Source organism: Dunckerocampus dactyliophorus, chromosome 14, assembly GCF_027744805.1.
Source record: "Dunckerocampus dactyliophorus isolate RoL2022-P2 chromosome 14, RoL_Ddac_1.1, whole genome shotgun sequence".
NCBI classification, from domain to species: Eukaryota; Metazoa; Chordata; class Actinopteri; order Syngnathiformes; family Syngnathidae; genus Dunckerocampus; species Dunckerocampus dactyliophorus.
The window spans coordinates 18,134,803-18,378,595 of record NC_072832.1 but is presented as its reverse complement, the minus strand read 5'-3'; the positions used below and the strand labels follow the sequence as shown (position 1 = coordinate 18,378,595).

The following is a 243,793-nucleotide window of genomic DNA, read 5'->3' as shown; positions in this document are numbered from 1 at the left end:
TGGATAAAAGGCACTTCATTATGTCTCCCAAGCGTAAGGCAGGTCATCGCCATGGAGTTGAAAACGAACATCATTACGGAGAAACACCCACCAATATTGGCCGCACTAACCTTTCGCCTGTCGTGAGATCGTATTCTTGAGCATGTTAAAGCATCTTCTCGTATGAAAGCGACAGTAATAACTAAGCAGCGCTGTGGTCTTGTTATTGGCTCAAAGGCCAGACTTAGTATCCCATTGAGCCTTACTCTCTGTTATCTATCCAGCTTACCCAATGTTTGTTTTGGTGGACTTTTTGGTGATCATTGATCATCATGATTAGATTTTGCTCTCAAAAGAGGATTAAATCTGATAAAACTGCATTTATTTGGGTTAATTTCCATTGCCATCCTCCTACCTTGCGTATAATACCAGTAACAAGCAACAGCCCCATTCGCGTTCGAAAGGAAACAGCTGTGATTATGGTGCGCTGGCCCTTTAAGAGAGCCCCGAGTTTCTCATTGGCACAGTGACGTCAGAGCAGTGCGGGACTCCAGCCTATCGCTTCTGAACACTGAAGGCAATGGTCGTGGTTAGAGTCCTGCTTCACGAGGGACACTTTTACACTGTTCGAAGCAAGGAAAAGGCTCGTGGCTGAAATGAACCAGACCCCACAGGCTCTCGCCGTGGATTAAATCGGAAACTTTTATGATGGAGGCGGGAAAGTAGCGCAAGAGCCAGCACGCAAACCACCGTCGCCAACGGACCTTGTACTGCAAAGCAACTCCTCGTAGATGCACGGCTACTGCTGAAAAATATGCTCCAGCCGAGCCGCCTCAGCCCCGGCTTCAGTCGCAAATTCCCCGTCTTTTAAGCAGTTTTCTGAGACATTCGCCTGCATTCGCTGGTTTAGCCCCCCCGTGCTTCTTACCTGTGAAGTTCGCCGTCCAAGTCTTCGCCTCACCTGCAAGAGAGAATGGCTGGGAAGCTGACAGCAGCGCAAGGCACAGGAATACTGCTGGTGACAGCCAACGTTGGATCCCTCTTCGAGGATGTGAGTTCTTCTGTTTGTACAATGTCTCCGCCAGCCCGGCGCGGTGATCGTGATTGTGTATTTGACGTTTGGAAACGTTTTTTTTTAACGCGCTATACCTACAACGTTTCATCTTGTCACGACTCGCGCGTTTCAAGTCGCGCGCGGTAGCCTAAACAGCAACAGTCTCGCGCATAAACACGCGAGGCTGTCAGAATGAGCAGAAACATACGGACAGTTTCCTGTTGTGTAGTCTATGACCCACTTTATCCCATGCATTGCGGCTGCTCGATATTAATTATGAAGTGTCATCTGTATGTTCCACTATGATCAACACAAGCCCACGTTGTCTGGTAACAAGCCCAAACTCCACCTTATCATAGCACATTTAAACCTATACAGGCATGAAGTGTTCTCTGCTGATATTGTGGTCACTTCCAAGCAGCATTACACAATATGACTTTTGTGCAACTCAAAGTGAAACGACTTCATTTGTCATGTGGAGTGTACTGCAGAGTGTTGGTGTGTCCAGAGATTAAGAATAACCGAACATCCAAAGTAGAATGCCTCCGAGATGCTACAATTAGGTATTCAACCAACATGTTCAGCATATCTCAAGACTTCCACATATATAGGTATAGGCACTCGCCACTAATGAATGATATTGCTAGATGATCCAGTCACAGCACACAACTATGGTGTGTCCAAGGACTACTGAACAAAGTGCGAAATGTCATGCTTGATGAAAGAAACATTATTAGTAAAGCATAACGATATAAACATGTAATTTTTTTTTTGAATCATCCCTCGCCATTTCACGGTTCAAAATTTGTGGTTTGACTCTATCATGTTTTTTCAAAACTATATCAATTAATAAATCATGCTGTTTTGTGGTTGATTACGGCCTATTATTAGTTAAAAAAATCCAGATTTAAGCAAATGTTACATATCAGGCTAAATTAAGCATAAAATGACTAAATGAATGACAATACAAATATAAGGGGTTCAGAAGATGCATTCAAAAACATATCTAGTATTCTACACTAGGTGTCAGTAATGTTACATTGATGAGACAATAACCACCACAGCAAGTATGCTGTCCAGAAAAAAAACCAACAAGGAATTCTCCCAATGCTAACGTGTCAGTCTTTGTTGTCTTATTCATGTCTAATATGTCATATTATGTCTACTATATTGGGTAATACGAGTGTAAAGGTGACTATAGGGGTTTATTTCATGTCTAGAGGGCTCTAATTATGATAAAAACCCATATTTAGAAGGTCAAACAGGTTTTCTATGCTCTATGTAAATATTCCATTTATAAATAAAGAATCTTACTTGGCAGAAATTCACGTATCACGGTCGGGTCTGGAACCAATTAACCGCGATAAACGAGGGATTACTGTATATGTATTAGGGATGCGCAGATCGATCAGCCACCGATCAGTGTTAGCTGATTTCCATGGAAAAATCACAGGATCGACATATGCTGATAAATGCCTTTCAACGCCGATCACAAACGCCAGTCACCTGTGGCTAGCACTATTGCAGTCTGCAGCAATCCTTTCGTGCAATGTGGTGTCTTGCCCTAACTAACGTATTGGGCAGCGTTGTCCTCCCACTTTCCTTCAAAACAAAAGCAATCATGTCTGCCATGTGGAACTTAACTACGGCTGTCTTGCCGGGATAGCACGTTACAACGCTTTAATACGCCATTTGAAGAACAAACACGTGATGGGAGTATGGTGAGTTTTCGAGGCTCACGGTGTGATCATCAGTCAAATGGCAGCTAACACAGCCATGTGGCCAACACTTGCCTTATGTGTGTAACAGTCAGAAGGCTAAGCTAATAACTCGAAAAATAATTGAATACATTGGCGAGATGACCAGCCTTTCCCTGCGATTGACTGACCCTGCCTCTCGACCAAAGTCAGCTGGGATAGGCTCCAGCATACCTCCGCAACATGAGTGAGGATAAGCGGCATAGAAAATGGACGGATGAGATGACCAGCCTTCCTCAGCGGTGCAAGACACCGGGTTCGCCGAGTGCTCTCTCACTTACCTGGAAGTCCTGCTAGTGCTCCACCAATGTACTCTCACATCCAAAGTGTCCCTAAAGAAGGCGTCTCATCCTCTGTAAGTTACTGGATGATGGGTATCTGAATCGGCGGCATAAAACCCTGATCAGAGTATCCCTAATATGTATGCTCTACCTTTTTTTTGTATAATCACATAATTATAAGTTATTACTGACTTAAGGTGAATGACTGAATTTTAGGGGACAAAAAAAAGAGAAAAATACGCGACTCTGCGGGGCCATGAATAGTGAATTGCAAAAGTTATTTCTACAATGTGCCTTAGGCCCAAAAACCCTTCAAATGGCCGCTGTGCCACACTTTGCCTGCCCACCGCCCCGCACTGGGACAATCGTACAGTGCGTGGGCCCACTTTACACCTGAAGTACAGCAGGCTAGTGTGAGCACCCTGATCTGTGCTCAAGTTCAGCACACATACCCTCCTTTAGCACGATTGGACCACGTGCACGTGCACGCATGAAACATAGCCGAGTCTTAGAGTGACTGTAATGCTCCTTGAAAGTTTCTAATGATAACCGACAAAATATAAATACAATAGAAATGCAGACTGACATTTCATTAATACAGAAGTGTAGAACTGAGCCAAGCTGATCGGTCAAAGCATGAATGTGCAGGCCAGGAGGAGCTCGGAGGGGGAGTGGGAATTGCTCCCAAGTCCAGCACGGTAGCCTAGTGTGAGTATGCGCTTTATCTAAGTGAGTATCTGAAGGATTGCCTCTGGAAGTTTTTCTTTTTTTTGCCAGTGATGTCTAGGAAGAAAGGTGTAATGATAACAGTAGAACCAAAAATGGAACTAACTTCAATGTAGGAAAGCAGTTGAGCTCATCCCGCCGTCATGCATGCCATTATGCAACATAATAGTATCAGCATATCACAGCATACCCCAGTAGACCGCACTTCGAAGCATTAAATGATTTGCTCTGTGATTGTTTTGCTTTTTCTTTGGCTTTCTGTCTTGTTGTGGCACTCGTTCAGCTGTGAGAGCCTGGCATTATGCAAGCAGATAACTCAACATTATTGATCACAACCTTATAAGACTAGGAGCGTAATGCTCTTAAGGCGCTTTGGTCGGCGCTCCTTGAATGCACCACGGTCATGTGCTATGAGACGCAAAAGTGACACAGAAGCATAACTTTTGCCGACGCTGCCACAGTTGAATAAATCCACCAAATAGACGACAAACTGCTGTGTTCTTGAATTTAATCACACACATCTACATATACCTTTGCCAGCCGAAATCAGTTAAATCGCAGGAGACATCACACCCTTTTTAGAGCCTCCTCGTTTCAATCTCCAAAAGTCTCTTCACTAGATTTGTCGCTCATCGCTTTTTTGAAAAAGAGTAGCTAGAGGGGTCTGATTACTCACTAAATATAGCGACAGTGTCGCTAAGTTGGCAACACCAATCCCTTCTGCTACATCTTCTTATTCTCTGGCAGACCATGTGCGTATGAGGTGTGTTAACCAATGGAGTTATGTAGTCAGTCCCATTATAATGTGTTTATGACCAAGGGCGAAGAAGTAGCACCCAATCTGTTTGTGGAGGTCCAAATTTATATGGCAAACACTGTATAGTCTGAAAGAACATTTATTCTTTACTTGAGTAGTCCACACAGTAATGGTGTTAAATCGTCACTATTTTATTTACCGGTCAGCAGCTGCCAAATTTTGCTGGAACACTGGTCTTCAACATAAAAGGTATAGTGCAGGGGTATGCAAACTTTTTCCACATGGGGGCAGAATACAGAACAAGTCAGCAATTCAGGGACTTTGATATCTGTCACCTTTTGTTTATTAAACACAAAACTAATCCAGTGTAGTTCAAAATATGGTAAACAGTTAAAATATGTTCATCTCAGCATTGTGTGATTGGTAACAAAGCAAATAGTTTACTTATATTAGTGCGATATCTTGGAACGTTTAACATTTAAACCGTGGTGTCCAAAGTGCGTCCCAGGGGCCATTTACAGCCAAAGGCTGTTTTTTTATTCGCCCTTGTCACATTCTAAAAATTTGATTAAACAAGAAAATTTAAAAAACAGCAAAAATGAAAAAAATAGAGCAGTAGTTTTACAATCATAAGGACAAAATATTAAGACAGTAAAGTCATAATATTAGGAGAAAAAAATTGCACAAAGTTGGAATATTAAATACCTATGTATTATTTACATAAAAAAAAATTAAAAACATTTATTTAAAAAGTCTTAATACTATGAGAGACAAACAAAGATTAAAATTGCAATTAAATTAGGTTGGGTAAAGTTATAGTATTACGGTAATAACGTCAAAATATCCTGACAATAAAGACAAATAAGAAAAAAAAATCTACGAGAAGACAGCAGAAATAGTAGTAAAAAAAAAACAAGCCAAAAATTGTAACGTAAGAAGAAAAAGTGAATTCATACGAATAATATGCCAATAACACAAAGCTGAGATGCAGGCTATTTTTTCTTTAAATAAAAAACCCTCTCAGCATATCTACATGGGCTGATTTTTAGGGCTTAACTAATGATTATTTTAATAACTGATTAATCGGTCGATTATTTTTTTGATTAATCGATGAATCTGATAAAAACACACACATTTAACATATTAATTTCTGCCTCTTTATTCAGAAATAGAAGATTTGAAATGACAGAGCAAATAAGTGCACAAACAGCAAGTTGCCACTTGAACCATCTGTTAAATCTCTGGTGGGAATCTCTGGCCACCTCACGATTCGATTCGAATACGATTCACACATCAGCTTTGACTTTGAAAAACGGTGTTTGTGTCTCTTTAGTGATATGTTGCGTCTCAAACCACTAACTATTTGATTTCGTCCGTCTAGGGCCTAACCGATTAATCAAAACAACAAGCTTCAGATTAATCGACAAAGAAAATAATTGTCATTTGCAGCCCTAATTCAGTGACATCCTGAATTTGGACTCCGGCCTGAATTCTTTCTTTCTTCCGCATCTTGATAACCTAATTGCACTAAATGTTAGTAGTAAGTAGTAGTTTCTCAAATGCTTCAAACTCTTAGTGTCACTTTCACTGTTGTGTTAGCAGAGTGTTCCCTTTTGCCACACAAGGGAAGAGCTCTCCTTCTCTGGCCTATAAATATCCTGCCTCTCAACTCAGCGTTGGATGTCTCATGGATTTTTCTCCCCCAGACTTTGAACAGGCTCGGCCAAATTGTCCATGAGAATGTTTGTTTGCGTTCCTTCTTCTTACTGGCGCTCGAGAGTGGAGTTCTGTTTGTAGCTTCCTGTGTTGGTACCCCTTAAGTTGCAGTTGAATGAAGTCTTTGTGACTAGGATTCTAAATTTAGGTCTGCCGTTGAGAAGTGTCATGTGAGACCCTGATCTCTAAGATGCAATATGAAAGCTCAGTGGCCGCTGAATTTGGTTATTCCTTCATATGGTTTAGTGTGGAAGTGGGAAATTATTCTTGTCCTTGTCTGGAGGCCTTTGTGTTTACCATCATAAAAATGTAAACATCCACCTTTAACATGCAGCCCTGCTGTGTTTGATTGTTCAAGGAGTGCCATTCTGACCGTATGAATTTGTCGCAGGAAATAACTTTGAAGTCCTGGAGCAATGTTAAATGTAGACTGATCAATAAGTTTAGAATCAGGTTTAGTCTAAGCGCTCTGAAACTGTCTCCGGCGTGAGTCCCCAAATGGTCAGCGTTTAGAAATACACGTAGAAGGAAGGAGTGAGAAACTGTTACTGGGACTTTCATGCCTAAACATCTGCATTGAACTCTTTGCTCCAGAAGTTCCTTCCATGATTTCATAGTTATTTTTAGCAGTTTTCTTAAACTGCATTAGAAAAGGTTTAAGGATTGAAAGCGCCTGACGGCCTCTGAAGCCTCAAGATTGTGTTTTCTGAAATTAACTTGACTTGTTTTGTTGTCGTAAAGTTGCAGCATTTCTCTTCACGCAGTTGTTTTAGGGATTTTGTGTGTTGTTTCCATTTACAGCATTTTCTTTTGCAGTTTTTTAAATTCTACAGTGCGTATGTGATTGCAGCATATTTAATTTGCAGTGTTTTCTTGCTGCATGTGTTTTAGAGCAGTGATCCTCAACCCCCGGGCCGTGGGCCGTGGGTCATTTGGTACCGGGCCGCACAGAAAGAAAAAATAATTTCCATGCTGTTTTGTTTTGAAAAGTGGCCGGATTCTCTCTGTTACATCCGTCTCACTTGACGCATGTCCATTGTGCGTGTGCTAACTTTCTCTTGCCGCACAGATAGACTACTACTGTATTTTTACCATTTTTCTTTCACCTCATATTTGGTCTCAAATGCTGATACTATGTGGGAATGCATAAAGGTAAGTTTTGATGACTTATTGAGTGCTAATGTGCACATTTGTCTCAAGTGAATTCATGCTAGCACACTGCCTTTTCCCACACGTCAAACAGGGATGTAATCATCTTTCTGGAAAAACTCCAGAGAAAAGATAAATTTGATCGCTATAATGTACGAACCCCAACCCACATGTTCAATTAAGCTTTTAAACCTGACTCTACTCACCACCGACAGATGCTGGCTCTTTTTTGTTCCAGCTAATGACGTCTTGCCATTCTGTGGTAGTGGCTCATGTAGCGCTGCTTCAAATGCATGATGAGTTTCGTTGTGTTAAACTTCCCCGGGCGTGTGCCCCCGCGGGAAATTTGTGCATGACAAATGTTCAGACTTCAACGAAAAATACACACGGCCGACATCACTCCTACTCGTTACAACACTGTTGTAACTGTTGTTACATCGTGTGGGCTCTATCCGGCTGGTGTTGGATAGACGTTATGGGGGCGGAGTCTATTATGGACTGCTTGTATGGACTGCAGAGTGCCAATATTAGAGATTTTACATGTAGGCTGATATAATACGATACTCGATTTTGCTGATACTGGCCTAATACCCGATATCAATATCGGTTGGAGACACCCCTGTGTAATTTAATGTAAAAATTGCTTAAACATGCATATTTTTTTTACTAATGATAGGCCTCATTTAACCACAAAACAGCATAATTTATTAATATGTTAAAAAAAACATGATAGAGTGAAGTCGCAAAGTGCAAAGCGGCGAGGGAGGACTGTATACCTTTTTATTTACAAAAAAAATTCTGCTTCCGGATGACATTTTTTTTAACAATGTCCAGCTGGAAAGTCCTTTCTGCTTTTGAATGATGTTTGAATGACTTTTGTAATGATGTAACTGTTGCACAGTGTTGGAATTGGAAGTTACAGTCAACAGAACAGTGAAGAAAGAAAACGTGAGCATAAAGTCAGGTTGAATCGACAAATGTAAAAAAAGTCCATTATATCAGCAAATTATCTGAGGACAATATTTTGATATGTTATTATTCCTTTTTACACATGCACGTTTTATCCAGTTAATTTGAGTAATTGATCCCCTATCATGTTCACATGCAATTTCACGATGAGATGGTGATGAGAGTTATGGAAGTCAACATGTCACGTTCTGTTAGTTATGTTCTGGTTTTGCTCCTATGTGCTTGTTTGTGCCGTGATTGGCTCCCGTGTCTTGCCCTGACTCTTGTCTAGCGCAGGTGTGTCTTGTTGTGTAAGTAGTCTGTGTATTTAGTTCCCAGTTTTCTATCTGGTCTTCGTCTGGTCGTCATGTCATTTGTGTTGCCAAGTACTTTTCATGAAACCCTTTTTGAGCAGCATTCCACTGTTGCCCTCATTACTTCCCTACACTATGGGTCCACTTGCCCCCACGCCGCGACAGATCATCAGATTGAATGGCATTTGTTGGTGGCCTATGCGTAGTAACACGCTATGTGTGCAAAAAGTGAGCGATGATGCTGTGTGATTGAGAAGTGTGAAAATTAAACGACATGATTTACATAGTCATAGTTTGTGTGCAACATTCTTAGTACCCGTTTATAAAACGCTCAACTGTAAAGACTGAAACTGTGACTGTATGCGTCATATGACAGCTTAAATTATGTTTTTTTTTCTTTGCCAAATACTTTTTCAGTATTTTCCTGCAGGAATGGAAAAGCTTATGAAACTAAGAAAGTGATGAGGCCATTTTGGTGTTCTCCCTGGTTTACTGTCTTCCAACCAAGCATAATAACATGTCACTGTTCGTCAGACACCTAAAAAAAAAATTAGTTTCCAGTTACGTTGCACTAAAACTGTGTCCCTGGTTTTGCACTATTGCTGTTTGTACTTGGTGTAGATTATGCTGCAAAACATATCCATCCATGTTCAGTGGATGACTTTGGGTACACCCTGGACTGGTCGCCAGCCAATCGCAGGGCACACAAAAACAAACAACCATTCACACCCACATTCATACCTATGGACAATTTTGAGTCTCCAATTAACCTAACATGCATATTTTTTTTAATGTGTAAGGTAACCGGAGTACCGAGATGCCCAACAGAGAGTCGAACCCAGATCTTTTGACTGTGTGGCAAACATGCTAACCACGAGGCTACCGTGCGGCCGGTGTAAAACATAAACTATGAAATTCATTTTTTTGTTTGTACTGAGATATTATCACAACTGTGGGCCAGAGAGTGGCTTCATACAGGGCTTTTGCGTTCGAACGTGCTGCCGGCTCTCTTCCTGCTTTGAGTATGTAAAATACACATGCACACGTGCTTGTTATGTTTTTTGTTCGCTAATCATAGCAGTTTTGGCTAAGTTTACCTACTAAAGTTAGCGATCATTGAATGTTCAATTGAATATCATTATTGATCACCTCTCTGAGGCTGTTTTGTGTGTGTGCGTGTGTGTGTGTGTGTTTGTGTATGCACTATGGACATGTACATGAATACCAGACAGCTGTAAGTGACCAGTCATCTTATTCAGTCCCAATGTCAATGTACGCAGATTTTTATGCAGTTTAACTTGTAATTGTGCACAAATGTAGACATTTTTTTGTTCAGTTTGTTCTTTTAAACCACTATTGGTATGCTAGCTTCTTATCTACAGTGTTTTGTTATTTTGGTACAAAAACTGTAATCTTGAGCCGGTGACTTACAACAACTTAAAGCATTGGCAACGTTTTAAAAGTACCGATTTGACACCGTTATGCGTAATATGTCAACGACACTAAACCCTGCCTATTGTTGGAAAAAAGGTTGTCATCAATCAGTCAAAACATGAACAGCCATTTGGTTTGAGAAGGAGAGGGAGAAAGGTGAGCCAAAAGTGCCATCAAGTAGCCAATTGACACATTATGGCTTTGAAAGGCTAACACAGGCCTGATTATACCCTCTGGATGATCAAGGATGTACAGCATATTCAGCTTTCTTGAGGTAGGACACATTATTTCTTGTGTACATAGTTAGTAAATAGTAACTGCCTGGGGCCTCGTCTTGCTTTGAAGGTAAATATTTATATAATAACAATTTGACTGCATTTATCTTTGTGGTTTGTACATGAGTTGTTGAATTTATATGTGCATTCTAAGTCATAAGAAGTGGGCATTTTCCCCACTTGGATTTTAGGTTTTTGGGTGATGTTAGGCCCAATGAATTAATACGCTATGTCAAAATGAAAAGAAATAACTGTTAAAATAACTATTCAAATAAAATGTAAATGCATTTGCCATTAATTGTTGTTTTCTTGGTTGTTTATATCCATTATTTAATTGATATCTGATTCCCTTACAACAAACAAGAGGAATCTAGGAAACTTCACCTGCACGGTCCAGTATCCAGGCATATATTTCACAGACTGGTTGAATTTTTTACTAAAAAGTTACTTAACTGTTTCGGATCGTATTGTTCTAAATGAACCAATATCACCCTTGAATCGTATCGGTAACCACAAATCGTGATACAAATCGAATCGTTATTAAAACAAGTCGTTACACCATTAGTTGGAATATAATTTTATACGACAGTGGAACTCGTTTAAGTTGATCTTGCTTATGTCGCCAACCCGTCTGTGTCGAACCTCATCGAGTCCCAGTCCACCGTGTTCTTATTACTAAAACTGCCTGCTGAAGTCGACATCGACATACATGGCTAACCACATTTCTCAACATAAAATTTGGGACCCAAAAGGGTCATTATTCTGAAAAATTGTTCTGTATATGTCGACATGTATTACTATAGTGGGGCCTCGATTTTCGTCATTAATCTGTTCCAAAAGGTCTGATGAAAACCGAAACACATGAAAACTGAATACATTTTTTCCATTAAAGTATTAATACAAAACACATTTTATAGATACAACCCTATGACTTCCGATTCACATTTTGCAGACTTGAATATTGGCCGAAACCGGTATCGAGCCAATATCAGCACAAATCATACATACTTTTATTTCTTTTTTAGTAAGGTGCACCGTTAGAAAAGGCTTGATCAAGTGATGTTACTCAAACAGAGAATAATAGTCAGCAACAATAGGAATGAGGAAAAACTGACCCATTGGTTTTCCGATATCAGTATTGTCTCAAGTCACCCCTAATAATGATAGTTTTACATGCATTTATATCAATGATGGATTCATTGGATAAATTAACCATTAACATAACCTTTTTTTAACACAAGCAAATATCAGATAAGTGGAGGGAGGAGGGGAGGATGGACGGAAGATCCACGGAAGATCCACGTGGATGCTGTTTCATTCTAGTTCGTTACAAACTAAAATGTGAGTGGACAGTAAGAGGCGTATACTTGCTCACTTCAACTTTATTGTAAACTTCAGCAACAGGTAAGTCATTATTGCACTCACGGGCCTTGCTGATTTACTGTAATGTGTCTCCCTTACACTATTCCTCCTGCAACCTATGTTAACTATGGAATCCTTACATTACAATCATATTGTAACAGACGCTACTTAAGTTCTTCCTTAAATTTAATAGTGTTTCTCACCTTCTCTATCAAAGTTCTGGCACTTGCAACTTTTTTGGCTTTAATAAAAAAAAAAGTTTCCTCTAACACTCAGGAATACTAGGGGTGTAACGGTACACTAAAATGTAATTTCGGTTTGGCTTGGTTTTTTGAAGTGCTCGGTTCGATTAATTTTCGGTACAAAAAAGGAAGAAAAAATGTCTTCAAATGCTTTTATTTAATTAAATGCAAACAGAACTTTTTTTAAAAATACATAAAAGCGACCAATTTCGGTGATATTTCAAATAAATTAGACTCTGAGTTTTTTTTAAAACAGAAAAATAATAATAAAATAAACAGTTGTATTTAAACATCGCAAAATGTAATGGACAGTGACAGATAAATAGCTCTCTGTTGCACGTGAAGTCCAACCATCTGTCGTAAGTGAAATAGCAGACAGGTGTGATAGCTCGTTGAAGGCATCACTTTTAGGTTTTTCATAAGTTGCTGGTATAGCTTTCTGTGTAAAGTGAGGGCGTGATGGTATTTCGTAGGTTCAAGAACTTTAATCATGTACAGTCATGGAAAAAACGATTAGACCACCCTTGTTTCTTCAGTTTCTTGCTCTGTTGTAATGCCTGGTACAACTAAAGGTACATTTGATTGGACAAATATAATGATTCCAAATAAGCTCATAAGAGCTTACTTTAAGAGCTGATATCTAGCAACTTCCATGGTTTTCTTGACAATACCCAAAATTGCTTAAGTTCTTACATGAATAGCTAAAGCATTGTACTGCCAAAAAATATAACTCTTATGAGCTATTTTTATTGTCATTGTTATATTTTTCCAAACAAAGGTACCTTTAGTTGTATCAGGCATTAAAATGAACAAGAAACTGAACAAACAAGAGTGCTCTAATGATTTTTTCCGTGACAGTACTTAAAGCCAGCGCTCTCAACAACTGAATATGGACGTAATCTCGTGGCTATAAAAACTCCAATACAATGTGTTACTGCTTTGGCCCAGTCAGAGTTGCTTGCTAGAGGTTGTTTATATGCTGGAGTTATCGGTGTTTGCACTAAGATGGTTTTCTTTCTTGTAGATGTAACATTCACTGCCGGATGATGCCCTTTTAAGTGCGCTAACATGTTTCCTGCAGCATACAATTTTGGATTTATCCAATTGCCTATGTCCATGGGTAATTTTAACAGGGAAGCCAAAGTGTTCCCAAACAGGAGACCGTAGTGAGATTGGAGGATCTTCCAGCTCAGGCTTCTCGCTTGCATTTGTCATGATGCCATTTGTCACGCCTGCGAGCTCCTAGCGTTTCTCCCCCTCAGTCAGTAGTGTCCGACACTCAGAGGCATCCGTGCGGAAACTCGTCCAGGACTTCAGTTAATAACCGAAACAGTATGCAAGTGGACCGAACCGAACATGCAGAGACGAAACTGTTCAATACATCCATGTGAACCGTTACACCACTACGGAATACGCAGTGTGCTTGAATGCCACATCAACATGCTTGAAAGGAAGAAGGAATGAGACGGATACAGAGTTGTTTATCGTTCTGTGTGAGTCCAACGATCAGAGAAACCACCCACACACACATAATAAAGATGAATGACAGGATTCTTTGGAATAATGCTTTGTAGTCATTGTAATCAAGACAACTTATCAATCACAGCCCAGAATCATACACACCACAGCCATCACAACAATATCTATGGAAATGGCAGAAACAAAAATAAAAATAGTTTTACTGGAGGATTATCAAATAAATGTGTAAGCAATGGTTAGCTTTGGTTTTGACACCCACTTTTGTCATCATGGCATCAGTGGCATCAAGATAAGCCATTTCCACAGTATATGACGTATATTTGTAGTGTATTTATTATTGAACTAGGCTGTTTATGTTCATGGTTGGTCAGTTTTTACCACAACCTACTGTAAATTAATGTAAAATAGTATTAACTTTTCAATTACAGTAAATAAGATTCACCATCCCGGATCTTTACAGAAGTGCAAAGACAAAGACGAGCTGGAGCTTATAACGGTGGAGTCCATGTATTACTGTAGTGTCCCGACAGAGACGCAGAGATGCTGCGCCGTTCTAGAAGGTCCTTTAACTGTTGGCTGCAATCAGCACCTAAAACGACACGTAAGTCCGATAGCATAACCAACAATCAATGACCTCTACATGTGCAGCAAATACAGTGCATATTTTGTTTTCCACCAATCACACATCAGTGTCACACCTTGTCGTGCCTAAGGTGCCTTCGCTGACCTTATACTGACAAATATAGAAACACCAACATGAATAACGTGGCTGACCCATAACTGTCACTGCTAATCCAAGCCAGTCCATTACACACAATATAGCACCTTTTTTTCCAGTGACTTTAATTTGTTGGCATTGAACTTAGGTGCTCATGGCTTCAAATCTCGGCTCTTCGTGTTTGCATGGGTTTTCTCTCTTCTCTGGTTTCCCACTGTCTAAAATCATGCATGTTATGTTATTTGGGGACTATATATAGGTCATAGGTGTGAATATAAGTGTGAATGTTTTTTTTCTTGACTGTATGTGTTGCGTTGTGTGACATGGGACCCGTCCAAACTGTACCCCGCCTCTGAATAATTGAATAAAGATATTAACGCTTTATTTTCATAATTTGTCGCATGTACTTTACATTGTCACGCCATGTTGTTGAGTTAAAAGCACTAAAGCATTAAAAGCCGTGCTGATTGGATGCTTTTGTCTCTGTGTGTTATACCCCAGCCCTACTGCCTTTTAGGGGGCATAATTCTATATATTAGCTATTTCTATTTCTGTTTTGCTGCTATTGCTGAATGGTTGGGCATTGTGTAGCCCAAATGCTCATTATGCTGTTGTCCGTCAGTGGTGCTCCTCAACCGGCTTCTGTTGGCACTGACATGCAGTGGTTAGCTTGCTGAGTGTAATAATTATCACATCATTAATCCTCCCACCCTCTTCACCTAAAGGTCCCCATATTTTGTGGGGGTTTCATTCCAGGGCCACCAGCAAAAAAACCCCCACAATCGATATAAAAAATGTAAATTTTTGACACACTGCTCGCTAGTGTGTGCTGGAGTCTTGAGCATCGATGGGAAGCGGGACTAACATTCCGATTCTACCAGGATCGTTCAAATGACTTTATTTCCCATTCCTAGATTCTATTCCCACTTTGCCAACCAAATGGCAGTGAACACCATCAAAGAAGAAGGCGGTGAGCACCAGCGAAGAAGAATCGGCTAAAAAGTTTGGCTTAACGTCATAAAAAAGAGTGGTTCATCATTCATGGTGTAGAAATAACACAGTAACTCGTCTTCGATGCACTACGTCGGACTTCCTCTAAGCAATCAGTATCTGGGAAGTCAAACAATAAATCACATCTGTCTCATGCCAATGTAAGCCAGATCAGGAGTTTCAGGATGCAAGTTTATTAGAAATTCATAGTAAAGTTGATTAAAAAAAGTTCATATCATCAAACGATTAACTGAGAAGTTCAGACATTCCACACAAAAAGAACTCTGGTTAGCGCCCTCATTTAAACCATGCAAACTTTTATGACCCTGCCTCTAAAAAGCATTGGACTTGAGAATCGTTAGGAACCGGAATTGAAACAAGGAATCTGAATCTGAACTGAAATTGTTCAAATTCAAACAATGCCCAACACTAGTTTAAGATGATCCATGAACAGATAGAATAGCGTCACAGTGTTTCACCTTTGTCTCACAGCAACTATAGTGCATTGAAGGACCACCGAACAAAGTGCGAAATCTCAATGCTTGATGAAAAGACGGTATCAGTAGGGATACAAATAAGGATTATTTTTGTATTTGGTTAATCTAAAGCTTGTTGTTTTGATTATTGAGTAATCTATTAGGCCGTAGACAGACCGAACACATCAGAAAAGAGGCAAAAATGGCCATCATTGCTTTACAAATTCAAACCTGATGTGTGTGAATATTTAGTTTTGCCTAAAACACAAAGATAATAGGTCTGCTTTCATGGATGACTAAGGAAATAAAGAAAATAAAAATAACATTTGAAAAGCTGAAATCAGTGGATATTTATATTTTTTAAATCAAACAGTGCTGATATTTATATTTTTTTAAATCAAATAAACAGTGGTCTATTAATTGTTGCAGCTCTAATTGACTGTTTTCCAAAGTCAAAGATGATTTTTGTGAATTTCTTGTTTTGCCTAAAATACAAAATAATAGCTCTGCTTTCATGGATGACTAAGGAAATTACAAAATATTCACATTTGAGAGGCTGAAATGAGAGGATATTTTCATTTTAAATAAAAAAAAAAAAACGATTAATCAAATACCAAAATAGTTAATGGTTAATCATCGTTTTTTAACAGTGGTACATTTACCTATATTAACACACATTTTAAAATTATTATCGACTTGGGGTGAATGAGATGCATTTTCTGCTGGGAAAAAAAAAACAGCCTTTTTTTTTTTAAACCGAAACTCTGCACATTTGCTGAGCCGTGCATGCTGAATCGTGAGTATACAGGGATCCGCTGTACGTGTTTTTGTACAACTGATAATGAGATTGTGACATTTGAAATAATTTTTTGCATTCTTATGTTTTCCAGCATTCATTTCCAGCTAAATAATATGAAGTACGTCACTAAAATATTCATTGATTCACATGAATAATAGTGTGTGAGTATGTGCATTCATGTGTGTGGGGTTCCTCTCACTGTCTTAGCACCACTGCCCTTTGCTGAGGGTTATCACTGGGGCTTCAACCACCAACAATAAAGTTTCCCCTGCGGACAGCTCAAACAATACAAACCCTCCCTCGTCTGTTTGACACTCCATCTCCTCAAACGGCTATTTATAGATTTCTGCTAGGACCATACAGTATCTTTGTCTTAGACATCCTACCTACTTATTCACAGTCCTGTCCGGAAAACGATTCAATTGTCTGTAGCCTGAAAAACTTTAACAGTAGGGGTGTAAGCCTCACCCGAGTTTCCATTCCCACCAACACTGTCAATGCTCAGGTCATCTCTTACTTTTAGATTTACCTTCTTCAGTATTTCAGTATTTATGATAAAGCAGCAGTGTAAGTGTTCAAGTGCAATTGAGAGGCCTTTGATAAAAAATACTTCACACTTGGCCTCTGAGCACGCACACACACACATGCACACACACACACACACACACACACACACACACACACACACACACACACACACACAAACTCACACACACACGTACAGACTGACCATTTGCCAGTTCTGCCAGTTGTCTGTCAGGGCTATCTGACACAAGTCCACAAACAAGCCCACACATCAACAGAGCAGATTGCTTTACTGCAACGTTTCAAACATTTTTAATCAGCCAATTTGGCCAGCAGTAGGCTTGTTAGAAACGGAAAAAAGGAATATAATATTACAGTGGATCCTTGCATATTCACCATTCAGCATTCATGTCCTCGCACATTTGCACATTTTTTGGTGAATTGTTTTTGTGTTAATTAGTTAATTAGTTTTAATTAGTTTAATTAGTTGCGAGTACCTATTATAGGGCTGCAAGTAATGATTATTTTCGTAGTGGTTTCATCTGAAGCTTGTTGTTTCAAATAATTGAGTAATCATTTGGCTCTAGATCAGGGGTGTCAAATTCAATTGCACCTGGGGGCCAGAACTCAAAGCCAACTTTAGGATGCAGGCTGAACTGGGACCCCTGTTTACGTGAAAGTTTCCTGGCATACTTTGTTGTAGTTAAAATTTGTTTTTTTGTGATCAATTTTTTCATGCATCATTTTTTTCTATATATAATTTATTTTTACCCACTGTGTACTACTAAAACAAGGTATATTTGTAATGATCCACAATTAAAATAAGCATGAAACAGATGAATTTACTTCCATTACCTTTAAAAATTAGAAGATTAGAGCTACCAACATACTGTATTTCCCATTGCAAGGAACTAGCAGGAAAATTAGCGTACACCAGAAGCAGCATGTATACAATGGACGAACTTCAGCATATTCTGCGTAACCAACATTAAAAAATTGTCATTCACAAATAAATCATAAACTTACACTTAGGTGCAAAACCATAAATTGTCCCAGCGGCACTTGTTCCGTTTGTTTGTTTTGTCAGCGTCGATTATTGACATTTATGAATCCATTAATAATCGTCAATGTCTGCATCGCGATGCATCTGAGAATCATTTATTTCCACCACCCCTAATAGACAGGTTGTAATAGTTAAAATGGTGCCGTTTTTAGTCGTCTACAGTGAAATTATTGTTACTTTTGGTCTGAATCTGGTACTCTTACCAAGAATGGTTGTGCAGTTCGTGCTAGAGCATAATATTGTGGACATTTGTGACCGATAGAGGAGTAGTTGATACTTCAGTTCAGTCTTTCAGTTCTGCGTGCCAGATGAAATTGCCTGATCCTGAGTTTGACACATATGCTGTAGATGGACCAAATCAATATGAACCAAACAAACAGTTAGTGTTCTGGTCCACAACATGTCAGAAAAGAGGCAAAAATGGCCATCGCTGCTTTACAAATTTCAAACCTGATGTGTTGTGTTTGTTTTGCATAAAAGACAAAGATAATAGGTCTGTTTTCATATATTCACATTTGAAAGGCTGAAATCAGAGGATATTTATATATTTTAAATCAAATACCAAAACAGTGGTCTATTAATTGGATTGTTGGATAAATAAATTGTTGCAGCTCTAATTACAACAGTTACTTTTATTGTAAGTATTGGTCCAGGAGAGAGCCATATGTCCAAAAATAGACATTTTTATGGGCGTATCAATTACTATTACGTTTCATTTGCTGGTGGTCCCGGAAAGCCTCATTTTTACTGTACTTGCCGTTGCCAACCGTCCTTCATCCTGCATTACCAATGGAAACCTTGTTAAAGAGCTTGTGTAAAAGTCTTTGTATGCTCCTTCCCAAGTCCTTTTTTTAATATGTTGGCATTGTAGAAACACCCATTGTTACTTTACCATGGAAGCACTGTGGCGGCACAGAAGATGTAATGTACTGGGACCATTTTAAGTGGTCCAATTCACATAAAACTGACAGATGCAAAACAGGAGAGTTTTTACAAGGTCTGCCATTTGCTTTAGTGCTTCTGGCCTTTAAATAGGAAAACTATTAGTTTGTTTTATATTCGTGTGGCACATCCTCATTGCAAGTCATGGGCAAGTGACCATATGATGTGTTAGCAAGCTACATACGTACCTCATCCTTTTGTCAGATGAATAAGAACAATGTAAGTTCCCAATTTGTTTGTCAAGTCTCATGCATTTATTCATTTTATCTTTTTTTTTTTTTTTCAATTATCCTGGTTAGGGTCACTTGTCAGCGTAATATTTTTTCTGTACATTCCTGGGATTTACGGAGTTGTAACGACACGCTATTCAGACAGATCATTATAATGTGTTTGTGTGTGGAAAAAGTAGCACCAAATTTATCTGTGGTGGTCCAAATCTATCCATGCCGGGCCGCCAAACTGTCATTTTACCCAAATCCAAAGTGAGTCCATTTGTAGATGAGTTCTAGACCTTGTTCAGCTTGGGTTTTTGTAATGTAATTTTGTTTAATTGGGATGCAAACCTTAATTCCATATGATCCATATGACCATCTGTTGGAGCACTGGACTGGTGCATAAACATGGAGCAGCATGAAAGCTGAACTACAAACCCTTTCCATCATCGCCACATGTTGGACTTTCGGCCTCTTGAGATGGGAAACACTCTTCAAAGCTTGACGATGTAGAGCAGGCTTTTTATGTTGAATATATGACAACCTAGTTCTATCCCACTTTCCTTCACTGCTAAATAATGCACAAGTTCCCAAGTATGTGTGTTTTATAGATATGATTTTTACAGTGTGAGCCAAGCTTATTTTCTCTTGGCAGATTTAATATTGGGAAGCTGCATTATAATTTCATTATAATACCAATGGTAGACTTGATTTGGTGGTTGTGTCATTGTTGTCTGAAAGTATTACAATTTGCCCTCTGTGAATACCCTCAGGGAACATTTGCAGTGCACAATGGAAGTAGCGTAAGAGCAACAGGTGTCGAATGGCACATTTTTATGTGGATTTTTGACTTGATATTTCTTTGCCATATATTATCCGATGACTCCAACTTTGAATTACGGTAGTCGTACATGATATTTGTTGTCTCACTGCTAACTTCAATGCAACCATCCGTCCATTTTCAATACTACTTGTCCTCATTTGGGAGTGTATTGGCAAGGAGTGAGCAAGGATCTAGTTATTTTAAAAAATCCCCACAAAGCTGTTAGAGTGGTGCTTATATTTATACTTTTAAAACTATTATTTTTACGGAGCATTTGGCTAATGAAAGGCAAGTTAAAAATGGGGATTTCTGAGCTAATTGATTGTTCAATTATGTCTCAATGCTTCCCGGTTGGTTCAGTTTAAAATCCTTCGTAGAGTACACTACACAGGACATAGAATGTTTAGAATGGTTTAACTGACTCTAACATCGGTGCGCACTGCTCAGACCATAGAGTAGATGACTACTTACACTCCATGTGGACCTGTGCTCCCATTAATAATTTATGGCATGGAGTGTGTGAGGACCTATCTTTGGCACTTGGGATCTTCATTCCTACTTCCCCTTTATTATGCGTGTTGGCCGATGTCTCTACAATCAATGTAGAAACAAACCAAACACAAGATCTCAACATGCGTTAAGCATCGCCAAGAAAACCATTCTCATCAATTGGAAATCAAAAAAGAAATTGAACACAACCCTTTACAAAAATCTCCTATTAGATCATATAGCTATGGAGAGAATGTCTGCTGAATCTAAAGAACAAATGTCAGAATTTCAGTCGATGTGGGCACCAATAATTAATTCCCTGACCTGACTCTCGAGGGGCTGAGGGTGTCTGGCTGTGCCCCTGGGGGGCTCGCTCGTCGGGCGTGGTCCTGGTCGCTGGGTGGCCCTGGCAATGCCCTCAGGGGCAGACCTGCTGTATAGGAAAGGCCTCCTGAAATGACTTTTATGATCTGGTTATATGTAGAAAATACAATAGAATTAAATTAAGGTAACTTAATGTTGACCTGGTAGCGTAAACACTGCAGGCACCGCAGCCAGAATGCAGGGTGATTCAAAAAGAATACGTCACAATAATTACGCATTTATTAAGTTTAAAAGCATTGTAATGGACTGAATCAGTGGTCATTTGATTGGGGAGTTATTCAAGTTTGATTGGGTGTGAACGTCACAGCTGGGGTCATGTACTCGCATGCCGTTGAATTGTCAAAAAATTCAGTTTTTTTCCCCACTCAAAATGGCGACTCCTCAGCAGAAAGCGTTTTGTGTGCTTGAGTTTGCGCAAACAAATGCTATTGTCATGGTGCAGCATGCTTTGAGACCAGAATTCGGCATTGATCCGCCCTATCGTGAGAGCATTCGACGGTGGGTTAGACGGTTTAAAGAGAGAGTCCACGTAAGTCGTCAGCTTGCAAACCCTCAAACCACTGTCTGGCGTGTATTAAAAAGACAATTGCATATGAAACCATACAAACTAAGTCTCGTCCAAGCACTTGCTAATGACGACAAGGAGAAGCGAAGGACGTTCTGTGAGTCAGTGCTAGAGATGGTCGAAAATGATGAAATCCTCTTTTCTCGTCGCGTTTTTAGTGATGAAGCGACTTTCCATTTGTGTGGCATAGTCAGTCGTCACAATGTGCGCATTTGGGGAACAGACTACCCACATGAAACAGTTGAGCATCAAAGAGATTCCCCTAGAGTGAACGTCTTCTGTGCTGTGTCTCACGACAAGGTCTATGGTCCCTTTTTTCTTTGAAGGAAACACAGGTTTCAGGACAAATTTATCTCAAAATGCTCCAAAACTGGCTATTCACTTTACTGCAAGCAGATTTGAATGACTTCATTTTTCAACAAGATGGAGCACCGCCCCACTGGCATCTTGGGGTTCGAGCTATCCAAACTAAACGTGCCTCAGCGGTGGATTAGTAGGAGAGGTGCTGACGACCTCACTCTCCGTGCTTGGCCTGCCAGATACCTGGACCTCACTGTGGTTTTATGTTAAAGACATAGTTTGTGTTCCACCACTTCCAGCAAATATCGGTGGCATGAAAGATCGAATAACAGCTGCAGTCAACACGGCGGAGCGTGACATTCTCAGGCGCGTTTGGGAAGAATCCTCATGTCGCCTTGATGTTGTCCGTGCTGCCGGTGGTGGCCACGTTGAACACAACACGTGTCCATGCTGGAGTTTTCTATTGTTTTTTGTTTTTGAAATATTGCTTGCTGATATGGCGCATTGCTTTTGAATCACACTGTGTTGTTATGCTTTTTAAAAAATTTACATAAATCTGCAGATCCTTTTTTTCATTCTTAAAAAATAACCATTTTTGTTCGCACTCATTTCTAGCATTAAAAAACAAAAATTGGTGAAAAGTGCATAAAAAGTGATGTCCTTGAATTGTCAGACAGTTGGACTTTACAGTATATACATGACTTATATAGTATTTTTTTACCTTCTAGGTACTTTTTCTAGCACTTTGACACTGTCTCTTCATTCCGCTATTGGCATATTGATGCACCAGGAACACCTCAAGGTTCAGTAGTGACATGATCAGGGTAGGTTGAGGTTCAAAATCACAACTTTCAGACTGGGAGATGGCTATTTTGTGTTTTATTTCAGCCATTGCCACGATATTCAATAGATGAGTGGACTTCAAGGGGAGCCGGTTCTCGCCAGGCTGTGCTCGAGTTCTGTGTCGGCAGCAACTCTGACATGAGGCATTTTGGCACATAGTGTAATAAAAAAAGGGCCCACTAATTGTAGCTGTTTCTGGTTCACATTAATTTAGAGAATGATTAATGCAGATTAATGCAAGAACTAATGTGGTGCTGTAACATGTGACTAGGGATTAAGCCTGCAAATGAGATCTGCTCTCTAAAAAGAACTGATCTGATTGCTATTGCTTGACATTTTTGCCTCTTTTGAGTTCCAGGCATATTCCCAGAAATCCTTGGCAAAGAAATACCTCACTCAAGGACATACACAATATTAAGAATGTGTTTTGTCCATTCATGCAAAAATACCCAGTCATACCAATTTCATTTTTGGCACTTAAAAAAAAATGGAATCAAACCTCAGGGTATTATCTGGTTTAGTGTGCGGGCCACGAAAAAACAAGGACATCCTTCAACCTTCCAGGCAATGTGTGTGTGTGTGTGTGTGTGTGTGTGTGTGTGTGTGTGTGTGTGGCCAAATTCATTATTTTGGTATCTGATTTTTAGGGATACAGTGAATATAGATAAATAAACGAAATATCTCCCCCAAAAATTAAACTACAATTTACCAATGGTTTTGTGGGGCAAAGTTCATCAAGGGTGGGGCGCAGCTACTGTCATATAAGTCTGCATATAAGTGGAAGTAACACTTAAGTAAGTTTTACAAGGGTCAGAACTGTTTTAAAAAGCATTTCTGTGACTTATCATCGAACTGCTGAATGTTTCTCGTATGCAGCTCACCTGTATTTTAATCATGAATTACATGTGCGCTTTTTAAAAAAGCAGTTGCTCATTCACGTGTGCCTCATGGGTCCATCTTTGCAGCTGTTACTGCTACATTTTTATGCTAACGTATGACGATGTGACGTTTTTACAACTTTCATAATGAATTGTTGTTGGAATAAACTTTCGAGATGCAGGGAGCTCACTTCAGCAGTGTTCTTCAGTCAACAAAGACACATCTTGATCGAAGGAACACGTTTCACAATGAGTCAATGGCATGAAAATGTGTCTTTCTTTGGAAAAAACAAATACATTGGGACCCTAAACATTGGAATGGTAGCGTATGTCATGACTTTTCTTATTTAAACTGATATCGTGATTACATACTGTAGATCCTCAATCACCCTGTTTGGAATTTTGCTTTGAAAGGGATTCTGTTCATTACTGATTACTCAATGAACTGATTATTTATCTATTATTCAATTAATTGACAACTATTTTGGTGTTGCATTAATAATTTTTTTTATTTAAAAATGTGAATATCCTCAGATTTTTGCCTCTCAAATGTGAATATTTTTTAAAATTTCCATAGTTGTCCATGAAAGAAATGTGTTTTAGGCAAAACAAGATATTCACACACATCAGCCCTGACTTTGGAAAACCGTGATTGACATTTTTGTCTGTTTTCTGATATGTTGCAGACCAAACCACTAATGCTTTGTGTTTGATTCATATTGACTTGCATGTACATATATATGTATATGTATATACAGTATGTGTATGGGTATGTATACATTTCATCTTTCTTCATAAATGTTATTTTCTTTATTTTTTTTCAGAACTGTTCTTTACTTTATTCCCATAATATTAAACCATTTTCTCATTATTATTATTTTATTTTATTATTTTTTCTAATATTATTACAAGTTTATTCATGTAAAATTGCTACTTTTTTGTTAATATTTTATTATATTATATATTTTTTTCTGAATACTTTAACTTCTTCTAAAATTTCAGCTGTTTTTCCCCATTTCTTCTACTGTTTTTCTTATTTTCCACTTAATTTCAACTTTAATTCCTAATTATTTGGACTTTATAGTTGTAACATTGTAACTTTTTTCAAAAATTACAACTTCTTTTTGTTTCTCATGACATCACAACTTCAAAATGATTTTTTCTTTAATATTTAAACTTCACACTACTGAAATGCAATTTTCCCTCATAATATTACGATGTTATTCTTGGAAAATTACCGCTCTGTCTCCTTTAGAATTTTTTTCTGTTAATATTTTGACTTTATTCTTTCAAAATTACTGCTTATTTTTGCATGAAAAAAATTTTTTTTTTTAGTTTTATTGTTTAATTATATTTTCAGAATGTGCCGCGGGCACATGAAAAAACTACTGCGATCCACAAATGGCCCTCGGGCTGCATTTTGGACAGCAATGGCCAACGTAACTGATTACTTGATTAATCGAAACAACAAGCTTCATATTAATTAAGAAGATAATGGTTAGTTGCATCCCCACGGATTACTGCATTGAAGTATTGCTAGAGAGTGCAGTGGACTCGCTCTGTGCATCTGAAAGGAGTTTGATGTCTGTGTTGAGTAACACATGGCAGAGGTGTGAGTGGGAGAGCTCAAACTATTCAGATACTATTGCACTGACACTTGCTAAGCTCCTTGGAATCCTACTGTGTGTTGCACAACATAAACACCTTTTTATTTAGTTTTACAGTGAGATCATTTTATCTAATCTCGAAAACTGCCTAATCCTTAGGTATTGAAGCCATGAAATAGCATAAGTTTGTATGAGGGACACACATACAATCTACAGTGTTTCCCTCAACATGTACAGTATTGGCCCATTTGTAAGGTGTCTCATATTTTAAATACTAGTGTGCACTGCCATCTTGCACCCCAGAGAACAAGGCTTTCAACCCACGCAGCTTTGTTGTGGCTGCTGTATTTGTTATTGTATTCTAAAGACGTTAAATCTGCACAAATCCCAACTGATTGCTGTGTTGATTCACACTAAAAGCCGCAAAACTGTTTGTGTGAAGTACTTTACTGCCACGTTGACTCACTGATGCCTTTTCTTCCCTACACACATAGTGAGTGAAGCATCGTGCGTTGCCATTTTTCACTGCGTTCAAACTCATTGAAAGAACAATGTGTCTAAAAACAGGGGACTTGCTTTGTGTTTGAACTACGCTGGTCGAAAGTTGCTCGTTCTGCCAAAGTTTGCACTGCTTTTTAATTCAGTAGCCTGCTGTTTAAGTATTGCAAAAAAATTGTTATTCTTATGGATTATTTAATCCAGGAGTGTCCTATATTTTCCCACAGAGGGCTTCGTACAGAAAAAGGAGGCTGCGGAGTGGCCACATCGATATATATTGTGCTTTTAAGTCTAACACACTATGCAAACATCGCAAAATGGTGCGCGTTCACAGTGTCGCTCGCTAGAAAATCTTAGAAAGCCCATGCGGTCAGCATACATTACCAGTACATCCTTAATTTAAAGCATCAGTAGGTCTTTCACAACTGCGATAGAAGGTGACATTGAATCTTTCATCAGCGTGAGACATTTCTTGACCATGTCTACAAAGGCGTTCATGTTTTTGGATATGTCTCAGGAGTCCTCTTAGCTCAGCTTTGTTCATATCTCAGTGGTGAATTGTTCTAATTTAGTTCTTAATAAACCTCTTTGATGTTGTGTTGCATAAAACCCTGAAGGACTTGCCGTTTTCATCCAGCCACGACAGAGAAACTGTTGAGATTTTAGGACTGATTTACTACATGGATATATAAGATATCTGCCAAGGCATCTACAGCGTTAATGGACAGATTTAAAACACAGCGATTTCTTAGTTTTTCCATGTATGTATGTGTTGTCAAAAGGTCTTAAGAGTACTTAAATATGTACTTGAAAATTGTCCAGATACCCTGATCAATTGCTGTGCCTGAAATTCCCACCTTGTCATGCAGCCTGCTGATCAGGATACGGTGAGCAACGACAGGAAATGCTCCTGCAGTTTCCTGAAGTCTGACTGGTATTTGTCAGACATTTTAAGGTGGAGGTTACTTATTGTAGGTGAATCAGTTAATTAGAACAAACATGATGCTGTAGTTCGTATTTCTATACAGTTTCTAAGGCTTTTTAGGATAAATTGAGAAATCATGCGCATTCCAAATACTGACCTGTCAAAGACAGCCGACCAACCAATCATCATATTCCTCTGCTGATCCATTAGCTGGCCTCATTTCTTAATTCCCTCCATCAGTCAGTGTCTTCCAATCTAGGCAGGGTATTTTTAGGTCGCTACCTACTCTTCTGAAAGCAATGACCTTGTTTCAGAAAGTCTGTCAGCATTCACAACATGCCGTCCCGAGTTGTTTATCACATTCCTATTGGTGCTGCTGTAAAGGAGAAACATCAATTTTATTGTTTCATCCTTGGTTTGCTTTAGATATAACGTGTCAATGGATAAATTAAATCGCACTTGACGATATGATTGACGGCTGTTGTTTAATATTGTTGTTGATTTTCAAGAAGGTGGGGCCAGATTTAGTGAACAATATAAGTAAATTACATTAGCAGTGTTAACGTGAATTGTAACCATTGTGCCTCAGAAGTGAAGATAATAGGGAATTAGTCCACCCTTTGCAGTTATAATCGCTACTGCTGTAACTAATGATTTTTTTCGTAGTTGATTAATCTGAAGCATGTTGTTTCGATTAATCAAATAATCTGTTTGGCCAAATCAATATGAACCAATCCCAAGCAGTTTGTGGTTTAGTCCGCATCATCACTGTTTGCCAAAGTCAAAGCTGATTTGTGTGAATATCTTTTTTGCCTAAAACAAATATAATAGGTCTACGTTCATGGATGACAAAGGAAATGACAAAATATACACATTTGAGAGGCTATTTTTACATTTTTAAATCTAAAAATGATTACTTGAATACCAAAATAGTTGTCCATTAATTAGATAATCGATCAATCATTGAGTCAGCGATTAATTGTAATAACCGCTCTTCTGGTAAGAATTCCTATAACATTTTGGAGTGTGTTCGACTGCAGAATAGTTCCCCTAATTGTTCCCACACAGTTGAGAAGCACAGACATACCTGTACCAACATGGAAAAAACTCTCTGTATTACTCAAACTAGTCGTCTGCCATTGCTGATAAAAGCATTTATCTCAAGATCATTGAAAGAGACGTGGAAGAGAATATGAATATGCAGAAGAGTTTTGTTGTCAGAATGTTGAGTCATTTGGCTGTTTTCCAATGTAGTTCATGCAAGTATTCTATTAAGAATGACACAGATCCATACTCACCCTTTTCCATAAATGATACTTAAAGGGTACTTACCACTTACTTACATAAAACAAGCATAAACACAAAATGCGTGATCTCTTAGTCTGAAAGACTGTTTGGGGACCATTGGGGACCTGAACAGTCCTTTGACTTGATTTCATACCAAACCAAATTGAGCTGGCCTGCTTTAATACACAACTGGGTCAGGCGATGCTTCCTACCAATCAAGTATAAATGCAGGTCTTTGATATTCAAGGGAACAAGCCTCGAGGGTTATTGTCACCACAAAAGTAACACGCTCTTATCTAGTTTATATACTTGATGTGAAGTTCTTTTAAATGCATCGCTATTACCGAGGGCAATTTAATATGAATTTCAATACAGTGCCAACAATACAATTCATTTAAGCTGTGTCAAAAGGAAGTGTTCATCAGGGCTCTACAAAACAATTGGAAAACGTATGCAGTCTCACAATTTTTAAATATCTACATCACAAACAAACGTTGGACTCTCTTTAGCATGACAGCCGACACGTCCTCCTCACTTTCCCTTTGTCTGTCAGCCAGGGTTAATTTCTGCGAGTTTTTCATTCATCACGATTGCATGAATTAATTGACTTTTCTATTGACTTGTCTTTATTACATGCCTATTCATCTGCCTGTAAAACTATAATTGTAAAACTATTAAAAAAAAAAAGTGTTTTGTGGTAACATTTTTGGCTTTGTAGGTCAAGAAACACTAAGCTATAATGACATTTAAAAAAATATATTTCTTTAGGGTTAAACAGAACCAAAAAAAGTCTGCATGTTATTATGCGTGAGTTAACTCTGAAAATTGTGCATCTTAATCGTGATTAGAAAATCTTAGAAAGCCCATGTGGTCAGCATACATTACCAGTACAACCAGAATTTAAAGGGATAGTTGCTATTTTTTGACATGAAGTTGTATGACATCAGTATTGTATTCCATTAACAGCGACTTACTTACTCTCAAATGTGAATACTTTTTAAATTTCCGTAATCATCCATGAAAGCAGACCTATTATCTTTGTGTTGTAGGTAAAACAAGAAATTGACACACATCAGCTTTGACTTTGGAAAACAGTGATGGACATTTTTGCTTCTTCTGATATGTTGTGGACCAAACCACTAACTGTTTGTGTTTGGTTGGTGTTGATTTGGTCTGTCTAGGGCTGAACCAACCATCCATCCAACCAACCAACCAACCAACCAACCAACCAACCATACATACATACATACATACATACATACATACATACATACATACATACATACATACATACATACATACATATATACATACATACATCTTCTCCTTAGGGCTGAACCAATTACTCGATTAATCAAACAACAAGCTGCAGATTAATCTACGAAGAAAATAATCGTTAGTTACTGCCATACAATTATGACAGTACATTGATGCTTTTCTTCCTCACATACAATAATAGCTGCAGTACTTGGTACTTTTGTGTTGCATCGGCTACCCTTTAGAGCAGTGTTTCATTCATTACGGTCCTTTTTTATTGGGTCACCAATCGTCCGAATAAAAAGTTAAATTGATATTCATTTGACAGTTTCTTGGCAGTACACTTTTATTGTGAAAGGGAAATTGAAGGGAGTTAGTTTAAGGACTGTAATACCTTGTAAATGTATTTTGTATGTGGTCCCAGACGAGGTAGTATTTTATTTATGGTTTGCCGCATTGTTCTGTGTTTTCCAGAAGTGATCAGTACCTTGACAAGGATATTTTGACATAGTCATGGGAGGACGTAGGTTTGATCCAGAAACCCTCAGGTTGGGAAACATCCACTCTATCACCCGAGGCACCTGTGCCATGCTGCCCGAGCCTGCTTGTTTGCTTAAACCTGAGAGTTGCTGGTTTGATCTTCCATCCTTGTGACTATGTCGATGTATCCTTGGGCAAGATCTGAACCCCCAGTTGCTCCTGATTTTGCGTCATTAGTAAGTAAATGTGGTAACGGTGTTAAAGCGCTACGAGTACCTTGAAAGTAAAAAAAAAAAACACTTTATAAGTGAATGTGATTTTCGGCCTTTTGCATATTATTGTAGTGTATAGACACTGTCAGAATGACAATGAGTTGGTCGTTCAACAATCACTCTAACATGTTACTGTCGACAGCAATTTTAGCGAGAAGAATATCAGCGAGCGTAGCTTTCTCCACAAATGCAACGCTGCACACACAGCTTGATGTGTTCACGGCTTCACAGATAATCAAAAATGCAGAACTCCTTAACATCGCACACAACATCCGGGTCGCTACATTATCATCATTGTTGATTTTCTATTTTTCTATGAGGCTCTAATGAACTCCTGTCAAAATAAAGTAGTTTGCGATGTCCGACTGTTTTGTGTGGCTGTGAATGTCTCTGTCTGTGTCTGTGTGTGTGTGTGTGTGTGTGTGTGTGTGTCACCCCGCGTGTGACGCAAGTGAGGACAGCTGCAGTGAATGGGTGGAGACAGCTACTTTTGCTGATGCTCTTTTGGCTACGCTTGCTGACAACAGCAAGCTGACCACATTCAAGCACAGACATGGCTCATGGATGGGAAATCTCTGCAAGTAATATCAGAAGTTTCAGATACGTGAATTTCGCTGGTATGGGAACCGGATACCGATACTAGATCGTATCGGCCTCATCCCTCATTGAGATGGATATTTGATGAGGACTGAGAAGGGGGTCAGAGCAGCACTTGTAATATGTAACTTAATGCCATAAATTTAGACCTGCAACAATTAATCAATGATTAATTGATAATCCAATTAATCGACAAACATTTTGGTATTTGATTAATCATTTTTTATTTAAAAATGCACATATCCTCTGATTTCAGCCTTTCAAATAATTTTTTTTATTAAAATGTTCTTCATCATACATGAATGCAGACTTGTTATCTTTGTGTTTTAGGCAAAACAAGATACTCACTCACATCAGTTTTGACTTTGGAAAACAGTGATGGACATTTTTACCTTTTTTGATAAGTTGCAGACCAAACCACTAACTATGTGTGGTTCATATTGATTTGGTCCTTCTAGGGCCGAACCAATTACTCGATCAATCAAAACAAGAAGCTTCAGACTTAATTGAATAAGAAAATAATTGTTAGTTGCAGTCCTACATAAATTACAATGGAAAAGGTGTAGATTTCCCTTTGTGTTGGCCATAAAGAATGACAATACTGTGTGACAATATGTACCAAAGAATATATACTGTATCAGATCAAGACATTATTTCGTCATGGTCATGATGAAAGAAATGAAAGAAGAAAAAGAAAAGGAAAGAGGAAATAGAAAATGTATTTTTTTCTACTTCCTCTGCAACTCACGGCACCTCAAACGTGAGTTCCACAATTTTGTATTATTTATTTAATCGTCTTTGTCACAAACTTTTTCACGTCACAAAACGACGATGTGCAAAGGGGCAGAAATTGACATCAAATAGTGTTTTATACACAGCAGTAACAAAGAAAGTGTTCAACACCGTTTCCTTCATTTATTCAATGTGTTTGCAGTGTATTTTCACATGGCTATGGCTTCTAATCACTGTAGACTGTGCGTCATGACCCTTGAAGTAACCGCACTGTCACTGGTACGCCTGTGAATACTCTCATTCGCTGGTACCCCTTTCAGGAGAATCACCCTTTTGCATTTGTTTGCTTGTTACTCCTCAAAACACTAACTTGTAGCATTCTGTGTGTACACTTGCGAGCACCAACAAACACGCCTGCACATGCCAATTTATTAATTATTATTTATGAATTACCGTAATTGATTTATTGATTATCGTGACGGGCCTAGTGCTTTGTATTATGTTGTTTTTGTTGAATGTTCACGACGGTGGAAATGTAGAACTATCCTTACTAGGGATGTCGCAAGATCTCATTTCACAGGATCTCGCGAGATTAAAACATGACATGATGTGACAGGAAAAAAACCTAACATAATAAATGAATAAATTAATTAACCATATATTAATCACAAGTTAATAAATGAAAACGAACTTGCCCACTTCAAACATATACACCCAACCCAGTTTTCCCATCTGGGGGAAAACAACTACGCATTAAGACTCACTGGGACGTTTGCTTGACCATGTAAACCACACAAAAGTGTGTGCGTTCACAGAAAATCATCACAAAAGAAATGCTGCTGTTTAACACAGTTGAAAAAACAGCATTTCAAGAAATGCTGCAAATGTTATGGTACAAATTGAGTGTGAGGAAATACATAGAGTATCACAAATGACAAGTCCACAACTTTACAACAGTGAAAGATAACATATTAAAATAACTATTGCATTATTATGATATACTATGATTATTTATTATCATACCAATTGTGGCTTATTTGGTCTCCAAAAATGTAATACCGTTACCATCAATTTGTGGCACAATAAACATTTCAGAATGCACCTGCATTGTTTTGTCACGCAGTTAAACAAAAGTTTATCCAGTCATATATTTGTTATTGTATTTTTCTTAATGTCAATGTTAGTCTCGCGTCGTCTCATGGACACAATCTTGCGATTCGTCTCGTCTCGTGAGTTGGGTGTCTCGTGACACCCATATTCCTTACTACTTTCCATGTGTTTCCGATTGTCTCAAAATTGTTTATAGTGAGCAAGGTCGCCATTCAGCACCTGAGCGCTTGACCGCTGTGCCCCCACTGTTGCCCCCCACTGGTAGAAATGTGTAACTGTTGTAACAGGTGGTCCTGTTTCCTCCAAATTTTTATAGGTTTGGGCACCATTCTCTATATCAGGGGTCACCAATGTGGTGCCTGCTGGCACCAGGTAGCCCCCCCACGACCACATGAGGCGCCCGCAAGCCTGCTTTCCATTCAGGTTTTCAGTTCATAATGTGAGAACACTGGGAACAAATGCATTTTGAAACACAAAATGTCAGTTGTGGATACCAGCATTTTGTTAATGTTCTGGTGCATTCGCTTTGTTTGGGTTTAAAATAAGCTATGAAAATAAATGTTACAAAAATGAGTAGCTCTTGGCAATTTTAATTAAGTAAAAGTTGCTCTCACAAGAAAAAAACCTTGTAGACCACTGCTCTACCTGATCCAATTCAAACATTGACTACAGTGGCAAAAAAGTATGAATGTTCAAATTATTTTCGAGATGCTCCAATCTCCTTCAAACTGAAGATACTTGTGTGATATAAGACACAATTCGCATCGATTTTCACAACAATTCATGCCGCATTGCTTATTTCCTGATGCTGTCTTTTAAGTAGGCCATCAAGTTAGGAACGGAGGTGGAGAGAACTAGGTGACTGAGAGCACCAGAGGAGGAAGTTGAGGTATATATGGTGGAGAGGCTGGGGACGGTATAGGTTTATTTTTATGTCTGTGCCTGCATAGCCCCACTCTCTAATTAACTGCAAATTAAATTCTGATAAGCTGTGGCTGGTTCACAGTGCCATGGCTACAGGTAAATCTTTCCAAGGACAAGCGGCAGTCTGTGCCTACTGGTCTTCTTCTGAGCCTCCCTGGCAAGGTCAACATCTATTCCCCGGAATGAGAGCCTACCAAAGCTGGGTCAGACTTCATTCGAGCACTTTGGAAGTGCTGGAAAATTTTCTGCCATGCTGCAGTAGCTTTTTTTTCTTTCCACTCTTCGGTCCATGCTGACTTGATCTAGGACACATACTGCCCAGATGGTCCAAGACCTGTTTATAAGACTGTCACCAGTGGGGTTTTATGGTCTCATTATTATAGTCACCCGTCTGAGTTGCTTTCTTGATCCACATGCATCATACGGTGACTAAGCACTGACTTGCATCCTTGAGTTTGATATCAGACAGCCTCTTTATACTGAGATAAATAGTCAGGTGGTTATTCTCTTATTCTATCTTTTCCATTACTCTGCATGTGTGTCTCAGTTTCTTCCCTCATCTTCTCTTCCTCTGTTCATGTGACTAATGACAAGGTCCAGTGCTCATGTCCTTATATAGACCGATGTGCTGTCGGATCTGGCTGAAGCTGGGCTGATGGTGCATGCACACACAAACAGACCTCCTAAGTCTTGAGACATTTTGTTAACGTGCCCCCTGAAAATGTCCACATATTAGGCATAAAATGCAGGACAGGTTTTTATTAATGTTGGTGTAGCCGTATTAGAACTGGAAAGTGGCGATGTGCTAATTTTAGCTGAACAAGGATCCAGATTTTTTTCTTTTTTTTTTTTTTTTTACTAGGAACACAGTAGCTCTAAACTTAAAATTTTAGGAGCACAAGCAGAAAATTTAGGGGTGCACGCCAAAATCGACTTGCAAAGTAAATATTCACATTTCTTTTCATGTTCACTGTATTACTACTAAACACTTGAACAATAAATGGCAACTGTCTTCTCTAACCACCCTGGTTCTCTCCCTAACTTCTGGAAGGCCTCTTTGGTGGCATCATATACACCTTAAAGTCTGTTGACTGTTGCGCACAATAATTTATTCCTCCTTCAATATTTACTTTAGACTAGAAAATACCAGCCTGTCATTACACCTAACAACTTAATCTGTTTAGTTATACACTAGACGCCCCTACAACGTAAGTAATCCGTTCCAAGAACCTTTATGTTATAGGAATTTTATGTTATACGAAGCGTAAAATACATGTAAATAGCCTAATCCGTTCCAAGATCTTCCCAAACTCACACCTTTGGGCCTTCAAAATATTCAAAGTCCACCAAATATGGTGGGAAAATATAACAAAACGGCATAAACATAGTAGACTAACATTCCAATATAAAATAAGGTAAATAAGGTATAATGGTCGATGGGGAACAGCCGTGTAGTCTAGCAACATCACTGAATTTCATACCACCGTCATGCTTCTGGATCATTTCCTGCTTTGTTTCGATCGACAACTTTTCCCTTTTTTTCTTCTCACTTACACTTGGTTTAGGGCCCATGACTCTGGTAATTTTAACACAAAGAAAAGTAAACAAATTAAGAGGAGATTTCAATGCGTGCAAACTAGTTTAAGGGCGACTACGATGAGGAACAGAGCAGCATGTCTCTCATAAACACACCGACGTGCTGGATTAGTCAGCCAATGAGATGAGCGCGTAGGCGGTGCTCCGATAATCAGCCAATGAGAGCATGAAGCGTCAGTATTTCTGCATAACTTCCTGTTTCGTTTCGATCGACAACTTTTCCCTTTTTTCTTACCACTTACACTTGGTTTAGGGCCCATGACTCCGGTAATTTTAACACAACGAAAAGTCATGAAATTAAGAAGAGATTTCAATGCGTGCAAACTAGTTTAAGGGCGACTACGATGACGAAGGGAGCTCACACACAAACTTGGATGTGCTGGATAAGTCAGCCAATAAGATAAGAGCGTAGGCGGTGCCCAGATCATCAGCCAATGAGATGAGAGTGTAGGCGGTGCCCCGATAATCAGCCAATGAGAGCGTGAAGCCAGAAGGCGTCACCAAGTGTACTCTGTTAGTCTCTCTGTCGCTTGCACTGACTTGACGCTTTACGTTATATGGGATTCCTTACGTAATACGATGCGAAAAATGTACATTAATTCTTTACGTTCAGTGGAATTTACGTAAAAGGAGGTTTACGTTATGCGAGGTACTACTGTATGTTGAGTTCAAACATAGTTTCATTTAAAACATAGTTCCCCAACTACCGGGCCATGGCCCGGTACCGGTTTGTGGGCCGTGGAGAACTTTCAGAAGCAAAGACAATAAATAACTACATCAAACAATATGTACATGCATATCAATTTGAAAATAAGGACTTATTTTATTGGGAAATAATATACTGTTAAAAGCACATTGTTTTTGCATGTTTTGAATGTTTCCCAGCAGTCCTTCAACGCACCATTGTTGTGTGCTCTGAGACAGTGATAGTGATAGTGATAGTTACGCATAACTTTGTCTTCTTCTGCCACAAATAGACTTATTTTTGTCCTATTCATCGTTGTTTCAAATGCTGATGTGTGTGAATGCATAATGGTGAGCTTCGACGTTATGTCTGTGTTCAGTGGTAGCGTTCATATTTTGTTCGGTGTCAAGTTAATTCATGCTAGCACACCGCCTGTCACCCACGTCAAAAAACGATGTGATAATCTTCTCTCTGGAAAACAAACTCCAGGCTCGTACCAATGGTGCTTTTAATTTGATGCTGTTGGAAGCTTTTTTTCAGTGCGGTCAGACAGAATGTAACGTGCAGAGCTTTTATTGTGAAGGCCAGAAGTGTGTTGCTGGTAGTCACCTTCACGATAAGCTTTCACAACTTCAGTGGTCATCTTCAGAAGACTCTAGGTTACATTGTGCTTGTGTTTGGTGTATACACCATACATAATGAATAAGTAGCCCTAAGATTGGCTGGCGACCAGTCCAGAGCGTACCCTGCCTCTTGGCCAAATGTCAGCTGGATAATAAATACGTAGCATTACTTTACATACAGTCTTCATGTTCTTTGGTGTCAGTGTCCTCTCTTCTTCTTTTGGAATTAATGTCGGTTGTCAAACTAGCTCATTTGCACATTACTGTCAACTGCTGGAGTTCAGTAGTGTACTGGAGTATGGAGAAGACGTTTGTCAGCGACAAAAAATGTTAAATACTAAAATAAAATCGGCAAATTAACTGATAGCTCAGGTTGGCCATCATTTGGATTACAGCGGTTCCGATTCCTAGTTTCGATTCCGGTTCCTAATGATTCTCGATTCCGGTTCTTTTCAGCGGTAGCGTCATAAAGGTTTGCATGGTTTAAATGAGGGTGCTAACCAAAGTTCTTGGATGAAATGTCTGATTGTATCCTTGTTAGTTTTTTGTTTTTTTTAATTATATGAACTTTTTATGAATTACTTGAATTATTTTTGTTGTTATTATGAGTCTATTATGAATTTCTCACAGGGCTATTTTCAACCACTATATAAATATCAAACCACTGAAGTTGAACATAAATGTTTTGAAGTCTCTTTACATAAGAGTACACGTTCACAAATGATCTTTATTTTTGAAAACCTCATGAAAAACCATTTCTAATATCCTGTTGGAGAGTGTCTTATGATGCAGAATAGACAAAGTGTAACTTAACCACCTAACTGAGTTCCTACCAACCTGTATGCAGAATGTCAAATAAGTACACTTAAAGCGGGGTCTGGCCAACTTCCTGGCTAAAGCTAGCGTTAACTTGTCTTTGAAAAAGTTCACAGCCTTACGTTAGCTGGATATTTGAGTTGGCCATCGTATTCGCAGTATAAAGAATAATTTGTTTGCTGCTTCAATTTTGGCATACAGTCGACATAATTTATTGTTTTACTTACCTGACTAGTTGGAAGAAGTCCGGCAAAGAGCATCAAAAACAGGGCACTCTGTACACCGTGAATCCTGAGGTGTTTCATCCTGTTAGTGGCGCACCCTCCTTTGCATGATATGATGGTGTGCAAATGTTGGACTGTGCCGACCGTTCATTTTTTTTTTTTTGGCAAAATTTCAGCAAAACGTTTCTAGCACCACCACACACTGTCCATCTATCCATCCATTTTCTATGCAGCTGGTCCTCACTTAGGGTCCCGGGGGTATGCTGGAGCCTATCCGTCACACACTGTCCATGGTTGAAATGGATGAACACAAACACTTCCTGTCGCTTCTTCTTCATTGGTGTTTCCTGGCTTCTTCTTTGTTGGTGTTAAGCAGCCATTTTTTCACCGAAAGTAGGAACCAAAATATAGAAAAATTAACGATTGCGGGAGAATCGGAATGTTTGTCCCGGTTCCCATCGAGGCTCGATGCATGATGTCCAACCCTACTGGTAGCACATGCGCGAACAGATGAAAAATGTACCCGCAATGTCGCAAAATGTGACCATTTAGCCGCGGCCTGGAGCCCTATTTAGCCCTCCTACATTTTGATTATCTCAAATACTAGCCAGTGTGCTTTTGGAATTACCTCCTTAACTTGAAACTAATTCTCATTCTGAAATATATTTGGATTTAGAACATATACTGTACTTTATAGATTTTATTTTCTTGAGTATTTTCAATGTAGTGTAGCCTAGCAATGTGTAGAATAGAAGTGCTTTGAACAGAAATGTTGAGTCAACAAATGTATGGTTGGGTGGCAGTAGTTTGCCGTCTTTGTGTAAATGCAATTACAGTAGATGGCTGCTTTTTGCAGGGGGTTACATCCCAGACCACCGGGGAATGACAAGAAATTGCGAGTAAACTTCAATTTTCTTTGCTTCACGAAGACACGCAGCTCTATCGCTCAAGCAAACCCAGTTCTATCCACCCACCTTCCTCCCTCCCCCCACCTGCTTAACTGAAATTAAATCCTGGCTCACCTCAGATTTTCTCAAACTCAACCGTGAAAAAACAAACTTCTTGTTGGTTCAAAATCGACACTAAAGTCGAGTTTCTTCCTGAGCATCGACAACTCCACAGTGTCCCCCTCTTGCTAGCTTGCTATCATTCCATTCCCACATCAATGACATTACCTGGCCGGCTTATTTCCATCTATGCAACATCAAGCGCCTACGCCCCTCCCTCAGCCCCCACACTACTACTATTCTTGTTCACAGCCTGGTCACCTCCTGTATTGATTATTGCAACTTTCTCCTCGTCTGTCTCCCTCACAAACCACTTCATAAGCTTCAAATGGTTCACACTTCAGGCGCCCTCATTATCACCAGAACCCCTTCATTTCATTACATCGCCCCCTGCAGCAGCTCCACTGGTTACTTGTTAAGTCCAGAATTGAATTAAAAATCCTGTTGTATACAATCAGGGCCATCCACAAGCTGTCCTTTTTTAAAATTTTGATTTAACTGTAGTTTGTGCACACCTGGAGGTAAGGACTCGAACAAATTTGGATTTGACCAACTGTACCTGTTGATTTGTCCTAATCAAATATTATAACATACACATAATATAACATATATTACATATATAACATATATATAGCATATCACTACTATCAGGATATCCAGAGTATGGAGCAAAGGGAGTCACCTGCTGTGGCCCAGCAAATTCCACTGTACATGCACTGGACATGCGCCGAGCAGCCGGTGTGACAAAGAGAGATCTCTACCTTTTTACACTTTTAAGACGCCGTGACACAACACGCCCCAGGCGTCGTAGCGATGCTGGTGTTTCAGGTTTTTTGTGTGCTTTTTTTGGGGGGGGGGGACAACTAGCACGAGAAATGTCTTTCTCTGAAAGTGAATGTTTGTTTACAAGTGAGCTCAGGGAAGTTCAGACAGGCCAGAAAAAAGAAACGCTTGATTTGTTCACCCGTACAGTACGGTTAGCCTCATTGGAGCATTTTTTTTAAAATTGTCAATTATTGGACCTATTTTTAATTGAATCGGCTTTATCGGTATGATGTCATAATTCCCTCATATCGACCCGATAATGATCAGACCAATAATTATCATGCACAACTTACTATGCCGCTTATCCTCACTAGGGTCACGGGTATGCTGGAGCCTATCCCAGCTGACTTTGGGTGAGAGGCGGGGTACACCCTGGACTGGTCGCCAGACAATGGCAGGGCACATATAGACAAACAACCATCCACACTCACATTCATACCTATGGACAATTTAGAGTCGCCAATTAACCTAACATGCATGTTTTTGGAATGTGGGAGGAAACTGGAGTACCCGGAGAAAACCCACACACGCACGGGGAGAACATGCAAACTCCACACAGAGATGCCCAAGCAGAGATTCAAACCCAGGTCTTCCCGATCTCCTGACTGTGTGGCCAACATGCTAACCACTTGCCCACCGTGCGGGCCCCCCTTATTATTATTTTTATTGAGATTAATATTATTATTAATAGTAATAATAATATGAGATACGGCCATAAAAATGTCTATTTGTGACACACAGCTCACTCCCTCTACCCCCAAACACTCCTGCTAGCTTGATGTTGAAGTTGCCTTTTGATTTTGGATTAAAATGTACAATAAAATTAACTGTTGTTAATTATTGGATGAGATTTAGCTCCAGAACCCTCCCCTTCTCTCTTCAATTGCCATTGTTCACTCATGACATAATCCAGGTCTAAGCCCTAAATATGCCTCACACACTTATTAAACACATTTAAAGTATGAAATGTAGGGGTTCATAACATCGGGCCAATGTGAGGAATTATGAGTTACTGAGGAATTAATTAGGAGGCAAAATTACCCGTATTGTGCTGTGGGTGTGTTAGTGTGAGCAAATCAAGTGCTTCTTTTCTTTTCAAACAGCCTTTCCTCATCGTGTGGGACTTCTTACTGTTTCAGAGGAAGACATTTTGCCAAATGCTCCAAATCCTCTGCAAACATTCCGCGATGAGGGGGAAAAAAACATCAAGCTTCAACACATCAAACCTTACCAGCCACCTGAAATGCCATCATCGCTACGATGCTGGGCTTCTTCCTATTGCCGCAGTGTATGAAAAGTGCAAAAAAGTTTGCCAGAGACGACCCGAGGACTAAAGCCATCTGTGATTTCATCATGGATATGATGGTGCTGGATGACCAACCCCTTTACCATTGTTGAAGATACCGGCTTTTGTCGGCTAGTATTCCCCTTGGAGCCACAATTTGTGCTTCTGAGCCGCTGCTATTTTTTAAAAATGTTTTGTTAATAGTAATAGTAATGATGTCATGATATTTGGTAAGGACGAATCTACGGGTACAGTTTGCCAAATTCAACATCATAATCATAATAATAATAATAGATACGAATAACTTATCAGTATCTGTCTTGAGAAGCAGGAAGTTACCGGTATTGGCTTGAAAAAGAATATTGTTCACCCCCCTGCAATATTTTCTTACGGCGACGCAGTGACTCTGTAGCATAATGAAACCTTAACACAGCATACATAAGGCAGCCATCATGTTAAAGCGTACTCTTACTTCAAAGCAAGTGTATCGCCACCCTTAAACGTCCATTTACCTTCTCGTCAACCTTTGTGAGCCATCTGTTTAGACGTTTGTACATTAGCTTTATTTAATCTTTACTGAGGACCTGATTCAGATTATTCAAAAAGTTCTAACATGTCTTTACGACTTGAGCGGTATGTTGATGCGAGCAAATGATCACACTATTTATTTCACAGTAAAGATAATCGGATATCTTGGGTGGGCTTTTTGCTGGGATGACGTCCAAATCCATGGCTGCTACTTTGTTAGATGTTACAGTTACCAACAGAGCATTGTATGATGTTAATGGGTGTGTCATTTTAGGAGAGATGGCCCTACACGCATACACATGCGCGCTCGTCAGACCTAGTTATCGACATAAGGAGATCTCTCCTTAAATGGTAGACTGCCCAGGGCCCTGTCTTTTTTCCCGCGGAAATGAAGTCCAGGTCTCAGAATAGCCTTTTAAAAAGTGGAGGGGGGAAGATGGGAGGGAATGATGACACAGGCACAGCAAAATAAGGTAAAAGAGATGACAGGAGGAGGTTTGATGATGTCCGAACTTGAGTAGTGACCTTGAAAGATGCTAAACTATAACTATAACAGAACAATATATTCTAACTTCACACCACTCCAATAGACTCCAATACATCTTGATTGCAGGGAAGAAACACTTTGGGCCAGTCTAATTAATTGTAGACAAAACCTGCAGTCCATACATCTTGATTTTATCCACCACTAACAAATTGTCTTTTCTCATTGCAGCCGGAAAACCTACAGAAAACATGGCTGAGGGAGTTATACCAGGTACGTATGTCTGGCCTTGATCGTGTTAGCTTTAGGAAAATCCATAAAATCCTGTTTGGGAATGAGGAGGAATGGTTAGCTTCATGTTAGTACTAGGTCTGTGCAAGTAATCTGATAACTCTAGCAATATCATTCCATAGCATCTCTTTTAGTAGTCAGACCAATATGCCCCCTACATGGCTCAAGACTGCATTTTTCTCAACCAGATAATTTAAGAACACAACCACCGGCTAGCAAAGGTTACCAGTGGTGGTTTACCAGATCAGACTGGGCAAAAAAAATTGCCTATTTTTTCACAATTCCGAATTAAACTGCATAAGATTTGGCGAAAATTGTTGTTAGGACCGAATAAGATGAGCGGTCACTCATGCCACAAATAAATGAATGCATGGGATACAGTCTTTTTTCCAGTGTGCTTGCAAGTTTTGATTGTGGATCTTTAATTATTGGGGGCTAAAAGAGATGATAAAAGCACTCTTTTCACTACCCGTTCTTCAAAAAACAGGTAGCATTAAATAAGATCTACTTCTGCTTACTCCGTTTCAGATATGCTAAATTGTGGAAGTATACACATGCACCGATCACAAGCATGCATCGATCAATCGGTCTCCTTATCGATCATCGCTAATTTTCTTTATTTTTGGGGCTGGGAGATCGGCCAATCTTATCCTCTGTTATAAGCAAAGCGAAAAGAGCAAAGCTACTATGAGGAAAATGGACTTTATGGCATTGAACGGCCGGCCATTTTCAGTCACTCTGCTCTTTGTTTTTGTTAAGAGGCTCATATCAGGTCTGCAGTGTCACCTGTTTGGTTTAAAAAAAAGACTGATATTATTTAGGAGATTGGACAGCAGTTTTCTAAACTTTTCATTTATATTTGAAAAAACTACATCATGCAGTTAAAACAACAACTTTGTATTGTTTCACCGGTACTGTTCAATGTTTTTCAACAAAATAAAATTGGAAGTTTGTAGATTTATGCTGTCAGTAATTAAAAACAAACCCAAACAAAATCGGTATCAGGCAAAATCGTAAGGCCAGGCTTTTTAAAGATTGGTCATCAGCCAGAAAATTGTAATCGGTGCACCCATAATAAACATGTGATGTTCCTCATGTAACTTGTTAAGCATGTTGAAAACAAATGAAAACAAATGGAAGCATTCCCATTGCCATTCATACAAGGTGTCTGTTAATATACGTAACTGACGAAGAACAGTCACATTACAGTCATTCAGTGGCCCGGCCGTGCTGCATGCACGCACGTGTTTGTGCTTCTGTTTGTCAAAGAAGCCCAACCCTAAGATGTTTTCCCACTTTGTCTTCAGTTTCTCTGGTTCGAATTAGTCGTGGACCGGTCTGAGATTCTGACAGTATGATAACTGTGGGGAAAAAATGTCACAGCTTCACTGTATTATAATTACAGCTCTGAAATGTGTTATTTTGAAAGATTGGAAAAGAGCAAAAAAAAAAATCAAGTCAAAACAGTCATTTTTAAACCATAAAATAGAACATGATGAAAGTGGAACATATGTTTTTAAAATAAATAACAAAAATAACTGAGGTCACAACATATATTTTAAGAAGTCACCAGCGTTATTATTTCATAGCGGTCAATGTACAGGTCACAATTTTCCACAAACTTCTGTTTCTGGATCATGTGATTGTTGTTAGCAACTCAAACGTTGTTAAGTGGTTTTTGCCTGTTGTTCAGTGGAGAGTAAACAGTTTATACCACTTTCCTCGACTCCTGTCTCGTTCTGAATCACATCTCCACATTTTTCCACAAGGGTGGAATTCCCAATTCGCTTGGAATTGTACGAAGACCTCTTCTAGGTGGTCTCAAACCGGTGGATTTGATGTGCACCCATGTTCAGTTACTATGTTCACACCGTCGCAAACAAACTGCACTAAGGGGAAAAAGGAACTACAATTCGTAAATAAATATGTAGTTTGTGATATTGTATCAACAAGCATGCTCTGTGTTTCTACAGCTTCAGGTGCTGTCATGGGACTATTACCACAAACTAAAGGCCTCAGTCCAAGTGACTTTAGATTGGAAGTTTGTTCTGAGTAAAGTGAAGGCATCTGCTCCCCTTTTGTACCAAGATCTTGTACTAACTCTTCTTTTCAATGATAACCTGAGAAGAAGACTATTATTCATGACTTACGTGTGTGTGTGTGTGTGTGTGTGTGTGTGTGTGTGTGTGTGTGTGTTTCAATATAGTCACAGTCAAACTGGCATGGAACAATACTTGGGCAATTCACAGAGCCAATTCCCTTATTCAGAGTTCACTTCTACATGAATGCAAGGAAAAGTCATGCTCGGTCATGTTCATATCTCACCTCTGCATACAAGCTGGTGACTAACCACAACTCTTTCCACTGGAGTTGGGGAAGCGATACAAATCATAGTCATGTTGGATGGCTGATGGGGATATGTTTTTAATCTTACTGCCACTATGTTTAAATATTTATGCTGATTCGATTGTTCTCAAAATTGTCAGCATTTTAAACAATTTTGTTTAGATAAGAGTAGAGCTGCAACAATTAATCTATGAATCGATGATTAATCGATTATCCAATGAATTGACAACTATTGTGGTATTAATTTTTTTTTATTAAAAATGCAAATACCCTCTGATTTCAGCCTCTCAAATGAGAATATTTGAATTTCCCGAGTCATCCAGGAAAGCATTTCTCCATGTTCCTCCCACATTCCAAAAACACGCATGTTAGGTTAATTGGCGACTCTAAATTGTCCATAGGTATGAATGTGATTGTGAATGATTGTTTGTCTATATGTGCCCTTCCATTGGCTGGCGACCAGTCCAGGGTGTACCCTGCCTCTCACCGCCGCGACCCTCGTGAGGACAAGCGGCATAGAAAATGGATGGATAGATGGATCCATGAAAGCAGACATATTATCTTTATGTTTTGGGCAAAATAAGATATTCACAAGCATCAGCTTTGACTTTGCAAAAACAGTGATGGACATCTTTGCCTCTTTTTGGATATGTTGCAGACCAAACCACTAACTGTGTTTAGTTCATATTGATTTGGTCTGTACAGTCCTTAACCGATTACTCGATTAATCAAAACAACAAGTTCAGATTAATCAACTCAGAAAGTAATCGTTAGTTGCAGCCCTGTAAATCGGCAAGATCACAAAGATTTGTTCCATAAAAATGATTGGGCTTGATGCTAATTGCAGACGATTCTCATCTGATAGCGATTTAAAATGGTCATGGGAACTGGCTCTTGTTGTGCAATTTGGTAACGGGATAGATGCCTGATATGACATTGTGCCCAATGCTATCCATGCACATGGAGGACATGACGGTCTGCCCACTCCCATGCCAGTAAGGGTCCTGCTGTATGTTTTTAAAATGTCTTTTTCAAAACCGGATGTGCTGTTTTTGACGTGGCGGCGTCTATGTAAACAGCACTGTGGCCAGAGCAGGGTTGCTATGTAGGATTATTTGTCTGTGCCCAATAAAACCAAGCCACACTGATTTGCGTTTCCATTAGCCGTTTAAACATTTAAGTTGTGCACCCGAACTTTTGGGTTGCTTTTTTTTTTGGTTGGTTTGACTGAGACCAAATCATAAGTAAGCCCGAAGCTTCCCAGAGACTACCACAACTTTACATTTGGATTATTCTGAGATGAATTCAATGTAAGAGGAATATTTCATTATGTTTGTTTAGAAATGTTTTCACACTTGACACCGACGGCCACCTACTGAAAAATGAAAGGATGCAAGGGTCACTGATATTTAGTTAAACAACACATGTAGAAGTTATATACATTTGAAGAAACCCCATCTTTGCCTTGTGATATACTGAAGGTGAAAAAGCATATTATTAGTATGAACTTCGGTTTTTGCTCTTTTTCCAATTTCCGCTGTTTTATTTTTAATTTTCCAAATATTTCTTCTTAAATAATTTCCATAAATTTTTTTTGTCATAATACTATGACTTTGTTCCTATAATATTTGTATTGATTTTGACTGATTTTCCCAAAAAATTGCAATTTGTTTTGTTAGTTTTTTATAATATTACCATGTACGTAAAAAAGAAAATGTCTCTTTTAATATTTCAACTTTGTGTTGCTAAAATGGCATTTTTCCTCCAAATATTACGGCTTTATTCTCATAAAATTGCAACTTTTTTCTTGTTAGAAAACAACTTTTTTCTTAATATTTTTTATTTTATTCTAGTAATATTATAGCTGTTTTTTTTTTTCATTTTTGCGTTTTTATTTCAACTTTGTACATTTTTTTCTTGTAATTATGACTTAATTGCCATGATATTTTGACTTTATTTCCATAACATAACCTTTTCCACAACCTTATTTTGCAAAAGTTACATTTCTTTTTTGCCTTGTTAGTTTTTCATAGCATTGCGACTAAAAAGAAAGCATCTCTCTTTAATATTTCAACTTTATGCTACTAAAATGATGTTATTACAACTACAACATTATTCTCGTTGTTACACATTACTATTGTGAACACGGATGGGCATGGCAATCAATTGTCATTGTTTACAAAGAAACTGAGACCCTTTCAGAAGCTTCCTCTCGGTTTTCAAATGTTTGAGTTTTGAGCCTCCAAATCTGTAGTTGTGGTATAAACAGTCAAAGTAATAATACTTATATATGTAATATTTTTTTACTTGTTTTTGGTTAAATATGACATTGCTGAACCAGATCCTCGATTGCTGTCTTTGGAGCCCATTTTGCAATTTTTAAAAGAGAGTTTGCACCTCAAACAATATATCCTCACTGTCACCCTACGTAATTATATGACTTTCTTTTTTTCCACCTCCCTGCTCTCCCTGATTGGGACAGGCGGTATTCCAGACTCGCCCTGAACGCACACAGTGCTTGACTGTCATCAGTCTGTTTTGCCTTAAGTGTATACAAGAATACCGTCTCTCGCATATCCAAATATTGCCAGAGGGAACTAAATAATAAATATACATGTGACCTAAAACATATTGACACGATCAGGTGACTTCTTTGACTTTATTTTTTACGAGTACTACATACTGCATTACATATCAGATTACTCATGTAATGTCTGTCGCATGACAGAAATGTAACTCCAGTCGGGATTTTGTTTTGACATGCAGATTTTTTTTCCATAAATGTCTAGATTATTATATTGCCATAACATTAGCTGCATGTCAAGCAACCATTATGTAGTTCTGCAGTGAAGCACTCCTGCGCCCAGAGCAAATTTATACTTTGAGTCCTGTCAGAGCCTAACTACTTAAGTTATAGTTTATATTTTTAAAAGGGAATACTTTAAGTCAAATATTGTTTAATCATGACCAGAAAGTGGAAAATAAATACAAAGGAAATAAGACATGTGACTTCATCATCTAAGAATGATTCATATGTTCAGTTGGACACATTTCAATTAAAAATCAATAAATATAAATTAATCCATTGATAATACTATATATCATTTATGTGTGTACATATTGCACGTTTTTTAAAATTTTTTTATTGCCAAGGCTTTTAACACCAGTAATGTGTGATGTGGTTCATGGCTGGTGAGGCACAATCTTTGCATGTTTTCTTTTACGTTAATGCAGTTACAAGAGAATAATTGACTTTTGTTAAAAAAACAGTTTCAAATACTTCTTAGACCCATTTATTTTTATTAACTAAAAAACATTTGTGGTCTTAGCTTTGTGTATATGAAGTACATGCACCCCATCCTTCTCCAGGGACAGCTCTGATACTTTGTTGTAATCACCTTCTTCTCAGCTGGGATGTATGATTCTCCACCTTGGTAGTCAAATTCATTCATTCATTCATCAGAGCATAAAAATATCTTTAATGCATTTGACTTACTGCTCTCTAGCTGTCCAAAAAAGTCTGTCTTTTCCTCTCTATGGAAGGACGGCAGTGACAAGCACCTTCCAGCTTACACACGCCGCCACCCCTTCAGGATGAGGAGAGTACTGCAAGTGCCTCCCGTGTATGACATTTCTGTATATTTTATTAAAGACGTTACACAGGCTGTAGAATGTCATGGTGTATCATAAATGTTTCTGCAACATTATATTATTGGCCACATGTTGACAAACACAAACTGGCAGGCGGCATGATCAAACTCAGTGCACTCAGACGGTAAGCACTGAGCCAAGAAGAGTCCTCTGGAGATGTTAGGTTTCTGCCCTCTATTTGAGCAGGAAATTTGCAAATTCAGAAAATGCATTTGTAATACACTTCAATTGACAGATATTAATATCTTATTTTATGTTGTCATATCCACGCCACTTTTTAACACTTTTTATTTACAGTGGCACTTTGCTGTGTTACTTGTCACTGGTGCTATAAACTCAATAGTCATGCTAAGTCTCATGAGAGTGTAACTTGATTTATTGGCAAAGTCTGCTGAGAACACAAAGTTGCCGACTAACAGGAGCTTACGCTTAACTTTTTAGCATTTTTTTTTGTTGATAGTTGTAATGATTCTTTGCGTGAGGATGCACAGCAGCTCCTTTACTTGGAACAGAACCAGAAAAGCAAAGCATTCTCTTCAACTCAACTTTAGTCCCTACCTTGTAATTACGTCTCACATGAGCGTGCCAAAACATGTTCCCCAGTTGATTCCTTCCTGCTTATAAAGTCAGTGTGTTGAAGCATGCACTGGTTACAGCTGTTGCATTGTGGAGCTGGCTTACACATCTTACCGTACAACTTGTGTTTGCATAGCAGGAGAGAGAGATGCATGCGGGGAGAGTGTGAGGTGCGGCCTGTGTGAACCAGGCTGCCCTGTATGCCAGCTCTGTGCTGCTGCCAGCTGACGTCATGGAAAAAAGTGTCAGACTCTGAACTTGTGTGTTGCGTCCAGCAACAAGCATCGGTGAGAACTGGAGTTAAATAAATCAGTCACGCCTTACTAAATCATGTGTGCATAATAAGCTCATTGTGCTACATCTCCTAGTGAAGCAAAACTGCATAATGATAGCTGAGTGCAGCTGACAGTGGCTGACCTAGAGACCTTTAAGGACAGGCAAACTCATTTAGTATGTGCCCTCTGATGTTCCTGTGCAACATCCTAGAGAATAAATAAGGCAAGCTGTTAAAGTCAGTTTTATCAGCTTGTAACAAAGGTCACTGTGCCACCTTGTTCAAGCCTCTGCTCCTCCCTCCCCACCTTTATATACTTTGAGTCTGGCTATATGCCAACATGTATAAACTGTAAGGGAATTCCTCTGAGAAATGGAATCATTATTTCAGGACCCACCTTGGTCGCTGATCAATGGCATTTGTGCACCAGCTACCGCGTTTCTTCCAGCCATACACTTCTCACCGCCATTCTTTTAGAGCTGTGATGCAAAAGTGAGATTGTTTAGATTTCTTATTTTGTATGATTTATACTTTTAAGGGTGTAGTGGAATATACCAAACATTTGCTGCCTGGTGGAACTCAATTTTATCATCTACAGTCTGACCCGTTTAAGTGGATGCACCGAAGATTATTTTTCGAGTTGATTAATCTGAAGCATGCTTCGATTAATCGAGTAAATGGTTAGGCCCTAGACGGACCAAATCAATATGAAGCAAACACAAATATTTTAGTGGATTGGTCTGCAACATATCATAAAAGAGGGGAAAATGTTGATCACCGATTTCCAAAGTCCAAGCTAATGTGTGTGAATATCTTGTTTTGCCTGAAACACAACGATAATAGGTCTGCTTTCATGGATCACTAAGGGAATTTAAAAAATATTCACATTCGAGAGGCTGAAATCGGACAATATTTACATTTTTTAATCAATAAACGATTAATCGAATATGAAAATAGTTGTCGATGAATTGAATCGGTGATTCATTGATTAATCACAGCTGCTCTAATGTTGACAACCTGTCTTAAGTCGACCAAGTCATGGTCCACGTCGACATACGTGGTCAGTCGCTTTTGTCAACATAACATTTGAGAGCCAAAAGGGTTATTTCTATGAAAAATCAGTCAGTCGGTGTATTGTTAACTTTATCGCTCGTGTGTTTTTGCAAAAGCAGATTTGTGGTTATGTCAAGATGTCTGCCACTGCCGCTTACAGAGCTGCCTCATGTACAGTGAAACCTTGGATATCATCATTCATTTAACTGAAACCAAACCATCCATCCATCCATCCATTTTCTACGCCGCTTGTCCTCACTACGGTCACGGGGGCATGCTAGAGCCTCACCCAGATGACTTCGGGTGACAGACAAACCAAATACTGTAGATTTTTCCATCAAGAAATAATCTAAATCCAAATAATCTGTTCCAGAAAACAGTACAATTATAGTTTTACATGCAGAAAACAATTAAAAATGCCTATACATATACTAGATGATGAATGAAAGGGATAAATGAATATTTAGGGTTATTTTAACGTCATTAAAGATGTGATTGTTGACAAAGACGCAATGAGGCAGCGAGATGCACGTAGAACTGTAATTATAAAACTATAAAAATGTGTATTGTGTTAACATTTTTGATCTACAGAGACAACCGCTGACGACATCATATACAGGCAACGGAGCTGACTTCCGGTTCGTGTTTCTATGTATGTGCAAGCTGCTAACAAGGACACTTTGTGATACATATACATTAAGAACACAGTAGGACTCACGCAGTGTACTGTATTATTAACACAAGAAGCACACCATATTGTAAACTATACCGGAAAATATATGCAAACTGAGGCAACATTTTTGCGTAATTTGTCTGTGTTAATTGGAAAAACATGCTGACCGAGTTTCTACTGTACGCATTTGTCAAACACTGCATGCATTTTGACCTTTGAATATGACTGTATGCTTTACTGGTCTCTTTGTATGCATTTCGTTGCATTTTGCTGGTGTCAGATTCAAGTTCTGTCTCTGCACGTGACGTGCACCAGTAAAAATCCTGGAGTTACTGCGACTACTGTAGGACTCGTTCAGAGAGCGTACAGCCCACCTCCGCGAACGCGTTCTCCTCCCATTTCAGATCAACAGTCACAATAAAAATGACTGCTATAACGCATCGATTAGTTCCTGCTGTGATAACAATTATTTCTTTTAATTATGATGGCTTGCTCGCTATGAACAAAGCAAGAGATGTGGTTGCTCACAGAGTGGACGTCACGTCAGGCGCTCAGCCTTGGAGGAGCAATAAAAGCAGGGGTGTCAAGCGTGCAGCACAGGGGCCATTTGAGGCACGGCGCTTGTTTATTTTTACACTGTAGGAATAGAATTGAACCCGCCAAAAAAATCCAGCAAAAAGCATTCCTTCAAGGCTGGCAAGTCTGCAGTTACCTCCAAAGATTCAGCATTGGAACAAAGATCTTTTCCTCTTTAGTGGTGGACCTCTCAGCCATTCCTTCATCCCCTTTTTAGTAACTACAAACACAAAACACCAAACGCACCCACTTTTTTTTAGATTGTTAGCCACCGAAAAAATGATCCCCTATTTATTATCGCCCACTCTCCTTGTGTCTCTGCTGAAAGTCACAAGTGAATATTCAAGCAATGACTATTTTTGGTTATGTCAACAACCGCATACGTCAGCCAATCCAAATCCAGGCATTGACTTCAAGTGTAATATAGCATCGTTTGAACTTGTAACTATGCTTTGAACACAAGTTAAGGTAAAATGATAAATCAATTAATGACCAAAATATGTAATTTAATCGACTCATAACGAATATAATATACAGACTGAACATTTCTATCATAAATGTTTTTGTTTTTTTTTTAATTCCAAAAATGCCCTTCTCTCGATTGGCAGCCTTTCTCATGGTGTCCCAGTGATGTATATTTGAAAGCAAAGCAGAGGTTTTACACTGGCTTTGGGTAAATGGGGATCGGGCACTGGTGTGGTAGTGTAAATATCGATTTGCATTGCACCACACTCTTGAATAGTCACACAGCTACATTTGCATTGGAAAATTGTCTGCACCATCATAGTCCAGTGATTCTGTCCAGCCCCCACATCCAGCCTTGTGACTTGTAAATTGAGGAGAGATGTTTTGAAGGTCATTATATAGTTCTCTGAAGCGGTGTTTTGTAAATATGCACGGCCCTTCAAAATTGTCCGCATTTACACCTCAGCTTTATTATTTAGTAGAAATACAAAGGAACATCAGGAGATGTGCATCTTACGCCAGACTGGATCCTTGAGGAGGAGAGTTTACCAGACTGTCATCATTGCGCAGCGCTCCAAAGACCTGAGTGTTAATTTCCAACCTCCGTTTAGGGACCGTGAAACATGATTCAGGCTTCTGATTAGTTTTCACTCAAGCGTTACTCTATGTGGATAAAAATGTCTAACCACAGAAAGATGACATCATACACTCGTCATCGTCCAATTAGCATAATTAGCAAAACGTGCTTTCATGTCAGTGGCCAATAAGACCAGAAAAAAATTTGGAGATTTGTTGTGATTTGCCTTTTTGAAAAAGAGTATCTGGAGGGGTCTGATTACTCGCAAAAAACATGGGTTAGCCAGGATCCCTAGAATTTTGCACATTTTTTGGTGCCTAGGGGGTTCATTTTGATGTCCGTGTGGTGCTGTAGATAGATTTCTATTTTTGATCACACCATGAATTAGTTGAGTGCAGGGTTTCTCCTAAGATTTTTTGAAGTTGTGGTGGTGGGCTGCATGGGAGGGGCGGACTTTCGCCGCTGTGTCGTGCTCTGCTGCATCAGCAAACAAAAAAAAAAAAGACAAATAGCAATATTTAAATACAGGTGTCATGTTTGAATAGAACACTTATACAAATACTAAAAGGTGAAGCAAATATTCTTTGGTGAACTACTCAACATCAGGTGGTGAGCTACTACCTGTGTACGAGCTACCTGTTGGAGATCCCTGTGATAGCGTCACTGTCTAAAGCTGTACACACTACGTGGTTCAGGTGCACAACTGTGACACACAACTAGTGTTTTGAAGACAAGCCACAAGTATTATAATGATGAAAAGAAAGCGAGATTGTTAAGTGACACTTTAAAAAAGTAAATTGTAATGATAACCGATGATTGATGTACCTCGTGAACATAATAGCCACTTTTAGCTCTGAGCTAGCTGGATGACGCCAGCCAGGCATGTAAACAAAAATGCCAGAAAGTGGAATGAGATTGAAACGTGAGCGATCAGACACGCTGGCATAGATAGGCTTAGCATGTGACAAGCTGTCAATTGACTACACATTTTTCAGGCTATTGTTCATAACAAAGTGAAAGTCGACACAAGACTTGTCGCGTATCTGGTCACTGGTCAAGTGCCAGCAAGGCAGTCAAGCAATTCTGGTGCATGCTAATCAAAATAAAGCGCAGTGAAGCATTTTTGATATTTTAAATTGTTTTCAAACTAATTGTGTCCAATATGTGCGTACATAATAATCTATATATGTATCTATATAGCATATATGTATATATATATACATTCATACAATATATTATTAAAATTGTTTTCAAGTTTTAAAAAAAATCATTTTTAAGGTGTGGCGGCTTTTATTTTTTAGTGGCACACCGCCACGATCAAATACATGTATCGGAAACCCTGGAGTGTGTAGGTTAGTTACCTCCTGTACATTTGCGTGGTATACATGCATATTTTATAAAGCTGATGGCTGCAAATGAAGAGTACTTCTTACTTAAGCAAGTCAAAGTTTGTACAGAGTTGTAACAATGCTACATTCACAAACAGTTCCATTAGAATTTGTTTATGAACGAGGGCCCACTGGTACGATAATCCCTCATTTATGGCTGTTGAGCAGTTCCAGACCCGACTGTGATAGGTGAATTTCCGCCAAGAGTGGTAATGGTAATGGTTTAATTGTATTTTGAACATGCATACAAGTTACATTGGAATACATCACATAGTACAATTCGCAGTTCCACGTGTCCAAAAAGGAGTAGGAACAAGCAAAGCTTATTTAATCCTACCCCATCAGTTGCAAAATACATTTGTTTGTGCACTTCTACTGTATTCAACATGTACCATTTACCAATTTTGAAATCGAAACCAAATTGAAATACCATAAGAAAATGATAAGGCAGTGTCCCAGTCTGTTCACGACAGGAGTTAACGGTAGTGATGCAGTGATAACTTATGTAACATTGATAATAGATAATAATAAATATAAAATAATTAGTGATGAAAAGTTAACATTGACACAAACATAGTTCGTTGTTGAGCGTGTACAGACAATGTAATAGTTGAAGTGGTTATAAGAAATGAGAAATAAGTAGTAAGTGCAAGAGTGATTATGGTTTTGTACGTACAGTGGTGTGACAAAGTGTTTGCCCCCTTTCTGATTTCTTATTTTTTTTTTGCATGTTTGTCACACTTAAATGTTTCAGATCATCAAACAAATTTAAATATTCGTCAATGACAACACAACTGAACACTTTGTGTGATGTAAAAGTAACGCTGCATTTCAGAAAAAGAACGTCATACCAACAGTAAAATATGGTGGTGGTAGTGTGATGGTCTTGGGCTGTTTTACTGCTTCAGGACCTGGAAGACTTGCTGTAATAAATGGAACTATGACTTCTGCTGTCTACCAACTCCTGAAGGATAATGTCAGGTCATCTGTTGGTGACCTCAAGCTGAAACCAACAATGATCCAACACACACCAGCAAGTCCACCTCTGAATGGCTGAAGAAAACCAAAATGAAGACTTTGGAGTGGCCTAGTCAAAGTCCTGACCTGAATCCTATTGAGATGCTGTGGTATGACCTAAAAAGGCGCTTTATGCTGGAAAACCTTCCAATGTGGCTGAATTACAACAATTCTGCAAAGATGAGTGGGCCAAAATTCCTCCACAGCGCTGTAAGAGACTCATTTGAAGTTATCGCAAATGCTTTATTGCAGTTGTTGCTGCTCAGGGTGGCCCAACCAGTTATTTGGTTTAGGTAGCAATCACTTTTTCACACAGGGCCATGTAGGTTTGGATTTTTTTTTCTCCCGTAATAATAAAAAGTTGAATTTAAAAACTGTGTTTTGTGTTCAGTTGTGTTGTCATTGACTAATATTTAAATTAGTTTGATGTGAAACATGTCCGTGTGACAAACGTGCAAAAAGAGAAGAAATCAGGAAGCGGTCAAACACTTTATCACGCCGCTGTATACAGTGGTTCAGGACTCGTCTTCCTTGTGCTTTGTAAACATCAACAGCTTGTACTGTTTTTTGAAATGCCTAATTTTAGAGCATTGTTTGACTCCTTTGCTCAATCCGTTCCATCATTTCATTCCACATACTGATGTGCTGAAGTTTTTAGTGTCGTTCACACGTATAAATGTTTTAAGTTGAGTTTTTCCCTTAGGTCGTATTTCTCCAATCTTGTTGACAAGAATTGTGTAACATTTTGGGGTAGAATGTTATTGTTTGCTTTATGCATAATTTTAGCTGGTTGAAGGTTTACCATCAACAAAATTTCATGATTGTGATTTTAAGAATAAAGGGTTGATATGTTTTCTGTAAGCGGCATTATGGATTATCCTAACTGATCATTTTCATAGTAGTTAGTGAGTGAAGTGTACTTTTATAGTTATTTCCCCATATGTCCACACAATTAGTTAGATATGGTAAAACCAGAGAACGATAGAAAGTATGGAGTGATATTTGTTCCAGAACAAACTTTGCTTTATTCAGTATTTAAGTAGCTTGTATTTAATCATTTTTATTATTAGGATTCCTTATTTATAAATGGAATATGTTCGTAGCTACAGCATGTAAAACATGTTTACGACCTTCTAAATACATTTTTAAACATGATTAGAGCCCTCTAAATATGAAATAACACCCCTATAGTCAACTTTACACTCGTATTACCCAATATAGGCATAATAAGAGCAAATAAGACATTTAAGACATCAATAAGACTTGTGCTTGTGTGTGTTGCTGTCAATGTGTTCCGGTGCTAGGGTGGCTGAGTGAGCGGTGGGCAGGAAGTGACGTCGGGGGTTCAGAGTTCAGTTTTGGTTACGGCCGCAACAGTAGCCCGTGTTTTTATTAGGGATTATTGTACCTGCAATAAAAGCCTGTTGCGGCGATCGAGTCTGGTGCTTGTGTGTCTCACCATTCACCATTGATCATCACTGTAGAATACTACATATCATCACGCCCTTGAATGCATCTTTTGAATGTCTTGTATCTTAGTTCATTTAGTCAAAAATATGCACAATTTGCTTACATGCGCATACGTTTTGACTAATAATAGGCCGTATTCCACCACGAAACAGCATGATATACACAAAAACAGCCATACTTGAAAGAAGCCCAAATTATATTATAATTAGAAATTTCCTTATTTCAAGCAAATAATTCTGCCAGTGGGGTAAGCAAAAGTTGCTTGGCTGGAATTCTTATAACTAGAATATTTTTTTGTGACTTTAATGAGTCCTAAAATAAGCAAGTTGTCCTTAATGACATAACTAGATTTAAGTAAAATGTTCTTATCACAAGGTAAGAACTAAGCCAGATACTCTTATAAGGTTCCTAAATTGAGACAAAATGTGCTTTTATGAGGCTAGATTTAGGCAAAAATATTTGTATATATTCTAGATGTAGGAGTATTATTCTTTTAAGAGAGATTTTCCGAAAGACCAACAACCATTCATACTTAAGGGTAATTTTTAGAGTCTCCAATGACCCTATCATGCATATTGTCGGAATGTGGAAGGAAGCCAGAGTGCACAGAGAATACCCACGGGGGGAGTGTGCGGGTTCCGCATAGAGTTGTTCCGAGAGGGATTTGAATCCGGTTTGCTCGACTGTGGGACCAACATGCCAACCAGTCCGCCATCGTGGAGCTCACATTGCTTCTTGTCGGCATGCTAGTTATGTTGGTTACTTCTTCAGCTGAGCTTTTCAACAAGCATGAAGCCAATTATATATATCTATATTATTACATATATATTTTGATTTAAAAATAAAAAAAAGTGTGATTGTATCTAAAATTCACTTAATTTAGGAAAACCTATTGTCATAAACACTATCAGATTTTTTTGGGTATGATTTGCATGTAAATTCACTAGTTTTCACATTTATAAACTAGATAAAACGAGAGCCGTATTTTCTTGAATGAAGTTGAATCATTTTACACAGATTTTCCGACTTGATTTAAATAATAAATCTCTACGAAATTTGCTGTGCAGCCTTCACATTGGTCAGAAGTCAGCCAATCTTTAAGAAATGTTTACTTTAAATGGGCCGTTTTTACTGTCTTGTTTTTGCAGTGTAGATATGTTTTCTGTGTGTGAGTCCATTCTTAAATTTAGAAAGTTTAGAAACCAGTTTTATTCTTAATTTAAGACAAATATATATTCATCTCTTGTTGAAGAATCATCCAAATAAGGTTTTTTAGCTTGTTATTAGAAAAAAAAAAGTCATTTCTGGCTAAAAAATATCTTCATAAGAATTGGCTAGCTATACTTTCTTAATATGAGATTATTTTTCTCAAGTGAAAATTGCCTGACAATATACGTATTTTTTCTTTTTAGGAAAAAAAGAAGAAATGGTTGCTTAAAATGGGACTTTTTTGAAATTGAGTTTTTGCAGTGTATTCATTCATATATTTTTGAAAAAGCATGATAGAATGAAGCTGTGAAATTCAACGAGTGAAGTGTCGAGGCTCGGGCTGGGCAATATAGACCAAAACTCATATCCCGATATATTTACACTTTATATTTATAGTTACACTCCTGTTCAAATATATAAATGAAAAAAGAATCTGAATTTGGGGACAACAACTAGAACCGTTGTATAAAATAATGCATTTTGAAAAAGATGATGCAACAGTTTGTTATGACGAAGGTCACTACCGTATTTGATGATGTACTGTAGGCTTTGGAAGTGGTTATTTTGACATAGAAATGGCTGCTTGTACAGTTCATGTTTGCCAAAGCTATGCTAAATGTACATCTTGGAAAGACAAACAAATGCAGCCGAATGACACAAGTATGTACACGCAAATCGACTCACACAAGACACATTCTATCCTGCTAATAGTTGCAATCTTCTTGAGAATGTGCCCTTTCCCACTCCGAGCTGATAGGTCCACCAATCTTTCCAAGTTTGAGCCGCTTTAGGCCCCACTCGTTCTTAGGTCATTTGAGATAAGTGACAAGCCATAGGTTGATGGAAAATCCATACCGTTATTGCCATACATTACTTTTATTTGATTGGGCCTGTAGTGAGCATAATGCATTGCTGGGGTGGGCTTCTAGTCAAGTAACAGGGCTGGGTTAGAGGCCCGATGACCATTGGTAGCTTTTCCAGCTCCCCCTCCCACAACACTCAGTGACAATGATGTATAGCCTCTGCCTGCCACCCATCGGCTGACCTTGTGAGTGCCCGAGTGCTGTAAATCACCCTTCTGTATTGATTTTCCATTAGAGGTCAGCCTGTCTGAACACCTCTGACAGGGTTATCACAAACACCTTGAAACATAAGGCCATCCGACTCAAGTGTATTCCAGGGAGCAGATCTTACCACACAATGTGGACTAATGGAGTAAATCGCCTGCGTGTTTATGTGAAATGTTTTGTCACACAGGTTGCACAACCTGATTTGACCACATTCTGTTTAACATTGCTGCCATCTTCTTGTGGTTGGTGGTGTTGGTATAGAGAGTGATTTGTCAGAACAAATATTGACGTGAGTGTCCGTCACACCCTAATGTACATGAATTTAGCACTAGAGGCACATCCCTAAGTGACACATAAGTGAAGGACCTACGTTATGCTTGTGGAGCAAGCTTACTAAGTACTTTTTGCTGGCATTATCAAGGGACTGTGTAGTCTTGTACATACTGAGCTGTTTTGTCCGTATAAACTTCAGCACCTATAACAAGACTTGCAAAGGAGGGTATGTTTTGATTGCCAGGTGTTTTTAGATACTTTATCAGTAATACTTGCGTTAATATCGATTTGATTAGACTGCATTTAATTTGCATTACTCGCCTTGACGCAAAGCTCCGGTCAGAGTGGAGATTTTCCAAAACTCCGACTCAGTGTTTGTTTGTGGACGGGTAAAACAGAGCCTTTTGATTTGTGTCATAAAAGATGTCAAACATTTCAGGTCTTAAACTTTAATTTCGTATTCATTTTTTGATTTAAAAAAATGTAAATATCCTCCGATTTCAGCCTCTCAAATGTGATTTAAAAAAAAAAAAGTCCTTTGTCATCCATGAAAGCAGGTCTATTATCTTACAAGATAAGCACACATAAGCTTTGACTTTGGAAAAAACTGACATTTTTGCCCCGTTTCCAAAACACAAACTGTTGGTGTGTTTGGTTCATATTCATTTGGTCCCTTGAGCACAGGGGTGCCCAAACTTTTTTCCACCGCTGAGATGTTTTTTTTTTATATTGAAAGAGAAAACAGCCTGCACCTCAGCTTAATGTTATCGGTGACAAAGCGTATCATTAGTAAGAACTTTTTCTTTCTGCATTTCACATTTTTGCTTGTTTTTTTTTCTTTTTTTCCCCACAAATATTTCAACTTTCTTCTCGTAGCTTTTATCTTGTAATAGTATGTTTTTATTCTCATAGTAATTTTTAGCGTAGAATTATAACTTTCACCTAATCTAATTTTCTAAAATTGTAAAATCGTCCTTGTTTTGTTTGTTTGTCATAACATTACCACTTTAAAAAAAATTAATATTTTAGTCGGTAATATTTTTACTTAATGCTATTTTTCTCTTAATGTTATGACTTTAGGGGCAGTATGGTGGTCTAGTGGTTAGCATGTTGGCCACACAGTCAGGAGATTGGGAAGATCTGGGTTTGAATCTCCGTTGGGCATCTCGGTGTGGAGTTTGCATGTTCTCCGGGTACTCCGGTTTCCTCCCACATTCCAAAAACATGCATGTTAGGTTACTTGGTGACTCTAAATTGTCCATAGAATGAATGTGAGTGTGAATGGTTGTTTGTCTATATGTGCCCTGCCATTGGCTGGCGACCAGTCCAGGGTGTACCTTGACTCTCTCCCGAAGTCAGCTGGGATACCCGCGGCATAGAAGAAGGATGGATGTATGGTTATGACTTTATTCTCCAATTTTTATTCTCGTAAAAATTACGACCTTTTTACATTTTGGCTGTTGTTGCATTTTAGAATGTGATGAAGGCCAATAAATAAATAACTGTGGGCCCTAAATGTCCCCCAGGCCGCACTTTGAAACCCTCTCTCGGGCCTAACCAATTACTCGATTAATCAAAATAACAAGCTTCAGATTAATCGACTAAGAAAATAATTGTTAGTTGCAGCCCTACTTATTTAACAACACAACATGAAGGTATCATTTTGTTAAAGAGAATGTAGACGTCATTGTATCTCACTATATTGATGAACAGAGTTACAAAGCAAGACTAAGTCAGCTGTGGCAGTATGTGTACATGAGGTGTGTTGGGAAGCAGAGTTACGATGCCATCTATTGTACGCCAAGCTACACCATTATACAGAACGTGTTAATGAGCGCCAAATCTATTTGTGACACGGGTATGATCCAAATCAGGATTGTTGCGCCTTGTCGGAGGTCTGTATGTGACTGAGTGGCATTCTACTTCTGCAGTCAGTGCAATGCTTGTCATGTTTTGACTTGAATCGTTTTCTCTTCTCCCTTACAGACAGTTCAGTCGCATAAGCCTCATTTCTTAGCTGTGCACTGTCAAGAAGTGGGTGGGAAGAACTACGAGGCATCCATGTCACACGTGGATAGTTTTGTCAGGTAAGTAGAAGCGTGCAGCACGGAACTTGTTGCTCTAATGGCTGATTTTACATCAATGCACGCTTGCAGTATGAAACGGTGTTTGTGTGTTTTCACCAGAGAGCTATTGTCCAGTGATGCTATGAAGGAGTACAGCAGAGCTCGCGTCTACCTCGATGAGAACTACAAGTCCCAGGAGCACTTCACTGTAAGTCCCTTTCATGCATGGAAGCCATATCACTGTAGATCTCACTGGTTTTCTTTATGCTGCTTTGTGATATACCCCAATTTCTTTTTATGGGCATACATGTGGTCTAGTAGTAGTTTCTGGTGTTTTTGTCGAAATCATCACCGTTGCAAACTTGCTTAGTTTAATGGGGTTCCACTGTCACAAATACAATACATGCATACTACACGATGCTTAGTACCGTTTTGCAGCAGCTTTAAACTCCAACTAACTAACGGTGGTAAGTCATTTGTGGTTGAAGTTAATTTAAAACAAATTCATTTAGCATACATATTACACTTTGCATTTTTTTCGAATCTGTATCACCTCATAAAACTAATGAGCTGCAACGTTGTCATCCAGTGTGTACTAATATTGTATAACCACAAGGTGGCAGTAGAGGTTTGGCAATATATTTGCCAAGCCTGCCTTTACCTTCTACTGTACATAGTTGCTTTTTCTTCTGGCTGCAGGAATACTTTGTTTTCTTGTCATAACCATTCCACTTTACACAAGCCACACTGCAATAATAGCAAAAACAAAAAAAGACATACTTTCTGTGTCTACTGCTTAGGCATGCAATAAAAACAAGATCCTCACATTCGAAAGTTATTGTAACGTCAGCTGTGTGTTTGTGAAGATACTATTATTACTCTTTCATTGGGTTTGTGCCAGAATACACTTCAGTTCATTCATTAGATGAAAGATATCAATTTGAACAACAACTCCCCGTCTACTTGTCCAAATTGTATCGTAGACATGTCATCAAACATTACCGTCTAGATCAGCTTGGGATGAATTATTCATTTCAGTTACATACTAAAGTGTGTGTCGTTTGCGTTTTGTCAACTTATTTAATTACCGGGACAATTTCCAGAATTAGCTGGAATGTATGTTTGTAGATTTATGTATTTAGTAGAGACGCGGACAGTGCATATTATTTAGCATGTTCATGTAAATATCTTAGATTACTGCCAGAGGCTACTTTCCATCTTTAGTCCCTGAGAGCAGGTTGGTGTCCAGTACAGTAAAAGTAACATTTGATGTGAAATTATTTCCCAAAAAGTAAAAAAAATAAGCTTAAACCGATGTACACTTGACAGAACCGTGACTTTGGGCAGACATAAAGTGCTTGAGTGCGAAAGTGCCGATGTCTTAAAGTGCTAGGTGGCATAATAGCCAAACCCGCTTTTGTTATTACATGTTTTGATGTATTTCTTACACACAAAATGTGTGCAGATGTTGTTGCACTTGTTGAACGCATACGGATATATCTGCAGTGTTCACAGTATACACCTACATGCTGATATGTGTACAGTATATACACACACCTGATCATAATGCGTCAGGATAAGCGGCATAGAAGATGGATGGATGCATTATCATTATTGTTATTATTACTTGTATAATAAATATGTTTTTTATTTTACTATAATCACTCAGGCGCATGAGTGTTTTTGTTTTTTGCTCAGTGATCCCACATCATATGAGCAGCTTGTCCTCTTGGTGGCGCCAAAACTCAAACCTCGTATGACCGACGCTTTTTAAACCACCTTGCATCCACCGTACTTCAGATATCACGGCTTCAAGTATGGTTTTATAGTCTGTTACTTTTGAAGGCACAGACGGGAGATGTGTTGCGCTATCGTCGCTACAGTCCCGCCAGATTATGTGCAAAAAATAAGTAAAAATAGCCACACGCAGCACCTCAGTGCGATCTGAAATCGGTGTGAGGTCAGTCTGTGTGTGTGTGTGTGTGTGTTTGGTGAGTTGTCTGTCGTTGTTCCCCAACACGTTTTCAGCTTTTCCACCACGCTCCACTGCATCTCCACAAATGCTCATAAATCACAGCACCCACTGAGTCACATATGCTCTTTAAAAGAATATTACAAACGCTGGCCTTTTGGAAATGTAATTATCTGCCGTTTCATATCCTGGCATTACGAGCTGTTTATTTAATAGTGTTTGTGTATAGATTAACCTTTTTGTTGTATTTCTATTCTCATCAAATAGAGATCACAGTTTGCGCTTGTCTTTGTGAATCCGTCTGTGGAAAGAGAAACATCTGCCGTCCTTTCTGTGACGTTCATATTGAAATCTTGGCAACAGTAAATATGAAGAGACTCCTTCAGTCCGCCACACGCAGGGCTTGCCATTTAGCTTTGATGACATCCCTCATATTTGTTTTCCCAATCTTCGATTTCTTTTCCCCGTGCTGCAGGGATAATTGTTTGTTGTTCACACCACCTGTCAATTCTCAGATAATGTAAGTGGGAAGACTTTTAAGGGCTCTAAGGCTTGTGTGTGTGTGTGTGTGTGTGTGTGTGTGTGTGTGTGTTGTTGTGTTCTGTATGTCGTTGCTTAGTGTTTTAGGAAGTGCCAGTGAATTGTCTCATTGAGTGGGAATATGGTAATGTAGGGGAGTGTATGTTAAAGTAAAGGTCAGCTTGTTTATTTGCACTGTGTGTGTTTGCATGCAAGCAAGCAAGCAAGCGAGTAAAAGTACTTTTGACTTCCCTATCATAGAAATACACATTTATTTTTGAGGTTATGGACCCAAAACAAATGATATGCTTTACATGCATTGCCTTGTTTCCTTTATTAAATAAAATAAGCATAGGCTTATTACTACAATTATTGTTTTAACCTCAATCAGTTCTGTGACGAACAAATACACAGAATATTCAATAATGAACATAGTCTTCGCACACTTGACTGCGTCTCATTTCTGTGGAAACAATAGAAGATGTTTCAATTGACCTAATAAAATTAAATGCATTTTAGTGAAATTCAATATCTTCTCTATGTACAGTACAGTAATCCCTCTTTTATGGTGGTTAAGTGGTTGCAGACCGTGATAGGTGAATATCCGCGAAGTAGGAGTTTGTATTTATAAATTGAATATTTTGATAGTTAAAACCTGTACACAACCTTCTGAATATGATTTTTAACATTATAAGAGCCCTCTAGACATGAACTAACACCCCTATCGTCGTCACCGTTACACCCTTACTACTCAACATCAATCAATCAATCAATCAATCAAAGTTTATTTATATAGCGCTTTACAATAGCCCACGGGCTCCCAAAGTGCTTTACAATAAGACGATACATAAGAACACAGCATAAAAACAGAACATGAACACGAAGTAAACACAGAATAAAAACTCTATAAGAAAATGCTTCAGTGCTGCAGAGTGCTAAAAGCCTTTAAAAGTACATAAAATGGGAGTCAACTAAATATTAAATATGCATAAAATGAACATAAATACAAGACCGCCCTAGTCGGTGTTGAACGCCTGTCTAAATAAATGAGTTTTCAATTTCGATTTAAAAAGGCCGACTTCAGTAGTGGTGCGAATATCAGTGGGCAGTTTGTTCCACAGTCTGTTCACAGTCCAACATAGTAAACATAATAACAGAAAACAAGACATAAAGACTTGTGCTTGTTGTGTGTTTCTAAAAATGTTTCAGTGACGTTTTCGGTGACATCAGGGGTTCAGAGTTGAGTTTGGGTACGACTGCAACAGTAGCCCGTGTTAGGGATTATTGTGCCTGTTGTGAGATCATTCAAACCTGCAATATAAGCCTGTTGTTCCGCTGGTCAAGTCTGGTGCTTGTGTGTCTTACCAAACATTACAGTAACATTACTCATTAGTGACCAGTGTAGAATTCTGAATGCTTATATTTGAATTTTAGTTAATTTAGCTATTTTTATGCTTGAAAATGCATCATTTAGACAAAAAATATGTATCCTTAAATATGCATATTTTTTTAACAAATTATTGGCCACCTTCGACCGTGAAACGGCATGATTTATTAATTAAGATATTCTTGAAAAATGAAGCATGAAGCCGCAAAATTTGAAGCGCAAAGCATCAAGGAATTACTGTAGATGCCCACTTTTCGCAGGAGCTACATTCCAGGGCCAGCAGCGAATGGCGAAAAGCCGCGAGTAATTGATACTCCCATAAAAATGTCTATTTTTAACACAGTACGCCAAACCCTTCTGCTAGCTTGACGTTGACTTTCTGCTTCGATTTTGGATCAACATTTGCACTTAAACTCATAATGTCGTCAATATGCCTCACACATTTATAAAATGCAAATATAAAATGCCTAAGTACTCGCCACTAATGAGTCACGGTGTAGAAGTTCTAAAGTTTCACTTTTGTGTCTCACAGCAGCTATGACGCTTTCAAGGACTGCTGAACAAAGTGTGAAATCTCAACGTTTGACGAAAAAAACAAAAGCATAAGCATAAAGACATAACCATGTAAAAATTGTGGACTTTTTTTTTCCTAACAGTGGTACATGTATGCTGTACATTTGACCTGTATTATCACGTATTTTAAAAATGTTCACAAAAAAATCTGCAAATTTGCCAGGCTGTGAATGCTGAATCACGTGTGTGTGTGTGTGTGTGTGTGTGTGTGTGTGTGTGTGTGTGTGTGTGTGTGTGTGTGTATATATATATATATATATATATACGTGTGTATGTATATATGTATATATACGTGTGTATGTATATATGTATATATACGTGTGTATGTATATATGTATATATACGTGTGTATGTATATATGTATATATACGTGTGCATTTATATATGTATATGTATATGTATATATGTATATATATGTATGTATATATGTGTGTATATATATATGTGTGTGTGTACTGTATATGTTTGTATGTACTGTATATTATGTACTGCGTACATAATAAAACAGATTTTTATTCAGTTCGACTATATAATGTTTTAATGCAACATATAGCTACTTCTTATAGACGCAAAGAAAAATATCTTCTCTAGTGCTTGAGTGACATGTCACCCCTGTGGGTGTGTGCAGGTATTTTACGGCCCTGTTAAGGTATACAGCAGGTAAAATGTCAATTAGGAAGGCCCGCCCTGATAACTCAACTCCCAATCCACTTGTTCTTGGCCATTAATATTTATCGTGGGCCTGGCCCTGGAACTGCAGCTCATGTCATCTGGAATGATGTGCCTCTAATGTCTGCTCCCGTTCCCTCTTTCTGACACACACGTATACTGCCATGTCTGAAGGGCTGCAGAGACACGCCAACAAACTTGGACGTGCATAAACAACACACTGATGCTGTCTAATCAAGCCAGTCCACAAACATGGACATGGTGAAACACAGCAGTACTCAACCCTTAGTTGTTCCAAAGGATTTTAATGGGAAATTAAAGGCATCCCTCGTCCGTGGTCCACAGGACAGGAATGAGAGCAGCGACCAACGATAAATCAGCCTCTGTGGCTTGACAGGACACAGCCGATATATCCTTCCATGCTGTGAGTTTGTGTGTAAGTGTGTGTGTGTGTGTGTGTGTGTGTACCATTATCCAAGTAATAAGGACATAGACTATATTGACTGCAATATTGAGACACTTGATTATTGAAGATGACGACTGTGCCAGACTCAACGTTGTGGGAACAGTCTGGGGAAGGCCCATTTTGGTTCCAGCAAGACTTGTGCCCGACTGCACAGAGCAAAGCCCGTAAATTCATGGTTTGATGAGTTTGGCGTGGAAGATGGATATGGCCCCACACAGAGCCATGACCTCAAACCTATCAAACACCTTTTGGGTGAACGAGAACGGTGGTTCAAGTCGCGTGGGAGCCCTTATAAGCACTGACTGGGCTCCCATGAAGTCAGTAAGATCAGGAAACTCACCCATCTTTGGGGTTCTCAAATATGCTATAAAGCAGGGGTCCCCAACTACCGGGCCGGGGCCCAGTACCGGTCCGTGGGCGGGGCCAAACTGGGCCGAGGAAACCTTTCAGGCGCATTGATAAAAAAAAAATACACACGCAAAACAATACTTTTGTAAATAACAAAATACAATTTTAAGTCAATGCATATCAATTTAGAAATATGGGCCATTATTTTATTCAAAAAATAATATAGTTTGAAGTTTTTGCATGTTTATGTTGTTTGTTGCGAGTGTTCACTTTGTTTGACAGTCCTTGAACGCACCATTGTACGTGCGCTAGCCTTCTCCCACTCTGCACAGAACTATACTTTTTTTATTGGGGTTTTTTCACTTCATATTTGCTCCAAAATGCTGATACTCTGTGGGAATGCATAAAGGTAAAGTTTGATGACGTTATTGAGTGCTAATGTGTATATTTGTTGTGTGCACAGCTTCAAGTTAATGAATGCTAGCACACTGCCTGTTACCACACACATCAAGCAGCGGCACTATAATATTCTCTCTGAAAAACAAACTCCGAGCTTATAGTGGTGGATGGTGGGTCTGTATTCACTTTGTGCTTTTAATTTGATGTAGTTCCTGTCTTAGTTTTACACAATACATACTAAATGAGAAAAATTACATCGCTATACGACCCCCACCACCACCCCGGTCCGCGGAGATTTGTGGGAACACGAGCCAGGCCGTGGGTCCAAAAAGGTTGAGGACCACTGCTGTAAAGCATTCATTATTTGTGGATATTTGTTTTATTTTTCATATAAAAAGTACATTTTTACTTTTTATATCCATTGACAATGAATGACAATTTTGGGTGCACTTTCATTGTGCCAATGTGCAATAATCCCTTTATCGCGGTTAATTGGTTTTAGACTGAGCCCTGATCAGTGAATTTCCACTAAGTAGGATTCCTTATTTATAAATCCAATATTTTTGTCGTTAGAAAACCTCTTTACGACCTTCTAAATATTGTTTTTAGCATCATTATAGCTATGAATAGTATATAATCTAGACTCACATTTTAGCATTGGGTGAGTTACTGTTACTTCCAGCGGTGGCTATTGTCTCATCAGTGTAACATTACGGACACCGAGTGACCAGTTTAAAATGCTGCATGTCAACGACATGTATTTGAATGGCTTATATTTGGGTTTTAGTTCATTTAGCCATTTTTATGCTTAAAAATGCTTAATTGAGGCAAGAAACATGTAACATTTGCTTAAATGTGCATATTTTATGACTACTAAATTAGGGGGGTTATAAGATGTCATGTCACGAGATCTCGCAAGATTAAAACGTGACAATATTTCTCGTTTAGATAACAGCTGTCTGGCAGAAACAGGTCAGCCAGAAGTGTGCCAGACTGTGAGCTTGGGCATCGCTACTGTCAATGATAATACACGTAATGTGAAAGTGGCAGTGCGCCAGGCTAGATTGCAACAGCACATTAAATGTTTTACGCACACTATAATCCTTGCAATCCTACCTGCACTCTGTGTTCCCAGTTTTTTTGTCGGCTTTCAACAGCTGCTGCTGTGTTAAATGTCCAAGCATAAGCTTGAGTACTTATACATTTGATCAAAGTTACTTAAGATTTGTCAGGTGAGGACACAACTACTGCATATCAAAACGACTTCTATCAAAATGTGATAGTAGAGTCTAATTCGGTCAAACTTCCTGCTTCTGTACTCTAAGCATCATGGGAACTGTATGTCATTTTATCTTAAACACAGCTATCTGCGTTCTGTTTTACATGTGTCTTTACATGACTTCACATCAGCATAAATGATTACTAGTAGCAGCTACAACTGCCGTCATTATTTTAACTCAAAATGTTTTTTGTTTGTTTCAATTTGTGGAAAGAAATTTAACAGTTCAAAGCATCACACTTAGGTCATGCATGCAGAGTTACGAAACATTTGTACCCGTATCATGACAGCCCTAATATATACATAATTGTTGTTATTATTTATTACCATAACATTAGCGGTTAATTTGGTCTCAAATCATGTTGACAGTAATATGGTTTACATAGTACTTCGGGGGGGGCAATAAACAAAATGCACTTGCATTGTTTTGTGACTCGTAGGCCTGTCACGATAAAAAATTTAGCTGGACAACAATTGTCCTACAAATTATTGTTGATGATTGATATTGACAAAATTTTTTGAGACCATTTTTTCATTAGTTATATGGCACAATATTGCAAGTACATCATATCAAAAGCAAGAAACTTTAATTTATCAAGAGTGTTTAACATTGTAATTGGAATGTCAAGAAACAAAATTTCAGATGCAGTTGTTACAGCTTTATTAATGTAAGCTATTTTTAGGACACCCTTATTTTATTACCACTATTACGCAGGATGTGCGTCACTCTTATTTTGAAGGCCGGAAGTGTGATGAAAATGTGTTTTGACTATGGCTAAGTGAGATAGTCAGCGGCCAACCTAAACCTTTGGGGAAATATTTCGACACACTGTTCCCGTGCGAGCTCACAATGAGAGAGCAGCCCGGGCCCAGTGAAGGGGAACTACCGCTGTTGCTACGGATCCGAATATCCAACGTCCAACATGAAACTAACTTCACCAATGTGCAGAGTGAACCGTAAAGAGAGCGTAAAGAGAGGAGAGAGAGAGAGAGAAGAAAACAAACACGCATGCACGTGTCAATTTATCGAGGCCGACAAAATGACCAACTTCATTTTTTAAAACTGTGACAGGGCTAGTCACTCATTTAAGTTAAAAATTGTACTTTTCGTAAAACTAATGTTACATGAACTGAGTGTCTCATGACACCCCTACTAATAATAGGCCGTAGTCAATCACAAAACCGCGCTGACTGAATATCTGAAACCCTGAGAGACTGAAGCCAAACTTGTTCAGCTTCCCTCAGCTTTTGAGGAGCACAAAGTACAGTGGCTTTTTGGGGCCTTAAAGCCATTTTCATGAATCCTTTTCTGCCTCCAATGACCTGGTGGCTTAGTGTTTATAGAAATTGGATGGATGGCTTTAAAGTAAATAAAGTTGTATATATATTTAATGAATACCAACTGGGTGTCCTAAAATTAGATTTGCAGTTCAAAAGTCACTCGCTTCCGTCCATATTTATTTATTTATTTCTCGCTCCCGAAATCATTACAGATCCCCCATATAGATCAGATTATAAGAATGAGTGGTTATCTATCCATTTTCCTCCCATGTGGCATCCGGGCAGGGCTGTGTTTCTCCCAGTTATGTCATATGCTGATTCTTTTACTATTGCTGGAGGTTTTGATGTAAATGTGCCATTCAGGGATTAGCGACGCTTGTGATGTTTCTGTTTGTCAATTGTAAGAATTTGTAATTCGTCAAACATGTGGAAATTTACCAGTCTAACATTCATAGATTATGGCTACTTGAGTGCAAGAATTTCTGGCCAAGACACTGAATCTCAAAAATGGCTACAAAAGAAAACCAAAACAGTAATCCCTCGTTTAATCATGGTTAATTGGTTCCACACCCAACCATGACAAGTGAATTTCATGAAGTAGATGAATGAAGTAGGAGTTCTTATTTATAAATGGAATATTTTTGTACTTAGAGCATCGAAAACCTTCTAAATAGTCTTTTAATATTATTAGAGCCCTGTAGGTATGAAATATAGGAATATAGCAATTGTTATTAGGATTATGTTACAGAAATCCCTCGCCACGTCATTTTGTTTTTAAACTTTATTCAACCAGGTTAAAACTCATTGAGATTAAAATTAAAAATCTCTTTTACAAGAGCGACCTGGGCCGAGTGGCAGCAGCACAATATAAAACATTTAACATATTAAAAACATATTATAGACATAAGCAGTTTACACACTTATTAAAACAGTATATTGTACAATTAAATAAAATATTTACAGCCAAACCTCTGTACAATCCTTCTAACCAAGATTTAAAAGTGTTTCGAGAGACCAGCTCTCTCACAGACAGCTGTGGCGACTCTAAATTGTCCATAGGTATGAATGTGAGTGTGAATGGTTGTTTGTCTATATGTGCCCTGCGATTGGCTGGCGACCAGTCCAGGGTGTACCCCGTGCAGTTTCCAATGGGTTGACAAGCTTGTCAGTTTTTTCATAGCTCATGATTGGCTCCTGTCAAATAAAGAGCTACCTGGCCCTCACGGGCTCGTGCCCACCACAAAATGCCATTTTATGACGTGGCAATGTGCGGCATATGTATGTCCAAATCGTTTTTTTTCTCTAAATGTAGTGGCCACGCCTAATACACCGGGATTTACCGTAGTCCAAAAAATTATTTTTATTTAAATACATTTTTACTTTTTTTTTTTGCTTAAATTAAGCATTGTCAGGCATAACAATGGCTAAATTAACTAAAATACACATATAAGGTTTTCAGAAGACGCATTCAAAGACATTGTGATGATATGTAACGGTATTCTACACCAGTCACCAGGTGTCAGTAGTGTTACTGTAATATTGGGTGAGACACACAAGCAAGCACCAGACCGGCTCGGCGGAACAACATTTTTAAAGGTTTGAATTATCTCACAACAGGCACAGTAATCCGACGTCACTTCCTGTCCGTGCCACTGGAACACATTTACAGCGACACACAGCACAAATCTTATTTATGTCGTAACGACTAATTTACTGTTATTATTTGTACTATATTGGGTAATGTGAGTGTAAATGTGACTATAGGGGTGTTATTTCATGTCTAGAGGGCTCTAATAATGTTAAAGAACATATTTAGAAGGTCAGGTTTTCTATGCGCTACGAAAATTTTCCATTGATAAATAAGGAATCTTACATTGTGGAAATACTCAGTGATGGTGTGAATGGTTGTTGATTCTAAATGAGTTGTACGCCTTTTGTCCGAAGTCAGCTGGGATAGGCTCCAGCTCGTTGCGACCCTGAACAGGATAAGCAGTAGAAAACGGATGGATGGATGGTGTTTGCTCCTCGCTGGCAGTAAAATGGCAAATAAGTAGATATAATGCACACTAGTCTTTTCATGCATTGGATTTTAACAAATAATTTAAAGGATTAGTTGATTTTTTTTTTTTTTTTTTAATGGCTTGCTCCGTCGTCCTCAGTAGGATGATCTCTGCTTCAATAAGCAGCCCTGTCAGCAGAAGCCCGCAGCGCAGCCTCACTTTACTCTCGAGGTGAGTCCTTAATTCTTCTCCAGGCAGCATGCTGTAATGCAATCATCAGTACCGCTTTGCTCAGCTAGGAATTTATGAACACTTAGTGTCCCTCGGTGCTGACAGGGCCTCGCCGTGTGTTTACAGTATGGCTCAGAAATGCGTGTCACTTGCATTTATCACCTTTTTAAACATCTTATATCACCCCCCTGTTGGGCTTTTATGGGGAAACAAAACTGGGTTGCATATAGAGATTATATACAGCAGGAGGAAGCGCAGCGCGAGAGAAAGTGGGGTCAAAGAGGAAGGGTCCCCGTGTACAGTCTGTTGGTTTTACACACAGAGGTTAACTAGCGGGAGCGTCTCTACCCCCACCCTTATAAGTAGGTTAAAATATTGCAAACTAAATCTCAGTCAGCTCTTATTTCAATATGGTGAGAAGTACGGCACCAGCTGAGGCCACTTGAATGGAGTAGGTGTCAGCGCTGTAATATCGCGAGGCAATAATTCTCTATGACCATCACTCATACTCTTAGGCGGGACATAAGTGCATATATATACACACACACACACACACACGCACAGTGTCAAAGTTGAATAAACGCAAATGCAAGCAGGCACACAACCTCACATCCACTCATGACACGTTTTGAGCGACAATCAATGAATCTGCCATCAGTTGTGATTTATGATCTAAAGAGAGAGGGCTCTAGGAATTTTCTGTTTTATATATATATATATATATATATATATATATATATATATATATATATATATATATATATATATATATATATATATATATATATATATATATATAATAGATTGGGTATAGAAGTGGAGAAATGGATTCATTTATTACAAGAAGTTGAATATGGGAAATGAAGCCTTTGGCCTTGGTGGATCATCATTGCAGTGACGTGAGCTAGTCCCTTATACACTTTAGCAAGGAGACGGCTGCAAAGGCGCATACCAAACTCCCCAGATAATGATGTTATTTGAGCATGAGGCGGGCCAGGTTGTTCCTCGCCACCGTCCATTATGATGTGTGGCCCCCAGCCACAGAGGGTGCAGAGTGAAGGTGAGCCTGTCATATCGATCTTTTTAGTGCTAAAATATGAGCCACTTTATGCTGCACCCGGACGCAGTGATGTGAAAAATAATAACTCCAACCCAAATTAAAAATATTGATTGGTGTGGAGCTGTTGAGAGCAAATAAACAGCATGTGAAGGCTTTTTATTCCTCCCTCCTTTTGCACCCCATCCCTCCATTTTCCCCACCAGCCGAGTGAAATGGCCAGGTCAGGGGTGGCAGGCAGCTGAGATTTAAAAACATCCAACCATCCTATTGTTGATGTGGCTTATACAGTGGATCCCCGCACAGTCGCCATTCAGCATTCACGGGCCACACAGATTTTTTGTCATTCTCCAAAAATAGGTAATTTGTGCGTGCGTGCGTGGGTTTTCTCCGGGTACTCCGGTTTCCTCCCACATCCCAAAAAAACATGCATGTTAGGTTAATTGGCAACTCTAAATTGTCCATAGGTATGAATGTGAGTGTGAATGGTTGTTTGTCTATATGTGCCCTGCCATTGGCTGGCGACCAGTCCAGGGTGTACCCCGCCTCTCGCCCGAAGCCAGCTGGGATAGGCTCCAGCATACCCCCGCGACCCTAATGAGGAGAAGCCGCATAGAAAATGGATGGATGGAGTAATCGGTTAGGCTCCAATTGGTGTCCAAAGTGCAGCTCAGGGGCCATTTACGGCTCATGGCTGACTTTATTGGCCCTCGACACATTCTAAAAATATAATTTAACACGAAAACTAAAAACAACAACAACAACAACAAAAGCAACAGCAAAAAGGAAAAATCAGCAGTCATTTTACAAGAATAAAGTCACAATATAAAGTTGTAATCTAACAAGAAAAAGTCTTAATTTTACAAGAATAGTGTTGTAACATTTTGAGGAAAAATAATGTCATTTTAGTACCATAAAGTTGAAATATTAAATAAGAATAAAGTCGTCATTTAAAAAAAAATTACGTTACGGAAAAAATTACAGTGTTACAAGACTAAAGTCAAAATACAGCAATAAAGTAATAATTACGAGAAGAAAAGTTACAGGAAGAAAGCGCAAATAGTTGGAAAATAGAATAAATAAAAAAAAAAACAGCGGAAATGGAAAAAAAAGCCAGCTGTAGCAATAACGTCAAAATAGTGTGATTAAACAAAGTCGTATGCTGACAAGCATAAACTCCTAGTATGAGGAAAAATAATATCATTTCAGACACATAGAACTAAAACACAGGGTTCCTAGGCAAGTATGGAAAAGTATGGAATATGATTTTCTAAATTTCCAGGTCTTGAAAAGTATGTAAAATGGAAACTCAAGTATGGAAAAATATTCATATTTCCAAGACTGTTAGCACTGTTTTGTTTTCCTAAAATTAAAATTAAAATTATGATCAATAAAAAAACCCAAATCAATCAATCTGTTTTTATAAGGCTCTTGCTAGGGCAGCTAAAATGTTTGTGTGAGAGCACACAGTAGGTGACGCATCCCTGAAAACATTTTGGGGAGGCTGACAAATTGAATGGCCAATCCTCTGCTCTTATCCTCCTCCAACTCTTTGTATGAACTACCTTACCCAGCCATATTCTCCTGGAAATTATATGGTGACATAATGGTATACATATTCAGAATTCATTCCAGAATTTATTTACATGTTACTAGTCTGCAACTAACAATTATTTTCTTAGATTTGTCCATTAATCTGAAGCTTCTTATTTTGATTAATCGAGTAATCGGCTAGGCCTTAGATGAACCAAATCGATATGAACCAAGCAATATGTTGTGGTTTGGTCCACAACATATCAGAAAAGAGGCAAAAATGTCCATCGGTGTTTTCCAAAGTCAAAGCTGATGCGTGTGAATCTCTTGTTTTGCCTAAAACACAAAGATAATAGGTCTGCTTTCATGGGTGACTAAGGAAATGTGACAAAATATTTGAGAGGCTGAAATCAGGGGATATTTAAATTTCTAAATAAAAAAAAAACAATTAAATGAATGTCACAGTAGTTGTCCATAATTGATTAATCATCGAATAATTGATTAATTGTTGCAGCTCAACTTTACTGATAATGTTTTTTCATCGAGATTTTTCACTTTGTTCGGCAGTCCTTGAACGCACCGTAGTCGCTGTGTGACTCAAAAGTGAAACATATCTAACAATCCGACCTCAAAACCTGCAGTGAAGTGAAGACAAGTTAATATATGACGGTAAGTCATTACTGGAATGACAACAGGCAAGCAGTAGACGCGGCTTGGACAAACGCATTCTCCAACAGCTAACCAGGACAACTCCAGCAGTCGCTTTTATTGCAAAATGGGTTTGGAAGGGTTGGAGCGAGCCGTGTGTCAAAATGTCAAAAATAGACATTTTTTGTGGGCGTATCAAGTATTTGCCAATTTTTCCCCTATCCCTGGCAGGCTTCAAACATTACCCCTGCGAAAAGCTACCGTTTATGTGATTCCCTATATGGTTCCCAGACTTAAATCAACAAGCAGCTATCTTCTCTACTCTCTTCTGTACACCTCATTGATTGGACCCAATAATCTGCCATTAGTTCCGTTTTATTCAAGTACGGCTCTTTTGCTTCAAGTCATAATTTTTTGTAGCTTCTCTCTGCTTTAATTAATGATCTGACATGGAGGCATCAAACGGGTGGCAAAACAATTGCCACAAGGTTAATTTTATTGCTTGCTCCATGCATTTGTGAGCAGGCGGGAGGTGTCCTCTGCCCGGGTCCTGATGAATGGCGGTGCAGAGCGGGCAGGAATGAAAATGAGAGGGGAAAGAGGCCAAGCCCGGCATGCTGGTCCCGCCACCCCGCACCTGGAATTGAAATTTTTCCGACATGCACAAAATTGGTATTTTGACATATAAGGGAAGTGATGTTCCAATTATTTTGATGATAAAAGCTTTCATGTGTCCCAGACAGTTGCATTTGATATTGCTTTACCTCATACACCCCAAGAAGGTTAATACCTGCATACCCTAAATGGAGGATGTCATATTGTCCACAGGCCATAGGAAAATCAACTATTTAGTGTGTCTAAATCCTGTCGTAGTACTTGGCAAGCAGGTCTGCACTACTATTGATTGCTCACAAGGACGTTTGTTGTGTTTCGAGGCCAAGTCAGGATGAATAGATATTTGATGGAGCGTGGAGAATAGGGCTGGACCAGTATCTGCCTCTCAGTGCTGTGTCAGTACCGATGAAGGCCAGGCAAGCACACGCTGCCTGTTGACATCGGCAAGACAAAGCTGGCGAGATCTCCTGTTTCCCGAATGAGCTCCTTCTGAAAGCTCACTCCTGTCTTTTGGCATCAGGCCCTTACAGTATGTGTGTGGCCGTGTGTGTGTGTGTGCCCATGTATGTCTGTCTCGCACATCTGATATAGGGCTATCATTAGCCACCACTTTACCCATACATATCGATCCTCCCTTCGCCAGCGGCTATCGCCGCTTCATTTGCATGGCCCAACTGACCCAGGCAGTTGCTGGCCATTATATTCCCATTAGCTAATCTCTTTGATTTCCATAATCCTCCTTCTATTGAGAGCCCTCACAGCTTTCACAGTCATCTCTCCAAGGAGAAAAAAAGACCCTCCCCCAGCACCCCCACCCAAGTTACTTCACTTTAACATAATCAGTATGCATCATATCTCCAAGCAAGCATGCTTGCATAGATATGTACCTTCCAAGAGCACCGATGTTCTATTAGCATTTATTATTGACATTTATTGGTAGAAATAGAGGGATATATAGGCAACGGCTTTCACAAATCTGTATTGCTGAGTATGGCATGGTATGGTTTGTTTGTTTTCAGACACTTAATAGTTTACATTAAGGAACATCACGTGGTTTCATTTGTGCAGTTCAACATGTCCGCAAAGGAGTAGGAAGGAGCAGATCTTATTTTCATCTAGCCCTTTTCCTTATCTATTACTGATCATTCATTCACACCATCTCCTTTGACACTTCCAAAATTCTGTTTGCTTAAATTTTGCCATTTAAAGTTAGTTGTGTAAAGAAAAGTAAGAAAGGTGTTGACAAAATTGCATTTCACCAAGCAAATACTGTATGAGTTAATAAAGGACAGTATGTAGCTTGTGTGGTTGTTAAGGAAAAGGAAGAAATGTAAGTGTTAACATCGGTATCATTTTTGTAAGCCCTGTGTCATCGACAGTTGCTCTCTGCAAAAGTTTTAATAAAAGTTTCATATGCTTCATCAACATAATTTTCACAGTACATGTGATCCCAGTTTTGTTGTTTCAGGTCATTTTTAAGAGCATTGATACTTTCCTGTGTCCTTAGTTGTTTACCGTAATCCCTCTAATGCTTCTAATTTTGCGGCTTCACTCTATCACGGTTTTTCAAAAATATATTAATAAATCATGCTGTTTCATGGTTGAATATAACCTATTATTAGTTAAAAAAAAACATATTCAAGCAAATTTTACATATTGCCTAAATTAAGCATTTTCAAGCATAAAAATTGCTCTCTCTTGCTGTCAGTCGATTTGATTAAGTCTGTCCTATCTATTTGATGCCAGTTCCTCACAAGCTCTGTTCCCAACTGTTGACTGCCAGTTATTCCAGTGAATGTCATTCCATTCCATTTCATGTTTTTTTTTTTGTTTTTTTTTGCCACATCTTTGAATCATAAAAACGGTCTTCCTTTGTTTCTAATTCCTTCACTGAGCTGAAAGTAGAGCAGTTGCCTCGGAAGCCAGTCTTTCCCCATTCTGTGTACGTGACCGAACCGTCTTAAGTTTTTCTGTTTTAGAATGTCAGCCATGTCTGGCGGGTTTGCACGGCACAGATTTCCTCATCTGTAAATCAGCAGCGTCACTTCCTGTCTGCTCCCCTACTCAGCTCCCCTAACACTGGAACACATTTACAACAACACACACAAGCACAAGTTTATGTCTTACATTATTTATTTTCTGTTATTATGTCTACTTATTGGGTAATACGAGTGTAAAGGTGACTATATGGGTTTTCTCTCATGTCTAGAGGACTCTAATAATGTTAAAACAACGTTTACCGTTTGTAAACAGGTTTTCTCTGCTCTATTAAAATATTCAATTAATAAAGGACTCCTACTTCACGGAAATTCAGTTATCACGGTATGGTCTGGAACAAATTAACCACGATAAACAAAGTATTATTGCATATGTCTTTTTGTCAGCCAGTCTCCTAGTAAGTGTTATACATTGTGAAGACGGGTAGATGATTGTAGATGACAGACTGCTCGCTGTGATGTTAGTGAAATCATGAGTGAATGTTGTCAATTAGCGTGGCAGAAGTGGTATGTTTTCCTGCTTGGTCTGCATGATGATTTTTGGTTATAGACTTGTGCATCCCTGAAGTCATAGGACGTCTTATGTTTGATAGGGTTCAGGATTTCAATGCTGAGGTCCTCACATATGAAAATAAACTTGGTTCATTCCCATGAAGGCAGTTGACTGTGCTGTACAGTCGGCCCTCGCTCCATCGCGGTTTGAACATCTCATTCAACACCTCATTCGATCAAATTTCAAAAATTAATTAATTCATTAACGATTGTTGTTTTGTGGTTGACTAGGGCCTATTATTAATCCAAAAAATGCATATTTAAGCAAATGTTATGTATTCTTGGCCTAAAATAATCATTTTCAAGCATAAAAATGTTCTAAATGGACTAAAATACAAGGCAATACAAGACGTTGAGGAACTGTACTACACTGGCCACTAGGTGTCACTAGTAACACATCAGACTATCACCAACAACAGACTTATTATTTTATTACTGTGTACTGTATTGCACAGCAGGCACAATAATAACACAATAATAGTAATAATAGTCATCATCATCATCATAATAACAACACGGGCTACTTTTTGAGGCCATACTCCAACGCTCAACCCTGCATACCAGACGTCACTTCCTGTGCACACGTCTGGAAGAAATTTAATGAAACACAAACAAATGGCGTATTTTGTCTGATTGTTTCTAATATATATGGTAATAGAAGCGTAAAGGTGACTATAGGGGTGTTATTTCATGTCTAGAGGACTCTAATAATGGTAAAAATTGCATTTAGAAGGTCAAAAGGTTTTCTATGCTCTAACTACATAAAGATTCGATTTATAAATAAGGGGTCTTACTTTGCGTAAATTCACATATCACGGTCGGGTCTGGAAGCTGTTAACCGTGATAAGTAAACTTATCACAGTTACAAACTTTCAAAGTAGAAACTAGACACCAAGCAGATCCACAGAGTCGGTATGATAGCGTGTCATTTAATGAAGGCAATAGCTTGGTAGAGAGAGCAAATGCTTGTTGACTAAAAGGACAGAGTATACACCTCTTCTATATTGTTGATCCGACAGACAAAAACTAAACTATTTCTTCTGTAAGTAGCTTAAAGTAATGTAAAAGTATGAAACAGGTTTGCCCAGATATCATTGCTAGCCATCGTAAGTATGCTCACCCACACCTCTTAAGCAACTTTGTCCTCTCCTGGAACAAACAACCAATCTGACTGTAATCACCCTCAGCAGTGTTGCTTGGAGCAATTGCTTCAATTGATCAATTGCTCCACTCTCCCATTTCTAACACTTCTTGTCACCCCCTCCTCCAAATGAGCTGATAATTAATAAGGGTTGGCTCCTCAAACTCCAGTCAGCAGACAGCTTGATGGATCGGACATCTTGGATGCAAACCAATACAACGGCAGGTTTCTTCGGCCCTCTGGAAAGCCCCTGGGTGTCTTTTGCCCTGCTTGATCAGGCATGCGCAAGAACACCCACCCCGCTAATTAAATACACACAGGTTGCCCTTGTTTTTTCAGCAGGGATGCTTTCTATCTGTTGTGTATTGGCACGCATTTAATTATTCATGGCGCTGCATCACTTCGGCTAGTGCTTGGGATTTAGGCAGTATTGTTGCAGCCCAGGGTCACACATAGTTTAGTGGCTGACTCAGTGTGTCTTCAGTTCCCACTCAGTGGTAGTGTGAATAAAAGTGTGAATTGTTCTCGCTCTATACGTATGAAGCGATTGACTGTAGAACACAGGGTGAAGTCGGAATTTCGCTTGAAGGAAAACTGCAGTTACAATGTGTGCTCCACATGTTACTTGTTATTTTTGGTTGCATCTTCTTTTTGGTTCCTCCTGTTGGTTTGTGTTGTGTGAGTAAGGGTACAAATGTGAAGCTCACGCAAATTGTTATGTTATGTTATGTACAGCAATGACTAGACATGACACCATAGCCCAGCCTAGATCACAGTGTAAAAAATAGACATCTTTATGGTCTCAATTACTACATTTTTTCACCATTTGCAAAAGCGGAGCTCTAATATATTCCAATTCTTATAACGGTAATTTGAACATGGTGACGCATTCCAAATGAAGTTGACAAATAACTGCTATTTAAAATGAAATTCATTTGAGCTGACCTTATCCAACACCGACAACAGCTTTATCTGTTTTGTGGTGTGTGTATTTTGCTTAAGGAGCTGAGCATCGACAGACTGTACACATTCATGATTGATCTTTTCATCTGTGTTATTGGTTTTTCTTCACTCCCTGCATGACCTCCTCAACATGAGAGCTGCCCGCTATTAATTGGGAGCTATGGATGTTTTTTTTAAAATCTCGAAATACAATCATTCCTTGTTTATCGGCGTTAATGGGTTCGAAACTACCGTGATAAGTGAATTTCGTGATAACCGTGATAAGTGAAGTAGGATTCCTTATTTATAAATGAAATATTAGAGCATAGAAACCCGTTAACAACTTTCTGAATACGTTTTTTTAATATTAGACATGAAATAAGACCCCTACAGACGCCTTTACACTCATATTATATAGTAGACACAATAAGAGAAAATAAAACATTTAAGACATAAATAAGACCGATGCTTGTGTGCGTTGCTGTAATTGTGTTCCAGTGCTCGGGGAGCTGAGTGGGGGGTGGACAGGAAGTAACGTCAGAGGTTCAGGGTTGAGTTTTAGCTTGGCGTGGGTTATGTCCGCAGCTTGTATTTTTTAGGTATTATTATTATTAGATTGTATTATTAGGAATTATTGTGCCTGTTGTGACACCTAACATTACTGACACCTAGTGAACAGGGTAGACTATTACATATCTTCTTTATATCTTCATAACGTCTTTGTATGTGTTTTGAATGCCTTATATTTGTATTTTAGTTCATTTAGCCATTTTTATGCTTGAAAATGCTAAATTTAGGTAATAAATTTGCTTATATAGCATATATTTAGGCCGTATTCAACCACTATACAGCGATGACGTATTCTTTAATGTAGTTTTAAAAAACTGATAAGAGTGAAGCCGCAAAATTCGAAGCATGAAGTGGCAGGGGATTATGTATCTGTAAGCATGTGTGCATGTTTCTTAAAAAAAAGGGGTGGGGGGGCTTTTGGTAATCTTTTTGATAATTATATATTTCAGCAGGGACAATCCTGGCAGTGGCAATTGTTATCAGGCCCAACGTTGTGGCCCCCCAAATAGTGTGACTGGATGTAATTGGTGGATGTGGTCTATGAGGAGTAGCGGGTCGCTGGCTATGGGCTGTGAGCCTGTCATAATAACAAACAACAATGTGATCATTTAATTTCCTTTACACTTACACATCACCTCAGCTCACATGAGGGAGGACACACACAGACACACACAGGGACAAGGTTAACGTTGGGCCCCATTTATTTCACTCCAACCATCACAATGACTCCAAATAGCCTTTCAAAAGCATAGTGAGGGGGGAGACACAAATAATCTAATCATGCAATTACTGCTGGGCTTCATTCTATACTTAAGTGCATTTTTATTGTGTAACATTTCTTTTTTCCCTCCTCAGTCACCCCCCCCTATTATTTTCCCTGATTCCCTCTGCAAGCATTCTCTCCCTGCCACTTCTCATCTAATATGGCCATAATTGGGTTTGCTTGTACAAATCAGATTTCAGCAATTGGGTTACCCTCCTCTGAAATTGGAGAGGTCTCAGGGCCGGCATGGGTGGAGAGTTAATCTGCTTTTGTTAAACCCTCCTTTTTGTGACTACAGCGGCACAAATGTGCTGTTCTAGTTAAAGCATTTTACCTGTCACTGTGGACACGGCCCACCCCCCACCGCACACAGACACCAAGCAGAGTTCTCCTCTGCTTCTCCTTGTGCAAATAATGACATTTGAATCGAGCATTAACAGGCTTAATTACTTTAAAATTGTCATTTTAATTTACACTGATATAGTATTGATCACACAAGCAGAGATTAAGGCCCTCAGTGGAGCGGTTGATGTGGAATTAAACAGAGCTAGGTCCTCCTGGGGCCAGCCTGGCCTGTCCTGCAGCAGCCAGAAGAGGAATGACATCCTCCCCCTAATGAACTGGCAGCATGCGCAGACATGAATTTCAGGCCCTGTTGGAGAAGGAGGGAAATAATGGGGTTTGGGGAGCTATGGCGGGTTATTCATTCACTGCCATGCACCAATTCTCCTGTGATTCAACCCAGGACCACCAGACCCCCCACCGCCTGTTTGCCAGCCACATTCAGCCCATCTGACCTTTTTCCTGCCTTAACGGTATATATCGTTGGCTAGATGGATGTATGGATGGTCATTCGGTAGGTCCAAGGGGAGCACCTCAACCAGTTGCAGGTATCATGTTCAGAACAAGGAGGTTAGACGCAGGTGCAGGGTGGTGGTGAAGGCGCTGGTCCGTGATTCTTCCTCTCATCCTGGCTCATCGGCCTGTCTGAAAAAGACAACACTTTCCTAGGGAATTGATCTCCTCACTCGAGCTCAGTGTCACGCACAACCTGTTATAATCAGTCGAGGGGGGCGGGAAAATCGTTACATTAAATCCAAGCAATTTCTTCTTCGTTTGGAGAAGGGCTGTGGCTTGTCTGTTGGTAAGCGTCTGTGTTGTGGAGTAATTATTGCAGTTGAAACAACCTCTTGACACCTGTCTCAGATGAACACACATTTCAAACACTCAAACCATCACACATCAAACAAGTGCTTTTTTTTTTTTGACTACCTCCACCCAAGTAAACGGCATCCGAATAAAGCAAAGGCTTTGCACACAAATGGGATAAATGTCTGTCTGTCTGTCCTAAAGATGTGCCTGATATGACTTTATGGTACTACTACATATACGCTACAATACATTCAACCAAAGGTTACTTTTACAGTTGCCAATTCAATTCTTATTGAATCCCGATCAAGTACTGCTCTGTCAAAGGTCACTGTCTTCATAGCCACATGGCAAAATGCAGTTTACAAAAAGATCTATTATGTGGCAGTGATATTACACTGGGGAGTAACCATTTGTGGATATACTGTATTCATTTATCAGCAAAGCTTAATGGAAAAAAAAAAGAAGAAATGAATACCTGTGTTGGAAGAAATAACTAACGTGAATCCAATTAATCTGTTCCAGACGCCCAAAAATATGAACAAAAAACACATTTTCTAGAGAGTAATTATAGTTTTACATGCAGACAACAATGCAAAATACTTATAAATGATGAATTAAAATGACAAATGAATATTTACCATCGCTTTTCCCTTTGGTCAAGACAGCGAGGAGCGGAGAGGGCTCAATTACCATCTCAATTACCAATGAAAACATATTTTATTTCGGGATTTGAAAGACTGGCTTCTCTGCTTGGGTGCTCAGAGATCCATCCATTTGTTTTGACTAACAGTGAGCAATTAAAATGCAGTCAAGGCAGTCAATGGTGGTATTATGACAGAAAAGTGCATTTTGTATGTAGGAAGTTCATTGGTATTTGCATGCCTAATATGCAATTACTTTCTCCATTTACTATAAGATATTATGATGGCAGATGTATGTTAAATTAAAATATCACGATAGCACACCAACTCCCATCGTGAAACCGCTGTGTTGATACATAACTGAAGCCTACGCATGTCCTTCAGCCAGTTGCCTAAAAGGGTTTTCTACCAATACAAAGTTCCCAGTTCAGATTGAAAAGTGGGCTGGATCCTTCACAAGGTCTTCATTTGATTGCATTATCTATACCTTGATGTTGCAAGGTGGAAGCTATCTTGACAACGAAGGCTAAACAAGACAGCCGCCTCTCTTCTCTTCAGGCTGGCAGCTCACCATGACGGATGTCAAGTTGTCTCCAATACACATAATGGACTTGGCAAGGTCCAGGCAGGCCCGGCATAGGCCGTCTACTCCACTCCGTCATCCAATCACCTTATTCTAATGCTATTGCATTGTTTAGTCAACCAGCCTTCCATTTACATCAACCCAAAACCACACTGCTATACCACAGAAGCACTTAATAGAATTAGTAGGTATTGTGCAGCACATTTTAAACACATAGACCATTTTAAACACTCACACGTAGTCACTCCACCTTGTCTCAGCAGATGATACCTCGCTTGTTGTCATAATGGTACTGAATCTCGCAGCCTCTTTCTGTCATATTCAATTAACTGTTATAACTGCCCAGCACCGCACTTTGTTCATATCTTTTAATACCGTATGTTTCCAAAAGGGCTGAACGAATAATTTTGGGTGAACGGGATTACTGCGTAGGTGGAATTTTGTTTAAAAATATACATACCTGTATATTCTGTGCAGTAACGGGTGTTGTGCTGAGCATGTCATGCTACAGTTGTGGTAGTACCACAAAGCATTTTTGCGCTAGACCACCATTGCCACCATGAGGAAATCGGTGGGGCAGTAATAAACCAGTGAAGAGTACTGTACAAAGAGAATAAGAGAACTAGTTACATGCGCACAGTGGAATAATACTATTCGTAGGCTGGAGACCAGACAAAGTGCGGCTCAAAGGCACTAATGAAGAGACAAAACACTGGATCTAGTTTTCCTTTGCCTGGACATGGGTCACCTGGGCCTCCCTCTGGAGCCAGGTCCGGCGCTGGGGCGATGACAAGCGCCTGGTGACCGGGCCTGCGCTCATGGGGACCGGCCAGGCACATTCCGAAGAGGTAACATGGGTCCCACTTCCAATGGACTCACCGCTCATGGGAGGGGCCAAAAGGGTTGGGGGTAGTGTGGGATGGCTGGCCGCCAAAAGCGGGGACCTTGGCTTTCCGATCCTCGATTGTTTCTGTAATGCGCAGTAAAGAAAAATTAAAAAAAATATATATTCCTAGTCAACTTTCAGCCAGTTGTAGGCTTAGCCTATTGGGAAAGACATGTTAAACAAAATATACTTTGTCTAATATTGTATTGGTCATATTCATATCTGTCATGTTGGGAGAAAAACAGGATAAAAATTACATTTTTAATAATATTAAATTGCAAATGCATTTCTTATTTTTTTTTTTTAAATCATTCATGCCTAGCTTACAAGTAGAAATGCACAATATCTTTTTTTTTCAAACCAATACTGAGAACTTTCTGCTTCGCAAGACCCATATGATACCGATAAGCGGTAACTTTTTTATATCTACTTTTTAAATTGAATTTAACTGTGGTTTGTGCACACCTGGAGGTAAGGACTTGAACAAATTTGGATTTGACCCACTGTACCTGTAGATTTGTCGTAATCAAATATCATGACATTACTACTACCACATCACTACGATCGGGAAACCACAGCATAGAGCGAAGGGATTCATCTGCTGTGGCCCAGCAAAGTGCACTATATTCACTATATACACATGCTCCGGGCAGGTGGTGTGCCGCTACGGAGATCAGGAGAACCGAGTATAAAGTGGGAGGAGCCACCTGGCCTTCCCTCAGTAAGGTGCACTGTATTCTGCCACCAGCTCCGAGCAGCTGCCACGGAGGTCTCTGGCAAACCTTTTGCACTTTTCAAATGCCGCAGCGCTGGCATTTCAGGTGGCTGATAAGTTTTTTTTTTGTGTGCTCTATGGGTGTTTTTCCCCTCATCACGGAGCATTTGGTACAACGTCCTTCCTCTTGAAGGGAGTGTTTGTTTGTTTACAAGTGAGCTCAGGGGATGTTACGACGGAGCGTTTGAATTGGTCACGCGCACAGTACGGGTAGTCTCGCCTCATTGGAGCTTTTTTTTTTTTTTTAGTAATAGTTATGGGAGCTGTTTTTAATGTTGTATGTATGTATGTACTTTATTTATCCCACAGCGGGGAAATTAACTTGCTACAGCAGCAACCAAGCAAGATACGCAAGTAAAGAGTACAGTGTAAAGAATGCATAGTGACTACAACATGGTTCAGGTGGTGCAGGTGTTGTAGAGCCTGACAGCGGTCGGTATGAAGGACCTGCGGAACCTCTCCTCCTTACACCGTGGGTGTAACAGTCTGCTGCTGAAGGAGCTGCCCAGGTTATCGGATTCATCAGTATGATGTCATAATTCCCTGATATTTATTGATAATTAACGTGCACCCCTACTTCCAACATTGTCGGCATGTTATGTGGATGTGAATGGCTTCTGAAGCATGTTTGTGGCTCTATTCTGTCCTGTCTTACTTTGTCCTCATTGCCAAATTGGAAACCCTAGCTCTGAAACAGCCAGTCGGTCATCAAGATCATATTTGCCTAATCTAATTTTCAATAATGTTTGCGCACCAGCACAACTCTGGGACATGGCCTGAAATTGACAGTATTATACTCCCAACTTTGACATTATTTTCCTCCATCATCATATTACAAACAAATTTGTCTCATATGCTTCCCCTTGTGATTATGAAATAACACATAAAATAGCTTCAAAATGATCTTATGGCCTAGTTACTAACCATATTAAATGTGCCAAGTATGGGTTTATTTGGAGTGACTCATCTCAGGGGTCAGAGGAAATGAGCAATCTCTTTGTCCCCTGGCTGCCACCCGCTGTTAAACTATTACCGATAAAAACAGCCATAAACTCCCAGCTTGAGGGTGTGTCCTGCCTTGTGTATTAATAAGAGGCTTCTTCTTTGTCCTATTCCTTTGCCAATTGATTTTTGTTTGGGAAATTAATGTAGTCGCTGTAAGGTTGTGGAGGTCAGAGTTAGACGGGTTTGAGAAGATGAGGGGCGGTGCTGGGCAAACAAGCAAGTATGGGACCTCTGGAGCCTGCTTGATGAAACTTACTGTGGGCATGTTTTAGGGCGGAGAATGCAATAGCTCATGATGAATTGTCACAGTGTTGTTTCATACCCAAAATACATCTTCTATGATTGACCAAGACAGTGCGCTGGCCTATTTATTGAATGTACTCAATCACCACGACGCTGGTTGGGATTGTTGCCCTTGCTTTATCTTCTATATTTATCTAGTTTTGCTGACACCCACTTGAAGCACAGAGGCCCTTACCCTTAAAGCAACAGTAAGGGATATTTTCTTCATTTGCTCCTGGCCTCACCCTACAATTATGAGCTACTTTTTATTCCGCTGTAGTAAATGCAAATACATTGTGCCAAATTTGCATTTGGTGTCAAGATGACAAAGTGGAAGTGAGTTACGACAAAGCTAAAGGTAGAAGAGCTGACAAAAACAGACCCCGACCATGAAAAGTGAATTTACGCAAAGCAGGATGCCTTGTTTAAAAATGTCACGATCCACATTTTTTGGCTTCCAATCTGACCCGATTTTTTTTTTTTTTTTTTCATAGTCTTGCCGGTCCGATCCAATCCCGTACAGATCGGGGTTCAAACTTCTCAGCTTCACTCGCTTGGTTTTTCAAAAATGTAATGATTAACAAATCAATAATAAATATTCACATTTGAGAGGCTGAAATCAGAGGATATTTACATTTTTAAATAAAAAAAAAATTAATTGATAACAAAATAGTTGTCAATTAATTAGATAATTGATTAATCATCGATTAATTGTTGCAGCTCTAATGCCACCTATCTATTTACTGAGTCTGGAAAAAGTATGGGATTTCGAAAATCAAAGGGGTTAATAGAAGAATATGTTAATAGAATGGGGTTAATAGAATGCAATCATATTATTGCAGTTGGAGTCAGTGTCATAAAAGGAACAACATGAATGTGCTTTGGATGGTCCATCAGTCAAGCTGACTATCAAAGTAGCAATGATAATGACAGATGTTATTTTTCTTTCAATTGCAAGCCATCGTGCCAATAAATGTATTTTTAAGGCATAATTTAAAATTCTACGCATTGCAACGGATGCATTTAAAAGTGTTGGACTAACTTAATATAAAATCACTTCTGTCACAAACCCTGTCCTGTTCTGAAAGCATCTTCAAGGGGTGTCTTTTCATGGTGTAAACCCAAACTATATTTGAGATAGTAGATGGTAATATTTCCCAAGCAGCAACCAATCTAACACAAAGGACGCCTCAGTCAACAAGAAAGTTCATGCCACAGTGGCACCCTGAATGCACCTTCTGTAGCTAACATCCAATTCATTAAAATACCTCTAATTAGATTGGATGTTGTGCTCTTTCAAATAAATGAAAACTCTTAGTTTTAACTTCCTAATTACATTTGTGTGCTTTGCAACAAAAATCAAACTGTTTTTTGGTCAATTTAGAATTAACTACTGGAATGCTGAGACATGAATCAGTTCTCTGTTGTACTTTTTCTTTTATTTGACTAAGGATTTTAATAGTTCATTCTGATCGTCAGACTTTTTTTTTTTTTTTTTAGAGCACAGCTAATGACAGCAAGAACAGATCTCATTTGCAACTCACCTCAAAGAAAAAAGGCTAAAACACAAATAAACATGGTAGGTGTGCAACAACAGTACCTTTTATTTATTTAATGACGCAGAAAACAAGTTGAACAAAAGCGAAACACTTTCTACAAGTAGGCATAATCACACGTTAGCAAAGTGCACATAAAACAGGAACAACACGGCTTGAAAAGCAACTTGACAAAACTCGGAGTTAGCAGGCGTGTCACGAGACACTTAGGTCACAAGACGAGACTTGTGTCTATGAGAACGAGACGAGGCGTGATTTTAACATTGCTTTAAAGAAAAGTACAATGAAATGAATGAAAATACAAAAAATATGTGACAATATATTACAATCTACTGTATGTACTTTATTTATCCCACAGCGGGGAAATTTACTTGTTACAGCAGCAAGACAAGTAAAGAGAACAGTGTAAAGAAAGCATAGTGTCTACAACATGGTTCAGGTGGTGCAGGTGTTGTAGAGCCTGACAGCGGTCGGTATGAAGGTACTAATTTACTTTCTACTATTTGACACTCTTCTATGTGTGTGGTAGCGGCCGCACCTCCACCCAACAAGACAAAGAGACTGTATGACTAACAAAAGGGCTCACTTTGTTCATTTGTTCATGCCGTTGTTCTATGGAAAAAAATGTGTTAATGTCAGAAACCCCTACACAAAGTAGGAAAACAGACATGCATGCACATGGCTTATATATATTCAATATATTCATTATTGTGTGCTTGTGTGTGTGTGCTTGTGTGTGTGTGTGTGTGTGTATATATACAGTATACATATATAGTGATTAATTAATTTTATTATAGTCCTAGTGCAAGACATTTTTTTTCTGAACGAGAAATCTTGTGACATTGTTATATCGCGAGATCATGTGATACCCGTAGTTAGCAGCCTATTTTCTTGGATTAAAATCCACAGTCAGGAAGTTGTTTTAAATGAAAACAACCCGTGGTTGTTGTCGCGTGATATCTGATTTGTGAGATGCTGCTGACACAAGTTGGACTTTACTTTCTTAGGCTCATCTTTAACCTTTTCAAAACACTTCCACACTTGATTTTTTTTTTTTTTTTTGTAGCCATTATGAGCCAAAGGGTTTGTGTTGATCTTGGTCTAGGCATAGGTCTTCTGTTTAAAGTTAAACAAACACTTCATTTTCAATTCTTTAACGCAAATTAGGCTGATTTTGTATCAAAATAGGCTATGTATAACCAAAACCAAGACATTGTATGTAAAAATGTATGCTCAGCAGCAGCCGTGGGCACCTCTGTGTAGTCGGAATGGTACAATCTTGATCATTTTCATATGATTCGACTGCGAGATTGAGTCGACTCAGACTCCTCGGAATCGAATAGTCGAATATTCTAAGTCACCCCTAGTAGAACTACAAATGAACTCTCTTCTTACGGACCGTTTTGTCATTTTTCATTTTAAGAGGCAGGGTTTCCGCGGCCTGGCACTACAAAATCAAAGCCGCCACACCTTAAAAATTTGGTTTTCTTCTAAACTTGAAAACAATTTCAAGTAATACATTGTAAGAATGAATATATATGCTATATAGATACATATATAGCTTATTATTTACGCACATACTGACTACAATTCGTGTGAAAACAATTGTCATTAAAAAAAAATGCCATAAAAATGTTTCACTCTGCTTTATTTTGGTAAGCATGCACCGAAATTGCCTGCCTGTCTTGCTGCCACTTGCGTATGTCTGACCAGATACGCTACACGTTTCTTATTATCGCGAATGAACAATAGCCTGTAAAATGTGTAGTCAATTGACGACAGCTTCTCACATGCTAGGCCTATGTATGCCAGCGTGTCTGATCGCTCACGTTTCAATCTCATTCCACTTTCTGGCATTTTTGTTTACATGCCTGGCTGGCGGCCTCTAGCTAGCTCATTTTTGAGCTACAAGTGGCTATCACGTTCATGGGATACATCAATCATCGATTATCATCACAGCTTACTTTTTAAAGTGTCACTTAACAATCCTTCTCTTTTGTCATCATTATAATACTTATGGCTTGTCTTCAAAACACTAGTTTTGTGTCGCAGTTGTGCACCTGAAACACGTAGTGTGTACAGCTTTAGACAGTGACGCTATCACAGGTAGCACGTACACAGGTAGTAGCTCACCAGCTGATGTTGAGTAGTTCACCAAAGAATATTTGCTTCACCTCTTAGTATTTGTATAAGTGTTCTATTCAAACATGACGCCTGTATTTAATGACAAAAGAGCACACTGTATGGAGATGTGCTTTGTCAATAAAGTGCAATTTAAGTGTTGGTAGTCACATAAAAAAAAGTAGATCACTCTCAATGACACATATAGACAAACAACCATTCACACTCACATTCATACCTACGGACAATTTAGAGTTGCCAAATAACCTAACATGCATGTTTTCGGAATGTGGGAGGAAACCGGAGTACCCGGAGAAAACCCACGCACGCACGGGGAGAACATGCAGACTCCACACAGAAAATGTCATTTTGCATGTATTTGTTTTACTATAAAACAGGCATCAAATTAAATTTAGGTTTGTATCAAACAGTACATAATGTACTGGTCACATAGTACTATTTGTCAGATAAGAAAAGGAGGCTCGACATTTTAGGCTTTCATTTTACGTGCTCTTAGCAACTTTGCCATTAAATTAATTTTGCAATGTTCTCGGTTCATGTCCTGGTTGTTGAAAAACGTTAAATAAATAAGTTAATAAATAGATAAATAAGTCATAAAAAATTATATTTGCCCTAAAAGAAAAAAATGCAGACCCACGGCACGGTCGGCCCTCCCATGCAGCCCACCACCACAGCTTCAAAACATCCCAGGGGAAACCCTGAGAGCGATGAGAACATGCTTTCATGTCAGAGTGGCCAAAGCCTCATCACTAGATTTGTTGCCAGTCATTGTTTTGAAAAAGAGTATCTAGCGTAGAGCTGCAAAAATTAATCAACACTTTTTAAAAAATTTAAAATCAAAGTCAATAATCTCTGATTTCAGCTTCTTCTCAAATGTGGATTTTTAATTTCCTTAGTCATCTAAGGAAGCAGATTTATTATCTTTGTGTTTTAGGCAAAACAAGATATTCAACAAGAACAAACAACAACAAAAAAAGAAAACAAGAATTTAATTGCAGAGTATAACTACCTGTTTTATTGTGCATATGACAATAAAACTCTTGAATATTCACACGCATCAGCTTTTTGCTTTGGAAATCAGTGAGCGACATTTGTGCCTCTTTTCCGTTATGTTGCGGATCAAGCCACGGACTGTTTGCATTTGGTTCGTGTTGATTTGGTCCATCTATGGCCTAACCGGTTACTCAATTAATCGGAACGTCAATCTTCAGATTAATTTCCTTTCTCAATTAATCTGAAGCTTGACGTTCCGATTAATTGAGAAAGGAAATAATCATTAGTTGCAGTCCTAATCTAGAGGGCTCTGATTACTCGCTAAGTATAGCAACGGTCGCAAAGTTGGCAACACTGATCCCTCCTATCCTGTCTTATTGTTCTCTGGCAGTTCAGGTGCGTCATAATGTGTTTCTGAGCGAGGGTGAACAGGTAGCGGGAAATCTATTTGTGGCAGTACAAATGTATTTATGGGAAACATTGATATCGCGTGTTCTCTGCAGCCACTGTGCATACTAATGATATACAGTAAAAGACAGTACCACCTGCTCAGCTGAGACTTTCATGGCGCCCCTTCAAATCCTCTTTTGTTCCCACATATATTTGCGCGTATATGCACGATAGATATGGCTTTGCTGCCACTCTTGCCCCTGGCACAGGTCTGAGGCTCACTCACGTCCCAAAGCTCTTAAGTCTTAAGAGGGATCACGCAAAAGGCCGGATGCTGCGAGTGTACGGATGAAAAGAAACATCTGCGTAAGAAAAGTCGTCTGTTGTTCGCTTTTTAAAATTTATTATCATAATGATACAATAAGAGAAAATAGACCTATGACATAATTTCTTGATATGTAAGAAGCCGAGACTGCATTTACATTTGCTTTTTATGCAGCGTCCATGCGCTTTTAGTGGCAATGCAGTGGAGTATAACTAAGCTAGCATGAAGGATATCCGAGCATTTAGATCAAGCCTCTGGGAATTTTACATAACACATCATTGGCCAACATTGCTTTTTACATAAAGACAAAGCGGGCCACAAAGAACCACTGGACGGGCGTCTTAGCCTCAGACGAGCTGCTGCCTATGTTTTGCAGAGTCCTCTAAAGCTTCACGCTCCTGTGGTCACTGTTGTGCACGGAGAACGCCTCTGCTCATACCCAGACAGAAAGCTGCTTATTTTTTTGATACATAGTGGAATCAAATACCTTGGGTTATTTATTTTTTTTATCTTAAACGTTCCGTACAGTCCAAACGTGTGGGACAGCGGAGATAAAGTACCATTGATTGTGCCTGTGCTGATGGAGCTGTCATATTTTATAGATGTTTCATGCTCATGACCGTGATGTTCCATTCATTTAGAGCAGGGGTGTCCCGACGTTTTCTCACTGAGGGCCACATAGTAAAAAAAACAAAGGATGCAAGGGCTGCTTTGATATTTAGTAAGAAGTGATATATATGTTTTAAGAAACAACTGCATCTCAGCTTTGTGATATACTTGTAGGTCAAAAGGCATATTATTCGTTCTTTGCTCCTTTTTGTCCATTTTTGCTGTTGTTTTTTTCACCCAAATGTTTCAACTTTCTATTTATTATTTTATTGTCATAATTTTTTTTCTCGTAATATTATGACATCATTCTCATCATTTTTTTCCAACCTAAATTTCCAAAAATTACAACTTTATTTTGTTTAGTTTATTTGTCGTTATCTTACGACTTTTAAAAAAATAGCAAAAAAAAATATTTTTGAAATATTTCAACTAAAATAAAATGTTTCCTCTTGTAACATTGTGACTTTTTTCGTGTTTGAATAAGACTTTTTTTTTTCTTTTTCTCTGGCTGTTTAAACTTTATTCTCATACAATTACAGCATTTTTTTTCAATTTCTCTTGACGCTTTTTTATTTTTCTTTTCTATTTCAACTTTCTTCTTGTAAATTTTCTTCTGGCAATTATGACTTTATTCCCGTCATATTTTGACTTAACTTCCATGACATTAGAATGTTTTGTACAATGTCATTTCCCAAGATTGACAACTTTTTCCCCCCATAATACAGTATTACAACTTTAAAATAACACATTTTTTCTTTATTTCTATTTTCTATTTCTATTTCTATTTCTATTTTAACTCTATGCTACTAAAACACAATTTTTCCTTATAATATTACAGCATTGTTATTGTAAAATGATGACTTTTCCTCATTAGATTCAAACGTTTGTTTTTAATATTTTTACTTTATTGTAAAATATACTGCTTATTTTTTTTTCCAGTTTTGCTGTTTGTTTTTTGTTGCCCTTTTTTTTCTAGTTTTCTTGTTAAATTATATGTTTAGAATGTGTTGTAAAATGATCCGCAGGCGGCACTTTGGACACCCCTGATTTAGCGAAGGAAGGGCTCCTAATACTGAGAAATGAGGACCTCGTCTATAGATTGATCTCGTAAGCGAGAACGTAATGCTACTAAGATGCAGTAAACTAATATAGTTCTTTCTTTATATTTCAATGTAGGCGTGTGTAGTACAGCTGTATGTCATTGGTGTGCCAAGGATGACACTTTGTCATTCCAAGGCCTTGCGACGCAGCCAGAGTGGACAGGTGAAGAATCAGAGCCATCTCGAGACTGAGGCTGACTGATTACTTTTTCCAGCTGACACCACATGACATTCGCCCCAGTTGAGTTTGCTCAATACAAATTATTTGACATTTAATGTCCTGTTGTCACCTTTACTCCAGGTGTTGATGTGTGCCTGTGTGCGCACACCGCACACACACACACACACACACACACACACACACACACACGAGGCGAGCAGACAAGGTGTGCGTGCAGTAACACTAAACACTTCCCTGCTAACTTTTCACAGCAACCTCTTAAAATGAGTTTGCTGCTATTTCCCCCCAGTCTGTATGGCTCTAATCCAATCAATGCTGTCACATATGAGGCCACATGAATAGGCGCAATATCAAATGGGTTAAGAATATAGATTGATGAACAGCCCATGACAGCATTAGCAGCCTCTCCAGATGGAAAAAAAGAAATCAATGAATTTGAAGAGCTGTCATTTGCACAGGCCTCTTCCCTTAATGGCTGTGCCTTTCAGATGGGAATCACAAGTTGAAATATTCTTTTTGATTATTGGACATCCATAGCCAAATATGATTTACATTAATGAGGATAAGTGTATTAAAGGCATTTTTATCTCCCAGCAAAAGAAACAATTGAATAATGGCTATGGCAACCAAGCGTTGGCCTGAGATTATAGATAGGATGTAATGTCATTTTAATTAGCTGAATTGTTCTGACTTTTCAGTTGAATCTAATAAGGCAAATATCCATCATCTTCATGTCCGCTTTTAATATGATGATATTTTTCAGGCCAGGCAGCATACTTATTATTACCTCTGCCAAATCGACGAGAATATGTCACTCATATCACTTGTTTAACGTTACAGTAATCCCTCGCCACTCGCAGCTTCACACTATCACATTTTTTCAAAAATATATAAATTAATAAATCATGCTTTTCGTGGTTGCATGCAGCCTTTCACAGACAGTACACATCTTTGCCTAAATTAAGCGTTTCCAATCACAAAAATGGCTAAATGAAATAAAATCCAACTAAGGCAGCTATTATTATAAAACAATAATATAAAGATATAAATAAAAAAGCAGCGGCATGGGAACTCGTTGGCTCCAGAGCAAACATAATGGGTAAGTTTACATTCATTTAAACGGACATTTATGTAAGTTTATCTTCAATACCGGCAAGATCCGGTACTAGCAAGAGTACTCGATCAACACCGGCCGCTTTTCCTCCTCTGAACTACTTTGACACCCACAAATTCCCCCCACATCTGACAGCCAATCAAAACCGCGGGAGACTCGTACAATTCGCTGGATGTGAACGCGTCACTCACCAGTGTAGCTGGTCACAGCCGCTCGTTGCCACCAGAGTATAGAGCGGAGGGAGCCACCTGGCGTGACCCAGCAATGTGCACTGCTTTCAGGCACATGCTCCGAGCAACCGGTGTGATGCCACGGAGGTCTCAAACTTTTTGCACTTTTTAAACGCCGTTGCACAACAAGCCCCAGGCGTCGTAGTGATGCTGGTGTTTCAGGTGGCTGATGAGTTTTATTTGTGTGCTTGATGGGAAGTTACAACAGGCAGGAGAAAAAAGGAGTGTCTGATTTGCTCACACACACACCACGGGTAATCTCGCCTCATTGGAGCGTTTTTTAAATTTATTTATTATCGAGCTATTTATTGAAGTTATCAGATTTATCAGTATGAAGTCATATTTACCTCCTATCGGCGAGAAAATTATCGGCCCGATAATTATCGTGCACCCTTAGTATGTATGTAAAGTACTGTAAAGAGATTTTTTTTGTGTGTGTACATTCCGTTAATTCCGTATTGTTGCTGGTTTTGCTGTGATAATTCTGTCCATTTGTTTAAAATTGTATTTCCTATGTGCGTGAATTTATTACTAATCACATTATTTATATTAGAGATGTTAGATCTTATCGACCCACCGATATTGGCATAAAAATGTAATATCAGTCAATATCCGTATCGGTTTTTCCCTATAATGAAAACCGATAACCGCCACAAGCAACATTGCTGTCGTCTTAACAGTCAACACCCAGCATCTACTTGAGCCGATGTTTTGCTTAACCGTGTTCGGGGTGGCAGGAAGTGGTGGGTGGTCAAAGCACTGCTAATGGTGAGCGGGGTAGCTCATAGACATAGACCTGATCAAAATCTTAAGATTAGTTGAAAAATTGCTAGAATTTTCATTTTGCAGATTTGGATCTTAATGAGGTTTTAAGTAGAGCTACAATATGCAAAAGCAAGAAGGGGGAGTGAGACAAAAAATCATTTGGAACTTGTAATTTAAACAAAAAAAAAAAAAACATTAATAGGTGGTTATCACCTGATCAAAAGTTTAAGACCACAGGCTATAACAGTTTTCATTGTCTGTCAGGCATTCACTCTGTCATGCCCTCCTGATGGCTAAAGCTAAGAAGCTTTCTCTTTTTGAACGTGGTCGGATTGTCGAGCTGCATAAGCAAGGCCTCTCGCAGCGTGCCATTGCTGCTGAGGTTGGGCGCAGTAAGACAGTCATTCTACATTTTTTGAAAGATCCTGAGCATTATGGAGCAAAAAAGTCAAGTGGTAGACTTGACAAAAAATCACACTTGCGCTTAGCCGGAGGAGCCGATTGGCTGTCCATCAAGACACAAGGCGGTCTTCCACCTAAATTAAGGCCCTTACTGGTGCCGACTGCAGCACAATAACCATCAGATGGCATCTGCGGGAAAAAGGGTTTAAAAACAAATTCAAAGACCTCGTCTCCTTCAACGCCACAAAACTGCCCGTTTAGACTTTGCCAGGGAGCATCAAACATGGGACATTGAAAGGTGGAAAAAAAGTTTTATTCTCTGATGAAAAATAATGTAACCTTGACGGTCCACCCATATGTGAGTAATGGTCTCGCCTTGGCCACCCCAATGAAAAATTTCTGGCGCCGGCACTGGAGATATGTGATATTACACATATCAATATTGGTTGATATCCGAATCGGAACTTGAGAGTTGGAAACTACTACTTTTATTCAACTTACATGGCACGACATTTTCTAAAAACAAAAAGGAATTGTTTTTGGACTAAATTTTCAATTTTTTAAAGTACCGGTTCAGGCACCATTTAAGCACCAGCACCATTTCAAAACTACCGATTTGTCACTGATATCAGGTAATATGTAAATGATACCCAACCCTGCAGTATTTATGTACTAGGTGGACCTGCATACACAATGTCACCATAGCTCCATTTAATGTATTGAAAACGTGAGTTTACCCATCCTGCTCATTCATGCAAAGGTCCATTTTTCCCCACCTCCACTAAGCGGCCAACTGTGGCTTAACCCCGAGAGGTATAATCCCATTTACTGTGATCTTCTGTTTTTATGTCCTCGTTAAAAGATGCTGAAGTAGCAACTTGATTTAAGCAAACATGCAGTTGGAATATTCCGTTTCTGAGCATAAATTCATGTGAAAATAATGCTGCTTCTGAATTCACAGCTTCAATTAAATTGTGTGCTTTAAGTAGAGCTGGAGTAGTGCATGTTGGAGAACCCAATAATAAACAAAGAAAAAGCCCAAGTCATATGAATAGATGTATTCTTATGCATGCTATAGGTGAATGTCAATGCTGTGACGGTTTTATTGCTTAAGACCTCTGTGTCGGGCAGGTTAGAGGAGGGGAGTGCACGACTGATGAGCATGGCAGGAAATTGGCAGATGGAAGCATCCATTTCACCGCTAATTAGGGTGTCCAAAAGCCAGCCGACTGACAGGGTTCAACTGGGCAATGTAGTGCCTGCCAGCTCCCATCCCATGCGCTTTATAAAATGCTCTTTAATTCCCCGGCACAATATCATTAACTTTGTAAGTGGATGAACACAATGGACAAGCAATTTAATTAACTTCTACCATTGAATGTTGGAGGAGAGACTAAATGAAATTAATGCACAATATTTCCCAGCGAGGCAGCCAACCTTGGGAGTGGGTCTGGATTGTTGGCAGGTCAGGCGCTGCCATGGCTTTGGCCTATTATGCCTTGTTTAGCCCCATCCATAATATTTCCCTCAAACGTAAATAAAATCAGTGGTTTCGAGATCAATCATGGCCGTGTGTCCCTCTGCATTCTGGGAGATTTTAGAATAATGAAGTGAAAGCCTGGAAACACTCAAAAGCCAAAAGCTTTCACAGTGTACAAAGATAATATACAGATATTGTAGCAGACCTTTACAGCAAAGGGAGGTTGCCTGAAAGAGACAATCAATAAGTGGGTAGATTTAGTTGGGTAAATGTAGTGTTTTTTTATACAGAAGAATCTGCATTAAAGTGAGCGAGTGTTTAGACGGTCAGTTGCTAGAAATCAACCTAAAGCATTGCAATACTGTCAAACCCTGTTAATTGGTTCCACACTCGACCGTGATAAGTGAATTTCCACATAAACAGGATTATTTATTCATAAATAGCATAGTTTTGTAGTTGCAGCATAGAAAACCTGTTTACAATATTCTAAATACATTTTTATCATTATTAGAGCCCTCGAGGCATGAAATAACACCCTTATAGTCAACTTTACACTTATATTGCCCGATATGGTAGACATAATAAGAGAAAATAATATAGACTCACACATGTTAACATTGGGAGAGTTTCTTGTTGTTTCTCTTTTACTTCTGGCGGTTGCTAATATTATTGACACCGAGTGACCAGTGTAGAATACGACATATCATTCAGAGCGTCTTTGAATGCATCTTCTGAATGCCTTATATTTCTATTTTGGTTCATTAAGTCATGTTTATACTTGAAAATGTCTTAATGTATGTGAAAAAATATGTCAAATTTGCTTAAACATGCATATTTTGGACTAATGATAAGCTATAGTAAACCATGAAAAAGTGATGATGGATTAATGAATATATTTTGAAAAAGATGTGATGGAATGAAGCTGCCAAATTTGAAATGTGGTGTGGGATGACTGTACAGTATATAAAAAGGGTAGGTTATCGTTTTGCATTGCAGTGTTTCAAAAATCAAGGTTCACATGCATTTCGTTTAACTTGAATGATTGCCTAACTTGTTTGGCAGTACTATCAAGTTAGATTAGTTGGTTAACATTCATATTATAGTAATATTTTAATTTCACGTGCTGTGGTGTACAAGTGGACCTCTTTTTCCCAACCAGTTTGTGACATAGGTTTGCAACTAACGATTATTTTCTTAGTCGATTAATCTGAATCTTGTTGTTTTGATTAATCGAGTAATCGGTTAGGGCCTAAATAGACCAAATCAATAGAAACCAAACACAAACAGTTAGTGGTTTGGTCCGCAATGTATCAGGAAAAAGGCACAAATGTCCATCACTTTTTTTTTCCAAAGTCAAAGCTGTTGTGTGTGAGTATCTTATTTTGCCTAAAACACAAAGAGAATAGGTCTGCTTTTATGGATGACGAAGGAAATGTAAAACTATTCACATTTGAGAGGCTCAAATCAGAGGATATTTACAGTTTTAAATAAAAAACAATTAGTCGGATTCCAAAATCGTTGTCCATCAATTACATAATCGATTAATTAATTCATTAATTGTTGCAGCTATAATGTCATTTAGCCTTTCAGCGTCCATTTTTAAAAATGATTGCGTGAACGAAAGCAGAAAGCATATGCCGAGTCGCGTGTTAAAAGAATATTTTTGAATAAATCTGGGATGATGACAGTGAACGCTTAGAGGTATCCAATGGATTTCCGTACATCAGATGCAGAATTTCGTAGTTTTGCCTTTTTTTTCATTACCTTTTCACTTAGAAATGAACAACTTAATTTGTTCAAATGTTTTTGATCAATTTCGTCTTTTCAACAGTGTACTCCCCATATGGGTACCCCATAACAAGCACCCACGGTAGAGAAAGGGGTTTATTCAGAACAAGACAGATGGTCCCAATACTTGGGCATCCTTCAAATCACAGGAAGTGATGGAGGAAGTTTTAATGAGAGTTTTTTCTGTGTATCCAGTCAGGCTTTCTAGCCAGCCGATGAATAATAGACATTGCGGCTCAATACTGTGAATACTCAATCAATGGCTCAGGAAGAGGGCCTTAGCAAACACATATGGCAGACGGGGAGGTGGGCAGCATATTTTGCAGCGGTAGAAAAATACTGAGACCTCTCCATCTTTATCTGTGGGCTGAAAAAGCACACCATCTCTATTGATGAGGCTCACTTTTGTGCAGCGGGAGACAAACAAGCTATTTGTGCAGTATTGGACGTTTGTTCAGAGGTGCTCCTGTGAAGGTGATCATTTAGACCAAGATACTGCATATCAATTTACATCCTTACTGGGGCAAAAGAGGCTATGATGGAAAGAGAAATTATTCGTCAGTTACTGTATATGCATTTAGAGTGGTTTTATGTATGTGAAACTATAATTGTAAAACTATAACAATGTTTTTTTTTGTGTTAGCATTTTTGAGATTTGTGGCGTAACTGTGTTAGTTAGCAAAGAAGACGGGCGATGGAGCTGACTTTCATTTCCTGTTTCCGTGTATTAGCAAGCTGCTAACAAGGACGTTAGCAGCTACATTATGAACACACTTAACAGACGTTCACCTAAAAAATGCTATTCCACTTTGTATGAATATACTTAAATATGAATCGCACAATTGCCCATGCATTTGATTATTATATTTTTACAAATGGATGGATAACTTGCTTTGAAATAAGAAGTGACGTGAGAATGTACTGTGAATGTACATCAAGTACTGTATATTTATTTTTGATAACAAAAAATGCTTGGAATATCTCGTTGCATGATCAGATATTAAAGTTTAGAAGAGCTGAAATGGAGCTCAACTGTAGTCTTTATTGAGAACCTGTTATCTGTCTGCTGAGCTAGCAAGTAGAGGCCAAACGTTGGCGTGTTAGTGCGGATCGAAGGTTTATGTAGCACTTTCCTGACTTCATGACCAGTCACTTATCCATACACTTATCCTCACCATGATGACTTAATTTCTTTGCACATCTAAAACCATGCCAACCATACAGGGGTGTTTTTCCAACAAGGGCCACATACTGAAAAAAAGGATGCAGTATGCAGTAAGAAGTTATATATACAGTATTTCAAGAAAAAACTGCATTAGCATGTGGGCCACACAGTCAGGAGATCTGGAACATTGGGTTCGAATCTCCGTTGGGCATCTCGGTGTGGAGTTTACATGTTCTCCCCGTGCGTGCGTGGGTTTTCTCCCACATTCCAAAAATATGTTAGGTTAATTGTTGACTCTAAATTGTCTATAGGTATGAATGTGAGAGTGAATGGTTGTTTGTCTATATGTGCCCTGCGATTGGGTGGCGACCAGTCCAGGGTGTGCCCCGCCTCTCACCCAAAGTCAGCTGGGATAGGCTCCAGCATGCCCGTGACCCTAGTGAGGATAAGCGGCATAGAAGATGGATGGATGGATGGATGGATGGATGGATGGATGGATGGATAGATGAATGGATGAATGGAAAAACTGCATCTCTGCTTATAGGTGAAAAAAGGTATTACCGTGAACCTCGGTCTTTTTTTTTTTCATATTTTTGCTGTTATTTTTTTTTCTTAAATTTTTTCATTTTGTCATATTATGGCTTTACTCCCATAATCTTTTGACTTTATTTCCATATTATAGCTTTACCCCAACCTAATGTTCCAACAAATTACAACATTTAGTTTTGTTTCTCATAATGTTATGATTATTATTATTGAAAAATATGCATCATTTTTACCTCATATGTTATGAGTTTGTTGTCGTAAAATTACGGCATTTTTTTCTTGTTAGAATATGACTTTTTTCTTTTAATATTTTGACTTTATTCTTATGAAATTATTTAGGATTTTTTTTTTTCTATTTTTGCTGTTTTTTCCCCCATGTTTTATTGTTAAATGATATTTTTAAAATCCTCCATGGGCCGTAAATGGCCCCCGGGCTGCACTTTGGACATCCCTGATCTAGTACAATAAATCCATCATGACCAAAGAACATTTCCAGTAAGTGTCAGCAAACAAGTGACCAAACCTTGAGCCTTTCTGCAGTTTTTCTTATTAAAGCCTCACTGGACAGGAAGCACGGGATCATTACTATGCTCCACAAAGCCATTACGCCACACTTTGTTAGTGGCTCTGGGACCGCAGAATATGACTCTGCGAAGCTTTACAGTGACACTCTGATGCCACGGGAGTGTGTACGTGGCAGCTCTCTTGGGACAGACGGCTTTCCCTTAGCACAGATTGGAGGTGAGACCTTGAAGAAAAATTATTACTTTTATGTTTGCTTTATGGCCCATTTTTCACGTTAAATGCAGAAAATCTATTCAGAGGTCACACAAATCCTGCTTCTCTCCATTGGCCAGAACTAATTCTTGCAGCCCTCGGTATCGATAAAGCATTCATGGGAGCAAAGTATGCAGGCTATGTACTGCAGCGTCTAAGTCTCTATTTTCTACCAGCCAGTCCATTGGGACTTGTTCAGCCCTTATCTGCTCTGGTATTAGAAATGTCAACTGCACACTTGCATGGACACACACACACACAGAGAATAGAGAGCTGAGCCATTGTTGCTTCAGTGTGCCCTTATCTCGTAGCCACATTGCAATACAAGTCGTGATAAGAGATAGCATTGGCAGAACCAGTCATAAAATCCAAGCTTTTATGGTGCAGTTATTGTCTTTCTGTCTACAATTATGGTGATTACTCATTTCCCCTTACCCCCCCACAACCCTCAGCATGCACTTAATAGACTGCATTTTACTAATAGAAAATTAAGTGTCCCCTTGGCTGTGGGGTTTATAAATATGCAAAATACGTTTTTAATTATTTTGCGGGTATCTGGCAGCTAATCAGTAAAGTGAGACGTGACAAACATACGCTTGACACGGGCTATTGTAAAGCTCCTGGTAAAAGATAAGCATGGCCTGTCAGCACAGTCCAGCCCTAATTAATATTTGGGACCTGTCATGTAAGGAGGCAAATTGATGAATTGTGGTCTGCTAATATAATGGCTTCTTCATGAAGAGTTGTGCAGAGAGGAGAGGAGGGAGAGCCTGCTAGCCACTTGGTTTTGGAGCCTTGATGTCAAATGGATATTTACAGGGGTTGGGGGTTAAGTAGAGTACAGAAAGCTGTGTACAGAGTTGGACATGAATTTGTGTTTGATGGGATATTAACAGTCTGTCTCATGCATTAATGAATGGCTTGTAGAAGAGGTGAATGTGAAGATTTTAATCATTTTCGTCATTTACCACATTTTAGTTTGGTGTTTTTTGGGTTTTTTTTTTGAGTCGTTAGAGATTGCATTTGTCCCTCGCACTATTGTTGTTTGATTATCGGGCCCTCGCTACATCGCAGTTTTTCAGAAATTACTTAACTAATTAACAATTGCTGTTTCGTGGTAGACTATGGTCTATTATTAGTCAAAATATATTGAAATACAAGTGATATGTAGTATGTTGGTCACTAGGCGGCAGTAATGACAAAAAACATTGAGACATTACCTTACCTTACTTTACCTTAACACTGCATGAAGTCATGCAGTCAGCCATGGCATGCCCCACATGACAGAGTGGGAAAAACAGTTATCCTCCTCATTCCGTGTGGAAGTGGTACATTTTTGGTTTCTTAAGTTTAGAAGAAATGAATTCAAGGCTAACTGGTTAGTTCGCTAGCTTGCTAGGTAGCTAGCTAGCAGCCGTCCCGAGTCGTAGCAGCATAAGAGTTGGAATGTGATGTAAACAATGAATAAATGGGGTGTAAAGGCGACAAAAGGGGTGTTATTTCATGCCTACAGAGATTTAATAATGTTAAAAACCACATAAACAGGTTTTCCATGCTCTAACTATGAAAATATTCTATTCATTAACGTTGAATCCTATTTGGTGGAAATTCATTTAAGGCAGCCAGGTGTGGAACCAATTGACCACTAAAAACTGGGACTACTGCTCGGTGCATTGTCAGGCTAATAACTTCTCATAGGGGCCTTCTGGACACACATACATTCACTCTTCATGATGCACACACTCACCTAGTAGAATCAGAGTTGCACAACACTTAAGATATGACTCATGAAAAATGACTGGGAAACACACAATAGATGTAATGTTCTTCCTCAAACCGGCTTTACTCTCACTTTCATTTTCCAGGCACACAAGCTTAAGTTTCACTTTTTAGAGTGGTAAGGAAACTGCTATATAAACTCTGTGTACTTTCATTTTGCACTCTTTGCTCACTCTTTCTCATCGATGCAAAGAGTCCAATGCTGTAACCAAATATATTGCTCTTATTTTTTAATACAATTTGAAAACCCTTTAAATTGTGTGATCATTGACTACTTCTCCAATGCTGTTCACAGAACCAGGGAGAAAGGTTAAAGAGTATTTTTTGCCGCCAATTAACTAATAAAATTATGGCCTATTATTTCAGAGAAAACACCATTTTTTACTAAGCTAAAATAGGTATGATTATATTTTGTGACCTGCGATTGCCTGATGACCAGTCCAGTGTGCACCTCTCCCAAAGTCGGCTGGTATAAGCTCCAGCTCTACTGTGACACAATACAGGATAAGCGTTAAAAATGTAACAACAGAATGTTCTAAATTGGTTCTACACGGCATAAGGGAAAACCAAAAAAAAGCAAGTTTAGAATTTACAATAAATATACTATCATATTGGCAACTTAGCAGAGAATAATATCTCAAGAACTAGCTAGGAGATCATGAAACAAGTTAGCACACTCATCTTTATATTTGGAAATTTAACATTGGAACCTCAAACTGTTGTAGTGCATTGATTGTATTTGTTTGCTTTAGTCAGTATTTCAAAACGGTTATTCATGTCTGTTAATGTCTAAATAGAGAGTTGTCTGCATCATGTGGGACACCTGCAACACACACCTAATAACAGACATGCTATGCGGCTAACACTATACTTTTGAAATGGTAAGGATCAGAATGTAATATTTCATCAAAATGTGTAACGTAACCTGTAGAAAATGGACGGATGCATGGATGTCTTGTCGTTTAACCCCCAAAATGCCAGTTTTTCCCCCCAACTATTGAAATTATTACAATGGTTTCTGATGTGAGAGGCTCTGCACTTTCTAGTGATATGTGGGTCATTATGGTAATCATAGAGACTACATTACAGCAGCTTCAGGATAGAAAGCAGAGTGGGTGCTGGTCTGTATACGGAGCAGAGGGTCAAAGAAGCAAACCTTCTACGACAAAGATATGCAGACGAGTGTTTTTATATTTTCCGGGTGTTTTTTTACCGTTTGCTGTGTTGTTTGTCGCTTTTTTGCTGTATTTTTGCTTGATTGCAAAAATGTCGAGGAGGTCATTTGGGAAGTAAACAAGGAGACACGTTGACATATACTTGATATTCAATGTTGTATATTTCATCTCGTCAGTCCCACATCCTTTATTCACGTACATTCTGGATGTCATATTTGGTAAAAACCTGTAAAATTCTAATTTGTTTTTTTGAACTAGTTTTATGGTAACATTTTTAGCATGCGGTAATGCAAAGCAACCTCCAGATGTTTAAAGTGCTCCGGAAAAAAAAGACCGACCAAAGCACATACATCGATTTTTTAAAATTTTTATTATATTTTTTAAACCTAATGTGACCCACATGCCAAAATGTTTGCCCGCCCTTGGTATAACGTACGCGTACTTTAAGGTAAAAGAAACACACAGACAAGTGTGCACAAATAAGTGGAGATTGGATTTCTTGGGATCCGGGGAACAGTGGGAAGCTCTGACCTTGAGTCTTGCCTTTGCCCGTTATCCCGTCTTATTCTCTAGCCCCCTCCTCTATCTGTCTTCCTTTTTTCCCGTCCTCCATCAGAGAAAGGAAGTAGGGGAGCGCACATAAGGTACAGGTCAACAGCCGCTCCCCTCATCAATTAAATGTGCGACAGTGTTTCTTCTCCGTCGGCTGAACTTATATGTCAAGGAGATGAGCGGGACCTCATGTTTTTGCTTTTGACAAATCAGCAAATGTTTAATCTCAAGATGTGCCAGCACTCATAAATAATGCAGGCTGGGTCCAAACTGTCTCCCATCCTGTCGGAGAGAGGTGTTTTTTTTTTTCCAAAGCCTCAACAGAAAAATACAGGAAGACTAAATCCATATCTTGTCTCCTTCATCTGCTCGAGCCCTCAAATCCTTACTTCATTTGTCCTTCTTTTCCTGTTTTAGTCCATCTCCCACCTTGACTTCACTGTTTTCTGTCTTTAATTCTGGTATTAGCTGTAAACGTCTTGCACTACTGACTAGTATTTTAATTCGATTGTGCTCCTCTTTATGGTAGAAGTTACTCACCGGCCTTCACCTCCCATTTAGGGGAGGAAAGAGACTCCAAATGATCCTCAGGCAAAGGTCTGCCATCTGAAAGACGTAGCGGATTGAGCCTGAGCTTTGCCTTCATTTGCCCTAAATGTAAAGAGGGCCAACAGAAAGCAGGGTAGTGGACTGTGAACCGCATCAAATCCCCGTCTCTGCGACTCTCACTTCTTCCCACACACTTTGATTGGTTATTCCACACGCTGGGAAAGTTTTGCGATTGTTCACAGGGAAAATTTCGATTTTAAGCCTATTGAAGTGCATCTTTATTCGTTCATAGGTGCAGCTGAATGCATCCTTTGTGTAGCTAAAATTGATGAGTCAATGTACTGAGGACAGTTAGCATGTTGTGATGCAGAACCACTCAAGTTTAAGAGAGGCTTTTATTGTGTGTATTGTGTATTGTGCCTGTTCATATGGACAACAATTGCTGTGATTAACTAACCATTATTTTCTTAGTCTATTAATCTGAAGCTTGTTGTTTCGATTAATCGGGTAATCGGTTCGGCCCTCGACGGACCAAATCAATATAAACTAAGTACAAACAATGAGCGAGTTAGTCTACAACATATCAGAAAAGAGGCAAAAATATCCATCACTGTTTTCCAAAGTCAAAGCAGATGTACAGTATGTGAATATCTTGTTTAATTTAAAAATATTCACTTTTCAACGTCTGAAATCAGAGGACATTTTTAAATTAAAAAAAAGAAAAATTATTAATTGAATACCAAAATATTAATTCATTTCTATTATCGTATCCTACTAGGGTCGTGGGAGTATGCTGAAGCCTATCCCAGTTAACTGCAGGCAAGAGGCGAGGTACACCCTGGACGGGTTGCCAGCCAATCACAGGGCACATATAGACAAATCATTCACACTCACATTCATACCTATGGACAATTTAGAGTCTCCAATTAACCTAACATGCATGTTTTTGGAATGCGGGAGGAAACAGGAGTACCCGGAGAAAACCAACGCACGCGCAGGAAGAACATCCAAACTCCACACAGAGATACAAACCCAGATCTTTCAGCTCTCCTGACTGTGTGGCCTACATGAAAACCACTAAACCACTACCAAAACTGCTGTCGATTCATTGGATAAACCATTATCCACTTTCTTTGTGGAGTTTGCATGTTCTGCTTGGGTTTTCTCAGGCTGATCAGGTTTTTCCCACCAAACCAAAAGCGTGTAAGGTTGATTTCCAAGGTGTTGACAAGGTGCTGTCTACTGCCTACAGCTCCTCTGGGATGCGTTCAATGCAGAGAGCACATTTTGCTAGTACCTTTAACTCTGAGCTGTGGCCTTTTGGCCTTAAATGATTGCAAAATACAACAAAAACTAAATGTTCATCATTCAAGATTAGAGCTGCAACAGTTAATCAATGAATTGATGATTGATTGATTATCCAATTAATCGACAACTATTTTGGTACTCAATTCAGCATTTTTTTTACTTAAAATGTAAGTATCTTCTGATTTCAGCTTTTCAAATGTGAATATTTTTTAAATTTCCTTAGTCATCCATAAAGGCAGACCTATTATCTTTGTGTTTTAGGCAAAACAAGATATTCACACACATCAGCTTTGACTTTGGAAAACAGTGATGGACATTTTTGCCATTTTTCTGATATGTTGCGAACCAAACCACTAACTGTTTGTGTTCGGTTCACATTTATTTGGTCCGTCTCGGGCATAGCTGATTACTCGATTAATCGAAACACAAAATTCAGATTAATCGGCTAAGAAAATAATGGTTAATTGCAGCCCAATGTAATGTATAAATATCTCCACTCAAGTAGCTTTCCAACATAATTCCCAGTCTCTTTGTCTTGTTCTTGCAGGCTCTGGGAAGTTTCTACTTCATTCACGAATCTTTGAAAAACATCCAACAGTTTGATTTCAAAGGTGAGTCACACATACATCATGGCAACAGACTTGAAAATGAAATCCTCCCATGGTGGCCCCTCATCCCACCCCTGCATATCACACAGGCTATTCCCGCTTCCATCAAAACCAACGAGCTAAGATTGTCTTTGAGGATAATGTAAAAGGAGCGGGACAGACTGGTCATGATTATTAATATTAGGATTTAATTCATCAGATTTCGGGCTTACAGTAATGGTGTGCAGCGGGTTATTGGACAGTTACGGCGGTCTCATCAGCCTGCGGTGTCAGAGGGCCCTGGGGTCCTGCGGCCACGCTAATTAAAGAAGGGATATAGATGTAGAGGCTCCTTGCTTCCTATTAGACCCAAGTCAGCATTAGCTCCAGTTACCCCAGTGAAGGACAGGGCGAAGGCAGGGGAGGGGTCCTTCAGAGAAGTAGACCACTGCCCGTGTGTACACTTTTATACTTTTAAAATTTCATTTACAATTTCAATTGCATTAACTCACACGGGGATATATAATAATAATAATATAATCTATCTAATATTTGCCTGCATGTCGCCTGACGTTCATTTTTAGATCAGTCGTTAAAATAAAAAAATATTTAACATGCATGGTTACAGATCTTAAAAATCCATTTGTTCCGGTGCCTTTTGCTAGGGCTGCAACTAACGATTATTTTCTTAGTCGATTCATCTGAAGCTTGTTGTTTTGGTTAATTGAGCAATCGGTTAGGCCCTAGACCAGGGTTGACCAATGTGTGGCATGGGGGCCATTCGTGGCCCATGGCGTTTTGTTAATTGGCCCCGTAGCACATTCAAAATAATAATAATAACAAACAAGAACATAACAATACAGCAAAAATGAGAAAAAGAGCATGTTTTTTTTCATGAAAATCATGAAAACAAAATAAAACAACAGCAGCAAAAATGGGGAAAAAACAGTAATTTTAAGAGTATAAAGTCATAATGTTAAGAGAAAGAGTTGTAATCTTATGGACAAAAGTATTACTATTCTGAGAATAAAATTGTGATTTTATGATGAAAAAATTTAATTTTCGAAGCATAAAGCTGCAATATTAACAAAAAAGACATTTTTTAAGTCATTATATTATGAAAAATACGCAAAACGAAGAATCGATTTGCCGTTTTTGGAACATTAGGCTGGCGAAAAGTTATAATATGAGAATAAAGTCTAAATATTGTGGGGGGAAAAAATCCGTGAACAAATCAACAAAAATGTACAAGAAGAACGTTGAAGTAGTTGTATTATTATTATTATTATTATTGTATTAGTTGTAGAATTTTTTTTTTTAAAGGAAAAATGAGCAAGACATATGTTTTGTCACCGTTAACACAAAGCTTTAAATATATATAACTTATTAGCTATATACGTATAACTGATTGGGTTGGTTTACAAAACATAAAATATACAGTAAGTGGCTACGGATCCTTCGATTTTTCAGTATGCGGCCCTTGGTAGAAAAAGTTTTGACACCCCTGCTAGACGAATCAAATTACTTTGAAACACAAACATTTAGTGGTTTGGTCCACAACATATCAGAATCAAATGCCCATCACTGTCTTCCCAAGTCAAAGCTGTGTGTGAGTATCTTGTTTTGCCTAGAACACCAAGATAATAGGTCTGCTCTTATGGATGACTCAGGAAATAAATCATATTCACATTTGAGAGGCTGAAATCAGGGGATATTTACATTTTTAAACCCCAAAATGATTACTCAAATACCAAAATAGTTGTCCATTAATTTGATAATCTGTTGCAGCTCTGTTTTGAACAAAGCCTCTTGTTGCCCCGATTTCAGCTTCCCTCCTTCCATAAAACATGATGTGACGTGTGTAAAAGAAGATACCATTCTGTTTGAGGACAAATGCATTTTCTTTGACATCCTATGACAAGAAATCATTATTACTTCAGGTACTGGTCTTGCATAACACAGAGTATTTATGCAGCGCAACAACATGCATCAAAAGAAGCCCATCTGTTTAACACACTGGTCCGGGCCAGCCTTCTGTTCAGTCCAGCAGGTGGTGCAGTTGCCTTTGAAAGGCAGTGGCTCATCTTGCACTCTAATGGTCTTTTAGAGATTATTAATCACACACTGGGGTCTTTTGAAAATGAACCTTCTGTAATTGTTGCATATTTTCATTCCCATTTCATCAGCAAAGAAATTCCGGAAGGTGGTAGGGAAGGAGACCTGCTCCGAGATGCTAGAATGCACACCCATGCTGGAGAAGGAGAAGTTTCCTCAGGACTACTTTCCTGAGGTGAGTAGTGGGGTGTTGTTATCTTCATGCTGAAATGTCACTGTGGAAGAACAATTTCATCAATCACATATTTCAGTGGGAAAAACATAACTATAAAGCCTGGGGGAAAAAATACAAGAAATAATAAATAGCTGGAGTTAATAAAGAAAATAATAATAATAATCCCAATAATCAAATCTGGATGCATATACCTTTATTCTGATTTTTAATACTCACATGCTTTTTATTGTCCTAGGAAAAATGCTTCCTCTGGCTGTCTTTTTCTTGATTCTAAGACAAACCGCTCTGTAAATTGAAATGTTAGATGTTGAAACTCTCCGCTGACTCTTGTGTGTTCAATTTTGCGGTATGGTGCGATGCCGTGCGCCGTCGTAGGGCCGCAGCGCGTTGAGCAGGGCTATGCTGATGTAGTCATAAAGAGCACCACCGCCCGCATGTCATCCCCACACTCCCCACTCATCTGTCAACCATGCTCCGACGGGCCGCCTCTGCAAATATATGCAAAACAGATGGATTCGGCTCCGTTCGCACACTTCCCCCCCCCCAATTTCCACGTCTTTCGCAAACTGTAGGCCCCATAGACAACCGTGCCTGGTTCTGCAGACAAACACATGCATTCACAGTCGTGCATCGTCATTGATCATCAATCAGGATATGATCAAAAACCAATTACACAAATTTCGGAACAAATCCAGGTCTTATTCTGTTCAACAGCACAAGCAGCAGAAACCACAAACAAAGTTGGCATGGCACAGCATGAGAGGCATGAGGAGAGGGATGTATGGGAATAGAGAGGAAAAGTTTAGTGATTTATGCCCCTTTCCTGACTGGGATATGAATCCGGGATGATGCTCCAGAGAGCGGCACTCCAGATAATGTTAGCCCATTTAAAAAGAGCAGATTTGTGTAGTCTATCAGGGTCGCGAAGTTTTTTTTTTTTTTTTTTTTTTTTTACCCACCCCCTCCAGCCCTCCATAGTGAGAAATTGGTTGTTATCATAGATCACAGATACGGCTCAAACCTCTTATGAAAGATGAATTAATTTCACTAATGCTTTAATGCAAAGCTCTCATGAGGGAGGCAGACTGGTGATAACCCCTGCCTCGTCCCCGCTTCCTCCGCCTGTGATTTATGCCCTCTTTTAGTAGATGAAACTGCCTACATTTGCCATCCATCTGAGGCTTTGAGGAATCCTATTACATGGGGATCTTGGAACGAACTGAGTGCCACACACGGTCCCAAACCAGTTGCTTCGATTCCAGCTCTTTCGGGGCACAGAGTTAGCCTTAACATTTACATAGCCAAAGAGGGCGGCTGCTGCGTCTGTGCTGACATGCTCAGGACTGATATATTTTATCAGATTAGATATTTTATAAATGATACACTAGTGTTTATTTGTCAGACTCCTGTGGAAGGTTAGAGAGTGATAGCAGACAGATGATTTGGCTGGTGGAAGACAGATGTTTTCCCTCAGCATCTGTCTTACCGTTACAGTTCCCCATCAATAAAATGTCATTGGGCTGGATGCTGATGACATCATGCCGGGGGCTTTTGTGTTTGTGTGTGTGTGTGTGGGTACCATACAGTGGGACCTCCGATTTCAGATGCAATCCGTTTCAGGAAGCCGGTCCACCCCTGATGTGTTGAAATTTAGAATCCAGGGGTGTCCAAACTTTTTCCACCGAGGACCACGAGCTGAAAAATCAAAGGATGCGGAGGCCACATATACTTTACATTATGGAACCTAACCAAGTAGTTATACATAGGTTATATATAGGTGACAAAATTGCTAATTTCTTGCTAATTAAAAAAAAAAAAATTACAAATATTTTTTATTATAGTTCAACTTTTTATATTTAAACATCTTTTTGTGTATAAATATTTTGACTTTATTTCCATAATATAATTTGCCAAAAAATGCCTATTTATTCTGTTTCGCTTGTTTTTCATTATATTACGACTTCAAAAAATGTTTTTTTTTTAATATTTCAACTTTATGCTTCTAAAATTAGGTTTTTCCCCATCTCATACTGCAACTTTATTCTCGTAATAAGACTTTTTCCTGTAACATTACAACTTTTTTCTCTTAATATTCTGATTTTCTGCTCATAAAATTACTCTTTGTTTTTTTTTTTTTTTTTTGCTGTTTTATTTAGTTTTTTTTTTATTCCTTTACAAATTTAATTTAATGTATATATATATATATATATATTTTTTTTTTTTTTTATGTTCTGAGGGCCTATAAAAGAAAATGAAGCCACCATATTACTGGTCATTTTTTTCTATTTTTGTTTTCTTGTTGTTGTTTTTATGTAATCTTTTTCTTTTTTGATTGTGCTTAGGGTCAATAAAAAAATTAAAACACTTTGGACACAACTGATTTATACGGGTCAATCAATTTTCGCCAAACTGAGAATGTTTAAAATCACATTGCATACGTTACCCATTGCATAATAAAACCAGTGATGACATGAGGAGTGAAGAGGTGGGAAGTTGCTTTACTTTTCAACATTTTTAAATTATAGAAGTGTAAAAAGAAGTAATAGAAGTTAATTACGTTAAAAAGTAAAAAGAAGTTAATCACTGTTAATAATGAAACCTTTCAAAACCTCTGACTCGGTGAGCTTTTAAGTGTGTGGGATAAGAAATGTGCGACATTACCTCATGTTTTTAAACAAACATGTGTTTGTGCGCCTTATAACACGCATGGGTGGTTTCCTGGGGTCCATGGAAGTGTGTGTTGATTTTAAAGATTATGTACATGTAATATGTCCCTATATTGATGAACAGATGCGTTATAATGCATGACCAAGTCTGTGGTATGTGTCTATGAGGCTGAGTTACAACGCCATCTCCTGTGAGAGTTGTAATGACACGCTACACAGACAGTCCTATTATAATGTGTTTGTGAGCAAGGGCAAACAGGCAACGGCAGATCTACAAAATAAGAAGAGCACCACATCTGCGTATCTGTGGCGGTCCAAATTGATCAGTAGTGGGCCGCCACAAATAAATGACTGGGAAACACTGAGATGTACAGAGAGGGCTTGTTGTAAAGTGTGTGTGTTTACAATCAGGGTGTGTTTACACAAGAATGATCTCGGTATGAAAGGTTTGAAGTACAGACGACATTTTTAAAAAAGGATGGAGCTCAGAAAATGACTGAAGACACAATAAGACACTGCCATTTGTAATCGCTGTCCATGACACCGATCAAGCTTGTTACGTTGAGCTAGGGTTGTACAGTACATCTCTTTTTTGACAGATGTTTCCATACGCATCTAGGTACACGGGTTAGGATACGATTCTAAAACGAGTTCAGTCAAAGTCAAAAGACAAACAACAACAGAATCACATGTCAAATGTATTTATTTTCAGACACGGACCAAAAAAAAAGGCTTGAATGAACATCTTTTTGTTTGATGGGATCTGTCTAAAATATGTCAATGAAAAAACAGAAGTCTTAGCCTTCAGTCCAATCAATAATAAGACATAATAGCGCAAAGCCCCTGAAATAATAACACATTTCTTCAAAAGTGGATGCAAATAAGTAAATTGCACAATTTGCCACATGGGTACAATGAAGGTGCTGTGTTAGCTTGGAAAAGTAAACATTCCCATACTCAAAATCATAACAATAGTAAGCTCAATTTATCTAAGGATTTACTGCTGATTCGTAACGATCCAAGAGGCTGCTACTGACACAGTCGTATCTCCTGCTTGTTAAACTGGATATCGGGTCGTATCGGTTTATCGTTCACAACCCTATACTGAACGCACACATGCAGCAGCAGCCCTGTGTTCCACTATATCACTAAGTTGGCAACACCGATTCCTCCTGCTCCCGTCTTCTCCGGCAGACCAGGTGCATTATAATGTCTTTATGAGCGAGGGCAAACAGATACCTATTTGCGGTGGGCAATGTATGACAAATACTGCAAAACACGTTTCAGTAAAAGTAATGCTGTGTAATGTGCCTACAGTATATGAGACCCTTTGTTTTCTTTGTGTACTTGTAGTCCATTCTCTACAATTAAAGACAAAAGCAAATCAATATACATATAAATCTGTGGAAAATAGTACAAAATAACGAGTAGATATTTGGGGGGAACTGTAGTACACAGTTTAATTCACCTCTGTACGGCACCATTTGTTGCACAAAGCACATTTCTTACCATGCATAGAATCATCAGTGGTAGCAAAGGTATCAGTGATCTTTTGCTTCAGGTCGTGGATTTCCCATATCTTTGTTCGATACCCAATATCTTTAATAGAAAGAAGTCCGGGCTGGGGAGTGATATGTGGTGAACGAGAGGGCCAGGGAATCGGCCAAACCAATTTCAAATGCAATGTGAATTAAACCGTACATGGAATAAATCATTGTTTTTTATTGTAAAGAGACGTCGTGGACATACTGTATTATGTAAAGGACCCAGTCATTTGGAGAGTTGTGCGGTATTTCTCTGTGTAACAAGTAAACATGGCTTGCGATGAGAAAAGGCACAGCCTAATTTGGTCTGGGTTGAAGATTAAGACAGTTGGCTTCTGTTTCATCATTTCAGTGTAATTGAATTGTCTTTAAAAAAATAAATATGAACTAATTGCGTTCCTGTGTCAATTTCAACAAGAGTGGTTGTGAGATTTGAGTGAAAGTGAAAAAGCAGGCCGTGAATTAAAACATTTATGAGGAAAGTTTGCAAACATCGTTAGAATAAAAAGGTGGCCGTAATGTCTTTTGTTGTTTTCTGATGTTCTGACGGTCTTCTCACCCCCCATTGAGCATGAATGTATTTATTGCAGGAGTAATACATGCCTCCACAAGCCATTGCATCATAAGGATTTGTCATTGCCCAATATAAATAAAGTATACGACCCAGGCCTTAATGTGCCCTTGCTATTGATTGTTTTACACAGGCGGAGAAAAAAATTAAAAGGAAGAAAATAGCTGACAGACTGTAGATCAACTGGCATAAGAGTTTGTATTTGTTGTTCTCACCACCAGCGTGTCCATAAAAGCATCGACTTGATTCCGTATACCATTTTAGTGCCCTCTGTTGTTAGCTGCCATTCAGGCATGTGATTACTCCAAAGTTCCCCCCTCAGTTAACTTCCTCCATTTTATTATTATATTCTTATTTATATTTATGACACGTTGATGTTTGACGGCTTATGCTATGGATATTAAGTCATTTTAAATGGTTTTGAATTCTCCCTGCGTTCATCAGCCGACAAGTCACCTGTGACAGATGGTGACGCTCTGCACGTCAGCCGTGATCCATGAGCTTGTTATGTCAGGATCATATTGATGTCGTAACAATGATTTCACAGTGAAATCCTCTTTTGAACACCCCGAGGGTCATAACATTTGGATTAAATTTCCCTTAAATGTCGCACATACAGTATTTTAACACGTACCTCTCCAATCACCAGCTCAGTAGGGACAGAATCAGGTCGGCACATTTTGTTTTTTGTGGCTTATTGTAGGCGCAGCTGTGACATAACTTTAATTATCACCTCATTTGTTATTATATTTGTGTGTAGGACGTGTTAGCTTATAACATATTAATAATAATAGCATTTGAATTACCCCTAAAAGTATTCAAATGATACTTGGAATATTTCTTGCACAGTTTGACATTGGAACAGAGGATTTCAATTACAGTAGATTCCCACTTTTCGCGGGGGTTACCGTCCTGGGCCACCAGCGAATGTGGAAAATCTGCGAGTAATTGAGAAGATCCTTATTTCTAAATTGAGTATTTGTGTAGTTACAGCATAGAATACCTGTTTACAACCTTCTAAATACGTTTTTCAACATTATTAGAGCCTAGTAGACATGAACTAACACCCCTATAGTCACCTGTACGCTAGTGTTACCCAATATAGTAGACATACTAAAAGGAAATAAGACATAATATAGACTCATGCATGAGAGTTGCTTGTTGTTACTTGTTCCTTGTTACTTCTGGGATTTTTTGCGGTGGATACTGACACTTAGTGACCAGTATAGAATACTACATGTCGTCTATGTCAGTGCTTTTTCTGAATGTCTTATACATGTGTTATAGTTCATTTAGTCATTTTTCTGCTTGAAAATGGTTAATTTGGGTCAAGTATTAGGGATGTAATGATTCATCCACCACATCTATGTATCAATTTATATTCCTATGGTCCAACTACATCGATCTGTGTTCAGCAAGTTGCCATTCAGGGCAACATACAGAATATCGATCTAACGTCGTTCAAAAGGTAATCGGTCGAGTGCATCGACACTAGGAAATAAAGCATTGGATTTAAGCACTGCGGGCTTTATATGGATGTTTTTAGCACTTTTAATGATAAAGACATTAAACGTTACTCGATTCAGTGTGCCTGTGTGTGACGCCATTGCCACGTGCCAGCACGACAAAAGGCGTAATGGGATTTCACACAACGCTGTCCGTCCAGGCACCGCCTTGCAGCAAAGGTATTTATTTTGAAAACCAACAGCAAAAGTAGCAGGTAAACTAGAAATGGGCGGGTGAAGCCTCCTGAAGCTCAAATTGTGCTGGAACAGATTTGGAGCTTTGGTGCTTCGTTGAAAAGCAACATTAGTGACATCTGGTGGAAGAGTGAAGTCAAAGCAATCTATGCCAGTAAACAGAGTGAAACAGAGGTCGCCATTATAAACGCATAAACAAACTCGCCAATGCTCTCATTACAAGCCAACATCGTTCATTAGCTTGGTGGTGATTATATACTGTACACAGGTTAGAGCCAAAGTAACCTGTCAAACCGATGACAGCCACCAATCCGTTTCGAACTGTCAATACGTGCTGTGACGTATGACGCTTCCAACGTAATCGATCACCTGATATTGCACAATGTTACAAGCTCCGAAGCACTATTTTGTAGCAATATGATTCAGATAGTCTGACACAAGCTTCGGGGCTTCGGGTTCATTTGGCTATCTCTAAGGTAGACCTACTGTTAATTCAACCCGAAGAGATGTTGGTTGCACTTTATTTTGATATTAATATTGTATTATTTTTATGTTGAAAAACAAAAGCAGAAGTAGCAGGTAAAGCTACTGTTGAAATGTGGGTTGCACTTACAGTACTGGAAATGTATTGAATATTGAAAATGAAAGCAGAAACGGTGAACGTCTTGTTAATTGAACCTGAAGTGTCGGTTGCACTTTATTCAAATAAAATGTGAATACATTTGTCATAAATTGTTGTTTACTTTTTTGGTTATATCCATAATTAATTTATACCTGATTCCCTTATCAAAAAAAACAACGGGAATCTAGGAAACTTCACTTGTCAACTATCCAGGTATTTATTTCACAGTCACACTGGATGAATTTTTGGCTAAAAAGTTACTGGATCTTTTCTGATCGTGTCGTTTTAAATGAACCAATATCGTCTTTGAATCGTATCGGCAACCAGGAATTGTGATACGAATCGGATCGTTATTAAAACGAATCTTTACACTACTATCAAATATATATAAAATGCGCTTAAACATGCATTTTTAATTTTTTTTTTTTGCTAAATGCGATGTGGCGAGGGACGACTGTATGAGTTTCACTTTTGCATCTCACAGCAACAATGGAGCATTCAAGGACAACTGAACACAGTGCAAAATCGCAGTGCTTGAAACAAAAAAAACATTATCAGTGAAGCTTAAAGACATAAACATGTAAAAATTGTGGTACATGTCTGCTCTACATTTTACCTTTTATTATTTTATATTTATTTTTACTGACTTAAGATGATGAGATGTGTTTTCTGGGGGGGGGGACTATTTTCAGAGAAAAATCTAATTAAAAAAAAAAAAAAGTAATTTGACCAAAAATGCAGATGCAAAATCACGAATGAGCCGGGAAATGTGTGTTCCAGACCCGATCATGATAATTGAATTTCCATGAAGTAGGATTCCTTATAAATAAATGGAATGTTTTCGTAGTTAGAGCATAGAAAACTTGTTTACGACCCGATCAGTTACTTTGTATTACCCAATATGGTAGACTTAATAACAGAAAATAAGACATTTGAAGGCATAATTAAGACTTGTGCTTGTGTTTGTTGCTGTAAATGTATTCCAGTGCTAGGAGAGCTTAGTGAGGGCGGACAGGACATGACGTAGCCCGTTTTAGGCGCCTGTTGTAAGACAATCCCATTCAATTCCAGTTCATTTTCTTCCACTTATCTGGATCCGGATGGCGGGAGCAGCAGTCTCAGTAGGGTCCACAAGTCCAGACTTCCCGGTCCCCATCCACCTCTTCAAGTTCCACTGGGAGGACACCAAGGCGTTCCCAGGCCAGCTGTGAGACATAATCCCTCCAGTGCGTCCTAGGTCTGCCCCGGGGCCTTCTCCCGGCTGGTCATGCCCGGAAAACCTCACCAGGGAGGTGTCCGGGCGGAATCCAGATCCGCAATCTCGTTCTTTCAGTCACAACCCAAAGCTCATGACCATAGGTGAGGGAACATAGATTGACCGGTAAATTGAGAGCTTTGCCTTTTGGCTCAGCTCTCTTCACCACAACGGCCCCTTCTCTCACTCGTGAACAAGACCCCGAGATACTTAACTCCTCCACCTGGGGGAAGGACCCACTCCCAACCCAGAGTGTGCAATCCACCCTTTTCCAACTGACAACCATGGCCTCGGATTTGAAGATGCTGAGTCTCACACAAGATGCTTCACACTCAGATGCAAACCACCCCAGTAAACGCTGAAGGTCACAGCCTGATGAGGCTGACAGGCCATCGTCTGTGAATAGCAGAGATCCTAAGGCCCCCAAACTGGACCCTCTCGATGACTTGGCTGCGCCTAGAAATTCTGTCCATGAGTTATGAACAGAATCTGTGACAAAGGGCAGCCTTGGCGGAGGCCAACGTTCACCAGAAACAGGCACATCTTACTGCTGGAAATGCGAACCAGGCTCCTGCTCTGGTTGTACAAGAATTGAATGCCACGTAGTAGCGTGCCACCAATCTCGTACTCCAGGAGCACCCCCCATAGAACACTGCAAGGGACACGGTTTAATGCTTTTTTCAAGTCTACAAAGCACATGTAGACTGGTTGGGCATACTCCCATGCACCCTCCAGTACCCTTGCAAAGTTGTAGAGCTGGTCCTGTGTTCCGCGGTCGGGCCGAAAATCACATTGCACCTCCTTTAGCCGAGGTTCGACTAACGGTCGTACCCTTCTCTCCAGCACCCTGGAATAGACTTTCCCAGGGAGGCTGAGGAGTGTGATCCCCCTATAGTTGGCATGCAACTATGAGAATTCAAACTTGCAACAGTAATTTGCTGTTCCGCTGATCAGGTCTGATGCTTGTGTCTCACCGAGCATTACAGTAACATTACTGACACCTAGCGACCAGTGTAGAATACTACATTTCATCACAATGTCTTTGAATGCGTCTTTTGAATGCCTTATTATTTGTATTTTAGTTTATTTAACCATTTTTATGCTGGAAAATGTTGGCCAAAAACATTTGCTTTAGCTTTAAATATGCTTTTTTTTATTTATTTTTTTTTTAAATAATAATAGGCCATATTCAACAACAAAACAGCATGGTTTATTAATTAATATATCTTTGAAAAAACGTGAGCGTGAAGGCAAGAAATTCAAAAAGGGCAAAGTGGTGAGGGATTACTATATTGCAATTCTAATCCATTCCAATGTTACAGAGAACTGTATTTATTTTATAACCTTGAGACTACTGCTACTCATCTCTATAGGGTATATATTGGGCTAATGATAATGACGGTTACTCATGTTGCTACATCTTTATCCAAACATAAACATGCTCCTGAAGTGTCCATTCCTATAAATCCTCGTGAGGCACTATCTTATTTCTTCATTGGTCCTACTGGATGATGGAATCAAGATAAATGCGAGTGTCTGGTGGGGCTCCAATCAATCTGTATTTGGGTGTATTACTCATTACTCACAGTGCATTCCTGTCATACGGCTTTTGTACCGCCACTCCTGATTACCCCTTCCCTACCTCATGTGCATTAATAGGATCTATGCGGTTCAGACTTTGAGCTGAAATATAAGAGAGGACTAGATGCACTGCCGAGAGGATGTTCTGAGTTCTTGCTTGACATTTTGCAGGGAGCACCGGTGCCGGGATTTAGTGACTAAGTTGTGCTTTCTCCTTGCAAATCTGCAGACGGTTCCACTGCACCAGTCCACCCAAAATAGATATTTGTTTTTTCTCTCTGGACTTGTGTACGTGTGTTGGAGTCGGTGTGTGTGTATATATATATATGTATGGCTCGGCACCCCTGTATGTGACCCACCGTGTAGCCGCCGTTCATCACTGTCATGGGCGGAGACGCCATCACTGACCTGTGGAGGGTCAGCCAATGTCACCCCGAGCCTTGCGACCTTTTACCATTGCCCTTTGACTCCCACCCTGATCCCCGCCCAGTGACTCTTCACAGCCACTAAATCTGATTTATGATATGATTACATGTCACTTACTCCTTTAATCCGAGTATGTCTCCTGTTTTGAAAAAGTGACAGTATATTGACAAAATTAATCTATTTTTTTTTTTAAGAAGATGTATTTGTGGGAGGCGATTAGATGGGGCTGGACAGTATCCGTGTCATCATCTCTGCTTCAATGTCAGCAATCAAATGATGATGTCATCATGTCAAGCAATATAGAGAGACACTTTTCTTCTTCTGTCTGTGATCGATTGCATTAGATAATCATATTAACTGACGTTCTACTAGAAACTAAAATTGCCTGTATTGTTAGGAAAAAAAAAACGCAATGTATGATTTATTTGTTTTACATGAATGTCTGTGCTAGCTCACCGAGATTGTGTGTGCGCACGCGTGTGTGTTTGTGTGTGTGTCGGTGTTTATAAGCAAGCGATGAAGCAGAGGGCCGATCAGTCATACGTAGAGCAAATGGGGCAATCTGGGGCCAGGTGTCAGGGAAGTGATTGATTTTAATGTTGTGATTGTAGTTAATGGCTCTTTAAATTAAATCGAGATTAAACGTCTCTGGCTGCAGTCAGTGCTTGTATGGGCGCTGAGCACGACCACCTCCAGCATCACTTTTCATCTTGTCCCTCGTCATCCTCGCCACTCTCGCACTTTCTTTCCTCAACTTTACCTGAACAGCTCTCAGTGGAAAGCATGCATTTCAGATTCCACAGGGAGCAGGATGCAAATGCATATTGGCCTGAAGTCCAAATTGTTTTTTGACTATGCGTAGGGCTGCAGCTAATGATTATTTTCTTAGATGATTAATCTGAAGCTTGTTATTTGTATTAATTGAATAATCGGTGAGGCCCTAGACCAGGGGTGTCCAAAGTGCAGCCTGGGAGACATTTGTGGCTCGCAGCTGTTTTATTAATGGCCGTCAGCACAATTTAAAATAAAATTAAAGAAGAAAACAAAAAGCAACACCAGTAAATATGGAAGAAAAGAGCAGTCATTTTACAGTAGTAACGTCAAAATATTCAGAGAATAAAGTTATAATAATAAGAGAAAAAGTCGTAATTTTACGAGAACAAAGTCACAATGAGGAAAACTTTTAAAACATCAAGTCGAAATATTAAAGAAAAAAAGGGATGTTTTTTCAAAAGTCATAATATTATGAGAAAACAAAAACAAAGAATAAGTGTGCCATTATGTAGGGGAAATTGTCATAATATTGCAAAAATAAAGTCAAAATATTTTTGAATAAAATCGTAATATTACGAGAAAAAGATTCACAAGAATGAGGTTGAAATATTTGGAAATTGTTAAATGCAAAAACAAGCAAAATAGGGTATTGTGAGGAGAACAAGTTCACGTTTATAATACGCTTTGTCACTTATAAGACAAAGCTTCATTTCTTAGCTTTTTTTTTTATAACACATTTACACTACTAAAAATAACGCCACTTAATTGTCATCTCCCACCGTCACTCAACTAGCAGTCAAGGCTAAACCAACTCATAGTGACTCACAATTCACATTTTAGTAGTGAAATAACATGTTGACTCTTGGTCTGCAATATAATGAATATAATATGATATTAAGAAAGAAATATGTTTTATTTTTTAGTAATTACTGTTGTAATTTACATTTTTTTAACCGTATAGCTAACCTGAGGGCTGAGGCACAGCGGGGAAGTGAGCTCCCCCCCCCCATACTCGGTTTGGTTTGGTCACGTGGTGGACATTTGGTGACGTCTGATCAGCATGGGGGCGCGAATATCCCCGCCTGTAGATGGCGGCCATCTGCCAGACATCCTGACTTGATCAGCACTGAACAAAAATAAATGTTTCCGCCCCCTTTGCAGCGCCCCCTAAGAGAATGCCACCCTGGGCATTGCCCATATAGCCCGTAGCAGGAACCGCCACTGGTAGCCCCAACATTCTTTGATTTGTCAATGGAAAAGGTTTAGGCACCCCTCCCCTAGACGGACCGTATCAATATGAACCAAACACAAACATTTAGTGGTTTGTTCCACAACATATCAGAAAAATGTCCGTCACTGTTTTTTAAAGTCAAAGGTGATGTGTGTGGATATGTTGTTTTGCCTACAACACAAAGATAGTAGGTCTGCTTTCATGGATGACTAAGGAAATAAAAAAAAAAAACAAATTATATAAGTTGAAAAAGTGAAATCAGATGATGATACAATTTTTTAAATAAAAAAAAATATTAATGCAGTACCAAAATAGTTGTTGTTTAATTGGTTAATTGATTAATCATCGATTCATTGATGAATTATCACAGCTCAAAATATATGCATGTTTATCATTGTTTTATACATTATGACTTCTTATCAATATACAGTATTTTCCAGCTACTGTGTATATTCTGTTTTCAAGTCCAAGGTCAATCACCCACTTGCATCCAATTCCATTTGCTGCTTTTAACGTCACAATATTTGGACAGCAAGTCATAATTGGGCCCATACATCCTCTTGAGGCAGTATGGATTAATTCAAGTATGCTAATGTAATTCAATTTGATACAGTTAATCTTGTACTAATGCAGATTGAAGGATGTGAGGCGCAATCAAGTACTTCTTAGCCCTTTAATGTGCAGCTGAGGTTTTTTTTTTTTTAAATTAAATTAGTCAATTTGTAATTATGTGACCTGGCCCATAATTAGTTTATTCATCACTACAATTAACTCCCCATTAGGAGTATCAGAGAGACTTGCAAAGTTAAAAAAAAAAAAAAAGCCGCAGAAAAGCAACTTATTTATCCATTGAAGAACAAGAACACTTACAGCATCAATTTGTCTATTTAATTTGATATCAATTTAATATCCAGCTTCGTGGAGAATCATGTGCTGTTTGAGAAAAAGATCTTTAGACTTGCGATTAGATAATTCACTCAAGACCGGTTGGACCTAATCAAAGATGCCCACACTGTACATCTTACATCTAGCTTTTTTCCATTACTGCCATTAGTGCCTATTATTTTTATAAAAAAGTTATTTTGCCTTGTCAATAAATCAAACTTAACTAAAGTAACTCCTAAGTCACACTGTACACATACCATGCAGGACATATGCAACATAATAATAAAACAATTAAATACAGTGGAATCTCAGTTAGTGTCATTAGTCCATTCCAGGAAGTCCGACTCAAACCAAAATGTACTACTATATTTTTTCACACAAGAAATTACGTAAATCCAATTAATCCATTCCATACACCCTAAAATTTTAACACAAAACACATTTTATAATTTTCTAATTATAGTTTCACATGCGTAAAACTATTCTAAATGCATATAAATTATAAATGAAAGGGATAAATGAACATTTAACGTCACTTTTACCTTGGTTGAAGACGTGGTTGTTGCCAAAGACACGATGCAGCAGCGAGATCAACACGGACACCACCTTCATGTTTTACTCTGAGCTATTTCTTGAAGTCAATAGTGATTCTCACTATCTTTATCAAAATGCTGGCACCTCCGTTGTGGGTTATTTTGCCGTCGTGATTAAAAGAATAGCAGAGACTTGTGGTGTAACTGTGTTCATTTGCAAAGAACTACAGAGTCACCCGCTGATGACATCATAGACAGGCGACTGAGCTGCAGAACAATGACTCCCGGTTTCCATGCATGATAGAAATTCATTAAGTGTGCGCACTAAGGAAATGTACACGGACCGAGCCAAAATTCTTTTTTACATTTTTTACATAAACCAAATAATACGCTAACCGGGGCGCACATAAATCAAGGTTCCGCTGTACTATTATTGTACAAATGAAACAGTCATTAAAAGACAACGACTCCTTACTTTCATCTCTGTGGTTGTTCTACCTTCTTCAAATATTGTCCCAGGCTAGTCTGGAAGTATAACCTCCTGTTCTTCTCCCAGATCTTTTTGTAACAGCGCACTGAATCCAGGACCCCTCCAGCATTCATTCTTTAGCTTTAATGATGGTCGCGACTGTCGAGCAATTAGGACCAAAAGAGCGGCTAATATTAGTGGGTTTGTCTCCTCTCTCTAAGCTTTTTATGATGTTTCTTTTCACTTCCATGGTGATAGGTGATGGCTTTCCTTTTCTGTGTTGCACTGCAGCTTTGGAAACATGATGAAGTCCAAAAAGTTAACTAATAAGTGATAGTATTGTTCCTTGAGAAACACACACGCATCATTTTTATGCTGTGCGTGGTGCGTATTCTTCCGCCGTGCGCGCCGTGCGAGTCTTGTATTTACGGACCAAAATTATGTTTTTGATTTGGGTTGCACGGTGATTATCGAGCCAATTTGTAAAAGCCTGTCTGTATTTCTGATGTGCTGCTATTTTTTTTTTTTTTTTTTAGTGTTTTGTTATAGTAGTGATGTCATGATATTTGGTAAGGACAAATGTACAGGTAAAGTTTGTCAGATCCAACTTTGTCTGAGTGGTTCTTACCTGCAAGTGTGCGCAAACTACAGTTAAGTTAAATATTGGTATCAGCCCTGAGAAGCAGGACGTTATTAGTATCGGATTGAGAAACAATATTGTGCATCCCTGTTTGATTAATTTATGGGAGAGTGTTCAGAACCACAGAAAGTCGTAAACCGAGAACCACCTGTATAAAGATGTCTCGGGAATCAGCAATTCATTTTTAGAAAGTTCAACTTCTAACAATTGTTATATAAAAATGAATACATAAAACATTTCACTGGTGGATGCTTCATGATAGTGTTGCTTGTCTTCGTATTTAAAAGTGTCGCTGCATCTTTCTGAATGGAATCTCTTGTGCTTTGCAGTGCAAGTGGTCCAGAAAGGGATTCATCAGAACACGATGGGCCCTGCCTGACTGGTGAGTCTTTTTCTTGTTGTTTTTGGTTGTTTTTTTTTGATAGGCAACAACGCATCCCATCATTGTTTAACCCTGAGTCATTACAAGTCGATCACTGCGAAAAGAGATGAAAATCCAATCATGGCAGTCATGTCTGGCACTCCAGAAGAGGAAGAAGACGCAGCAGTGTCAGACAGCAGAAGCAAGGAGAAGTTACATGGCTGAATCCTCTTTGGACAAGCGAGCAGGGGATTTGATTAGACATAATCATGTTAGTCAAGGAGTTGCATATGACAGATGACACAAAACATTACATGCAATTGAACCTGTGTGGGAGGAATGCAAATGCCGGCTTCCAGTGTGCAGAGCAGAGGATTGTGGGTGGAAGGGCGGGTCGGGGTGAGTAGTAATCTAATAGAGGTATGACATGAGAACTAAAGAGCTGAAACGGTATGCATTTAATAGGGGCATGATGTTTGACAAGAGCAGCAGAGAGAAAGAGTGAGTGACTGGTTAAGTGATAGATGAAGATAAAGGAGGCCATGCATGGATCCTTTTGTTTAGGATCCAGACACAGCGGTCTGATACAGTCAGATATGTTCATCGCTATGCATTGAGCTATCGCCTTCATCTTGACATGACAAGCTGACTAAAAACAGATTAGCACGTTTCTTGGTGCCGCTACTGGTGCGGATGCTGGAAATACAGACGGGGTCCAGAGCTATGTGTGTGAATGCTGATACATACACTAGGTCCCCAACTTACGAACATCCGACTTGCGAACATTCAGAGATACGAACACAAGCTGGCTGGTCTATATGTTCATGTATTTTGCCTTGTAGTAACTCAATATTTATACTGCTACATGCTTGACCAGTAGAGGGCACTGTGACACTGCTAATGGGGCCAACAGGTAGAGGAAGAAGGTGGGGAGAGAGTGTAAAGGAGAAATGCAAAGCTAAATTGTAGCTGTACATGCAACCCGGACAGAGCGTGTGATTAAAGTTTATGAAGAGTTAATAGGCCTGCTTAATTCTACACCACCCACAGAACACTACCTCTTTTAGAAGAGTCTTATGACGACGACCATTTGTCCTTTTTTCAATAACTCCTCCTCCTCCTCCTCCACAACGACGTATGCTCGACCACACCTCTTCAAAGGTAAATAACATTTATCATTACGTATTATTATATCATTTTTATTATTATTGTTTTTTTTTCATTAATTATCCTCGTTTAATATTATTACTGCATCCAAACTCATATTTACATACATACACATATACTGTATATGTATACACGTACATGTAGTACCTATATCACTGGTAATATTACCTTTTGTTGGACTTACGAACAAATTGACTTGCGAACGGTCGTCTGGAACCAATTGTGTTCGTTAGTTGGGGACCTAGTGTAGTGTGAATAAAATTGTACACCATTTTTTGGACACAAGTTTTGTATTTATTCCTCTGCTTCTTTTTCCTCCCACATTTCTTAACAGATTTCAAACCAATCCAACGACAAAATCTTCAGCTCATTCGGGATATGCATTGGCTATCAGGACTTTTCAATAAATTCCCACATTTACTGTAATTTCATATTTTCTGTGACAATATTCCCATTGAAAATGAATGGGTAATTTATTTGGCGCCCCCTACTGATGGAAAATCGTTTTACATTTTCAATTATTCTAACATCCTGCTTATTCCACGGGGTGACATGGCTCAGTAGATGGAGGGGTTGTATCCCAAACCGATGGTTGCTTGTTCGATCCTTAATCACTGTAATCATTGAGGTTTGAATTTTAAATTCCGCCATTTTAGTCTGCTGAAAACGAATGGACAAATTAAATGGTGCCCCCTACTGGTGAAAAATCATTTTACATTATTCTAGGGTGACATGGCTCCGGCAGTGGATTGGTTATCTTCCAACCTGATGGTTGCTGGTTCGATCATCAGTCCTTGTGTTCCTTGTTGTATTGATCCATTTTAATGCCTGGTACAACTAAAGGTACATTTGTTTGGACAAATATAATGATGATAACAAATATAGCTCATAAGAGTTTACTTTAGGAGCTGATATCTACCAACTTCCATGGTTTTCTTTACAATATCCAAAATGCTTACATGAATAGCTATAGCATTGTACTGCCAAAAAAATGAACTCTTATGATCTATTTTTGTAGTCATTGTTATATTTGTCCTTTAGTTGCATCAGGCATTAAAATGAACAAGAACCTGAAGAAACAAGGGTGGTCAAAAAGATTTTTCCGCAACTGTATTTATGCATTTCTACAGTCATTCTCCATTTTTTCATTCCACCATTTCAAATTTAGCAGTTTTTGGTCTAACTACTCCCACATTTCTCAACCACTTCAAACCAATACAACAAAATCGAAATGTTCAACTCATTCAGGACATGTAGGCTGTCTAAAAAGTCCCACATGTCTCGTAATTCAGTATTCACGGTGGATTGGCTCAGGACGTAGAGAGACCGTTTTCCAAAGTGATGGTTGCTGGTTCGGTCCTCAGGCGGTGAATAGATTTCAACACATTTCACACAGTTTCAGCATTTCATTCACAGTCCCACGCCATTTCTGCTGAAATTGAACCGCTTCATCTAGTTCATTTTTTTAATGCTGATTGCTTTGAAGCCTAGAAGGTCAGTCAGACTTGCAGGACTCTGAAGAGGAGTTTGAATAATGTTCTCCATAGGAAATAATTCAAATGAAATAAATACTTTCCAAGGTCATGCTTATAAAACCTTGAATTGACATTGGCATATTTTTTTCCCAAAATTCCACTATATTTTTCTGTTTTAAACAGTTACATGTTATTGTTTGTATGTCATAATCAATTCTCGGGCTGCAACTACTGATGATTTCATTAATCGAGTAATCCGAAGCTCACATTTAAGAGGCTGATTTCCATTTGTAAATAAAAAAAACAACAGCAACAACAAATCAAATAATAAAATTGTTGTCGATTAATTGGATAATCATTTAGTCATCGATTCATCGATTAATTGTCGCAGCCCTAATAAATTAATTAAAATAATGTTGTGTTCTTTTGTCACAGTTGTTTTGACCTGGTAAACATCCACCTATTCCACGATGCTTCCAATCTGGTGGCCTGGGAGAAGAGTCCTTCCATCTACTCCGGAACCAGGCAGAAGGCGCTGGGCTACGTTTTAGACAGGTAAATTTAAATAAACGACCCTACTTTGTTTTTAATCCATATTCATTTTGCTGTGACATCCCTAAGCACTCATGATGATGCACACAGGGTGGTTTAATAATAGAGTGCTCTATATAGCTGCTGTCCTCTACCTGGCGGGTCCCTTCCCATATTAATGGCATCAGAATGCATAGCGTGTCCCCCTGTCATCCACTTTGAATAACTATATGTATATGGGTGACATCGTTGAATTATGAGACACATTTTATTTACACCATTCTCAATTTGATGAAAGAATGGCCCACCTTTTAATGGACAAGGATGTGAGAATGTTTTCCTGCATTTTTATGATGCCCTTACTTAGCTGGATTTACTGGCATGATGAAGATTCTATTTTGATTGAATCCTCCATTTTTATTGGAGCTTTTTTCTCCAATGTCGGCTTGTAAAGAGATGTCAATCGTCGAGCGTCAGGCATGTATTGAGGTGGTACTTAGGTTTGTCCATGTTCTAGACAGCTAGGCTTCCATGGATTGGGAGTTGGGGGTAATGGGCCTCAGTCGCTCACTTTGGGGGAACTTGTCGTGCACAGATCCGGATCACCCGAGTGAGAAAAAACTGGCAATGCAGAAGAAGAAGGAAGAGAGGAGGAGCACAAAGGGTCCTTGGGCTCTGTAAAGGGCAATAAATAATGGGTCGGTCCTTTCACAGAGGCTGCTAACCTTTTGGCAGCCACCAGCAAACTCCATTCTCCTTTGCTGATCTGGGAGGACAATGTGCCCGGGCTGGGCTTTGAATGAAGTGCTACCACCAACAGTGTTCCCATTCAGCGGCTGGTTGGGAACCATCTTTTTGACTATTGTCCTAAATGTGACTCCTACCCCCAGAAAGCAGAGCAGGAAAGGGGACAGGGGGAATATCTAAAGCCACCCCCCTCCCCTTTCCTCTCCTCTCTCTTCTCTGTCCTGCCTCCCTCTCTGTGCTCTAATCTCTCATTGCATGATGAGGAGAGAAGAAAAAAGGGGGCTCCTGAACACACCACCAGCTGAGATCCACAAGGAGTCATTACAGGAGAAAGACACAGAGGACAGAGCTGTGCTACTGGGCATCAAACATCAGCTCACACCTTATCTGGGGCCCAGGCTGTATAATGCAGCTTACAGCCCATTGAGAACTGATCTGATAAGCCTTTTCCTCTGTGCCTCTTTTAACCGCTAAACGGTGTTTATCTCCAAAGTGCTCCAAGGCCTCGGGGGAACAATGCTGAGAAGGAACAGCGCTTTGGCAGCCCTCACTATTGAGACGCATAAAAAACAACACACAGCTCTATAGCTTTCGCTGATGTCTGGGCCACTTTCATCCTGTCCTGTATGTACGGATAAACCAGGGGTGTCCAAACTTTTTCCACTGAAGGCCATGTACTGAAAAATGAAAGGATGCAAGGGCCACCTGGATATTTTGTAAACCAACAAATATGCAGATATGCTAGGAAAGTATATAGAGTATTTCAAGAAAAAAAAATACATGTCAGCTTTGTAGGTGAAAAAGCGTATTAAAAGCATTAAAAAAAAAGCATAGTAGCATGAACTTCCGCCCTTTATACTTTTTTTTGTTGCCATTTTTGCTTTTGTTTTTTTCCCCAAATTTCAACTTTCTTACGTAAATTTTGTTCTAGTAATATTATAACTTTTTCCCCGACCTCATTTTCCCCAAAAATTGCAACTTTAGTTATTGTTTTAGTTGTTGTTCAAATTACAACTTTCAAAAATTACATCTTTCTTTAATATTTCAACTTTATGCTGCTAAAATGACCTTATTTTTGGTCATAATATTATGACATTATCGTGGTAAAACTACGACTTTTTCTTGTTAGAGTAAAACATTTTTTCTTTTAATATTTTGACTTTATTCTTGTAAAGTTACTGCTGATTTTTCCAATTTTGCTGTTGATTTTTTTGTTGTTGTTGTTTTTGTGCTGAGTTATACTTTTAGAATCTGCTGCGGACCACAAAGGGTCCTCGGACTGCACTTTGGACACCCCTGGGACAAACTATTTTCTACTTATTCCGGACCTAAATATTGAGTGTGTATGTTATATGAGCAAAATCAAAAGAGTACCATTTTTTTAAAAGCATTTATTTTCAGTAAAAATAATTCTAACTACAACTATAAATAAATATACAGTATCTATTTTAAATCATATTTACACTTTAAAAAAAGTATTTAGTAATGTTATTTTCATAATTAATTTAAATAAGTGTAATTTCACTAATTGTTTTTTTTTTTTTGCAAGCAACACAAAAGTGACATAAAAGCGCAGAAGTGATAAAAATCAACATTTTGCCTTTTCCATAAAATAATGCTTATTGTGTGTTTGAGTTGCTTTCTTTTTTTAGTCCACCTCTATTCAGTGTGCTCAGCCTTATTCATTGGAGAATAGTTTTACATTACAACTGTGAAATCCAGGCATGAAACCTCCTTTTGTGGCCCGCCATTATTTTCACACAAATATAGTCCATTGTCACAGTGCTGAAGTTAATTTGATCAACATTGGGGACATTTAACGTTTTTGTTCACTGAAAAGGCTTGTTTCATGCTCATTTTCGGACCATTGAAACGCAGTGATTGGCAGAAAAATAATGTTGCCTTCAACAATTCAAAGCAATTAGTTTCCCATGGGGAGGCAGTGGGCCACACTGGCTACCACACAGCGATGCTTTGTCATTTTATGGACGGTCATCAGTCAACTGTCACAGCGTCTCAAAGAGCCCTACAACCTAAATGTTTCCCTTTCGGCTTTTCCCAGAACAACAGGCTGAAAGAGCAGAGAAAGGACGGCTAGTCTTCAGCCAATAGACATTTTGAGGAGCGAGAGGGTGGACTGGATAATCACAGGGAGATCCTCTGGAAAGCCAGGATGAATTTAGTAACGCAGCTAGTGTGTGGGTTTGTTCATGTATGTATTATGCGCAATATTTGATGTGAATTATGCTACCAATAGCTACACATGCTTATGCATGATATTTATGTCAATTAATTTGTCTAATGCATCTACAGAATCAAAAGCAGCCACATACTGTAGACACACCCATACGTACACGAACGTAATATTACAGTCATGAGTGACAAGCCATGACCACCCTCGTTTCTTCAGTTTCTTGTTCATTTTAATGCCTGGTACAGCCAAAGGTACATTTGTTTGGGAGCCTGTGAGCAGATGACACCACGAATGAGCTGTCTTGTCTGCTGGGGAAATATTTCCCTACACTAACGTTCCTTCTCCTCACGATAACTTCATTCACTTTATGTCAATTTCCACAAGATTCCGTGTTTAACAGTGGATTGCGTTTTTATTGACCAGTTCCGCCATTCGGTTCGCGAATTATTGGGCCCTATGACTGTTCTTCTCAAGTATCTATAGATGTTATTTAAAATGCGTTTAATAGGTGTGTGAGGCATATTTAGGGCTAAAACGTAGATTGTGCATTAGGCATTTAGCTTGTTGCCATCCGTCGCTCGTGAACAATGGCAATTGAAGAGTTCTGTAGCTGAATGTAATCTAACAATCAAAACAGTCACTTGTGTAGCAAGTTGGTCATTTGAACATCAATGTCACACTAGCAGGCTTGGCATTTTATGAAATTTTGTGGGCGTATCAATTACGCACGGAGTTTTGCAGTTTGCCGGTAGACTCGGAACGTAACTCCTCAGAAAAGTGTGGCTCTACTGTATTAAACAAGAAGATAAAACTAACCTATTCAAGCGACAGAGAGACACATTTAATTACTCTGGGTTGAATTTTCATTGATACTTTTGCAATTTTTTTGCAAAAAAAAATGTATATACAGTCATTCCTTGCCGCATCGTGGTTCGAACATCACTCCCTCGCTCTATCACATTTTTTTTTTTTTTTTCAAATTAATGAATTAATAAATGATTGCTGCTTCGTGGTTAACTATGGACTATTAGTCAAGAAACACAGTTAATATGTAGTTTTCTGGTCACTAGGTATCTGTTATGTTACAGTGATGAGACATGACATTATAGTACGTTACCTACACACTGCATGCGGTCAGCCATGGCACGTCTGACATGATAGAGTGAAAAGAAGTTCTCCCCCCATTCCGTGTAGAATTGGTAAGTTTTTGGCATCTTAATTTGTCCTTCTTCCCCACTCTGTTTGAAACCTTTTCTTAAGTTTAGAAGACATACAGTAAATTGGAGGCCAACTAGTTAGCTCGGTAGCATGTCTCTTGGTCCCTGCAGTGATCCCGTAGCTTGCGCATTGAGCAGTGTGTTGTAAACAAAGAATAATTGGAGTGTTAAGGCGACTAGAGGGGTGTTATTTCATGTCTACAAGGCTCTAATCATGGTAGAAATCATATTGAGAAAGTCATAAACAGGTGTTTTATGCTCGAAAATATAGTTTTCTCCGGCTTCCTCTGTGATTCCAAAGATACAGTATGCATGTTGGGCTAATTGGAGACTCTAAATTGCCCATATGTATGTGAGTGTGAATGGTTGTTTGTATATAGCTGGGATAAGCTCCAGCTCACCTAAAAGAAGACCAGCGGCATGGATGGTTAGGTGATCTCACCTTGCAGCAATTGAGCCAAGATAGAGGTGCGCTACAGTCGTCCCTTGCCACTTTGCGGTTCAAATTTTGTGGCTTCACTCAATCCTGGTTTTCCTCAATTAATGAATGATCACTTTTTCATGGTTGACTATGGCCTATTATTAGTATATGAAATATACATATTAGTAGCAGAATGCATGATATTCATGTTTGAACTATTCACAAGCCTCCAGGCAGGTGGCAGCAGTGTTCAAACAAATCAACAGGCTGCTTGTTCAACCCAGTAGAAGAAGCACAGAGGAACATGGAGGATGAGATGAGGGATGGAGACGTTTCTGACCGAAATGAAAGAAAAAACAAACCTGGAAGTCCGAAGCAATGAAAACAAGTGACGATAACTGGAATAAAAAGATGAGAAAATACTACGAAGCATACATAGTTTTTGGATTTACCGTGAATACGGTATTGTAGGTCCTCCCGGTTTCAGGGTATTTAGTCAAATGTCCATCCCTAGTCCCCACCTGTTTTCAAGGGTTTCTCCCAGCATCTTGAGATTGTGTGGCTATTGCTTGAATTGACTTATTTCCTAACCTCTGTGTGACCGTCGCAGCATCCCCACGCCCCACACACTGTCAAGTGTTATTGGTGGTGTGGGCGTTGCAGAAGAGCTGTGTGGTGCGAACACGGGGACGTGGGGAAGGCTGTTCTGCTGTGTCAAAGGCCCTGTCAGGGCCACCCCTGACCTATTCAGAAAGACGCCACCAGGCACATTCTTCACAATGTTAACATTCTACCGAATTCTCAACATTTACTTACAATGGATGACTGCACACAACCCAGCTATTGTGTGCAAAGTTGAATCTGCCTGCCCCAAATTATGGTAAGTCATTTTGTCAATATAATCATGACATAGCCCCCAGTTGCACCCTCTTAATCCCATATAGGCTGTCTATTACTGCCCAGTTTAGCTGTCAATCACTGCTTATAATCTAGGTGGAAGTCGGTGAGGAGTAAATGCTGACAGGAGTGAGAGAGATAGGATTGTGTGCTTGTGTTTTTCTTCTTGTGGTGCGCTTGATATATACTGTCGACTTTTTTCCCGTGGTGGATGTCTTGACCTCATGCTTCTTTAAACTCTCCTGTATGACTGTTAGATCAATTTAGATGCAGGGTGAGAGAACAGTGGTGGTTTAAGGAGCCTGGGAGCAGAGTTGGGGGGCCATGTTATAAATTAGCGTCTGACCCCTGTCTTTGTGTGGCCCCAAGGAAGGCCCTATGAAGGCCCCGGTCCAAACCTCAGTGAGAACGGTCCTTGTGAAGAGGCTCTTTCAGGGGTGTCACTGCGCGATGAATTGGCCAGGAGAAAGCATGTTTATAGACTGTGTAAAGGAGTGTGTCTTTGTGCTAGAATGTCACTGACACTGTTACAGTTTGCCTGAATGAACTGTGATGACGAGGCTAATGGGGCCCTGGCTCAGGGTGAGGGTCAGCCGGCGGGGGTTGAAGGGTTCTCTGGACCCCCCATTCGCAGAGCCTTTTCACACCCAGTAGCTGTAGCTAATGTTGCAATTCTTTGCTTCCCACACAAAGGCTGAGGGGGGGAAAAAAAAAAGTCAACTTTCACACCAGAGGGTCAGCGTGAGTGCTTTAGGAAATGATCGTGTAAACAGAATGTTACCTTCTGACCTGTGGCTGATACCTTAGAACAGCAGACAAAGCAGCCCAGCTTTGGGTATTAGACATGGCTGTTAGCGGGATAAAGCTACAGGACGTGGCCTTGAAAGACCCCACCAGGCTATGGGGAAACATACATGTCAACGTCTGCTTTCCTGTCCATCTTTACTAACTCATCCTTGTCTGTTGTCATCTACTTGTGTGCAGATAACAGAACATGAACTCCAACCTAATTTTGTTTGTAGCAGAAGGCAATGGAAAATCTTCATTAACACTAATCCATGAGTTCTCACACCTGCAACAACAGAACTGAACTGTTTTACTGCCCTCCGTTTAGAGTAACAGGATAAACTGAGGCTAACTGTGTTTGAATAAAGCTGAGTCTCTTTGCACCAGGATGTCAGACTATTAAGAACGGCATTCTGCTTTTCAGTGTTTAAAAGGGTGTGTTTCGACGAAAACAATCTTGCAAAAACACATTTGTTGCATTTTTTTGATAGTTAAAAATGAGAAATGATCAAAAATGACCAAGTAAAGCTGCAACAATGAATTGATGAATCGAAAACAAGATATCCACACATTAGCTTTGACTCTGGAAAACAGTGATCGGCATTTTTACTTCTTCTGATATGTTGCGGACCAAACCACTAACCGTTTCTGTTTGGTTCATATCGATTTGGTCGATCTAGGGCCTAACCAATTACAAAATGAATCAAAACAACAAGCTTCAGATTAATCGACTGAGAAAATAATTGTTGGTTGCAGCCGTAGTACCAAGCACAAGCACAACAGCTTGTCCTCGTCTTATACAAATATTTTTTTATTAACATATAACATTTGTAATGTTGGACTGCATATGTTTTGGTTGTGAATTTGCATTATGGGAGTAATTGGAGTTTCGCCACTGGTTACAAACAAAGTTTTTAAAAACAAATGGGTTTGATTAATGGTTCTGCTTGAGTACATTTTCCGGTTTCGTACAACGTGCTGCTTCTTGTCGTGTTTTTAATACACTGTGTGAGTCCAATTGTGTTCTTAATGTATTTTTCATCACAAAACATCCTTTTTAGCAGCCTATTAGCTTGCTAATACATGTAAACAGGAACCGCGAGTCAGCTCATTCGCCCCGTCTGTGATGTCATCAGCGATTGACGCTGTAGTTCTTTGCTAACTAACACAGTTACACCACAAGTCTCAACAATGTTAAGACAATTATACTTTTAAATGCGGAAATCAGTTTTATAATTCATTTTCTATGCTGCTTGTCCTCACTAGGGTCGCGGAGGTATGCTGGAGTTTATCCCAGTTGGCTGGGCAAGAGGCTGGTTGCACCCTAGACTGGTCACTCGTCAGTCGCAGGGCACATATACTGTAGACAAACAACCATTCATGCTCACATTCATACCTATGGACGAGTTAGTTTCCAATTGACCTAACATGCATATTTTTGGAATATGGGAGGAAGCCGGAGTACCTGGACAAAACCCACGCACGCACAGGGAGAACATGCAAACTCCACACAGAAATGTCCAAAGCAGATATGAACCCAGATCTTCTGTGTGGCCAACATGCTAACCGCTCTGCCACCTTTCGGACGAAAATAAAACAATGTATATAAACATTGTTGTAGATAAGTACTAGGGCTGTCAATTGATTAAAATATTTAATTGTGATTTGTCCACAGTTAACTCATAATTAATCACATTAATCACAGATGAAAAAAGTTTTTATCTATATGTAGGAATATAAATCTCTTTATGGTAAACGATTCGATAAGCAACTACAACCATAACTACAGTACATAAAAATGTTATGGCGGTTTTGGAAATATGAGCCATTATTTTATTTTTTTTAAATAATATACAATTAGAAATCCCACAATTTTTGCACGTTTCATGCGAGCGGTGTTTTGTCCCACTTTGGTTGACGGCCCTTAAACGCACCTTTTAACTTTGTCCCATGCTGCACAGACTACTATACTGTATTTTTACCCTTTTTCTTTCACCTCACATTTGGTTCCAAATGCTGATATGTGGGAATGCATAAAGTTTAGATTTGATGACTTTTTTGAGTGCTAATGTGCATATTTGTTTGGTACTCAACCTCTCCGAAAAGCAAAGTCCAGGCTCGTACTGTTGGATGGTGGGTTCAAAAATAATACACAGTTAGAAATCCCCCAGTTTTTGAATGCTTAATGTGAGCGGTGATTTGTCTCACTTTGTTTGACCGTCCTTGAATGCACCTTTTCCTGTTGTCACACGCTGCACAGATAGATACTTTATTCATCTAAAAGAGAAATTCACACAGATGGACTACTATACTGTATTTATTATGGTAATCGTGAATCTGTATTCATTTTGTGCTTTTAATTTGATGTTGTCCCTGTCATAGTTTTACACAATACATAATAAATAAGATAAATTAGATCGCTATAATGTGTGTTTTACTTATGCTTTGGCAAGCTATTTCACTGCTAATGCTAGCGCTAAATTGACAGAAGCCCCTACATAGCTGTCCTTGGCTATGCCTGCCGTTAACTAGCAGCTCGAACACAAATTTTAGCTCGCAGTTGTAAGCAAAAAATCTGCCCAAAGACTGCTCGCTTCTAAAAAAAAATATATATATATATATTTGGAACACTCCTGTGCCTAGGTTCTACTGCATAAATGGAAATTAAAAAAATACCGGCAGTGCTTCAGTACCTTCCCGCTTCCCTCGACGTAGTCTGTGACACTTCCAATCACAGCGACAGTAGGTACAAATAACTTTGGTGTTGTTGCGAGAGCCATCTTCCAGGGCTTTGAATCTAAATTTACCAATCAGAATAGCCCTTTCTTCTTTCATTTCTGCTCAATATTTGCTCCCGCTTGTAGCTCCATGGTGACCGCTGCGTCCCCAAAGTACAGCGTCGGCTGAGGGCCGAACAGGATGTGCGCATGTTAATCGCGCGTCAAAAAAAATTGTGCCGAGAAAGGAAACTTCTGTTAAGGCGTTAATTAGTTCATTAAATAGCTTGTCTCCCAATTCAATCAGTCTGGTCATCTGTGAACACACATTTAGGTTAAGGTTGCTAATGACCTTTCCGAGATATGAGGTATGCATTGTATTTAGAATTGACCTACTTTATTCACTCCACTCTAGACGATAATGGAGGAGTTAGGTAAAAGGTAACATGCTGCATCATTTTGTCATATTTTGAAGAAGCGTGGCCATTTTGGCCGTCTTTCTACTACCCCCTTGACTCCTCTTGGAAGTCTCATTTCAGTTTAATATAATGTAATGTTAAAGTTATAGCTGTATTCCTTGTCTTATTCCTTCACCTCCCTGCTCTTCACTCTCACTGCCTCATGGAGAGGAAGTGACCGTGCATTACAACACAGACCCACCACCAAGAAGTGGCCTCTCTCTTTACGACCCCATAAATATATTGTTATCCAGGCCTGGGAAGTTCATGGTTAGATTTATCTACGCTATTAGTATAGGGATAGTGAGCCAAGCATTTTGGGTCATTAATTACACAGGAGATCCATCTATGTTAGCATTCGTTTCCAACTTTGACTCCATGGAAAAAAAAAACTACCAAGATATTGGAGTTAATCATTTTTCAATTATGAGGCTTTTTCTCACACATTTGTCATGTTTACTGTCTGTTTGTATGTTTTTGGAGTCTATTATGGACTTTGGGTCGGTACCGGACTGTTGCTCTGAACTTGAAAGGGCAGAAACAAATCTGTAAAGCAGTTTTCTGAATTCTGGGAATCTCTGTGTCTGTTAATGGTTGGGGTCAGTGCTCTCTCCTCCGTAGTTCAAAGTGAATTTACTTCAAAACTGACCGTCATTTCCATCAAAGCAGTTTATCAAACAAAGTGATCAAGATCTTGTAATTCAATTGGGGCGTCAGCTGAGTATGAACTGTTTGATTTGAGTGTCTGTTTACTTCACATTATGTAAGCAAAATAAGCCGATCCTGATACAGGAGGGCATGGTGATGGGAACTGTGGTCTGCCATGTTTCTCTGCTGCATGTACTTCATTCAAACATACAAACATACACATTTTTGCGATTCAGCATTCACGGCTCAGCAAATTTGCAGTTTTTTGGTCCAAAAATGTATTTATTTTTGTTTTTCTCCGAAAATAAGTTTTTTTTTTCCCCCACAGAAAACACATCTCATTCACCCTAAGTCTGTAATAATGAATACAAATGGTATAACACAATAATCCCTTGTTTATCTCGGTTAATTGGTTCCAGACCCGGCCGTGATAAGTGAATTTTGTGAAGTACGATTCCTTATTTATAAATGGAATATTTTCGTACTTTGAGCATAGGAAACCTGCTTATGACCTTCTAAATGCCAGTTTTAACATTATTAGAGCCCTCTAGACATAAAATAACACCCCTACGCAATATAGTAGAAATAACAGAAAATAAGACATTTAAGACATAAATAGCTCACGTTCGTGTGTGTTGCTGCAAATGTGTTCAGCTGCTACGGGAGTTGAGTGACAGGTGCACAGGAAGTGACGTCGGGGATTCAGAGTTGCGTTTTAGCTTGGCGTGGCAACAGTAGCCCATGTTAGAGATTATTGTGCCTGTTGTAAGATCGTTCAACCATATAATAAATGCCTGTTGTCCTGGCGATCAAATCTGGTGCCTGTGTGACTCAGCGAACACTACATTAACTTTAAGGACACCTAGTGACCAGTCTAGAATACATCAAATCATCACAACATTTTTGAATGCGTCTTCCAAATGCCTTATAGTTATATTTTAGTTAATTGAGCTTTTTTATGCGTAAAAATGCTTAATTTAGGTCAAAATATGTCAAATTTGCTTCAGTGTACTGTACATATGTTTTGACTGGAGCGTTACGCGTTTAACGGAAATTTCTTATAACGGCACTGTTTGGTTTTTTGGACGCGTGATTAACGTGCGCACATCCTGTTTGACCCTCGGCCCACACCATAGTGTGAGGAAACGCAGCGGTGCATGTGGAGCTAGCTACAAGGGGTAACAAATACAGTATTGATTAGCAATGGGCAAAGAAAAGTGTTTTTTAGCTTCAAATCCCTGGCAACACCACCAGTTATTTGTATCTACAGTTGCAATGAGATGAGTTGTCACTGAGGATGTCGACTGCCAGAGAGAAGTGAGAAGGTGGAGCACTGACTTTTTTTATTGTCATTTATACAGTGGTACCTTGGCATACGAGTGCCCCAACTAACAAGTGTTTTTTTTTAGACGCAAGCCATCTCTCGGCTGATTTTTTTTGCTTTCAACAGCGAGCTAAAATTTGTGTTACGAGCTGCTAGTTACCGGCAGGCATAGCCGAGGACGCTATTTGGGGGCTTGTGTCAGTGTGACCATGACTGGGGACGAGAATGGATGTAAATAGCATTAGCAGCACTAGAATTAACAGCGTGCTAGCAAGTCACCAGGAAAGATTTTCAACATATCGGCAACATCTATGATTGTGATTAATTATGAGTTAAATAAGGACAGAATGTGATTAATTGTGATGAAATATTTTAACCGGTTGACAGCCCTAGTTTTGACTAATAAAAGGCCACATTCAACCACGAAACAGCATGATTTAGTAATTAATATATTTTTGGAAAACTGTGATAAAGTGAAGCCGCGGAATTTGAAGCGTGAAGTGGCGAGGGACGACTGTACTTGCGGATTTTTGCCATTTGCTGGTGCTCGTAGAACATAACGCCGGCGAAAAGTGGCGATTTACTGTACTGAAGTTACTTCAGCAAACCGAGAGGGGGAAGATATTAAAAACATATCTTTGATGCTGGGTAAACTACACATATTGTTCATGAATACTCTTGTCAGTGTCAGTAAAAATGATTGTCCCCTTAAAGGCAGAATACATGTTTTTTTTTTTTTTTTTTTTTTTATCACGCCTGCTTTTAAAAGGTTGTGTGTAAAGAGGTCTTGCAAAGTAATTGCAGTGGATTTAAGCACTATAAATCCACCTCGCGGTTATGAGTCAGATTGAATTATTTCGATTACATTATATTTCTCTTGTCTTCCATCTTTCAATGTTAACCATATTTTATGCTCTGATACACTAAGGATGCTTTGACATCCAGCCAGACCACAAAAACATGTTGGGGGGAAAAAAATTCAGAGTACTCAGACCACAAGGTGGTGCTGTGACCTTCACCAAACTGCTTAAAGCAGGGGTGTCCAAACTTTTTCCATACTGAAAGGATGCAAGGGTCACTTTAATATTAAAGCAACACATGTAGATATGCAAAGAAGTTATATATACATATATATAAATTAGTTTTGTGAAATATTCTTTTTCCTCATATTGCGATTTTTTCTCTCGAAATATTTCTACTTTTTTCTCATTAGAATACTACTTTTTTCTCTGAATATTTGAACTTACAGCTGGTGTTTCCATTTCTATTTTTTCCAACTATTTCAACTTTTTTCATGTAAATGTTCTTCTCGTAATTATGACTTTATTCCCATAATATCTTGTATTTATTTTCCCAACATTATAACTTTTTCCGCAACCTAAATGTATTTTTATTGTATTTTTTCTTTTCTAATAATATTGAAACTTTATAAAAACAGGTATTTTTTTCTTTAATATTTAAACTTTATGCCACTAAAATGACATGTTTCCTAATATTTCAACATAATTCTCTTAAAATTACAATTTTTTTAATTTTTTTTAGTTCAATTATATTTTTTAGAATGTAGGCCTATAATAAAAAAAAAAAAAAAAACAGCTGCAGGTCAGAAATGGCCCCCGAGCCGCACTTTGGGTGCCTCTGGCTTAAAGCTCATTGTAATAAATCTGACTTTCATAATGATTAAAGGCTTGTGAGCGCTAACAAGGCACGTAACGGGACACACTTGTTTACACTTATAAAGCCCTAAAAAAACAATGTTCTATTTAAGCTACAGCAACATTGTTATTGTAGAAGCTAACACGACAAACTGTTTTTCTGGCCTCACTTAACTATCGAGGAAGGACACCAATATGTACTGACTAAGAAACAAGAACAAACATATGAAAAAGTACAAATTATCTGGAAAGTATTAGCCCACATTGCATCTTTTCTTTATACACGGCTAGATGGACTGTGTTGTGATATCATATGCTATGTGCTCCATGTATCACAATCCATATCATGGTGGCTTACTCGACGCACAGTTGTCAGTCTGGTCCCACTGGTCGGGTTGCAGTTTATTTTGGGTAGGTGGAAAAAAGTTTATATCAATTCAGGGTTTATTAGTGCCAGCAATTCTTCATTTTTATTGTGATGTAATCTCTTGGAGCAATGCCCTCCTCACAATACACACAAAGCCTTTCCATCAATGGGAACACTGTATGCCACTCAGTGCAGCAGAAACACTCATTTCTGTCGGCATGGAAGCTCCATGACTGAAGCGGCCCATTTACACCACCAAGTCATGCCGGTGTAATGACTTGTCCCCCATCCACTACAACGTTTCACTCTCTCTTCTCATGGGCGCATCCTCCATATGGTCAGGCTCAAAAAGATAAAGTTCTGGATCCTCATTTGTCGTCGGGGGCGGCTCTCACAAAATGCCATGATTAGTAGTAGCAAATAGACGATGGTCAGAATTCCCCCCAAAAAGTGCAGTTTTTCTTTAATGTTGTAATAACGTGTTTTTTTCTGGTGCATTCCTACCACATGTTCTCCTGTTCAACATTCAGGCCTGTCAGCTGCTTGTGTTGATATTTTGCAGGATCACGGACCAGCGGTATGAAAAGTTGCCATATTTCGTCTTCGGGGATTTTAACTTCAGGTTGGACTCAAAGCAGGTTATTGAGGTGAGTGTTCTCAGATTGTGTTTAACGTGTACGTTGTTAACATACAAAACAGGCTAATTACATGATACGTTTGTGTCATATGTGAAATATGGACCCAGCTGTCTAATAATATACTTAATATGAGCAATGTAATGTACTGTCTTTTTTTTCTACAAAGTGTGTGTGTGTGTAAGAGAGAGATAAAGAGAGCACAATCTACAGTAGTAAAAGTGGTTTAGTAGGCCCACTGTCTGTTTAGAGTTATGACTCATTAAAAGCTTGACTGTGGATGGGCCAGCTGTGTTTGCTAACTGAGCCTCCAAGTGCATTGTTATGTTACGCCGCCATTCACTGCTCCTTCTCGCTCCCTTCCTCTTTTGCACCCTCCCTTCCTTCTCCTTCTCTTGGTGCAAAAGAGGGCATGCAAGAGGCAAGGTAGTGCAGTCATTCACCCAAGAGGGGGTTAGCGGCATAGCAAGTCATAAAGGCACACCACAGACTCCGGGTGTCGATAACAGAGTGGGAGAGCTCCTTGTTGCTCCATCCTCTTTAGCACAATGACACAATGACCTGTCAGTGGGCCTGCTCAAGGTGTGGGCATTGTTCATTTCAACCAGAAGCCCATTCATGAGAGAAAGGAGGAGGGAAAGCTTTCTGGATGGATGTGGTTTTGCTCAAATGGCTTAGGAAGGACTTCACTCTGTGTGGCACACATGGAGAAACCTTTTGTAGTGTAGTCATCCAGCCACTAGGAGGCCTGTAAATCCTTAAGGTGCTCAGTCAAGTGGCTAAAGTCACATGTTGCTACTTCACAGTCCATCAAAGGCATTAATTGATATCCTCAAAGTTTGTGCAGTGCATTTCATTTTGGTTTTGTAATTGGGTTACATGAACTCACAGGTCATGTGAATGCGTGTTTCTTTGGAGATGACAAATCCAAGTCAAGGATTCTCAATGGCAGATGTACAGGACAAACAGTTGCTCCATTGAGAAGTCAATTCAGTTCATTTGCAATTAACTGTCACCTGGTGCACATTTAGGTTGCCACAGTGATGGGCCGATTTACATCATATACCTTTGTGATGAAGGACACTTATTCCACCATATTTAGCATCAATATCAGTTAATTTGTATTTTTACAGATGGTACTACTGGCATTAGAGACTGGAAGCAATCAGAAAGAGTAAAGAGATCCGTCATATGTTATTATTGAGGTGGAACAAAATTTTGATATTACAATGTACAGTATCGATTAGAGCTGCAACTAGCGATTATTTTCTTCGTTGATTAATCTGAAATGTAATTAATTAAGTTAATTAATTAAAATTAAAATTAATTAAGTTAATAACACAAGTATTCACATATGAGTAATCTGTTAGGCCCTAGACCGGCCAAATCAATAGGAACCAAAAACAGTTATAGGTTTGGTTCGCAGCATGTCAGAAAACAGGCAAAAATGTCGATGACATTCCAAAGTCAAAGCTGATGTGTGTGAATATCTTGTTTTGCCTAAAATACTAAGATAATAGGTCTGCTTCATTGATGACTAAGGAAATATAAAAATATTCACATTTTAAAGGCTGAAATCAGGATATTTACATTTTTAAATCAAAAAATTAATCAAATACCAAAATAGTTGATTAATGATCGATTAATCATCAATTCATTGTTGCAGCTGTGGAGAAGGAGTAGGGTTAAATAAGCTCTGCTCTTCCAATATGAGTTTAAAATAAAAAAAATCAAAAACTTTTCAAAAGTTTTCACATAATGCATTGGGTCTAAGAAAAACATTCATTGGTGCCTGCCAGAGAACTGCAATGTCAGCCTCCCGCTGGGCCACTGTGGCTCCCTCTTGTGGACAGAGGCAGCATTGCAGGGCCATCCATCCATCCAGCCATCCATCCAGCCATCCATCCATCCATCCATCCATCCATCCATCCATTATCAATGCTGGTTGTCCTCCAATGAAATGCTTTGCTCAGACGCAATACATTATGGTAAAACGTTAAAAGAGTTGTCTTTTTATTTTCGTATTGGTACTTGTTTGTATATTTCTTAGGTACCTTTTGAGTGTTAAGTTGCTAAGTGTGATGAGTTTAGCTTTCTTTGTAAGATGACGCGATGAGTCAGACTCTTATATTGAGTAATGACCTGCTGCAATTTCCAATACGTTGACAAGCTTGTCGTGATTGTTTTCATAGCTCATGATTGGCTCCTGTGAAAATAAAGAACTATGTGGTCCTCATGGACTTGTGCGCACAATATGCCATTTTATGACGTGGACATGTGCAGCTTATAGTTCGGTGTGGCTTCTATATGTACAAATCAGTTTTTTCCTGTAAATTTAGAGGGTGCAGCTTAAACACCGGAATTTACGGTAGTCACACAAATCAGCTTTAAATGACATCAGTTTGTGCCTCTTTTCTGATACGTTGCAGACCAATCACCTAACTCTTTGCTCCGGATTGGTTTGGTACATCTAGGGCCTAGCCGATTACTCCATTAATCGAAACAACAAGCTTCAGGTAAATCTAAAAATAATCAAAAATAATGGTAATGGTAGTTGCAGCCTGATACCATGCCATACATAAGGGGTGTTTACAATTACACGCACTTGATCCCCACATTGGTACGCCATATTGCATGCAAATGGCGTACCAATGAGTAAATTGTTCGTAAACATGTATGAAATATGTGTAAACTGTGCAGGGCTGCATTCCAGTGTGCAAATTTGTGCACGTATAATTTCTATGAACGAGTCATTAATGCAACGTAAATACAGCGTATCAAAGCGTGCCTCATTCACATGAATGGGTTACCTTTTCCACCACCTTTTGGAGCAAGTCAGGGGGAATTCTCAAGTATTTTCTGGAGCCTCTTGGATCTTTCTTGTGACTCTCTGTTAATAAGCGATCATAATGTTCAAAGCGATGTCTTCTAGTCAGCAATTCCCTCTCCCACACTGTCAGCTGCCTCTTTTTTTTGTCGTTTATTGCCTCCTTCTTGCTTGTTGCACATTCTCTATGTGCATCTCTGAGAAAATAGACTTGTCATGAGCTTCTGAGTTCAATATACTGTAGATCCCTTGCAAATAGAGGAATTAATTAAGCTAGGGGTGATGCCTGCTTTTGCATGGCATCTCGCGGGACACAGCGGGACCAAATAATGCCACGACTGCTCCATGAATGCGGGAAGTTGTGGTGAAAACACATACCTATGCGGCAACAATGTTTGCACGTACCATTGTCGTGCAGTAGACGTAAACAGTACTTGACAAGGTGTAAATAAGTCGTACAGGGAAGTGGTCATTTCGTGCCAATGCGCACCATTTGCGCTCACGAATTGCGTGCCAAGTGCGTAATTGATGCATAAACAGAACGCCAACAGTGCGCAAACTCGTCTTCACGCTTTTCAGGCGTGCCATAAATAAATAAATAAATAAATAAATGACACATATTGCCACGGCAACATGTGGGACAATTCAGAGGTAAAATAGGTGCAAGTGTAAACACGGCTATACAGTAGATGATCGATCAGGAAAGGTTTTCCTTCAATATTGTTGAATTGTGATATTATTGGTATCAGTGTCAAACTCTCACAGTGTCGTCAATTACTCTGCAATTCCTTCACCTTAGTTATTTGTGTGTGTCCTGTGCGCCTAATGTTGATAACTCTCCTCTAGCGTGTCCTCTGTTGTCCGTGCTGCTCTGTGGTAGGTAAGCACAAACCCACTCCTTGTCTCTACCACTCTGACATGCTGTTTGAGTGCGGTGGGGGTCACGACCCCTTTTCCAGGGATGTGTAAGGCTTGCATCCGTGTGTGTCCATCTCTGCCCCCTCCCCTCTATGCTGCTCTTTTCTTATGCACCTTGGGCCCCCATTCGCATACACATTCACACCGTGGTTGAACACACACACACACACACACACACACACATCAAAACTAATTTAAGACCAAATGACTCTGATTGATTCGCCCACTTTTAGGTGGTGCAGCATGAATGCGGGGGGGATTAAGGAAGTGCGGTTGTGGACGAATATACTTACAAACAGATAATTTCTCTCCATCTTAATGAGTGTTCCTCAAACATGCTGACCATGTAGTGGCAACACAAGAAAAGGCTGATGATGTCATCCAGCTGCCATTAAAGGAGTCTCCCAGCTTCAAATAAACCCGTCCGACGCGGCAATCAGCTTGTCTGATTTAACTGTGACCTGCGTATTAGCGGAAGGCAGAGCTGTGATGTCATCAATAAACAAATGGGTTGCAACCTTGGCACAGGATGTAACTCACATCCAGTTGGCCATTTTAAGGCCTTTAATGACGATTAATGTCAACAGGACAATTAGTGCACATCCACCAAAGTGTTTAACTGTAGATGGGCCGGTGGTGGATCGATATCCCATGCTTATCTGAAGATTGATTCTGACACAGAGAGGCTGGCTCTCATTCTCCCTGTCTCATTTCCCGTCTCCTGTGCAGCTAATAGAAAACTGTTGTGCAGATGGGGTGGCTGTTTTTTTTTTTTTTGGTATTAAGTGGATAAAAGCAAGGAAAGCACTATGTGTTAGACCCGCTAAGACTTTCAAGATCTGCAGGCTCCACTTGGAGAGTCACTGGATAAGAAAATACTCTGGTACGTATTTCTCTAGCTGCATGCTACACCACTGCTCTTCTTTCCTTTTGCTGCCTCACTGTGGGTGACTTGACTGGGGACAACCATTAGACACTCCCCTGTCACCCAGCCTTACTTGTGGGTGGGTGAATGGAACAGGGGATATTTTCAAATGTATCATTGTGCACAGAAAAGGAGGTTGGTTTGGAAAGCGGCGGGCTTGTTATTGTCACAGGGTAAATTCCAGGTGGCAAATTCTTGGCATGCTTGTGCGGCAGGATCAGTAACCAAAGACAGCAGCCCCCCTTTTCCCCAGCCTGGGCAACCCTATTAATTGTGTCCGACAGAGGGAATTGGTTTCAATTGACCTCCATTCAGCGGCCCTTTGACTGGCAGACAAAGGACACAGCCACGTGGAGACTAATGTTAGGGCTGAGCAGCCTGGAGGCCATCCAGACCCACAAACCCTCCTCTCCCATGGGGTCTGCTCATGCTTTGGCTTGATCATGCTTTGCAACAGTGATGATGAAACGTGAACCAGCAACGGAAGTGTTTTGAAGCTGATTCTTCAAAGTTGTTGAGGTGCTGTCTCTAGATCCTTTTCAACCTTCCAGTCGAGCCCACATTTTGTCTGGTAGTGGTTATTCTGAAATGTAGCACAGTAATCTAGGACTAAACGATTATTTTTTTAGTCGATTAATCTGAAGCTCGCTGTTTCAATTAATTGAGTAATCGGTTGGGCCCAAGACGGAACAAATCAATGTGAACCAAACACAGTTAGAGGTTTGGTCCCTATCAGAAGCATATCAGAAAGAGAAAAGAGGCAAAAATGTCAGTCCAATTGTTTTCATAGTCAAAGATGTGTGTGAATATCTTTTGTCTAAAACACAAAAATAATGGGCCTAATTTCACATATTTCATATTATAGACTGTCCGTTGTGTTTGACAAAGACTGTCAAAGGTTCAGCTGGAATCAGCGTCACCCGTCAATGGCATCTTCTTGCCAAGGCCTGCTGATAGCCTGTCCCCCCTTGTTGTTTCAATTGCTGCCATTCCTGCAAAAGGCATTTGTCGCCATACAGGGCAGTCCACAGCCAGTTGTTCCTTGTTGCTTGGATTGATTGTCATCGCCTTCAGGTCCCTTTTCATGCAGTTTTTGTAACGGAGTCTTTGACCACCCTGCCACCGCTACCCAAAAGTTAGTTCACTGTAGAGAGCTATAGTTTTGTTAGATGTGAGTGGTCCAGACGACAAATATGTCCCGTCCACCTCAGTCTTGATGCTGCTGACAGAGCTTGTATACTGAGCATGTTTGGTTTTTGAGAACTTCAGTATTGGAGACTTTGTCTTGCCACTTAATATGCTTGATGCAAATGGCGGTACAGCACACTTGTCAGCCGCTCTGGTTTCATGGATGACTAATAAATATTCACATTTGTGAGGCTGAAATCAGAGGATATTTACAGTTTTTTAAATAAAAAACGATTAATCCAATACCAAAATAATTGTTGATTAATTAGATAATCGGTTGATCAATTGATTTTTGCAGCTCTACAGTAATCCATACTGAATCCGTAGCAGAACTCGATAATGCAGTTTCTAAGGAGGTCACAAAGTACAAAAATAGTGTTGTGATTTTTCATTCCAATTAAAGTGGAAACTTCCAAGGTCAAACACAGTACTGTCAAGCTAGTCAACTTCCAGTTTGTCCCACCTTCAAAACAAGTCTTGTCATTGCACTGTGTTTTTGTCCTACATTTCAGGTTCATTGGAGGCTTTAAATCAGAGGTGTCCAAACTTTTTCCACATACTGAAAATCATAAGATACGGGGGGCCACTTTGATATTTCTATGTATTCAAAAAAATTGTAAAAAGGCTAAAAGACTGTATATATATTTAAAAACGTAGATTTGTGTTATTATTAGGTATTAGTATCAACATTTCAGCTTCTTCTCTTTACATTTTGCCTTTTTGCTCTATTTTATTTTATATTTTCCCTTTTTTTTGCAGTTTTTTTTCTCTAACTTGTCTGTAGGTGCGAGTGTGAATGGTTGTTTGTCCATACTGTATGTTCCCAATAACTGATGGGCAAACAAAGGTGTACCCTACCTCTCGCCTAAAGTCAGCTGGGATAGGCATCATATCACCCATGACCCTAATGAGGATAAGTATAGAAAATGCATGAACAACCGAATGATTTGAAATATGCATTGTAATCATTTAAACATATCCACATAGCTGCTCGCAGCTAATGAATGTTCACTCGCTGCTAGGCAGTCACATTTTACATACTGTACATATTTGCATATTAACCAGAATACAATATGAACCGATCCAGTGAGAGTTGAAGGTCACGGCTTGATGAAGCCAGCAGGGCCACATCATCTGCAAAGAGCAGAGACCCAATCCTGCATCCAACAAAACGGAACCCCTCAACGCCCTGACTGCGCCTAGAAATTTTGTCCATACCAAGTCATGAACAGAATTGGTGACAAAGGGCAGCCCTAGCGGAGTCCAACCCTCACTGGAAATGGGTCTTATAGTTATTGTTATTGTTATTGTTATTATTGCTATTGTTATTATTATATGGGACTTATTGCCGGAAATGCGGACCAAACTCTGACACCGGTCATACAGGGAACAAACAAACAATAAGCTGATCCGATACCCCATACTCCTTGAGTACTCGCTACGGAATTTCTTGAGGGACACGGTAAAATGCCTTCTCCAAGTCCACAAAACACATGTAGACTGGTTGGGCAAACTCCCACACACCCTCAAGGACCCTGCTGAGAGTGTAGAGCTGGCCCACAGTTCCACGACCAGGACGAAAACCACATTGCTCCTCCTAAATCCAAGATTCAACTATTCTGAGAATCCTCCTCTCCACAACCCTTGAATAAACCTTAAGGAAGGCTTCCATCGATCCGCAACATCTGGAGTCGAGGTCAGCAGCACACCATCCTCACCATGCACTGCTTCCCCCTCCTGAGACGGAAGATGGTGGTCCAGAATCTCTTTGAAGCCGTCCGGAAGTCGTTCTCCAGGGCTTCTCCGAACTCCTTCCATGTCCTAGTTTTTGCCTCAGCGACTGGGCCGCAGGCCTGCCGATACCTGTCAGCTGTCTTTGGAGTCCCATGAGCCTTTTTGACTGGTGTCCACCAACGGGTTCTGGGACTACCGCCACGATAGGCATCGACCACCTTGTGGCACCAGCTCCGATCAGCCACTTTGACAATGGAGGCACGGAACATGGTCCATTTGGACTCATTGTCCGCCCCCTTCCTCGGAACATGGCCGAAGTTTTCCTGGAGGCGGGAGTTAAAACTCCTTCTGACAGGGGACTTTGCCAATCATTCCCAGCAGACCCTCACAATACGTTTGGGCCTGCCAGGTCTGACTGACATCCTCCCCCACCATCAGAGCCAACTCACCACCCCTGCTTGTTGCCGCTCACTGTTGGCAACGCCAGAGTGGAATAAAGTCCAGTCCCCCTCGAGAGGACTGGTTCCAAAGCCCTTGCTGTGCCTTGAGTCCGACTATATCTAGACACCTCACACATCAGCTCAGGCTCCTTCCCCATCAGAGAGGTGACATATCACGTCCCAAGACTTCTGTAGCCAAGGATTGGACCGCCAAGGTCCCCGCCCTTGGCTACCACCCAGCTCACTCTGCACCCGACCCCTTTGGCCTCTCCCATTAGTGGTGAGATCATTGGAGGCAAGACCATGTCGTCTCTTCGGGCTGTGCCCGGCCAGGCCCCATGGGTTTTGGTCCGGCCACCAGATGCTCACCATCGTGCCCTACCTCCGAGCCTGGCTTTAGAGGAGGGACCCGGTGACCTTAGTCCAACTTGGTCCAATGATTTTTTCTTCATAGAGGTCTATTGAGCCACTCTCTGCGTCGTCCCTGACCTAGGATCTGTTTGTCATGGGTGACCCTACCAAAGTCTCTGGCAACTTAGCTCCTAGGATCATCGGGACATGCAAGCTCCTCCACCATGATAACCAAATTTAGACCTACAATTTGACCTACAATCAAATTTAAATATTAGTCAATGACAACACAACTGAACACAAAATGCAGTTTTTAAATTCAACTTTTTATGATTAAGGGAGAATAAAACCCATTGGACCTATTATTTGATTATTGTTACATAGAGTTTACTTTTATCTCGAGAAAGAACAACACAGACGCAAATGGTATATACAGAACAAACATTATATTATATTAAATGATGAATATTTGGCAGGTCTCTGGAGGGAAACACCAACTGCTGATTTAAGTTTGTGTTGGAAATATGAATAAATTTACAACTAATTACAACTGGCATATTTTGTGTGGCTGTAATATTCCTTTCATATCACTGTGGTGCCTGTAGGAATCTAATGTATGAGCTAAAACTTAGTTTTGAAATATTGACACTTACTGATTTCTCATAAAGGCGTAAAACACTTTTAAAAACACTATTAGTCAGTGGTATAAGGTGTACATTTTGTGCCTGTGACCCGTGACGTGTTCTTTAGTTGTGAATCATTTGCGTTGGTGACAGGCTCAGGGCTCAATGCCTAGTATATCTAGTATATTTAAAATCCCTCCTAATTAAACTTAATAGAATGTAAATTTAATATCAGTAGAGATTGTGTGCCACTGGCGGGCCTTCTCCTATTTAAGGATTGATAGAGGCCAGCAGGAAGGTTAATTGCTGACTTGATCTACTGTCCATATGACATGGCATGGAGCTGTTTCAATTGGTCCCGATCTGCTGCTACATGGAGAGATTTCATTAGGCTTAGCAGGCCTCTAACAAACTGGAGTTTCAAATCAGCACCGCCTGTCTTTTTTTTCTGGAATTGCATGGGGACAGACCAGGCATCAATCTTCTGTCCTTTGTCCTGCGTCTTTTCTGTTGCTTGAGTAGCATGAAATTAAAGGTGGGGCCCTTGACTAGCCCGTCTCCTAATGAATGCTGTAAAATGCCCTATAATGACAGGCTAACGTGATGGATCATTCATTTTTCACACAGTGAAATCATTCACCACACACACACACACACACACACACACACACACACGCACATTTGTGGAGACAAAAAATACTAAGCAATGAAAAACAATGAACACATTCATAAATGTAAACAGCATGTTTTGAAAATGTATTGAGAGAGTCTTCCATGGATCAAGTGCGGAGGGTCATGGATAATTTGAGACATATATATATATATATGTATATATATATATACACACTGCAAGTGTCAGTTTAATGTGCGTACGTACGCCACATACTGCAGACGAAGAGTTATCTGAGATATGAGATACATGTTCATTAACTAGTTTATGGCCGTTGGCGTGGCTGTTGAACCCAGTCTGGGTAAATAATTTGTACCAGTAACGGGTAAGCAATTTTCCCTTTTAGCCTGTCTGTGACGAGCGTGTGTGTAACTTGCCATCTATAAATCAAAAGCCGGCAAGTGTAATTAAGTGTACACTAGATTAGTCAGGCTAATTAATTGTGGGGGCCATCCATCCATTAACCAGTGGGCCAGCACTGATTGGGCCTCTATTCTATAGAACCTCCACCCCAACACTTGATTTCCCTCAATTCTCCAACTACTGTCATGTATTGAAAACCCACAGTTAGAGATATATAGTTCCCCACACACTCGCCATTATATTTTTTTAATACTTAATCATTGATTTTTAAAAAACAAATTAATTGATTGTGTAAACTGGCGGTTGATAAATTATGACTTAAAACAATTGAGGCCACAAGGAATACATTGTTGATTCCATCTCTACTAATTTATGCTGTAAAGTAGAACCATATAACTTCAGTTTTGGGAGGCTGAGCAACACACATGATGACCTTAGATAACTCCTGTAGGTATCATTCATCTGCTTTGGGTAACATGCTGTATATAAAAAATGTGTATATGTGTACAGTATATACAAGATTCAAGAGTTTTATTGTCATATGCACAGTAAGACAGGTAGTTATACTATGCAATGAAATTCTTATTCTGTTCATTCTCCCAAAAAAGAAAGAAAACACAAGAAAATGAATAAGAACAGAAGAAACATTAATACCAATAAAAGAAGAAAAATTAATAACAATAAATTAAGCAACAACAGAAGAATTTGAATGCACACAGCTGCTGTGAGACGCAAAAGTGTGGGATCGGAACAAGTTTTGCCTTTTTTTTTTATTATCGGAGATAGGCGGATGAGCCCACCCAATTTTTACGGTAGCTGCCATAAAGTGCTTTGTTTTTGCAGCAGGCTGGAAAGCAAACAAGCCATTTCAGCCGTGTGGAAGTACTTCTGCATTGTAAGTGGAAATAGTCCTACAGCCACTTACAGTGTCTGCAAAATGACAGTTTCAAGGGGTGGTACTGGCACAGCTGCATTCATCACCACAATGTTCATACTTCATCTGAGGACCAAACATAAAACGGAGTGCGAAGTGTTTAGCAAGGCCACCGACGAAAAGGCTGCTACGCCAAAGCAACAAACTCTGGACTTTCAGAAGAATGACAAATGTCCGAAAGAGAGCAAAAAAGTCAAGCAAATCACTGAAACAGTAGTCGATTGTATTGCTTTGGACAACCAGCCCATCTCTGTCGTGGCTTGTGTGGTTAATGTGTTGTTGTGTTTAGTTACTTGCTTTCAGCTTCATAATGTATCATAACATTGTCAAAGTATTGGATCGGGACTTGAAATCGAATCAGATCTAGGCCAAAAAATGGGATCGGGATCGGAGGCCTAAAGTGCTGTACATCCCTGCCCCTCAAAAGCAGTGAGGTGAACACAAGTTAATACATCATGGTAAATAGTTACTGGAATTGCAACAGGCAAACAGTGTGATGATGCAGACCCAGCTTGGAAAAACACCTTCTCTGACAGCTATCCGGGATGACCCAGCAGCCTGCAGAGCAGGGGAGACTCGTACTACTGCTCGCCGCTGTAGAATGAGGTGGAGATAGCCCCACAATAGACGTAAGCGCGGTTATCGCGCCATCCCACAACTCCAATTAATCTGTTTATTTATCATTATCATTCATTAGAAGTCAGTACCGATACATTTTGCAATTTTAAATGTATTTAATAAGTGTGTGAGGCATAGTTAGGGCTAAACCTGGATTGTGAAGTCAGCTTGTTAGCTTCCGTCACTACTGAACAATTGCAAATGAAGAGAGAAGCAGAGGGTTCTAGAGCCGAATCTAGTCTAATAATTACAATTGTCACTTTTATTGCAAATGTTAATCCAAAATTGAAGGGAAACGTTGGCGTCAAGCTAGCAGGAGGTTTTAGAGGGATAGTTAAAAATGGACATTTTCATGGCTGTATCAATTACTCTTTGATTTTCGACATTCACTGGTAGGCTTGGAATGAAACTCCAGCGAAAAGCGGGGACCTACTATATAATGACATAACAATCAATAAATGCATTTCATTTTCCAATATTCAATCAAGAAAAGATCACATATCCGTATTTATCTTCTAGTAAAATGATTCTAGACAGCGTTGTACTGAGCAGCTGTGAGGTCAAACTGGGCAGAAATGTATTTGTGCATTCTTTAGGTGCTGTGCTTTAGCCTACCAAATTAGTAGTTTCCATGTAAGACAACCATCCTGACACTATCTCAATTGTTTCACGGCAGTTAACTCCACCCATTTAGTGCACTGTGCAAGTTAAGTAGGGTTATTAGCACCTGCTATTTGACCCACGCGTGTTTATAGCCTCATAGTTGAAGCCTGCGTGCGGAGGGGGGGGTTTCGTAACAATACAATAAAGGCATATTATCTGGCTGGAACAGTCCAATCTATCACAATGAGGAACCATTATAACACAGATAACCCATCTGGATATAGAGAGAGACTATTCCCTCTAGACAACACTGTCTGTTCTTTCTCTCGGTTTGCTTTTGATGCTAATGATTGCAGCACTGAAGACACAGAGAAAAGATGAGTTCAGCTATGAGGGCGTTAGCCGTGCAGGGCAGCTTTGATGGAAGTGATGTCCATATCATTAAAATGCTGGCAAAGGAAGAACAAGCAATGGCTTCTGTTCGTCGTGCTCATTAACAACAGGCCGTTTGAGCCCGGCACCAGCCATGCTATTGCCATTGTCTCCTTAGAGGCGTGGGCCTCTGTGACTGGCAGCTGGGAACACCATGCCAACAGCAAGATGGTGTGACCTACCAAGCCAAGGATGAGCGCAGAGCCTGGCACTAACAGGGCCTGGGAGGGACCCTTGCCTTATAAGCCCTGGGTTGGGCCCAGTCGGCAAATAACATTACCCCTCAATGCAGTGTTAAGCAGATACAGCCAGTTACAGTAGAGATATACTGTATGTATAGCCCTTTACAGGACAAGGACCTTGATAAATACAATCTTTAAGTGTTCATGACACCAGAACTCGTTAATCTTATTTTTGTTGTGAAAAATAACATTGAAAGGCATGTTTCCTGTGTTAGATCGGTGCTCGAATGTTGGAATATTTACCGTTTCTTACACTTTTCGTCACTTCTTAAGGAGATTGAAGAGGGAAGGTGCAAGCGACGTTTCCACCAGAGGTTCCCACCCGGAAGTTTTCGTTCACGCCGATGCTTTCTCAGTTGTTATGGTCCAGTTCTGGATGAATTTCTGTTGTTTGTTATATATTTTGTATATTATGCCCGCTCACTGGAACACTCGACTGTGTAATAAATTCATGAGGTTATATTCATACAGTATTTATATTCTTATATATTGACACTTGCAAGTAGCCCTCTGAGGGCAGCCATAACTGCGATGTGATCCTCAATGCAAACGAGTTTGACACCGCTGCCCTAAGGAGACATGGTGAAAAAAAACAAAAACACTAATCCCGAGAAACCTTTCAAGAGATTCAAGAGATTCAAGAGATTCAAGATTCAAGAGAGTTTTATTGTCATGTGCATGGTAAAACAGCAGTTATACCATGCAATGAAAATCTTATTCTGTTCATTCTCCCAAGAAAAGAAAGAAAACACAAGAAAGAATAAGAACATAAGAAACATAAACACATAAACATATATACCAATAAATTAAGCAACAACAACAGAAGAGACATTAATACAGATATAAATAAATAAATAAATAAATAAAGTGCTATGAGTGTGTGCGTGTGTTGCGTGCGGCGTGTGCGAGTGCTTCGTTGAGAAGCCTGATGGCCTGTGGGTAAAAGCTGTTGCCAGCCTTGTGGTCCTGGACTTCAAACTCCTGTAGCGTCTGCCTGACGGTAGGAGTGTGAATAATGAGTGTTGTGGATGTGTGCTGTCCTTGATGAGGTTGTGTGTTCTGCGTAGGACTCTAGTTTTATAAATGTCTTGCAGTGAGGGGAGGGCTGCCCCAACAATGCGAGATCCTGAGAAATAGCCTTTGTTTATGTTCGCTATTTCCGGGTCAGCTTGTGTTTTTTAATGATAGAGACGATGGGAAAGCTTTATAGAATTTTATTTTGAGATTGGCCTAAATTATAAAGACTTAAAAAGTGTTCTTTATTGAAAACATGGATTTTATGCAAGGGAGAGAAATTTGAAGAAGATTTTACGACTTTGAAGTTCAGGCCCAATTCATCAGCCTCCGACTAAATTTAAAGTGGAATTACCTTAATATGCATTGTGACTGTGACATTAGACCTGGTCCAGTTGGAAATCCACCCTACCTACACTTCTCAAATCTGAAGTTTATTATCCTACAGAGGCTAAACATTCATTATAATACAGTCTCAAATTTCTAAAACCTCTTTTTCATTTGAGAAAATGAAATAAAGGCACATTTCTGTGTATTTTCTGCCTGTAGATGCTGAAAACACAGATAAATAATACAAGCGTAAAAGTAAAACTAAAGTAAGAAAAGTAAGAAAGCTTTCACAAATACCACAGTTGGGATCAGGCAAAGGTAATGTCTTGCCTAAAATGTTTTCACAGTAAGATATGTCACAAAAAACAGACTATCAATACAAACAGTTGCACTAAACTGCGAATCAGAAGCCAACTTCAGCATCATTGGAGCAGCTGACCTGGAAATACCGGTGCTTAACAAAGACTTGAAAAACTTGGGATCTCTCAAAATCTTCTTGTGATCTCGTAATTCTTTCTTGAGATTTTTTTTTTTCCCCTCTCATTTTTTTTTCTTGACCTCCTCCTTCCCCAATTTAATGCATATTTCACACATCCTTTTGCTCAAGTTTTTTTCTGCGTATGGGTATTTACTGTGCCTGATCATTATTCATTCAATCCTCCTTGGTAGTTACTAATCTATGCTCCCAATATCGTTTTTGGCATGAATATACTGTACTATTACTTAAATCAGGGGTGAGGTGTCAGTGGCAGGGACTTTCAGTATCAGTGTCTTCATGCATTGCCTGCATGTATGGTATTATGCTTGAACGGTACAGAAGCCTGCAGCTAGGTGGCAGGAGTGCTCAAATTAATCAACAGGCTAGCTGCCTGCTCTACCCAGTAGCAGAAGCACACAGGAACACCATGTGCAGAGCTAACGGAGGGTGAGCAACAGAGAAGTGTTTGACAGAAATAAAAGGAAAAATGAAGGAAAGAAAATGATAACCGGAATAAAAAACAAACAAACTTGGGTTTATCGTGCATGTGGTAGCAAATGAGGAAAGATCCGTGTGTGAATCATCTTGCGCTTTTTTTCTCTGTTTTGATTGTCACATCGACAGAGATGTCTTGTTAATACTGACTTGATAAACTTGTTTTAAGTTGATGTTATCTCAGCTCATAGTTATATTTTGATAACGGGAGGGCTGGTGCCAGCAAATTATACAGTAGTTTGTACAAATACATAAACAATAAATAAATAAATATCAAGCATGGCAGAAAATAATTGAGAACCACCGCCTTAAACCTACGTTTTTAAAGGTTGAACAGATTTTAAATAATGCATTCCTCGTTATTGTTTTCTTCTACATGCACAAAAGTCATGTTTTCTCGATCATAAAAAGGCTGGCGAAATAATGTGTTGACTGTGGGGGCTGTGCACCATGCAGTGGTACACAGCATCCCCATTGCTATTCCCAGCATTCTAATCATTTGACTTTGCTCTTATGCATATGCAATGAAGCAGTCTGTAAAAGAAAGGCTACACATGGCTGCTCACTCAAGTCTGTCACAATTCCTCTTCAAAACTTTGAGCTCATGGGTTTTAATGGCTTGAATTCAAGACTGCAGATAATAATAGCAGTAATGAATAAATTGTCTGTTATTGTAATATTAGAATTGTGAATTCTATCACTTTGTTTCCCAGTGTGTACGTTACTGTCATTGCATTGGCAAAGGGCTGATTGTGTTCCAGCGGTAAAGTCAGTGTTGGCACCATGAGCTTTTAAAGAGCTCAGCCCACTGACATTAAGTTACCAAGCTGCACTCACACCTGCACGCAACTATCCCATCATATTTAAGAGAGCGCATTAATGGCCACATTTCGAATTCATGGGCTTTTAGTCCTCCTTGTGTGATTTATCAGTGACGGACATATTGCACAGCCCTTTCAGGCGAGCTGCTCCCATTTTTGTCTTAGTAGAGGCCCAAAACAATGCATTTCAGGCCCATTTCTCTTAAAGGGCCTCCTTTTTCGCCGGGGTTGGCCTAACATCTGTTTGTGGCCAGAGCCAGGCGGGACCGAAGCACAGTGGGCCTCAGTCGCCCCCTTCTCCTCTCCCTGGGGGTCTTTGTTCCCGATTTCATGCTATCAGAGCGGCAGCATGTTTTCCTGCGCAGAGCTGTCAGGAGCATAAAAGGCCCTGAGTGGGGTCACATCAAGAGGGATGGGCATGAAAAATTGGTAAAATGTATCACAAAGCCCACCCACTAGATGGTTGCCTAGCGCTCTGTGGCGGGGTGTCAACATCCCACCCCTCTTCCAGTACCTTCCTCTTTCCCTTTTCCTCGACTGAATTACACCTCTTTTTCACCCTGGTAGACAAGCCCATCATTAAGATGAAATGATGCAAACAAATTAAAGGGTGGTGCTCAAATAAGTCAGTGTTCTTTGTGTGTGAGAAGGGACTTTTCTGCCTCACTGGGGTCTTCACCTCTTGGACACTGGAAAGAGTTGTTGATAGCTACTGTTTGATAGCTACAAAATTGAGGGAAGAAAAAGAAAAACAGTAGATCTGGGACCACCAGACACACTGCTCAATCCCCCTCCAAACCCTCCTTCAAGCTTGATGTTGCCCGTCTTCGCTGATTTTGGCATTTGCAATAAAAGTGGCTGTTGTAAGTATTTTTACATAAACATGTAAATATTGGGGCTTTTTAACAGTGGTACTTATATGCTGTACACTTTACCTATATGATCACATACAGTCATCCCGCGCCACTTCGCACTTTGAATTTCACGGCTACACTCTATCACGGCTTTTCAAATATATATTAATGAATCATGCTGTTTCGAGTGTGAATATGGCCTATTTACTATTTTACGTATTTTTTGGCCTAAGTTAAGCATTTCCATGCATAAAAATGGCTAAATAAACTAAAATACAAATATCAGGCATTCAGAAGATGCATTGAGAGGTGTTGCCATGATGTGTAGTATCCCACACTGGTCACAAGGTGTCACGAGTTAATGTTACTGTAATGTTCGGTGAGACACACAAGCACCAGACTTGATGGCCGGAACAACAGGCTTGGTTTGAATGTAGGTATAAATTCTCACAACATATCTCACAACAGGCACAATGATCCCGCAATGAAAATCCCTAATAAAAGCATAGGCTACGGGAAACTCAGCTCTGAACCCTCCGCACCCCACTCAACTCACCTAACACCGGAACACATTTACAGTAACACACAAAAGCACAAGTTTTATTTAAATGTCTTATTTATAAATATTAAATGGCCTATTTACTTTTATTATATATATACTTTAACACTGGGTAATATGATAATGTGACTATAGGGCTGTTATTTCAAGTCCAGAGGGTTCTAATAATGTTAAAAGTAGGGATGGTCCGATCAGGGTTTTATGCTGCCGATTCCAATACCCATCTGTACGTTTTTCAATGTATTTATGTGGTATTGGCCAGGGGCGCCATTAGAAAATTTGCCTTTTTTTTTTGCCTTAATTTGTGTGAAATGATTTTTGTACTATTTGACACAAACCTGAATTTAATTTGGTACATGTTTTGGAGTCGCGCAATACGAACACATTGGAAATAAATTGTTGATTCATTTATTTGTTTTAGTACAAGTTAAAATGATCAGAATAAAATAATACACATCTTTATTAAATAGAAACATGTCCTGATTAACTTAAACAGAATATATTCAGTGTCCAGGTTGCACAGGTCTCCAACTTCTATCACTATTACACCTTTGTGGCCATCGTATTTATGCCATTTTGTGGCCATTTGTAATTATATGAAGATATAAAGTCTGAATTGAACGGTTGTAATAAAAATCACTGAGATTTGAAGCAAATATTTTTCGACCCTTTGGTGAGCTACCCAAAATCAGCTGATATAGTATCACCATCATAAGGATAGACTCACTGTGTGTTTATGTTCATTAAACAACCACACACAAATAGTGTTTTGAGGACAAGACATAAACAACAAGAGAGCAAATTTGCTCCGCGACACTTGAAAAAGTTACTACGTACCCCATGAACGTGATATCCACTTGTAGCTTCCCTTTGGGACAAAAACGAGCACCGAACTAGCTTGCTTGTTTGTTTTAAAAACAAAATGTCACTGTAGTAAAAAGTCACATCTGGAGTCCGAGATGAGAAGCTGGGCGGATAACTCTAGCTAGCGAGCTACCTAGCTGCCGACAGCGACAGCTAAGCAAGGCATGTTAACAAAGGTACAAGATAAGTTGAACGGCAATGCGTTTGATAAGGGAGTGATCAAACGGGCATCGACTGGCATAGCCTGTGCCAAGCTGTCAAACTAAAATCATTGAGGTTTTACAGATTAGTTTTAATTCTCGCGTCCGTTGTCGGCTGAATACGGGTGTTAGCAACCCTACGTGACACAGCAGATATGTAGTGTTTTCCACCGCACGCCGATCGGTTTTTGTGGTCTGCTTTGAATGGCATTTATCGGCATATGCCAATCATGTGTTTTTTACGGAAAACGTCTATTATTGATCGGTTGCCAACTGATCAGAGCATCCCTAGTTAAAACTGTATTTAGACGGTCGTAAACAGGCTTTCTATGCTCTAACTATGAAAATATTCAATTTATAAATAAGGAATCCTACTTAGTGGAAATTCACTTATCATGGTCGGGCCAGGAACCAATTAACCGAGCTAAACGACAGATTAGTGTATATAAGTTTCACTTTTGCGACTATGGTGCATTCAATGACCGCCAAACAAAGTCCAAAATTTCAACAGTTGCCGAAAAAACATTATCAGTGAAGCATAAAGTCATGGGCATGCAAAAATGATGGTCTTTTGTGATACATGTATGCTGTACATTTGCCCTGTATTTTACCGTTTTAGGGTGAATGAGATGTGTTTTCTGCTGAAAAAAATATGCAAATTTACGGGGCGTGGATGCGAATGCGAGGGCGTCCACTGTACTGTGTTTGTGAACTCCCAGTTCAATCCAGTGAATACATGCGAATCATGTCAGGTGTCATCTACATTGCTGATAATGCGTAATAGGTATCAGACTTGTTTTCAAGGAACAACACTAGAGCTTTTGTAATTGTTTGATGCTGATGTCTGTCCAATGGCGGAGTAATGAACCCACCAGACTCTGCATTCTTATTGGATAGTCACTAATCAGTGAGTGCCTCATCGATATCCAGTAATTGACTCAGGCGCAACAGATTGCCTCACTATCTGTTTCCTTTAATTGATTCCTATCTCGGGCAATGGAGGAATAGGTGAATTAAATGAGTGCAATGTTTTTTAAGTGCTTAGTAAGTGTTTATACTCCATCAATAGTGATTCTCTTGGCTATATTTAAATGTGATTCAATGACTGTGGCACAGTTGGTCATGAATTTGTTTTCTCATTAGCGGGACAAATGTTCTTTTTAAGCCGGCATTGTTAAAAAGAAAACATGAATGGTGGTTTCGCCGGTGGCTACTCACTCTGATAACAAAGCTTCCTTTCAGAAACATCACAAATGCAGCTAAATGAATTCAAATGGCTGCCGCATTAAGGTGGCTATTGAGTAATCTGCGCATGTATGGCCTTATTGAGAGCTTGAGAGGAGTGGGTACGTTAAACAGTCTTGCAGACATCTGCCGCGGTTGGTTTCAAAATGCTGACTATATAAGTGGCAGGGGAGGTATCCCAAATGAAATCTCTCATTAGCTTTTCTTTGTACAGGTGGCCGTAATGTGTCAAGAGCCCGGCTTTTAGACAATGTCCTCCTCTTACTGGGTCTAATGCGCCACAGAAGAAGAACCCACCCTCCTTTTACTGCCACTACTTTACACAGAAGACAGAGTCACAATGAAGCATCTGGTGGCCTTTTCCTGTGTAGAAAGCTTTTTTCCGCGGCTATTGTGTTTGTCACCATGAATGTCTGAAGGAGAGGCTTCACTACATCTGTGATTTCACTTATAGTGTCGGACGGGGTTAACTTAGGAGTACAAGTCTGTGCTCAAAGTGTGCAGTGTTAAATTTTAAAATAGTCTAAGTTTGGATGGCTTGTGTATCTTTGTGTGTGTGTGTGTGTGTGTGTGTGTACGTGAAACCCCCCAGTTGCAGGAGGTCGGCAGGGTCAAAGTGATGAATTTTTATAGGCCTGTTCCCTGTGTTTCAGCCCTGTCTCTTTCTCTACGCGCTGCACTGCCTCTCAAAGACATCCATGCTGGGCAATTTGTCCTGCGGGGCCCTGCAGAATGGGCCAGCAGAGAAGTTAAATACCAGGGGGGGAACACACACACACCACACACACACACACATACGCACTCACACAAAACATACACATACATTGAGTTTCTCTCTCACACACTCACAAACCCTTTCGTCCTGTTGTCTGGAATGATTTGTGGCCTGTCCATTATCTATTCCGAGGGGACAAATGCTTTGGGCCGGTTTCTGAAGGTAAAACCCGAATGGTGGCCCTCAATGCGTTCCATTGTTTTTAGAGAAGTTTCCCAGATGTTATAATGCACAAGATAAATAGGGATTATCGCTATCTCACATGCCCTTTTACCTCTGTTGAAGCTCGTTTTTGACGAGGGCGTGGCAGGTTGGGAGACCTCCTGCGGCGCACCATCACACAGTCCACTGGGTTCACAGGAAGAGTTGAGAGTTACTGCGTCGCTTGCAGTTAAGGGTGACACCGGGTAGCCTTACGAGGGTCAACAGTTGACCAGCGGGTCACGCACAGGCTAACTTTACTGTTGATAATGTGTCCACTCTCACCTCAGCGTTTGAATCACAATCCTGTTGTGTTTGTCAGTGATTAATCTTTGTTTGGAAGCATTAAATTAGCCTGCCACCAAGGAGAGAAGAGTGGATGACTCTGGCTTGTGTCCAGTCCTGTTGGGTGGGGAGAGTTGCAACTGATTTACTGGCGTTCGGGTGTAATAGCTCGCTGTAAAGCAGAAGGCCAAATTTGTTGTTACCCGCTTTGAATACCCTCCATCCTTCCTCACTCGGGCGGACATGGCAATCATGCATGCAGGATTGGTATGATGAACGACGGCAAATGGAGGAAAAGCGATCAGAGTGCTAAGCAATTCCTGCTGAACCTGCCAGCCCCGCTGGCACACCTTAACTCAGCTGGCAAGCGCCATGTGTGGCAGCTAGGAAATAATGGTGTATTGTGACAATGCCACTGCCCTTGCTGACATAAAGGGGAGCCTCTGTTCCTGCCTTTGCTAATGAAGAATGAATAGTGTGCTCATTGTCTTGCTTATGCTACAGTCTGGTGCATGACTTGCCTAGCTAATTGAGCTTTAAATATTGTTTAAATATACAGCAGATCCTCGCTTTTCGCGGGTGTTCTGTTCCAAAATCTGTGAGTAATTGACACTAAGGCAACTAACAATTATTTTCTTAGTCGATTAATCTGAAGCTTGTTGTTTCGATTAATTGAGTAATCCGTTTGGCCCATCCCTAGATGGACCAAAAGAATCAAATTGAACCAAACACAAACAGCTAGTGGTTTGGTTCACAACATATCGGGAAAGAGGCAAAAATATCCATCGCTGTTTTCCAAAGTCAAAGCTGATGTGTGTGAACATAATATACAATAAGTATTCACATTTGAGAGGCTGAAATTAGAGGATCGTTATATTTTTTAATTAAAAAATCAATTAATTGAATATCAAAATAGTTGTTGATGAATTGGATAATCGATTCATCGTCAATTCATGAATTGTTGCAGCTGTAATCGATGTGCCCATAACAGTGTCTGCTTTTAACACATGGCTCACGCCTACCCCTCCCGAACCGTCCTGCTAGCTTGATGTTGACGTTCTCCTCCGATTTTGGATCAACATTTGCAATAAAAGTGTGAATTGATGTATTAGAGTCAGCACCAGAACCCTGTCTCCTCAATTGAAATTGTTCACTCGTGCCGGAAGCTAACACGTTAAATGCTAAACACACAATCCAGGTTTAAGCCCTAAATGTGCCTCACAAACTGTGTCCCGAGGGTCCAAAACAAATGGAATATTTTCATAGAGCAGGGAAAACCTGTTTACGACCTTCTAAATATAGTTTTTAACATTATTAGAGCCCTCTAGACATGAAGTGCTTAGTGTGGGTTACAGCCACAACAGTAGCTCGTGTTAGAGATGATTGCCTGCTTTCAGAGAATTCAAATCTGCAATAAAAACTTGTTGTTCAGGCGATCAAGTCTGCTTGTGCATTAGCATTAGCATTTGGCTGACACCTAGTGTACAATACTATATATCATTTGAATTTGTCTTCTGAATGCTTTATATTTGTATTTTAGTTCACTTAGCCACTTTTCGGCATGAAAATAACTTTTGACCAAAAATATGTACAATTTGCTTATACATGCGTTTTTGTGCTAATGATAGGCTGTATTCAACCATGAAACATAATGTTTTATTAAGTCATCTATTTTTGAAAAACCGTGATGAAGTGAAGCCGTGACATTCAAAGCGCAAAGTGGCCAGGGATGAGTGTACGTCCATTAGGGACAATCCAAACCACTCTCGACAAAAACAATCATCGGCGCAATAAAATAGAACTTCTTCACAACCCGTAATAGGGAGCAATCGAAGTGAAAAACATATTTAAAACTCAACATGCACACTTAGGTTTGCTGTCTGTACACAGTTTTAATTAGATATACATTGGTTAAACATTCACAGAGAGCCCCCCTTTTTAATGCATATGACGTTTCTGTGTTGCGGGTCTCTTAGAGTCTCTTAGTGTTTAAGTTGAACGCAGTGGATCACCTCCATCTGTTGGAAGGAGCAGAGACAGAAGGCTTGGGTGTGCATGTGGGTCTTTGCTCTTTGAAGTGGGGCAGATTGCTTTAACCTCTCCACTAAAAAGACCAGCTGGAATAGAGAGCTCCTTTAAACAGCCGCTTCCTACTGCGACAGTCATGAGATTATCCTCCATTGATGCATAAAGCCGGCGCTTTCCTCTGCGACCCCTCATCTCAGCCCCCAGCTTCTGGCCCTCGACAAACACTCATTGTTGACCTGTGACACATAATGCAGCAATGCAATGCCAAGTCACTTTGCAGGATCGGTTAAAAGGCCCAAATGATTGAAGACATTTTACCTTCTACTGGTAACATCACTTCTGCAAAGCAATGGAAGTGCCTCTACATCTAATGTGCTTTACTGAGCGAATGATCAGTTTTCACAATTCAGAGTCAGCGCACTGATTTGGCCTCACATAACAGCATCAGTTTTCTGCCTTGTCTCGGCCTTTGTAGTTCGGAACTTCTACTTAAATGAACACCTCAGTCACACGCACTGCACACCGAACACATGAAGGGCATATAAAATGCAGTAATAAAAACATGAAATACAAAAATCATATGAATCAGTAATAAAAAGAGTACAACTCCTTACTTGTGGTTGTCTTGCAAGCCTTTCTACAGGTATGTTTGTTTTAAAATACTGTATAATCCATACTAGTCTGGAAGGGTAATGTTCCTCCTCTAGCATTCATTAACGTTCAATAAACTTTATTCTTAATTATGGGCGTGACAGTCGAGCGGCCAATATTGGTGGCCGTTTCTCGTCTCTCTTAGCTTTTTATAATGTTCATTTTAATTTACCATGGTGATGGCTTTCCTTTTCTTTGGCGCACTGATGTTATCCTTCCTCGGTGTGGCTAAGCAGGCACACACTGCATTCTTATATACGCGTGTTTCTAATCATGAAACGTTGTAACACGGAGCATTGTGAACCGAGGACCCACTGTGTATTCTGTAGGAGAAGTTCTCAAATGGTCTCCATCTGGGGAGCCACTTTTTTTTTTTTTTTTTTACATGCGATTAACTTGTGCACGTACTGTTTGACCCTCGGCCCACACCGTAGTTTGAGAATGAGTTGCAGTTGATGTTGAGCCACAAGCGGGAACACATATTGAGCAGAAATGGACGAAGGTGCTGGAGCACTGCATGTATTTTTTTATTGTCATTTAAACAGCAGTACCTTTGCATACCAGTGTCCCAACTATTTGATACGTATTAGATACGAGCCTTCTCTCTGATTTGAGCTAAAATTTGGGTTGCGAGCTGCTAGTTACAGTACCTGCAGGCATAGCCGAAGTCAGCTGTTTGGAGGGCTTGTTGTCACCATCGTATGCGGGGACAAAAGCGGAAGTGAGTGAGCAAACACACAGTGCTTGATGAGATGGCAGTAAAGGCTCGCGACGGAATTTATGAGCAATTCATTATTATATTTTATTGTGCTTTATAGTCCACGGTGTGCCTCAGCTCTCGCCCCAGATCAGTTGGGATAGGCTCCAGCATACACCTGCGACCCTCGTTGAGGACAAGCGGCATAGAAAAATACTGAATTAATATTAATTTATTCATTTGTTTATTTAACTCAAGCAAAGCAAGCAAGTTTTTTTTTAATCGCTTATATTTTTAACATTAATGCACATAATTAAATGCCCGAACTGCATTTTAGAGGAATTTGTTAAGGCATTTTGTCAAGGAAATGAGAACATAACTGCATGCATACAAATAATGCATAAATTAATGCCTAAATTAAAATTAGATATCAAAATTGCATCAAATAAGACCACAAAATGAGATATTTCACTTAATACAGTGCAATGAATATACAACAAACAGGAAGATGGCTAAAATGTAGCGAAATCTTTCTTTAAAAAAATAGGTCACACATTTTTTGTATAAAACTTCATTTTAATGTAATTTTTGAGTCGCTGTCCAAACCAGAATGGATCCGCGGCCCATTTTTGGTTCCCGAGCCACCAGTTGAGAACCACTGTTCTACTGATATATGATTTTCATAAATATAATAATATTCATTATTATTGTTCGAATGTTGCAAAAGGTTATTAAAGGTCTTGTGCATACCTAAATATTTTGTCTGCGTTTAAACTGTTAAGTTTCCAAGTTTGTCAATGAGTAAGCCATGAATGGTTAAATGAGAACTTGTGGAAGTACCTTGTATTTGGACTCGTTTCCATTTGGATTTGCAGCGTAATGTTCAGTGAAGCATCTGAAAGCACGATTGCTCATATTTCACAAGCGCTTAAATCCCATATTATCCATTCATCCCTTTCAAATGTTCTACAATGTTTTATCATAGAACATGAGGTAAATTGGCGATATTAAACCATTTCCACACATTACCCGTGAGAGAATAAAGGTGGGAAAAGATTATTTTCTCTGAATGTGGGAACAATTACTTTTTGACGGGGAAAGTATCTCTTACCCTCTCCCTAGCTTCTTCTTTGGCCTATTCATTGCACAAAGCTGCTTAAGTACACTTAAGGGCATTAGCATTTGGCTGACAGGTGACCATATTGACCCTCCATTTGGATGCTCTAATGAGTGAAAGATGGAGCTATTTGTAAGGGTCTTAGAAAATTGCATGTGTGGATAGACTGAGGCGGGCATGGAGAAATGGGAGTGGGGTAGTTGTGGTGGTGGGGGGGGGGGGGAGGGGGGAGGGGGGGGGGGTGTTCCACTTTTTGTCAGAACACAGTGTTTAGTCTAATCTAGTGTGCTGTTTCTTCCAGGCCAAAACACGACTTATTTGCAACATTTCACTCCAAGAGGGCCTTTTTCTGTCCGCTATCTTGGCTTGACCTGATTATCTAATTTGTGCTTTGAATTTCAATCAGGTCATCTAGTGTCGGCCGTGTGGTATGGGAACCACCGGCTCCCGGATTACCTCATTCAACTGTCTTCAAACACAGATGGTGGAATGTTTAGCTAATTGTTAAAAGAGTCCACAAAGGGGAATTGAAGCATACACACAGTCCATGGGGTCGGTACATCGAGCCAGACAAAGAGAAAGGACAGTTAGGGGGTCATTTTTGTGGGAAGGTTCTTTAAAAATGCTTTTAAGGAGATGCTTTGTGTTGTGTTTCAGTGCTGCATGAAAAGTGTGTTAGGATTCTACAGAATGTGTGTGGTTTGGACTATAATCAGCGTATGTTGCACGAGGGAATCAAGGAAACATTTAGGCTGAATCCCAATTCTACCCCTTAGCCCGTCCCCTTCGTCTTACACCTCGTCTTACCCCTTCCCCTACCCTTTAAAACCCAGGGCCAAGGGGAATATGATGCCCCATTTCTTAGTGGCTAAGAAATGGGACACCACTTGATTCTTATTACATCATCACCCTTCACCACTTGCTGGCTGTGACATAGGCAGACGAGATCATTAAATGGTTCATAATAAATGTTTCCCACCATAAAGTAAGGTGCATACATGTCTACATTATTTTAATGTTATACAGCCTACCTTACAACACCTTTTTAAAAAACAAAAAACAAAGGCACACATTTGTACAAACTGTCAAATTTATTGCAAAACAACATCAATATCCATATGAAATATAACAAACATCATCAACAAATGTATAAACCTTATCAAGCATCATTTCAAGTTTGAAAAACCTCCCTGTTTTCACCCTGCTCTCCGTGTCGTTGATGTTCTTTCTGATAGTTTTGTAGGAAAGTCCATAGTTGCATTTTGTTGTACAGTGTTCCCTCTCTATAACGCGGTTTGACTTGACGTTTTGTGTGTGTGTGCAAAACAGTGTAGCGTGCTTCTTTTTTTTTTTTTTTTTACAGTGTATGAACGCGCATTGTGTTCTGCGTCCGATTGGCTCAGGGACTGTAGGGACTGCCTCATTTACAGAATTCTTTTTAATGGAAAATGGCCTTAGACTAAGCAGAAGAAAAGTTGTTTATATATATTTTTAGGGACGTTTATACTGTATATTCATTTCTCAAATAAATGTTTTGGCCTTTGGTTTCATTCTACAGTAGTGTACTTTTCTTTTCTTTTATTTAAATCTACAAAGGTTTGAACTTTGAGAGTGCTTAAACAAGAGAAATGTGAGAAAATGTTAATGCCTGTCTGAGAAAAGTGTAGAAAGTGTGTGGTGAGGGGTTTTACAGCCTTAAAACATATAGAATAAACGAAAAAAACATATCCTGTACATGGAAAAAACATGTACTATAAACAAAAAAAACATAATAAACAAAAAAAAACATCCTGTGGACAAAAAAACATGCACTGTAAGATAAAAAAACATTTATAATAAATGAAAAAAACATCTTGTACATGAAAAAACATCCTGTGTAAACAAAAAACGTATATAAAAAAACAGGGAAACAAAATCTACTTCTACTACACGGATTTCACTTAATACAACTATTAACTCATTGTCAATACAATAGTAATAGTAGCATAGTAATGTGTTTTAGCTCAGCTACCCCTTCGTTATCAAGGGGTATGTAACCCTTAACACTTACCCCTCGGTTTAAGGAGACTTGGGACACCAGGTGATTCTTGTGAACGCGCAAAACCTACGGGGTAAGGCGTCAGACGAGGGGTAACGGGTAGAATTGGGATTTAGCCTTAAGTTGTCCATTTTATCACAAAGTATATATTTCTCTTTTCTGTCCCACCTACAGAGTCTCTGCCCCACCACCACCATGCAGACAGTCAGAACCACCGACACCAATGAAGTCGACAAGTTAATATTCAGAGAAAGTGATAACGACCGAAAGGTAAGCCATAATCATGAGACAGACTATTAAATTGAACGTTTTTTGGAAAATATGTATATTTTTTAGATATTACCCTTTATATTCTTATGTATTTTATATATATATATATATATATAAAAAGTACATACACAAGGCAACCCCGGTTATCCTGCCTCAGTTAGCGTACAATATGGTGCATGTCTTGTATTATTAATACGACAGCATGAGTGAACTGTATTCTTAATGTTCTTAATGCAATGTCATTTTTATGACAAAATGTCCTCGTTAGCAGCTTTCTAATACATGGAAACAGGAAGTGAAAGTCAGCTCCGTCGTCCGTGTATGATGTCATCAGTGGTTGACAGTGGTTGACTCTGTTGTTCTTTGCTAACTAACTAACTAAGTCTCAAAAAGCAAGTTTTTATAGTTTTGCAGAAAACAATTCTGAATTCATATAAATATAATATAACTGATGAATTATAGGGATAAATGAACATCTAAGGTTATTTTTACTTTCATTGTAGACACAGTGACGTGTTGCCAAAGACACAATGTGGCAGCGAGATCAACACGGACACCATCTTTGTGTTTTGCTCAGATTTTTTTTTTTTTTTTTTTTTTTTTATTCAAGAGTGTTAAAGACTATTGAATTGAAGAAATAACTCATGAAAAAAACGCAAAGGTGGTGTCCGTGTTGATCTCGCTGCCACATTGTGTCTTTGGCAACACGTCATTATGTCTGCAGTGAAAGTAAAAATAACCTTCGATGTTCATTTATCCTTTTCATTCATCATTTATATGTATTTAGAATTGCACACTGCATGTAAAACTATAATTGTAAAACTATAAAGATGTGTTTTGTGTTAACATTTTTTAAGACTTGTGGCGTAACTGTGTTAGTTAGCAAAGAACTGCTGATGACCTCATAGACTGGCAACAAAGCTGAGTTCCGCTTGCTGTTTCCATGTATTAGCCAGCTGCTACAAAGGGCGTTTTGTAATTTAAAAGTTAAAAAAGACATTAAGACATAAAACACTATTGCACTCACACAGTGTATTAATAACATGACAAAACATGCTATTGTACGCTAACCGGAGGACATACTCAAACTGGTGCAAAATTTCAACATGAATCGAAAAGCGCACGAACCTGGGCATAAGACAACCAAGGTCGCACTGTAATTTCAAGTTACGGCGTTAAAATCTCATAAAATGTAATGAATATGATTTGAAAGGTCTTAAAAATGTATGACCGTTCATTTTATTTAATACAAATGCATAAACATCAGTCTCGCTTTTAAACGTTTCCATTTTGGAGGATGCTATAACATAACGCGTAACTAAAGTACCTGCGCAGCTCGATCAAAATGTATCGCGCACAACCAGCTAGTGTGCTGTATGCACGCCGTGTATTACAGAGGAGAAAACCTCACGAAGGCCCACAGCCAAGCCGAATTATTTGTATCAATGGGTAAGTGCAAGTTCAATGAATTGTGGCTCCAGAATGAACAATTTAATGCATGGTTGAAGCCGGTGTATGGAAACACATGTGATGCTCACTGGAACTTCTGCAAGAAACCTTTGAAACTAGGAACATTGGGCACCAAGGCATTGGAATCCTATGGCAAATCGGAAAAGCAAAGTGAAATGGGTCTTATATTGTATTCAGTATGGTCTTTAAAAAGTCTTAAATTTGACTTGTTAAAACCTGCAGAGGTTTAGCATGCAGTGCACTGGCATGTGATATTATAGACACGTGTAGAATGAACTGCTTAACACTGCAGCGCTCCACTGTTCATTAGTGCTCTAATTACTATATGCTCGTCCCATTAGTATTGGTATTAATCAGAGGCCGGTCTCTTTCTCGCCACTGATGCAGGTTGTTCTTCAGCTTGAAAAGAAGCTTTTTAGTTATGTCAACCAAGACGTTTTCCGGGAAAACAATGGGACCTCGGTAAGTCAACCTAACTTTTTATATATTCATTCGCTCTCCATCGTTTTGTCATTGCAAGTCACTTATTACAGGTTTAATTTCTTTTATTGACCGGGGTAGACTTGGTCTCCCCAATGTCTGGTCGCTCTGGCTGCCATTGACTACACACCACATTGATTTCCTGTACATGGAAAGCAGTGCAGTTAATATCATATGAATCTTTTCAATGAAAATGACATTCAACTTTTTCATATACGCTTTTCTTGTTTTTTTTAAACAAAATAAAAATAGCTGTGGTACTGTAAAATAAGTTTTTGTAAATAAATAAAATTATTATAGACATTGTGATAATAATGTTACTGTCATGTTTGGGGAGACACACAAGCACCAGACTTGATCGCCGGAATAACCGGCTTTTATTACAGGCTTGAATGATCTCACAAAAGGCACAATAATCTCCAACTCAGGCTACTGCTGCGGCTGTAACCCACGCCAAGCTAAAACTCAACTCTGAACACCCGACATTACTCCCTTTTTGATCCCCCCCACATTCAGCTCGAATCTCCGTTGGGCATTTCTGTGTGGAGTTTGCATGTTCTCCCCATGCGTGCGTGGGTTTTCTGCGGGTACTCTGGTTTCCTCCCACATTCCAAAAAGATGCATGTTAAGGCCCTGTCACATCTTGACGATTTAGCCAGCGTACGCGGACGTATGAAAAATTTGGCCAATACGCTGGCATACGTCGAATAAGTTAATGGGTAAGTTTTGTGTAAGTTAAGAGCACGCTGAAGCACGCCGGCATACGTCATAGTACGTCCAAGTCGTCCAAAAATTTTGTGCATGCACAAAACTTTTCAACGTAGGATTCATACGTCCCGCATACACGGGCAATAAGTTATGCGATCGTTGACGCCCGTTCACACACGTTATTTGTAAGTTACGCACATGTCGTAATACGTCAAGATAATATCAAGCGTACCTTTGCCTTTTTGTCCACTCTCCGGTAGTCAGTCTTCTTGATGTCCCAGAGGATGGTGTTCTCACGAAGGAAATCACACATTACCTGCTCCTCTTGGACATTGAGAGAAAACTGTGTCTTCTTCGCTCGCTTCTTGGCAAGGGTTGGCTGAGAGGAGATGGTGGCCACTGGGGAAGCAGCTTCCGGTTCCATTGACGATGTCTGAGAGGCGTTAGAACCTGCGTCATCTCCATCAGAGTGAGAGTGGGAGGGCGAGGCTGTGGGTGGTGATGGATCCTTGTTACATCCTCGCCCTCGCCCTGCATCACTGCCCTGATACTTCTTGGCAGCGGTCTTACAAATTTTCTTCGGCATGATGGTGACGTTGACACTGCGATGTCTAGTGAGGTTATGATTTGAGTCATCAAGTGGCAGCCTTTTTATAGGCTACGGCACGTGATCGTCGGCCATACGCTGCAGTGCGGTTTGCATAAGTTAGACTGGCGTTGGGCATAAGTTGTGAACGCCAGCAACACGCTACGCATTCGTTGGTATAAGTTGTCTAGAAGTTATAGAAACGTTCTATATAAGTTACTAATACGTCATGTACAGTATACGTCAAACTCGTTATGAAGACACTATGTATACGCCCAAAATTGAAAAAAACGTCGACAGTTCAACGTATGCCATCAAAATGATCACGTCGGGCATGCGCTGGCTAAATCGTCAAGGTGTGACAGGGCCTTTAGGTTAATTGGCGATTCTAAATTGTCCATAGGTATGAATGTGAGTGTGAATGGTTGTTTGTCTATATGTGCCCTGCGATTGGCTGTCGACCAGTCCAGGGTGTACCCCACCTCTCGCCCGAAGTCAACTGATAGGCTACAGCATACCCCCTAATTAGGATAAGCGGCATAGAAAGTGGATGGATATTCCGAGTTTTTTAACTTAAAATTTGGTATTTCTTTATTATTATGTTTTTATTTCTGTTGTTTTATTTTAATTTCACTACACTCTGTTCACTATCACAGATTTAGACAGATTTGTGAACAATATTTGAGAGAAATGGTGATATTGTGTATGTGGAAAAAGTTTTAGATCGTTGAGTTCATCTCATAAAAAATGGGAGCAAAAATAAAAGTGTTGCGTTTATATGTTTGTTGATATTTTTCTTCGTGTAAATTGTCTTCTTGTAATTAAGACTTTACTGCCATAATACTTTGACTTACCTTAACTTTTTCTGCAACCTAATTTTCCCCAAATTACTGTACAACTTTATTATTCATTTTTCATAATGTTAGGACTTTTAAAAAATGTCTTTCTTTAATATTTCATCTTTATGCTTCTAAAATGACATTAGTATTTCTTCATAATATTAGGATGTTATTTTCATAAAATTATGACATTTTCTCATTAGATTACATTTTTTTTTCTCTTGACTTTAATTCTAGTAAAATAAAAAAATATATATATAAATAATAAAAATTTAAAAAATAAATAAATAAATAAATAAATAAATAAATAAATAAATAAATAAAAACAACCGCCACACTTTGGATACACTTCGCCTACAGTATATTATGTAGTAATTTCATCTTCAAAAAAATGAAGGGTGAAACGTGCATATTGTACTCTACTGTGTGGAGATACAATTTCTTGAGTAGAAATGTGCAAGCATCATGACTGCGTAACTGTTGGAGCTTGCTGTTATTCCTCACATCATCTTCTTCTTCCCTCCTCCTCCTTGCCAAGTCAGACAAGACAGATGACATAATGGGGGCTTTGGAGATAATCTGGTGGTCATGGTCTAGTTAAACACACCATGTAATGATCCTTAGAAAACAAACTACCTTTCTAAATGGATAAATATTCCTCCTTGCGCTCCACCAGTTGAGAAGGGTAAAAAAATAAAAAAATCATTGCACCCTTCATCAACTGCAAGACTTGTACCAGCTTGACAGAAATTTAATTCGAGGCAGCTCTTGAAAATAATTATTGTATTTTGAGAGGAGTAATCATTGGCTGGGACATGATTGAATGTGTCCATGCCTATTGACTTTTGCTATGATTAATAGGTTTGTTTAGTCGATATTCCCATCGAAATTGTATAATTAATTATCCCCGGCTCTGTCACAGCAGGACGATGGAGAGCCCTGATGAGTATTTGGGAAGATTAAATTTTCCGGCCGCTTGTGGCGTCAAGGGGCACGGCAGGGCTGTGCTCCAGTGGAGAGTGGGAGCATGTGTATGTGTGCTTTTCATGTTTGTGCGTCTGTATGTGTGCAGTCTCCACATAGATACCACAGCGCACACACCCAAAGGGCCGTACCAGTCCTCTGTCCACATTGATTCTGTTTCAGTATCTCTTTATTGTAACTTTATCAGTGTGGTGTCGGCAGATGGGGGACCAAGAGAGGAGGCGGCGTGTGCTAGCTCTAGTAAGTGATGAACCTCGCTGTCTGACCTGTCTCATTTTTTTCATGCTGGCAGCGTTGCCCGCGCCATTACTCTAAAGCCCAGAGATTCCTTTAACATGAAAGGCACATTTAAAAAGAGATCAAATAATGCTGCTCCCCATCTTCTTCCTGTCAGAGCTCTCAAGTGGCAGCACAGAAGCTGAGCATCGGATTGAAATAAATGATTGCTGTGTTTTGTCCGTTGTAGCATACATGGACAATAAGCCTAATGTATTTTCATGTGATATTTTTTAAGGATTTAAAAGCAAGAATCTAGCACTTCCATAAGTACTTTTTTGTGTACGCTCCAGTTATGTTTCCTGATACAGCGTTACCTCTTATTATTAAAAATGTATATGGATATTGAAGCAAATTTTACGTATTTTTTGCCTAAATTAAGCATTTTCCAGCATAAAAATTGCTAAATGAACTCAAATACAAATGTAAGGCACACATGAATTCAAAGATATTGTGAATGATATGTAGTATTATACACTGGTCACTAGGGGTAGTAATGTTACTGTAATGTTCAGTGACACACACAAGCTTGACTTGATCACCGCAACAACAGGCTTTTATTGCAGGTTTGAATGATCTCACAACAGGCACACTAGTCCCTAATGAAAACACAGGTGATGGACATTTTTGCCTTTTTGTTGAGATGTTGCGAACCAAACCGCAAATTGTTTGTGTTTGGTCAAACTTTTCCACCCATGGCCACATACAGACAAACCTAAAGGTACATGGGGTCGCTTTGATACAGTTTTAGCATTAGAGATGCTAAACCCAACAATATATGCTAAGCTACTGATGAAAGCTTTGATATCTTAGCTTTGTTTTACAGGTGACAAAACAAATTTGTGTAATATCGAATAATATCTCATTAATAATCAATATATTTTTTTTTAGATCATAAAAAAAAAATGCCACGTGCCAACAATGGCCCCCAGTCCGCACTATGGACACACCTGGTCTAGGGCCTAACCAATGACTCGATACTCGATTAATCAAAACAAGTTTCAGATTAATCAAAACACATTTCAGATTAATTGACTAAGAAAACAGTCCTTAGTTGCAGTTGCGGAATAGTTTAGTTTTAAATAAATAAAAAAAACAATGCAAAATAATTGAAAATGATGAATGAAATGGATAAAACATGGACAAACATTTAACATAATTTTTACCGTTTATTGAAGACGCCGGGCAGCGGGGAGGTAGGAGGAGAAGAGACGCCATCGTCGCACTTTACAATGAGTACTTTATTGAATTCAATCATGTTTCTCACCTTCTTTATCAAACTGCTGAGGCCGAAGTTTGACTGCATTGGTCCTCCACGTAACATTCTGTTGTCATGGAAATGAGTGTTCAGCAATGCAGTGCAGTGCAGATGTGAGCATTGTTTGGCCTGCTCACCTCTCAGTACCAGTTGGCCACCCCTCTGTCAGTGACTTTATCGCTTTTCCACACAAAATAATGAAGGTCCCATAAAATGAGGGAAAATATAGCCCCTGCAATGAAAGGCAAGTATGAGGTGTAAAAATCAAATTAAATGACCTTTCACCCCAACGTTTATTGATGGCTTTTAACGGCAGCAGGTGTTGTCACAGAGGATATTTGACAAGACGTAAATCAAAGCACAATTACAGGTGGTGGACAACTCGCCAGTATGTTGAGAGGGACAGTTGGGGGCCGAACACCTCATATTCCCTGTTTTTACCCCTCAACTCCCCGTCTTAACTATCACTGCCTCCCTGATTTAGGATCCGATTTTTCATCCAAGCAAAGTCAGAAATCCCAGCTCTTGACAAGGTAGTTTTTACCCAGACACTTCTTCATCTTCCCCCTGTGTGATATTGAGCTGCATCATCTCGCATCACCTCCTCCACAACTTCCAAGGTCATTTCTGGCTGACAAACTACTGCTGGCTTTATAATGTCAAGAGGCCTTGAACCAATATAAGCTGATTTTTAAACCACTCACCCGCCACAGCAGCAGAGCATTATGCTTAATTGACCCCGGATTAAATGTAGTGTGAAATTCTGGCATGCGGTCTTTTCCATTCACCTGAATGAATTACTCAACATTCACTTAACGTAGATAGCAAGTACACACAGCCATATGCTACTCATCTGCTGCATTAACTCTTCCACCCACTTAAATTATTTATATTATACCCTATTTCCTTCAACCGGTGCCCAACCCCCTCATCCCAAATGACAACAATACATGTGTAATTAACAAAGTATATGTAGGTGGTTAAGTGTTCTGATATTATATTAAGTAGTTGATTGTGATTTACAAGTTAAATTCATTAAAAATTCTGACATAATTATACAAAATTCAGTAGTTTAATAGTACAGTGGATCCCCACACATTTGCGATTCAGCATTCAAATTTGTAGATTTTTGGTCATTTTTTAAATAATAATGCATTAAATTTATTCTATGTATTTAATAATTACAAATAATATATATTTATACATACTGTATTTATTTTAAAAACATTTTGTCCATAAGAAATAAAAGAAATCCAAAGAATCCCTTCCGAACACCAAAAACTTTTTTTTATAGTTTTTATAGTTACAATTATAGTTTTATATGCGTAAAACAATTCAAAGTGCATATAAATGACAAATGAAAGGGAGAAATTAACATTTAAGGTTATTTTTTAGCTCGATTGAAGCTAACAGAGAATGACACCACCTTCGTGTTTTGCTATGAGTTATTTCTTGAATTCAATAGTATTTCTCGCCCTCTTTATCAAAAAAATGGCATTTGCAACTTTCTTTGGTTCCATTGTGGGTGGTTTTGCAGCCGTGATCAATAAGAAAAGCAGAGACTTGTGGTGTAACTGTTAGCAAAGCCGCTAATGACGTCACAGAAGGGCAACGGAACTGGGGGACAATGACTTGAAGCATATCAATTACTTGTGGATTTTTGCCATTCATTGGTGGTTCCGCAGCATAGCTCCCACGAAAAGTGTTCATCTATAAAATATACATTATATAATATGGCAACTATATAAAAACATAACAAATTGACATTTTTAATGTAAAATGTCAATTTTCAATTGTCAGCGATACGTTTCTTCCAGGTGGCAAAGCTGGTCACCATTACGACTGATTAATTCAATGAGACACCACAAAAACAGCAGGAAAAGCTACAAACCAACAATACAGTAGTCCCTCGCCACTTGGCGATTTAAATTTCATGGCAATATGACCTACTTTATGTTTTAAAAAATGCATATTTAAACAAATTGTACATATTCTTTTGCCTATATTAAGCATTTTCAAGTATAAAAGTGGCTAAATGAACTAAAATACACATAAGGCATTCAGAAGACACATTTAAAGACGTGATGACTGAAAAATAGACAGAACAACAGGCTTTTATTGCAGGTCTGAATGATCTCACAACACGCACAACGACCTCTAACATGGGCTACTGTTGTGGCCGTAACCCCTGCCAAGCTAAAACTAAACTCTGAAACCCATTTTCTCTTATTGTGTCTACTATATTGGGTAATATGAATGTAAAGGTGACGAGAGGGGTGTTATTTCATGTCTAGAGGGCTCTAATAATGTTAAAAATGTATTTAGAAGGTCGTAAACAGGTTTTCTATGCTCTTATATGCATAGATATAGATCATATGCTATTATTCCTTGTTTCAACAATGTTACCGCTCCCAAAACCGTTCTTGACGAAGTGGCCATTTTGAAGTCTATAACAACCATTTGTACATTTTTATTAGCTCTTATAGTGATATTGGTAGTGTGCGCCTCAACATTTTGAGGAGGTTTTGACACACAGACACCCACACAGTGGATGGATGGTGAGACAGGGGGGACAGTGGAGCGTGGGGTTGCATCCCATGCTCTGCCATCCCTCATTCACAGTGTGTGAGTCTCTCCTATGACCCCAGCAGCGTGAGTTTGATGAATGCGCCACATCTGCCCTTCTGAACCACGGAGACTCAGACTGGGAGGCCCCACTGGCTGGAAGTAATGGGCACTGTTCTACATGGCTGACACATAATCACAAATACTAACACAGAGAGCGATCGCAAAGGCACATATTGGACTTGAGCCTATATGTGTCGACTTGGCAGTGATTTGAACTTCACACACAGTCATGTTGTGGGCCGACAGCATAAATGTGTCATGGTAAGCTGGGGTTACTGTTTCATATTACAAAACCTCCTCTTTACTTGTTTCCACTTTCCAGAAATATGCTCCCAAATATCTCCTCATATGCACTTTAATGTACCACTTATGGTAAATACATCAATTATTAACGCCATTCTCATCGTAGGATCTTCAGTTATGCGCCCTTGTCTTTAAAACATGTACCATGGCCCACTTTGCCAAGAAATCCAACTGTCCCAAATCCATCCTTTTATGAAAGGACCTGAGAGAGGCTCTCTAAAGGTTGCTAAGGGAACATCACTGCCTGTCTCTCAGGGAGGCAGTCATGCAGGTGCCATAGCTACCTGTTCATCTCCCAGATAATTAATGTGTACAAGAAGCTGCTAATTGCACTTTTCACTAATGATTTATGGGTTTTGTGAAAGGGGGTAAATTGAGGGACGTGTGTGTGTACACTCTTTTGAGTGAGTACAGCTGGGTGAGGAGACATGATTAATGGAGAGTGTGTCCATGGACTGGCATTGTGGAGAGAGACCCCCCCTTGTAGGACAGGGCAACACACACACAATAACACACTTTGTCATCTGCTGTAAATTTGTCAATTATGATCTTATTATTATGTCATTATGTGATTGTAATATATTTCCAGTTGTAAACTTTTCGGTCATATTGGTAACTATTGGAGTCAATCAATGCACAAATTAAAAATTCTAAAAATAACAATAATCTAGTAGTATAGGGGTTGGCAACCCGCAGCTCTTCAGCCTCCTTGTTGCGACTCCCTTTGCTGAAGTAGGGAAAATGTGCATTTTCAAAATTAATGTGCAATAACTGACTCACTGCAAGTCTGTGAATGCACCTAGACTGGTGAGCAAGGGAGGGGGAAGTAGCCTAGTGTATGCAGTGAGTCTCGCTACGCGGGAGAGAAAAAACGGTGAGGGAGTTTTCAGTTGAGTCTGAAGCAAATTACTGCGCAGTAAAATAACACAGTGTAATTAACAGGAGCATAGCAATATGTTTTCTAATTAGAAGCGTGCTCTAGCTATGTGCTCGGAGCCCATGACAGGCTAACCGCGGAGGTGGTGACTCCAGGAGAGGCAGATAGTGTGCCGCTGCAGCTGGCTGTACACTCACTGCTCAGAACAATATGCGCTTTCACTTTCACATTTCCAAATGCTAGAAAAATCTCCCAGCGACGTCAGGAAAAGTCTTTACATTTATCGCTAATCGCTTTTGAGAAAATAAGTCACCAAGAGGGTTTGGAAAGTTGCCAGATTTAGCGAGAAAATGGCCAAGTTGGCAACACGGGGCTGCACATGAAATGGGAAGCCATTCACAGATGGAGAATACATACAATACAATACAATACAATACAATACAATACAAAGAATCGTTAATAAAAATATCAGGGCATCTAGTCTCTAAATTAAAAACTAAACAGGAAATTATTCAGAAAATGAAAGAATGCCTCTCTTTGCAAAGAAAGCCAAGGACAGGACCAATAGAATGGTTATTGATGACAATTCGGCACAGGCATAAACTGTATTGAGCAACATTGACGTGCAGATATGTGAACTCTGATGGACTTTTTATCTTAAAGTTGGCTAAATTTTGTTTTAATTTTACACAAATATGCGAAGCACTCAATAAGACTTACAGAGTTAAGTGTTTATATTATTTCAGAGTAGGCCTACACATGTAGGCGCATTTCTGTTTGTTGAGTGTTGTGGTTACAACAGGTAACATGTTAAAGAGATAAACATGTTTACACGTTTTTAAGCAGTGTTATGTTTTGTGGCTCCCGTCTATTTTTTAGTTTGTTTACTGGAAGAGGAGGCTCTTTTGATGGTAAAGGTTGCCGAAGCCTTCCCTAGTACATGTCCATCAAGTTGAAATTTGAATGAGAGTAAAACTGTGATTGTTTGACTTCATTGTGACATTTGCACTGTATACTAGAGATGTACAAGAGATCAGCTAGAGGTGAACAAGTTGTGTCAAGTTTTTTACTCCATCAGCACTCATGGGTAATCAAGCTGAACTAAAAAAGGAAAACAGGTAACCTGGCATTAATTGTGCAACTGATACTCTAACTGCATTTATATAAATGTATTAGTCCCATGGAAAAAGCAACATACCAGCTCTTTGCCTCAAACTGACTCTCTTTTCTCCTTCCTGGCCGAGCTACAAAACGAACAGTTCACTCACTCAGCAAGTTTCACTGACTCATGGGTGCTCCACAAAAACTTGAGTTTCACTGATCTATGAGTGTTTATGAAGACTCGAGTTTCATTGACTCACAAGTTGCGAAGACTCGAGTTTCACTGATTCACGGGTAATCGACAAAGACTTGAGTTTCTCACAGGTGCTTACCAAAGACTCCAGTTTCACTGACTCTCAGTTTGACAAAGAATTGATTTTCACTGTCTCACGAACACTCAACGAAGACTCGAGTTTCACTGACTTATGGGTGTTCGATGAACACTCGAGTTTTACATGGATGCTTAATGAAGACTCCGGTTTCAGTGACTGTCAGGTTGACGAAGAATCGAGTTTCACTGTCTTCGGGACCTTCGATGAAGACTCGAGTTCCATTGACCTACGGATACTTGACGAATACTCGAGTTTCACTGACCCACGAGTGTTTGATGAAAACTCAAATTTCACTGACTCACGGGTACTCTACGAAGACTTGAGTTTCATCCTGGTGCTCAGAGAAGACTCCAGTTTTAGTGACTCTCAGTTTGAACAAGAATCAACTTTCACTGACTTACGGGTACTCAACGAAGACTAGTTTCACTGACCCACGGGTGTTCAATGAAAACTCTGGTTTCACTGACTCACATGTTGATGAAGACTCAAGTTTCACTGACCCACGGGTGCTGAACAAAGACTCCAGTTTCACTGACTCCCAGGTGCAACTTGTTGCGCATGTGCAAGTTTAGGCGCGTGCGCTTTGTGATGAGTGACTCATTAGAACTCGAGTCTGTAAAAATAATCGAGTTTCTCATCGTTATACAAATCTATTGTGCCAAAGAACTTGACTAGTGAATATCCTGTTTTTGTGGGAATTCAGGAATGTGAGAAGGTTTTAAATGTAAGCTCACTTTTGACACTTCTGCTTAAACTTGTAGATAACTAGTAGGTCATTTGTCTCATCTATACAAGGTCTCAGGTTCAAACTTGGACTTGGGCCTTTCTGTGGAGAGTTTGAGCTTGCTTGCTTGCTTCTCTCCGTAGTAATACTTGTCCAGATGTGTGATAGAGTGTGTCTCAATGTGTCAGCCAGGCAATTGTGCCCCGTGTCAGCTGGGAACGCTTCCGTGTCCCTGCGACCCTGCAAGGGATAAGTGATAGAGATAATGGATGGATTGTAATCAATCACAGTAGTCACCAGTGAATTTTGTTGTTATTGAGTAGTTGATGTCATTGCAGCTCTTCTATCAGAAAAGCTGTCAAAGATAAATATTGAAAATTGTCACTCAATGTCTGTGAACCTACCAAGCTTATTAGAGAAAACAAAATTATTAATATTGATGAATTTGCTGTAGTTGTATTTATCTGAGACCGAAAAACATTGGATCCATTGTATTGAAATTATTGATGAGTATTCCTGCTGATCCTTTTATTCATGACTTCTTATTTTCACAGCTTTTAGAGTTCGACAAAGAACTGTCAGTGTTCAAGGATCGACTGCACGAATTGGAAATCTCATTCCCACCCAGGTATGGGTCCACACACACACACACACACACACACACACATACACACACACACACAACAGACTTACATACATTTTTTTTCCACAAGATACTATCACACTAAGTGGATAGGTTGACATAATCTTTGCCAAATAGTTCAATATGAACATATGTTTATGTTTAATAAAAATATAAGTCACAGTCTTATGCTAAATGGTTTTATGAGAGCTACAGGATCTGTATTGGATTGGGTAGAACGTACTCCAGTGTGTGTGCTTGTGAATTTTCTATATGGGATTAATATTCTGTCTCAGTGGGACTTGAGGGAGATCAGAGCGTGTGCTCTTCTCTCCTCTTTCCTCAAACAAATGCATTTGCAATTAGCCCTTTCAGAGGAGAGGGAGGGCAAACACGCTGTCGACGTGGAAATATGTTTCTGGAGCAGCGTGTTAATGGCGCTTGACCTTTGCCGTTGGTTGTGACTCAATCAGTGCAGATAATGAAACGCTGTAATCAAACAATAATTACTTGATAAACTGCTCTGGTGGCAGGCGCAGGGCTACAGGGGATTTTATTGTGTGTGTGCGTGTGTGTGAAAGAGCTTAAAATGTATAGTTATCAAAGCGCCAGTGTTGTGTGAACCTCAGTGTTGAATTTTATATGGCGTTACTGTGTGTATGTATAAGCGCTTGAGACAGAGTAGGTGTGTGTGTGTGCGTGTGTCAAGGTTCTGCCAGTCCCTGTTTTTAAATGACTCTGTGTCTTAATCAGAGGCCCCATTTACATCACTTTGCATAAGTGACATGTGGATTTATTGTCCTTTTATACTGGCTGACATTTGCACCTATCCATATAATACTTAATCATTTCTCCACAGGGAGGAATGACTGTGCTGCTGTGTTGGAATACAAATGATTTCCTCATACTTGAGGTGATGATGAATCAAATAGATGAAACCCAGGAGCAGCATATGAAATTTGATTTGATCTACTCTTGTGTGTGTAACAAACCACATCATTGTCAACCCTGTAATGGGTCGCAGTGGCGTAGTTAAACTTAAACAGCCCCCCTCCTCCCATTTCTATTACACGCACACACTCATCATCACACATCCTGGAACCCCTCCTCCTGTCAGGCCTGCCTTGTGCTTCTTGAGCAATCAAGCCTCAATGATTGTTCTCCATCACATAGTCTGCTCCGGACCAGCCCCTCACCATCTGTGAAGTAATTACTCTTTTTAGTGGCGGCCATCAGAAGACAACCTCGCTGAGGCACACACACGATCCACTTTTGTTCAAATCTATAAATCAATTCTATTCACAAACATTTCATCTGCAAGTGAATTCTCTCTGCTGTATTGTGTTGGGCTCCAAGTCACAAAGTGACACATGCTGGGGAGGTCATGGAAAGATTATATAGCACACTTCTATACAAAATACATGCACAGTAAGCCCTCCTTTATCACGGTTAATTGGTTCCAGACATTAGGCAAAGTAGGATTTCTTGTTTATAATTAGATTTTTTTGTAGTTAGAACATAGAAAACCTGTTTGTGAGCTTCAAAATATGTTTTTTTTACATTATTAGAGCCCTCTCGACATGAAAAAACCCTATAGTTACACCATTGCCCAACATAGTAGACATAATCAGAGAAGACATTAAAGACATAAACAAGACTCATGCTTGTGTGCGTTGCTGTAAATGTGTCCCAGTGCTAGGGGAGCTGAGTGGAGGGGGGGCAGACAGGAAGTGACATCGGGGCTTTAGAGTTGAATTGTAGCTTGGCATCAGTTACCGCCGCAACAGTAGCCAGTGTCGGGGATTATTGTGCCTGTTGCGATCAAGTAATATGTGATGCATTCCATTGTAACGTGTGTGTATGCCTGTTCTGGTGCTTGTGTGTCTCACCGAACATTACAGTAACATTACTGACACCTAGTGACCAGTGGAGAATACTACATATCATGGCAGTGACTGTGAATGCGTCTTCTTCTTGCCTTATGTCTGTGTTTTAGTTCATTTCGCCATTTTTATGCTTGAACATGCTTAAATTAGGCAAAAACTGTGCTTACTTTTGTGCTAATATTAGGCCGTTTTCCACCATGAAACAGCGTGATTTATTAATTGATATATTTTTGAAAAACCGTGATAGAGTGAAGCCGCAAAATTTGAAGCACAAAGTGGCGAGGGACAACTGTACTGCAATGGTCGCTTTTTGGCAAATGAAACATCTTTGGCAGGCTTATTACATTTGTGAATGTACATTTAGTTTGTGGCTGTTTTCTGTTAACCTATAAAGACTTGCTAGATTTGTGATATATTGCAGATACATTTGTGACATTAAAATCTGATCAGTCTAATTAGAGACGATTTAGATGTGTTGTAAACAGGAAGTTTGCTGCCATAATAGCAGTTTCATCAGAACTGAACAGAAATTTATTTGATAAAAGAGCAACAGTATTCTTGTACAAGCAACCGTATATTTTGCGTTGACAACTTACAAGTTGAGGCAACTACTTGTACATCATTAGTTGTTTTTATCTAATTGGCCCGTAATGGATATAAAAGCATGAATGTTAATGTTGCTAATCACCCCCCCAAGTCACTGCTTTTCGTACTACACCGCTCTGCATTTTCACACACTAAACAATTATATGTATACAAATGTATACAATTTGAGGGTACTGACTTCAAGTTTTCAAAAATGTGTGCATCAGGTCAGTTTTTCTCTTTTATATTGATATATATCTTGGAGTACAAAATGATGAGATTTGGTTTTCTATGTTTTTATTTACCTAAAATATCATCCCTGCTTTTCTGCCTACCAGTGAATGGTAAAAATCCACAGGTAATTGATATGACCATAAAATTGTCTATTTTTGATACACAGCCATTACAAACACTCGTGCTGGCTTGTGGTTGACATTTCATTTGCAATAAAAGTGACTTTTGAAATTATTATTTATACAGCGTCGATTAAATTCAGCTCCAGAACCGTCCGTCGTCAACTGCCATTGTGCACCAGCGACGGAAGCTAAATGCTAAATGCACAATCCAGGTTTAAGCCCTAAATATGCCCCACACACTTTTATAAAATGTAGAGGTTTTCAAATGAACGATAGAACAGATTAATCGGAGTCATGTGCTTGCACAGCAATCACAAAAAATTTATTTATTTTAGTTTAAGTTGAAGTTTGGTTTATTTCTTCTATTTACTTTGAAAATATTTTTTTTTATTTTAAATTTTAAAAAATAAATAAAGATTTTAGCTGTTTTATTTTATTTTTATTTTTTTAATAAAAATAAAAACATTTTCAATTTCCAAAAATCCGCAAATATTTGGGGCCACGAATGCTGAATCCACTGTATGTGTATCAGAGATACTATGATCTCTTTTGGGATCGTTTCCTTGCTCCTCCTCCTATTGCACTGTGTCCCATCGTTTGGTATTTTGGCGGGTTACACCGAACTGCATAATAAAGTGCACAATAAAAATCACAACTGCACTAGATCTAAAGCAGTGGTTCTCAAACAGTCTCAACCTGGGACTCACATTTTCCAATGGTCATGAAGTCGTGGGCCACTTTTATTTAAGTCAAAGATGCAAATCTATTTGTTTTTTTTTTTTTTTAAACATTAATACACATAGTTATATGTCCAAAATGCATTTTAGAGGAATCTTTTAAGGCATAAGATTATTATTCCTAAAAAAACAACAACTAAATAGTCATAAAATAATAATTAAATAAACATCAAAACACCAAAAGCGCATATTTGACTTATAACTGTGCAATGATGATACACCAAGGAGAAAGATGACCAAAATGTTGCTCAATTTTACTTCAGAATAAAAAAAAAAAACACACACACACACAAATCATACATCGGTTGTATACATATTTCAATATATATATTACATATTTCAATGTAATTTTTAACTAGCTGTTTGCAACCTACCCAGAATGCATCCACGACCCACTTTTGGGTGCTGACCCACCAGTTGGGTCACCGATCCAAAGCAAAACAGCAACATGCAAATATTTGTCTCCGTGACTATCGGGGCTTAACAGATTAGATGTGTTGTTACTGCACAAAATAAGGAAATACTTTGTGGTGGTGATTTAATTGTTAACATCATGAGAAACACCAGCACTTACTTACTATGCTTTAACCAAATAAGGCAAATACTTATGTTATTTGTGTCCAGGCATGCACGTTTTTGGATTCAGCACCCAAAATGATGAACTCTTGTTGAAATCCATGCAAGGCTGTGATATCTGCCCCTCTAAAACATGCTCTTTTTCTAGAATGTGACACTCCATATTTAAATTCATCAATTCTTACTTTGCATCCCCGCAGAACTTGCATTGCAAAATGATGCGCGTCTTTTTTACTTCGAAAAAGTTGTCTGTCAAGGTTGGCCCTGACAAGCGTAAGTGCTTAAACACGGAGGTGAGGAATTTACCCTTGCCTTGTTATAATTGGACCTGGAGCCAGTCGGCTGCCAAGCGCTGATCATCCACACGGCCGCACACACCAGCATTGGGAGGACTGGCCGAGCCCACAGTGTATGAGTTTGTTAATTGGAAGCGAGAGATTGATTATGCATGCATTTTTGCCTCCATACATAGTTAGGTCAATGTCTTTACACGGGCATTTTACTGAAAACAAGGGGAAGGTTTATTCTAACTTATGGTGGTTTTGATTCCATGCTTGAAATGACATCGCTTGGGCAGACATCCCTTATAACATGCCTTGGCATCACTAACTTATTCATTCATTTTGATGGATTCAGTGGAAAGCTTTTAGTATTCCTGCCATCCAATTTCTTTACCACTTTTTTTGTTTTTTTTTTACAAAATCAATGCAAAAATTTAATCGGGAAGCCAGCAACAGGCAGTGGACAATGAGAGTGCAGTGGAAGAATGTATTCTGCCTGTAATATGGTTACGGGAAGTGGGCTTTGAGAGTGATTTTCAGTGACATCGACCAACAACTGACAAATGATGAGTGATTTCAGGGAATAAAAATTTGGAAGTTATGCAAATTTAAAGTACGGCTGCAGCAGTTATTATTTTAATAGTCGACGAGTGGTTGGTGACGTCATCATGCGTGTATCAGACGCTATAAAATTGATTAACATGGTTTCACTTGAGCTAGTGGAATCCATAATCTCTAATTGTCATGTACAGCCGTCCCTCGTTTATTCAATATTAAGAAAGGAATATTTTCGTAGTTGGAGCATCGAAAACCTGTTTATGACTTTCTAAATACAGTTTTTACCATTATTAGAGCCCTGTAGACAGGAAATAGCACCCCGACAGTCACTTTTATATTCCTGTTATTCTTTGTTTACATCACATTGCTAATGCACAGGTTAAGGGATCACTGCAGGGACACAAGAGATGGCCACGGCTGCATAACATGCTAGGGAGCTAGTTAGCCTCCAATTTATCTATTCTAAACTTAGGAAAGGGTTTCAAAAGGAGTGACTGACTACATGCAGTGTGACAGTAATGTGATGTAATGTCATGTCTCATCAATGTTTTGTGTCATTACTGACTCCTAGCGGCCAGAACACTACATATAACTTGTATTTCAATATGTTTTCACTAATAATGGACCATTGCCAGCTATGAAAAAACAGCAATCATTCATTAATTAATGTTTGAAAAACCGCCATAGAGTGAGGGAGCGATGTTCGAACCACGATGTAGCGAGGGAGGACTGCATTCGACTCAAAGACAGTGGATTCATGTGATTTGTGAGTTGGTTTAAAAAGTAGGGCTGTCAAATGATTAAAAAGTTTAATCAGATTAATCACAGTTTCTAAATGAATTGATCATGATTAATCATCATTAGCAACTATGTCTGTAGTATGCCCATTATTTAATAAAACAATTACAATTTAGTTGTTTTGAGTGTACTTTCTAGCATACTTAAATGTAGCAAATTGTACATCCGAATTAAGAGTTACAAAGTGAGTGATAAGAATATCCACTTGATGTTTTTCTGTATCTTCCTGTTTATTTACACACACACTTTATAAAGCCGTTTTTGTGATGTTCGGAGTGTCGCTGAATGCATCTTGCGTTCTTGTAATGAGAATGAGAAAGTGTCGTTCCCAGGATGAACGGACTAGAGGCGTGTGTGAGTTGGAGATACACACAGCATATGGTGTTGGAGTTGTACTGCCGTTGATGTGATCAGGTCAGAATGAAGTTCTAAAAGAGTGTCAGACTTTGTGTGACTGTGTGGGGACGCTCCACCGTGCTTCATTGTGCCATGTGATCCACTGTGCTTATGGCGACGGATCAGTCTGCCGGCATCGCAGAAAGGCGTGCTCGCTCTAGTGCGCATGTGTTAATTACACTAAAACATTTAACGAAATTAATTAAATGAATTAGCTACCGCCGTTAACACGTTATTTTTGACAGCCCTATTAAAAAATGTAAATGAGTTCATAGTAGACAATTAAATAAGTCAAAATTTATGTTAAAAAACGGTTCATCTATTTTGACATCCTCTCTGAAAAGGATTGTTTTAGTGACAGCAGAGACAGCTCGGCTTGCTCTTATCTGCTCTAAAATGTTTGAGCCTTGGGAAACTTTTGTCTTTTGTGAGTGTCTATACAGTACTGTACGTACAAAGCACTTAACAGAGGTCACAAATGTTCCCGAATTATTACTTTGAATATGTTTGCAAAGTCAATGCCGTGCTATTAGCAGTTAGTCATATGTCTCATGTTTCGGCTACTTGTGTTATGCACATCAAATTAACATTTGATATGCTAAGCACACATGTTACAGTTACCACACGCACACATGCATGTCAAAGAAAGCTTAACTAACGCAAGAAGAGTAAGCCTTGTTTACAGGGTTGTCTCTATTGGCTCTCAGGCTGTCTTGTGACATACAGTCACATGTTGTGAGGACAGCACACTAATCGCTGAAGGGTTTCAATAGTCGATGACTAGTCTAAGCCTTTGGTGGTTGGAGATAAAAAGTCAAATTTGATCATTGTTATTATAATACACTGACAGATTTATGAATTGATCACCTTTTTGTGCAATGTCAGAATACAGCGGAACCTTGGTTAGCGTCCACCCGGGGTTACCGTGTTTTTGGTTAACGTCGGAAGTTTATGTCACAGTGTTGCCTCGGTTTGTATGCCTTCTACGGTTTGGGTACAACATGGCTCGTCTTGCCGTGTTATTAATACACCGTGTGAGTACAGCTGTGTTCTTAATGTGTTTTTATCAGACAGCATCCTTCCTTGTTAGCATCCTATTTGTTAGCAAACAAAACGGTAACCGGAACTGGAAGTTACGTCAGCCGTCTTTATGTCATCAGCGGTTGACTCTCAAAAATGTTAACTCAAAACACGTTTTTATACTTTTATAATTTATAGTTTTACATACATAAACCAATTCTATATTCGTGTACATAAAATACAAACGACAAATGAAAGGGATAAATAAACATTTAAGGTTACTTTTGTGGCAGCGAGACACCACACGGACACCAGATTCCTGTTTTGCTATAAGTTATTTGTTGAATTCAATAGATTATCAGCTTCTTTATCAAAATGCTGGCACATGCAACTTTATTTGGCTCCATTTTGGGTTACGGTATTGAGGTGAGAAACACTACTGAATTCAAGAAGCAAATCATATGAAAACAGAAATGTGGTGGTGGTTGATCATGCATGTCTTTGGGGAGAGCGCATCAAGAATCACGTCTTCAATGTTAATTTATCCCCTTCATTCATCATTCATATGCATTTGAAACAGTTTTTTGCATGTCAAACTATAATTGTAGAACCATAAGAACGTGTTTTGTGTTAACATGGAATGGATTAATTGGATTTACATTATTTCTTATGGGAAGAATTGATTCGGTTAGCCTCGGATTCGGTTAGTCAGACCTTCTGGAACTAATTAATGACGTTAACCAAGGTTCCACTGTATTTGAAGAAGGTCTTGACCAATTGACCCGCCGCCTGAGGCAGTGTGGGAATCTGCCTGTATATGCATACCTGCAATTATTTACCTCTCATGGCATACATAGAATGATGGGAATGCACGAGAGGCAAAAGGACGGCCTTAGTCTTTTGTGCTTGTGTTTTTCAAGTCTAGACGTGGATGGAGAGAAGAGCAGAGCGTGGCTCCAGGGTCACGAGGTGAGGTCATTGAGGAGGCTCGGCGTGCGAGCCTCACTTAAACAAACAACAAACAACCTTGCCGTATTAGCGTATTTTTTTCCCAACACTTGTGACAAGACAGAAACTATTCCAGCACAATGACCTTGCCCTTTCGAAAGGAAGAGAGCACATTTTGATCACACACATGGCTGCCTGCCAGTTCCTCAATAATTACTAATCAGCACATCCGAGTCGATAACCAGAGCAGTCGAGGGATCCTTGAAATGGCTGAAAACAGATTTTAAAAAATTGTGTTGTTTTGGCGCCTCACAAAAAAATGCTCATAGGGGATATTCTTTATAAACGACTGTGTTGCTGTTATATTTTAACTCCAGAAACATTTGCTTATTAAAACACTGTTACTTACAAGTCTTCCTAAATATACAGTACATGCCAGTGAAAGGTATTTACAGAACAGAGGGCAAGCAGTGTTTTTGCCAACTCCTGGTCTGGGATTTTCAGTAGTTTTTGCGTATTCTTGTGAATGGAATTTTCGGACATACATTAAACTGTGTAAACGTACCCAAAAAATGGTTTTGTGCTGAAAGGTGGTACTTGCCAAGCTAACTTTACCTTAGCATCTCAAAGCTGCATGGGTGATGTCATCCAACTCGTGAGTGTATTTACTTGTGATGATATTTATCTTGTTTGTATGACTTGCATCATAAATGAGGCTTCTTGTTCTCTGCTGTGCGGCGAGTCATTCTGCCCTGGTGCATAGGCAGTGTCTCCATTTATGGAGCAGCGCTGAAGTACTTAAAACAATGTTTAGTTAAAGCAGTGGGTTCTCTGTGTATGGCCCATGAAGAAGAACAGCTGATCTACTGAACAGAAACCTTGTTTACAATCATCTGCACATCCATCATTCTAACTACTAGGGAGCCTGTGAAATTGGTGTGGGGCCATTGTGTCGATAATAGCTGAATAATGTCCACTGTCATGTGTCATTGCCTGAGATGATGCCACTGAATAGAGGGCTTTGTCGAAAACAATCACTCACAGAGAGGATTCAATTGAGGCCATCTGTGACTTCTTGTCTTCATGTGGAGCGACTAAATGCCGAACATGTCATAGCTGAACCCCAGCAGGCTGTAAGCAATGAGCTACCGATGGCATTTTACTCTGTTTGTCCTGCGCTGTGCCAATGTTGTGCCTATGAGCCTCCCGGCTCGACAAACTGAAGCAAACACCCTGCTTTATTGATAGCGTTTGGCTGATCTTTTGTGTGCCTGCGCGCTTGTGTGTGTGTTGTGTTGTATTTTGCCAAGCCTCCCCTGACAACGCAAACAAACACAGCAGCAGAGGCCGTGAGTCGTTCATATCTGACGTTTTTGCCAATAGCGGCTTTTCGAGTACAATCCCAGCAGACCGTGATGCTCCTCTGTGCCCTTGACCTGTCGATGATTGACCTGGACTGTGCCACGAGTGAACAGTGGCAATTGAAGAGAAAAGGGGAGGGTTCTGTAGCTGAATCTAATTTAATAATTACAACAGTCACTTTTATTGCAAATCTGATATGGGAGGAGAATGTCAACGTCAAGCAAGCAGGAGGGTTTGGAGGGGGAGGAACAAGCCGTGCGCCAAAAACTAGACTTTTTTCTGGAGGTCGCAATTACTTTTTGGCCTTTTTTTTGGCCTCGCAACGTAACCCCTGCAAATAGCAGGATTTTCTGTATCGCCTATGTCATGTCTTTGTGTTGTCATCGTAGGCAATACATTTTTATTAGGAATTGTGGCTTGGAACAATCCATACTTGTGTGGAGCCATGCTGAAACCAGATGCAGTCTTAGTTTGTCAGACTGATTGATTGACTGATTTGCATGTTTCATTGTTTACGTGCTTAAAGGGCATCTGTTTGTTGGTATGTTTTTAAGTTACCCCGGTTTCATTTTTATGTCCCTACTAAAGCTAGTGAACGGTCAGCTATGGGAATTTCACGCCCGTAGGTGTGGTCTGGGGAGGAAGCTGCCGAACTGAGCATTTTGGGCCAGAGGAGAAGAATTACCCTGTATACAACTTGAGATTTATGGAGTACTGTATTAAAATAAACTTACCACTATCTCAGCGGGATTCAGTATCATTTTAAAAGCCCTTGAAATAAGCAGAAGGGCTCAGCAATTCACTGTTGCTGGTGAATTAGGACTTTCTCGCTTTTCCTTGCACACACTCTGTAGGTAGGTTTTACTGTCTGAAAACAAGCAGGCAGAGGTAAATGTGAGTAATGTTTCTGCAGTAATATCAACACACTAAGCTCCAAACCAAGCGTGAATGAGTGAGCTCTTGATGGGCTCTACACGCTCTCGATATGGTACCATACACTCATGCATCATCTGAGATGATGGCTCAACGGTACAAAAAATGTTCAAATAAACGAATCAGAAAATGGAAACATGTACTCGATAACATATCTTTTGCAAATGGGTTTATTATTGTGGTATATTCAAGGGTGTCGCAAATGGCTAGAAAATGATTAACTGTCGACTGTGGTAAGCTAAGCTTTCCCTGTGTAGGACTATGAATGAATGTCCTTTTTGTATTCTACATATATTACATGTATATGTACATTCAATGCCATATTTGGCTGGGTTTTGCTAAATGTAACATTAGGGCTGCAACTAATGATTATTTTCTTCAGTCGATTAACCGAATCTTGTTGTTTCGATTAATCGAGTAATCATCGGGTCCTCAACAGACCAAATCAATATGAACCATACGCAAACAGTTCAGCTTATCTGAAAAGAAGCAAAAATGCCCATCACTGTTTCCGAAAGTCTAAGCAGATGTTTGTGAAAATCTTGTTTTGCCTAAAACACAAAGGTAATACTGTAGGTCCGCTTTCATGGATGACTGAGGAAATGAGAAATTATTTACATTCGAGAGGCTGAAATCAGGGGATATTTGTTTCCTGAAACCAAAGAAAGATTAATCAAATAGTTGAGTTCGAATTGTAGATTCATCGATTAACTGTTGCAGCTCTATTCTTTTTTTTTTCTACCATAACTTTTACTTATACAGCCAAACCTCGGTTTTCCAATGCCCCAGTTTTAGTATGATTCAGTTTTTGACAAACATTTTTGCCAAAATTATCCCGTTTTGGTACACTGTCTCAGTTATTGTACAAAATTGCACATAACAAACTAATCCGTTTTCCCTTTACTGTATCATTTCGCGCAATCGAGTGCCAAACAAAGCGCCCTATGCGTTGGTAACCTACTGTTTATGCATTTGTTTCTTGAGTGCGACTGTTAAATAACCCGCCATGGAGCCAAAGAGTTGTGAGTGCCAGCAATTTGACAAAGAAAATGAGAAGCACTATTGAATTCAAGAAATAATTCAACGCATGTATGAAGATGCCCCCCCCCAAACCCATTCATTTTATAATATTTTGACTTTATTCCAATAATATAACATTAAAACATTTTCCTCAACCTAATTTTGTAAAAGTTACAACTTTATTTGCTGTTTTGCTTTTTTCATATTACAACTTAAAAAAAAATGTGTTTCTTTGATATCTCAACTGCCACAAACCTGTTATTTTTCCTCATAATACAAAATTATTCTTGTAAAATGATGACTTTTTCTCATTAGATTCCAACTGTTTTGTCTTAATATTTGGACTTTATTTTTTGTGAAATTGCTGCTGATTTTGTGTTCTTGTTCAATTCGTAAAATGAAAAAATTCGTAGAATGTTTGCAAGTCAATAACAAAACAGCCGAGGGATGCACATGGCGCCTGGGCCGCACTTTGGAAACCCCTGCACTGCACTGTGCATCCGTACCTAATGGTTTGGCCGTGTTCTACTACTGTTTTACAATAGACTATCACTAGGACTGCATTTAATAAAGCAGTGTCTGTCACTCGACGCACCTGTGTGTGTGTGTGTGTGTGTGTGTGTGTGCGTGTGCACGTACAACTTGCATCACCTCCTTTAAACCGTTTCAGAATTGTTAGTTATCAGCTTGGCCCATTAATGAATGTAATTGGTCTTTGTGTGGGCAATAAGGGTCTGATAGGACCGCTGGCCTCCAGCCCACACACCCACTTGGACCGTTTACCAACTGTGATAGATTGTGAACTTGCTAATCAGACACATCCATCACTTTAGCCATAGCATGCCATTCAACTGTTTGCTTTTGCATTATGGCTCGCTATCTCCCTTCGAACCAATGAAGGGTGCGGTACAGAAAGCGGACCTACCTGTGTATGCACACACAGGTGCACAGAATGGCCCTTTAATGCCCGTTGCAGAGTATTTTTAATTAGTTTTTACTGCCGGCTGTCATCAAAACGAACTTTTGTACTTAATATCTCATTTGCTGTTTGGTGGAAGTTTATTGTTTGAAGGAAGTGAGGAGGAAAACTTCATTTTCTCTCAATCTCCTTTAACACCAAAATGACCCCCGGCTTGTTGGTCAATAAAGCCATAAGAGAGTTGCTCTCTCGCCCTGATAGGGGGATTGTTCACTCTTAAGGCTGGGATCCGTCTTTCAGGAAGCAGGAGGCATTGAGGCCACCCTGAAGTCAAGGAGCTCCTCTAACCCTTTGAAGACTTTGCTCTTTTCCTCCTTCCCCAAGCCTCTTTCTGTCTGATCCCTGTTTAGCCCTTCTCCTCTGCCTCCCTCCCTGTCTATCTGTTTTACTCATCCTATTCTTCAGGCTCCCTTTTATCCCCGGATCACTTCTTTAGCCTTTTGATTAGCATACCAAAACCCCCATGCATTTCCCCCATGCTTGAAGTGCTATTAATGCTAATTGGAGGCAGGGAACTCACTCTGCAGGTCTGTTTGTTCACCTGGTGGGGGGGCTCTGTGCGCGTGTATGCGGATGTTGACCCTGTTTGTGTCCCTACTTTAACGTGCACAACCCATCGTCACATCACGATACGTTTTACAAAATGAGTACTGCTGTACAGTCATCTCTTCCCAGTTTGCGTTTGAAGTTTTGCAGCTTCACTTCATGTATTTGTCTGAATTAAGCATTGTCTGGCATAAAAAATGGCTAAATGAACTAAATAATATAAACAAATAACAATACTCCCCAATAAAAATCCCAAATAAAAACATTGGCTACTGTTGCGGCTGTAACCCACGCCAAGCTAAAACTCGTCTCTGAAATCTGACGTCACTTCCTGTCCCCTAGCACCGGAACACATTTACAGCAACACACACGAGTCTTGTTTATGTCTTAAATGTCTTATTGTCTGTGATTATGTCAACTATATTAGGTAATACGAGTGTAAAGGTGACCATAGGGGTGTTATTTCATGTCTAGAGGGCTCTAATAACGTTAAAAAACTTATTTAGAATGTCGTAAACAGGTTTTCTGTGCTCTAACTAGGAAAATATTCTATTTATGAGTAAGTAGGGGTGTCACGATACGCTCAGACGGGATGATATTTTAACATTACTTTTAAGAAAATTATAATGACCACACATAGGACTGGACAAACAGACTTTTTTTTTATTCAACTGAGTCACAAAACAATGCAAATCCATTTTGAAATGTTTTGTAACTTTTTATGCATCACCATAGCATGATACTTTTAACTGTTGGACATTTTTCCACAAATTGAAACAAAAAGTTACAAGTATAAAAGTTAAAATAATGGCGCCAGTTGTAGCTGCTACTACTAATCATTTATGTTAATGTCTCGTTGTGAAAAGACACGTAAACTAGATTGCAGTAGATTGGCTTTATGTTTATGTTAAAAAGAACTACAGTTCCAATGGTGCTTGGAACTGGAAGTAGGTCCAAATTAGACTCTACTATTACGTGGTTTGATAGAAGTCATAATGCAGCAATTGTATTTTAATCTGACCATTTTTCATTAACTTTGATCAAATGTAGAAATACTCTGGCTGCTGCTTGGAGGACATTAAGGCCCTGTCCACATGTGAACGCTCCTTTTTTTTGGGCATTTTGGTAAGTTGAAAAAAAAATTGCGTCCACACTGGCCCGGATTAGTAAATAGTCCAGACGGGAACAGATCACTGAGTGAAAATGATGTAATACACACAGGCACACCTACGTGTGGCGCTCCGAATAGACACGCAGACGGAACCACGTGACACACCATACTATAGAAAAAGAAAGGACGCATGCGCATAAGTCCATCGTCTTCCGCTTTCCAAGGCTTGTCTAGACTTACGACATCGTGGAATCATAGGTGCGCCATTTTGGGAGTGTAAGACAAGAAAATACTGGGAGAATGTCGACTGCGGTGAGTCATGACACAAAATACTCGGGTGTTATGTCGGCTTGTGGTCAAAGCTCACTTTGGTCATGTGACGGTGACAGGTCGCTGATGTCATCATTTTTAAAAAGCAGCGGATTGCTAGTCCATACGGAAACGACGAGCTGGCGTTTTCAGATTTTCCCACTGTGGAAGTCGTGTTCAAAAAATACCTTTTCAGGTCACCCAGAATGCCGTTTCCGTGTGGATGAGAGGCTGAAAAAATAAAATACTTAGTACCGTTTTGACCTGAAAACGTTTCCGTGTGGATAGCCTCTAACACAACGGCAGCGGTTGAACTTCGACGAAAAAAACAGTCACACGTCACGAGTGAATGTCGCTGGGAACACCAAGTGCAGGAAGGATTGCAAGGATTATAGTGTGTGTAAAGTACGGGTGTCACGAGATTTCATGAGATTAAAACGTGACAAGATTTCTCATTCAGAAAAAAAATGTCTGGTGGGCACTAGGACCGAGACAATAATAAATGATTTAATCACACAATAAATGAAAATAAACTCAATAATTTTGCCGGCCTGAATGTATTGCCACGTGCATGCGTGTCTGTTTTCCTTGTCTCCCGCCTCCTAACAGGCAGGAAGAGAGTTCATCCTGTGCATTGGTTTCAGCACCGTGTCGCATTTGTTCCATAGAGCAACAGCATAAGCGGAGTGATCCCTTTTGTTAGTCATACAGTCTGTTTGTCTAAGTGGGTTTTCATTGTACTTTTCTTCAAAGTATTGTTAAAATCTCATCTCGTCTCATTCTCGTAGACCCAATCCCGTGTATCGTCTCGTCTTTCGAACTGAGTGTCTCATGACACCCCTAGCGTAAAAAAATGAACGTGCGGTTTCAATCCTGCCTGGTGCACTGCCACTTCCACTTTACGTGTATTATTTCACAGTAACGATGCCATAGTTCACAGTCTGATAGACTTCTGGCGGCCTTCTTCCCGTGAGATAGTATTTCTCTAAACGAGAAATATCGTCACGAAATCTCGTGACACCCCTAGAAATAAGGAATCCCACTTTGCAGAAAGTCACTTATCACGGAACCAATTAACCGTGATAAACAACGGATTACCTTATTTTCTTATTATCATCTTAATGAGCAACCTGCATTAACATAAAAAATAAACATCCAAAGTAGTCAGTGCCTCACCATCCATGAACCTCACCGTACGTCACTGCTGCTACAGGAGCTGTGTCAAAAATTCTACCTTTCCATTTTGATTGACACTGTCAAAAAGTAATTGGTTTCACCACATGTTTATTATTGTAGTTCGCCGTGGTGTTGAAGTGCACTACTTCTCACGAGGACAGTGAAAATGTGACACCTTTGTATGCGCTGTAAAATCTACAGGTTCATGTTTTTGGAAGTTGTAGAACCCTGTAGTCCACATCCTGCACATTTTCTTTTGGGATATTTAGAGAAGTAGAAGTGCAACCCTTGCGTGTGTTTATTTTATTGTAAGATAACCGCGCTTGGAGAGAAGAGTGACTTTGTGTTCTGCTACAGTTGGCACATGCTAGTGAAGGAACAAATTGGATTGGTATTACAGTATGTAAGCCTTCCCTTCCACCCTGATGAGCGCCTGCAAACAAATTGGATTGGTGGGGTGTAAATCTGAAGCAGCCTGATGAGCCGAATGGGCAAATTGAATTCTCAACAATGTAAATCTTTTATCAGCTCGCCCGCTTGCCGTCGCTTAAATCAAGTGATCGTTCCCTGCTGTTCCAAGAAGCGCGCTATCTCTATTGGCCATTTGCCACGGCACCTAATCTGTTTTTGATGACTGTGTAGGGATGTAGTCATACATATCGGCAACTGAGTCTTCCCCCTGGCCCGCTCCGCCTAAATTGCTTGCATTCTCGCTGTTATTCTGCCCCTCCCTCCCTCGCCTTCCTCTCTTGCTCGCTCTCCACCAAACACACGCTCCCAACCTGCGCAGTTGGCAGAGAAATATCACTTTGATTAAGCTGTTTGCATGTGTTGATTCAAGAGATTACTCAGATGACTAGTCATGCTAATGGACCTCCTGTTGTTTTCTTAAAAATACTTTCATCTGTTTGTGACATAAAGAAGATGATGCGACTGCGCCTATTTTCCAATCCTCCGCTGCTGTTCATTCATTTATGCACACATTTATGACTTTCTTCATGAGAAGAAGCAGTTGAGATTTATTCATACTAATTCTATTATGGATTCTTCCAATCGCTATAGATTGCCTCACTAGCATCGGACGTGGTTTCCTTGATGTCTTAGTGTGAGCAGTAGCGACGCACGCACCTGTCATAATCACACACTATTTGAAAAACAAACAAAACACCAAGTTGTAACTTTTGGAAATAATTCAAGTTGCGGGAAATGTAATGTTTTAGAATGAAGTCAAAGTATTATGGCAATAAAGTCATAATTACGAGAAGAAAATGTGCGAGGAAAAAAAACGTAAATGGAGGAAACAACTGCTGTAATCGTACGAGAATAAAGTCAAACGATGAAGAGGAAAAGGCTGTTTTCGAAAGAGAAAAAAAGTCTCAATTTTACGAGAATAAACTTTTAATATTATGAGAAAAAAGGATGTGATTATGCCAAGCACCAAAGTGTGATGTTGGAGGTGGGGTGGGGGCGGTCATTTGTCGTTTTTACACAGGATTACACATCCGTTTATAACATAAGAACAGACACAAATAAACAAAAACAACGTATGATTTGTGTTGAATTAGGCTTGTTGTTGGTGACTTAATGACAACATTTGATGTTGCACCAGGAGTTAATGTGTGTGTATTGGTTCTCTATAACCCAATTCATTGCCACCTACGACCTAGAAACTGCAACACAATGTGATCAGACATAAAATACATTACTGTGTGATCATTGAAGAGTCAAGCCGTGGCGGAGGTTTGCCTTCTAAGTATGGATTGTGTTGGCTTGTGTGTCCCCTCAGTTACCCATACAGCGAAGACAGCAATCAGGGGAAGCAGTACATGAACACCAGATGCCCTGCCTGGTGTGACCGAATCCTCATGTCTTCATCTGCCAGAGACCTGGTCCTAAAGGTGAGCTTCATACAGCTTTAAAGCCGTCTTTTTCATTTCATTTCACGTGTCTCATTTTGCACAATTAATGGCCAAATCGTCCCTTGAAATACTGGAGGTATACGCAACTCCATCGTTGTGATCCACCCTGTTGCCCCTCCGTCACTTCACAGATGGAAGGATGAGGTGGCTGTGAATATGCATTCATGAGCACTAAGCCTCAGGGTCCCCAGGACAAGTATATGTATCCCAGAACATATAGAGTTCCTCAGCCCCCTGTCTTCTTCATAAAGCCACCGTTTGCAGCCTCCTCTCTTGTCTTCAAACAGCATCCTCCTCTCACAGCCTGTGCTGCAGTCTGTTCTCTCATGACTCTCTAATTTGTTTACTGGGTCGTTCGGAAAAGCCTCTTTCCCCACGTGATCATTTCCATTCAAATCAATCCTGGACTAACAGAAGCAAACCCAGCCGTTTTAGATCCTTGTGGTTGCATTCTGTGCACACATTCGGGTGTAGAGAGCCAACCATCATGGCTTTCAGCGGTGAAAGAAGATGCAGCCGAGTATTGTACACCCACAGCGCACAACAGGGAGCCGCTCAGGAAGTTTGACTTTCTTTTGTTCACAACGAATGACAGATTCCTTCCTGAGCTTTCTTCTCTGGTGACTGAAGCAACACTAAAACAATAACTTGCCTTAAAGCAAGTACAGTGGCTGCCCGCTTTTCGCAGACGTTACATTCTGTGGCCTCCGGTGAATGGCGAAAAACTGTAGGAAAAGTAATTCCTCACCACCTTGCGCTTCAAATTTCACGGCTTCACTCTCACAGTTTTAAAAAAAGATATATTAATTAATAAATCATGCTGTTTTGTGGTTGAATACAGCCTGTTATCACTCAGCGATTAGCATTTTTAAGCAAATTTGTACGTAATTTTCTTCCTAAATTAAGCATTTTCAAACATAAAAATGTCTAAATTCACTAAAATGCAAATATAAGGCATTCAGAAGACGTATTCAAAGACGGTTTGATTATATGTAGTATTCTACACTGGTCAATAGGTGTCAGTAATGGTACTGTAATCTTCAGTGAGACACACAAGCACCACATTTCGTTATCTCACAACACGGATTACCTTGTAACCCACACCAATCTCCTTAACCCACACCAATATAAACTCAACTCTCAACAAGCACGAGTTGTATTTATCTTTTAAATGGTTTATTGTCTGTTATTATGTCTACTATATTGGGTAATACAAGTGTCAAGGTGACTATAGGTGTCTTATTTCATGTCTAGAGGGCTCTAATAATGTTAAAAAACATATTTAGAAGGTTGTAAACAGGTTTTCTGTGCTCTAACTCTGAAAATGCTGTGTTTATAAGTAAGGAAGTAAGACACAAACATGTAAAAACTGCGGGCTTTCTAACAGTGGTACATGTATGCTTTGCATTTTATTGTTTATGATCACATATTTACAAATTATTTGCAAATTATGGTGAATTAGCTGTTTTTTTCTGTGGAAAAAAACTGGCCATGAAAAAATATATATATATCTATATTTAAATCAGGGGTGTCCAAAGTGCTGTTTTTTATTGTCCCTCGTCACGTTCTAAAAATATGATTTAAAAAGAAAATGAGAAAAAGCAACAACAGCAAAAATGGAAAAAAGCAGTCATTTTTACAAGAATAAAGATGAAATATTGAGTGAAGACATAATATTAAGTGAAAAAAATTGCATGAAGTACTAAAATATTTATGTATTTATTTATTCATTCATTTATTTATTTGTTTACTTGTTTGTTCATTTTTGAAGTAATAATATTATGAGAAACAAACAAAACAAAGAATAAAGTTACAATTTTAGGTAAGTTTGGTTGGGTAAAAGTTGTAATATTACAAGAAACAATGTAGGAGAAAAAAGGTAAAATATTTGTTAAAAAAAAAGTGTTTATTCATACTAATCATATGCTTGTCACCGATATCACAACGCTGAGATGCAGGCTGTTCTTCTTTGACTATAAATAACATCTGAGTCTATCCACATGGGTTGGTTTCAAAAGTTGGTAACAGTGGCCCCCTCATCCTTTCATTTTTCAGTACGCGGCCTTCGGCGGAAAACGTTTGAACACCCCTGATATAAATAAATACAATTTGAAATAAAAATAAAATAATAAAAAATATTATTTTTTTAAAAATCAGCAAATTTGCAGAGCCGTGAATGTTGAATCGTGAAAGTGCGGGGATCCGCTGTAAAGAAAACCCACCAACGGTATAAAAGATTAGCATACTCGCATCTGGACGGCTGTTTGCTCTTCTTCCTTGGAGCAAAAGCTAATTGCTGGTAATGCGGAGGACAGTTAGTGTGTCCACAGATTGGCTGATGATTCACTGAGCACACACTGCCCGCCTCTGAGCATTACAGATTGTTGAGACATGGGCCTGTAAACAGGCCAGCGTGTGGCGTCATCTATCATGGCACGGTCGGTTAACTCGCCATCATGTTATTTTCTGCTTGCCGAGCCCTAACACGCCAAAGGTTGCCTGCTGGCTGTGCGGCGCAGCACCAGCTCCAGGAGCACCGGTAATGAATGTTTAGCCGAGCGAGCGCTCCTCCTCTGCTGGAGGGCCCCGGGTAATTTGTTTATCTGTCTAAAGATTACGCAGCCTGAAAATCCGCAATTTTATACCGCCTTTGTAAATGATCAAGTGTGCGTTTGATGAATGTATCTGCGGGCTTTGGGAGGCAAGCGGCTCACGACCAGCTTGCAGACATATAGAGAGGTGCCGGTGCATGGCCCGCTAGAAAAAGGTAGCGGGAGGTGGCGCCGTTGTGCGTGCTGACCCCGCTCCGCTGCAGGATTGGTCTGAAGTTAATTTGGATTTCGCTTTATGGTTCATTCTCAAGCTCTCTGTCTCTTTCTTGTGAACCGCCGGTGCAGCTCACCATGTCACGAGTGTGTGCGTGCGGACATGCGTGTGTGTGAGGGCGCTGTTGGCCATTTAAAAACTCTTTAGTTCAACCAGACAAGTGTGATTTATTCTCCAGACTGCAGATAGACGTCTGCATGGGTAGCGGCTTCTTTGTGTGCACAAAGCGAAATTTGAACACGATTCCCTCAGATAGGCACCGAGATGCTTTAAAGGCAAAAACACACACTTTATAAATGACTCCTGCTTTTCATCACGCTTCACAAGTTTGAAAGTGGATCTCAAAAGGTGTTTTCGGCTCAGTGGATACAACCGGAAGAGTTTAATTTAAAGAACATGATGTTTTTAAAGTTATGTGAGGAACTAAATCTGTTACATTAACTTTTTTTTTTTTTTTTCAAATAAAAATGACTTTGCAGTCACATCTGATTCCACAATCCCATCCGTGTTGCTCATGCTGCACATGGGTGGTAGCGTTGTCTTCTAGTCATCGGAAATAACACTTTGTTTTCATCCGGTGTCCAGACTTCTCAGATCTATTTTTATGGGCCTGCAAGCTGCTTGCAGGCCATATAATGATTTCTCATACTTATTGTTTAGTTCTTGATTGCGGATAGTGTGCTATTTATACTATATAACATTCTGTGCAACGTCATTGACAAACAAAGTTGAAAACAGGCCACTTGATTAGGAACGCCCTCTTCAGCCCACACCGTGGGAAGAACCCCAACACACGTTATATTGCCGGATAGGTCTTGTTAAGGGGGAGTGTGCTATTCATAGTTTGTAACAGTCCGTGTAACCGTAGCATAGTAATCGACCAGCAAAGTTGAAAAGGGGCCACTTAATTAGGAACCCCTGTTCAGCCCTAACCTTTTGTGCAACCATGGCGACATATTTGACAGACAAAGGTGAAAACCCACCCCCAGGGGCCATTCCGTGCATATTACTGAAACCTGCACGATACAAGGTCATCCCGTTAATTGTGTTTATTGATGCTGGCAAAATGACTATTCATGTATGAATGGGGTGTAAGAAACAGGCCTGTTGTGTTTGGTGTGCCATGTGGAGACAGACCCTCATGTAAGCACATGCTGTTTTTCTTTTTTTTTTATGTCTGCAGCCAGAAAATGAGGAGAAGTCTCTAATCTATGATAACATCGGGCCCAGCGTCTGCATGGGGGACCACAAGGTAACACCAGGGGGACCCTGTGCTCGCATGCGTATCTGTGTGTTTGATTATAATACGTCCAAGCGCTCCCAACACAGAAGTGATACTAATCCACACACACCATAAAGCACATGCAACGGGAAAAATGCTGCAAATTAAAAATGTTGCCATCACATAAACGCCGCAGGATAGAAAACAAATCCAAAAGAAAAATGCCAACAAACACAAACCCCCGAGACACATGCATGACAGAAATGATGCAAGTTCACGGAAGAAAGGCTACCAGGGGCGCCCTTTTTTACGGCCAAGCGTTTAACAAAGACATAAATAAAAATGTACCTTTTCATTCCACCAATTTTCTTCTGGGCATCCTGCTCAGATATCCTCCAGGTCTGGCGCCCCTGATAGCCTGGATGGTGTGTTATTATTATTATTAGTATTATTATTATGAATAACAGACAATTTTATGGGACCTAGCAAGATTATTTATTGTCTATGTGTTTAATTAGATTGGTAGTACATTTTAAAAGGGGTTCCTATCAGGAATACATTTAGGGGGTGCAAAAACTTTTTTCCAAAATGTTTCCATTTTCAAACGATTTATTAAATTGGTGGGGGGGCACTTGATGATATCTTGTACTTAACAAAAAAGTCTGAAATAACTATTAAATATTTTATGTCTTGTAATTTTTTGGGGCTAGCGCTGCAAACCCTCGGTGTTTTCTCAATGACCTTCATGAGGTTGTGACCTGAAATGGTTTTCACTTCACAGGTGTGCCTTGTCAGGGTGACTTAGTGGAATTTCTTGCCTTATTGATGGGGTCGGGACTGGGGGGGTTGTATTGTGTGTGTCCAAACTTTTGGCCTGTGCTGTACAAAATGAGCTTCTGTTGCTACTTTTTTTTTTTTTTTTTTTTATGCCACAAGCAAGACAGAGCCACCTTTCAGGAGGGTGGGGCTGTGCTGCTCTTTCAAAATGCAACACGTGCTTTCAGGTTAGAGTCTCCAAAAGTGACCAATAAAACTAGAAAAAGTTATTAGGTTTTTTTTTTTTCATTTCAATTTTCAGCCACTTTAAAAAAAGAAAAAAAAAAAAAAGAAAATCTAAAAGGGTCTGAATAGCTAAGTTGGCACGCCTGATCCCTCCTGCTACGTTTTCTTACTCTCAGGCAGACCAGGCGCGTATGAGGTGTGTTAAGAAACGCAGTTACGATTCCATTTACTGTACTGACTTGGAATGACAAGCTGCATTACAGTCCCATTATAATGTGTTTAAGGGCAACCAGGTCGTGCCAAATCTATTTGTGGCGGTCCAAATTCATTCATGGCGTAATGAATGTATGTGAAACACTGATTTATAAAAATGGTAGTGGGAGCAGATGCCTTAAATGAAAGGAAATAAAAACTAAATACGGTTAACTATTTTGCATTGTGTATTAATTGCGTCCAGGTTGGAATGGTTAGATGAGCGAATGCACACACGATGTTGATCAGATCAGGGTTTCCAGGGGCGCCGATGTCTGGATAGTGGAGGGGTGCCCAAAGTGTGGCCTGCAGCACATTCTAAAAATATAATTTTACAAGAAATCCAAAAAAATAAAAACATTAACAGCATAACTGGAGAAATCAGAGTCAAAATATTGAGAGAAAATCTTAATACAAATATTAAATATATATATTTTTATAAAAATAAAAATCGCAATTTAATAAGAAAAAGGCATACTTTTATGAGAATAATGTTGAGGAAAAATAATAGTCATTATGGTAGCATAAAGTTGAAATATTAAAGAAAAATTATATTGTTTTTTAAAAGTCTGTAATATTATGAAAAACAAACAAAACAATGAATAAAGTTGTAATTTTAGGAAAATTAGGTTGCTGGGAAAGTTGCAATGTTAGGAGAATAAAGCCAAAATATTATGGTAATAAAGTCAGAAGAAAAATTGCAAAAAAGAAAGCCAAAGTAGTAGGAAACTAAAATAAAACAACAGCAGAAATGGAAAAAAAACAACAGTGATTTTATGAGAATGACGTCAAAATATTAAGAGAAAAAAGTCACATTTTTATGAGAATAAATGTAATATTATGAGGAAAAATAATGTCATTTTAGTAGCATAAAGTTGAAATATATAGATACAAAAAAAGTGAAAATTTAAGTTGTATTATGAGAAACAAAACATAATAAAATTGTGTTTCATTTTCGGAAAGAAAAAATATTACGAAATATTACGAAAAGAAAATTTACGGCAGGTTATTCAAGAAGAAAGTTGAAATGTTTGGAAAATGAAAACCAAAAACTAGAAAAAAAGAGCAAAGAGCGAGGTTCATACTAACAATATGCTAGTTCACCTTTATCACAAAGCTGAGATGCACGTGTGTCTTTAAATATATTTAGAACTTCTTAGCATGTCGACACGAAATATATTTACAAAATATCAAAGTGGCCCTTGCATCCTTTCATTTTTCAGTATGTGGCCCCCGGTGGAAAAAGTTTGGACACCCCGGGCCTAGTAACGTCTCCCAAGTATCTTCAGTAGTGATGATGCTGATGACGCACATATCGCTAACAAATGTATTGCAGAGGAGCCCAGCGCGACACGAGGAGACCCTCCCCTCCTCCTGTGAAGCGTTAAACAGTGTCGCTTCAGTGTGCGCCGTGTCAGACATCAGCTCTCGCGCTCAAAGAGAGGCGCCTTAAGTCAGGTCTTTCATCATGACTCGGTGCGACATCGGCGCTGGCGTGTGTGTGCGAGGTGACCCCGGCTCGCCAGCGCATACGGCGGCAGCCTTCACCTCCCAGCCGCACACTGGTGCTAAAATCCCAGCTGGCTATGTTAAAAAAATGTCCCATATTGTTAGCGCGAGGGCTCCAAAACACACGGCCTCCGGTATGTGAGTTTAACCTCTGTGTCACACGGCGGCAATGGCAGCTTCCACTTGTCAAGCAGGGCATTAATAATACTGTAACATCTCCAGGAACTGCTTTCTTCTGTTGCCGTTTTCTAACTGTGATTTGTCTGTGCTCCCCGCCAGCCTGTCTTCCTGTCCTTCCGAGTAGCAGCGGGGGCAGGTAAACCTAATGCAAATAAGCGCAAGTGTTGTGTGGTGCAGTGATGTCGTGGTAAATATTCATTTTTCTTTCTTATTATTCATCATTGTTTGAGTTTGTATCACTTTGCACACACTAATCATGTTTGAAGAGTAATCTTATATGGACAAAAGCATTGACGCACCTGCCCGTGACACCTCGGAAAGAACACGCGTCTCAGATGCAATACTTCCATCAGTACATTTCAATATGTGCGCTAAGCACGCTTGGTTCCCGAGGGCACGGATCTTAACAGTGTAGTGCTGTTGGAAATAGCGATCGCGATATTTATTCACTTTTTTTCCTCTCTCCTTGTTAATTGTGATTTGTAACCACTCATGTTAGCCCCTCCCCTTCCGCTACATAGCCAAGATGGCGGCTATTGACTGTTGGCTCCTGTGTAACGGATGGCAGCTGCTCTTGGAATTGGCCTAACTTTTCCCCCATAAGGCCCCAGTGCATCCGGGTACTGACGCCGCACTACATTTTACCGTACTTCTCAGTGTGAAAGCACTCACACACTGAAAATGCTAAGTGTGTAAGTGTGCAAATTGAGACACAGTCGTAAGACTTCATTATGCGCCCGTGTCACAGCTAGCTCCTCCCCCTCCAAACCCTCCAGCGGAGCTTGACGTAACCTCGCATGCCTCAACGGTGGCGCAGACACAGGGCTGTTTGCTCAGCGTTTCTGTTTTTCCCCTCCCGCAAAACCGCCGAAAAGATCGGCAAAACAAAATAAACAAGATTAAGATTAAGATTAGTCGCAGCTCCGACAATAATCTGGGTGTCACTCCAGTTGCCATTGTTCATTACTGCAACCCAGGAAGCTAAACAGCTAATCAACGAGAGTTGTGGTTGTTCACAGTCAGGAAAACACCGCCCCCTAGTGTTCTGCCAGTCAATTGCAAGTCACGCGCTCAGCCCCCGCCAAGGAGCTTTCGCCGCATCAAGATGCCATCAGATTGGCCAGCGTTAGTAACTAGCTGGTGTTACACAGCTGCTGTAAAAAAACAAAAAGAAAACGTTGGCTTTTCCTCTCTATGGAAGGACGGCAGTGACGAGCACCTTCCAGCTCAAGTACGCCCCCACCCCTTCAGGATGAGGATAGTACTGCATTGCCTCTGCTAATGACATTCAAGCCAGAATAATGATGTCACACTTGCTTTAACGACATCATAAATATCACATAACACCAACTAGCAGGCGGCGTGACTGAGTCACTGAGTGCACTCAGGCGGTAGGCAGGGTTTGCACACTAAGCAGCGAGGAAGCCTCATCTCACGTTTGGTCCCTGGATTTGATGAGGAAATGTGCAAATTCTGCCATTTTCACTGAAGAAAATGTTCAAAATGATTGGAATCACACGTTTGTAATACACTTCAGTGGACGGCGCTTCACTGTTAGAAGCCCAGAACGCCGAGAACAATGAATGTTCCTGTCATTGCGGATTTCATAAAGGGGCGTGTTCCAATACTTTTGTCCATATCGTGTGAGATGCTCACACATCATGTTTGCTAATTGCTTAAAATGCTGCAGTCATTTTAAGATTTTACTCACAAACATCAATACGTTTAACGTCTGTCCCTCGCCACGTCGCGCTTTCAGTTTTGCAGCTTGGCTCTAGCATGTTTTTTCACAGTTTATTAAAGAATACGTCATCGCTGTGTTGCGGTTAACTCCGACCTATTATTACTCACTAATCTGCACATGTAAGTCAATTCTATGTGTTTTTAACCTAGATTGAACATTTTCCAGCATAAAAATGGCTAAATGAACTAAAATACAAATAGAAGACATTCAGAAGATGCGTTTTGATATGTAGTATTCCACGCTGGTCACTAGGTGTCAGTGTTGTTACATTGATGAGACAATAGCCACCGCAGGAAGTACTTGGTGTGACTCTGCCAGTGCGAACACGTCTTGTCTTTTTTACGTCTTAAATTGCCTATTTTCTTTGATGTCTACTGTATTGGGTAAAAAGCGTGTAAAGGTGACTATAGGGGTGTTATTTCATGTCTAGAGGGCTCTAATGTTGTTAAAAACCATATTCAGAAGGTTCTAAGCATGTTTTCGATGCTCAAACTGCTTCTACTTTGCGGAAATTCGCTTATTACAGTGGGGCCTGGAACCAATTAACTGCAATAAACGAGGGATTACTGTACATTAATGATGACTTTTTTTTTTATGTAAAAAAAAAATAATTAAAAATGCTCAAATATTTCCTTTCTTTGCCCCACAGGGAACTGTTGCCAAAGGGGGGAGAATATATTCTGTGAAGCGCCTCTGTGAAAACACAAGGACAGAGAGACACACACACACACACACACACACACACACCTACACACACACACACATACACTTTGCACAAGCGTACACTGAAGAAGAACCTATACAAACTTTCCAGCAGTGCTGACCAGTCGTCCTCTCACCTCATTCAACTCAAACTCCCCTATTTTTTTTTCCCTCCCCCTCTCCATAAAACACTTGTTGAAATGTGGACCAGCACCCGAGAGCGAGGGCCCGGCTCCAGACAAGACACACATCGCTGACCTCACCGTTGCCATGCAACCCTGCCCCCCCCCACCTTCCCAAGCCCTCCACTCGGAGAAAGCAAAATGAACAGGATGGACGGACGGGATGGGCCTTGAAACTCTAATCTACAAAAAAAAAAAACAACAACAAAGTCCTGCTAGACATCCTTTACCTTGTCCACACAGTATGTAAGGTGTTTTCAAGACAAATACGTGCAATGCAAAACAAGTTGTGTGTCTATATTGTTAGGGTTATTTGTGTAACATGAGGGTTGTCACCGCTTTTACTGCTCTTCTCTTGATTTCAGCCATTTATATATAAAAGTATATATATATATATATATGTGTGTGTGTGTGTGTGTGTGTGTGTGTGCGTGTGTGGGAGATGTTTTTGTTTTTTTGTTTTTTTTTTGCCTGATACTTCATTTCAGTCCCATTTTATATGCTGTACTTTTTAAAGATAATTTATAATTCTTCTTACCAAAATGCTGGAGTGTGTTTGGGAGATCCTCGCAGCCATGATGACCTTTGGGTCGAGAAAGCGTCCAGCCACGGTGATTTATCGCCTCGCCAAGAATGTTTTAAGCCGTGCCATAGACCGTGAAAAGTGCATAAGATTTCATATACGTAGAGCACCCTCACCTTATTCTTTAACTTATTTCTACTTAATAACATTATGGTTCTGAATGTCATGTTTTAGATAGGCATGGGTATCCTTTCAAATATCTTCTTTTTGCCAATTTTGTTACTGCATTATGGTGCCAAGTATACAGAAATGAAGTGTGACAATGATAAAGGTGTGTTTAAAACAAACAAAAAAAAACAACTCTAAGAGAATTTGCTTTTATTTGCGTTCCATGTAGCCTGCAACAGCCTTTAGTGGAGAAAAAAAAAAGAAAAAAGTATTGTCCATGGATGGAAAAGGCTGTTTTTGTTTTTATGGATTGAATTTACAACACTATTGTTTTGCATTGAAATCACAGCTTAATGATTTTGTGCCTGCTGCAGAATTGATGTTTTTTGTGTGTGATTTGGATTGTTAAAAACAAAACAGTTATTTTTTTTCTTGTTCCTGCTGCTCAGTGTGAGTTGACTTTAGGAATATAAGCCGCAGTTTTCCTTCACTCCATCTTCTAAAAAGCAAATAGAGATTTTATTCTATAGCCTCTGTGGGCGGCCTGGCCTACAGGTGATGCAGTTGTCAAGCAATAAACAACATTAGAACTCAACGCCTCTTTGTCAGTCCTCTTTTGTTCAAATATTTCAAAAATATTGCAAAAGGCATCCTTTCAATTAACGAAAATGGGGTGCAACCAGAAGAGAAACTCAACATAATCGTAGCAGAGTTGAATTATTTATAGGGATGCAAAATGTCAACTTATTTACCTTTTCAATTTTTCCTATTTTTCGTGTTTTCACTGAGTTCTCAAATTATCAAATTTCTTTAAAAACGTTGCACAAAGCTGCACATGATCTCCCATGACGAATAAAGCTGCAGTACCCTATGACGCACGGAGGGGGCGCGCTTCCTTACAGGCCTCGCTGCCTGCTCGTGTGAAAATCATGTCTTTTTTTAAAAATAATTATAAAAAAATATGTATTATATAATAAATTATCAGTACATTATTATTAATATAAAAATAGATAATACATTAAAAAGTATATCGTAATTTCATCATTGAAATCAATTCATCTTCAAAGAGATATATTCCAATTCCAAAAAGTGTAAAACCTTTTTTTGGTCATTTTTAGTAGCTTTTTTTTCCAATCTCATAACTTTAAAATATTATCACTCACTAATTTGAATATAGATGCATTAAAAGCAGGTGTGTTCAAAGTGCGGCCCGGGGGGCCATTTGTGGCATCGCACTTGTTTATTATTGTGCCCGCGCCACGCTGTAAAAATAAAACCAACACCAAAAAACACAGCAAATTGGGAAAAATGGAGCAAAAAGGCACAATGCAAAAAAAAAAAAATTATACTAAAAAAGCTGAAACGTTGATACCAATGATAACACAAAGCTTTGCCTTTCAATGTATGCCCTTTTTCTTTGCCTTTTTTATTTAAAAAATGAAATAAAAACGTCAAAGTGGCCCCCTGCATTTTTTGATTTTTCTGTATGCAGCCCTCGGTGGAAAAACACGCCTGATTAAGAGCCTACAAATTAAAATTGCCTGTAGAAGTTGTGAAAATGAACTCAACATTATGAAAGGAAATGAATAAATGTCATATAATGATGATAATATAACATGAATTGTACTTAAACACACATAAAAGCTACTTTATAAATACATCTTAATCTACACAACGTATTTATTTTTGGATGACTAATAACGACATTCAGGAATGTGATGAATTTGTCTTTAATTTATATTAAGCCCATACATTAAGACAGAAACCATAAAAGAAATGTTTGTTAAATAATTTATTCATTATACAAAGTGTTTTTTTCCTTCCTCTATAACCTCCCTGGAAGCAATAATACTCTTTAAAAGCAACAACAACAAAAAAAGCTCTTCCAAGTGTAGCGTCAATTACATTTTTTTTTTTTTTTTTTTTACACCGCATATTTACAGCAGTTGAAGTGTGTGCAGACTTAAAACGAAATTGCAGTCAGGAGGAGTAAAAATGAAGCAGTGGGTGTGTTTGCGAGGAAGTAAGCGCGTCAGGGCTGCGTGGAGGAGGGGAGAAAAGTCTTTACCCCCAACATAAGTTATTCTGTAAAAAATATATACAATACAATCATACTTTTCTCACCCCCAAATATGTTTTTTTTTTTCTTTCTCGCCTTTTAGGACAGTGGTTACCCTGCTTAAACTGAGCTTTAAAAGCATCAGAGCCCGTTCACACCTGACATATGAAACATTCGGATCCGGATCAGCGTTGGTTCTGTTCATAAAATGTGTAAAAATGCCCCTTTCAGTCCAAATCATATGTGAAAGAAAATGAATATTCCAGAAAACAAGTGTGCAGAATGACATGGGTTCGTGTTGTTGCGATGATCAATGTTTTTTTGTTTTTTAAAACGTGTAACTCCACTTGTTTTGTCCGTCCGAGTCTTCTTGCGCTTGGACACGTCGATCATGTCAGGTGGAAATGGGCTCGGAAAGAGTGCGAGTTCTCCGGACTGTAGCTTTTCTAGAAAGGTGGCAGCCATCACAAGGTGTCCGAGCTGTTACTACAGGGGCTGACCAGGGCCAAATTGCTGCCGGCCTTGTGCTTCTTTAACAGTCTCGTGATTTTCTCGTCGTCCGAGTTGGGGTCCAGCGGTTTGTTGTACTCGTCGTCCTCCTCGTTGTCCGAACTCTCCTTCATTTTTTCCGTCTCGGAGTCGTGCTTCTTCTTGGCCGAGGCCATCTCTGCCGCGTGCCGCTTCCGCCACTTGGTCCTCCTGTTCTGGAACCAGACCTGATGGAGACGGAAGGCCGCGGCATGCTCAACAGGTCCAAATAAGAATCATATGATGAACAAAGGAAAAGGAAAGCGTTTGTTCTGCAGTCCTTACCTTGACTTGGCTCTCGGTCATTCCTAACGAGTAGGCCAGGCGAGCTCTCTCGGGGCCTGCCAGGTATTTTGTCTGCTCAAAGGTTTTTTCCAGTGCAAAAATCTGCTGTCCAGAAAAAGTAGGCCTGGAGTGTTTCTTTTTGCCATCCTTGTCCACCATTAAACTGGACTGAGCTGCAAAAAGGCAGGAGAAAGATGAGTCATGATGAATGCAAATAATGATAAACATATTTGGAGCAAAAAATGAAGTCCGGGTAAAAGTAAAAGATTTAAAACACGTCCACAAATAAGGCAAATGTGCAGAGATCAAAAATCAAACTTAAAAAGTAAAATGCGTAAAAACAATCATATCAGACAGAAAAATAAGACGTAATATTTTTAAAATGTAATAAGAATCCCAGAATTTTGTTTTCATGAAAGTGCAAAGTGCGGTGGAAATACGAGAATATGAGGCAGCGAAGTCCTTTGAATTGAATTGAAAGGTGTCCAAAAAAATGTTTTCCATATTGAAAAATGAAACGTTGCACGGACCATTTAAATATTTTAGTAAAACAAAACAAAAAAGGCTAAACCAATCCCATATGCGAATAATTTATATACATAATAATTTAAAGCAACCATATTTATAATATAATATAAAAAATATCAACATCGTGTGAAGAAAAAAACAGCCCACAGCTTTGCGTTATGCAAATTGCAACCATTTCTCCGTACCTATTAAGTAAATTGTTTTGCTCTATTTGTCTTCTTCTTATTATTATTATTATTATTATAAGCAGTAGTCATTATATTTCAAATAACACTCTTGATGTTAAAATAAAGGAGAATCAGGACTTACACGGACACGGCACACGCGGGTCCCTCCAAGGGGATCCCTGCATCACCCCCGGCCAGAAGATGGGCGCCCTCCCAGGCAGCTCGGCCAGCGGCTTAGGGTACCGGGACACCGCCGGGCTGAAGTACATCCCGGCTGCGGCTGCTGCAGCGCTGGTAGCCAGGCCGTTTATTCTTGGGAAGCCGGACAGCAGCTGCCCGGCCGTGGTGATGGGTCTCCCCAGGATGTCGCTTATTCCGTGCGGGGTGGCCCCAGATAGCTGCGAGTTGAGGCTGGAAAGCGGCGGCGCCTTGAAGGCCGCCGGGCTCTGCTGCAGCGCGTAGGGGAAGAGGGACGTCTTCATCTCGGTCATGTTGTGCAACGCCGCCAGCGGGGTGCTGCCCAGGACGAAAGCACTCTGCCGGTTAGCCTCCATCTGCCCCACCGCTAACATTTGTCAACATGAACCGCCACTCTCGCTCGGATCCAAACAAGCAGAAAAAGTGAATGGAGTTATCCCGGAAACTTCTTCTCGCTCCTTCTCCCAAATGTCTCCCCAGGCGCCAAAGTCACAGGAAGTCTGAAGATGTTTTAGCAGCTTTTCATGAGAACCGTGCATGGACTCTCCGTGCCAGTGACGAGGAGCCTCTGATAACTGCGCAACCACCTGCACGCCCGGCCTTCCCATTGGACGAGGCTGAGGGCTGCTGTGCTGTGATTGGACGAGACGTAAAGTCCCCGCCGTTCACTCGCTTAAGGCTTTGGCGGGCTGGTGCTGCCTCGACGTGCTGTCGAAAAAAGGAGCTTCCAGTTGACATGAACCGAGAGGACGTCTCGCTTAAGAATTGGATTTATTAAGAGACGTTTCACTGCGGGCCAGCGTATTAAAAGTAGGCTAGTTCATATAATTATTATTGCTATTTTTAAACCACAAGTTTATTATTGTTTTATACTGCTTACCTGCAACACCGTCGTAATTTTCTAACTTTCGCACGCAAACGTCTCCATCCATCCATCCATCTTCTACACCGCTTCTCCTCACTAGGGTCGCGGATATGCTGGAGCCTATCCCAGCTGACTTCGGGTCTTATTAAAAAAATGTAGACAGTCATTTGGGAATGAATTAATTCATTACCTGTATTACAAGATAATATCTTGAACTGCTTTGAAAGCATCGGCACCGTGCAATTTTTTTCATTCAACGCGCGGAAGTGGCGAATTCAGAGGTAACTTGAATGTGGCAGAACCAATTACGTGTTAAAGACGTAGAGTATATCTCACTGTATACATCATTATTTTCACATTATTTGATATACAACGCTGTTATACGAGCATGCATTCTGTAAAATTGGTAGAAGCGACCAATAATTGTAAAACAATAAAAAACAAGTTGCATCATTTGTTTATTTGATATGTTTTGTAATATATGTGTAATATATGCTTTGATATACCGGTGTTGTTTTTTTTTTAAAACAATAATTCCTGTATTTTGCCAAATAAACTTCCTCATTTCACGTGCTAGTTTTTAATTGTTATTATTATCATTATTGAATATAGTGAAGATGCTTAATATTTGACCTTTAGTTAGCTAGATTAGTTCCATGTTTGGAAAAAGAAAATGATTAAAGAGTCAAAAGCGTGTGTCTGTTATGGGATAAAAACAGACAGCGTTATTACAAAAAAAAAACAAATCTATGTATGAGGAAACAGCGTCGGGCTCCAGTCATCACCCTGAGTGCTGCAATATTTCATGGAGATGTGAGAAGGTTGTAAGAGTGAAATATGACCATGTTGTCATTTGAAAGGCACCAAAATGCACCTTGGTTCTCATTTTCTCACCGAGGAAATATTGTGCTTTTTTTAATATAAAAAAAAGCTTTTCAACGCGAGGTGATTCACAATTGTGAGAGTTTATGTCTTCAAGTTGCACATGCTTTCACTGCAAATATCCACCATGCTATTTCTCATGCATCCTCCTCTTCCATGCGCGTGTGCATTTTGAAATAATCGCTTAAAGATAAGCATTATATATATAAAAAAAAAAACATATAAATCCCAGCCTCCGTCTCTAAGCTACATCAAGCAGTCAGCGGGAGATCAATGACAAAAAAATGGCACTTTTTCTTTCCCCCTCCCCAGTTCATCAGCAGCCAACACGGCGCTGCCAACCAGCCCGTCACAATAACACTGTAATTGCACTTTAACTTAATAAATGACTCGCATTTCCATCGGGTAATTTCAAGTTCCAACATGCCTTAATATGGAAAATCTTATTTAATATCTTAATGCCAGGATGACTAATCCATAGACAAATTATTTAAATTAAATTGAAAATGAGCTTCATCAAATAACAATTTGAACCTGTTGCTCATGTGGATAATATGATAAATATGAGGCAGATTTATGCCATTAAAATTATTATTTGCAATAATGGGCCCCAGCAGAGGCCTTTGTCTGTCTATTGAAGGGGGAAAGGTTAATAAAGATGCAAAAGATAAGCGTTATCAGCCTGTAATCTGGACACAGATGGCAAGGAAAGCGTCCTCGCAGCGACGATAAGCAGTTGTTGCATAAGAGAGACATTGATTTTGTCTTTGTGCATCCATTCTTGAAAGGATGCACAACAATACGGTTACCATGGCACCGCTTCTACATTGAAAAAATATGTCAATATTGAAAATACGGTGCAGACATTTAGTGATTATGTAAATCATTTATTATATACAGGTATACAGTATATCGGCTTCAATGCAAACACTCAAAAGGCAATGCCTTAAAATAACCCTTGAAGGCGCGCATCAGCTTTTAAAAATGGGTCGGTGCCGCCACCCAGTGGTGAGTTTTGAAACTTCACAGTCTGCACTTGTTTGTTCAACCTGAATACATATTTACACATATATTATAAATAATTATATTTAAATCAATAGAAGGAGGTTGGAAGGGAAGTATCTGATTTTTTTTTATTATAAAAAATGTTATAAACATATACTTTTAAGAATCTACAAAAAAGTAGATAATTAAACCCAAAAGACTTTTAATTTTATTTCATTTAATAAAAAAAAATAAAGATCATGATTGAACTACCAAAGAATAATATAAAATCAAATAATCAAATGACCGGAAACTACCAACTGCTCTGAGTGTAGTGTACAGAAAGTGTTATTTGTCTTTTCACCAATAGGGGCAGTGTAGCGACCACTTGCCCATTGCTTTGGCAAACTTCTAATATTGTCGTCGATTGGTGTCTTTAATACACTGTAGAATACACTAGAATATAACTTGGGCTGGTAAGTGACAAGGTCTACTGGTCTTAACAACCACATAATAATGCTGTATCACATACATTTACTGTTTTGACAGCACAATTCTTTGAAGAAGAAGAAGAAGGAAAAAACACAGAAGAAGAGGATTGACGAGAATTGACAGTTTGGGCTTCCGGTTACCGCAAGTAAACTGGAAATGGCATTGGAGCCGTAACTTAAACTATATAGTACATAATAAAATGAATTGTTTGTTGTGTTTGATCGCGATAAGGAATCTAACTCAGACTATGAATGAATCCGCTGTTTTAGACATACAGTGCTATACAAAGACATACAATTAAATAATCATGTGAGGTGCAAGGAAATGAGCTGGATCAAAGATCATATTGTTAGACAGTAGCAGTGGTGTACAACTGTACTGCAACGTGCTGAGAAGCTTCTAATATGTTTGGTTGCAAACCATAATATACTGTATTTATGAATGATCACTGGCTTTTGGTGAATGATGTGTTCTCTGCAGGAAAAAAGTATTTTTTGAGTTTTTTTTTTTTTTTTTTTTTTACCAAAAATCCGTAAATTTGCGGAACTGTGTGTGCTGGATTGCAAATAGAGTTGTCCATCACCACTTCACACTTTGAGTTTCGGAGTTTCAATCCAATGTTTTTTTTGAAAAATATATTAATTAGTAAATCATGCCGGTTTATGGTTCAATACAGCCTATTATTAGTCAACAAATATGCATATTTAAGCACATGTTGTGTATTTTTTGCCCAAATTAACAATTTTCAAGCATAAAAATAAAAAATAAATGGCTAAATCAACTCAGATACAGTCGTCCCTCGCTTACCATGGCTAATTGGTTCCAGACCCTGCTGCGATAAGTGAATTTCCGCAAAGTAAGAATTAATACTAATAGGCTAACATCCAATAAGTACTAAGTGTTGACCAGGAAGTAGAACACTGGGACAGATACTTTCAAAACTGTTTATATCAGTGCCTCTCTTTCTATTTGAGAAAAGTACAGTAATCCCTTGGTTATCGCGGTTATTTGGTTCCAGACCCGACCAGATAAGTGAATTTCGAAGTAAGATTTCTCATTTAGAAATGTAATATTTTTGTAGTTCGAACATAGAAAAACTTTAATTTGTTAATCATGATTATAATTACAAGAAATCACAGGACAAAGATTTTAGACAAAAAAAGACAAACTTATTTGTGCACATTTGAATAATATATAAATTACAAAACAGTACAAGACAACGAAACGACAACAACATAACTATTTCTTTATTTCCTAAATTTTGTGAGTAAAATAAAGTCAATAGTGCAAAATAAGTCAACAAAAGTAAAGGCTGCTGAAATCCTTCGGCTTTTTGCACCCAAAGTCTTCCTGTGTCCAACAGCTTATTCCCCGTGGTTGAGTTTTTGTTTGCACCCATCCGAGTTGCTGTCCTCTCACACAAAACTGAAGTCATGCATGCTCATCGTAGCAAGAGCGGTGCTAATTTCTGCAGTATTTAGGACACAGTATCTTCAAACTGTGTCATAGAGTGCAGGAATTACTTGTCACAGATCATGCCTGTGGATATTGTCATGGATCATATTTGTTGTCAGTCCAAATACTGTACACTCACGCTTGTGTGTGTATCTGCAATGTATGAAGTTACTTTAAACGGGTGCTGTTGTTGACAATAAGCAGTGACTCATTGCTGAATTAGCAATGAATCAAACTGCTCATTCAACATTCAAGAGGAAGCGCATGAGGTTTTATTTCCAACCGCTAGATGGCAACCTATATTTGCATTCATTCCAGGACCAATATTGAAACTCCTCCTCGCTATTTTGTTGTATTATTCATTTGAGATTTTTAGTGTTTCCAGAGGGACATTATTGGTCACTCCGATGCTTTGCTCAAAGACATTTTGTGCATTTTTGCTTATACGTATACCGACTAATTACATCCAGCAGTGTATGAGTTTCACCATTAGTACTTCTTTCATAAGATTATGCAGGTAGAAAGAGGTGCTGGCCTTGTCTGTTTATTATCATCGTTTCACGTGCATCCCAAATGTCCCTTTTATGTTATCATGCCACAAACACAAAGTGTGTTCCCCTTCTCCGTCTGGCTGATGCTCTGTGGCTATTTGGTAATCAGACAATGAAAGCTGCATTACAGCGCAGATCAGGGAGTAATAACACAGGGATTTGGGACAGTGCTGGGTGGTACGGATAGAAAAACATTGTTTTTGGCTGAGCTTCCTGCCTGGTCAGGGCTGCAGGAGATCTGGAGACTACACATTATCATCCACACCAGTAGTTTGCTATAAGACACTGGAAGTTTGTGGTAAGCATGATGTATGTGAGGCGCACGACAATGCTCGTGGAAATAAATACACCTTGTATTTCTTCCCATCACTGTGATGACGGTTTGTGCAGTTAATTAGACTTTAAAATTCTTTCATGTTTACTAAACGTAGGTCTTAAGAAGCACTGTGTGTTGCAGTTTCGTGTTGAATTACTTTTTGATTCGTGGGCCGCATTGAGTTAACAAAACTGGCCGGGGGGCCAGACTATGTATTTGATACACGCGCACTATTTTATGCTTATAATTCTAACAGTCCACCTGGAATTATTTGTCTTATTTTATCTGTAAACGTGTCATACGATCTGCTATATGTGCTTGTGTCCCTTTTTTCAGAAGCACTTTAAACATCAGACCACATCAAATAAGGTGAATAAGACACCCGGGATGCACATGAATAAAGGATGTGTGATGTACAATATGAACTATGAACGATAAAACATTAGCTTTAAAGAGTATGTGCACGTCGCTCCTTTTTGACTTCCCAGACAGTGCAGCGGGTAGGTTAAGTTGTGTAGCACATATTTGTTGACTTGTGTTTGTTTGGCGCCATGGGTGAATGTAGTTGTCTGGATGGCTGCATGTGAAAAGCTACTTAAACCATCAGAAAGTTAGGCTCCAGCTCACCTGTGACCCTGGACAAGAAAAGCATGAAAAATGTATACACAGCATACTTTTGCAACCATCAAGGAGACCCATTAGGCAGGTTCAGAGCACAAAATTATTGTGTTAAAAAGGTATTGTATTCATTTCAGATTAGAAAGATAAAACGAATAAAATCAGCCTTCACCAGAGCAAAGTATGGTAATTAATTCTGTGGATAACTGCAACGTCAATGTAGCGGCCACTTGGAATGAATCAGTCAGACGTGGAGTTTCAAACAGGTGTCTTTATTCTTTTGGCTCAGTTCTTGCATCATTTGCACCGTGAGCACCGTGAAAACTACAGAATAAACAACAAAAAATATGACCTCGTGCTGTAGTTTCACAACCAATACACATCTCAGTTTTCCAACGTCACCACATTGATCAATATGCAGCTTCACATAAAACATTTAAACAACTTCACTTATTAACACACACAGTTTCATACCTCATTTCGCCTTCCAAGGGCGCTAGCTTAAACACAAGGTGGTCTTCCACGTTAGCCGACCACCACACAGGTTGACACTTCACAGCCGGAAACTCTGACAACTTTAAACACGAACAATTCAATGAAAACACACATTCTCATTAAGTTATTACTCACAATATTTAGACCAACAATCAATGCAAACAACTTTACCTGAGAAAATACGTGAGCACATGTGTGTGGGTTTGCAATCAATGTTAGCAGTGTTCCATTTTTTTCACACAGGAAAAAGAAAAGCGCAATGCCAAAGTAAAAGCGTGTAGGACTACATATTCTTCAAAATAAATGAGTGAATAGCTAAACGTAAAGAACGTAAACATGTCATTTACACTCCCACCAAATCCTATGACAATGAATGAACAAAAATACAAGGTGTAAATGATCATTGATCCCATCCACTGTTAATGTGCGGCTATTTACAATAGCCTCATATAGCATTGCTCGAGGAGAGGCGTCATCCAGCCGACCTGGACATTGTGCAAAGGTGGCGTTCAACACATTTCTGACTGTTCTTATTTGTCTTTCCCAGATGCCACCTGCATGAGGGGGCATTGAAGACAAATTCACATTGCTTTTCAGTGAGGAATATTTGCTGTCACATTGTTTGAGTGCTTCCTTAAACTCGATTCTGGCACCCAAAAATTAGAGCCTTGGTCACAGTACAGTACAGTTGTCGAACAGCACCTCTAATGCTAACAAAAGCATCTCAATGCGTTGATGAATGAGTCTGTCGACAGATCATTGAGCATTTCAACGTGCATTTTTACAAACATGTAAAAATCAAGCCATATTTGGCTTTCTTCACAATGAACGGACCAAAACAGTCCATATCGCTGTACCAGGTGAAGGGCACTGAAGCTTCAACACGTTCTTTAGGAAGTTCGGCCATTTGCTGGTTCTCTGTCGGCCTTCGAAGTTTGCGACAAAGCACACATGTATGAACTTTGCAACCAGCTTGCTCCCACCAATAACCCGGAATCCATTACTCCTAAGCTCCATTTGTGTCTGGCCTCGACCTTGATGCATTGTCTTAGCATGATAGTGAGACACAATCAGCTTAGTGATGTGACTGCTGTTGGGTAGGATGGTGGGGTGTTTGACTTTGTGACCAAGAGAAGAGTCTCCCGCCAACACAAAGAAGTCCTTTAGACAAGATAGGGTCAAGACTGAAAACAGAGCTTGAACTTGGAAGGACATTTTTGCTTTGTAGCGCCTTAAAGTCCTGGGGGACGGCCTGCTGCTGAACAATTTTTATCACTGCCTCGGCAGCCTTCTCATGCTCCTCGACAGTCACATGGTCACTGCGTTTGTGACTAGACTTCAGCCTCTTGATTCTTGCGACCACCTTGAGAAGCCTTATCCAAGAGGAAAAGCTACTCAGACGACTGAGGATGTCATTACTGTGGCTGACTTTGGTTGCAAGCACCTGAATTGCCTTGACTTCAGGGGTCACCGACGAGTAATTCTGTCGAAGCGGTGGGTGTCAGATGTAATTCACTCTCCCAGAGGAATTTTGGTCCTTTTAGCCAGCTGGTTGAGTGAAAGTCTGAAGCTCGGAGACCTCGAGACGCGTGATCAGCTGGATTTTCTGAGGTGTCCACATCATGCCACTGACTGGGACTGCTGTTATCTCTAATAAGCTGAACACGGTTTGCTACAAATATGTGGAACCTACGTGCATCATTGTTTATGTACCCAAGCATGACTCGCGAGTCTGTCCAGAAGACTTCTTGATCAATCTTCAATGTCAAGTTCACTTTTTAGCATAATGCTAACCTTTGTAGACACCACTGCTGCCATGAGTTCAAGTCTTGGGATACTCGTGACCTTTCAGGGTGCAACCGTAGCTTTCGCCAAGACGAGACTGCAATGGAGCTCATTCGTGTCATTTTGGTATCTGAGATAAGAACATACACCATACTCCACACAGCTGGAATCCGAAAAACTGATGTCAAAGCCGAACGTGTCATGTTTTACCGACCATTCGATGCCCGCTCTGATGGGATGCTGACGAGCCCATCGTCCACATAAAAATGTTTGTGGTTGCTAAGAAGCTGTATGAATTGAAAATCGTTCCGCAAAACATAGTTTTCTTCATAAGTTCTCTCAATAAAGTCTGATTCCAGGGATTTGAGAACATCTGTTGGTGATGGAAGCGGCAGTTGTTTTACTGTGAGCCACTGCACAAAGCTATGGCTTCCTTGCCTGTCTAGGTGGGGGTTTGATGAGCCTATTACACTCCATCCCAGTGTCCCTTTCTGCGCAGACGGTTCATTTTTGCCACCTATGATGACTTCGAAAGGGACCAGTGCTGATGGACAGTCATATCCAATCAGGAGTCCTACATCACAGTCTTGGAGAGGTGGTAATTTATCTACCAAATGTCTGAGATGAGGCCATGATAACGCTGTTTCCTTCGTGGGGATGTAAGACATGTCTACTGGGATGAAGTTACGGCTGTAAGCCTGCGGTAGCTGAATGTGGCTCTCCGAGTTGAGACCTCGAACTTGTAAACCATGGAAGTTGCCAGATACAGACCTGATCAAAATCTTAAGACCAGTTGAAAAATTGCCAGAGTTTGCATTTTGCACATTTGGATCTTAATGAGGTTTGAAGTAGAGCTACTATATGCAAAAACAACAAGGGGGAGTGAGACAAAAAGCACTTTGAAAAAGTAATTTATTGAAAACAACAATTAAATTGAAATAGGCTGTTTATCAGCTGATCAAAAGTTTAAGACCATCCTTAAAAAAATAACCAAAAACTCTCCAAACCAGAACAAAAAAAAATTCTCAGTCGGACTCAGTAATGAGTAGCTCCACCGTTCTTGTTAATCACTTCAAAAATGTGTTTGGGCATGCTTGATGTGAGTGTTTCCAGGAGGCTAGTGGGAACATTGCTCCAAGTGGTGAAGATGGCTTCACGAAGGGCATCAACTGTCTGGAACTGATGGACATTTTTATAAACTTGCCTTACCATCCATCCCCAAATGTTCTCTATGGGATTTAAATGAGGGGAACATGCAGGATGGTCCAAAAGAGTGATGTTATTCTCCCTGAAGACGTCCTTGGTCAAGCGAGCATTGTGAACTGCAGCGTTGTCCTGTTGAAAAACCCAGCTGTTACCACACAGACGAGGGCCCTCAGTCAATCAACATTTGCAATAAAAAGGACTGTTTTTTATTATTAGATGAGATTCAACCCCAGAACACTCTTCTTCTTCCTTTAATTTCCATTGTTCACTCCCGACTCCATTCAGTTTAAGCCCTAAATATGCTTTACACCAGGGGTCGCCAACCTGTCGATCGTGAGCTACTAGTCGATCTTTGGGACTTTGCCGGTTGATCACGAGAACATTTGAAAAAAATTTATGATCATATCAGTGCCCTCACCTCCCAGAGAGCGACCAACAGGCACGCATTTTGTGCACTGAGGCGTACAGGCGTGTACACCTCGTCACTATCCAGGCAGCAACCCGCAAGCCCCAGCAAGGAGCCCAGTCCCCAGCAATGTGCCTGTGCACACAACAGTAAATATTGCACATTAATAGGGCTCAAAATCTGCCTTTGCTACCTTATAGTTAAGGCACAAATATAACTTCATGGACGTGCACCTCCAAAAAAATCTTTGAGCCGCGACGACGCGCTCGTTAAGGGCAGACTGTTGTAGCGCTTTGACCAGCGCCTCTCTCCTCAATCTGCATCGCTCACCCACTACACTGAGCCAACAAGCCAAATAAGAGTGGTGGTTTGCTCATGAAGCCAACGCCACAAGCCCAACCCCGACCAAGAGCCACAAAAGTAGTGGTGCTCAAAGTGCGGCTCAGGGGCCATCGACGGCCCGTGGCTCATTTGTCATTGCATCAATGCAGAAACAAAATAAAATTAAAAAAAAAACTGGAAAGATTATAAAACACAGCAAAAGCTGAAATGTTGAAACCAACAACTAACAATGTTGTATAGATATACAGTATATATGGGGGTGGGTAGATCTTGTTCAGGTTCACGGCCGAGACCAGGGTTCTTGGTCTCAAAAAGGTTGGTGACCACTGCCTTATACACTTATTAAACAAGTATAAAATGTCCAGGTACTTGCCACTAATGAATGATAATGTAAGATGATCCATGTCCACATCGTAGCCAGTCACAGCAGACAACTATGGTGCGTTCAAGGACCGCCAAACAAAGTGTGAAATCTCAATGCTTGATGAAAAACATTATCATAGAAGCATAAAGACATAATCATGTAAAAATTGTGGGCTTGTTAAGAGCGGTACATGCATGCTGTACATGTTACCTGGATTATTGTCTAATTCTAAATGATTACAGACTCATGAAATGTGTTTATTAAAAAATGCTTATTTTTGGGAAAAAAATTCAATAGGTTTTCACCAAAAAATTTGCGATTTCCCAGGGTTGTGAATGCACGGGTTTAAATCCGCATCCAGAATTCCTACTGTATTGCACAGCTCTACAAACAGAACGTGAGTGTTTAACTCACCGTGCATTTGTTGGTAGATTTGTAGCTAACTGGAGTTTCAACAATCAGTGGTTTCTGCGGCTATTTGCGACTTTCCTTGCAGCATCAAACTCCCATTAGTTTTATGTCTGCCTTTGCTGCACACGGTTTTGAAAGCTCAAATAATTGAAAGGTAATGTCACTCACTGATCCATTATGGCCAAGCAAGCAGGTGTTGTGAGTTCAGTGGTATCGACTTACAGTAGGCACACTGAACCTGAAATATTGATGGGCACATTAATCAGAATAATATACTGTATAATACCACAACCTGTAACATTGCCACTGAGGAATGATGAAAATTGTCTTCAGGTGGATTTTGTTGTGTTTTGGGTTCTGGATGTTTTCATTTAGCCTTTTTAGGAATGAAATATGTGTCAATCATGAAACATTGACCTTTTCCTAAAATGCTAATGCCTTGAAAAAAACATGGTTGAGAGTATTCTGAAAGTTCATTTGTCAATGATTTCCAACGAATGATGTCTGTGTCCTTTTGGTGAGTCACAGTGTTTCAACAAACCCTGCAGAGAACTGAAAATATTTGCTGGCGTAAACGTTGGTTGGCTGAATTAAAAATTATACCTTAAAAAAACTGTCATTTGAATAAAGTAATATGAAAGTTTGAATGGTAGCACCCAGGAAGTTCTAAGTGTGTGACACGTGAGTAATGAGTGTCAGCAGTGAGATTAATGTAACGTCTCCTGTTCGGCAGACATCAAGGGTACGAGCCGTGTGTTTGGGATTGTTGGCGCACCCACAGGGTCAGGCTGATTGATTGCTTTGACATGCAAAGGTCACCACCGCCAGGGCACCGCAGCCTTTGACGCAGCACGAAGGTCTCAAAGGCTACCGTCGTTTCAATTTCCTCCATTCTTCTTTAAATATTTTTGCATTTTTTTGTGTTTGTTCTTGACAACATTTGTCAGGGACACTGTTGATGTCTGCTATCGAGGGAAGCAAATAAGAAGTGAGCGTATTAAAGTCAGATGAAGGACAAAAGAGGCTATCTGGTTTAAGATAAATGAATGGCTGGCATTGTACTGTTTTGTTTTCTGAGCTTACTACTGGGATATTGAATAAGCAACCACAATTGTCCCAAATGAGCAAGTCTGCAGAACTACAGTAATCCCTCGCAGTTAATTGGTTCCAGACCTGACCGTAATAAGTGAATTTACGAAAAGTGGGATTGTTTATTTACAAATGTAATGTTTTTGTAGTTAGAGCATAGAAAACCTACAACCTTCTAAATATGTTTTTTTTAACATTATTAGAGGCCTCTAGACATGAAATAACACCCCTAGAGTAGACATAATAACATTTAAGACATAAATAAGACACGTGCTTGTATGTGTTGCTGTAAATGTGTCCTGGGAGCTGAGTGGGGGGCGGATAGGAAGTGACGTCGTCGTTCAGAGTTGAGTTTTAGCTTGGCGTGAGTTACAGCCACAACAGTAGCCTGTGTTTTATTTTCACAATTTTTATTCTTCTTCTTATTATTATTACAAAACACAGATTTATTGGATTATTGTGCCTGTTGTGAAATAATTCAAACTTGCAAAAAAGCCAGTGATCGTGTCTGATGCTTGTCTGTCCCACCAAACATTACAGCAACATTACTGACACCTAGTGACCAGTGTAGAATACTACATATCATCGCAACGTCTTTGAATGCATCTTCTGAATGCCTTGTATTTGTATTTTAGTTCATTTAGCCATTTTTATGCTTGAAAATGCTTACTTTAGGCAAAAAAAAGACATACAATTTGCTTAAATGTGCATATGTTTTGACTAATAATAGGCCTTATTCAACCACAAAAAAGCATGATTTATTAATTCATATATTTTTGAAAAAGCGTGATAGAGTGAAGCCGCAAAATTCAAAACGCAAAGTGATGAGGGATTACTGTAAATTTCAAATGAGACTAGGGTCTTCTTGTAAGAAGCATTTGTGTCTTGGCTATTGATTGTTGAGCAGCCTCTGTGTGAGTAGAAGCTATATGCCCATAGAGGAGTGACATGAGCCTCTCCAGAGGACTAAGGTCCATTCTTTGCTGTCTAAGCACTTTTGCGGGCAGCTGGACAGCTCATTTGCTCCCTAATAGAGATGAACTGGTGGGACAGTCCGAGGGAAAAGGAGACAGCTCCCTGGCTGAGAGGATGATGCTTTCACAAGGCAAGAGGAAGGACTTGGCTGCATGGTGCCTAGAATCGCGGCCATAATTAATTGCATCCATCACAACCTTGCAGTATTTTTACTGTACTGTGTGGCTGGTTGCACACCCATGTCTGTCTTCACAATGAAGACAAATTAGCACGCAGGGAGAGAAAAAAAACTGAGAACCTATCCGTCCATCTCCATCCATGTCCAATATGGCTGGAGGTCATGGTGATTATAAACATGCATTGCACACTAGTGGATAAACTGGCCAAATCAGTGTTATGTAACCACAACGTTAGTACTAATTCCTTTTCTGAGCAATCTGATGTGCTTTCACACACTGATGTCATGGCTGATTGTTGAAGCGGGGCTTAATAAAGACAGCATGGTCCAGAAAAAAAGGTTGCTATGGCGGTGACCTGCTGTAAAAAGAGCGCTCTTTTCTTGTACTCTCATTACTGTATCTCATTGTATAAAGTATGACTATAAAGGCTTTGAAAAGATGGAGATTGTGTGCATTATGCATAAATGAGCAGTGTGATTGTAAGTGACAATGGCAGCTTCTAGTCAGACAGGTAAACATCCAAGGACACAAAAGAGGGAGGAACAAATAAGGGATTGTGTGCAAAGACCTTGACTACAGGAGCCATTAAGGCCAATTAATAGCCTCAGCTCATAGATTCTCGCAGGTTTTTGTTGTAAATCTGCCATTGGAGAATACAGTGGACTAGCTTCCATTCAGGTTATTTTGCATTAGCTACAGTAATTGAGTTTTGTCCATCCATCCATCCATTCATTTTCTAACGACAATCCTGTTGCAGGGAGCTGGAGCCATGTCAGCTGACTTTAGACAAAAGACGGACTACACCATGGACTGGTTGCCAGTCGATCACAGTACTTTTGAAATGGTACTGGTGCTTAAACAGAACAGTGTCCAACAAGTACTTCAAAAATAGAAAACATACAAGTTTTATTGTTATGGACTTCAGTGGCATGCAAGTTGAACAGAACAGTAATTTAAATACAGTGGAAACTTGGTAAGCGTCATTAATTTGTTCCAGAAGGTCTGACTCTAACCGAAACAGACATTAACTGAATCCGTTTTTGCAATAAAAATAATGTAAATCCGTTCTAGAAAGCCAAAAATGTTAACACAAAACACGTTTTTAGAATTTTACAATTACAGTTTTACATGCAGAAGACAAGTCGAAATACATATAAATTCATATAAATGACGAATGAAAGGGACGAATGAACATTTAAGCCTTACCTTACCTTCATTGAAGACGTGAGTCTCAACGTGACTGAAAACAGGAAGGTGGTGATGGTGGATCTCGCTGCCACATCGTGTCTATGGTGACAGTCAACCCTGCTGGAAAAACCAGCATAGACCAGCTACCAGCATGACCAGCAAAGACCAGAATATGTTGTTTTTTTCATGCTGGTATGCTGAAACGTGTTAGAGAGTCAACAGCTGATGACATCATAGACGAGCAATGTAATGTAGCTAACATCCGGTCCTGGTTGCCATTTCATTTAGCTAGCTAATAGGATGCTAACAAGGAAGGACATTTTGTGATTAAAAAAAAAATAATTAAGAACACAGCTGGACTCACGCAATGTATTAACAACACGACAAGACGCATGCTATATTGTATGCTAACCGGAGAATACATCCAAACCAAGGCAAAATTGTGGCGTAAAGTTTTGACCGAGTAATAAGTAACAAATTCACCAATATGAAATACAAGTCACAACAAATTGTCATAATTATCACAGCAAAACCACCAGCAATACCGAACACAGAGAATGTGCCCTGAACACCACACCAGGGAGACGTCCGGTTGGGATCCTGACCAGATGCCCAACCCACCCCATCTGGCTCCTCTCAATGCGGAGGAACTTTCCCTTGGATGGGAAAGCTTCTCACCCTATCTCGACTGACCCAGCCACCCTACAGAGGAAACTCATTTTGGCCGCTTGTTCCCGCAATCTTGTCCTTTCCATGACTACCCAAAGCTCATGACCATAGGTGAGCATAGAAACGTAGTTCGGTAAATTGAGCGCTGTGCCTTTTGGCTCAGCTCCTTCTTCACCACAATGAATTGATGCAGAGTCCGCATCACTGCAGAGAACGCACCAGTCCTTACTTCACTCGTGAACAAGACCCTGAGGTACTTGAACTCCTCCACTTGCGCACTTGGGGCAGGATGTCATCTCCGAGCGGAAGGTGGCACTCCAGCCTTTTCTGGGCGAGAACCATCGACTCTGACTTGGAGGGGCTGACTCTCATCCCGGCTGCTTCACACTCGGCTGCGAACCAATCCAGTGACAGCAGAAGATCCCAGCCCGATGAAGCCAGCAGGACCACATTATCAGCAAAAAGCAGAGAGCCAAGCCTGCAATCACCAAACCGGACCCCCTCCACCGTCACTGAAAACAAGTGTGACTTATTGCTGGCAATGCGAACCAAGTTCTGATTTCGGTCATACAGGGAGCAAACCGCCCAAATTAGGTGCTTTGGTACCCAGCGTTGTAATGATGTTTCAGAATTCCAGTGTTTGTGAATGCACCTCGCGTTGACTGTGATTGGTGGTTTATGAGGAAGCATTGCGTGTTGGTGTGGAGAGGGACGAAATCTTCCTTGTACAATATCATCTTCAAGCCCTTTACGTCAGTACCAATTCCAGTATGATACAGATTTTCATGACGCATCCCTTAATCACAGCGGACATATAAAGACAGACAACCATTCACACTCACATTCACACTGCCACTGAACTGGAACTGAACCCACAATTTTCTCTTTACAATACAACTTTTTTTCTTAAAATTTTTGCTGTATTTGTGTAAAATTTTATTTTTTTATTTAATTTGTAACTTAAAAAAAATAATTTTCCAACTTTTTCAGCTTTTTTTTCTTATCATAATTATGACTTTTTATTTTGACTTTATTCTCATAACATCATAACTTTTTCTGCAACCTAATTTTCCAAAAATGACAACTTTCATAGTTTTGTTTGTTTTTCATAATATTACAACTTTTAACAATTAACATCTTTCGTTAACATTTCAAGTTTATGCTACTAAAATAACGTTATTTTTCCTTACTCTTGTAAAATTACGACTTTTTCTCTTTGGATTACAACTTTTTTCTCAGAATATTTTTACTTTATTCTTGTAAAATTATTGTTGATTATTGCATATTTTTTGTTTTCTTGTGCTGTGGGCCAGTAGAGACAGTCGAGGGCACGCCTGACCTAGAACCTAGACCTTCCAAGGGCTTTTACTACATGGAATATTACTGTCTTTCACACTGGAGCCACTATCACAAGTAGTGTATTCACAAGAGGAGAAGCATGTCATTTCTTTCTATTAGCAGACCTGCCAACATACAGTTTGACTCTTGAATGCACTTGTACATTTTGCTGCTTTCAGGTGTGCATTTTCTTGCATTTCGCCAGTTTCAGTTTCCTTGCTCAGCCAGCCGTGACGCTGGACCGTGACGAAGTTTTTAAGTCTCTGCGCAAAGCGTGGTGTACACCTCCAAGAAATCCTCGAGCTGTGGAGACGCTGACTGTTGAGGCTGTGATTAGTTAGGACACGCCCTCTCGAATGACTGTTGTCACACACTAATTAGTTACAGCTGCAAAAAGACTCCCCTTCTCTCTTTAATTGCTATTGTTTGCTCACGACAGGACGCTAACAGGCTTAATAGTCAATGAGAGCTGTGGTTGACGTCACACCTTGGCTGCTCATAAAATTCCTTCAAGGTTGGCAGGTCTGTAATAGTGATGGGCGGATTGGGCCGAAGCTTTGGAGCGTGTGTTGAGTCATCAGGAAAGTATTTAGTGAAGCACGGATTGAGGCTTCTATCGTTTAGGTGAAATGACGTCATTGTTGAAGGGTTGTTCAGGTAGCACTGCATCGTCTGGTGAAGCGATTGATTCAGAAAGATGCTCCCATGTCCTGAAGTCCTGCTGTAGTTTGTGAGTGGTGGTGATGTGACAGCAAGGAAGATAAGGTCTCACTCGCTGGAAACTTTTTATTTATTCTGGAATATTGCTATCAAATATTGTAATGAAAATACTATTGAAAACATGTCAACCATAATCGTCCCCAGTGTCCTTGGGGCCCTATGAATGAGTTGTTTTCTAAACCCAAACAACAGTGGTCACTATTAAAAAATGTATTTTCAATACATTAGCCTGAGAGTATTCCCTCACATACTACTTTTAGGTAGTGAGCTGGTACCGGCAGAAAGTATACATAGTAGCTGGCTGACTGGACCATTTCAGTCAGAGCCACTCAATAGAGAAGAGCTTCTTCTTTGCAACATCTTGTCACATGCTAAGCCAATAGATGCCAACTTGGCTGATCGATCACATACAAAAATCATTGCCGTTTGACTTTTCTAGGATCTTTATTTAGTTCCTTTGTCTTGGCTGTCACTGTGCCCCACCTTGGCAGCTTGGTTAGTGTTATCAGTGACATTACGTCCCAAAAAACAAGCAATGAGGTTTGTTCAGAGCTAGCCTTTGTACGACGAACAAGCTAGAAGTTGCTATCATGTTCATGGGGTACGTTCTAACTTAGCAGTAGTAATGCTACCTCACTTTTTGTGAGTGTCATTTAACAACTCTGCTCTCTTGTTGTCATTGTAATAATTATGTATTGAAATTCATTTATCGACAATATCCTTCTGTTGAGCCTTCATACGTCACAAAGAGCACATTTATGGAGGCTATGTGCTAGTTGGAGAGGTTAAAATTAGGGCAAAATAAAAAAGGCATCAAATGCAGCACCAAAATTCTTCTTACATGTTTCTTAGTAATTCATTCTTGTGTTCGTTTTTCACAACAAGAAACATGGTTTCAAATCAAGGGCTATGCGAGCAAGCCAAGCAAAATGAGGTATTTTATGTCGTTGATATTACTTAACAACCAACATTATGTTGTTGCAGAAAGTCTGAAACTCATTTTGCTTCAGATTATCAGTGTAATAAAGTGGAATCTACAATAAGCCAGCGAGTTAGGCTTCACAAGTATTGCTCAGTCATGTACAGTCCAGTGGGGCACTCACTCGGTGTTATGACAATACGTTTACGCTCAACCTTTTGGAAATCCAGATAACATGAAAGGATTTGCAACAAATACACTAGGATTACAAGTGTACAGTAGATCTCCGCTTTTCGCAGGGGTTGCGATCCGGTAATTGATACGCCCATTAAAACGTCTATTTTGGACACACACACCCACTCCCCAAACCCTCCTGCTGGCTTGATGTTGACGTTCTCCTTCGATTTTGGATCAACATTTGCAATAAAAGTGGCCAGAAACATCTCCTCCTCTCTTCAACTGCCATTGTTCACTGGCGATACAATCTAGGTTTAATCCCTAAATATGCCTCACACATTTATTGAGCATGTTTAAAGTATAAAATGTATTGCTACTCACCATTAATGAATGATGATGTAAGACGATCCATGAACAGATGGCATTGGAGTCTCAGTGTAGCCTTTAGCCTGTCATCATGCTAGCACTCAGGTTAGCAGGCTAGAGAAGGTGTTTCTCATAGCTGCGTCTATATAATCCACACCGCTTGCCTGTTGCAATTCTAGTAACAACTACAGTCAAACCTGTCTTAGCGGCCACCTGTATATAACGGCCACCTGCCTATAGCGGCCACTGAAAAAATCCCCCGCAGAAAATGTACGTGTTATAGACCCTGTGTATAGCGGTCACCTGTCTAATGCAACCAGCGGCCACCCATTTTGTATCCCTTGGTCAATATCTGACCGCATATTGCGGCCAAAATACCGACTCAAGCAGAAGCTTCATGCACGAAAAAGTTTAGTTTTTTAATCAATGAAGCCGTCGTGTGTAGACTTTAATTACTGAGTCCTAGCTCAGTCACAATCATTTACAAGATCCACACAAACTGTCAGTTGTTCGACATATAAAAAGCCGTCTTCTTTGGAGCTTGTTGCAGACAGTGACACCGTTTATTTGCTGGCGTGAGACAATGTGCACTGGTCAATACTGTAATGCCGCTTGTTGTGGGGAAGGAGAGACTCACGTCGCCGATGCACTTTAATCTCTTTATTAACAGCGGAGAACACTGCAGGACTTTACATCCACGCCAACATAAACACACTTCCCAATTCTCTCGACACTGACAGCTAGCGCTCAGCCTAGCTCTCCTGCTCGTGACGTTGCACCGTCACTTCCCGTCACTTCCTGATGAAATAAAGCTGTAATGACACTCTGCCGTATATATGGTAGCACAGCTTTGTTCTGTGGGTGGTGTAGAACAACAAGCCTAGTTGTTCTTTACAACTTTTATCCATAGTCCCACAGTTCCCTCTACTGGTCAACATGTAACAGTATAATTATATGTATCTGCAAACACAACAAGCTTCTAATCACAGACATGTTAATATGTGCGCGCACAAATTCAAAATGGCCGCCAACCTGTCTATAGCGGCCACCTGCCTATAGCGGCCACTTTTGCCGTTTCCCTTTAGTGGCCGCTATAGACAGGTTTGACTGTATATTGACAATAAGAGTCTAAAGGTGACTATAGGGGTGTTCCTTCATGTATAGGGATCTTATAATGTTAAACCCGTATTTAGAAGGTTATAAAGAGGTTGTCTATGCTCATACTACAAAAATATTCCATTTAAATAAAGAATCCTACTTCAGGGACATCCACTTATCATATCGGGTGTGGAAACAATTATTCACGATAAAAGATGGATTACCTTGCAATACTGTGGTCCAATTATTGCTCCCTCACTATATTGCTGTTTCATGGTATACTATGGTTTATTATTAGTCCAAATATATTGAAATACAAGTGATATGTAGTATTTTGGTCACTAGGTGGCAGTAATGACACAAAACATTGAGATATTACATCACATTACATTACATTACATTAACACTAAATGAAGTCATGAAGTCAGATCCATAGAGTGAAAAAGAGAACACTGTACTCTGCTCCCACCCATGCGGGGAGAGCATCCCCTCACATGCATCAGAAATGTAACTACGTGTCTGGTTTTACCTGACTGAGCTCGTGTTCTTAGTCCAGGGTGCGTGTAAAGGTCATCTAACTGAAGCAAGCTGCAGCAAAGCGATAAAGGTGGGAAGTGAAACCAGAGACATCCTGTCTATCACACTTCGAGTCAATTTTACCATTGAAAACCTCAAGGTAAAATTAGACGAACTACTCCTCAAATGATGAATGATTTTGCCTGAGGAATGGGCGCCACACACCAATAAAGCCCAACTTGCTGAACACAACAAAACCAAAGCAAGACAAACAAGAAAGTTTCAGAAATAACAACTGAGACACGGCAGTTCTACATCGCAACTGCTCGCCTGGCAGCAAAAAATTGGGAACTCAACGAATGAGAAACTACACAGTAAATGGGTAAAGAACTTGTCAGAGAGAAATCTTACCCAACTAAAGAAGGGAGTTTGGGCTAAAGGGTTGAATTTTGCCATGGCACCACAGCAAGTTCCAATAGTTGATCAGATTTGTGACAAATTAGGAAAAGTAACGTCACTAAAACCGAGGTGGAACAAATTGGGTTAAAAGTGTCAGCAGCTCTCTGTAATGTCAAGGCCCCCCCCCCCCAACCTCACCCTCAAGGAAAGAAAAGCTGTGACATCGCTGAGCCAAGATGAAAACATCACAATCCTGCCAGCAGACAAGGGGCGACGCACAGTAATCCTAACACAACTGACTACCATGACAAGTTACTTACACATCTCAATGATGCCAACACATATGAAAGACTAAAAGGAGACCCAACCAGTGGGTACATGAAGAAAATCATAGAGCATCTGCAACCATTACAGAATACAGAAACAAGTACAAGTATGCGGCCAACATCTGGTGGGCAAAACACCACATCACGTCCAAAACTCAATGGAGTTTGTCAAGAAAATCAGACACTTAAAACTGGACAATATTGAAACTATGGTTTCATTCAACGTCACCTCACTGTACACCTGTATTCCAATCCAGGATGCAGTGGAAACTGTGAGGCAGCGTTTACACCTTGACCACACCCTCCGAGATAGCGCCGCACTCAGCCAAGAACAAATGTGTCATTTGCCTCAATACAACATATTTTCAATTCATGGGAACTTTGTACAGACAAAAGCACGGTTGTGCTATGGGGTCACCAGTATCCCCTTTTGTGGCCAAACTCTACATTGAGGACATGGAAAGGAGGGCTCTGAACTCCTTTAAGGGAAAAGCACCAAGTCACTGGTACAGATATGTGGACAACACACGACTCACACCACCCACTGGAACGCAAACTGGGTCTTATCGGAACCCTACAACACAGAGCTGATAATGTTCCCACCACCCCACAGGCCAAGGAGAAAGAGCACAAGCACTTAAGGGATGCCCCCAAAAGCCTGTGGTTACCGGAGCTGGTCGTTTGTCAAAAGTGCATCGCGTTCCAGAAAGAACAAAAGCAAGGTGGATGAGGAAGAAACCCGGATTTGTGGGAACACATGCCGGTCCGTGGGTCAAAAAAGGTTGGGGACCACTGGTCTAGAGGATAAATAGATTGGATCTTGCACCAGGCTCTCAGACTTAGAGCAGTCCTATCTTGTCTGACTGGTGTGTGTCCCACCTAGTCTTTGAGTATGAATTGATGAGAGGTGAAACGTCTTCTAAGGCAACCTGAACAGTCCATTTGCGATCGACTTGAATGCCCTGAGAATACAATGACCTGGATGAATGAGAATATTCACAGCCCCAATTTTACAGGCTATCACACTCTTGTTGAACTGTGGGCACACATTATGACTAACTGAAAACTTTGTATAAGTGAATAATATCGTGACACAGTTCTAACAGTAGCTAGCGGCCATCTTGAGTCCCTGCAGCATAAGAGTTGAGCAATGTGTTGTAAAAAAAAAAAAAAAGAATAATAGGAGTGTAAAGGTGACTATAGGTGTGTTATTTCATACATATACAGGGTTCTAATAATATTAAGAAATGTATTTAGAAAGTCATAAAAAAGTTTTCTATGCTCTAACTACAAAACTATTCAGCTTCTTAATGTTTAATCCTATATCGAGGAAATTCATTTATTGCAGTTGGGTTTGGAACCAATTAAACACTTGTAATTTATTTTTTCTTTGTAACCTCGTGTGTGACTGTATACGTACTGTACTCTATCCATAATTGTAAAACTATAACAGCTTTTGAGAGTCAACCGCTGATGACATCAAAGACGGGTGGGTGACATAATGCAGCTGACATAATGTATGCTGGGTTTTCCAGCAAGGTGTAGATTGACAAACTAGTGACCCCCAAACAGCGTCTTGCTCAGGGCTCCCACAAATCTAGAAACGGCCCTGCTTGTTGCCACTTCACAATAAAACAATGTCAGGAGATAGATTGAATTTCCTCATCCAGGTGACCCTCTCAATTCCAACTGTGCAGAAGCTTGGCAGTCAGCACTCTCCCTGGGGGCAACTGCTTACAGCCCATTTAGTGATTCACACCAGGAGTGCTGTCACCAAGAGGGAAGAGTCACTAACACTCCTCTGGCCTCATGAATTCACATGAGGATGGGGTGGCTGCTGCTTGCCTACATTCATAAGATAAACTCCAGTGAAGACTTTTTCCTCCACAGTACTCCTGAAAAAGTCGAAAAACAAATGCACACGAAATGTTGCCAAAGTGACTGAGATAGTGAGCATGCTGAATATTATCAACTAAACAAGTATGTTGTTTATTTTCATCTTTGGCAAGCAGAATGTATTTCCATGCATTAGGTCATCTTTGCATAAGAGAGCGAACATACTGTACATATACGTATAGTATGTGCAGCACAGCGTAGTGGCTTTGCGTGGGTCAAAAACAAATTGGTTGACTTCCTGTCTACTCTGCAGAGCGAGTGCTGAGTGCACAGGCAAAAGACAGAAGGAACTACGGATTGTTTGCATCCCCATGGTTCATGTACTGCATTTGCCAGTCAACAGTCAACAACCACTGGCTGCTACAGGTACTGTACATCTAACAAAAAAGAGAGAATATGATCAAAAAGTTAAATATATTTTTGTGACTCATTTCAGAACGTGAAACCCAAATAATAGATAGATTCATTATTTCAAGCCTTTTATGGCTTACAGAAGGGGTGTCCAAACTTTTTCCACCATATGGTTACATACTGAAAAATGAAAAACAAGGGCCACTTTGATGTTTTGTAAAGCACCACATGCACAGTAGATATGTTAAGAAGTTATGTATACTGTATATCAAGAAAAAACTGCATCTCAGTTTTGTGATTTGCATGAAAAAGCGTATCATTAGAATAAACTGCAGTCTTTGCTCTCTTTTTCCCATTTTTAAAAGTTTCCAAATATTTCATCTTTTTTCCAAAATAATCTTTATGTTTATTCTGTTTCATTAGTGTAAAGGACATGTGACCAAAGAGGAATTAAACCACAGTTCAGATAAACTTGGCACCAACATGAGAGCAGCTCCTGACATATTGTTATAGAGGATATCCACTTGATTGCCTCATCAGCCTTCAAGCTGCTCTCCTCAAATCACTAACCTGCTCACTGTCCTGTGGCTACACTCCTTATACACCTTCTGTATCTCATGTAGGTCAGCAATAAATGTGGGGAAACAACACCATGTTTGCTTTTTTTCCTGACTTTACAAAAAAAAACCCTTCAACTACGCACTCAATTTTGAAGTAATACAGTTGTCCCTCGCTCCCCCGCTATATCGTGATTTTTCACAAATTAATTAATGATCGCTGTTTTGTGGTAGACTGTGGTCTATTATTAATCCATACATGTTGAAATACAAGTGATATGTAGTATTTTGGTCACTAGGTGGCAGTACTGACACAAAACATCGATTCAGACATGCCATAGCCGACATGATAGAGTGAAAAAGAGTTCTCCTGCTATTCCGTGTGCAAGTGGTACATTTTTGGCTACTTAAGTTTAACAGAAATAAATCTGAGGCTAACTGGTTAACTTGCTAGCTTGCTAGCTAGGCCATCTCAAGTCCCTGCAGCATACGAGTTGCACAAGGTGGTGTAAAGAATGAATGGTACGAGTGTAAAGGTGACTATAGGGGTTTTATTTGATGTTTACAGGGCTCTAATAATGTTAAAAACTGTATTTAGAGGGTCGTAAGCAGGTTTTCTATGCCGTAATTACGAAAATACTCCATTTATTAACATTGAACCTAGGGGTACAATTATTCCTCAATAATTTGAGTACCTCGATTACAAAAGCTAATCAAGGATTTTTTTTCTGCCTCTAGAAATCGCTTACGTCACCAACGCTCTTACGTGACCCACGCAAGAACGAAGAAGGAAGCGAATGTTTGAAGGCGCGGGAAGATTAAAGAGGCGAAAGAAAAGCAATGAAAAAGAAGGAAAACAAAATGTAAAAACGGACAAAAAATGTGGCCAAACAACAAGTTCAACACTGTGACGTGTATCTGTTGTAACGCGACACTTACATACCACAACAGCACACCTTTTACGCTCCATCATCTCCTCCCAAATGGAGTGGTCCGCGGGGGAAATATTTCCACATGCTCTTCCTGTGCCAGTTCCCCGCACCATGAGAAAGCAGTCCGGGCACAGTGAGGGGGAACTACCACTGTGACTACGGAGCCGAATATCCAACTGCCAACGTGAAAAAACAGCGACGGAGACGTATTTCCAACATCCAACATGAAACTAACTTCACCAATGTGCAGAGTGAACCCTCTTGTCATACAGTTTGTGCGGTGAAGAGAGAGGAAAACAAACACGCATGCACATGTCAATTTATCGAGGCCAGTTGCGGAAAAAGTTATAATGTTATGAGAATAAAGTCAAAATATAAAGTGATAACATTATGAGAAGAAAATTTTAAAGAAGAAAGTTGAACTAGTTGGAAAAAACAGCATACAACATCATATTGTAATGGAAAAAAAGCCCCAATTTTACAAGATAAACTCTTGAGGAAAAATAATGTCACTTTGGTCGCATAGTGTTGAAATATTCAAGAAAAAATAACTTATTTATGAAGTCGTAGTATTTTGAGAAACAAACAAAACTAAATAAAGTTGTCATTTTTTCATTAGGTTTGAGCAAAAGTTATTATAGTATGGAAATAAATTCTAAATATCATGCGGATTAATAATATTAATAATATTATAATAATATTACAAAGAAAATTACAAGAAGAAAATTGAAATATTTGGAAAATTTAACAAAAAAAAAGAAAAAAACAACAACAGCAAAAATGGTTAAAAAAAGATCAAAGAGTAAAGTTCATACTAATAATACTTTTTTTCACCAATATTACAAAGATGCAGTTTTTTCTTGAAATACAGTGGTGGGAAAAAGTGTTTGCTGCCTTCCTGATTTCTTATATTTTTGCATGTTTGTCACACTTAAATGTTTCAGATTATCAAACAAATTTTAATATCAGTCAATGACAACACAACTGAACACAAAATGCAGTTTTTAAATGAAACTATTTATTTTTAAGGGAACAAAAAAAAATCCAAACCTACATGGTCCTGTGTGAAAAGGTGATTGCCCCCTAAACCTAATAACTGGTTGGGCCACCCTTAGCAGCAACAACTGCAATCAAGCCTTTGCGATAACTTGCAATGAGTCACTTGCAGTGCTGTGGAGGAATTTTGGCCCACTCATCTTTGCAGAATTGTTGTAATTCAGCCACATTGGAGGGTTTTCCAGCACGATGCGCCTTTTTAAGGTCATGCCACAGCATCTCAAAAGGATTCAGGTCATGCTAGGCCACTCCAAAGTCTTCATTTTGTTTTCCTTCAGCCATTCGGAGGTGGACTTGTTTTGGTGTGTTTTGGATCATTGTCCTGCTGCAGAACCCAAGTTGGTTTCAGCTTGAGGTCATGAACAGATAGCCGGACATTCTCCTTCAGGAATTTTTGGTAGACAGCAGAATTCATGGTTCCATTTATCACAGCAAGTCTTCCAGGTCCTGAAGCAATAAAACATCCCCAGACCATCACACTACCACCACCACATTTTAGTGTTGGTATGATGCTCTTTTTTTAAAATGTGGCGTTACTTTTATGCCAGATGTAATGGGACACACCTTCCAAAAAGTTCAACTTTTGTCTCGTTAGACATCTCCTCATTTTTCCACTGAGAATCAACTTTTAGTTGAAAATACTTTGACATCTGCATTTGGCTTTAATGCAATAGTGTAAATAATAAAACTCAACTCAACTCTGAACCCTCAACATCATTTTCTGTCCGTCTCCCTACTCACTTCCCCGAGCGCTGGATCAGATTTACAGCAACACACACAAGCACAAGTCTTACTTACGTCTTAAATGGCTTATTTTCGCTTATTATGTCCACTATATTGGGAATGATGAGTGTAAAGGTTTCATGTCTAGGGGACTCAAATAATGTTAAAAACTGTATTTAGAAGGTCGTAAACAGGTTTTCTATGCTTTAACAATGAAAATATTTAATTTATAAATAAGGAATCCTACTTTGCGGAAATGACCACAGGGTCGGTTGGGTCTGGCATCAATTTACCACAATAAACAAGGGATTACTGTATTATGAAATATTGTTGATCTCAGTAGCACACAATGAAGAGTGCCTTAAGCAGTGATTCCCAACCACTGTGCCGCACACTAGTAAGAGATCAACAGGTTATTATTATCCAATTTCACTTATTTCCCTTACTTATAATTATTATTTATGACATTTGGTTTGTAACAGGCAAAGTAATTAAATGCTCTTCCACTAGATGGCAGAAGGTACTGTACGTAATTAACCTGCCTAGCCGCTATTTGCCATTCACACAACAGAATAAGTCATGGCACGTTTGGTGTGCCGTGAGATTTTTCAATGTATTTTTCAATACAGGTTGGTAAACACTGCCTTACACGGTCATTTTTGTTGCCGTGCTCTTTCACAGGCAAATTTGTGATATAACTTTTCTGAAGTGAAAAAGTACTTTTACATTTAGCGGCTAATGACGCATTTCCTCATTCTCTATATTTCATCCAGTTCATCTCAATATTAAACAATACAGAGCAAAATAGTTTAAAGCAGCTTAAATTTGGCCAACGAGAGACGGTTAAGACTCAGATTGTCCAATTCAGTTTTGTGGGTTGAAAATCGACCAACCTAATGATATATTTGAGTGTAATGGGTTTTCCATTTTTCACTTTTAGAGTCTTCGGTGTTTTGGTGAGAGACGGCGTCTATGTACATGGCCTAATCAAAGTGGGTCATGTTGTGTAATTGACATATAAAAAAACATCATGTGTGTCCAGTCCCCATGTGGCCACAGTGGGAGGGTTGTGTGTAGACGTTTTTACACAGTGCAGACAGAACATTTCCCCCACGCCTTGCCGCGTCTTCGGGCAAACAGCTGAGACTGAGCCGTGCTGTCTGATCCCCCACATTTCTTACCCCACTTTTCAAGCGGCACTCTCAACATGATTTGTGTTTGAGCTCAAATGTATAACATGCCTCATTAAAAGATTAATGGAGAAACTTGTGACCTTGCAATTATAATGCGCCATTTGCAATTTTGTGCTGGCATTAAGAAGAATGATGAAGCTGACAACTACTATAGAATTCTTAGAAGGGAATTTTCTTTCTTAAATTACACACTGCTCTCATTCAAAGCTCTGCTTATTATGCCTCTTTCCCATTTAAGTAAGACCTGAATATACATTGCGACCTTGAAAATGGATGGATGGACCTTGAAAAAGTCATTTCTGACCTACTAATTGTATTGATCCACTGTGTGATTGGCCAGTCACACACAGCGACCGCCCCTCCTGGGACACACTGTGCAGGATTTCGCCACATAGGAGCTGAGCGGCGCCGCATTCACGTACACGGTGCAATTGGCAAGTCGAAAACGGCTCGTGTGGCGTTGCCTCCGCTTTATTAGGTTTTCCTCAGCTCGCCTCTAATTCGGTTTGTGTCTAAAGTTACTTGGTAAACTTGTTTCGTCAAGTTCCTGGTGCATTTGACAAGACAGCGCTGTGCAGGCTTGTGTTGCGTCAGCCACTTATGCAACTCAATTTGGGGTAGC

The 243,793-nt window shown here is 39.5% G+C and overlaps 2 protein-coding genes across 3 annotated transcripts; one reads left to right on the top strand and one right to left on the bottom strand.

Moving 5' to 3' along the window:
• Nucleotides 1-525: 525 nt before the first annotated feature.
• Nucleotides 526-212,162, top strand: LOC129193662 (inositol polyphosphate-5-phosphatase A-like). Of its 2 annotated transcripts, none has more exons than XM_054798096.1 (16): nt 526-1,030; nt 41,474-41,515; nt 60,138-60,238; nt 60,338-60,425; nt 107,957-108,020; nt 110,183-110,286; nt 125,513-125,565; nt 128,622-128,741; nt 142,711-142,795; nt 170,478-170,573; nt 172,431-172,505; nt 183,694-183,767; nt 201,125-201,236; nt 205,267-205,335; nt 208,348-208,384; nt 210,642-212,162. In XM_054798096.1, the coding sequence occupies exons 1-16, from the start codon at nt 953-955 to the stop codon at nt 210,689-210,691; spliced, it is 1,248 nt and encodes a 415-aa protein (XP_054654071.1). In that variant the 5' UTR covers nt 526-952; the 3' UTR covers nt 210,692-212,162. The 2 variants fall into 2 exon arrangements, with proteins under 2 accessions (XP_054654071.1, XP_054654072.1); XM_054798097.1 differs by having other exon boundaries at nt 208,348-208,435.
• An 869-nt stretch (nt 212,163-213,031) lies between these two features.
• On the bottom strand, nt 213,032-215,866 carry nkx6.2 (NK6 homeobox 2). The gene is made up of 3 exons (XM_054798864.1): nt 215,277-215,866; nt 214,440-214,612; nt 213,032-214,342 (listed from the first exon to the last, which is right to left on the bottom strand). Exons 1-3 carry the CDS (start codon nt 215,704-215,706, stop codon nt 214,091-214,093), a joined length of 855 nt encoding a protein of 284 aa, XP_054654839.1. The 5' UTR covers nt 215,707-215,866; the 3' UTR covers nt 213,032-214,090.
• Between the last annotated feature and the right edge of the window lie 27,927 nt (nt 215,867-243,793).

What these genes read in the sequence shown, in the direction of transcription:
- LOC129193662 (XM_054798096.1), top strand. Translation starts at nt 953, where the DNA reads ATGGCTGGGAAGCTGACAGCAGCGCAAGGCACAGGAATACTGCTGGTG. An exon ending in CCAACAGTTTGATTTCAAAG is followed by an intron (nt 108,021 to 110,182) that starts GTGAGTCACACA and finishes CCATTTCATCAG; the next exon opens with CAAAGAAATTCCGGAAGGTG. An exon ending in CCGAGTAGCAGCGGGGGCAG is followed by an intron (nt 208,385 to 210,641) that starts GTAAACCTAATG and finishes TTTGCCCCACAG; the next exon opens with GGAACTGTTGCCAAAGGGGG.
- nkx6.2 (XM_054798864.1), bottom strand. Translation starts at nt 215,706, where the DNA reads ATGTTAGCGGTGGGGCAGATGGAGGCTAACCGGCAGAGTGCTTTCGTC. An exon ending in CCCGCGTGTGCCGTGTCCGT is followed by an intron (nt 214,613 to 215,276) that starts GTAAGTCCTGAT and finishes GCCTTTTTGCAG; the next exon opens with CTCAGTCCAGTTTAATGGTG. An exon ending in TGACCGAGAGCCAAGTCAAG is followed by an intron (nt 214,343 to 214,439) that starts GTAAGGACTGCA and finishes CGTCTCCATCAG; the next exon opens with GTCTGGTTCCAGAACAGGAG.